The sequence below is a fragment of the Leptopilina boulardi genome, unplaced genomic scaffold (assembly GCF_019393585.1).
Source record: "Leptopilina boulardi isolate dan_hultmark-lab unplaced genomic scaffold, ZJU_Lbou_2.1 LbouV2_371, whole genome shotgun sequence".
NCBI classification, from domain to species: domain Eukaryota; kingdom Metazoa; phylum Arthropoda; class Insecta; order Hymenoptera; family Figitidae; genus Leptopilina; species Leptopilina boulardi.
In genome coordinates, this window is record NW_026137942.1 from 2,787,701 (window position 1) to 3,076,058 (window position 288,358).

At 28.4% G+C, this 288,358-nt stretch overlaps 8 protein-coding genes across 17 annotated transcripts; 4 read left to right on the forward strand and 4 right to left on the reverse strand.

Annotated features, from left to right (window-relative positions):
- Positions 1-16,411: 16,411 nt before the first annotated feature.
- On the forward strand, positions 16,412-20,434 carry LOC127287617 (uncharacterized). The gene is made up of 8 exons (XM_051314643.1): positions 16,412-16,517; positions 17,817-18,068; positions 18,158-18,365; positions 18,499-18,704; positions 19,152-19,333; positions 19,425-19,581; positions 19,864-20,003; positions 20,088-20,434. Exons 1-8 carry the CDS (start codon positions 16,412-16,414, stop codon positions 20,427-20,429), a joined length of 1,593 nt encoding a protein of 530 aa, XP_051170600.1. The 3' UTR covers positions 20,430-20,434.
- Positions 20,435-48,725: 28,291 nt separating this feature from the next.
- LOC127287614 (uncharacterized) lies at positions 48,726-70,381 on the forward strand. Of its 3 annotated transcripts, none has more exons than XM_051314636.1 (4): positions 48,726-48,787; positions 65,256-65,384; positions 67,315-67,443; positions 70,240-70,381. In XM_051314636.1, exons 2-4 carry the CDS (start codon positions 65,256-65,258, stop codon positions 70,372-70,374), a joined length of 393 nt encoding a protein of 130 aa, XP_051170593.1. In that variant the 5' UTR covers positions 48,726-48,787; the 3' UTR covers positions 70,375-70,381. The 3 variants fall into 3 exon arrangements, with proteins under 3 accessions (XP_051170593.1, XP_051170595.1, XP_051170594.1); XM_051314638.1 differs by having other exon boundaries at positions 67,318-67,443; XM_051314637.1 differs by lacking the exon at positions 48,726-48,787 and adding an exon at positions 57,292-58,008.
- A 37,657-nt stretch (positions 70,382-108,038) lies between these two features.
- LOC127287611 (sodium/potassium-transporting ATPase subunit alpha) lies at positions 108,039-223,166 on the reverse strand. 3 transcript variants are annotated; one of them, XM_051314632.1, is made up of 11 exons: positions 222,881-223,166; positions 133,885-133,965; positions 131,985-132,110; positions 129,932-130,384; positions 128,569-129,841; positions 128,272-128,508; positions 127,905-128,206; positions 118,721-118,815; positions 114,429-114,603; positions 112,767-112,999; positions 108,039-111,457 (listed from the first exon to the last, which is right to left on the reverse strand). In XM_051314632.1, the coding sequence occupies exons 1-11, from the start codon at positions 222,908-222,910 to the stop codon at positions 111,337-111,339; spliced, it is 3,126 nt and encodes a 1,041-aa protein (XP_051170589.1). In that variant the 5' UTR covers positions 222,911-223,166; the 3' UTR covers positions 108,039-111,336. The 3 variants fall into 3 exon arrangements, with proteins under 3 accessions (XP_051170589.1, XP_051170588.1, XP_051170590.1); XM_051314631.1 differs by lacking the exon at positions 118,721-118,815 and adding an exon at positions 126,638-126,732; XM_051314633.1 differs by lacking the exon at positions 118,721-118,815 and adding an exon at positions 127,615-127,709.
- LOC127287613 (uncharacterized) lies at positions 137,999-146,525 on the reverse strand. Its single transcript, XM_051314635.1, has 10 exons — positions 146,239-146,525; positions 143,256-143,395; positions 142,487-142,597; positions 141,633-141,776; positions 141,054-141,315; positions 140,089-140,346; positions 139,885-139,973; positions 139,519-139,738; positions 138,530-138,658; positions 137,999-138,393 (listed from the first exon to the last, which is right to left on the reverse strand). The coding sequence occupies exons 1-10, from the start codon at positions 146,417-146,419 to the stop codon at positions 138,068-138,070; spliced, it is 1,860 nt and encodes a 619-aa protein (XP_051170592.1). The 5' UTR covers positions 146,420-146,525; the 3' UTR covers positions 137,999-138,067.
- LOC127287612 (uncharacterized) lies at positions 146,867-158,438 on the forward strand. Its single transcript, XM_051314634.1, has 4 exons — positions 146,867-147,082; positions 150,129-150,343; positions 154,463-154,618; positions 155,846-158,438. Exons 3-4 carry the CDS (start codon positions 154,528-154,530, stop codon positions 158,284-158,286), a joined length of 2,532 nt encoding a protein of 843 aa, XP_051170591.1. The 5' UTR covers positions 146,867-147,082; positions 150,129-150,343; positions 154,463-154,527; the 3' UTR covers positions 158,287-158,438.
- Positions 223,167-247,073: 23,907 nt separating the features above from the next.
- LOC127287559 (dipeptidyl peptidase 3-like) lies at positions 247,074-252,793 on the reverse strand. Of its 5 annotated transcripts, none has more exons than XM_051314555.1 (5): positions 252,684-252,793; positions 250,580-250,877; positions 250,078-250,510; positions 247,478-248,785; positions 247,074-247,402 (listed from the first exon to the last, which is right to left on the reverse strand). In XM_051314555.1, the coding sequence occupies exons 2-5, from the start codon at positions 250,853-250,855 to the stop codon at positions 247,239-247,241; spliced, it is 2,181 nt and encodes a 726-aa protein (XP_051170512.1). In that variant the 5' UTR covers positions 250,856-250,877; positions 252,684-252,793; the 3' UTR covers positions 247,074-247,238. The 5 variants fall into 5 exon arrangements, with proteins under 5 accessions (XP_051170512.1, XP_051170513.1, XP_051170511.1 ...); XM_051314556.1 differs by having other exon boundaries at positions 250,580-250,874; positions 252,684-252,776; XM_051314554.1 differs by lacking the exon at positions 252,684-252,793 and adding an exon at positions 252,339-252,536 and having other exon boundaries at positions 250,580-250,874.
- A 4,290-nt stretch (positions 252,794-257,083) lies between these two features.
- On the forward strand, positions 257,084-264,870 carry LOC127287567 (ribosomal RNA processing protein 36 homolog). 2 transcript variants are annotated; one of them, XM_051314569.1, is made up of 4 exons: positions 257,084-257,281; positions 263,506-264,019; positions 264,116-264,274; positions 264,376-264,870. In XM_051314569.1, the coding sequence occupies exons 1-3, from the start codon at positions 257,228-257,230 to the stop codon at positions 264,253-264,255; spliced, it is 708 nt and encodes a 235-aa protein (XP_051170526.1). In that variant the 5' UTR covers positions 257,084-257,227; the 3' UTR covers positions 264,256-264,274; positions 264,376-264,870. The 2 variants fall into 2 exon arrangements, with proteins under 2 accessions (XP_051170526.1, XP_051170525.1); XM_051314568.1 differs by having other exon boundaries at positions 264,116-264,870.
- Positions 264,871-266,549: 1,679 nt separating this feature from the next.
- Positions 266,550-272,985, reverse strand: LOC127287568 (40S ribosomal protein S10b). The gene is made up of 3 exons (XM_051314570.1): positions 272,827-272,985; positions 269,061-269,205; positions 266,550-266,905 (listed from the first exon to the last, which is right to left on the reverse strand). The coding sequence occupies exons 2-3, from the start codon at positions 269,202-269,204 to the stop codon at positions 266,573-266,575; spliced, it is 477 nt and encodes a 158-aa protein (XP_051170527.1). The 5' UTR covers position 269,205; positions 272,827-272,985; the 3' UTR covers positions 266,550-266,572.
- Positions 272,986-288,358: the final 15,373 nt, after the last annotated feature.

The window sequence follows — 288,358 nt, forward strand, 5'->3', positions numbered from 1 at the left end:
TTGCATCTTTAGACTCATTGTCAGAGAAGAATATAGGATGAATAGGGTTAGAATGAGTCACTAAAGTGTTATGCCAAAAAGATATTTCGACTTTTTCTTCCCTTAGATATTCTCTTCCAAGAATACCATCTGATTCAATAGGAAAATTGGAAGGTACTGTTTGGAAAGTTACTGATTTTCCATGAATTTCCACTTGTACAGTTCCTAGTGTTTTAAATTTTATTGGTACTATTCCAGCGATATGAATTGCTTCGTCTTGAATTACCTCTAATTCTGGTTGTAATACGCATAATTTTATTAAATTAACATCCGCTCCAGTGTCAATTAGTAATGATGCAGTTGTTTCTAAGAAACTAGGTGATTTTATTTTTATTACTGGGGATTCTCTTGAGTTTCTTGCATGCAAGATGGTTCTTGTGATCGTAGAATCCTCACGTTTACTGGACGCTCTTTTAAATTTCCACTCGTCGTCGCGTCTGTCCGTCGAGCCATGTTTGAGTTTAAATTGTCCTTTTCTAAAGGATGAGGGGATTGAGCGCGTGGGGGCGTTCTGGAACCTTCATTACGTTTATAATGTTGACCTCCTGACTGAGGTACTTGAGGAAAGTAGGGATATGAATTGTAAGGAACATAAGCGTTAGGAGGAAAATAATTAGGGTGATTAAGATAGGGTTGTTGGTTATGTGTACCCGAAAATTGAGATGGATAAGGATTTTTTAATATTCCTGAAGGGCTTGTTGGTTGGGAAAAATATCTGGGTTGTTCCACAGGATAAGGAAATCGCACCCTTGGACTAAGGCTTCTTTCTCTGTTTCCATAATCATTAGATTGATTGGATCGTGAATAATGATAAGTGTTATATAGTCTGACTTATATGATTGATGACGGGCTTCATATTCTGAAGCACTTTTAAATGCTTCGTCCAAGGTTTGTAAATTTCTAGCTTCTATGGCGCTAGACATGCAGTCTGGGAGTCCTCGAATAAATGATTCTAGGGCACAATCTGCTAAAGGTCTCATCATGTTATCGGCACACAGCGTATCATATTTTTCCACTAGGGCTGCCTTGGCTCCTGCCATTAGGGTTGATATTTTGTCGTAAAATTCGCTGACACTATCACTGCGACCCATACGAATTGTAGATATTTGTTGTAAATATCCTGTGTATGATTTGCGAGGTGCAAATCTTTGCCTTAAGTGTTCTATTAACTCATCTATTTTACTATAAGTTTTACCATAAGTACTATCCCTTGCAGTACCCTTTAATCTAGAAAGAATACATTTTAAATATTGATCTTCACAACCGATTGGTATGCTGGAAGCACCATTTATTATGTCTTCAATAAAATCTCTTACGGGTATATTTTTACCATCATAAAAGGGAATGTTCATCATACCTTGTTGTAACGCAAAACATTCTGCCATAGAAGTGATCATAGAATCGCTTAGGGTTCTATCTATATTACCGGTCATAGTATGTCTAGTATTATCAGTAGCCATTGTTTACTAAATATAGGAGGAAAAATTAAAATAACTCGTTAATTATGTCAAAGGAAAAAGGAAGTCCTAAAATCCCTGCAATATCGGTGTTACTTTCACAATGTATTGTTTGAAATTCTAATACAGTATAATTTATGCATACTTTTGCTTCTCCGCATGTGTTTATGGTGCTATCGCGTAATGAATATTTTATTATTCGATTTATACCCAAATATGGATTTAATTCGCTTTCTTTAATTAAATTTATTGGTAAAGATGGGTCTATTAAAAATATACCTTCATTATGTGTAAAGAATAAAGAATTTAAAAGAATTTTTGGATATAATGTGTTATATTTCTCAAGAAATTGAAAATACGTGTTCATTCGTGTAATGGCGGCTACGTGTGTTCGATCCGTATCCGTAATGACGGTCGCGCCTGACTTAATACTCCTGTGGCTGATGTAACACGCAGGAATTTTAAAACTGATTAAAGGTTCGTCTACAATATCAATGTTACAAGAATAGATAGTCTTGAATATGATTTTCGTAGATGGAACTGCACAAGAACAACCGACGTTGATTAAAGGTGTTTTCACAACACTATTAGGATAAATATTATAGAAGTTCACTTAGTTTTTGTTTAATTAAATTGTTAATTATTTATACTTTTCTTTTAACTTCACTTTAGTTCTTTTGAATGATTTCGAATCTCATTAAAATCCTGAAGGATTAACTTGTTGAGAGGATTAAATAAAACATAATTAAGATTAAATATATTAATTGTTTTATTCAACAATTTATTTTAAATCTGAGTTCTTCCCTTTTATCCTTAAACTAATAATAAAATTACACTATTCGCCTCAAATTTTAAACTTGGATTTGAGCTTTATCTATATTTTTTAAATTCGTGTCAGAGTCAGAACCAAAATCTCTATCTCTGTATCTTGACTTCTCTATAGTATCAGAATAACCCTTTCATTTCTTCCTGACTTTCTTTCTCTCTGGCTAGCAACCTCAATCATCCTCCTTTTATAGCAGTATTCCCACTTTCTTCCAATCTGAGTCTAAATGTACCAACGAATCCTGCTTCGCAGTGATGACTCACGCTTAACAATTCCTCCAATTAGAGACATGCATTTAGTAATACTCCGCCCCATTTGACCTTGTTTGCCTCATCCCCATGAGTCATATTCTATTTTGGACGTCACTGTGACCTTGTTATTGTCGCGTAGGAGTATGACTCATGCTTGACCTTGTTATTGTCGCGCAGGAGTATGACTCATGCTTGACCTTGTTATTGTCAAGTAGGAGTATGACTCATGCTTGACCTTGTTATTGTCAAGTAGAAGTATGACTCATGCTTGATTTTATATTATGACTCATTCGTGTCTGCATTACATCCTTGAATTGATAATTATCCCTTTATAATTAAACTTCCCTTCAGCTTATTTTAACCCTTTTTACGCTAATTTATTATACAATAACCCTTTATATTTATATTAATTGCAAAATAATTAATTAGTTACAAAATAACAATGTCTAATTGAAAAAACTCAGATTCATTGCAAAAGGACCTTAATTACATTATTTCTTAAGTCCTTTCGACGTCTGCAGCCGATTTCAAAAATAGGTACTCGCATTTACCTGAAACAATCCTTCAGAGGAAAGGGGAAACTGCAGAAAACCCTTCCTAAGTACCCTTTAATCTAATATCATACCTTTATTTGAAACTCTTTTCACTCTTGCATACTTTTATTACTATTGTTTAATTTCTTATTACTTTTATTCTTAAATTCATCTTTTATATATTTATTAATTCTTCTTATAACTATTTTCTTTTTTACATATCTTTCATTCTTATATCTTATCTTTATCTACTCCTTTCTCTATCTTTATTTTATATCCCTTTTTTTTACACCTTGCCTTTACTTATCATACATATTTCTCTTTGTCTTTTACACAATTTTCTTATAATTTACCTGTCTCTAACTCTGTTTTTCTTATTTATGTCAATTCATTATTCTTTGTTTCTCTCTCTTTCTCTCCTTCTTAAAATTAAGACTAGTACTCAGTGCTCTTAAAACAAGATATCAAATTAAATTTAAATATTACGGTACTCTACCCAGCCGTGGGCAGAGGAGCGTTACACTGACGCGCGGTGTGTATACTACTTAAGGTCTACTGCACGCGGCGTCAGTGAGTGGTTTAAGTCAATGGCGGCTGCGATGTACTTGCTTCGCGACCGTAACAATGATCGCGCCTGGAATAAAACTCCTTGTATTGGCGTGTGCTGTGTACACTACCTATGATCTACTGCACGCGGCGTCGATGAGTAATTCAAGTCGGCGGGAATATTAGCCCATAAATATGCGCCTATATGTGCATGTGATTTTATATGCTCATATTCTCCTGTTACTTTCTTTTAAAATGAACTCTATTTTATTAATGTTTTTCAGGAAATTAATAACAATAAGGATTTGATTGTTATTACTAATATTAATAGAAATTATTAGGAATAATTTATACAATTTTATTAAAATTTATATTGGTATAAATTTTTTAAAAATGAAATTCATTAGGATTAGTATTTAAAAATGACAATCCAAGAATACCTGTTAATTCAGGTTGATTTTCGTTAATAAATGTATGAAATTTTATCAATTTTTGAGCAATTGATATTTGCGTGGTTCCAGAAGTGAATATGGATCCTGGCCGTAAAATGGCAATTTCTGATCTGTTAATCTTTGTATTTGGGGTTAAATATTTTTCATTAATTAAATTAATGTCTAAAGAAGGATTTATTATAAAAAGACCTCTTGAATCTTTTATGTTTTCAGATGAAATATGAATTTTTGGATAAATACTAGTATTGAAGGTGATATTATTGGATAATTTGTTCATAACCAATAATATTAAGGAGATTTTCTAGTACAACACCTTGGTGTTAATAGAGAAAAACAGGTTCGGAAAATATTTCTTGACACTCGTAACCTTTCACTTTGTAGTGCTTCGTAATCTGAAGCCCAATTTGAAAAATAACTTGTTTGAAAATTGAAATCTAAGAATGGGGCACCTAGGATTCCAATAATTTCAGTGTCGCTATTATAATCAACAACTCCAAATTTTATTGTAAAATCGTAAAATTCTATATGGACGTCTCCTCTAGTTAAAACAGTATTTTGACGGGCAATATTAATAATATTTGTGTCAATATAAGCTAGTGATGACACTGCCGATTCTTTAATTAAATTAATGGTTAAGGTATGATCAATTAAAAATTTACCTCTATTTAAATTAAAATTGCTTGATATAAGTTCAATGCATGGATAATTATATCTATTATAATCAACATTAGCAAAATAACTATACATGAGTAATTATTTATTAGTTAGTATGATTAATTAATTTTTATTGTAAGTTGTCCAATAAATAACCGCAAACAAAATTATATAAATTAATGATACGGATATATAAATAAATGTTGGAATAACGAATTCTCTAGAGGAGGTGGTTTCCACCATTTGTTATTTAATTTATTAATTAAATAATTTATTGTGTTTTTAAATTTTTATAAAATTAAAAATATTTTTGTTTTTAATTTTCTATTATATTGATTATTTCTTTATTGAGAGTTATAATTTTTTCAGTTTTATTTAAAATATTTTCAAAGAAATCTGAGAATTCTTGTTTAGTTTGAATGTTTTTGATATTTATCTTTTTTGTTTGAGTGTGTTTGATAATATTTAATTTTTCTTTTGTTTGTAATTTCAATTTAGTTTTCATTATTTATAACATGTTAGAATGATAAAATAGTGAAGAATAATTTTATTATTTATTTTACCTTTAAATGATTATTTAAACGAACGTTACTAATGAATTGTAGGAATAATGAAATTTTAGAGATTATTAGTTTAAAATTTAAAATTTTATAGAATATTATTGTTTATTAAACAAAAGTGACATCCCACCGCTGCCACCAAATCAGCTGTTACATCCCGAGCTAAGGCTTGGTTTTTAAACAAATAATTAATTTATTTACTTGGGAGGGTTGTGCTGATTAATCAGGATGGTAAAACCTGATTTTTTTATTTTGTAGGATCGTTGTCACTTCGTAAAGACTATGGGTCTTGCGTTAATAAAAGACAAATATTCCCTTTTATAATAGTGTATTATAATTATGATTTAATAAAATAAGTTACATATATGATTACTCACTTTTACGAGGAAGATTCGTATTTCAATGAAGTCGCTGAGTTGTTATACAAGAGCTTGGAATTTGCTTTAAGTGAATGAAGATACAGCTTGTCAGTTTACACTTGTGTGACACAACTTTAATGTTGTTGATAATAAGCGTACTATTTCGTGCTACAATTCGTTGTATTACGTCACTTACACCTGCATAAGAAGGAAGTCTATTCTGAATGTGAAAGAGAAGCAATTTGTGAATTATAATCAAGAATTTGCTTTACTTTATTGTAAGATTACGACAGTTAAATCAATGAATTTATCTATTCTAAATGTTAAATTGTAGTTTCTTGCACCTTTTCAGGAAAGAAACTATTCTAAATGAAAAACAATTTAATTTGCACCTTTTCAGGAAAGAACTATGTTCTAAATATTAATATTGCTTCTCTTGCACCTTTTCAGGAAAGAATTCGTTCTAAGTGAAACACAAAAACTTGCACCTTGTTACAGGAAAGAATAGATTAACTTTCACGAAATAAACTGAAGGGTCGCTAAACAATGATATTAACCACGGAGATTACATCGGAACTTTTGACATCTTCTCTTAATTTGCAATGGGTTTATATACTAGTCAATTCATTACTTTGTTGGGGATGATTTAGAAAAAGAGCACGATTTTTGCTAAAACGTTTAAGAGCACGTTTTTAGCTAAAACGTTTAAGAGCACGTACGAATTTTCTAGGAATCGTATGTGTCTTTTATTTCATATTAATTGAGCGACATTCAGTTTATTTGATATCGATATTGATCATTGATATTAGATTGTTAATCCATAATTATTTAAGCAATTTATGCATTTAATCAGTGTTTCTGTTTGTTTTTAAAAATAATTACATGCATATATTTTAGTTTTATACGTATATGTGGACATGCATATGCATTGCACACGTGTTCTTTAAGATGCATCATTATTTCTTTATTAATTCTTTTACTTTACTATCTGTCATACCGACTTCACTATGATAATAGTTATGTCGATTATTTATCATCTCTCAAGATAATGAATGAGATGGTAACATTTCCTTAAAAGAACCAGTTGATAATTTAAAACATTTAAATAATTAGGTATATGAATGTTATATTTTATAAGTGTACATTCAATTATACTCACATATACATATACACCTTTTATTCAAATGTATAACTACTTATTATACGTGAATCTTAAATGCAATCGGTATTGCCTATAAAAAGGGGCTATTGTAAAATTCGCATAACAGTAGATTAATAATTAAAACGGAAAATTATATATGTCGGGATGTAACATCCTTAGCGAGGATATATATATATAAAAATTTCTTTTAACTATTCGCATGGTTAGTATTTTAAGCAAGTTACGCTGGTTGTAGTTTTTGAGGTGGCAGCACGACTTTTATTCGCTGGGCTGCTGATGGCATAATTGTTTCAGTATCTTCTGATGCTTGTAGTGCTTTGACCTCCCCTGAGGTAAAAGTACTAGGGGTCTCCAGTGACCCCACGTCCATCATTGATGTTGAAGGTTCCTGATTTGGTTTAGAGTTGTATGAGGTTGAATTCCGAACTTCAATATTGACATGGGCCTGCAAGGATGCTGGATTGCAACCTCTAGGATTTTGTGGCGATGAATAGATTTCATTTAATTCGGTCCGAAAATTAGATCCAATTTTTGGTTGTTTTTGTTTTGGCCTAACGACTGTTGAGATAGTATAGGCCCCATTTGAGATTGGTTTTCTGCATAAATACAGTATGATGCAGATGATGATTGCAGTCAGTCCTTCGTACGAACCGTAGGTTAGGGTCGTTTGTTTATCCTTAAGATGACGTTGAACTGCGAATGCTTGTAACTCCTGTTCTAATTCGTCTAGAGTTTTTGAATTAGAGTCAAAACTGGACATTTTTGAATGAGGGTTACTCATTTCATTTCGTTAATTTTCCAATGCAAGGGCAAAATCAGCGTGCGTTGATATAAGAGGTGATATTTCCAAGAGGTCTAAGTGTACCTCTGCTCCGTAGATTAACTCTGATTGACCTTTTTGTGCAGGATTGGCGGGGATGGTGACATCTTGGGTGTGGATAGAGCATCCAGGTGCTAATTTTATGATTCCTACACCTGTCAGGTTGTGCTCTACTGGATTCATAGAGTGACAGAAGATAGTGATGATTTCCGGGCTTGTAAAGGAATAGAGCCAGGAGGCCAATGTTCTTAATGGTCTCCAGTAAGAGTTTTGGGTTAAGGTTATCCTGATTGGGCAGGATCTCATATCTTCTATGGTGGGTTTGATTAAAAGTTTTGGTTCGCATGCTGGTCTTTCATGGAGATCATAAATGGGTACACCTTCTAAACAAGCGTGGTAAGCAGCTGTTGTTCTGCAGCTTTTCCATTCTTCTTCACTAAGGAAAAGATAGGTCCTTTTGGCGTCATCCATAACAAGATAATCATACTCTGAACTCACATATCACAGTGGTCCGAAATGGAAAATTGCTGTTCACGAGGGGCTACAGCCTTCAATTTTTGATGGATTTGGACATTTTTTTTTTGAAATCTTCAGGGATAAATTCTCTAGGTCTCAGCTTCGCCTGATTTTTGAATTTCATTTTGCAAATTTTTTTATTTAAACAATTGTAATGAAAAATCACCCTACGTTGACATAATTTCTTGTATATTTTTGAAAAAAGAGTTTAAATAAACTATTTAACTATCTTTTCAGTTGCATATGTGGACAAGGATAAAAAATGCACCATAAAAGAATTTTTTTCAATTGTTAGTAACAATTTTTATTAACAAATTGCGGACTTTTTTAAAAATTCACCGGATTCGCTCGAAAATCTTCACTTGGGGGTTTTTGGGGTCGATGATCACGAATCCGAAGTTAGTTTTTCAAAATTCAAAATGGCGGATCCAATATGGCGGACAACTTTTTTAAAAAGTGATCGGATTCGCTCGCAAATCTTCACTCGGGGGTTTTCGGGGTCGCTGATCACGAATCCGAGGTGCGTTTTTCAAAATTCAAAATGGCGGATCCAACATGGCGGACGACTTTTTTAAAAAGTGATCGGATTCGCTCGAAACTTGTTTCTCGGGGGTTTTCTAGGTCGCTGATAACAAATTTGACATCACTTCTTTAAAATTTACAATTGTTATCATCAATTGTTATAAACAAATACATATAAATAATCAGAAAGTAGAAAAAATTGCTTTTTTGATACAACAATCAAAATAGTAGTTTATACATAGGTCATAATAGAACATTTTAATGTTAGTAACCATTATTATTATTATTAATTAATTAACCTTTTTTTTAAATTTTTTTTTAATTTTTTTTTTAATTTTTAATTTTTTTTTAAATTTTTTTTAAAATTTTTAATTTTGTTAAATTTTTTTTTTAATTTTAATTTTTTTTAAATTTATTGTAAGAACTTGCTAGTGTAGCAGCAATAAGATAAATAATAAATGCAATTGTGATTTATAGGCTCTTGTTTTACTTGTTCAAATCATACTCTTTCATTAAATTTAAAATTTCAGAATCAAGCTCTGTTCGTTCTTTCTCTGTTTCTCGTCTTAAATCAGCAATATACAAATCAGATGACTCAAACAATTTGTGTATTAGGTCTGTCATAGTTGCTAATCTGCTATGCTTGCGTGTGTTTTCTTGTCGATATCGTTTTATATCTTTGTTTCGGGCTTCAGAAGCCTCTTCTGAGTATTGCCCGATTGGAAGAATGAACTTTTCCATGACTTCACCTCCATGTGTCAAAATCTTGTGCACGGTAGATGGCATATAATACCATGGATAAAGACGAACATATAATTGTGCAGTTTCGAAACAAAATTGGTTGAAGAATGCAGAAGAAATCTTTGTACTGCTTGCAAGCATCTGTAAAATTTGAGCAAACTTTTTGATCAATTCTGCATTAACCCCAGTAATTTCGGCTGTTTCCTCAACATTTTCAAAAAATCTACGCGCAGTATTTCCTGCATTTGAATTTCCTGCTCCTGCTTTCGGTTGATCTATTGTCAAACCAAGTTTTGCTTTAAATTCAGCACAAATTCGTTTTTTTAGCTTTTTCCATTAAATCCTTTTCTTCTTTTGAGGACACTCTCCATTTACAAAAATCTAAACGGTAGGCAATATGCAAAATGCATTCCATAAATCGGATTTTAGCGTGCAATACAGAAAGTCCAAATTGAAAGTTTTCGGTATTTTTAGGTTTTTTCATAACTTTTTTTAAATTATTCATTTCAGTCGGTTTAGAGCCACATATGTAGCAGTTTGTAGTAGCTGGAGTATCAGACAGTGCATGGCAAACCTTGCCATCAACCATTGTTAATTTCATGTCTACGGTCACTGCATATGAACCATTAGAAGTTTCAACATTTGTTTCTTTCAAATTTTTTATTTCATCATCAATCATTTTCATTTCTTTTTTTGTTCTCTCTGTTGTTTCTTTCGCAAGCATTAAAAGAATTGGTAAGCAGCGTTTAGGAGATCCGGGATGAGGATTCATCCAGATAACTTCTTTTGTATCAGTTACCCTTAGACATAATGGAACCATTGAAACTGTAAAAATAAATTCATCTGATGAATTTGAGTCAGAAAATTTTTGATCAAAATTTGACTGACCAGAAGCTCCATCACAACCGTATTTAATTTCTAACTCTAAATTACATTTTTTCTGTCTTGAGAATTCAGTTGAAAGAACAATGTGTGATTTTAAAAGACGTTCAACCAAATGATTGACAGAAGATTGGAGATTGACACGAGCTTCTGTTTCTGTAATCTGTACTTCTTCCGGGTAACAATCTTTTTTCGCTTCTAAAAGGTTATGATATGAAGGAAAAATATCAGCATTTCTCATTTTTGCCTCTAAGTGAAGAATGTTATATTGAAATTTCGATAACTTTATATCTTGCATTAAAGCTAGAGCTCCTTCTGTAGAAAAAGGTTTTAATTTACACTCATCTTCATCTTTGATATTTTCAAAACAATTGTCTGATTCGTTTAGCATTTTGATAATAGCCTTAGCGATTTTCGTTCTACCACTATTGCGTAAAATTCTAAGAAATGTTTCTTGAATTTCTTGTGATGTGTAATTTTCTTCGATCTCCATTAATTTTCTTCTTTTAGTAGAAGCAGAAGCATCTTCAAAACTAATATCAGAACATCTTCTATTTATAATTTTCTTCTTTTCGGAAAAATCAATTACCAAATCAGATTTCAACCATTTTTCAAATTTATCCTCAAATCGAGTTATGTTCTTATTCGGAAAAGTCCACTTTTGCCGAAAAACGGGAATAAGGATCTGATTTAATTTTATTTTAACTATCTCAATTTGATTTTGACTTAGGCCATACTTTTTTTGCAAATCATTTAATAGATTTTCTATATCATCTGTGCCATTTTCTATTAAAAAATCACAGAGTACTTTTTTTGAAATATGAAGCGACTCCATTTTTTCGACTTTTCACTTAAAATTACTAAAAATTACTTACCTGTAGTAACTGTAGAAACAGTTAAATACATTAATACTTATTGCTAATATTAAAAGATTCAAATAATAGTAACCATTAATAAGAAATAATTAAAAAAATAACAAAATGTTAAAAAAATATTTATTAAAATCAAATAAAATCAAACTGACGGAAATTCTCAATAAGATATCATAAAATGATACAAATTACAAATCTGCGAACCAAATGAGCTGGAATATACTTATGTATTATACGACAGTTCAGATAAACGCATGCCTCCTTTATAGAATAAAATGCTTTACCTCTCCAGTGAGAGCAATGAAATAAACGAAGTATCAACCACCTAGCGGAAAGAAAAGAAACTACACATCCCAGGGAGGTAGCCAGAAAAAATTTCGGGGGGGTTTTATAATTATATATTAGAAAATTTTTTCAAAAAGTAAGAAGATATTAATAATAATAAAAATATTATTAATAATAATAATAATATAATATAATAAATGATACGTTATCGATCTTTCCGAGTCAAGTAAGTTTTCAAAAAAACAACAAATTTTGTTGACGTTTCGACAGCTCCGCTGTCCTCTTCAGAACTACATTTTTATTAATAAGAAATTAATTTTTTACAAAAAAAATTAAAATAAATTTTTACAAAGTTATATACAAAAGAAGAAATAAAAGACAATTACCGCAAAAAAATTTTTCATGTCAAATTATGACATGTCAAATTATATACACGATGGATTTATACAAAGCTATATTAGTTACTGATGAAGATCTCGACAAGACTGAGACGAAATACGATGAAGACAAAAGAGAGTGACAATTATTAGCACCTTAGACAAAGTAAGTCAATATACGTGTGCAAGTAAGTTTTTTGAAAACTTACTTGACTCGGAAAGATCGATAACGTATCATTTATTATTAAATATTCACCGAGGGATAGATTCTATTTATAAATAATAATAATAATAATAATAATAACAACAATAATAATAATAATAATAATAATGGTTACTAACATTAAAATGTTCTATTATGACCTATGTATAAACTACTATTTTGATTGTTGTATCAAAAAAGCAATTTTTTCTACTTTCTGATTATTTATATGTATTTGTTTATAACAATTGATGATAACAATTGTAAATTTTAAAGAAGTGATGTCAAATTCGTTATCAGCGACCTAGAAAACCCCCGAGAAACAAGTTTCGAGCGAATCCGATCACTTTTTAAAAAAGTCGTCCGCCATGTTGGATCCGCCATTTTGAATTTTGAAAAACGCACCTCGGATTCGTGATCAGCGACCCCGAAAACCCCCGAGTGAAGATTTTCGAGCGAATCCGATCACTTTTTAAAAAAGTTGTCCGCCATATTGGATCCGCCATTTTGAATTTTGAAAAACTAACTTCGGATTCGTGATCAGCGACCCCAAAAACCCCCAAGTGAAGATTTTCAAGCGAATCCGGTGAATTTTTAAAAAAGTCCGCAATTTGTTTATAAAAATTGTTACTAACAATTGAAAAAAATTCTTTTATGGTGCATTTTTTATCCTTGTCCACATATGCAACTGAAAAGATAGTTAAATAGTTTATTTAAACTCTTTTTTCAAAAATATACAAGAAATTATGTCAACGTAGGGTGATTTTTCATTACAATTGTTTAAATAAAAAAATTTGCAAAATGAAATTCAAAAATCAGGCGAAGCTGAGACCTAGAGAATTTATCCCTGAAGATTTCAAAAAAAAAATGTCCAAATCCATCAAAAATTGAAGGCTGTAGCCCCTCGTGAACAGCAATTTTCCATTTCGGACCACTGTGCATATGCTCTCTGGAGTCCGCTCCCCAATTTTTGAATGGTAGGGAGTGGATGGATCTTGAATGCATGATAGCGATAGTTTCCTAATAATGGAATATCGATGAGGATTTTTATATTATCGAATTCGCACCAAATGGAAGTCGTCGCTATCCTGATTAGCTCGTCGATGTTGATCTTGGGACCACGTAGTGGAAAACGAACATCTGTCAGGTTGTCTTGAATATCGCGTAGGATTGGCTCCAATTGTTCGGAAGAGATGATTCCGGGATGTAATAAGCCTCGTCTAGCATCATGTACTGCGTCCAACATAGTGGATGTAATTTGAACGTTATGATCCAATCCAAGTTTCATTCCGGTGAGGATAGAAAACACCATATCTCTTCGTGATAATTCTTCTTTCATAGGTACAAAAGTGTCGAATCTAGATGATAGATTTTGTAGGTCTTGTTCAATTTGCCCTATTCGGATGTCATGGCGCTGATACTGCGTGTGAAGAGTATCTAATTGAGATCGGACAATGTGCGTCTGCTTCTCGATAAGATGTGAAAGATTGGCTTGGGCATCGTTAAGGTCTCTTATTTCGGCATCATAGCGCTCTCCGTCGTCATAATTGAGAACGCCGGCTATAGGCCCTGCAATTTTGCCCAAGAATCCGAGCAGTGGTACACTTCGCCGGATTCTTAATTGAGATGATAGTTTTTGGGGAAATCTAGAATTAGTGTTTTATAGTTCTAGGATTTGAATTTGGAACTGATTTTGTAGCTCTGCGACCATTTCCCATTTGCCTTCCCAATTGAAAGAATCTGGAGGGCCATTGCACCATCTTTCCTGCTTAAGGCATAATTCTCTCATCCTTTCTAATCGAGCTTTCAAATCGTTGAAATGTCGTTGCTGTTTGGCGATGTCCAAGAATACCGTCACTCTCCATTGGCTAGTTGATCTCCGGACTTCTGACACATGTTCAAAATAGGCTCCACTACTGATGTTGAGTGGTGATATGTTATACTCCTCTCCATGCAGTTAATCCTCATCTATGCCCTTGCTCAAATCCGCATCTGTCGTCAAAAGGGGAAACAGGAACAGGATTGTTGAGAGTCATGCTTTCGTCATCATTGTTTATCTGAAATCAAAAATTCTTTTAGTGATGACTTGGATATGAGATAATGGTTACAAATGGGTAACCATTATCTTGTCGAGATGTTTTATGAATTGTTCGCCAGTTTCATCGTCCAGAATGACATTATTATTCTGGGTCAATCCGACTACAGAATATGGACCGTTAGCACGAGAATCAAATTTATTGGATCTTACTTCTTTATACGTGTAAACCTGATCGCCGATCTTAACCTTAGAAGGCCGAGCCTTCAGATCATACCGCTCTTTTGGATCGTTCTTTTGCTTGGATCAATCTTTGGGCAGCCAAGTTCTGAAGCTCGTGCAATCTAACTATTAAATCTCTCAGATATACACCGTAAGTTTCCAAATCAGGGCCTTGCGGAAACGAACTCGGTATCCAAAGCTCCGTTAGTTTGAGGGCGGTAACCTGAAGTTGTGATTTGTTTACTACCGAAAATTCGTTCTAACTTCCGCATCAGAAAACTAATGAAACTTCCCCCTCTATCTGTAAGCACACAACGTGGTGTTCCATACAGAGAGAAAAGATTCGTTGCTACAGCTTGTGCAATGGGCGTAGTTTTAATGTCGGGGATAGCCACTGTGATACAATACTTTGTTAAATTATCCTGCATCGTGAGGATATAACGATTCCCATTAGGGGTTGTTCTTAATTTCCCTACAGTGTCTAAGGACACTTTGTCGAAAGGAATCGCTGGAGTGTCTGTTATTAGCATAGGTTCCCAAGTTCGGGCCCTAACTAGTTTGTTTTCGAGGCAACTTTTGCATCCTCGAACAAACTGTGTGACCTCGTCTTGCATCCTATTCCAATAATAACGCTCACGGATACGTCGGTAGGTTTTCGTTATGCCCTTATGGCCCCCGATAAGGCTGCCATGAAATTCAGCAATAATTTTTGGGCGTAGGTTCTCAGCAGGAACTTCAATTTTTCCGTGACAAAGAGTGATTTTGATATCACCACCGCGGAATATTCCTGCTAACTATAAGATGTCCGCCATGGTGTTTTGAGGCAAATTTCCTAGCAAGTCTCCAGAATTGGCCATACGGCAATGTACACTTAAATCTCGTTATAACGACAAGGTCGGGACTTTAAAATCTCGATATAACGATGACAAGAGGGGCCCCCACTTCACATTCTATTTAAAAACGTGAATTTATCTGTAACCAACTTTACAATATGTCAAATTTGTTTGACATTTAATATAAACATTCTTTAGTGTATACATATACGAATGATATTAATTTCCAATTATGGAATCGGATAAAAAAGTAAGTAATTTCTGATTATTTTATAAGTGAAATTACAAGGTTTCAAAAAATAAATATTTGTTTGTAATTACCGAAATATTGCGGTTAAACTAATTAAGTATGTAGTTGGTTACTATTTAACCTCATACAAGTTAATTGAGCAACAAAAAACTTTTTAAATTGATGAATCTAATAGCTTACATATTTAAATTCGATCGTGTTTTTTTTTAAATTGGTGGGGGTAAAGGGGACAAATTTTTGTCGTTATATAAAGAGTTTTGGTGTTCGTAATAACAAGCGAACGTTGTATCGAGATTCGTTATAACGAGATTCGAGTGTATTTGGTTGTCAAGAATTAAAGCGTGTTTTAAGTTTTTTAGACCTAATGTAACGTCATTCCAGTCAAGTTCGTCGAAATGTCGTTTTTTAACTACACGGAGAGAAAAATCTGCCTTTTATAGTATAGAAAGGTTTACATTTAATGCACAGAAATTTTCTATGCTATATAGGCATGAAATTTGAGTAATTATAGTACAATCGTATGTCTTTTTAGCATGAAACTTGTCTATGCTAATAAAGTTTGTCATATAGCCTCTTATTACATACTTATTATACTTTTAATCCAACGGCGCCATGCGAAGATCGCACATAACATCATCCTACTATTTTTGCATAAGTTCTATGCTTTTTCGGGGATAGACTCTTGCAACTGGCGATTAGGCCACGCCCACCTTTACTTAATTGGAAGTAACTGTGTGAATACTCACACAAGTGCGCGTGACGTGTGCGGTGTGGTTAATGACTAATTGACAGTTCTTGTGCTTACAATTAGTATATGCGAGATCGGATATTGTTTGATGTAAGTATGAAATTTATACTAATATTTCCTGCTTTTGAAGAAAATTTAATCTTGTGCATGTTATGTTTATATAGGTATTTTAGAAAATACTAACAAAAAATTTATCTATGTAAAATAAAAATTTATTTTAGGTTATGTTTTCTCAATAAAGACAGACACGTGTTTCAATCTAACAAAATGAACAATTTACGACCTTTCAAAGACGTCAATATTATTACTAATGATAAAATTAATCCATTGAGTTCTATGGTAGTGTCTACTTCGATCTGTGATAATTTAAACGGTTAGAAAACACTTTTTAATATCAACACAATTTTTTTTTCAAAATAATAATTCATGTATGTAGATTGATTTAATGTTATGTTATGTTGGTGTCAAAAGTTGTACACTATAACATTATTTATTTGAATTATAATTTTTTTTAATTTATTGGAATTATTTGATTTAATTTTAGGTTATGTTGATGTCAAAGATTGTACACTATAACATTATATATTTTAATTAATTTTTTTCAATTTATTTGAAATATTTTATTTAATTTTAGGTTATGTTGATGTCAAAGGTTCTACACTATGACACTATTTATTTGAATATATCAGGGTGACTCTTCTGAAAGTGACATTTTTTATGTTTCGATTAATCTCTTAAAATTTAATATCTAATAATTTATAATAGTTTTCATAGTAAAAATTTAGCACTTATTATTAAAAAAAATTTATCAATTTTATTCACCAGAATTTATACAATAGATAAAATTATTACATCTCTGAAGCCTTTGAATGTGTTTCCAATGGTACTTCTAGAAGAAAATTAAATTTTTATTGGATTTTTCAAACTTTAAAAATTAAAAAAAAATAGTGTCAGAGAGTACAATGTTTTTTTATTATTATGTGCATTTTAAACATTTTTAGATATTAGTTTTATACATGATAAAAGTGTTTAAACTGTGTCTTTAGTTCACAGGAAAAAAAGTCTAGTTTGTATTTCAGGCTATTGTTTGTCTTTCTTGTTTACATTTCTTTTGTATAAGTTTGTCATCGTCTAGCCGGGCTTGTTTCTGTTGCAGATTTAATCAAGCCCAAAGTCAGGTTTAATGTAAGACTTTTTTTTCGTGTGTTTTAGGTTAAAATTATTTCACGAAGATTAATGATATTTTTACATATTAAAAATAACCTGAACAAAATTTTAATGCACATCAAAATAAAGCTGAGAGTCTGATATTTACTTTTCCCACATGTTATTTATAAAAAGAAAGAGAAATTTTGCTTTTATAAATAATCAAATTTTAAATATTGGTCCGAGTAAAAATTCAATTTCATTTCTGAAACTTTGTTTTTATTAAATAATTGAATATATAAGAAAATTTAATAGAATATTTCGGTAACAATGTAAAATTACCGTATAATATTTTTATATTCTAAGAACAAATATTTTTTAATTGTCCCCTAACGGGAATAAATATTTTTAAAAAAATTATTTTTCATCTCTGAAGCCTTTTTCTTGAATGTGTCTAATTGACTATATATATATATATATATATATAAATATGTATGTTTTGTTTTAACAAATACTTCAAATCTAGACGAATCGAACGATTCAGAAGGACGAACCTACCACAATTTGACTAATGCAACCCATACTTTACAATCAGATTCATATTCTAAATACTCCACTGCTTGCCAACTTGAAACTCCAACTCATGTAACTACTTCGTTGGGTAACATAAACCAGAATTGTCACAACAACGAAATTTTATTAATTGATACACCAAGTGGCTCATTATATCAAAATTATCAGAGTCCAAGTAATTCATCTGAATTAATTAGGAACGAAGGTATTAATAACAAGAAATTTATTATAATTAACATATATCTTTTAAGAAACCATATTAATTAAAAAAAATGTTAAAAAAATGTTTTTCAGGTTCACAAAATCCTCGACTCAACAATTATGTTTACCATGTGTTAATAGAAAGTGGTGAAGGCGTATTCCAAATAGCAGCATATGATTTTGAACAGAATAAGGAAAATAAGAAGCGTTTATTAGAATGTAAAAAGGAAACATACTTTTCGATTCACAAAATCGCAAAGTTAATAATATTTCACGAAGTTCGTCGCACAAGATCTTATTCGTAAGTGTAAAAAATTTATTTAAATAAATTACCATAAATATTCTTAATTATCATACAAAATATATTATAAGTAGTGTATACGTTTCGGCTTATTTTTCGTATATTGATGTAATTTTATATATCTTTTTTATAGGATAACTTCTGAAAGATTCGGAAATTTAGCTTCAAGTGCAGCACAACTGTTTCCTACCTATTTACAAGAAAGTTTCTATTCTCCCGCTGATAAGAATTCTGGCCCTCATGGAGCATTTCAAAGTTTTTATGCCAAATTACGAGAAAAGGCGATTGCAATAGATATTGTGAAAAAATCGGGAAATCGTAAAAGAAAAAGAAATGAAGGTAAATATATTACTGAACACTTATAACATGCACATAATGGATATTTAAAAAATTCAGCTCACACTATACTGATAGATATTTGCCTGAAAATATTATATTACTATTTAAATGATTTTACAGGATTTTTCATAGAACTGAAGTTATTATTGTTTACTTATTAATGTTTAATTAAACCTAAAAGCTAATTTTTTCTTGTACAAATATTGTCTTCTTTACCCTAACTGGATTTGAAATCTGTTTAGGATGTAACGAGGGTAATAATTGTGTTCTTTTAAAAAAAAATTATTCACTTTTTAGTCTTAAAAATAATTGTTGTATTGAGTTGACAGAAACGTTGGTAACTTTACTTTCATTTTTTCTCGACATTAAGATGTACTTTATCTTTAAGTGTTTTTATTGATCCCAATTCCATGTATTTAATTTTTTTATTTAATAAATCTGTTTCAGATCAATGTTCGTCTGAACAATTCAACGAACTAAAAACACCCGTGAACATTATTGATGACGATTATATGAAAATTTGGATCTCGACTGACAAAGAGGAAAAAATTGCATTCTTTAGTAAATCAGATTACAATACTATTTTCCAACAACTTCCCGCTTTACAACATCCACTGGGCTATACATTAGTAAGTGTTTCTTCATTCATAATTTTAAATCAACCTACAAGAATACTTTTATTTTAAAAGCCATAGCCTTTAAATTTGTTATATTTAAAAGATTCAGGCAGACTTCTCCATTTTTTTTGAAAAAAATAATAATATATTCAAAGACAACTGGCCCTCTGTTGCTCAGCAAATCATTAAAGTTGCAAAACTTAAAAAGACTGACAAGGACATTAGGGCTATTTTTCAAAAATACAACAGTGTGACTAGTGGTGTGTATAATTTCAAATATTTTTAAGAGTAATTAAATGACTTTCTTTTAAAGATTTTGTGAGGTTATTTTTAAAATACATATTGCTTAATATTATGTACTCTGGCATTTTCTGAGATAGTTAATTTTCATATTATTGTGTAAATTATTTTTTTGGTGTATTGAAAATTTTAAAATGTGAGATTCTATAGTTATTTAAATATTACAAATCAAATCAAACTCTGAAATGAAAGTTATTGATTGGTTGTATATTTTAAGAATTTGATAATTACTATTTTTTCAGCTGATGACAACGTTTTGGCATTAATATTGTTGCCATTCTTATTTAAAAAAATCACCAAACTTACATGTCGATCAAAAACAGGAAAGTCCTGGAATCCAGAAAAAGCAGAAGTGTTAAGTACATTTATTTATCACGTGAAGGTAAGAGTTTTTTATTTGAAAATATTTTTAAAATACTATTATTTATCTATATAATAAATTATTCTAATTAAATACTTCTTTTAGGAAACAGATAATATTGGAAATTCTCTAAAAGAAGTATCCACTAAATTAGAAAAACTGCATAGTGATCATAAATTGACTGTAGAGCCATATGTTGTAATTCATGGCCCGAGTCTCAGCGAAATATCATCCGCGTATGTGGTTATTGGAAAACATACGTATCAAGTAACAAATACATTAGAAGCTTTGAATTTGTGCTTTCAATCAGTTAAAGTGTTTAAAAAATCTTTCTCTAATGTGTGTAATCACCTATGGCAGTTTTTGGAGAGATATGTATATAAATTTGAAGTTGCAAACTTGTATGGAGCAGTAAGCCAAGTGATAGATAAACTTAAACAAGTTTAATAATACAAGTTCTTTCAATTTTATTGCTTTAACAATAATCTTATGTAAAATCAAATTAAATTACATTTATTTAATGTAAATTTTATAACTGTTTAAAATATCAAGAGTTTAGTTTGAAAAAAAAATTGTTGTAAATAAGAATTAAAAATTCTTATGTTTTCATTGTCAAGCGACGTTTTAAGAGTTTAAGATTTATGATAACTCATACTTTTACGTTACGTGAAGTCATGTGAAATAAATTTGTGTTTAACTTATATTAAATATTACAATGGATTTGTCCCAAGTTTTTCAAAATATCGACGAAAACGACATCGATAGAGAAATATTAAAATTCACACTTTCCTTGTATAATAATCCGTATCTTTCTCGAAAATCTGCGAATGACGTTATTCAAATTTTTAATGAATTTATTTCTAAAACGTTTATTCCTTTTATTCAAAAGAAAATGGAAACTCATGTGAAACCAATATCGACCGAAATATCATATACGAAATCTCAATTTATTCTAGAAAATGTTCTGGATGTTTTCAACAAATTTTCCACTGAGCATCTACGATTCAAAGTGTATGAGGAAGAATGTTCGTATATACCTCCTCAACTTTACGAAATCGGACAAGAACCGACGTACGTTACGACATATAAAGGTGTGAGTGTCGAAATGAAATCTAAATTCGCAGCATATATTCCATTGAAAAGTTCGTTGGAAACTGCTCTTTCAGTACCAGATGTGTTGGACTCAATACTTCAATATATTAATGATTTAAGGAAAGATACAAGAAAATTGTCAAATGTTGTACAAGGAGATTTATGGTTGAGAAAGTATAGTAATTCAAGTAAAATCATTATTCCAGTATATTTGTATTTTGATGAGTTTGAAACTCGGAACCCTTTAGGGAGCCATGCAGGAGAAGAAAAATTAGGTGGTGTCTACGTTTCGATTGCTTGCTTTCCTCCACATCTTTCTGCTAAACTGAAAAATGTTTTTGTATCTACAATTTTTCACTCCAAACACCTAAAAACATTCGGAAATGAAAGAATATTTAAAAAGTCTATTGAAGACCTTCATTTCTTGTCTACAACGGGTATAGAAATAAATTTAAATGGAATATGTCGAACAATTTACTTTGAATGCGTACAAGTTTTAGGTGACAATTTAGGACAAAATATGATATGTGTATTTCCCGACGGTTTTCGATCAAAATATTATTGCAGACTTTGTACTGCTTCAAGTGCCCAGTGCGAAGAAATGTTAGAAGAAGACGAATCTCTCTTGAGAGATATAAAATCTTATGAGAAGGAATTTGCAGAAAAAAAATGTGTGGAAAGTTCGATCAAAGAAGAATGCATTTTTAATAAAATAAACAATTTTCATATTGCCGAAAATCAGTCTGTAGATTTTATGCACGATATGCCGGAAGGAGTTGCGATCTATTCAATGTCAAAATTAACAGAAGGAATAATGTCTTCAGAAAAAATAAGTTTAAAAACTATTAATAACCGAATTGAAACTTTTCAATTTAATGAAACAGAAATTTCCAATAAACCAAGGCCTCTATATTACTCTACAGGGAAAAAGGGAGGTCAAAAATTAAAAATTAAGCAACGTCTCCTACGTTAGACAGAGGGCAAGTACAGAATTTGAAGGAAATCATAAGGAAGCACAATAAACAATATCGTCATTTGTTCGGGAAATTAAAACCAAAAATGCACTTTTTGTTGCACTACCCGAGAATAATATTGTTATTCGGACCTGTTGTGCATTTCTCCTCAATGAAATTTGAGAGAAAAAATAGAGAGCTTAAAGAAATCGCTGTGGGAACTGCATCAAACATCAATTTACCATTAACCATAGCAACCAAACACCAATTACAATTATGTTTTGCAACTAAATTTTGTGCACCTGTTCAAACTGACGTTACACTTGGAGAAATCGAAAGTTTAAATGCACACAGCCTTTTAAAAAAATCAATTCCGACTTTGCATAACGAATTACCTGTATTCACCTTAAAAAGCATTCAAGTGCTTGGGAGGAAAATTTCCCCAGGAACAGTAATCCTGAGCAGAATATCGGAAAATGGTCCTCAATTTGGAATTATCAAAAATATTTTCCATTGTAAAAATGTTTACCTTCAACTGGAAGAACTTGAAACAGTCTACTTCCATCACCATTTTCATGCATATTGTGTACAATTTGTGGACAATCCAACAAATATATTAATAAATGTTGAGATCATACCTCGGTCACCACCTTGCTTACTAATTACAAAATCTGCAAATAAATTTGTAGCCACTAAATATGACATTTAAATTTAGGATGTCTAGAAACCTTTTTACCTTGAAATTCTTGAAAAGACCTGTAATTTCTTTGGCAAACGTGTCAGACATCCTGATTAACATTATCTAAATCAAATATTCTCTTTTTTGGGCGTACATGTATTATTTTATAATAATTTTTTTTTCATCTTTGAAATAAGTTTATAATTAATTGTACATTTTTTAATAAAAGGTTGCTTATTTTCTTAAAAAAATATTTTTAATTATTTATAATTTCTACTGTTTTAAACTGTCTTAGATATCATAATTGAAAAGAATTTTGAGCAAAATATAATATAATATTAATATAATATTGTATTAAAGCTTTCTCCACGTATTTAACATTTTTATTTTATCTTAAATTATAGGACTTGTGATAAATCATGCTAAATTTTTGGAATAGAATTATATATTATTTAGAATTATAGATATACAGGCTTCATAGTGCTTCCTCTATTCCCAATTTTTGCTGTATTTTAAAAAATTCTCCTTTTTTCCTCTTTTTAATGAATATTTCCCCTTTTTTCACTCATTTCCCCTATTTAAATTTAATTTTAAATTTAATTTAATTTTATTCAATTTTATTTTTAAATTTAAATTTACGAAAATTTTGATAAAAAATCTCCTGAAATTCAATTATTTTGAACAATTATAACTTCAACTATTTTAACATTAAATAATTTTTCAAATTTTTAATTTACATTCTTTGTTTAATTAATTATTTCTGATAACTTTAATTGGAGCCTTCATAAATTCCATTAATTACCACATTTCTCAATTAAACATTTTTTAAAATTCAATTATCTTCTGAACTTTGTAAAAAATCTTCATTAGTTCAAAAATTCATTTTATATATTTCCTTAGATTTTAATTATTTTTGAAAAATTTAAATATGTTTCTTCCAAATTTTTCGTGAAATTAATATTATTTCAATCGTTTTAATTCAATTTTTCAAAAATTAAATTTTTTTTATTAAAAAATCTTTAAAATTCAATTACTGTTAAAAATTTTGTCAATAATTTTAGCAATTCAAATTTACAATTTCAATCAATAAATTATTTTTTTAAATAGTATTTTAATCAAGTTCTTCAAAAATGTTATTATTTAAAACACTTGTCAAAATTCTGAATTCGAATAATAATTTTTACAATGCCTTGGGATTTTTTATATTTTTAAAGTAACTTTAAATTATTTTTCAAAATTTTTCCTACTATTTGAATATTTGTCATTGTTTAATTCTGAAGTTTAAAAAAACAGTTCTTGAAAATGTTCCTGTGAAACATTCTTATTATAAAGAATTACAAAAAATGTATTTAAGTTCTAAAATAATTAATGTTAATATTAATGTTAATAATATGTTATTATGAAATATTTGTTAACTAATAAAATTTATTAAAAATAAAAAATATCTATTTTATAAAATATTGAAAATGACATTTAAAAAAAAATTTAAGAAAATTTTCTTTTTTAAATCGCACTTTTCTCTATGAAATCATCTTTTAAAAAATTTTGGTTTCTATACTTTCTATGTTTTAAAACGTTTTTTATTCATCAAGAAAATGGGTGGTCTCAAAATTTTCATCGGTAGTGAATTTTAAAGCATTTTGGGTTAAGGAAAATATAAATTTATATTTTGCCCTTTTTCCCCCTTTTTTGAAACAAAATTTCCCCTATTCCCCTTTTTGTAGCAAATTTTATGCTGTGAAGCCTGCGGATATAGAATTTGTGAAAATAAGTTTTAAAATTTATTTTTCAATAAAATATGAATTTTTAAAAATTTCTCTAAACAAAACAATCAAAATTCTGAAAAATTTGCCCTATAATAATTTTTGAAAGCAATTTAATTTAAGAATTTAATTAAGAAATTTAATTTTAAAGTTGACTTAAATTAGAACTTCAAATTTATTTTGTAATTTGTCCATGCGAATATTTTAATTGATAAGAGGTTAAAGTTTCTAATTTCCTTTTATAATTATTTTATCTAACATTAAAGCTTTAGAATATTAATTACATAATAGAGACTAATTTCGGCGTTAAAGGGTATAGATGTATATATACAAATGAAATACAAAAATAAGTCGTGCGCGCAACGAACACTAACCACACGTCACGTGCATTTGTGTGAGTATTCACACAGTTACTTCCAATTCAGTAAAGGTGGGCGTGGCCTAATCGCCAGTTGCAAGAGTCTATCCCCGAAAAAGCATAGAATTTATGCAAACATAGTAGGATGATGTTATGTGCAATCTCCGCATGGCGTTGTTGCTATTAAACTACATGTTTCGTACTATAGAAGCATATATACTATGCTTTTTTAGTACGGACAAATACTATCCTAAAAATACTCAAATCTTTGCTCTATTAGTATGAAAAGTTTAAAGAAAAATAGCAGCAATCTATTTCATACTATAAAAGGCAGATTTTTCTCTCCGTGTACAATGGAATAAACTCGATATTTGCCACAAAGGGTGACGTGTACTTGACCTTTTTTAGGGTTTCGTGGCCCATGGCCGAAAGCCTTATAGTTTCACTTTGGCGTCCGTCTGTCCGCAGTATATTTTGGGGCACCACAGCTCCCAAAATCAAATTTTAGGGCACAGATCCCAAATTAAAATTTTGGGGCAACTCAGATCTCAAATTAAAATTTTGGGGCCCCACAGATCCCAAATTAAACTTTTGGGGCACCATAGATCCCAAATTCAAATTTTGGGGCCCCACAGATCCCAAATTAAACTTTTGGCCACCACAGATCCCATATTCGAATTTTGGGCAAACATAGCTTCCAAATTCGAATTTTGGGGCACCACAGATCCCAAATTCAAATTTTGGGCAAACATAGCTTCCAAATTCGAATTTTGGGGCACCACAGATCCCAAATTCAAATTTTGGGGCCCACAGATCCCAAATCTCCATTTACTGAATGGACATTACATGTCCCATTAGTTAACATGCCCCTATAAATGACATGTCCCAGTAGTTGACCTGCCTCAGTAATTGACATGTCCCAATAGTTGACATGTCCCTATAGTTGACATGTCCCTATAGTTGACATGTCCCAGTAGTTGACATTAAAATTTAAAGCGCCACGAAACCCTAGATGTAGGCGCAATTGCGCCTAGTTCTTTTCCTATTTTTTAGTTTAGTGTCTCGTATATCTTGTACGTCAATCTTTTCTGTAGCAATGAGAAGTTTAGAAATAGAATCAACTAGCTCACAATCTTTAGCTATGAAATGCGCATAATTGTCTCTCTTGAAGGTCAATGGCTCTGCCCATTGATGGAGGATATTTTCGACTTTAGCGTTGTCTTTGTCAGCGATAGGGATTTCTATAGGTTCAGGTGAAGATGACGAAGAGGATTCTATGTCGGAAATCTTAATGTCTATTGAGGATCGAACTCGCGGCACAGAGTGTTCTTGAGATGGTAAATCGTTCACTGTGGATTGTAGTCGGCGAGGCACAATATTTGGTTTCCGTTTATTTTCGTCTGGTTTGGTTACATCTTCCTTTCGAAACCGGGTAAATGGGGTTGACTGAGCTCCTGGGGCTGTTGAAGACCCTGGGGTGAAAACTGGAAAATTGGCACTATTTTCTTCGATGACTTCTGGTAATTCTTGAAATCGTACAACACTTTGCGTTTCCCGAGACAAGGGATGGCACGTCATGGGAGTATCTTTCAAAGTTTCAGATCCTGAGGAAACAATGGTGGAAGGTATTGCCTGAGTGTCGAGTTCCTGTTCCGGTGATCTTGCATTTCCCCGATTTTTATTGAAGCTTTCCAAAAATTTGTTAACTCGTTCTGCAAAAACATCGTTATTGGTTTCTTCGCATGGATCCATAGCTTTTAATTGCTTAAGATATTCTTTATCGTTTTCTCCTTCCGGTACATAGGCTCTACTTCTTTGGGTTTTGTTCATAAATTCATTATCCCACATTAGAGTTTGATCGTAGATATAAGATTGGGTTGCTCCTGCATTTACTGAAGGTTCGACTAGTTGAGACGATTGATTGCATGAAACGTTTGGAATCGTTGACTCACGTTCAACCTCGGTATCAGAAGAGGATTCGGAGCTTTCTTCGCTGTCAACTGGCCTGGGAGGTCCTACGACGACCACTGGTTCCGAGGGTGTTTCTTCGACATGTTCCTCATCTGAAGAGTCAGAGGAGCTGGATTCTGAGGCTAGTTCAAGCATCGCGCCTTCTCTTGCCAAACGATCAGCATTTTCGTTTCCGTCGACTCCATTATGACCAGGTACGTGTTCCCAAATAACGTCTGTCTTTTTCATTGCCTTAAGTAGTCGCTCATATACACTTTTATTTTTCACTGGCTTATTCTCATTTGTTTTCCAACCATTTTGCTGCCATTTTGGAAGCCATTACTGGACTCCTTGGACGAGGAACTTCGAGTCGGATTTAATCTTGAGATGTTGGAATCCGGCTCTTTTTGCCTGCTTGATGGCTGCTACAGCTGCTTCGATTTCGGAGGCATTGTTGGTCTGCCGACCTCCATATCGCTTGGAGATGTTAAGTGGATGTGATTTGTTGCTCGAGATGTCGCCGGTGGAGGTGGTGGTTGTCTCGCTCCCCATGGTGGTCTCGTCAGCTTTGAAGATGGCGGATTATCCCTCTTTTCTCTTGTAGGATTAGGAATCGGATTAAATCGTGGAGCAGCTGTTTTCGTGTGAAGGCTCTGTGATCTTGTCAGGGGTCTTTGGGGTGCACTTGATTGAGAGGATCCGGTATTGTCTTGATTGTTTCCCGAATTCACTCGCGCACTTTCACTACCTTTTGCTTGAGTATCTGTTTGTGTAATAGGCAGGGCACGTAGTGGGGGTGAACTATTTTGAGGTTCAATACTAGGTTCACTTTCTTTATCCTGACTAGATTCCTCAGAAGAATCGGTCCATTCTGATTCGGGGGATTCTACGTCCTTCTTTTCAGGGTTATTAGCGTTAACAGGATGGTTTGACAGGGCCTCAACGATTCTACTAATTTTGCCTGGTTTATACTCAAATTTATAGCGATATCAGCGAAGTTTCAACCGCCATTTTTGGAGCCGAGTACCTGGATTTTCGACATAATTCATCCAATGAACCGGTTCGCAATCGCATGACAGGACAAATTCTGGACCGTATAAATAGGGTCGAAAGTGTTCCAAAGAATACAAAACGGCTAGGCACTCTTTTTCTGCCTTGAGGTAATTTTGTTCAGCGGCATTTAAAACCTTGGAATAGTATTTGTCGGGTTGGAGTTTCAGATTTGCAGCTCTAAGTCTACTAAATAGTCTTCGAGCACGCCTATCGTGTTCCTCGAGGGTATCCGAATATATAATGATATCGTCAAGGTACACAAAGGCTTCCGAATCAAGCATTCCACCCAAAACATTATTTAAGAGACGCTGGAAGGTTGGGGGAGCGTTTTTTATTTCCATGGGCATTCGCTTATATTCGAAATGCCCATTTCGAGAGGAAAAAGCTGTTTTATGTCGGTCATCGGGGTGGGTTTCGACTTGATGGAATCCGCTGGCAAGGTCGAAAACTGTAAAGAACCTCGTAGTTCCGAGCTTGTCAAAAATTCCTGAGATGTTAGGAAGGGGAAAAGCATCCCCTATGACCTTCTCATTCAATGCTCTGTAGTCAATAACTACCCTCCACTTTCTTTTACCAGAAGCGTCAAGTTTCTTAGGTACAATAAGTAAAGGGGAATTATATGGGGAGCTAGAATGTCCAATGATGCCGCTATTGAACTGTTTGGTTAATTGTTCATCAATTTGTTCTAGGGCTTCATTGGGAGATCGGTATTGCTTTTTGTGAATGACCTTATCGTCGGTGGTAGGGATTCTATGTTGGATTAAGTGAGTTCAACTTAGTTGCTCTCCGTTAAGATGAAAAATGTCAGCAAAATCTTCAGCCCAATTAAGGACATACATCTTTTCTTCCCAATTTAAATGAGATAAGAAAAGAGCGTCCTTAACCTTTTGGATTCGTTCAGAATACGAATTTGCTTGTGGGGCAGGATTTTCAGGTTCGGAGTCATATTCTTCATCCCCTAGTGATTCACAAAAATCAAAAGGAATTAATTCTTGAGGAGCCAATTCCAAGTCGATGGCATTTTCAGTGGTGTTAATTGCCATTACGTGACAAACTCCGTCTTTACTATTTACTGCTGCTTCACCTAGATATACTCCCTCAGGTGTTTTAATTCGAGGAAGGTACCCTTGATGTAATTCAGGGTTGGTGACATCAATAGCAATAGGATTTCTAGTCCGCGCCTGAATCCGAAAAACCCTTTTGAAAGGTTTAATTAAGGGTTTTAAGTTCTCTCTTTCCGTCAGTGATTCCTTATCCACAAAAAGGATAGGGGTCACTGGATTGGAGATAGTGACCAGGGTGTTGTGCCAAAACGAGAGCGTGGCTTTCTCTAGTCGTAGGTAGGGTCGCCCCAGAATTCCATGCGTGGAAAGAGGAAAACTGTTCCTTACCACGTGGAATTCGACAGGAGAATCTTTTATAGTGATATTAATGGTGCCAAGCGTCTTTACCGTGTGATTTGTGATACCCCTCATCTCAACACGCTTGCTCGGGTCAAGCGTGAGATCGGGTTTCAGAGCACATAATTTGATCAAGTTGGTATCAGATCCTGGGTCAACAAGAAGGTTGATATTTGGGATTCGGAATTCAGGTGCATCAAGTCGGACTACTGGGGAGTCCTGGACCTGTCCTCCTGCTCGTAAGACTTTATGGAGTTGTCTGCAAACTGGACTGATCGTTGACGCTGTGGGACTGGGCTCGGTGTTGCGTCGGAACGCCGGGCCGGGTTGAAGTTTAAATTTCCTTGAGGACCAGGAGAGGCAGCTCTAGGAGGAGTGCTGCTAGTTTTGTAATTGTTTTCTTGTCTTTGGTAACCCGAAGACGATTGTGGTGGAGATTGATATTGAGGGTTAGAAATAGGAGGATAAGGGGCAGGGTTTTGTAGCACCGGGGGTGGCGGGTACATCATTGACGGAATTTGTGGTGGGAATGCGGCATATTGCGGCATCATTGATCGATAAAAGGTTGCCAATTGTTCTGGGGTGAATTGAAGAACTTCATTGGTTGGATTCCGTGGGGTTTTAGCAGGGTTTGACTCCTTATCACTTCCTACTTTGCGCTTATCAGAGGTAAAAGAATTTGGGTTTCTTTCGACCTGACGAGAGTACGGACTAGGAGGACGGGGATGCTCTTCGGAGCGAGAAATATGATAGGAGGAGCCCCGAGATGCATATTTGTGCCGCTCTTCTGCGCGAAGGGCATGCTCAAATGATTCTTCGAGGTTTGTCGGATTTCGCATATCTACAAATGTAGACATCTCCTCGGGGAGGCCTCTAATGAACGCTTCTAAGGCACAGTCGATTATCGGCCACATCATAATCTCACTTTCCGGGGTGTTCTGTACTCGGACAGCTCCACCATCTATTTTTCGGTACTGTGAGTTGTATTTTGTTTCAAGGGCATACCTAGCTCCGCTCAGCAGCCCTTGCAATCAGTCATGATAATCACTAACAGTTTCTGTTAGTTTTAGACGGATGTTAATTATATTTTCTAAATACCATTGGTATTTTTGGAGGAAGCAAAACGTTTTTTTAGATGTTTAACTAAGTCGTTAATTCCCTCGAATTGTTTATCTCGGACACTTTCTCTAGCCGCGCCCTTTAATTTGTTAAGTACCGCACGAACAAAGCCTGGTTCGGTAGCATCTGTCACGAACACACCCCCATTTGCCACGTCTTGTAAAAATTCCTTAAGAGGCGGATTTCGCCCGTCAAAGAATGGAATATGATATGTGCATTGCTGCAATGTCATACATTCCAAGACCGATGTCATTGCGGCTGTGGTGTCAGGATTAGCGTTCGGAGTAGGAAGTGTCAAATTGGGATTTAACCCGTTACTAGAGCCCGCACCGGGTAGATTATCAGGCATCTTGGCGCGACTCTCAAGAGCTGTTCAAGACGCGACCTGCTTCGGTTGAGTGTCGAGAACGAAATGACAATTCTACCGTTTGGTCTTCGCACTATTCTTGCGACCGGTGCTCTAGCGTTTGGAAGTGGGGGTCCCGCACTCGGTAGTGGTGGGGTTAGGGCGTTGTAGGTCATAATTTAACTTCGAGGTATTTATTACACGAATACCTGCTTAAAGCCCAATTTTTATTACAATATAAAAATCACTCACGGTATAATGTACTTCGGTCCAAGGTTGCGAGTCTTATGGTCTTGATGGTCCACAACTATGTTATTTATTATACAGAACAATGAATTCAGTGTGAGGAGGGAGAAATTTTGCAACTCCCCCTTCTTCCGAAAATTCCTTCAGATTGTGAAAATTTCAGTCCAGTGTTACAATTTCGACACTATCTTTTGTCATGATTGAATTTTGTGGTGGGGTTATAATCTCTACGTCGTTGTCCACAATTTTTGTCACAGGAAAATTCAGTTTCAATTTTTCGCATTTTAAGTTCTTGCGAATTTTCCTCTAAAATGAGATCTACAGATTTGACAAGATTCAACGGGGTATTTTGTAATTCCTTTTTATTTAAAATTTCTGGTGGCGATATTAAAAGGCTCTTGTTATACCTTACCAAATATCTCATGTTAACGAAATTAAATAAAGAATCAATTTGTTTCGTATGTCACAGTGGCGTCACTATCATAACCAAGAACCTCGTTAATTGCACTATCAAAGATTATTTCAAGGTCATCGTCTCTGATTAGTGGATTTAGATTTACCAAGGGTGTGGGTATATTCCTTGAGGGTCCTGGGACAGGATATCCCTCATTGATTCTCAAGGTTCGATTGTTTCTCTCCTCCGCAATAGCAACCTGTCGGATGGCCAAAGCGTCCTCAATTGCAAGGTCTATAATTTCAAATTCCGGTTCTGGTACCGGTAAAATTGGAGGGGGGCGCGGCACGGGTTTTACACGACAAATTGGCGTATGACGTATTGGAGGATTTATGAGGTTATAATAAATTCTAGAAGTTGGGTTTTTCACGAGCTTGTATTGGAGCGTTCCGGGTAGAATTTTATTTTCACAGGAGCGAAAAATTCCTGATCTTTTCCCTTGTTTAGTTTTTGCTTTTGAGGCTCCAGGTTTTGGCGATTTGGACGACATCGAAAGGAAAATTTTTTTTTTTTTATGAGGATTTTTAATTTCAATTTTTCAGTCTCTGCACCCCTTACATTATGTCAATTATAACGGCCTCAAGCAACGTTCAACGTTCCATAACTAGGGCTCTGTACTAAAAGCTGCGCAGACTAGTGTAAAGAATTAGGAAAGATAAACGGTGAAGCTTTCTTTCCTAATTCAATTTTCCTTTTTGAGAAAATCACTTAGATGCAGCAAGAAAACTTTCCGGAGCCAGTAGTTAGTACTTGCCATCTGCGAGGAAGAGTCACTAGCCTTGAAAATAGAGTACTCCTAACGAAGAATCTATTTTTAAGGCTTACGTGTCTCGACACAATGGACTTGGTGAAAATCTGCCATTGAACTTAAGGTAAGAAAGGATGGAATTGTCGTAAGGAAAATTTACAATTAATCGGGGAGAAGAAAAGAATCTCTGGCACCCCTGTATCCAATAAAACCTATCGCCAGATTCACTTGACTCGAGAAAAATTGACTGACCACTTGGAATGTGATTGGAATGTCATTTACCGGAAGTGTTACATAATATAATTATATCTCACATTGGTGTCAACTAGAATTTCATACGGCGATAAGACGAGTCGTTCATGTATTTCTACGACATGGGGAGGCCGCTCTTGCAAATTGATATTGCGCAAAGAGAGTGACTTATCGTGTTACAACCACTACAGAAATTACTCAATTTGACTTACCTGCGGCACGCAGTGCTTTTGCGCGCTTAATTTCCGTTTCTGCTTTCTGCAGCAGATTCTCAAAATGTTGGGAAAATTCTTCTCAAGAATTTAGAATGGGTTCATCAAACCCATGACCGACAGGAAAAGGAGAAAAAGGACGAATTGGCTGAGAGACGACTTCAAGATTTTTTTCGGAATTATTAATGTCAACGAAATTTTCCTGAATAGCCTTGGCCTTAGTTCGGCCGCCCCTTTTTCGATATCTAGAAGGCATTAAGTGCCAACAACAATTAATTATAAAAAATTCTAGGACTAAAATTTCAGAACCCCACAATGATTTCTGGAGCCACCACCACAACTCAGAGATTATGTCATCATCGCTATGCGAGAGCCAAAGAATCTCCTTATTATAGCAGCGTCATCACATACTATCAGAATTGCGCTTATCTTCATGCTCAAGGCAGAGAAGATATACCTGGGACCTTAAGGACTATAACTCCCGATGTTATAAGCATATCCAATCTCTAGCGGAAGCACTGCCGGCATGTTGAAACGGCGGCGATTTGGCAAGCCGCCTCGCTACCGATGCACCATGGGGAAAAAGGAGGGAAAAATTGCCGTTGTAAGGTCCTTAGGGACCAAAACGGCGAAGAAGACCGGGTGCCCTTCCAGGAGGAGACGGTTAGCATTGATTCCCTTCGCCCGTGCAAGTAGAACTTGAGCGGAAGAAGGGAATCAAAGTACCCAGCGGGGACCTCGTGGAGGTTCCGTCTCTGAGCTAAGCTTCACCCACCGATGGTCTGGTAGGTCACACACACTCATTCACACACACACTCATACAATAGGGTGCCCAATGAAATGGCGGAACGGTTAGTAACATTCATCTTGGACCCGATAACACCCCAACAGGAGTGGGCGTGAGTTAGCGAGGACAAGAATCCTGCACTTCCAAACGGGGACCACGTGGAACATCCGCTCCCAGACCGAAGTGTCAGACCGCAGTCTGAAACCACAACGGTCTCACCCTGCCTCCGGACGAGGAGGCGTACTGCGTTCAAATTTCCCTCTTTAGTCGCCTCGTACGACACGCGATGGGATACGGGAAGACAAATACTCCGGCCGGACTTCCACGGCCACCTTGCACGGGGAGGGTCCCATTTCACATAGTGAACACCTGGCAGGCGTAGTGCGTTCATACATCATCGGTAATGTCCCATCTCAGCGTCTCCGTCGAAGCGGTACTTAGCTAGATGGGTACAACCGCAACCCTCCGCACCCATTTTAGTCGCCTTTTACGACATGCAGTGGACTACAGGCGCCCTATTCTAAAGCCGGGAGCGCCACGGCGGATCACATACTATCACTAGGTAGAATTGTAGTCCAGAAAATAGGAAATGCTTTTAGATAGAAATTTGAATTGCAGGAAAACCCTTTACAGAATTTCTCGAGCCACCACTGTGCTTCAGAGATTATGTCATCATCGCTATGCGAGAGCCAAAAAATCTCTTTGTCACAATAGTGTCATCAGATACTATTCTGTTTAGGATTCAGTGCTGAATTTAGTATTGAATTTAGTCAATAAGGTTACAAAAATTAAAAAGTTTATGAAAGGATACAATAGAAAATTAGAAATAGTAATTTTTAAAGGATAGAACAGAAAAAGTTCATAGTAGAAAAATACTGTAAGAAAAATTCAAGTTTTATCCTGATAACACGCGTTACAAAAATAACGTGTTAATTGTCACCAGGTAACGAGGCGGCGGTAGCAACGAAAAGGAAAAATCCCACCGCTGCCACCATCAGTTGTAACGAACCGAAGAAATTCTTAGTTTTTATAATTAATCATTTAGAACAATTAATTAAATAAACCATGAGCTTTTGAGATCGCCCGAATTTCATCAGTCCTCGGAGGACCAACTGCCAAGATCCGAAGATCTTGTTTATTCTGTGAGACCGATTTATTCCCTGTTGCTGAGATTTTTAGAAATTAAAAATCTACCTCGTTGACTTGAATTATAGAATTTTCAAAAAGGATAAAGAAAAGGAGAAAAGTAAAGAGAAAAATAGTTAAGTTTAAGTTACAGTTTATTACATTAAATTAAAACAAATACAAAAGAGAAAATTCGCCTCTCTCACGCAATCTCGGTGGAAGGAGGATTTAAAAAGGATAAGGTATCAGTCGAAAGGTTCGAAAGGTTCGATACAACCTTACCTTATCGTTGTCTTAAACTACTGTCTGCACACTTGTAGACGGGCGTAATCACTTCTTACAAACTTCACTTCAAATTGGGATCGGCTAAACTGCAATACGCCATCTGGTGGGGACCCATTCTCTCCCTCCATTTTCTTTCTTTGTCTCTCTTCAATTAATAGGTTAGAAAGAGTAGAAAAAACAAAATGGAGGGAGAGAATGGGTCAAAGTTACTAGATTGTTACTAGACCACCGTTCCCAATATTGTCTTTGTTAATTATGCTAGATTTTTCTTGGGACCGTCGCATCGAAAACGGACGCGGGCTCTACACGATTCCGGCCGGTGTCACCACAAAATTATTATCACTGCAAAAAGATCCATTTTGACGATAATATTTTAATTCGACACGATTCCAAGCGGCCCCGTGGACTACGGGTATATAGAATTTTAGTTTACGTCCGACCAACAATTCTTGGGTAAGCACGCAAGAAAAGTTGTGTCCCTTTTACCGGACGGGCCCGTCTGGATTTTTAATCGATATATCGCAACTAATCTTCGCGATCGCCGAAACCGAACTGAACGTGGAATTATGGGCTGGAAACGCCTTATAGGTATGCTTATGGAAAATAAGTGGAAAAGTTTTGCTGAATTTGAAAAATTGTTTCATTGGTGGAAGAAGCTCAGGTCAAAGACTTGTGTTGCTACGCTAATTTTGTCGATTCTGCATTTGAGGGACAATTGCTCAATGCAGTTATATAGAAAATTAAATTCCGAAATAAAACAGTTTTGTTTTATTTTTAAAACAATGTTAATTTATAATTTTGTTGAATTTTATAGATTGTGAATTTATTGGAAAATGAGTTTTCCTTTAGAGGGAAATTCCAATGGTCACACAATATAAAATAATATGCCATTATATTCTCGTTGCAATTCCGGTATTGGGTTGAAATGATTTTGATTTTAATTCATTCCCAAAATTGGTCCGGAATTGATAAGTTGAAATGAAAATAAATAAACGCATGTGCTTTGATTCCAATAGCACATGTAGCGTAGCTTTTAGACCTGAGAGGAAAGTAGGGAGGCAAGGAAAAGGAACTATGGTCAAGAGAATAAGAATGTAGAGGTGAGGTTGGATATGGCATACAGTGTAGCCGTCTCCAGTCCATGTTGGTATTGGTTCTCGTAGCCTATGTCTTACACGAGCGCGAGAGAGCCAACGTCCAATTTCATTGCGACAGCCATTAAATAGAAAAAGACGCGTAATGGTAGTGAATCTAAGAGAGAACGTCATACGGCTGAGTGAGAGCGCAATCGTGACGAGGTTGAGAGAGAAAGATTCGAAAGTAAAAAGAATCTTGTTTCTCTCTCGCGCAACTCCCAGGGATGCGCGGGGAGCCTTCACTGAACGCGTTCAGTGGGACCCCCACTCATCGGTGTGGAAAATATTATTTTAATTTCGATTAATTTTCGATTTTGTACCTGTTCTAATTTAGTATACTTATTTGTATATCTAAAATTATAATAATAAAATAGTTAATACAAAGACATATTTTTACAATTTCATGTTCTTGTATTAACTTTATATCCATTCCGCGAGGATGTCTATGGATATCCGATGACCCGCGACGCTGCGTAAGTTATCCGGATTTACTCCGATGTTTATTATTTGGGAACATCGTGACAAGGCTTATTGGATTTTAAATAATTAGTAGAATTAAGATTTCAAAACGGCAATCTTCTCAAAAATGCCGTTCACTAGTTATTCGCTAGTTTATAGGTTGGGAACCTTACGAAATGGTAATTTGAGCTCGGGAGGACCTTTGGAGTATGAATATTATAATTACATAATTTAATTTTGATTAGTTTCTGAATTATTTATAAAAATTGATAAAGAGCTCGCCGCAAGGTTCCTATAGTACTGCGATATTCGGGAGCCTCGTATCGATGTTCCTTTTTAGCAAACAGGTCATTGAATATCAAATATAATTTTAATAATAATAATAATAATGCAGGGTAATGTCAATGACCCATGTTGAATTCAAGGGTTAAAAGAAAGAATTTTATTTCGAAATAGAGTTTACTGAATGTTTCGCAATTATAAAAGAGCAATAGGTATATAATTCGTTATACCGGGGATGCTGACGCATGAAGTTCCATGGCGATAGCGCGAATCTTGGACTTGCTGTCGGAAATAAAGGTAGTCCAAGACAATTGGAATTTAAAAATAAAAAAAAAGATTAATTTAATATTAATTTAATATTAATAAATTAATTGTAAAGTTACGACGTTACACCACTACCTGATAACCCATAAGAAGACATTTTTAAATAGACCCCAAGGTCATTTGTTGAAGGATTAAAATTTTAACCCGAGTTTTATTGCTTAAAAAATTTATAATTTTAATAACTCAACTTTAAAAAATATATATTGAGATTCGTTAATATTTTCAGATTATGAATTGGGAACGGTGGTCTAGTAACAATCTAGTAACTTTGACCCATTCTCTCCCTCCATTTTGTTTTTTCTACTCTTTCTAACCTATTAATTGAAGAGAGACAAAGAAAGAAAATGGAGGGAGAGAATGGGTCCCCACCAGATGGCGTATTGCAGTTTAGCCGATCCCAATATCTAAATTTTATCAAAAAATAATTACATTTAAAAAAGTTATGATTTATCTCGTATACCTTAAGTTTGACAAAAAAATGGACATCATTTTTGAATTTAGCTGCCAAAGGACATATCATATGCATAATAATGTATGAAAATAATATAAATCCATGAAAAACAAATATAATATTGAAATAAATATAAAGTTTTAGTTTAAACATATTGAAAAAACTGGTCGCTTTTCACTTTTATTAGGGTATTAACGGTAACTCGATCCTTTTCGCAGGTAAATTTGCCAGTTCCATTTCAGTACCAAAATGCACCAAATTAGTACTGAGTTGGTACTGAGCCCTCAGTTCCAATTTTCCAGTACCAATCCAGTACCACCCTTCCGGCAGGGCCTTAAAAAAATTTGGGCTTAATGAAAGATGAGTGTAATGGAAAAATTATCACGGAATTTATTGGATTGAGATCAAAGTTATATCCATATAAATTATTAAATGAAGAAAAAGAAGAGAAAAAAGCTAAGGGTATTAAATCTTCATCATTAAAACAAATAACATTTAAAGATTATAAAGATACACTTTTATTTTATAAGAACTTAACAAAAAAACAATAATCAATTCTCAGTAAAAAACATGATATTTACACACACTGAGAAAAGTTAAACACAGATTTCGTACTAAACACACGTTCAGATAGTGTACCTAACCTTTCGAGTAGCATCGGTTCTAAATTGTATCGCAGCTGCGCTTTTTGGTGGACAGATACTGTACTAAATCGTTTGTCCCACAAGTTAAGTCAGAATCTGTACTCAATTGGCGCTGCTACTGTTCGATTTTAGTACTGCGTCTGCACATGATTGAGGTACAATATCTGTCCCTCAAAAAATGCAGATGTTGCGTTAAACTTCTCTCAGTGCAGTAGAACAGAAAAAGGAAGCTTTGAATTGGTATGATGATAAAACAGTACTTTTACCCAAAAATACCGATACCATTCCTTGGGGGTATAAAGAAAATAAAAATTTTTTTTAAAAAAATGCAAATTTTAATCTAGAAAATAAATTCTTGAAAAAAGTGTGAGTATTCGCACTCTTATTCTCTCTTTCTCTTTACCTTAATTCGTAATCATCTTACTCTCTCATACCCATATGAAGCAATTAGGTGGACTCATCTTATTAGAGTAGTATGTTGAAAAAAAGTGAGTTAATAACTAATTTTTATTATAATTAAATTTAATAAAATTAATTTTATTAAAATTATATTTTTTAACACAATTATTTCATTATAAATTAAATATTTTAAACTTATTATTCCTTTTTATTAAAAAAAATTTTAATTTAAAATTGTAAGTTTTTTTCGAATTTATTTTATTAAAATGAAAATTTTCAAAAATGAATTCAATTATTAAAATTTTTTTCATTGAAATTTTATTCCATTTAAAATTTTTTGCAATTTATTTTATAAAAATTAAAAAAATTTTAAAATCTATTTCGTACCAAATTATAATTTTTTTAAACGTTTATATCATTAAAATTAATTATTTTTTAAATCATTTTTTAATCATATTTCCATTCTTATAAAAAAAGTTAAATTTATTTTATGAGAATTAATTTTTTAAAAATTTCTTTAATTATTGAAAATTGTTTCTTTGAAATTAAATGTTTTAAAAATTCATTTTCAACAATTAAATTTTTTTCAAAATTTCATTTTTACAATTTTTAAATTTTTTTCAAATTTATTTTCCAATTAAATTTTTTTCAAATTTATTTTCCAATTAAATTTTTTTTAAATTTATTATGCAATTAAATTTTTGAATTTATTTTTACAATTAAAATTTGTTCTAAATATTATTTTCACAATTTATTTTTACAATTAAATTTTTTGTTAATTGGTGATTAGTGATTATTCTATTGAACATATTTTCATTAAATTTAACTATAAGTCTACACTTTATATTATCGGGACCATTATGTTTCCCCAAAGTATGTACACCTCGCATATACAATCAGATTGCTAATCGTTTTTCTGAGACTCTTGAATTTTTAAATATCAAACAAATTAATTCATGTGCAATTTCTGCTGGTAATATACTAGATTTAATATTTGTTAATTTTTCGAATTTTTCATTTGATCTCGCTAACGATTTTACTCTACCTATTGACGTTTTTCATCTACCTCTTACTCTATCTATTACTAATATCACTTCGTCTGTAAACGATAATGTAACCAGACAGCCTCATTGTAAATTTGATTTTAATCGTGCAGACCTTGCTGGCTTACATGTATATCTTTTAAATTTTGACTGAACTACTGTACTTAACGCACTAAACATCGAGGATGCTGTTGCCATTTTTTACGATATTATTTATAACGGCCTAAACTTGTTCGTTCCCGTTAAGACATTCATGGCAACAACATATCCCTCGTGGTTTACTAGTGAGCTTAAAAGTCTAGTTTCGCTAAAAAAAGTAGCTCATATTGCCTACAAGCGCACTAGATCAGTATCTGATTACTTAAATTTTTCTTGATTGCGAGCTGAGTGTAAGGCTATGTCTAAACTTTGCTACAAAAATTACATCGCAAGTGTAGAAATCTCAGTAATATCCGATCCGAAATATTTTTGGAAATTTGTAAACAATTTACGTGCGAATTCTAGAATACCTAATGAGGTTTCTTATGGTTCCGTTACTGCTAGCAATAACATTGATTCTGCGAATTGTTTTAAAAATTACTTTGGCATATAAAAAAAGGGACTGGCCCTGATGAGATTCCCCCTATAGTGTTGAGGTCATGTTGCTCTTTCCTTGTCGAACCTTTATTTATTCTTTTTAATTGGTCTCTGTCGTGCGGCATCTTTCCTTCAGTATGGAAACGAGGGATAGTGATTCCCGTGCACAAGGATGGTAATAAAAGTGATGTCACTAATTATCGTCCAATAGTTTTGTTAAGCGCTATCTCTAAAGTTTTTGAGAGCCTAATTCACGACGAGCTTTATAGTCAGATTGAGGGTTTGATAATAGAGGAGCAGCATGGTTTCACTAGGGGTAGATCTATTTTAACAAACCTTAGTCTTTTTTCTAATTATATTTCAATGCCATTTACACAGATTTTGCTAAGGCGTTTGATAGGGTTGATCATAGTATTCTTTTGGCCAGGCTCGAAACTCTGGGTTTTTCAAAAAACTTGTTATTGTGGATTAACAGTTATTTCATTGATCGTGCATTATCAGTGAGAATTAATGGCGATTATTCTGATATTTTTCTATCTACTTCTGGAGTTCCCCAGGGTTCACATTTAGGACCTTTATTTTTTATACTTTTTATCAATAACATTAAAGAAGTTTTTAGATTTTCATTATTTTCGTTATTCGCTGATGATTTAAAAATTTATAAATCAATTTCTTGCGCTCAGGAATATTTGGATCTGCAATCAGATCTAGATCGGCTGCACTTGTGGTCTGTTGAAAATAATTTATCATTCAATATTAACAAGTACAAGGTGATGTCTTTTTCCAGATCAAATGAAGTTCCTGATCGCATTTATAGTATTGGTAATGATAGACTGTCTAGAGTTCTGAAAGTAAGTGACTTTGGGGTCCTACTAAACTGTTCTTTTACTTTTAATGATCACATTACATACACTATCAACAAAGCTTGCAGAGTTTTGGGTTTCGTCATCAGAAATGCATCACATTTTACAAATGTTCGAGCCATTAAATTATTATTTTTTACTCTCGTTAGACCAATTATTGAATTTGCGTCGATATTGTGGTGGCCCTACCAAGATTATCTTATGACTGAGATTGAGAGAGTCCAAAATATGTTCTTGCGTTTTCTTGCGAAGCAAACCGGAGTGCCTCACGACTTATATAGTCATGATTATGCCGACCTCAAGTTAATATTTAATATCCCATCTCTGTCCCAACGATTTTTATTTAGTGACCTTCTTTTTGTTTTTAAAATTATAAACGGTTTATTTAATTGTGTAGATCTTTTGAGTCTTTTTGGACTTTTTGTACATGCACGATTTTTAAGAAATGTTCCTTTATTTAAATTGCCTTTTGCCAGAACTAATTATATTAGTAACTCGGTAATTCATAGACTTATTCGTGAGGCAAATCAATATAACAATGATTTAAATTTTTTCGGAGTTTCGTTCAATGTATTTTCTAAAGAATTACGCAATCTAGTATTTAGCGACGACAATAATATTAATGCGGCCAATTAATTATTGTTATTTCCTTTAATCTTAATTAGTACTTTGTAAGATTGGGCAAAGTTGTTATTGCCCGTTTGTATTAAATAAATAAATAAATTAAATTTTATTTTTACAATTTTTAAAAATTTATTTTTAGAATTAAAATTTTATTTAAATTTATTTTTACAATTAAACTTTTTTAAAAATTTATTTTGCAATTAAAATTTTTTTAAATTTTGTTTTACAATTGAATTTTTTTAAATTTTAATTTTACAATTAATTTTTTTTTTGAAATTATTTTTACAATTAAAATTTTTTTAAACTTATTTTTACAATTAAAATTTATTAAAATTTATTTTTACCATTAAATTTTTTAAAAATTTATTTTGCAATTAAAATTTTTTTAAATTTTATTTTACAATTGAATTTTTTAAAATTTTAATTTTACAATTAAATTTTTTTTAAGTTATTTTTACAAGTAAAATTTTTTTAAAGTTATTTTTACAATTAAAATTTTTTTTAAACTTATTTTTACAATTAAAATTATTTAAAATTTATTTTTAACATTAAATTTTTTAAAAATTTATTTTGCAATTAAAAGTTTTAAAAAATTTTATTTTACAATTAAAATTTTTTTAAATTTATTGTTTAAAATTAAAATTATTATACTAATTGATTATACTTAATTAACAATAAATTTTTTTTGCAGTTTAAAAAATCTTTGAAAAATGGCAGGAGGATATAGCACCTTTAATATTACCATTCAAGCCCCTAAGAGGTGGCTACTTGACAGCAGCATTGATCAATTTACAGAATTGTGCATTACGGGACTTACAATCAGGGCAAGGGACATTTTTAATCAATTGTCTAGCAGATCAGATCCTGTCTTCCTCTGCTTTAATGATGTCAGGGAAAAAGTTCATTGGTGTGCCAATGGGTATTGGATTCGTCATCATGGATTAAACTTTGATGAAATAATTGTAAGTAACAATATTTTAATAAAATAAATTTAACTGAATTGTGAGTTTCGAAAAGGGCTCCACTTAAAAAAGCATAAGTCTCATTTTCTCATAACAATTGACAGTGAAAATGATTCTTACACTTTTCAGAGTTGAGCCCTTTTCGAAATTCATCATTCAATTAGTATTTTTGTTTTTAATAAAATATGTTTTAACAATGAAAATTTTATTGAATTTATTTATATAATTTATATAATTTATTGAAATTTTTATATTATATTATAGATATAATATAACAGAATAAATAATAATAAAAAATATAATAATAATTTTTCATTTTATTTGTGTTGCAAGATAATGAGAATTATGCAGGATTTATTCTGCAATTTGACATACCCCACGAGTGGCTGTCAAATTGCATTGACTTGGCAGCCCTACTAGATTTTTTCATACTTGCTGCCGGTGTACGCCGATATAATTTATTTAATGACTTTCCCTTAATGGGGGACCAATATTTTCTGGAGCACCAAGGAATCGTAGTTGAAATAAAGGAAGTGGAGAACTTTAAATTTCTTCTATTGAGGAGGCCGGACATTATCCCTACATTATTCTCCCCCCAATTCGATTTTGACATTAACTGTCCAGAGGAAGAGTCCCATGAAAATGGGGATGAGGGGGAGCCTTCTGGTCTACTTCAAGTAGATTTTAGGCTACCCAGCGAAGAGGAGTCCCAAGAAACTGATGAGGAGGAGGAGTCCCAAGAAAATGATGAGGAGGAGTCCCAGGAAACTGGTGTAGAGGGGCAGATGCAGGAGAATGCTGTGGTGGTGGGGCAAGAAGTAGAACGGGATTCTGGAATAGAAGAGGATGCCGTTGATGGCCGTTCCAATAATGATAATGATAATGAAGATGAGCCTTTAGATTTATCATTAAAAAGACAAAATTAATTATTTAAAAACTTAATTATTTCAACATTTTTAAAAACTATTTTTTTATAACCCTGGCGGATTTGATTTACATAAATTCGACCCAGCTGGGGCGAATCTAAGTCGAATCTATGTCGAATTTAGGTAATATCAAAAAAAAGCTTTAAATTTATGAAAATTTATGAAAATTAGTATTGTGAGGTTAAATGAACATTTATAGAGTTTATTTTTGTAAGAATTTTAATTATTAACGTGATAAATAATAAATAATCACTTGATATGTGCAAGTAGTAACTGTAGATTTTACCTCGTTGTCAGTTTTCATAATATTTTCAAGAAATTAGTGTAAAATGTCTGAAAAAATAATTTATATTTAATAGAAATTGCAAATTTTATTAAATTATTTTATTATTTATCGAGCAGAGTTTAAAATAATTGCAATTTAATTTTAAAAAAAATTTTTTTAAAAGTGATAAGAACTCTACTATACCGACAGCAAGAGGATATTTTCAGGTAAGTAAAGTTATTGTGGTGTGTAGTTTTGTTGTGACTAAAAGATGTCGCTTTAATTTCTATAGTGATCAGACAGGAACATCGAATCTCATGATCTCAAATATTCATGAATATTCATCTATGTTCTATCTTATATCTAATCTATAGAAACTAAGGCGACATCTTTTAGTCACAACAAAACTACACACCACAATAACTTTACTTACCTGAAAATATCCTCTTGCTGTCGGTATAGTAGAGTTCTTATCACTTTTAAGAAAACTTTTTTTTTTAATTAAATTGCAATTATTTTAAACTCTGCTCGATAAATAATAAAATAATTTAATAAAATTTGCAATTTCTATTAAATATAAATTATTTTTTCACACATTTTACACTAATTTCTTGAAAATATTATGAAAACTGACAACGAGTTAAAATCTACAGTTACCACTTGCACATATCAAGTGATTATTTATTATTTATCACGTTAATAATTAAAATTCTTACAAAAATTAACTCTATAAATGTTCATTTAACCTCACAATACTAATTTTTATAAATTTTCATCAATTTAAAGCTTTTTTTTGATAATTTCCTAAATTCGACTTAGATTCGACTTAGATTCGCCCCAGCTGGGTCGAATTTAGGTAAATCAAATCCGCCAGGGAAAACATAATATAAAAAGTAAAATAATAAAAAAAAGCTTGTCTTTTTAATGCTTGTTTCATTTTAATATCCCTACTTTACTGTATTTTTTCCCAAGTTTTTGATAATATATCTCAATTCTTTTGATAATATATATGGGTGATTCCACGTCAGATTTTAGTTCAAATTTTAAATTCGTCCAAAACTATTTTTTTTTCATTCTTCATAGTAAAAAAACGTATACGTATTTTTTTTTTTTTGGTGCCCAAATTTTTGAGTTAGGAATTTTCAAAATTTTGGTTTTTGAAAAGTAGACCTATTTTCAACGACCTACAACTTGAAAACTATTGAATTCAGAAAAATTTCATTAAGAGAAAAAAGATTCGATTTTTTGTCGAATTTTTAATAATGTCAAAAAAAATTATTTTTGAAATTTTATTAAAAAAATAATAATTTTTTATAAACAAATTCATTTTTTTCAATTTGGACATTTTTTTTTTAATTTTTTTTTTCATTAGATACCTAAAAATAATAAAAAACGTTTGCACAAAGTTTTGGAGTGGGCCTGATGAGTTTAATGGGTGAAAATGTATTTTTAAACTCTGCGTGCAAGTTGAGCGCGCGACGTACAATCCGAATTTTGCTAGTTTAAGTAGGAGTGTTTTTTTAAAGTTAGTTTTTAATTTGTTTTTTTTTTATTTTATAACATATCTATTACAATTAATACATTAAAATAATAACACTGATAATATAATTATTCTTTTCTTATATATATTCAGTTTATGTTTTTCGTTGAGATTTAGTTGTTTACTTATTTTTTGTTATTCGTCCAGATTTTGTCGTTCGCGGAGATTTTCTTTTTCGTTGAGGTTCAGCAGTTTTCTTAGATTTGGTTTTTTCGTAACTGCTGAACCTCAACGAAAAAGAAAATCTCCGCGAACGACAAAATCTGGACGAATAACAAAAAATAAGTAAACAACTAAATCTCAACGAAAAACATAAACTGAATATATATAAGAAAATAATAATTATATTATCAGTATTATTATTTTAAAGTATTAATTGTAATAGATATGTTATAAAATAAAAAAAACAAATTAAAAACTAACTTTAAAAAAACACTCCTACTTAAACTAGCAAAATTCGGATTGTACGTCGCGCGCTCAACTTGCACGCAGAGTTTAAAAATTCATTTTCACCCATTAAACTCATCAGGCCCACTCCAAAACTTTGTGCAAACGTTTTTTATTATTTTCAGGTATCTAATGAAAAAAAAAATTAAAAAAAAAATGTCCAAATTGAAAAAAATGAATTTGTTTATAAAAAATTATTATTTTTTTAATAAAAATTCAAAAATAATTTTTTTTGACATTTTTAAATGTCGACAAAAAATCGAAACTTTTTTCTCTTAATGAAATTTTTCTGAATTCAATAGTTTTCAAGTTGTAGGTCGTTGAAAATAGGTCTACTTTTCAAAAACCAAAATTTTGAAAATTCCTAACTCAAAAATTTGGGCACCAAAAAAAAAAAAAATACGTATACGTTTTTTTACTATGAAGAATGAAAAAAAAATAGTTTTGGACGAATTTAAAATTTGAACTAAAATCTGACGTGGAATCACCCATATATAGAGATATCAGAAATAACTGGAAATTTTGAAAAATACATTAAAAAAAATAAAATTATCATTACATTTTGTATGAAAATAAAATTTTGTTTTTGTAAAATATCTTAATTTTCAAGTTTTTATTAAAGAAAATTTTTTTATAATAATAAGAACAATAATAATAATTTTATTTAAAAAAATGAAATAAAAATTTAAAAAATTTAATTATAGAAAATAGAAATACAAGAACTTTTTTTAACTAGTTTTATTTTAAGAATTGAGGGTTTACATACAATAAGGGGACGCGCAGGATTGTTGTTAGCCCCTCGCGCAGCCGCAGAATCGCTGTACGCGGGAACTTTCACTTTCATGCGTATCCCCTTATCGCATATAAACTGTAACCATAAAAAAAATGATTTTTATTAATGATGCTGAATGTTAAAAATATCAATTAATTAAATCAAAGTTACAAAAGGGAAGACTCGAATAAATTGTTGGGCGCCAGTCCTTTCTTGGGACAAAATAAAATAAATAAATAATTAAGGGACAAAAGAATTAAATTAATTAAATAGATTAAATAGATTAAATAAATTTTTCTTTAATCATCGAATTAGTCTGGAAAAATACACAAGGCCACCAGGCAAATTATTTTAGAGACTGTCAAATTCGATAATTAAATTAAAATTATTCTTAATTGTCAAATTAGTCTGATGAGTACACACAGCCACCAGGCTTTTACTCAAAGACTGACAGTTTAACAATCAAGGAAACTCAAAAGGGGCAAAAAGAAAAGATTCGAGATTCACATTAAATTAAAAATAGTCTTCCTTTTACTCGGCCTGCCGCAGTCCCAATTCTTGGTTAGCAGTAGAGAGGGCGGTTCGGAAAAGCCACATTCGAAAAGATTTAATTTTTTTTAAATTAAATAAAACATGAGATTTTCTAAACAAAAGGTTAATAAATTTCTTTATTTTAAATTTTTGAACATGATAAAATTTGAGTCAAGACTCGATATAATTCAAAATAAGGAAATAATTACTTATTCTTTCTTTTTAAAAGAATAAGGATTCTTTAATTCGAGGAATGGAAAAATGGAAAATTGAAATGGATACAATAATTATTAAATGAATGACATTTCAATCAATTTTTTAAATAAAAATTATAAATTAAATTTAGAGAATTAAATTCATTCTTAAATAATTCCAAAATCAATAAAATAATCAATTAAATTCAAAAGAAATCATTTTAAATTAAATTAAATTGAAATCCTAAATTAAATTAAATTCATATTTAAAAAAAATTAAATTTAGATCTAAGGAAAAATTAAATTCATTATTGAAAAATTCAAACAAATAAATAATTTTGAGATATCATTCATAAATGGGAAAATAAAATTTTACCAGAGAATTCCAGAATCAATATTTTATCAAAATGGCTGACGGCAACGAATATCTCCAATGATTCCCAAACAATTCCTTTTTTATTATTTTTGAATCTTTATATATTTCCTTTATCCTTTTTATATTTCCTTTTTATATTTAAATGATTTATATATATATTTTTCGATTGAGATCCCAAAAATCAAATTAAATTAAATGATAAAAAAAAGCGTCTAGCTTACACGAAATCACATTAAAGAATGAATAAAAAAGACGTTGTTTGTTTTCTCCTAGGAGATTTTCGTTACCAACCAAAAAAAATGAATATCTAAAAAAATAAAAAGATCGGGACAAAAAAGAAAGTTTGACGGTCGGTAAAAAGGTCTTCATCTATATCTTGACGCTGATTGGTCCAAACTGATTAAGTGCGAAATTTAAATTTGATAATAAATGTTGTTGACAAAAATTGTTTTCTTGAATAATAATACTTCTTCTTGATTAACGATTTAAATACGTTAATCCGACGCAAGATGGTAAATCTTTATAGTTCTTCTCCAATATAAATATTCATGAATTCGGAATTAATATTGAAATTTCCAAAGATAATCCCTAGCGAATGGCGTTCGGTGTAAAGTTTGTTAACTCGCAGACTTTTCGCAGACTCTCACAGACTCGATAATAAAACTGTAAAAATAATATAAATGAACACATTTAATTATAGATTTCGAAAGAGGGAACGCTAATGAACATTTTCATGTGCAATAATTGTCAGATAATTGTATTTATCTAACGAAATAAATGTAAATAAAAAGTGTGCAGTTGGCTGTTGAATAAATTTCCTTGGGGAATTTAATAAAATGAAGTAAAAAACTAATGAACTGATATTTTAATGATTGTACATTTAAAAGCTTATAATATACTGCAATTGCTGGCACAATAAAAAAGTCAATTTACACTGTTAATAATGTAAAAATAATTAAAAACGTGATTAGTGTAATGACAGAAGGAATTGTCGATAACAAATTTGCTAAATAGCAGTAGCGGTTACCTTCCGCCGTTGATGGTAAGAGCGGTGACTTATAATATCTGTAGATAATTGCTGTGTTTAAAACGAGATGTCTCCACAGTTTTTGTGAATGGACTAGTAGCAGATAATATACAAGCGAGTGACAGGACGACAACAACAACTTGTAAGTAAATTTGCTCTTAATTATTTATTCCAATCATAATTTTCCGAAAGTTAAATTATTATCATTTTATAAAAGAGTAATATTTTGTGCCCTGTTTATTTTCAAAAGAAATATACAATTAATTCTAAAACATGTAATACATATTATTATAAAAACAATTAAAGAATAAAATTAATTAAATAATAAATATAATTCAATTAAATGCTTATATATTTTTAATTTCAAATAAACAAACTCTTGTATTTTAGTTATTGCAGATAATTTCAAAACATTCATTAAAAATTTGCTATTCGAATTTATACATTTAACTATACGCATTATTAAATATTACATATATATTATTCATTATATTGTAAAATTGTACACTAATTTATTTTAATTTTTAACCGACAATCCAGTCCTGGCTAAAATATATTTTAGTGACATGTATTTTGAACATGAATTTATTTTGTATTTTATATTACAAAATTACATTTTATTGTACTTATTTCGCAATTATATTTTTCAATTATTATTACTATTATTATTATTATTATTATTATTATTATTATTTACTCTAGAAAATCAGGTGTAAAATAAAAACTTTATAATACTATAGACAATTAAAAATTTGTTAAATAATTTTATAAAAATGATCATGTCAACATTATAAATAATATTGTCATTTATGATTATGCATTCTGTTCTAGCTGTCACTAAATTGGATTGACATACCGTCAATCGGGGAAATTTTTCCAACAACACTACTTTCTTCCTCAACGCTTCGTTAAAATTTTGAAATAAAAAGCAAAAATTTTTCAACAATTTTGTTTTATTTTGAACGTCCTTTACAAAAGTTTCGTACAAGTCAGATGACGAAAAATAATTGTTTTGACAGTTACAGAAACTTAAAGTTTCTGCAAAATTTGTTTATTTATAAAATAGACTAAATATTTTCTCTTAGTTAATTTTTTTCTAATTTAATAATTAATTAATAATAATAATTTTGGGAAATTAGGAATTGTTTTCAGACTTTCACGACTTTTTGAATTTTCTCATTTTACTTACAAAATAAAATAAAATGAAATATTATTGTATTGCAGTATATTTTTTCAGAGTAAGTCATGTTATCGTTCTAGTGTCAATTTTTTTGCAAAATACAGAAAAACAGAAATTGAAATTTTCTAAAGAAATTTGAAATATCAGAATAAAGAGGTCATTTCATTAAATGATTCTGTATGCTGTCTAAGCAACGAAATAAAAAGAATTATGTTGAAATTTTTATTTTTATTATTATATTATTTAAATTATATTATTTATTATATATATATATATATATATATATATATATATAATGATTATATTTGACATTTTTAAAAATACAGAAAAATTATTAAAAGCGTAAAAAGAATTATTGGTTCTTGTTCAGAATCAATCAATTACCCACGTGCGAATTTAGGTTGGCCGCCAGAGTTTGATGGTTGGCCCAAGGTTGGCCTAACTTTGGCATGCAAAGTTTGGTCCGCCAAAGTTGGGCCAACTTTGGTGATTACATGAACCCATGGTTGGGCCAACTTTGTATGCCAACTTTGGGCTGCAAAGTTTAGCCAACCATCGGGCCAACCTTAACCCAGAGTTGGGCCAACCGTTGGCAAAACTCCAGCAAACATAGTTTAAAAGACCTAAAAGCTTTGGTTGGCCAAACTCTGGGCCATGGTTGGCCCGAAGGTTGGCAAAACTCCGAAAAATGTAGTTTAAAAAACCTATAAGTTTTGGTTGGCAAAACTCTGGGCCATGGTTGGCCCACTGGTTGGCAAAACTCCGGGGAACGTAGTTTAAAAGACCTATAAGTTTTGGTTGGCAAAACTCTGGGCCATGGTTGGCCCACTGGTTGGCAAAACCCCGGGAAATGTAGTTTAAAAGACCTATAAGTTTTGGTTGGCAAAACTCTGGACCATGGTTGGCCCACTGGCTGGCAAAACCTCGGGAAATGTAGTTTAAAAGACTTAAAAGCTTTGGTTGGTCAAACTCTGGGCCATGGTTGGCCCGAAGGTTGGCAAAACTCCGAAAAACGTAGTTTAAAAGACTTAAAAGCTTTGGTTGGTCAAACTCTGGGCCATGGTTGGCCCGAAGGTTGGCAAAACTCCAAAAAACGTAGTTTAAAAGACTTAAAAGCTTTGGTTGGCCAAACTCTGGGCCATGGTTGGTCCGAAGGTTGGCAAAACTCTGGGAAAAATAGTTTGAAAGACTTTTAAGATCTGGTTGGCCAAACTCTGGAACATGGTTGGTCCGACGGATGAAAAAACTACATGACAAATAGTTGGAAATATATATATATATATATATATATATTAAACATATTCAGTAATAAAATAAAAGTTGTTTCTAATTCCAGTATTTTATTATTTTGTGGCTTCTATCACCCGTTTAAGACTCTTAATGAATTATTAAGAAAGTAAAAATATTTTTACTGGGTCGCAACTTATGAAATCATTTTTCATTTATTTTCACATGCGAGCATATAGTCTAGTGGTTAGCGTATTAGTCTGCGGTGCGTTAGGTCAGGGTTCGATCCCAGCGAGCGTCAAATATTTTCTAAAATGTATGTCGACAATTGCGTTTAATAATAATAGTTTAAGGTTTATGTAATGTTCTTCACAATAATAATGTGTTAATTGTGTAATTAATAATTAATTCACGTTTGTAATTAATTTTCAGCTTTTTTTTTTAAGTTGGGCCAACTTTGGGATCAGTTGTTGGGCCAACCTTTGAAAGTGATGGTTGGCACATCTTAAGTATTTTAAGTTGGACCAACGTTGGCATTAGTTGTTGGGCCAATCTTTGAAAATTACGGTTGGCACAACATACGCATTTCAAGTTGGACCAACGTTGGCGTCAGTTGTCGGGCCAACCTATGTCGCCAATGGTTGGCGGACCGTTATCATTTCATAGTTGGCCGAACCTTTGGCATGCGAAGGAGGGCCAACCATAGGTATAGTTGGCCCAACTTTGGGCCGACCAAAAATTCGCACCTGGGTAATTATTTTTTAATGATTTAAGTACCAAAAATACGAAAATAATAGATAAAATATGGTTTCAAAATTGGTCTGTCAAAGAACCTGATTTTGCGATTTTTATCAATTAATTACGGAGAAGTGGAATTGTTATATTAAATAGTAACTTACGGAATATAAAGTATTTTTGAAAAAAAGTTTGCGTTGAAAATGGGCACTTTGTTGATTTTTCTGATTTTCAATCGCTTATAACTTTTTTGGTGCAAAACGAAGAAATGGGAATCTAGAGGGGATATTTAAGTTTTTACTTAATAAAGACACTTTTCTAACTTTTGCGATGGAGAACTTTGAGTTTAGGATATAATCTTATTTAAAAATTATACGTTTGTTTTTTGGTTAATACATAAAAATTTGTTCAAGCTGAAGTTGCTCTACTACTTCAACTTTGAAAAATTACATGTATTAACCAAAAAATAAACGTACAATTATTAAAAAAGATTATCTCCTAAAGTCAAACGTTTTCCACCGCAAAGTTAAGAGAAGTGTCTTTATTAATTAGTAACTTATGTATTCCCGCAAGATTCGCATTTTTTCATATAGAATCATTTCTGAAAGTATTAATTTTTTTCAAAAATAGTCCGCAACGACTTTAGGCGAAATATAATGAAATGACCCAAAGATTATTGTGCAAAAGAGTTGACATTTAGGAAATTATTAAAAATCTCGTATAATCCCGTTATCAATCACAAAATATTTTCTTTTAATTTTCATAATATCTATCATAATGTATTTAACAATTTATTTAAAAACAATAAGTTTTAATTCTTTAAAAAGTTGTTGAAGAAAAAACTAAGTATCACAAACGAAAAACATCAAGGTTCGTGGTAAAGAATCGACGTCAAGTGATAATAAAAAAACCGCTAAACTATTTTTGCAAAATATCGGCATTTTTTGAGCGAAATTGGATATCTCAAAAGATTCTTTACCGATTATGTTCAAAGCTTTTATACGGGTAAAAAATGTTAAAGAAAAAACATCTGGTGAAAAAAGTATAAGATTTTTGAGAAATGTGACGCGTCGCCAAGAAAGGGACCTAAGCGTCCAGGAGTTTCAGGTTATGTTTGCCATAATTGAAAAGAAAATGTACAAAGTGGATCAATTTTCAATATTAACCATTAATGTTTATCTCTTCATTATATCGAAAATATTTATTAAAAACTGCTTTTACTGTTACACAATTAAAAAAAAAGATTTAATCAATATGAAACTGACACAAACTTAACCTACAATTCTTGGACGCTTAGGTCCCTTTCTTGGCGACGCGTCACAAATTATAAAAATTACCTTAAAAAAACCGAAAAATTAATGATTTATTTATACTTAGCAACACCTAGAGCTTATAATATTTAACCAATTCGCTTGAAACTTACAAATAATTTCAATTGGGATATAATCTCGATATATAATTACGGATATTGCAACTACTTAAGAAATTTTAAAATATTCAATTTTTATAAAAAAAGTTTTGTTTTATCTTAATTAGCGAGACCTGGAACCCACAATTTTTTATCGAATCGCTTGAAACTCACATATTATCAATTGAGGTACAATCTTGGTATATAATTAAGAATATTTTAATAAACTTTAAAATTTTTTAAATTTTTTATGGTAAAAAATTTCTAACCTTGCAATCTATTGACTCTTTAAATAAATTATTTAAAAACAACTAAAACATATTTTGCCTTGTAAAATTTAAAATCATACTTAAATAATATTTGAGAGGGTTGCTACAGTATTTTGAATTTGAAATTCCCCGACTTTTCCCGGTTTTCCAGGTAAAAATTTGACTTTTTCCCTGATCAGAAGAATATTAAATTCCAGATAAAAAAAGACAGATGTAGAACATTTAAGCTTTACAAACATTATAAGTAAAATAAATAGTCTGTATTATAGAAAATAAAGACAAAATTTATCGAAATTTTATTTTTAAAAATAATAATTTTATCAGAAAAAAAGAAAAACTTTTTTCCCATTGTTTAAAAAAAAGAAAATGGGTGATTTCAAGTCAGATTTCAGTTCACATTTTAAATTCGGGCAAAGATATTTTTTTTGTTCCTTGAAGAGAAAAAAGGTATACATATTTATTTATTTATTTTTGGTGGCCAAATTGTCGAGTTATGATTTTTTGAAAGTAGACCTATTTTCAATGACCTACAATTCGAAAATTATTGATTTTAGAAAAATGTCATCAAGAGAAAAAGAGTTTGGCTTTTCTTCGACTTTCAAATAAAATTAACAAAAAAGTTTTTTTTTGAATTTTCATTTTAAAAATCATAATTTTTTATTCTTTCAATTTGGATGTTTTTCAATTTTTTTTGCCTTATTTTTTAGCTGGCAATAATAAGAACAGTTTACATATAGTCCTAGACTGATAAAACTTTTTGTTTAAATAATTATTTTATAACAAAAAAAATTTTTGCGTCTTTTTTTCATTTTTTTTAATCAAAATGTATTTTAATTTGCTCTTCTTTGAGGAAAATGAAGAGTTTTAGTGAAAAAAAAGTTTCTGTTCTACAAAAGAGAAGAAGGATAAAATTATTTATACTTATATTTATTACATTCTTATCACATGAGAAGGTATTAGTTGTGTGCGAAAATTGACTTTTGCTAATTCCATCAAATCTTCACGTTTTAAGGTGCCCTGGTCGAAAAATCATGGTTCGGAAAAAGTGTAGGTCTGGTTGTCTGTCTGTAGACAAAATGTTGTTGACACAATAACTTTTGAAAATCAAATCGGTTCGACTTGCAACTTGGCACACTCAAAGATAGTATGAAAATACAGGTTAAGTTCGTTAGCGCCAGCCATTTTCGACAAAAATTAAAAAAACGACAACTTTTTCAAGAATTCACTTTTTTCAAAATTTAATTTTTTCAGCTACGCAGTCTTATAGTTTAGGTCAAGGGAAACTACTTTTTTCTCTAGGATTTTTTTAAATTTAAGCAGAATTTAAAAAGTTTTAGAGCTTCAAGTGACAGAATAGTCTAAAAACCGGATTTTTTCATGTAAAATGAATTTTAAATAAAAGAAAAAAAAATTACATGATCAAAATTAAACGCATTTCTATCCGAAATAACTTAAAAAATTCAGTGATAACCGAAAAATATGAATAAACTAAAATAATTTTTTTCTATTTTTTCAAATACTTTTTGATCCATTTTGTATTATTTTAATTTTTATTATATTTAATTATTATAATTATAACCTATTATATAAACAGGAAGTTTTATCAGGCCCTTTCTAAAACTATATCAAAACTGTTCTTATATATCCCAGTTAAAAAATAAAGCAAAAAAAATTGAAAAAATATCCAAATTGAAATAAAAGTAATTTGTTAAAAAAATGTGATTTTTTAAATAAAAATTCAAAACAAAAAAAAATTTTTGTTAATTTTATTTGAAAATTGAAGAAAAACCAAACTTTTTTTCTCTTGATGAAAAATTTCGAAAATCAATAATTTTCGAGTTATAGGTCATTGTAAATAGTTCTACTTTTAAAAATTCAAAATTTCGAAAATTCATAACTCGGAAATTTGGCTTCCAAAAAAAGTTTTTAAAATATGTATACCTTTCTTGTCTCCAAGGAATGAAAAAAAATACTTTTGCCCGAATATAAAATGTGAACTGAAATATGATGTGAAATCACCCATATACGTCATGAAAAATAAAAGTATATTTGAAAAATAACGTATAATTTGATCGAAAAAATATATATCGATTATTCCCAATACTCTTTTTTTTGTTTTAAAAATAAATTCTGCTAAAGTCGCAAAAAATTCCCGGTTTTTTCATCATTTCCCTTTACTTTTTACGGTTTTCCAAGTACTTTTGAATTTCTCCGACTTTTCCCGGTTTTCCAAACCTGTGGCAACCCTGTATGATTATATAATAATATCAGGTTGTTTGAAAATCATCGAACAACCAGCTCTAAATCATTTCTAAAATATTCATTAGGTGAACTTATAAAAACAAATTGTTTTTCTAATATCCTACAGTTTTTATAACTTAAATTCTTTATTAAAGAGAATTAGCCTTATAGTAAGGTGAATCGACTAATTGGATAAAAGCAATTATTACACAGCCCCACAAAATAAAAAAAATTGTCCGGTAAACTAGACTAGTCATTCTGTACGTATTTTGGGTAATACATGGAAATAAACTATTGTAATGTTTCGGCAAAACCAAATTTTCTTTGAGATAATCGCAAAAAATTGATCAAAACTCTGAATTAGGTGCAAAGATATTTTTTTTGTCGAAACACTGGGATAGTGTATTTCTATGTATTTTTTCCCGCTAATTCGTAGTCAAAATTGCCTGATTGGTTCAAATGTTGATGATAATTCCAAAATACTGATTTTGAGTTTTTTTCAATTATCTCAAAAATTTGAGCGAATCTAAAAATTCTGACTTTGGATTCGGATTTCACTTTCTGATTTTATTATGCCTTTTGAGCAGTTTTTTGAATTTATCTAAAAAATAAGAGCCAACTTTTAAATTCCGACCCCGGATTAGGATTCAGCGACCCAAAATACGTACAAAATGACTAATCTAGTTCGTCGGACAAAATTTTTTTTTTAGTTTGTGTGGCTTTGTTATGACGTATTGAATGATTATTCAAAATCAAAAACGCATTTACGTTTAATTTTTAGAAAATTATTAAGTCAAATGATTAAAATAATTTTTAAGTTGAAAAAATGCTCAATGTTTGAATTTAAAACTGTTTGAAAACTAGTCTAACTCAAAAATAAATTTTCAAAACTATTGATTGATTAAAATTTAATTATTACGACTTTTAGCGAAATAGAAATTCAATTACCCTAAATCAAAACTATTACAAATTCAATGACTACACATTCCAACCAATTAAAAATTTGATTATTAAAAATTTGAAACTTTAGAATTATTAAATTTTTAAATGGTTAAATTTCAAAATAATTGCATTTTTAAATTAACAGAATATGGAATAATTTAATTTTTAATTATCTAAAATATGGAATAATTTAATTTTTAATTTATTATAATTTCGTTTAATTAAAAATTTCATTGATTGGAATTTGGTTTAATTGAATTTTTAATTAATAAAAAATTTAGATTTGAATTTTTTCGTGATTAAAATTTAAAGTAATTGAATTTTCAATAGATAAAAATTTTGATATATTGCAGCTCTGACTTCAAAAATATAAATGAGATGAAAAATTCACAATTAGGTGAAAATTTAGCGAAATAGGGGATTTAGGTGATAAAATTTTTTTTTTAAATGTTAAAAAGGCGAAATCTGTGCTGTAAATCAGTTCTTAACTTAATTCGTTAGTTCTTTTCTGTTTATTTATTTAATATATTAATATTTGATATAAATTTATTTAATTAAATTAAAAATTATTTAATATATTTATAAAAAAATAATTTAATTCATAAAAACAAAGAACTTTCATTAATTCATACTTGACTGTTTTAAAATTCAGTTATTTTTATTCTTCATAGGTAAAATATATGTACTAGAAAAAGAGAAATTTCTATCTAAGTGTGTTTAGTATGAAAAAATGGAGAAATGAGTTTTGACACATCTTATATGCAGATTTTACACTAAAGAAAAATTCGAAAATGTTGCGTTTAATAAAAAGAAGTTGAAAAAATTCGCAAAATCTAAGTTAGCATAAACATTTATCATCAAAAACACTATCAGTCGAGTCCTGTAAAAGATGGGTTACTGATCCGCTAAAGATATTATTAGTAAAGTCATTCGCGACTGGCAAGATAATTTTCGAAGCCCAGTTCCCGTCAAAGAGAACAGAGTGGGGAGAAACTTTACGTGTGTGGGACTAAATGTGTGCATCAGGTTGAACGCGCTCCAGCGATTCTACAAGACTAGACGTGCTCATAGTCGCGAGGACTGTGTGAGAGCCAGTGGTGGGGAGTACGATACTCACACAGCGACAGGCCCATTGCATGTAAACCTGCGATCGATAGCTGCGAGTGTGTTTTCTAATACATATAAGCTTTTTACGGCACGTGCCGCGCGTGTGGCCATAGCCTCCCACTCTAAATTGTTCCTCTACTCGGAAGAAGAAACGTTTTGGTCGTTTGGCTTGCCAGTCATTTTCATTTACGCTATTTTGGCCCTTGTCTGCTTAAATTGCAATCAAAATTGTTTGAAGATTATTCGACTGAACAGTAAGTTGATTACATTTTCTTTAGTGCATTTTACTTTCTTTTAACTCGTATTTCTATTTCTTTCTTACAACTGCAAATTTCAAAGACTTATTTTTTTTGGTCGTAAGCACCTTTTTCTCAGACGCGATCACACATATGTTCGTTTACGTTGCATGAGTTTGCTTGAAGCTCTATATCATTGTTTTACATTTCGTATAATAATTGAAAAAATTTTTGTCTGTGTGTTAATTCCAGTTTTTCAATTATTCTCTTTTGTTTTATTTAATTAATTCGGAAATGAGCACAGTTGGGCATTAATATAGTTAAATTTCAAGATTCATAATAGCTCATATAGGTATTAGCTTTTTCATCGTGAAAAGATAGTCCTGAATTCGTGCAAGGGCGGCGAAAAAACTTATTACTAATTTTTTTATTTCTAGCCAATCTTAAAATTGGCTAAATATTTTCTTTTTTGGGTCAAATTAAATCCAAAACACAATAACATAATTTATAATGTTAGTTGTATTGTTTATTTTATTTCGTTTAGTTATATTTACTTTTATAATTTTTCTGTATTTGTCTTGGAAAAGTGAAGACTATTTCACTCTATGGTCATGTGGTTAGAAATGATTCTTTTATCTAAAATGCCGTTTTACTGTTAGCTTTAGTAAAACTGCTACTCATTTCCTTAATGTTTCATTTTTTTATTTGTGTCTTCTTTTGAAAAAGAAACATTGCTAATTGTTTGCATTTTAACTATTAAATGGTTTTTTCTCTTTTAATCATATTTATTTTTCACTATCTTATTTGTTTTATTACAAATGTAATATTAACTATACAAAGTAATATTTAATTGTAAATTTTATATTCTTGTAACATTAAGTTAGAGAAATTTTATTATTTTTTTAATAAAGCTTAAAATATGTACTTTCAGTACAAAAATTTTGAAAATATCGTTTTTTGTTTCGAGATATTAATTAATTAATTAACAAAAATTTATTAAAATTTAAATATTTTATAAACAAATGAAGTTAGGATAATTCTGAAATTAGTAGCTGAAAGCTTATCAAATTCCGCATCCAAGGAGCCCTATATAAAGTATTTTGGATTATTAGATTTCGAAAAAATAATTATTAATAAAAATTAATTAATTAATTACTCGATATCTACTATTTCAAAATACTTCATATAGAGCTCCTTGGACGCGGAATTTGATAAGCTTCAAACTGCTAATTTTGGAATTACCCCAACTGCATTTTTTTATAAAATATTTTAATTTTTATAAATTTTTGTTAATTAATTAATTAATATCTCGAAAACAAAAAAAAACGATATTCTCAAAATTTTTGTACTGAAAGTACATATTTTAAGATTTATTAAAAAAGAAAAAAGAATTTTTAAAAAGGGCCGTTTTTGAGATACAGTCAAAAATATTTTTGATTTTGAGAAAAAGGTTAAATTTTGAAAATTCCGAAATTTTTTTACACTATTTGAAAGAGAAGGAAAAAACTTTTTGAAAACATATATACCAAAATTTTTTTCAGCTTGGTATATAAAAGTTACAATTATTCAAACAATTGACTGTTAACGTTTGACCAAAAAATTCAACCCCTTCCCCCTTCTTCAGTTGTTGATGAAACTTGATAATATTTGGTGGGTGAAGTACTTACCCATGGTACTAAAATTTGTAATAATTACAACCCGAACCAAAAACTTTTTTTAATACTCGTCCACTTCAGGAATTTTCCCCCATATATTTTATTTTCCTGGATTCTAATAACTTCTTGCACTTGGAATTCCTCATTCTTCTTGTGCACGCTTTTATTTACCACTGTGAACTTTAATTAAATGACTTGTTAGGTAACGGAAATTTTATTTGGCTATTGTGCTATTTCTGTTACTATACATTTTAATCAAGATAAACAGGTGAAATAAAAAGATTTAAGCATGAATATACTTTTTCTTTCTTTGAATTAAAAAATAAATTTTTAAGGAATTTCTTTTGTACAAAAAATGGGTCAGAGCTTTTTCAAAGCTTTGATAAACTTTTAACTTATTAATACTTTCTTTTTATTTCCTGAATCAATTTTTTAATATTCTTTGTCGCTAGAGGAGTTTACATTATTTAGATAACATTTATTTAATTAGAAATGAAAATTTAACAGATTTTTAAATTTACCACTCTTATAATTTTTTTAATACATTCCCGCTCGAGAGATATTTTTGAAAATTATTTAAATGAATGATGGCTTATTCTTATTCAGAAAAGGATTCTTTTTAACTTCACCTTTCAAATTTATAAAAAAAGTGAATTACTTTACAAATAATGTACACTGTTTACAAAAATTGTGTGCAAAGAATTAAATTTTTTTGTAAACAATTTACATTATTTGTAAAATAATTAAATTTTTTCATACATTCGAACGGTGAAGTTGAAGAAAATCTTTTCTTGAAAAGAATAAGCCATCATTCGTTTAAATTGAATAATTAAAAAAAATCATTGGAACGAGAATGTATTTTTAAAAAATCATAAGATAAGTAAATTTAAAAATCTATTAAATTTTCATTTCTAATTAAATAATTGTATAAACTAAACTAATGAGCATTTCCATGGAAAATGATCATAGGAATTTTGGATAATCTCACCAATTTTAATGAAACTCTCGAAATATGTTCTCTTATATGTACAGAATAAGACCCCATAAAACGGTTTAAAAATTTTTTTTTAAATATTTTGAGTTATCTCTAATTCGAAATTTTGAACACATTTTTTAAAAAAACTATGCAATTTTTTTCCTTCTATTCAATTACGATAAATTTTTTTAAAATTACTCATAAGATAGAATTTCAATAAAAAAAACAGTTCGGTAAAAAAAATTTTTTTTTGCCCTAAAAAAATTCAGAAAATTTTTTGAACTCATGTAAAACAAAAACTGCCTTTTTGATTTCAAAAAATTTTTTTAATTTATTGCTTAGAATGTCAAGAATAATTCTTGAGAGTGGGACAGCAATGGCTTTACGGAAAAAAATATAACGTCTCGTGCTGCGTGGCGGGTCGCTCGCAATACGGATCCGGCGTTGTTCTTCTGACAAAGTATTATACAAAACTAATTGAAAAAATGTATTATTCTCACGTATTAACTGGATTTATTAAAAAATATATATAATTACATTTATTCTTTATATTTAGATTTAGATATATATTTTAGATTTAGATTTATATTATTATAATTTCATCTGTTAAAAATCAAAATTCTGAGAACTTTGAGAAACTCAAAGCCAATTGATATATTTAAAAAAAATTCTCTTTATAACAAAAACCTAAGAACACATATGGGGTAAAGCATCGTTTGTTTGATTTAGGAGTCGAGTAACACTTCTTTACATTAATTTAAAAATTTATTTACATTTCTTTTCGAATAGATGAAAAAGAAATTCATAAATATAAATAAATAAATATAAATGTACATAAATTTCAGGGATCACACTTCGTCCCCTTTTTCACTTTTTCCCCTTTTTTCTCCCGTTCAATAAAAAAAATCCTCTTTTCCTTCTAAAAGCAGATATTTTCTCTTTTTTTCCCCTTTTTCAGTAATTTTATTTATTTTTTTTTTATATGCAAGTAAAAATTGTCAGCTATTGGATAAGTGTTTATTTTTGTGTAATTTCCAAATATTTGCAAAAACTAAACCAAGAAGCTGGGTTGACAAAATAAAAATTATTAAAAATATCAAAAACACTTAAAAATATCAATGAACATTTAATTTTTAAAGCAAACTATTCAGTAAACAATTAGCAACGTGAGACAATGCTTAAGAAATTATTATTCCCATTTAACAAACCCAAATTACTTTTGATGTTAGAAAATTCAAAATAAATTTATAAAAGATTTCAGAAAGCTGAAAATTGACATACTTATGTATTTTTATGAGTAGAGTACAGGAAAATAATAGCGAAAGTGATTAGAGTTGATTTTTATAGCGTTTTTTGCGAGAAACTCAGAAGCTCTTGTGAATACTAAAAAATAAGTTTACCCCGCCTAGAGCTCACAATTTTTTATCAAGAGGACTGTAGTTGTGTATAATTATGTATTTTTTCGTGTAGATTACAAAAAAAATATAACCAACTTGATTAAATTTGATCCTTATAGCGATTTTTGGGAAAAACTCGAAATTTTTAACAATTCTTCAAATATCAGGTGTACCCCACCCCCTGACGCTCAAAATTCTTGATCTAGAGAGCTGAAAATTTGCATATGTGTGTATTTTCACGTGTAGATTACAGGAAAAGTAAGGTAAATGTACACAATTACGGCATGTTAAGGCCCTTCCTGAGAATTTTATTTTTCTTATTTTATCAAGTAACTTAAAATTTAAGAAAACAATTGTATTGTAAAAATTAATCAATCATTTTCAATTTTTCATTTTATATATCTGTTCAAAAATTAAATTTATATTATTTTTTAATATTTTTTAAATCCTTTCAATTGTATGTAATTCCGTTCTAAAAATTTTGTCATGTAACTAATTCCGTTCCAACTTGTCCATAATTGCGGCATATTCCAGGTTTTCACACATACTTATATATAAAATATCAATTTGTTTGATAATAATTATTCTTATAAGAATATTAATAACATAATCTTAAAATTAGTTTAAGATTGTGTTTAAAAGGGAATTTTTTACACAGATGTCAAATAAAATAATGTTTATTCAAATGATAATTTTTGTAATATTCAGTCATTATTTTTCTTCTTTGGTTACTCGCTTTGTTCATTAACTTGTTTTGAAATAATATTATAAATCATTAAACATATATACTTTACGGTCATCAAACAATACTAGAGGATTCAGTTTTTTTAAAACATCTTGAGCATCGTAGATGAGGATATCGTCTCTATCAAGCCAGCGCCAGTTTGTCCCACTCATTTGATTAATTTTTAATTGATATTTTTTCACATTTTGCTTGAATTATTTTCGTGACAATACCTAATAATTCTTATAAAAAACGATACTTTTAAAAATTTGCCTCTTGAAATGATAATTAATAAGTTTAAAATTAAAGAATTGTGAACAAACTCTTTTTCCATTTTACTTAAACTTAAATACGGCGTATAGCACGGAATAATGAATGTATGTATAAAATGTTTTGAACCTAATTCCGTTCATATAATTTCTAATAAAATATTTCAAATATGGTTAATAAAATACTAGTACGCAATTACCTCATTTGTTTATTTATAATTTCATTTTTTGTTAAAAAATGTAAACACATTTAATATTCTTATTAGATTCATTAAAATAAGTATAATATAAAACAATGTAATTCCCTATTTACGTGTTTCAAACGGAATAATGTACTTCGTGTGAGAAGAGCGAACATAATTCCGTCTATTTAAAAAAGTATTTTTATATAAAGAAAACTTTTAAAAATAATTCAGCAATAGAAAATATAATTTAAATAGATCATAATTAATCAACAAATTAAAAAATAAATTAAAAAATAAACACACTTCACTTTTAATATCCTTACGAAGATCACCTTCAGTCCTAGCTGTCACTTACAGTATATTGTATTGCACAAAGCTCAGTCGTCGACTGACTGACAAAAACTTTTATTTTCAATACATAAACAAAATAGATGTAATTAAAACACAGAATATTGATCTAATAAATAGCAAAGTTTGTGTTGCAATTTTTCACTTGTTGAAACATTTTATCAATTTCTTATTTCAATTAGTATAAAGAAATAGCACGTAATAACGTACTAGGCCGTAATTGTGTACGTTTACCTTATAGAAAAAAAAAATTTTCGAAATAAAAAAAATGATTAGAATTTATCTTTATATGGTTTTTTGCAAAAAGCGCGAAATAAAAAATAAATTCATTACGAGTAAGCAGGAACCCTCGGCTTCAGTGCGAGTCCATCTTGCACTTGTCCGATTTTTTATGACCTTATTTCTTAAATAAATTTACATAAACTTTGAATGTAAAATGAATAAAAAATTATAATATTTATTGTTTTTCTAATTCATAAGGGATAATTTGATATAAACAAATTCTGATAAGTAGGTATATTTTGGATTCATTTAGAAAGTTATATTTCAAACTAAATGTAAACAAATTATATAATTTTCAAACAGTTTTTATGGGAGGAAAGGGTGAACGTTTTGAAAGAGGATACTAATTTTTAATTAGAGGTAACTCAAAATATTATGAAAATTTTGAAAATCGTTTTATAGGGTATTATTCTGTACATATAAGAGAACATATTCCGACATTTTCATTAAAATTGATGAGATTATCAAAAATTCTCATGATCATTTGATTGACTAGAAATCAGTCTCATTGTATTGTTTGGCAGTAAGACTTTTCCGAATATTGACGATGTACAGTGTCTATAATATTATTTTCACGGCTTGGGTGAAAGTGGTGTTAGTGATAGTCTTGTAGGTAATAAGCTTTGTAATCTCCTTAAGTTATTTTTTTGTTTTAACATTATTATAAATTACGTGAATTGTAGAAAATGCTTTCACTGTAAATTATGAAAGAAATTTATTTTTCTGTAACAGTTCGTTTTCAATTATTCATAATATAATAATGAACCGTCTCATGAGATCTTTTACGATCTTGTAAAATCTTTTGTGTATCAAGATGAAGTAACGTCGTATACATTAGAACAAAATAATTAAATTCGACTGACAATTTAAGTACATCTAATCAATTAAAAACATTTATAATTGATTTATGTTAATCTCAATAAATAAATAGTGGAATTTCAATTCGTAAATGTACACGCTTATTAAGCAGTTGTGCTTGAAAGTTACTTCCAGTTTATGTCATTTATATTTCTTTAATATTTAAAACTTTTTAGAACTTACGGTAAGTACTTCACTTTATTAAATATTTTCCGATAAATTAAAAAATTAAGAATAGCTTGCAAAATTCACATTTTTTTGTATATTACAGAAAATTGACAAAAAATCTTCTATCAGTTGTCATTATTTTCGTAATTTCGTTAGATTTCAGGAAAAAAATACAACAAAAATTTTTTTTGCGTTCTATACGTTTTAAGTTTTATTTTATGAAAAAAGGGAATTTTCAAAGCAATATTTAATGGGCACTTTATCGAATACATTCTTTGTTTAAGGGTATTATAAATTTTTCATTTAAACAAATATATTCTTAGCATGTACTTATTTAAATTCACCGTATGTTCTTAAACAATAATGTTCCTCTTCTTAACATTTGCTATACATATCGTTACAGATGGAAAGTGATACTATTGAACATGTTAATAAACGACCGAAAAGAAATCCAAAAATGCCAAGTAGATTTAAAAATACGACTTATGATGTAAATTACAAGATTAATACGGGGCAAGCTGGACCAAGCAATGTGAGTAAGAAAAATCTTTGAGTTTTGAATATTCAATAGGTATGAAAAATAATTATTAGAATTATATTTTTTAAAAAATCCACATTAATGGACTTCATAACACTTAAAAATAAAATTATGGATGATTCTATTTCAATTCATCCCCCACAGCACCGAAACTTTCCTGAAAATTTCCTACAGATTTACTTGAAATTTTTGAAATATTTAATTGCAATGTTTATTAAACTTGTGTAAAGATTTAAGTGGGACATTTAAATCTTTACACAAGTTTAATAAAAATTACAATTAAATATTTCGAAAATTTCAAGTAAATCTGTAGGAAATTTTTAAGAAAGTTTCGGTGCTGTGGGGGATGCAGGCTGAATAGTTAAAAATTCGAAATCATGTTTGACATTTTTTTCTTGTTCTTTAGACAAATAAAAAGACATGTATTTATTTGTTATGCGAAAAATAATTTTTGCTGAGTTACAAGCACTTGAAAAATATTGGGCAAAAAGTGATTTTAGAGCAAAACGGCTGACAAATTTTTCTCAAAAACATTCTAATTTTTTCAAAAATCAATATTTTTCAATTCTGTTCCTTGTTTCTAGTAGTCTTTTTATAGCTTTTTCTTTTCATACTTGAAAAATAAGGGAAATATTGAAAATTAACAAAATTAAAATCAACATTTAGGTTTTGTCAATTTTCTTGAACTAGTAACAGCAGAAAATTTTCAAGAAAAGAAAAAATGATTTTTTTGAGAGAATCGAGTTCTTTGATTTTGCAAAAATGGCCGCCATTTCGTTAATTCTTAAAGTTTTTAGAATTTTTAAATTTGTAAAAAAGGAGTATCAAAAACTGTATACTACAATCAAAAAACAGAATGTATTGGTGCCGTCCATAAATTACATATCCCAATTTTTTGGGAATTGTAACCTCCCCTCCCCCCTGTAGCAGTCTATCATTAGCGTCATTTTTTCCTCTTGTCGTAGCAAATTGCTCCACCCCCCCCCCTCTCCTCCCTGAACAGCCGTAATTTTGTTAATTTTTAATAATTTTTTTAATTATCCAGTTTGCAAAAAAATAGCTACAAAGACTCTACTAGAAACAAGAAACAGAATTGAAAAATATTGATTTTTGAAAAAAAAATTTATCAGTCGCTTTGCTGAAAAATAATTTTTTGTCTAAAATTTTCAAATGCTCGTAACTCATTAATAAACTTTTTTTTTGCAGAACAAAAAAATAGGTGTCTCTTTATTTGTCCTAAAGAACAGGGAAAAAAAAGTGTTAAACATGGTTTAGAACTTTCAACCAATTCAGCCTGTATGAATTGAAATAAAATCAGCCTTATGTTTAAAGTTGTAAAAGTTATTCTTTTATGTTTTGAATAGAAAATTGTCAGAAAATAGTTTTTGTACGTTTTTTAAAAATAATAGCTTACTTAAACTTTTTATTTTAACATTATGTTTCAAAAATGACGTCTTTATTTTTTTACAATGATTTCGTTAGTTTTTCAAAACATGAATCTGCTCAATGCTTGTTTAACAATTATTCTATATATAAGACTGATTTTACCTCATTTCAGGTTAAATTTAGATTTACTCAATTTTATGACAATCGTTATTAGTTTTTGAATTATAGGCTTATTTGTCCATTGCGTAACACATGATACGTTATTTTAACACTGTACAATTTCACGAAACTACTCATTCTATCAAGTAACGAGAAGGCTTTTAATTATCTTTCAATATTTTGTAAAATAACGAAAATATTATTGTTCCATCCAAAAGTAAAAAATCTGTCAACTACTATTTAATTTTATCGTGTATTCTCCATTTAAGAAAATTACTTTTCTAATAAATTAAGAAATTAGTTTTAGCGTCTATTAAAGTTTCTCATAATCTTCAAAATGCCGTATTGTTCGTAATGCTAGAATATTACGTTTTCGAAGCAGGCAGAAAGTAATTCTAATACTGAAGGCATTGAACGCGAAGAGATGCAATCGGCACCATCAAAAAATGCAGATGATACTCATCATGATAATCAGACACTCGCAATGGCACAAGATGAAATACTTAATGTGAGTTAGAAAATTTATGCATAAGTTCTTAATATTCATTTTGAAAAGTCAATATTTATTAAAAATTATATTCATATAATTATTATAAATAAATATTATATTAATATTATATTTATTTTATTATATAGAAAAGGGACAACTTCGTCGGAACCTTTTTATTTTCGAAAAGGAGGGGGGGGGGATTTTTAAGACCTATTGTTTTTTCATCTTATGCATGTCCTGGACATAAAATAATTGTCATCTGAATAACTTTTCAGAAGAACACGAGATGTTCACATTACAATCTGTGATTTCGTTTTTCGCGAAATGAGGTTTTTGACATTCCGAACTTTGAAAATCTGTACCTAGGCCATTTTTGCACCTAAAGGGTCGTAAGACCTCTCAAAATTTTCTAAATTTAGCAAGGATTTTGGCTATATAGATAAATCCAATAGAGCCAAAATGGTCCCTTTTCATGCGGTCGTTCATATATATATATATATATATAAAATAAATATATAATATAATAATATAAATATATAAAAACTAGAGGGGCTTCGCCCCCCTGCGCGCTTCGCGCGCCAACCCCCTATAAATAATAATATTTATTATTTAAAATTATATTTAATTATATAGACCTGTATATTTTAATTCTCATCTGTAAACTTCATTTTTATTTATTCTGAAATTAAAAAATAATGTAATTAGTAACGTAATAAGTTTTAACGTATTTTTAAAGATTGGTTTTTAGCCAAATTCTTTAAGAAAAATTTTTAATTTTTAACAATTGTTTAAAAAAAGTTTTTACTTTTTTTCTTTTTATATTTTGAAATATTTTGAAAACACTCAGGTTTTTTCAAAACTTAGGTTAAAAACTTAGGTTATGTTTGAAGATTCTGAACGTTACGCGAGTTGAACGGTAGGCGAGTATTGTAAGCTCCCGCGTAGCGTCGAAGTTCTCGCCTAGCGTTCATTCTTAAATCAGCGGCGGCGACGATATATTTTTATAATATAAATTCACTAAAAATATTAAATATTATTTTGATTAAATTTATTTTTAATCAAAAGTTTTTACATTTGAACAGCAAAAATTTATTTATATTTTAATATGAACATAAACTATATTTTAACCTGCATCCGTAAACTAAATTTTCATCTATTTTGCAATTAAAAAGTTAATTAGGAACGGAATAAGTTTTGAAAGATTAATTTTTGCCAAATTCTTTTAAAAAAATTTATTTATATCTAAGATGACCCTAATTTTGAGGTTATGTCAGTATTTTTTTCTATGAATTTGACAAAATTTTGAGGTTATGTTCGCCTCCATGCCTATCACCTTTGACGTAAATTTGAGGCTGTTATTATTTCAGGTTTATTATTTGAGGCATACGTTACGCGAATATGTATGCTTTGCGTGCTGAATGGTAGGCGAGTACAGAGAGTTCCCGCGTAGTGTCGAAATTCTCGCCTAGTGTTCATTTGAGACAAATTCTGATCGGTACGCGAGTCTGAATACTTCGTGAGTTGAACGGTAGGCGAGTACTGTGAGCTCCCGCGTAGCGTCGAAGTTCTCGCCTAATGTTCATTTGAGACAAATTCTGAACGGTACGCGAGTCTGAATACTTCGTGAGTTGAACGGTAGGCGAGTACAGCGAGTTCCCGCGTAGTGTCGAAGTTCTCGCCTAGTGTTCATTTGAGACAAATTCTGAACGGTACGCGAGTCTGAATACTTCGTGAGTTGAACGGTAGGCGAGTACTGTGAGCTCCCGCGTAGCGTCGAAGTTCTCCCCTAGCGTTCATTCTTGAATCGGCGGCGATATCTTTTTATAATATAGTAATGATATATAATATATAAATATAATATTTTTATTATATAGAAAAAAATTTGTTTTTATAAGTTCACCTGATAAATATTTCAGAAATGATATAAAACTTTAAAAATTACGCAAGGTGAATTTTTGCTACTTTTAAAACGTTAGAATACATTACTTTGCTTTATAAATAACTATGTATATATATATATGTGTGTGACGCTCCACGAGAAAAGGGACCTATCGCGACAAAACAGAATTATACAGGAAAGGCGTTTAAAGTCGAACGTTCTGATTGGCTGAGACGCGCCAGCGAAAATCAGCCCCACTACCTTACTACTACATCGTTCCTACGTCTCACGGATACAACAAGTATACTAGTGTAGTGGTGGTGGGGATGGTTTCCGTAGTCCGTGCTGGAACGCGATTGACAGGGTCATGTTTAAAGCTTTATTACAAAAAAAGTAATTAGAAAAACATTATTTTTGACATTTCTATATGAAAGAGCAACTCAAATACTATCGATTCGCATATAAAACTAAAATTAATTTTTTGTCGCGATAGGTCCCTTTTCTCGTGGAGCGTCACATATATATATATAGTTATTTATGAAGCAAAGTAATGTATTCTAACATTTTAAAAATAGCGAAAATTCACCTTGCGTAATTTTTGAAGTTTTATATCATTTCTAAAATATTCATCAGGTGAACTTATAAAAACAAATTTTTTTCTAATATCCTATAGTTTTTAGAACTGCAATTCTTTATTAAAGAAAATAATTAACAAAACAATTAAACAATAATTAACAAAAATATTATTGTTCTATCCAAACGTAAAAAATCTGTCAACTACAATTTAATGAACTTATTTCTTTCGTGTATTCTCCATTTAAGAAAATTACTTTTCTAATAAATTAAGAAATTAGTTTTAGCGTCTATTAAATTTTCTCATAATCTTCAAAATGGTGTATTGTTCGTAATGCTAGAATACTGTGTTTTCGATGCAGACAAAAAGTAACTGTAATACTGAAGGCATTGAACGCGGAAATATGCAATTGGCACCATCAAAAAATGCAGATGATACTCATCATGATAATCAGACACTTGCAATGGCACAAGATGAATTACTTAATGTAAGTTAGAAAATTTATGCACAAGTTTTTAATATTCAGTTTGAAAAGTCAATATTAAAAATTTTATATATATACATATATATATATATATATATATATATATATATATAATTAATTTGTATTGGAAATTCAAATTTAAAATACATTAATTATTAATAATCAATTTTCTCTGTCAAATTTTAAAATATTATTTCTATTTCTTTTAAAAACGTGGACATAATTTATTTTGTACTTGGGTGCACGTGCACGTGTTTATCATCTCCATTCCTTATCTCCTCACGGAATAATGTTACATGCGACTTCTGAAGTAGTTGGAACAATTTTATTCCTATTTCGAATATTACAATTTTAAAGTTTATACTCTTTCTTTACTAATTTGTTTTCATCCCTTAACATTTCTACTGTTCAAAAAACAAGATTGTTATTCACCAATTTTGGAATTCATAAAATTCATGATATGTATTTGTAATAATTTCCTTTAAACAAAATTAATGGTAGTAATAATAGGTTTTTTTTTTAATTGATTATTGTCATTTGTCGGTATTATTCGATTACATTTGTATAAAATTTTATTCTGAAAGAAAATAAATTTACAACCGAAAATCTTTTAAATGTGAGATTTTACTTCTTTTGGACTCAGCGTTTTGTCATTATTATTTCAAAGGTAGGATTTCGTTTCAGAAGTTGGCAACATGGGAAACTACGATAACGCCGTTCACAGTATATCATTTTCAAATTCCTTATATTTTAATTCAACATCACAGTTAAACAAATTTATTTATTAGTATTTTGTGTTCATTATCATAATCTATAATCTTATTATAGTTTTTGAACAATTTGTTATTTAATAGGTTCAAAATAGTTAAATAATTTATTTTCAGCAAGTATATAAATTTGTTTAAATGAATATGCAATTTGATTTTGAATCTCGCACTCAACATTTCTTAATCTTTATTTCTTTGTACACTTGTCGATGTCAGACGCTATAGTAAGTATCAAATATCGCTCGATGTCCCTGCGGAGAATGCGGAAGGCCGTTCCTCAGATATAATGTTTTGCTTTTTATTTCTTTTCTGGTTTCTTACTTATACATTCAAATTCTTTTCTTTAATTTATTTCTAATTTAATAAGACAATCACTTGCCGATAATCAATATTATATATTTTTAGTAAATTATATATATTAATAAAGGTAATAACTAATTTAATTTAGAAGTTTATTGTTAAAACTCGAAAAAAAAATTAATTCTTTTATTTTTGAACATTTATCCTGTTATTAGTTATTATTTATTTTAATATTCGTAGAAATAAATATGAAAGCAACAATTACAGATGAAGTATTAATTTATTGTGTTTTTTTTTTAGATTTAATATTCTTTTGTTCAGAGTCATTCTTAAAATACATTCTTAGCCGACGTTATCTCCGAGAGTCTTATTATATTTCCTTTCAAAGCTTCTTTTTACATTTGTTTGAATTTAAGCAAATTTCTTTTATAATAAATCATATTTGTTTATTTTAAATACATTATTTTATTTAAATTAAAATATATTTTGAAAAAATTTTATGAGGGACGTTACACCCCCATTGATTAGAGCAAAACCGGCTTCACAAGTGAACTAAGGTTTTGCGAAAAGAAAAAGAAACTTTTATGGTTTTTCAAGCGTCAATAATTTTTACAAACGCAAGTAAATTTTATTTTATAACGACAAAATTTATGTTCCAAATTCATTGACATCTTTCTTTACTTGATTCATTCTTGATTCGGAAATGTAAATACATGTATATCTCAATATTGTAGATCTATTTTTATAGATCTGGTATTGTAGACCACTTATAGTAACGCATAATATATATATGAAGTTTTATAATAATGTTTATAATAATTCTAATTACAATTAAATGTAGATTTCTTTTGTTACACTTATTATTTTTTATATCTTTGAAACATAAGGACGTGTCGATCTCAATATTGTAGATCCATTTTTATGGGTCTAGTATTTTAGACCATTTATAGTAACATAAAATATATATAGAGTTTTCTAATAACCTTTTTATGATTTCTAATAATAATTAAGTGTAGATTTCTCTTGTTAAACCACTTTTTTTATTTACTTGTACTAGGTTAACATAATTTATATTATTACACCGTCCGACACGATTTTTCACACACGAAAAAATCAATGATTTTCAGAAACTAGGACCAAAAAAAAGATACCCGTGTTTGGCAGTTTTGCTAGATCAGGTCATTTTTTGCTTTTAGGGGTAAAAACAACCCTTAAATGAAAGCTGATAGGAAATCTTGTACAAATTAATAATTTTTTATGAAACATGGTATCTCGGGGTTTTCCGGGTCGCTGATTACGAATCTGATGTCAGATTTTCAAAATTCAAAATGGCGGATCCAATATGGCGGTCGAAATGTATAAAAATTCACCAATTCATTTGAAAGTTGTTACTTAGGGGTTTTTGGGGTCGCTGATTACGAATATGATGTCAGATTTTCAAAATTCAAAATGGTGGATCCAATATGGCGGTCGAAATGTATAAAAATTCACCAATTCATTTGAAAGTTGTTACTTAGGGGTTTTTGGGGTCGCTGATTACGAATATGATGTCAGATTTTCAAAATTCAAAATGGTGGATCCAATATGGCAGTCGAAATTTATAAATATTAATTATTTTTTGTAAAACTTGGTATCTAGGGATTTTTGGGGTCGCTGAGTACGAATCTGAAGTCAGATTTTTAAAATTCAATATGGCAGACTCAATATGTCGGTTGAAATTTATAAAAATTGTTAATTTTTTATAAAACTTGGTATCTAAGGGCTTTCGGCGTCTCTAAGTACGAAAGTGATGTCAGATAAGAATAATAAAAACGCCAAATCTAATAAAGGTGAAGATCACAAATCTGAAAAATAATTTGGAAAATTTAAATGTTCGATCAATTTTTTGTTAAAATTTGCAAGCCAACATTTTAAAATTTTCGTTTTAAGTGATTTTTAATCTAAAAATTTGTATATTTATTAACTAAGCTTCTATTAGAATTAATAAATTCAAAAGGTTATAATCAAAATTTATTAAACAAATATAATGCAATAAAATAAAATTAATAGAAACATTTCATAACAACTCTTGTATTACGTTTGTGTAAATTTTAGAAGCTTATTTTTACGATTTTAAGATTCGACCACCATATTGGATTCGCCATTTTGAATTTTGAAAACCCGACATCAAATTTGTAATCAGCAACCCCAAAAACCTTCAAGTAACAAGATTCAAGTGAATTCGACGAACTTTTATAAATTTCAAACGCCATATTGAATCTGCCATTTTGAATTTTAAAAATCTGACATCAGATTCGTACTCAGCGACCCCAAAAACCCCTAGATACCAAGTTTTACAAAAAAGAATTAATATTTATAAATTTCGACCGCCATATTGGATCCGCCATTTTCAATTTTCAATTCTGACATCATATTCGTTATCAGCGACCCCAAAAACCTTCAAGTAACAGGTTTCAAGTGAATTCGATGAACATTTATAAATTTCGACCGCCATATTGAATCCATCGTTTTGAATTTTGAAAATCTGACATCATATTCGTAATCAGCGACCCCAAAAACCCCTAAGTAACAACTTTCAAATGAATTGGTGAATTTTTATAAATTTCGACCGCCATATTGGATCCGCCATTTTGAATTTTGAAAATCTGACATCAGATTCGTAATCAGCGACCCGGAAAACCCCGAGATACCAGGTTTCATAAAAAATTATTAATTTGTACAAGATTTCCTATCAGCTTTCATTTAAGGGTTGTTTTTACCCCTAAAAGCAAAAAATGACCTGATCTAGCAAAACTGCCAAACACGGGTATCTTTTTTTTGGTCCTAGTTTCTGAAAATCATTGATTTTTTCGTGTGTGAAAAATAAAGTTGAATTTTGTCGGACGGTGTTATTCGACGTAGTGAGATTTATGGAAGTACAGATTTAGGGAGAAAGAGAAAAACTTAGAGAGAGAGATTTAGAGAGAGAGATAGAGAGTTAAGAGAGATAGAGAGTTAAGAGAGAGAGAGGGGGGGAGAGAGAGATTTAGAGAGAGATATATTTTGCATTCGGAAAAATTACGATATTAAAACAATTGGATTTCTAAATGCGAAGATGAATTTTAATTTGAATATAAAACTTGACATTTATGTTCCCCCATTGAATAGTGCAAAACATGGGTTCTACCAGGCAACCATTTCTTAAATATTTAAACATTTAGTTTTGGATATGTGGGACCTTGTAAATTTCTAGGTGGGACAATTGGTGGGGATTGTGGCGGAAGTATAGAGGGAGGCGTGTAGGGAAGTGAAGGTGGGGGCGTAGAAGGTGCAGGATTTTCTTCGTCGTTGTTTCTTTTTTTCTCTTTTCTTTTAATATTATTTGTACCTAAATGAATTAGAAAGTTTGCAATGCCACTTACAAATGCAGCGATCAATTTTATTCCGAAACCGTAAATTCGATAAAGAGCATAACCATAAAATAGGACATTAACGGCATATTTAATCAATCCAAAAATTATTGCTACTGCTATGCATCCAGCACTAAAAGATCCAAATTTCAAAAAATATGACCAGACTTTCGTCATTGCATTTTCGGCAAATTTAACTAAAGTTCTTGTTAAAAAAAAATATATATATATATAAATTTTTGTTATAAAAGAATTATTATTATTATTTTTTTTGCAAAATAGAAATTACTCGGAAGAGTCATATTCGCTTGGAGGTCGCAGACGAGTCAGCCTCAATTTATTTGTATGCACAGTACGAGTAATTTTTTCGTTTTTAATAATAGCATTATTGTTTTCGCTCAATTGTACAATTTTATATGGTCCTGTATACTCTGGTGAAAAAGGACCACGTTTTGGTTCGTTTAAAAGTAAAACTGTATATCCAATCTTAAATTTACAGGGATTTATTCCTTTATCTGTAGCGACTGTATCCTCATAACTATTGGACAATTGTTACACTTACACAAACATATACACAAATACACACACATACACACAATGTATTAAACAACATATTAATAATAATGTATCATTATATGTTTTTAGGTTGTGCTCAATATTTTATATTTGTAAAGTTTTCTATATTTAAATTTGCTTTAGCAGCAAATTTACTTTTCTAGCCTGGCGGAAAGCGATCCTCGCCCGAGGTACCTACCTCGACCTTATCATAAAAATCGGTCCGTACAGATGTGTTACTCTGTACACTCCTTACCCTCTGTTTTTACACCTTTTCCATCCTTGTTCAACTACAATAATTTTCCTTAATTTTATCGTTTTTCTCTTTTCCCAAGCGACGCTTTGAAAACCCTGTCGCCATTTTTCATTTGAGTCTTTACCTAAATCTCGTCCCGAGCCCAACCTCGCTCCGAGAACAAATTAAATTTCTTTAATAAATATTTTTATTCTTGTTTTAAATAAATAATCTTGTGTTTATTTCTCAAAAGATACCCGGGCGACTAAATATCGTAGAAAGTTTTAGACCTAATTTTCGCGTTTTTCAAATTATTTTGTGCTAGCTCTTGAACTTTACTGAGCCTTTCTTTTAAATTTATATGATAGTCGAAATACGTTTCGTTTCTTACGTCGCTAATATGTAAATTTATAGAAGGAACTCTCGCAAGTTTTCCAAAGACACATTCGTACGGCGTTAATTTCGTTCCTTCGTGAGTACTTGTATTATAAGAAAAAACTGCACAATGGATCCATTTATCCCATTCGGTTTCAGAAGCAACATGACATTTTAAATACTCTTTTAGAGAATGGTGCATCCTTTCAATTGATCCATTACTCTGAGGGCGATATGCTGTCCCTATTTTGATTTACCTAAATTCGACCTAGCTGGGGCGAATCTAAGTCGAATTTAGATAATTATCAAAAAAAAGCTTTAAATTGATAAAAATTTATAAAAATTAGTATTGTGAGGTTAAATGAAAAATTTATAGAGTTAATTTTTGTAAGAATTTTAATTATTAACGTGATAAATAATAAATAATCACTTGATATGTGCAAGTGGTAACTGTAGATTTTAACTCGTCAGTTTTCATAATATTTTCAAGAAATTAGTGTAAAATGTGTGAAAAAATAATTTATATTTAATAGAAATTGCAAATTTTATTAAATTATTTTATTATTTATCGAGCACAGTTTAAAATATTTGCAATTTAATTTTTAAAAAAAGTTTTCTTAAAAGTGATAAGAACTCTACTATACCGACAGCAATAGGATATTTCCAGGTAAGTAAAGTTATTGTAGCGTGTAGTTTTGTTGTGACTAAAAGATGTCGCATTAGTTTCTATAGTGATCAGACAGGAACATCGAATCTCACGATCAAATATTAATGAATATCCATCTCTGTTCTATCTTATATCTAATCTATAGAACATAAAGCAACATCTTGTAGTCACAACAAAACTACACGCTACAATAACTTTACTTACCTGAAAATATCCTCTTGCTGTCGGTATAGTAGAGTTCTTATCACTTTTAAAAAAACTTTTTTTTTAATTAAATTGCAATTATTTTAAACTGTGCTCGATAAATAATAAAATAATTTAATAAAATTTGCAATTTCTATTAAATATAAATTATTTTTTCACACATTTTACACTAATTTCTTGAAAATATTATGAAAACTGACGAGTTAAAATCTACAGTTACCACTTGCACATATCAAGTGATTATTTATTATTTATCACGTTAATAATTAAAATTCTTACAAAAATTAACTCTATAAATGTTCATTTAACCTCACAATACTAATTTTTATAAATTTTCATCAATTTAAAGCTTTTTTTTGATAATTACTTAAATTCGACTTAGATTCGACCCAGCTGGGTCGAATTTCGGTAAATCAAATCCGCCAGGAGTAGTACAACATTGGTTTACTTTACAAAGTTTCGAAATATGTTTTATTAAAGAGGACGTAAAATTTAATCCTTGATCTGTCAAAATGATTTTAGGGGCTCCGTACTGGAATATCAAATTATTTAAAATTGCTGTAGCTATCGTTGTTGACGTTATATTTTCAAGAGGCACTGCAATGACGTATTTTGTTAAAAGACATTGTATTGTAAGGATATACTTATGTTGAGACGATGACCTTGACAATTCTACAATGTCCATTGAAATTTTTTCGAACGATTCTCCAGGAGTATCTGTGAGGACCATTGGCTGATTCACTTTTCTTCTAACTAACTTTTGGATTTGGCAAACTTGACAACGAGAGATAAATAATTGGATATCCTTTTTAAGTTTTGGCCAATAAAAATCGTGTTTAATGCGGAGGTAAGTTTTTGTAACTTCTTTATGGCCATTTATAGGGGATTCGTGTGTCGAGGCTATTATCCCAAGTCTCTCATCTTCTTCTGGAACCCGAACTAATCCTTTGCAAAAAATAAATTTTGTGTTTGGCAAATTTTCTGATATCCTTTTAAATTGATCAAAGAATGTTTCCCAAGCTATATCGTCAATGTATCTTGGCTGTGCAATTCTTATCGATCTCAGATTTAGGGCCGGTTTCACCAACTATGGTTAAAAGTTAATCAGCGATTAAAGCCAATTTAACCGCTCATGATTGGTCGGTTAGGGATTTAATCGCTGATTAACTTTTAACCGGAGTTGATGAAACTGGTCCTTAGCATTAAAAGTAATAATCCATCAAATAAATTTTCTAAAATATCAACATTAGTTCTCTCATTATTATCTCTTTTTAAACAGGCTGCTATGAAAGTTTTTCTTGAAATAACTTTAGTTTTTGTTTGTCCGATATTATAAGAAATTTCCAGAGGTAGTTTTCCTTGCAACAGTAATTCTTTCGCTCCATCGCATATCGGCTCATTTTTCGAGGTTACGAAATATAAAATATTGTCATCGTGTGTCAATACTTTGTCTCTTATCGTTATTAAATTTGAATTATATTTATTTCTCTTATTAATATCATATTCCACAGCTGTTTCAAATAGATTGGACATGCGTGATCCGGTGTCACTTGATAATTCGTTTTCATTTGGGGTTCCGCCATCATCGTTCATAGTTTCAAAATCTTCAAAATTTGCATAATTTCTATTTTCACTTCTAAAATCCTTTGTAATTTCTTCGTTTCTTCTTCTTTTCAGATAAGCTTTCTTCTATTTCTTCAATTACATCCTCATTCCCGTGTTCATAGTTATTTGTGTTTCTTCTATTTTGTTCACGTAGGCTTTCATTTAAATTTCTCCTTCTATTTACTTCTTCATCAATTTCATCTTCATTATCTTCATTTTCATTTATTATTTCTTCATTTTCATTTATTAATTCTTCATTTTCATCTTCTTCTCTTCTTTCTTCGGTTCGATTTACATTTCTTCTTCTATAAGGCCTTAGTGAGAATATATCGGAACTATGAGAACTTGGATCGTCACTATCTTCCGACGGATTTTCATTATGCACATCAGCTGTTATTGTTATATTTTGATTTGTGATTTCTGGGCTTAATCCTCTTCGTAAAAAATTTTCGGAACTATCGGATGATGATGACGTCAACACATTCACTTGTGGATCCGGAGGGTTTCTTGACAAGGCATCTGCGACGTAATTTGTTTGCCCGGGTTTATAAATAACTTCAAATTCGAAATCTCGAAGTTTCAAATAAAATTTTTTCAATCTTGTGGTGGTGCCTGTTAAATTTGAATTTTTATCCGACTTATTCTAAAATATTAAAAAAAAAAAAAAATGGTTCCCATACCGGGAATCGAACCCGAGCCGCACGGGTGAAAGCCAGGTATCCTAGTTTTTTTTTTTTGAAAACATGTTTATTAAAATATAATCATTTTACAAATAATATGGCGCCATAATAAACAATAAACAATGTTCTGGGATTGGCTTCATACTTTGGTAAATTGTTGTCCTATATGATAGTAATAAATCCCTAAAATATAAACTCATTAAAAAAATATTTGTAGAAAGTAGAGGGGGTTGAAGTTTTGACGTTAAGGGTAACATTGTCATTTTCAAATCCGTATAACTATGACAAAAGTTAATAGATTTTAATTTATCTATAATGAATTTTAATGCATTTTTCACGTACTTTTCAAAAATGTATACGAAATTAAAAAAAAAATTATAACCCCTTTTTTTAAAATCAACCCTTATTTTTCGATTTTCACCCCTTCGGGTATTTTTTTTTATTTTATTTTCATTGGAAAGCTGAGATTTTTTCCCATGAGCTATGTAAATATGAAAATGGGACAATAATAATTTTGTGAGAAACAGAATATTAAAGTAGGGGGTGCCGATAAGGGGTATACCTAGAGATCATCTTCGAGGATTAAGGTAGGCACCGCCTAATTTCATATTATTTTTCTCACAAAATTATTATTGTCCCATTTTCATATTTACATAGCTCATGAGAAAAAACCTCAGCTTTCCAATGAAAATAAAAAAAAGGAGGTGAAAGGTGAAGGGGTGAAAGGTGAAAATCAAAAAATAAGGGTTGATTTTGAAAAAAAAGGGGTTAAAATTTTTTTTTTTAATTTCGTATACATTTTTGAAAAGTACGTGAAAAATGCATTAAAATTCATTATAGATAAATTAAAATCCATTAACTTTTGTCATAGTTATACGGATTTGAAAATGACAATGTTACCCTTAACGTCAAAACTTCAACCCCCTCTACTTTCTACAAATATTTTTTTAATGAGTTTATATTTTAGGGATTTATTACTATCATATAGGACAACAATTTACCAAAGTATGAAGCCAATCCCAGAACATTGACTTTTTGGGCTGGGGCGTTTGAAAAAGAATCTCTCATATAAGCTTTTATTTACAATATTATTTCTCTTTCTGTATTTCCAGTATACAACATTCTCATTTGCTTTGCTAGTAAAAAGAGGGAGTATATACCCTTAAAAATCCAAACAACAACTTTCATTCTCGCATATAAATAGAGAAAAAAAGGAAAGATAAAAGTAAAAAGTGAGCAATAGAACTAACTATTTAATTTACATTTGTGTTATTCTTTAATCTTTCGAGATCAACATTTATTGTATCTTCTGTCATCCACCAATATTTTTTATTATTAAATCTCAGTTTACAATTTTTATCTCTTAAAGGTAGTGCTGTTGAAAATCGCGACAAAGTTGTAGGGTCGTCGTCATAATTGATTGCGTTCAACGCTATCCTTTTGTTGAGGGCATGTCTATGGATATGATAAATAATTGGGATATTACTATTGTTTTGTATAAAATTATGTTTATCTAAATACAGGAATGCATGAGGTGGTACATATCCTGATTTTTAAGTTTCTTCAATTTTAGAATCCTCTATATTAAAAAGTGAAAAAATATTTGCATTCTCATTATTCCTAGCTGCTTTTGCTGAGTGATCTCTGGTTAATTTAATTATAAAATTGTCGATTCTTGGTATATTTGCTTTTTCATACACCTCCAAGTTAGAAAAAAATCTTTTAAAATTAGAGTTTTGAGTTCTGTACATTCCCAGGCATGCCCTCCGACAAGCCCTCTCGAACACACGTACTTTTTCCATTGTGGAAGGAGACAGATTGAACCATACTTGACACGCGTAAGTCACAATTGGCCTGATAAATAAAGTGTAACATAGTATTTTTACTCTTTCATTCAGTCTTAGAGAATGGAATAAACTTTTATAACTGAAGAACGCTTTTTTACATTTTTCGATAGTCATTTCCACATGTTTAATGAATTTCAATCTTTCGTCCAAATTTGTCCCTAGGTAACATACAGTGTTTTTGTGTTTGATGTATATTGTTTCGTCATTTATTTTAACATTCAATTTGAACTCTTTCCATACTTTTGCATGCTTTTTTTCTATAACCGGTCTGAATAATATGGTTTCGCACTTTTGTATATTTCATTTCAGTCTCCATGTGTCGAAGTAATACAACATTATGTCGAATATCTTCTGAAGTGATTTCTGAGCCTCCTGTGGGGAATTTTCTATTGAGTAAATAACAATGTCATCGGCCAATCCTATGGATTTGGTCGTCTTAGTTTTATTTAAGCCTGCTATGTTCAGTAAATCGTAAATGTAAATATTAAATAATATTGGAGAGTTGACTGCTCCTTGTTGCAAACCAGCAAGAAGCTCAAAAATCACTTCCGAACAATCATTTTTATTAAAAACCGTTATCTTCCTCTCGTGAACCATGTCCCAAATTATTCTGACCAAATGTAATGGAAATCCCCTTTGTATCAGTTTAAAGAAAAGGCCATCCAACCACACCGTGTCGAATGCCTTCTCCAAATCAACTAGGCATGCGCCCACAAATTTTTTCTCATTCAACGCCCAACATGCGTCCGAAACCAACTTTGAAACTGCATGCACCGTCGAGTGCCTATGTCTGAAACCAAACTGAGCATCTGGAATAATTATTTTTTCCTTACAAGTTTTGTTAATTTGTTTGTTTATTATTATTTCGAATATTTTTCCAATATTTGGTAGGAGGCTAATCGGTCTATTACTACTTAATAGTTCCGGATTTTTTTCCTTCTTTACAAGCGCTTTTACTTTTGAGATTTTCCATTTTTTGGGGAAATATGAATTATTTAACGCGTTATTGAAAATTATTAAATATTCGAGAAGTATATTATCTGGCAGTGTTTTAAGTGCAATGTTGGGGATCCCATCTATTCCTGCAGATAATTTATTAATGTGATATTTAAGTATTTTTTTTAGATTTGAAATTTTACAGAAAAACTCTTCGTCCTGCCCAAATATTGGATTCGTTGATCGGTTGTCATTTGAAAATGTTATTATTGTTTTATTATTATTTTTATCATTATTGAATTCATTTTTAAATTTATTGATTTTGATTTTAACAATATTGTTGATTCCCTCTCGCCCTTTGTCTCTATTAGAGTTATTAATTTCCGCAAAATGCGCTCCTAATATGTCTAATTTTTTAATCGGATCTTCAATAATTAAATTTCCAGCTTCGTCAGTATGAGTATCGCCTACATTTTTTTTGCTAATTCAATAATTTTAGTTTGGTTGTTGTTAATTTTGAAATTTGGTAATTCATTTTCGATTCTGTTTTTAAATATTCTATTTATTTCGGGAAATAAATTATTATGATCGTGTATTTTAATTTTACTAATTCGTTTCTCCCAATATTTATTTATATTTATGTTAAGTAAGTTATTGATTTTCTGTTTTATTTCTATCAGCGTATACTCATACACACGAATCTCGTCCTTGTCCCTATATATAGATCTCTTAAGTCTGTGTATTTTAGATAATAAACCACTTTTTGCTTTTTGTAACTTTATTATTTGGGGTGAAATGTAATCTTTTAAGTAATTAATTTTTTTATATTTCGGTGTGTTGTTTTCTAAAGCTTTTTTGATTATTTGTTCCAGTTCGTCAATTTTGTTGTCAATTTCTATATTAGTTAAATTAAGATTGTTTGGTAATGTTTGTTTTATAAGCGTTAAATCAGTAAAAAATTGCCCCCAGTTTGTTTTGTTAAAATTTAGAGTGTGCGGATGTTCGGCTGGTTCCAACAATATTTCCCTTATCTCTTTAAGTTCAATTTTCATTTGAATGCCATTATTGTCACTATCAAATGGGAACACTTCCAATTTTTCATTTTGAAGATTTGAAATTTCTATTCTGTTATCACACAAACATAAATCTATGAACGAACCCGTTTCCGGATAAGTGGGGGATACCGGCCCTGTTAATTTAATTTTATATTTAATGTCATTAGCGTTTAACCATCTATTAAAGTACATCCCTCTTGGATTTTATTCATTTTCATCCCATTTTAAGTTTCTAGCATTAAGATCTCCAGTAAGGATGTACCAGTTATTACTTTTATGTAATTCTAATTCTTTAAAAATATGTGTTAACTCGTTTGCAAAATTACTTCTATTGTGTCCTGGTGCATAAGCACTTATAATAATTAAGTGTTGTGAATTTTGAATTGGTATTTTTCTAATGGTGGATTCTATGGTATTTAGTAAGTTTCTTGTTTTAAAATTAATTTAAAAAAATTTTATTCCCTCTTTAATTATAATAGCCGTACCACCCCCACCTCTATTATCGGGTCTATCATTTCTAATCACTACATAACCATCAAATGACAACCTATGTCTCCGCATCAGCGTGGTCTCAGACACCAGCACCGTATCCGGCTCAATTTCATCAATTGCGTGTTTGAGGTTGAATCTTCTAACATTCGAAACCAGTGAATGTACATTGACTGCTACTATATTTATATTTTTCAAGTTTATATTTTTATTACAATTTTCGTTACTTTTATTTTTATTATTAAGGTTCATTGTTACTTTCTAATGCATCCATGATTAAATTTATTTTTACTGTATTTGCTTTAATTTGCTCGTTCATAACATTCATTTGGTCAGAAAAGAAATTCATTAAATTATCTTTAAAAGATGAGAACATTTTGTCCAGATTATTGATTATTAACTCATTCGTGCTATCTTTGTTTTCTATCTGGGGTGTGCCCGAATTTTTTATTTGATTACTATTATTACTTTTATTATCATTTACTATATTTGCGTAAGATATTGACGGATCTATGAATTTAGAGATTTTTTGTAGCTTTTCTAATCTGTTGTTTTTATTTATTTCTATTTTATTTTTAATTTTTTCTTTTAATTCTAATATTCGGGGACATCCCATATAGGACGCTGAATGACCGTGCGCTTGACAATTCACACAGAATAATTTGTTTTTGTCGTCATTGCTTTGCATTTCTATTTTACATTCATTTGGGCCATGGTTCTGGTCGCATTTTACACACCTATATCCTCTATTACAGTACTTGGCTATATGACCAATACGTTGGCAGTTATAGCACTGTATTCCCACTTCCCTTCTTATCCTTCCCCATCTCACAACTTGATTAGCCAAGCGATTAATATTTATTAAATTATTTGAGTCGCTATCATTAGTTATTTGTATTAGAAATGCATATCCACCCTTTTTAGTATGGAAGAATTCACTCAAACGGATTTTTCTCACTTTCAATATTTTAACCTTTTCTAAATTTAAATCTTCTAGTTCATCGAATATGTCATTTTCTTCAAAATCGTCTGCAACCCCTTTTACAATCCAAGAGTGAATTCCTTCAGATTTGGGTGTTCTTGTGTAAAAATCAAATTTCTATTCTCTCAAAACTACTAAAACATTTCTAAAAATTTCAATATTTTCTAATAATAATGCTATTTTTGTTAATGCTAGATTTTTAATTACAATTTTATTTATGTCAATTTTACCTTTTAGAGCTTCTATTATTTTGCTTACTTTGGCGTTGTAGATGTAGATCGGTGGTTCTCTCGATTTTAGTCCGCTCCTGGTCGATGTTTTCAGGTCTCTTGCTTGGTGATTTTTTCTTTCGTTGTTGTTTACTGCGGTATAGTTCTCTCCCTTATGTTTCATCTATTTTTAGTTTAATGATTTTGATCTCTTTATTTGGATCGGTGAATAATTTCTCGTTCATCTTTTTGATCGTAGCTTGTTGCTTTGCTGTGAGTCCACCATTTTTCATTAGTGGCTTCTCTATAACTTTAGAAAATGTTGCGTGAATTTTCTTCGGATTTTCTTCTATTTCACTCTTGCTATTCGAGTTATTTAAAGCTCTTTTAGCACCATTTTTCAGCGTTTGATTGGAGTTGGCTTGCATTAAGAAGATTTTATTTTCACTATTATTACACCTCACCACGTGTTCGACACTGTGCTTCCGCACATTTATTATTCAGAGATAAATATCACTTTCACATAGAATTCGCGCATATAATAAATTGCACTTTTTCACGTTAGCCCGTCAATTTAGTGGACAGGAACTACATTAATTGCAAACAAATATGCTATCAGTATCAATTTCAGACTAGACTATACTAGACTAGACCATACCGGATACGATTGTACTTTTAAAAAATCCCCGAACATAACAACAATCTCCCTACGTCATGTTGGAGATTGCAATTTTGACAACCTTGTACCCAAATCTGAAAAACATTACATAAATTTGCTACAAAAGGGAGAATATGGAACAACATTTACTCGACAATGCAAAATAAAAGTAACCCGGAAAGAATACTACTGCGGTATGCACTCACATGTAGCATTAACAAATGATGTTAATAAAGTTTATATTTTAAAAATTTCGCGTGCAGCATGCGACGACATGCATCGATTTGGTCAATTTAAATATTATGAAACAGTAATCGATAACCTTGAAATAAATAAAAAAAATTTCAGAAATATAAATTTAAAAGGGATTGTCTTCGAAAATTCAAAATGTGAAGGTGAATTACACAGGCCTACAAATTTTAGACCCAGAAACCGGAATAGTCATTTCCGATGTAATTTGTCACGCTGAATCCGAATATGACAACGAAATTGCTCTATCACGTCAGGATTTTGAGATATTCTAACCTAAAAGCGTGAAAAATGCCGTTTTTGGCAACATTCAACACTCTATAAAATCTGTAAAAAAAATTTTTTAACATTGGTCCAAATTTTAGAAGAAAGTACTATATTTCCCCTTTCAAAATTATCTTGGCTCGATACGATCCGATTTTTTTTCACTGAGATAGAGCCATTTGAATTTTACGTTACACGGACTAAAAACCCTACAAAAAGGAAAAATAAAACTGCAAGATACTTTATCTAAAGCTCTTTATTTGGTAGTTTTCGAGGTCGCTAATTACGAATCAGATGTCAGATTTTCGAAATTCAAAATGGCGAATCCAATATGGCGGACATTTTTTTAAAAATTCGCCGGATTCACTTGACATTCGTTACTCGGGGGTTTTTGGGGTCACTGATTACGAATCCGATATCAGATTTTTAAATTTCAAAATGGCGGATTCAATATGGCGGACATTTTTTTTGAAAATTCACTGGATTCGCGTGACTTTCGTTACTCGGGGGTTTTTGGGGACGCTGATTACGAATCCGATATCAGATTTTTTAATTTCAAAGTGGCGGATCCAATATGGCGGACTATTTTTTAAAAATTCGCCGGATTCGCTTGACATTCGTTACTCGGGGGTTTTTGGGGTCGCTGATTACGAATCCGATGTGAGATTTTTGAATTTAATAATGAAATTTGAATTTAACAATCAATACTAGTTGAAGAAAATAAAAATCTTGTAGTTTTTTTTTGCAAGATTCATATATGACTTATCTGGATATTATTCTAATATTTTAGTAGGTGAATCTTTAATGTTAGAGATATTACTACTTCTCTACTAAAAATTATCGTAAAATAATGCATTACTATGGAAAATATTAAACTTACATGAAACACAGGATATTCTTTGAAATTAATTTTTTCTTTCTTTATGGAACTTTACTCGTTTTTCTCCAAATGATCTTCTCAGTGGTTTCCGTTTATTAGTGTATAATACAGAATCGCTCCTCTTCAATGACCAGCAGTAGTCCGCCATCATGTGAACATCCCATCTTCCTTGATAATGCTTTTCCTTGTTTTTTATATCCTGGTGAAACCTTTCACCCTGTTCTTCACTAAAATCTCCAAGATTTTGTGGAAAATAATCCAAATGCGAGAATAAATAGTGCATTTTAAGGCTCATCAGGCAACCCAACTCTTTGTAATTTTGCATCATATCCGAAACAATTTCTGTATAATTTGGAGCCTTCTCGTTGCCCAGAAAATTTTCAATCACGTTTTTGAAGCTCAACCATGCTTTCCTTTCCACATTTGTCATTGTATTCACAAAATCGGGATCGTTAATCAATTTCCTTATGTCTGGACCTGTAAATATACCTTCTTTCAATTTAGCGATCGACAACTTAGGAAACTTTTTCTTTAAATATTGGAAACACTGTCCGTCCTTATCGAGCCCTTTTACAAATTGCTTCATTCCCCCCAACTTAATATGAAGCGCTGGCAATAAAATTTTCTTTCGATCAATGAGATTAGTGTGAATGACATTTTTTGTTCCAACTTTTAATTCCTTTCGAACTGGCCAAACCTTTTTATTCCAGTGTTGATTGCGATCACGGCTGTCCCACTCGCAGAGAAAACAAGGATATTTTGTGAATCCTGACTGTTGCCCTAATAATATATTTATCATTTTAAAATCACCGCAAATTAGCCACTCGTGTTCATCATATTTTATTTTATTTAGAAGAAATTTCATATTTTCGTAGGATTCTTTTAGTGTAGTAGAATGCGCTAATGGAATAGGAGCATATTTATTGCCATTATGCAATAAAACTGCTTTCAAGCTTTGTTTACACGAATCTATAAAAAGTCTAAAATTATTCGGATCATAAATCTCACATTCATACTCATTTATAAGCCCTCTTACATTATTGCAGTAAACAAGATTCTCGCACTGTGAAAAATATTTAATGAAAATTTCCTCCCTATTTCTATAGCTACAGATTTTTGTTCCTGGAGCTAACATGTTTCTAACATGTTTCTAACATGTTTATATAGTATAGGAGTTTTAAAATTTTTATCCTCATCTGAACTTTCTGAGTTATCAATATCGACGTCTGCTTCATTTTCGATAATAATATCATTGGCGTCAATGTCATTATTTTGAATAACGTTTTCATTTTCCCTTTTGCCTATTTTAGCTCCAGTAACAGAAGAAACGTTTTTGTAGATTATTCTACGTTTATTTTTCGTATTGTATCCTGTAATGTCACATGCACAAAAAAAACAATCATTAACATGATCTAAAGGTTCACGCCATACGACTGGTTCAATCACAGCTTTTTTGATGCAGTCTTTTTTATCAAAACGGTTAAGCATAACTCTACAAGAATTGCATATATTGTTAGGTGTCCACGGTTTATCTAAATGCTTCACAGATTTTTCGAAACATTCGGCATATTTATCTTGCAGTGCGTCATTTATTTGTCTAAGCGCTTTTTTGGTTTCATATTTACCACATACGTAACAAAAATGATTGATTTTATCTCGACATGGAAGCCTCGAAGCCATTTCAGACAAATCAAATTAATTAAAACACTTCCCGAAACACTATCAATCGGTACTTTTTAGACTAATAACACTTTATAAGAGAACTGCGAAAACACGATTTATTTGGAAATTATGTCACATGAGAAACAAAAGACAAATTAGATTATACTTACTATATTCATTTGTTTCAAGAAACATCGAATTTTTTATCTTTTGTTTTTTATAACACTTTTTGTTTAAAATTCCATAAAATGAGATTATTTGGCTCATGTAGGGTAAATTCTCTTACTCATTTTTTTTACTTCAGATTTGCTTTAAATTAAAATTTGATATTTTTATTGACTAATTCAATATTCACTTTACCGGAAAATAAGCGAAATAACCCTATTTTACGGTACTTCCATGTACGTATTTATTCTTTTAAGTAAAAACAAATTACAAAATAAACTATAAAGAACAATTTGACTTTTGAAAAAATAAACTGAAAACTAAAGAGTCATGACTTAAAAAAATGCAAAACAATAAAATAAATCTGCGATCAGCTAAAAATTACTAATCGACAATTTTGGGTCATTCCTATTACAAAATGCATTTTAAGATTTTGTGTATTAAATAGATACCATAGTAAAATGGGAGCATTCACTAATAATGTCACGCAATTTCTCCATAATTTTAACCCCTCTCCCTCTCCTTTCACGCTATTTTACTATATTCGCCATTTTGAAATTTGAAAATTTGACATCCTAATCGTAATCAGCGACCCCAAAAACCCCCGAGTAACGAATGTCAAGCGAATCCGGCGAATTTTTAAAAAATAGTCCGCCATATTGGATCCGCCACTTTGAAATTAAAAAATCTGATATCGGATTCGTAATCAGCGTCCCCAAAAACCCCCGAGTAACGAAAGTCACGCGAATCCAGTGAATTTTCAAAAAAAATGTCCGCCATATTATAGCAGTAGCAATAATTTTTGGATTGATTAAATATGCCGTTAATGTCCTATTTCATGGTTATGCTCTTTATCCAATTTACGGTTTCGGAATAAAATTGATCGCTGCATTTGTAAGTGGCATTGCAAACTTTCTAATTCATTTAGGTACAAATAATATTAAAAGAAAAGAGAAAAAAAGAAACAACGACGAAGACAATACTGCACCTTCTACGCCCCCACCTTCACTTCCCTACACGCCTCCCTCTATACTTCCGCCAGAATCCCTACCAATTGTCCCACCTAGAAATTTACAAGGTCCCACATATCCAAAACTAAATGTTTAAATATTTAAGAAATGGTTGCCTGGTAGAACCCACGTTTTGCACTATTCAATGGGGGAACATAAATGTCAAGTTTTATATTCAAATTAAAATTCATCTTCGCATTTAGAAATCCAATTGTTTTAATATCGTAATTTTTTTCGAATGCAAAATATCTCTCTCGGAGATAACGTCGGCTAAGAATGTATTTTAAGAATGACGTTGAACAAAAGAATATTAAATCTAAAAAAAAACACAATAAATTAATACTTCATCTGTAATTGTTGCTTTCATATTTATTTCTACGAATATTAAAATAAATAATAACTAATAACAGGATAAATGTTCAAAAATAAAAGAATAAATTTTTACTTCGAGTTTTAACAATAAACTTCTAAATTAAATTAGTTATTACCTTTATTAATATATATATAATTTACTAAACATATATAATATTGATTATCGGCAAGTGATTGTCTTATTAAATTAGAAATAAATTAAAGAAAACAATTTGAATGTATAAGTAAGAAACCAGAAAAGAAATAAAAAGCAAAACATTATATCTGAGGAACGGCCTTCCGCATTCTCCGCAGGGACATCGAGCGATATTTGATACTTACTATAGCGTCTGACATCGACAAGTGTATAAAGAAATAAAGATTAAGAAATGTTGAGTGCGAGATTCAAAATCAAATTGCATATGAGAGATTCTTTTTCAATCGCCCCAGCCCAAAAAGTCAATGTTCTGGGATTGGCTTCATACTTTGGTAAATTGTTGTCCTATATGATAGTAATAAATCCCTAAAATATAAATTAATTAAAAAAATATTTGTAGAAAGTAGAGGGGGTTGAAGTTTTGACGTTAAGGGTAACATTGTCATTTTCAAATCCGTTTAACTATGACAAAAGTTAATGGATTTTAATTTATCTATAATGAATTTTATTGCATTTTTCACGTACTTTTCAAAAATGTATACAAAATTTAAAAAAAAAAAATTTTGACCCCTTTTTTTTCAAAATCAACCCTTATTTTTCGATTTTCACCCTTTCGGGAATTTTTTTTTGTTTTTTTTTTATTTTCATTGGAAAGCTGAGGTTTTTTCCGATGAGCTATGTAAATATGAAAATGGGACAACAATAATTTTGTGAGAAACATAATATTAAATTAGGCGGTGCCTATCTAAATCCTCAAAGATGATCTCCAGGTACATCCCTTATCGGCACCGCCTACTTTAATATTCTGTTACTCACAAAATTATTGTTGTCCCATTTTCATATTTACATAGCTCATCGGAAAAACCTCAGCTTTCCAATGAAAATAAAAAAAAAAAAAAAAACAAATACCCGAAGGGGTGAAAATCGAAAAATAAGGGTTGATTTTGACAAAAAAGGGGTTAAAAATTTTTTTTTTTAAATTTCGTATACATTTTTGAAAAGTACGTGAAAAATGCAATGAAATTCATTATAGATAAATTAAAATCCATTAACTTTTGTCATAGTTAAACGGATTTGAAAATGACAATGTTACCCTTAACGTCAAAACTTCAACCCCCTCTACTTTCTACAAATATTTTTTTAATTAATTTATATTTTAGGGATTTATTACTATCATATAGGACAACAATTTACCAAAGTATGAAGCCAATCCCAGAACATTGACTTTTTGGGCTGGGGCGATTGAAAAAGAATCTCTCATATTCATTTAAACAAATTTATATACTTGCTTAAAATAAATTATTTAACTATTTTAAACCTATTAAATAACAAATTGTTCAAAAACTATAATAAGATTATAGATTATGATAATCAACACAAAATACTAATAAATAAATTTGTTTAACTGTTATGTTGAATTAAAATATAAGGAATTTGAAAATGATACACTGTGACCGGCGTTATCGTAGTTTCCCATGCTGCCAACTTCTGAAACGAAATCCTACCTTTGAAATAATAATGACAAAACGCTGAGTCGAAAAGAAGTAAAATCTCACATTTAAAAGATTTTAGGTTGTAAATTTATTTTCTTTCAGAATAAAATTTTATACAAATTTAATCGAATAATACCGACAAATGACAATAATCAATTAAAAAAAAAACCTATTATTACTACCATTAATTTTGTTTAAAGGAAATTATTACAAATACATATCATGAATTTTATGAATTCCAAAATTGGTGAATAACAATCTTGTTTTTTGAACAGTAGAAATGTTAAGGGATGAAAACAAATTAGAAAAGAAAGAGAATAAACTTTAAAATTGTAATATTCGAAATAGGAATAAAATTGTTCCAACTACTTCAGAAGTCGCATGTAACATTATCCCGTGAGGAGATAAGGAATGGAGATGATAAACACGTGCACGTGCACCCAAGTACAAAATAAATTATGTCCACGTTTTTAAAAGAAATAGAAATAATATTTTAAAATTTGCCAGAGAAAATTGATTATTAATAATTAATGTATTTTAAATTTGAATTTCCAATACAAATTAATTATATATATATATATCAAAACTGATTGTTCGAAAACAAAATCGTTTCATTAAATGTTCAGAAATATAGAATTATCAATTACCAATTAGTTTCAAAATTTAAATTTTCGAATTTTATATTTTCTCATTTTTCGACCGCTTGACTGGCTTGAAATTCTCTCTTCAAGCGCAGATCGAGTTATTGCCGGGGGGAGCTCAATTGAACCTAAATTGCAATAGACTAAGATACAAGAATTTCATGTTGAAAATTTATCAAATTCTTTAATGTAATGAATTTTTTGAAAGAATTATTTTTAAGATTGATATTGATTATAACATTACTTGCAATACTTAAATAAGGCGAATATTTTCATATTGCTGTAATGTCACTTTAATATTACATTATAATATTATTAACATTACATGTAACATTACAATGATTTTCGTGCTACTTGCATTATGAATTTTTCAAGCGAATATTTTAACTACTCGCGTAGACTCGACATTCCCACGCCTGGAAAAGCAGGAAAATTCTGGCGCGCTATGCCCCGCCCTCAGGCTCCGCAATTGGCAAATTTTTTGATAAAATAATGATTGTATGTTTGTCATTTTAGTAATAAAAATCGGGTCTCTGAAATTTCTGAAAGCATCAGTAGTATATGAATTTAATTAATAATGTATAATATTATAAATATGTATTATTAATTATCATGACAGCATTCGTCATAGTAGTATGTATAGCATTGAAATAAGAAAGTAGTAGTAGAAAGCCGAAGATGTAGTGGTTCAGTAGAGGAGCTGATTTTTGATGGAACGTCTCCGCCAATCAGAACCATCGACTTCAAATGCTTTTCCTGAAAAATTAGCATATTTCGCGTTAGGTCCCTTTCAACGTGAAGCGTTACAAATATTTATTTGAATGAAATAAATTTTTTCAGTATATGTATTACAGTAGAATCTCGATTATCCGAGGTAATGTGGGGAATAGGCAGCTCGGATAAGTGAAAACTCGGATAACACGGAATAAATACCTTAAATTCAAAAATTTTAATCATTTTTTTGTGTATTTAATGTGCTACAAAGAAAATTAATCGTAAATGTGTATAAAAGTTGAAATCTAATGAATGTAGATTAACTTTTGGGTATAATTATTGTTAATGCATATCGGTTCCATCCGTTTTATCCGAGTTTTTCCGTATTATCCGAGCATGCACTTTGTGTTCAATGCCTCGGATAATACGAAATCTCGGATAATCGAGATTCTACTGTATTTACAAATATCCAAAAATAAAGGCTTGTTTCTGTTTTACCAAAAAAATGTAAATGATTTCGTTTTGTTTAAAATGTGTGTTCTGTTCATTAGATTTAAGAATTTATATTAATTATAAACAATTAATTTTTAGAAAACTTGTCGGTATTAAAAAAAGAAGTTGAATTAACTCCTGCTAGGAAACTTGTGGCACCGCCCCCACGGAATATTCATTCTGATTCTAAGGACGAGAAGACTTCTCATTTTAAAAAAGACACGAATAAAAATTCTGAGGTGCGTTAAGATGTGGTGATTGTATGTATATTTCATATGCGATATACGATGTCAGGGTTGCCACAAAAATTTGATTTCGTTTTACCCTAAATTTTCCCTGATCCCTCGAAAATAATTAAAATAGTTAAAAATGAAATTAGTTAGTATATCAAACTTCCATCGATTATTTTTAATAAAAAATATGTAAAAATTAAACTCTTCTAAAATTTGTAATTATTTTTGAAAATTGGAACTTATTTTCAACTATAATTTTTATAAGTTAAATAGAGTTAATTACCCTACAGAAAGTTATTCTAGAATTTAATTATTTAAAATAAATTTAATTATTTACAGATAATATAAGTGAAAGTTGAAGTATAATTTATAAGGAGAAATTAAGCTTTTAATATTTTTCAAAAAGAAATTTTTGATACCAAGACACATAATTTTTGTAATAATTTTAGAAGTTTGTTTTTCCAATTCTTTTGATAAAATTCTCAGACTTTTCCTTGACCAATTTCATTTTCCCTGATTTGAAAAAGAGAAGTTATTTTCTTCAGGAAGATTGATTCTTTTCAACCAAAACACATGTGCAACAAATCTTTTATCTGTTGCTTGTAGTTTCTACAAGGAAAAGAGCAATAAATAATAAATAATCTTATTTTTAATTTTTTAAATTCTAAAAAATAAACAAAAAAAAAAAAGCAGTATATCCTAAAGTCAACATGATATCCTACAATATCCCTATATCTCTAAGCTATACCTTGACATCCTAGAGAAAGGATAATCTAAGGATATAGTAACGCTATACCTAGTAAGTCCTGAGAATATTTTTAGGATTTCCCAAAAAAGTGATCTAAATCTAAAATTGTTACTCATAAAAGAATAATTCACAGATATATCAAGGCTGTATTTAACGGAGCAAGAAGTTAACGAAGTGACTATCGGACTGCACATTGATAAAATAGGCTCAATAATATGTTCAAAAATACAAGATCTAAGGCGACCACCAAGAAGTCGTTCCAAAAAATTTATAAACAACATAGAAAGTAAGTACATATCATATTTAATAATGGAAATTTTAATCCGTACCATCACAATATACTATATCAAGCATGGTATTAACTGCAAAGTCATATAATAGTTGTTAAAATAATAAAATTTAATATTATTTATTTTTAGATGAATCAGAAAGTGATTCCTTATACCACGGAATGCACTACGATGGAGAAAATTCAAGGGAAGAGGTTGAACAAGATGAAGAAGTGATAGAAGATGAAGTGAATGTAGAAAAAGAAAATACGAATTTGTACGAAGAGTCTGATTTTGAGTGGAAGGATAATGACAAAGGAGTAGAAGTAATGAGTGATAGTGAAGAGATGCTACATGAAGAAGAGGAAAAATGCAATATAGAAATGATAAAAATAAAGAAGAGAAGAACAATAATGAGCAAAAAGAAATACATTTAATTAATTTCAATGACTTTTCACTGATTTAAAATTTTATGTAAAATAAATATAAATAATTTTTAAAGAACTTATTGTAGTGTTTTTTTGTATTTAAACTATTTTTAACAGCTTACAATTCTATATTAAGAATACCACTCAAATGATTAGATCCAAAATAAAAAACAGGAAAAATGTTCCATATTATGAAGGTCGCAAAATTTTAATTATTTCCAATTGGAATAAAATTTCAGGTTAATTTTTATATTAAAGTTAAAAATATATTTTTAATTATTTTCAAGCAATATAATACTAGTAATATATACATATTATACTTTTAAATGTAAATTATAATAACTTATTATAATTAATTAACATTAATTATAATAATTTAATCAATTTCACTAAGTATTTATACAAGTCTCAAAGTCTTTTGCATTTGGAATTCCAACAAGTTTCTCAAATGATAGAAGTGTGTAGTAGGTTCTATTTGGAATGACACATTTTAGTAGGCTAACCAACAGTTAGAAATTGCAAGCTGATCCAAGTGGGTACATTCCAAGTTCAGTCCATTTGAAAGCACACATCTACTGTTTTCAAATTGTAACTTATTTGACAATAACCCACTCAAAGCAAGAAGATTTTTATTTCTACCCGGTTCTTTATTGCTTTGCTTTTAAGACACCTCTAAGCCGATGTAATTGTGTGATTCGCTCCTCCGCGTCACCCATTTTTACAGACAGAGATAGAGAATAATGGGAAGGAAGGATATGTGACTAAATAACAGACATGCAAGACTTACTACATTGTAGATCTGGAAACGGTGCACAGACAGCAATTTTTCAGAGATAAAAATTATAAAAGAACACACCACACACACAGTTTATACAATAAATATGGTATTAAAGATTCTTGTCTTTTTTGCACAATCACTAACACACACGAAGATCCGTTGACTCGTTGAGAGGCCGATGCGTTGCTGGATTGATACGTTGGTCGATAATTGCTGCTTGTCGAATCAATGTTCGAAACTCGACAAATCGAATTCGTTACTCGTTGAATCGAACTCGTTACTCGTTGAATCAAACTCGTTATTCGTTGAATTAAAATTCATCAGATTGGTAGTCGAGTAACACCAAGTTAATTAACTTATTGATGTGATAACTATTTGTTATCTCGTTTGGATTCGATACTTGTTAGGATATCATTCACACGTTCTGATGTTTCAGGTTGACGCACTCCCTTATTGTATTTTAAGAATTCTTACGTTTGAATTCTTAATGCTCGTTCGCGTGATGTGTCAATAGAATTGACGCAATTGATGTATCCTCACCAAATCGATAGATAGATGTGGCATATCCACAGGAAGTTGGATCCGGCTCGAATGACCAAAATGTTGATTGATCAATTGCTGACTCGAATTTTTTCGTTAATTCGAGAAATTGATTTATGATTGATTTTAGGCTGAGGTTGTCATCAAATTAAATAAACAGTGAAATTCATATTTAATATAAATCATATATATTTAATTATAAAGAACATAGCTTGTGAACTGATACATTATTGACTTGTATAAAGATCTGTGGGGGTTGGCCAATGGATGTGTCTGCTATTGGTCGGTACCCATGTGCTCTCTCACAAGTGTAGATGTTGCCTGGCGTGTAGCATATCGATCCAACTCTCACTTCCCCATGGTCGTATAAGGCAGGTTTCCCACTACGTAGCTTTACTGATGAGTCCAGTAGTGGGGACCGGGACCAAACGACTAGTGGCTTCCAAGCTACGCTTATGGGTAACAACACAATTGTTCCCATATACTCTAAAAATTTTGAAAAAAATTAATCGGAATTCCGTCGGAACTCCGTCGGAATTCTATCGGAAATTCTTTATAACTCCGATGGAATTCCGACGAAATTACGTTGGAAGTTCCGGCGGAATTCTGATAGAACCTCCAGGGGGCACTTTCCGGGGAATCTTTCCAAGTGGGAAAAAGCGCGGCTCTATTGATTTTATCGAAAAATGTTGACAATCAACTGCAATATATTGAAATTAATAAAAACATAAAAATTTTATAATTATTCAACAATTATCATCTTAAAATGCATAAAACTTATTGATATTAATAATTATATTATCAATTTCATCATTTTTATACATTTTAGATAAAATTTCAATTTCGATCTCGTGCTCCACGAATGCTCCGCCAATTTCGTGGAGCATTCGCATCATAGAATCCGCCAGGGTAGTAAAGGATCTTCAAGATGAACTGAACAAAGAAAGAGAAAGTTTTACTCTTTTAAAAATTGGAACCTATGGACTATATGTTGTCCACGGAGCTTGTAGAACGGGAATTAATGGGACAAAATTGACCCCATTGAAAATTTCGGCGACATTTTCGGTTACACATATGTAACAAATCTAGATCTCTGTTACAAAAAATATAAATTTATCTTAAATTATTATAATAAGCCGTAAATTGTAATCACACCTACGATCTAAAAAACATCCTTTCCATGTCAAGTGACATCCCCCTTCTTCCAAATTCACATCCCTTCTCCAATTCTTTTTTGAGTTGCCTACTCAATAACTCAAACAAAATCTTCACCTAAGTCAGATAATTTGCGATCTCCAAACTATTAGTACAGATCTATGGGAACAATTGTGTTGTTACCCATAAGCGTAGCTTGGAAGCCACTAGTCGTTTCGTCACGGTCCCCACTACTGGACTCATCAGTAAAGCAACGTAGTGGGAAACCTGCCTTATACGACCATGGGGAAGTGAGAGTACACAAGTACTTAGTGACAAAAAAAAGTTGATCGGATCGGGCTAGGAGCGGGAAAAGTTGATTTTTTTGAAACATTTAATCAGTGAATTTTTGAAGATTTATAACTTAAACAGAAAGATAAAAAAATTTTGACCTATATGTTTTTGAAAGGTTTTTTCCTGCTCTTTCGAATGGTGCAAACATTTTTTTAAAAATTTCAAAATTTGACTCTTTTTTGAACCCCCTTCCTCTCCTACAGTTTTTGAAAAAACCTAACAATACTTTGTTGTTAAAGTACTCACCCCAAGGGCTAAACTATGTGCAAGTTACAGCCTGATCCCATCAATCTTTTTTTCACTTAGTACGCTACAGGAATTTTATGTTCGATGAAAAACTGAAACTTTTTTGTATCTTGGTCATAATTCCTAAATTCAATACTTGTAGAGTTAGATGTCATTGAAACTAGATGTATTTTTAAAAAACTCGAAAAAATCAGTGTTATATCCTACAATATTTTAATTATTTTAATTTTTTTTTATTTCTTTTACTTATTTACTTTTTTATGTGAAATATGAGAAAGGCATTTCATTTTTCTTCTTGTATCTAGTCTTTGTCATTTTCTCGATAAAGACTTGTAATACATAGTCATGAGAAAATCATATAAAGTTAAAAAGATGTTTTTCTCAAATTTTACATATACATACATATCTTAAGCCTAAAAATGAACAGTAATTGTCTACTTTTGGTTAGTCACATTCTCAAAGGTTTCAAACTCCCGACCCTTGTACTATTAGATAAAATATCTAAGAGGGTCCGTAGCGTGTGCAAGAGGGCAATGTACGAATGTTGAATGATACCTTTGTATTTTTTTTATTATTTTTCTTTATTATATGTAAAATTAGTTAAATGTTAATTAATAAATATTAATTTATTAGTTATCAATTAATATTTATTAATTATTAATAAAAAGGAATATATTCCAGGAAGGGAAAACTAATATTAAACATCCATCAATGAAAAGTAAGTGAAATAATAATACAATTTATTTTTTTTTCTTTTCTATTTCTATTCCCTTTTCCGTTTTCCGTTTCTAGCACGAAGTAAGTTTGTAAAGAATTTTAATTTAAAATTTTTAGAAAAAATTGATATTTCGAAGAGTTGTAATCAGTTTTTAATAAAAAATATTTTTTTTTAATTTATGATAAAATTTGCAAAAAGTATTAGTTAAAAATTTTTATAAATAAAATAATTATAGAATTCAATAGAAGTAATTCAATTTTGGAAGAGTCAGAATTGAAAGGTTTTGACTTATTATTTTTAAATAATTGAAATTTTGTAAAATTTAATTGAAAAATTTGAAAACAATTGAACTTTTTAAAGAATTTGATTACAATTTTTGAAAATATTTAATTGAAAAATTATTTTTTTTTGTTGTTGGAAGGAGTTTAGGTGAACTTCGAACAAAATTTATACTGAATAATTTTTTTGCTAAATTTTTTTGAAAAGCTGCTGGACACCTAAAGTTTAGAAAAACTAAAAATTTTGTTCTAAAAAAAATTAAAAGCTGAAATTATTTTAAAATGTAAGAAATATAATTTTTTCTTATATTTATTTTTATATGTACCTAATTATTTATTAAATTTCTGTTTATATGTATTCTTTTACGTACCCATTTATTTATTTTTATTTTTTTGAGGTTATGTATTCACAACTCAAAGGTTGTCATATTTAATTTGTTCATATATAGGATAAGTAAACATATTGACATTATCCATATCACTAGAAATTTTACTTTAGATTTTAAATATTTGACACATATGTACGAACAGAACAAACTATATATTACAAAAGAGTTATAAGAAAAACATTTTTCCTGTTTGATTCAACACTTTTCTTATTCTTATAATTAACTATTTGCGCATGTGCGTATATCATTCTCCCGATAGCACCCGGTTAAAAACAATTGAAAAAGTTTAACTTATTTTACATGATTCAAAACAATTCGAATCAATTGAAAAAATATATACTCCAATTGAAAACAATTCAAAACGATTAAAAAAAATTTGTATTCAATCGTTCTGAATTGTGTTTAATTGATTTTTTCTAGAAAACTTGTACATGAACTCGTCCATGTTCTTGCACATGTTAATTCATGTTTTTCTTTACTAAAAATTAAAAACTTCAAAGGCTGCGCAATAGTTTACTTTAGTTACGAATCATCGTGGTTAAAAATTATCAAAATCTCAAATTTTATTAAAAAAAAATTTTACAACTATACATGTGCAAGAACATGAACGTGTTCATGTACAAGTACTTATACATGAAATTGTACATGAACATTTTCTTGTGCAAGCATCTTTCTTGTACAAGATCTTGTACAAGATCTCACACATGAACTTGTTCCAAATTCGTATGCATTTTCCTGTACAGGAACTGGTCAGAACTTGTACAAGTTCAGTTGCTGATCCTGTACAGGAAATTGTACAAGATCTTATACAGGGATTTTCAGTAGGGGGGCGCGCAATAATCAATCGAGAGATTAATCCGAGCTGCCGTGTAAGGCGGATGTGTGCCGACAAAGGATAGTAGGAAGACTATTGAAATTATCTATTAAATTTAGTGTATGAAGTACGAGTATTGTTAATAAATAGTTATTATTAGTTAATTGTGTGCGTTTCTATATTTATTGGGTCAAGTCGCAGCCACATCGTCGTCTAGCGGATTATCTCCACAAGAGTGTGTTTCATGAGTACAATACAAAAGGTAACAGGTAGTTCAAATCAGGTCGTCGTCGTGTTTCTCGATCGTTTCAGCGGAATCTCCCCATGAGAGAGGCTCGTATGCCGGAGAATAGTGTGTAGAGAAATTACAATACATAATTTAAACACGGGATTGTGGAATATTATTATTTTAACTAATATTTCTAATATCTAAATTAGCGTTTCAATAGAAATAAAAAAATCACGAAAAAAGTATTTTTAATTAATAAAATATTGAAGTGGTGCAACAAACCTGCAAATTTTGATGACAAATCTTTTATTTCAAAAAAAAAATTAGACATTTTCCGCAAAAAATAACTTCATATATACAAGACAAAAAAAAGGAAACTGCATACTGTAAAAAAAAGAAAAAAATTACCTGAAATGAATTTTACGTAATGCAATAAATGTGCCAGTTTTAAAGCAACAAATTTATAAATAAAAATTAAAGACATAATTATTTTGTATTAAAAGTATAATGTATTTCAAAGCATTTATACTAGAGGTTATGTTTTTGTCATGTAGCACGTGCGCTCAACCACCCGGGTACATGGAACGCATGCATACTTTGAAGGTAAACCTATTCTTCCAGAATAAGAATTACACAAATATGTGAATTTAATGCGTTCAATTTAATTTTTTTTAGTTGTTATTTACGTTCTCAGGATTAATTTTATGCAGTCAAAAAAAATTTAGATAAGCTTTAAATACATAAAACTGACTGTGCCCATTTACCCCAAGATTTAGAAAATTTCATAAAATTTGGGGTAAATGGGGACAGCATAATTTCTAAGAAAGGTTTAAGAAAAAAGTTTCTTTAAGTATATTACTGTACTAAGAGATGAAAAAAATTGGTAATAGATGTATAATAGTTAAACCAATTGAAATTTTTGTATTTTATTTTATTTTAGTATTTTGTCTTGCATTTGAAAAAAACAGACTTAAAAATCTTACAAAAAATTTTTCTTATTCCTTACGATTTTCATAACAGAAATTCACTTGAATTTTTTATTTTTGTCAATTTGGTTAATAATGACAAGCTATCCCCATTTACCCCAAAAATTTGAAAACTCAGCGTAAATGGGTACAGCTTGTTATTATTAACCAAATTGACAAAAATTAAAATTTCAAGTGAATTTCTGTTATAGGAGTCATAAGGAATAAGAAAAAAATTTGGTGCAATTTTTAAGTCTGTTTTCTTTGAAATGCGAGACAAAATACTGAAACTGTTTGACTTTGATTTTCAAGTTTTTATGCATTGAGCGATAACTTTTTTATCTTGCTGCCAATTGTCAAGATAAAAGCTTGGCAATACTCAAAACCTCTTGCAGGTGATCTGAGGTTAAACTATTGACGTTGAATTTAATTTTAAAACTCTAAATTAAGCTCCAAAACATCTTGTCCCCATTTACCCCCTGTCCCTATTTACCCCAACTGCCTCTAAGTGTAAATGCCTATTATTTTAATTTTATTAATATAAATTATTATGGGACAGTTAAAATTATAGCAATTCCAGTGAAAATTAGTTAATATATAACACCGTCCGACACGATTTTTCACACACGAAAAAATCAATGATTTTCAGAAACTAGGACCAAAAAAAAGATACCCGTGTTTGGCAGTTTTGCTAGATCAGGTCATTTTTTGCTTTTAGGGGTAAAAACAACCCTTAAATGAAAGTTGATAGGAAATCTTGTACAAATTAATAATTTTTTATGAAACCTGGTATCTCGGGGTTTTCCGGGTCGCTGATTACGAATCTGATGTCAGATTTTCAAAATTCAAAATGGCGGATCCAATATGGCGGTCGAAATTTATAAAAATTCACCAATTCATTTGAAAGTTGTTACTTAGGGGTTTTTGGGGTCGCTGATTACGAATATGATGTCAGATTTTCAAAATTCAAAATGGTGGATCCAATATGGCGGTCGAAATTTATAAATATTAATTATTTTTTGTAAAACTTGGTATCTAGGGATTTTTGGGGTCGCTGAGTACGAATCTGAAGTCAGATTTTTAAAATTCAATATGGCTGACTCAATATGTCGGTTGAAATTTATAAAAATTGTTAATTTTTTATAAAACTTGGTATCTAAGGGCTTTCGGCGTCTCTAAGTACGAAAGTGATGTCAGATAAGAATAATAAAAACGCCAAATCTAATAAAGGTGAAGATCACAAATCTGAAAAATAATTTGGAAAATTTAAATGTTCGATCAATTTTTTGTTAAAATTTGCAAGCCAACATTTTAAAATTTTCGTTTTAAGTGATTTTTAATCTAAAAATTTGTATATTTATTAACTAAGCTTCTATTAGAATTAATAAATTCAAAAGGTTATAATCAAAATTTATTAAACAAATATAATGCAATAAAATAAAATTAATAGAAACATTTCATAACAACTCTTGTATTACGTTTGTGTAAATTTTAGAAGCTTATTTTTACGATTTTAAGATTCGACCACCATATTGGATTCGCCATTTTGAATTTTGAAAACCCGACATCAAATTTGTAATCAGCAACCCCAAAAACCTTCAAGTAACAAGTTTCAAGTGAATTCGACGAACTTTTATAAATTTCAAACGCCATATTGAATCTGCCATTTTGAATTTTAAAAATCTGACATCAGATTCGTACTCAGCGACCCCAAAAACCCCTAAGTAACAACTTTCAAATGAATTGGTGAATTTTTATAAATTTCGACCGCCATATTGGATCCGCCATTTTGAATTTTGAAAATCTGACATCAGATTCGTAATCAGCGACCCGGAAAACCCCGAGATACCAGGTTTCATAAAAAATTATTAATTTGTACAAGATTTCCTATCACCTTTCATTTAAGGGTTGTTTTTACCCCTAAAAGCAAAAAATGACCTGATCTAGCAAAACTGCCAAACACGGGTATCTTTTTTTTGGTCCTAGTTTCTGAAAATCATTGATTTTTTCGTGTGTGAAAAATAAAGTTGAATTTTGTCGGACGGTGTAATTTATACAATATAAGCCATTTTTACAGGTACTTTATACGAAATTTAAGGTTATGTTGATATAAAGTAAACATAAAATAATTTACACCTAAGGGAACGTATAACTAATATTTTGTTGAAAAGTTAATTATATATGAAACATTGCCTATAATATTTTAAATGAATTTAAAATATATTAATTATAAATGAAAAAAATTCATACCATGTGTATTTCGCGTAGTTAAAAACAAATGAACAATATTTTATAACTATTCATAATTTTTTTTTGTAAATGCAATTCGTAAAAAACAGTTAATTTAGCTACCGAAAAACACTATATTAAGAATAGAACTATTATTTCACTAACTCATCACGTGTTGCTTCATCGCGCATTTCAATTAAAAAATTATTCTAATTGTACATTGACATTTAATAAGTTTTTAATGCGCATGTGCGTATCGGTTCAATCCCCAGCTCCTCCAAATTTATTTCCGAAAATTGCGCCGTTAATATTGGGGAAGAATAAAAGAAAGCGCAATAAGGGAAAAATAAATTTTTTTACTTTTACTTTTATTTAATAAATATTATAAAACATTTATAATAAACTTACCTTATAAAATTCACTGAAAACTTGTATTTTAATTTTACAGAAAATTTGCCTATATATCTTATTTAGAGTACTTTCCGGAGATAGTTTTAAAGAAATTCACAAAGCAAATTTCTGTAAAACTCAAAATTTAATATTTCCTAAACTTTTATCCACAATTTTTCGGCAAACTTAATCGGATAACTATCCTGAACTTCGCACCGCGAGTTATAAAACCGAGGACATATAGAGCTCGCCTAAACTTCCCCTGAAGCTCCCCAACTTAGTTTCCGAACTTTCCGAACACGGGGAACTCCCCGCGAACTCCCTGCGAAAAACGGTGCTGTCTGGGAATATTGTATTGAAATTTAATAATGTTGATATTGTACACTGTTAGAAAAATCTGTATTAGATTTAATATACATGCGTATGAAGCGAATATGCACTACAGGTATTGAAATCTAAGATACATGTATATTAAATTTAAAGTGACAACATGGCGGCTGTAGATGCCTATTTCACCAAACGGTCATTATTTCCTTGATATTGAAAATTTATTTGAAATTGAAACAACAGTGCGTAATTCTTTAACTATTGTGTTGTTTATGTCCAAATAATGTTTTATAAGGGGAAAATTTTTCAAAAAAAACATTCTAAATACAAGAATTTTAATACTTATATGTGACATTTAGGTTAAGTACTATAAATGTCAAATTATATGCATTTTTATAATGTAAACTGATTTAAACTTGTATTTACATGAAAGAAATTACTTTGCTTTATTAATAAAAACCTTATTTTGTACACAAGAACATGTATAAATTGAGTAAAATGCAATTTTTTTATTTGAATTTTTTTCAGTGACAAAATTTAATATAATTGGTATATGAATTACACTCTAATATACCAGTTTCTTAAATTTAAGTACTTTATGTATATTAAAACTACAAACATTTTTAACAGTGTAGTTATGCATAATTATGTAACTCTGACAGGCGAATCGACTAAATTTCAGCTAAAATTTCTTGGCCCTTTGCGTTATTATTATTTTACCTTTCAAATAATTATTTAGGGGAGGGGGGGTGTCACCTTTGAGGTCACAGGAACAAAATTTGGTTTCAGGGACATTATTTCTTAATTTTTTAAGTTTACGAAAATATATTTATACTTAAAAAAAGTTTCAATTTGTTGACTATAGATGCCGTTAAAGTTGGTCTCGTTTCTCTGCAGGGCAAATCGGTGGGCAAGATTCCGGTTAGACCGTTTAATATAAAAAAAATTCAAATTTTTTCTGAATCTGTGATAGATTTAGCTTTAGAGTACGTAGGATATTTTAAAATATTAATTTTTGTGGATTTGGCAGTTATTTGAAGGAAGAAGTCGATTTTTAGGGCGAAATTTTTTCAAATAATCTATTGACATAAATAAACAAACAAACCAATAAAAAATCCGCTACGTACTCTAAAGCATTTGTAAGTGACGATCAAAAAAAACTTTGGCCGAAGTCAATCCGATCAAAACTGTTCGAGCTAGACTGCCCACCGTTTTGAAAAATGTCATTTCGAGAAAAACGCGTTTAAAGTTTTGACATATGAAAACTCTTAAAAAAATGAAATCAACGTTAATCTGCGATGCCTGTACCGTATAATTGGCCTTCTACATTAATATTGGCTTCATCTTCAGCCTTTCGAGCGGCTCTGAGCGTAAGAGCGCTCTTGGATACCTTCTGCAGATTTCGATTTTTTTCACATAAAATAAATTCGAAAACGCGATTATTGATATAATTTCTACTCTATACATTATAAAGTAACGTTTAAGAAAACAAAAAAAATCGATTTTTTTCGGGTCAAAGGTGTCACACCCCCTTAAACTGTGTTATTATTTTCAAATATACATTTTGTTTCGAAGATCTTACACACATCCACGCTAATTCTAACTCATTTGTTATCAAATGGAAAACTTTATTAAACACTAGCAAAATTAAACGCGCGCGAGCGCGCCAAATTGGGTATTTAATTGTTTGTTATAAAGAAATTAAAGATTAATATTATCAATAATAATTTAATTTATTAGAATATTATTACATATTAAATGATAATAATGAAAATTATATGTTTACAGGCCTCGAATTATACGACTTTTTTCAAAAATACGACTTTTATCGATGCGATATTTTTTTTTTACATTTGAAAAAAAATGTAAATAAAATACCTTTTTTTAATATAAAATGTAGATCTTCTTCAGATCTTCTTCAATTCAATTATTTAACTTTTGAACTAAAATGATTCTTTATTAAATTAATTATTTTAATAATTTTAATGAAATACATCACAAACTCAGTTATATCAAAATTATTTTTCAATTAAAATTTTTATGAAATTTAATAATTGTTTATGATTTAAAAAAAATATTACAATAAAATTGAATTATTTTTTAAAAATTTCAATTCAAAATAAACCAGAATCCAATTATTACCCGAAATTGTAATTCAAAATCAATTAAAATTCAATAATTATCCAAAATTTTCAATTTAAAATTTAATTATTTACCAAGTTTTCAATTGAAAATGAAATAAAATTCAATTATTTTCTAAAATTTCTATTCAAAATTAATTATCCAAATTTTCAATCAAAAATGAACTTAAATTAAATTATTAGATATACAAAATTTCAATTAAAATTCAAATATTTCCCAAAATTTTCAATTCAAAATTAACTGAAATTCAATTATTTTCCAAATTTAAAATCAAATAAAATTTCATTATTCTCAAAAATTTGAATTCAAAATTAATTGAATTTTCAATAATTTGAATTTAAAAGTATCTAAAATTTAATTATTTCTAAAATTTTCCATCGAAAATTTTTTTTTTTTTGAAATTTAATAATTTCAATTATAACTTTAGGAAATTCAATTATTTTTAACTATTTTAATAATATTCTTTGAAAATTCAACTATCTGAAACCATTTTTCAATTAAAAATGATTTTCAAATTATTGTATTTTGTCCGCATTTTCTAATAAATTTTTAGTGAAATCATCTAAAATTTTAATTACAAAACACTTAAAGTTTCAATTAATTTCAAAAATCTCAATTTTAAATCTTTGAAAATTCAATTAAATTTAAAAAATGTTTTCCAAAAATTGTTTGATAAATTATTTTTAGTTCTGTAAAATTAAATAATTGTTTGAAAATTAACAATATCTTTTGAAATTCAATTATTTTTAAAAATTTCAACTTTAACCCTTCGAAAAGGATTATTAAAAAAAAAATTTTTTTTTTAAAATCTGTAAAATATTTTTGTTAAAATAAAAAACAAATCCACTTTTTTTTTAAATATAAATCGACTAAAACGACTTTTTGTGTCTTTAAGTTGATTCGAGGCCTGTGTTTTTATAATTAATATTTAATAGGTATTCGTTAGCCCCTGGTACCTTAAAAAATAATTTATAAAATAAATTTTTTTCAAATTACTATCTTGTACGAAATTTCCTGGCGCATCTTTTTTCTCATCATAAATTTTTTGTGTTTGTATACAATTTTTGAATCAATATACAACTTTAAAAAAAATTTCGTTGGTAAACGTTGTGTACTTCAGCTTCGTGAATTGAATTTTCGAATTTGGAATTTTAAAGAAACTTATTCCGAAATTTGGAAACACAATTATACAACTTTGGAAAAAATGAGAAAAAGAATTGTCAAAATTTGACACGTCATAAGATTACTATTTCTTTGCAGCCTAAGTTGTAGCATAAACAAATTCTTTAGTAGAGATATTTTAATGATTTTTCTTTCATTTAAAAAAAGTAATATACACATTTAATTATACAAAAATATCAGTAAAATTTATTGAATTATATAAAATATAAGGACATAAGGAAAAAATTTTGATTTATAATAAAAAGCCGTCAGTATTAATTATGTATTTTTTATTTAACATCAAAAGTAATGACACTTGGGTTGGACAATGTCTCTCGTTTATTCCTTAATGTATTCGCGTGTGAAAACAGAACTTATAGATAATCATACGAAAGGAATATTTATTTTGAAGGTATAAGATAGTAGACAAGATCAATGTGTGTACAGGTGGATGTGTAGTTGCGTTTTTTTTGTGTATTTAATATGCGTGCGTGTAACGGTGTGTAATACATGTGCTGCTAACGAAAACACAAAAACTGTAGGGACTCAAGCGTCGAGTGTGATCTTCCGTTACGTAATCGGACAGGTCATTCTCAGGCGAGTCCCCAGTCACGCACAATCTGCCTGTCCGTTTTCAATTATTTAAAATATTTACAATATTAATAAAACATTATTCAATTTTTCTCATAATCATTCAATAATTCTGTAACATGCGACGGACTGTACAGGCATAACGCTCTTACTTTTTCATTACAATTTTCAACTTGCAAACTCGCTTATTTTTTGGTTCATTTCTATCTTCGAATATTTACATTTCTTCAAAAAATTTGATCTCAGCGTCTTTTGTTCTCGACTAAGAATTTCAACTACGAGAACGCGACTCATGAAGAAATGCTAGATAAATATAACCTACACCTGTTCAGTCCGTCACATATTTTTCTAGTCTCGCACCTTCTCCACTTATCATTTTTTTTTAAATTTTTTTTTTTACTTAAACTTACTTTGTTTTTTTTTCTTCAACAACACGAGCTAAACTAAACCATATATAATAATTACATCTAATAATATCTTATTTTAACATGTATTATATTATCATTATAATAATAATAATTATTATTATATTATTATTTAAATTATTAGCCTAAAATGAGAGGCGGCGCACGATGGCAAAGCATTTTATTTGGGCTTCTACGCCCCCCGACACGGAACACCCTGTCAACAACCGCAGATCCATCATCTTTCTCGCAAGCGTTTACAAAAATCAATGCCGAGCCTCCGATTGCCTTCCTCTGGCAAATCAGCCTTCCTCTTCGATCAGTTAAATTATTCAACACGTAACACTGCATCATATTAGGAACTTAATTTTTAAATATTTTGCCAATCGCATCGTATTTTATCAAGTAATAAGAAGAATTGCGCAAATCCATGAAACAAGTCTTTATTTGGAAAAAGGAACAATTATAAATGACATTATTTTTTTTCTATGTACCAAGTGTTGATTAATAAAACTTTACAGGGTCGTGGTGTTAACCTTTTTCGATGAAATAAAAAAAAATATTTTTTTGCACTCGGCGCATCCTCTGGACCCCACCAGTCTCCCACAACAGAATGTGACGATTTTTCACTGGCGGGAGATTCGCACAGCCCCTAACAAGAAAAAATAATGAGGAGCTCACGCATTTCTTGCTGCTAGCTCGATTACTTTCTCTCTTCTAATTGATGGGGAAACTGGTAAAGGAAGAACGTGCATTTTATAACGCGTGTATGACATCTCGAGAACATCTCGATTATATGAACACTTTAGGTAGGTTTCGGGCCTGAGTTTCCGGGCCGAGACGTGAGCGTGTGATTGTGTTACATATGTACGTGATACTCGTCATGGATAAAGGATTTTCTAATGTACGTCGCACAGATAACGATATTATCGAACCGGACAGAGCGACAAAGTCAGAAAATCCAATATCCAATCAAGGAACATTTTGTGTGTATTATCTGTTGGACCCGGTTGATCTCCGATCCCAAAAGTCACATGGCAGGCATTTAAGTCACTTTTGTAAAGAGCGTTATTCGACTCGATACCGTTGGTTGAGAACAGGGCGTTCGAACGTTTCGGGGTTGAGTGATTTCTCGATAGCGAGTTTTGTACACCACTGGCGTTTTACAACCTATGAAAAACTAAGAGAATGAATGTTTTTATCCTTACTGTTTTTCTTTTCTTTAATTCGATCACCTACGTAAGAATGTGTTTTTTTTTTTTTACTTTCCCCCTTTTTCTTCGTCTACAACCATCCTGCTCCTACTGTTTCTCTCAACTCCTATTCACGTTATACTTTATTACGATTGAATCAATAACAGTTTCCCTCCCACCCCACCCTAACCCAAACCCTATTTTTTAATTTTTTTTTTCTTTTTTTTGGTCGCGGTGTACTTTGGCTCTACGAATACCGCGTCGTCCGCGTAATAATTTAATTCAAATCTCCTGTAGTTGGTATTGATTGGCTAATATTTATACTATTTGACTTGTTTTCGCTTCCTGTGTGTTTCGTTCAAGACTCAAACTACTGATTATACGCAATCTGTTCATAGCTACTCGGAATAAGATTAAAACCGAACGATATTATTTCTTTTACAATAATAATAATAATCATAATAATAATAGTAATAATAATAATGAATACTGCGAACGCGTTTTTTTTTCTTTAAATATTAGTTACTTTATTAAAACTTCTTTTTTCTCTCTTCAACTAGGGCGTGCCAATCTAGCGTACGGTTTTATTCGTTAGCAATTTTATAGACTTGAGTGAAGATTCCTCATGTTGGGAGACAAACCAGTTGTTCTCTGTCTTTCTTTCTTTCGCTGAATCTAATATTTTAATGAATTTCTTAGTATCTTGAATTGTTACTCCACTTCTTAGTCTCGAATAACTAGGGCGTGCCTCGTTTGATTAATGATGAGAGAGAAAGTTGAGATGAAACTTCTCGATATCACAAGACATTCGAGCAATAATCTTTAATTTGTTTGGCGAGTTGCATCTTCGTCTTACTAAGATTTCTCCTCTGTATTCTTTTTTAGGCCTTTCTTAAATTCTTCCGCAAACAATCGTTTACTCTTGGCGTCGTCATTCCGTCCCTCATAGATACGAAGTCCGTATTGACTGAAGATTGTTCAAGTCTGAGCAAGCAGAGCAGGAATGACGAGTTACTGTTTTTTTTTTTATTTATTTTAACAGCGCCCTAGTCTCAACGCACGATGTCGTCCACGTAGAACACTCTTGGCGACGTCTTCGTCGTTGTTATTGGTTTGTTCGATGTGAAAAAACCTAAAGCCAAGCGAATCGGCTATAATAATGATGAATGCAGTCAAGCCTACCTCGCGACGATGATAGACCCAATAGCACGCCCTATGTAAAACGTGTAAATGTATGTATTTCTTTTTCTCGTGAATGATTACTTTTTTCTCATTTTGTAAATGATTTTTTTTTTATTTTTCTTTTTTTTTGGATGTGTTTCTGCGTGGGTATGCTTTCTCTTCTGCCGCTGCTTCTCTATATATTTCGTTGCGACAGCGCATCTAATAATAAGTTTCTTGTTCTAGCCAACCACCTGGATTTCGACGAATATAAAATCGTCTTGTTTCATCGTAAATGAAGATGGCCAACATGAATGGAATCGCTGGTAACCACCAAACAAATCTGAAATCAATCATGAGACACATTAATATTGTTTCATCATAATTAACAAAATAATAATAATACCGTGTAATTTATAATAATTATTTTTTTTATTTATTTATTTTTAAAAATATTAGAAATGAAGAAAATTTTATTTTTATTAACCCCTTCTACAATTTAATTAACTTGCAGAAATCTGTACTAAAATGATTCAATTTATCATGTATAGAAAATTTTATACCTCAACATGGTTTAATAGTTTTAGAGGTCGTTGATTATGTATTTGATGTCAGTTTTTGAAAATTCAAAATGGCGGATCTAATATGGCGGTTATTTTTAAAAAATTTCACCCGATTCGCTTGAAACTTGTTACTCTGTAGTTTTCAGGGTCGCTGATCACGAATCTGATGTAATTTTTTCAAATTTTAAATAGCAGATTCGAAAAGTAAACAGTTCCAACATTTTATGTACTCCTAATTTAATATTACATAATAATTAAAAGTATTTTTAGATTATAAAACAACGGATTCAAGACGTTTTATTATTTTTCTATTCACAAATAACACATTAATACTCATTAACTAAATTCTGAAATTTTTCTCGCCATAGTGGATCCGCCATTTTGAATTTTTAAAAATATATCAGACTCGTATTCAATGACTCCGAAAACCCCCAAGTAACGATTCTAGTATGTTTATACTTTATTAAAATTAATATGGTCTTAATTCCCAATAATGTTGTAAAATTTTACTGATTGCTCCTGTTAAAAATAAATCATGAAATCTATTTGAAAAAATTCAAGTTTTTGAAATATTTGATTTCTCAAATTTGTTCGAGATCAGGAAAAGTTCAAGTACTTGAAACCATTCAATAACTTGAAAACTTTAGCAGTTAAAACAACTCGGCTCAATTTGAACTCGACTTGAAACATGAAAAGCTCGAAATAACTTTATCGAGTTTCGAACACACTTCTAATGTATCTAATATTGATATGGATTGAATTGGATTACATTTTTTAATTAATTTTTAAGTGCAGTTTTATGAAAATATTACATTTCAATATTGATAAAGAGAAAGAATCTTAAGAATATTTTAATACTTACGTTTAAAAATTGAACGAAAGTGACATTTTAATAATAAATCTTAAATTAAAATATAAATAATTTATTTCTCGTTTTTTGAAAGATTCTGCGAAAAATTCTTCCTATTGACAATACTTGAATATTTTTCAAACAGTATTTTAATTTTTTTTTAAACTCTCTTTGCAACTATTAAAATATTCTTTAGATTTTTTCATTTCGTGTATGAATTATATAAATGAAAATCTTACTTGAGAGGAAACATACGAAGACCCTTGTCCATTCCAGGTGTGTAACTCAAGAAAGCAGCGAGTGCTGTTTCAAAGACTAATCCAAAGTTGAGAGCCCAATTTCTCATTCCTTGATGGAAGAGGGAATTCCGTCTTGTTTTGCAGACAATCAAGTCAGCCCATTGTACTATGACAATCGACACGAAGAATGCCGTGTGGCAGGTGAATTCCAACGTTTTGCGATCTCTGTATGTCTGTAGAAAGAATTTCATTATTTTCAGGTCAAGAGAAAGAAATTCAAATTTTTTTTTTCCTCATTTGTAAATATCTTCACAGAAAAAACTTGAACTCATTTTTGTTGCAATTCATTTTGAGTTAGATATTGAAATGAGTAAGGAAGAAACTTTATGTTACACAAAATGATCCTTCTCGGAATTTCAAATTTCTAGGTTGTCATCATTTGCAGAGTATAATTTTTTATTACAATTATTTTTTCTAATATTTCAACAATACCGGAAAGATTATTTTTACCAGTATGAATATTAAGAAAATTTTTAAGTAAAGAGTATTAATTATTATTTATTAAGATAATAATTAATTTCATAAATTTTGAAATTTACCGCTATTATTTAAGTTGGCAGTATCGTTCCTGTCGTTAAAAGTTAAAACACATGTTTTAATTTTTATAACCTTAAAACATATTTCCTTTATTATTTTGTTACGCGATGACAAGCAGTTTTCAATTAAATATATTGAGACTAGCATGTTATTAACGTCTGGTAATTATTATATTTCATGTATTTGTGCAAAATTATTCGTTATTTCACAATATTTTCGCCTTTTTCTTATTCTCAAAATGAATCTTGCCTATTTCATTTTGATACTTTTACCTTAGAACTCGAAATGAGACAATCAGTTTCATTTTTTATGCGTATCAATTTGAGTCCAAAATTCTAAATCAGTTTGAGTTCAGGTTTTTTCTGTGTTCGATGAGCAAAAGCATGTCTTGTGTAATAATTCAAGAATATTCTTTTTCTGAATGTAACGTTCGCTTCAAGAATATTCTCATTAGAAATCTTAAAAATTTATAATTACGAATTTTACCAACTTGAATTTTTCAAAATCAGCTATTAACAAAACGAAAGTTACTTCACTTTACACACTGAAAATTACTTTACGCACACTGCTAGTCAGGCGCGGATCCAGAGGAGGAGCCAAAACAACAATTTAACGCAAACAAAATTATGATTAAAATTAATTGCAAACAATTTTAAAAGATCTGGTTATGCATTTTGCAGAAAAACTATGTTGATTCAAAATCTTTTTTTAAATAATTATTTTTTTTAGCATGTTTTAATATTTTTTTTCTTTCAGCTCAGACAAAAAGCACAATTTTTATCTAATTTTAATAAACAACGTCTTATTTTATTCAGTTAAACCTACTAAACAATCGCTTATATTTTAATATTATTAAAAGTAAGTTTGGATCTGCTGCTAGCAATGTGTAAAGTAAATTTTAAGAAAATAAAAAAAGAGTTATAAAAAGAGGCACTTTGCACAAAGTTTTCCGTACATAAAATTCAACTTTAAAGATTAGTGTTGCAAAACGACATTTTTCTTTTTAATTTTCTAGTTTTTCTAATTACAATTGTTACAATATAATTTTTGTTTAAATATACTGACCCATTCCTGTCCATAGCTGTCCGTTAAATCGTTTATAGCTTTTGAATCCCACATTTTCCGGATGCCGAAAAGCTTCTTCGGTAGAAATCCATTCTCAGCCATAATAACGAAGTAGACAAAGAAACCCGCTGCTGCTTGAATCATACCAATCTGTCCATACGCCATGGAAATAAGCCTAAGAAATATGAAATTTTTATTAGAAATTTATTATTGTTAATTAACAGCTTTTTACTACTTACTACTTACTTTAGTATGATAGTAAATCTACATCGAAAGAAATCTTTTGCAACAGGATTCTCAATTTAAATTCATAATATTATACAATTTTTTACATATTGAGAATCCTTTATTGTTTGAAAAGAATTTTTTTACAGATTAAATAAATATATATATATATATATATATATAGAAAAAAGCTTTGCCTCTAATCGTCTAGTTTATTGATACACTAAGAGCTTAAGGTGATTAGTTTAAAAGCCAAGGTGACTTAGTTCAGTCGTTTACTTACCAATTAAGGTATGTACTTACGGTAGGAAGTGGTACACACTTTTCGTCTAATGAGCATGCCATACTGACAGCTATTATTTCATGCCTAAACTCGCTTTTCTATTTGATTATGACAGTCAATTATTAAGAAACAATTAACTTTTCAACAATGTTCTTTTACATCTTATTGTACAACTTTTAAATCAAATATAAGAAATTTTTTTTAAATCTTTTTTTTAATATCGATTCATTAAAGTGAAAAATAACGTAACTACATCAAAAGAATCTTAAAAATTTTAATTAATTCTAAAAAGTGTCTTTCATCAAAACCTCAGTTTTTCAGAGTCGCTGATTAGGAATATGAAGTCAGATTTTAAAAATTCAAAATGACGGTTTCAATATGGAGGACGAAAAAAAATAAAAAATCAGTTTGATTAGCTTGAAACATGTTACTAAGGGGTTTTTGGGGCCTCTCATTACATATATGAAGTCAGATTTTGCAAATTCAAAATAGTAAGTGTCAAGCCAATTGCGTTCGATTTTCAAAATATCGTCCGCCATTTTGAATTTTTAAAATCTGAATTCAAATTCGTAATCAGCAACCACAGAAATCTTTTAGTAAGGTACGACTTTTATTTTCTAACTCATTTATTGACATGAAATGCCATTAATGCTTTTAAAGAAAAATTTTTAATTTTTGAAAAATACAGAAAAACAATAAATAATAATGTTGAAAAGTGATTGTTGTTATAATAACGGATGTCAGCTTTTCTATCAAAAAACGAGATCTGACATATTATTCTACAGCAATTGTAATCTTTTTATATTGAGAATAGAATAATAGAAAATAGAAAATTTCAGTTACCATACAAATCTGCAAATGCTAGTTTTAAAGTTCTTGCAAAAAGAGTACAAATATTGTAGAATTGAGTATGTTAATAGTGATATTATATTTTTTGTATAAAATATACTAATGTATAAGTAAAAAAAAAAGTATTTTAAGTTCATTCAGTGAGATTAATTTTTGTTTTTTAAAAGTGTCAATTTCGTTCTACTTATTTTCAATTGTTGAAAAAGCATCGTGGGTGATTTAATATATATTAAAAACATTCGATAAATGTAAAAATATATTGCCAGAATAAATAATCCCTGCATGCGTCTAATAAGTGTTTGAGTGATAAAATTTGCTGTTTGTTATAAATAGCAGGTGATATTTTAGATTATTAGCTGCACATTTAGATTGAAGATTTTGAATTGAATAAATATGATGAATGAGTGTTTGAGAAAAAAGGAAGAAAAAAAGAGGAAAGAAGAAAGAAGGAGAAATGGAAAAAAAAGGGAAAATATTTAAATGTTTGAGACTTATTTATAGTAAAGACGTTTTATATAGTAAAACAAAAAGTGTGCTACTAGGACACACAAAATATGATAATTATTCTATCCACGTGAAAAAATTCCCGGAAAATTTCGATGAAAATAATTTTTGAAAATATTAGAAAATTATAAAATAATTTTTTAATTGCATAAAAAAAATTTATCGTAATTTTCATTGAAATTTTGATTGACTCTGAGAAATATTTCATGTGGGTAAAATAAAAAAAAATTCTGTAAACATTCTAAAAAAATTAAAAAATAGTTTTAAAAAACGTCTTTTCTGCTTATTTTTCAAGAAAAAATGGGAACTTATTGCAAAACAAACTGCTGATGCTTTACATGCTTTTTTGCAAGCACATAGCTTTTGTACATTCATATTTCTTCAGTATACACATTGTAAATGTGTCATTTAATTCTCATAATTAGGTGCACTTATAACTAATCACACAAACAAAATTTTAACTTTTAAAGAAATTCTAAAAAGCATTCGGCATTCTTCATATCTAAACCCCTAAACAGTGACGAATCACTAAACCCTAAAACATTTGGCATTGATTTACAATTCAAATGATGATCTACAATGTTCTTGTACAAGTGATGTGTATTGTGCACTAAGCACACAAGTGTCATTTTGAACTCCCTAACTAAAATTCAGAAAATTTTGTCAATTTTCGAATTGAAACGTGTTTTGAGTTTCTATTGGGAATTTTGAAATTTTCAACAAAAATCTTGATTTTGTTTTATTATACAAAAGAAACTGAATCGTATTAATTTTAATAGAATAAAATATAAATATAAAAATGGAACGTTCTACTTCAAGCAAATCAGTACTCTGTACATAATTGTATAGGGTCGATTTTAAGGTTTAAGGTCTCAAAATTTTCGTCTTGAAGTACTTTTTCATTAAAAAAATTCCTTCTAAAAAAGACCTTTTAAAAAATTCAATATGCCGGACAAAATATGATACATTATATCGCTAAAAAATTGAAAAATTTATAATTAAAACGTTATAAAAGTAGCAAAAAATGTTCAAATTATCTCTAAATTAAGCACCAATATTGCTAAAGTATTGCTAAATGAAAATATGTACAGTTTTTAAAAATTCAAATGGCAGAAATATTTAAAAAAAATTGATTCAATTTGCATGAAACTTGTTATTCGAGGGTTTTCGGGCTCGCTGAATACGAATCCGAAATCAGTTTTTAAAGTTCAAAATGGCGTATCGAATATGGCATAAAAAATTTTTTAAGTTGATTTAATTCGTTTCAAACTTGTTACTCGGAGGTTTTTGGGCTCGCTGAATATGAATCCGATGTCATTTTTACAAAATTCAAAATGGCAAAGCCAATATAGCCGACAATTTTTTAAAAAACATTGATTTTTTAAAAAATTGACAGCTATATTGGCTCTGTTATTTTGAGTTTTAAAAACTGACGTCGGATTCGTATTCAGCGAGTTCAAAAACCACTAAGTAATAAGTTTTAACATAATAGAATCAATTTTTTAATTTTTTCCTCCATATTTGATCCGCCATTTTAAATTTTCGAAAACTGTCCATATATTTTCATTTTGTAATACTGTAGCATTACTGGAGCTTAATTTAGAGATAATTTGAACATTTTTTGCTACATTTATATGTATAATTATGAATTTTTAATTTTTCCACGATAAAATGTATCATATTATTTTGGCCGGCATATTAAATTTTTGAAAAGGCTTTTTTAAAGGAATTTTTTAAATGAAAAAGTACATCAAGGCGAAAATTTTGAGACCTTAAACGCCACAATCGACCTTATATAATTATGTATACAGAGCACTAATTCGCTTGATGTGGAACGTCCCAACTTTTCTTTTACAAATAATGCAATTGTCAAATAATATTTAAGTGAATCATATAGATATAGTAAAAATTCTAAGATAGTATACAGATTCATGAAAAATCGGATGCAGTCTATTTTACAAACGTGCTTGGCTTGAAAAATTTGTTAATTTGAAAATGAAAAACTGAGCAAGTGTGACAATGAACGTGGGAAAAAAAGTAAAGCCTATTAATCGCGTACATCTATAATAAACGCTTTCAGACAGAAGTGTATAGGAATAATATAAATTGTTCTGGATAGAAAGCCAGAAACGGAAATTAAGAAAAGTACTTTAATGCCTTACTCTTCTGCCTAGTTTACGTTCGATTTTCTTTTTTTTTCTAAAGCATTTGAGTTTCCTTAACCAATTTTCCGGCATAATAAAAAGATTAAAATTGACAATAAATTATATATATTGATTTAAAATTAAGAGGAAATTGGTTAAAAGAATGGGAGCGCTTTAGAAAGATTGATTGCTCCGAAAATGTGTGAATTAAAATGAGGCGTTTGGTAAAAATCTAACATGAAGTGCAGGATAATTAAGTGATTTCGATGGGCAGTCGAGAGACCCACCTTCGGTTTACAAGATTGTCTCTGTAAGGATCGCGTGGCTGACGTTTCATAATGTCCGACTCCGGTGCCTCGTAAGCCAGCGAGATGGCTGGTACCTATACCATCCATCGTCAAATTAGAAAGCATTTAAGAGAACCCTTTTTGCATTGGCAAGTAAGATGGATCATTACAATAATAAGAATAAGAATAGTGTTCATAATAATAATTATAATTATAATAGTTATTAAATATTAAATGCATTAGAAGAAAAAAAAGGCCAGAAGCAGACTCAAAGAAGGAATTAACTCAGGATCCATATGTACTTCCATAAAACCTGCTGAATAAAAGAGTTTTTTTCAGTCAGAACCTGACTTTCAAATACCACATTGCAGAAAAGATTTTCATTTTATTGTCATAAATTAAAATCTAGTTCTACTATATTAAAATTGAAAATTATTCCTATTTTGCGAGTCGCGAATTATTTATGTTTAAATTAGAAGTCATTTTTTTATCGAAAACAATTTTAAAAAACAAAAAAGTATTTAATTTTCAATATGTGACGCTCTACGATAAAAGGAACCTTAGAGGCAACAAATTTTAGGATACGTTACTTAAGCTCCCTTTTCTCGTAGAGAGTCTCAAATAGCTTTAATTTGAAAAGTAATCTTCTCATATAATAATTGTTGGAAATTTTGATAAAGTGGTATTTTTCTGATAATCAAGAACTGGTCAATAGAGAAGACAAAGAAAGTTATCGATGTCATTCTAAAGCAATTAATCAGTGATGAGATATCGTTTTTTTCTCTTCTACTTGTAATTCTATTATGACAGAATAATTATTATTATTTATAAAATGTTTCTTTTTTTCAGAAAATTGTGAAACATCAATGTCTCATCACTAATAATCGTGTGGAAAAGTTGATTGAAAATGAAAAATTCTGGTTCTTGGTGAATTAAAAATGATAATAGTGCTTTCCTTTTCCACGCGATGAAGGCGAGGCATAAAAGTTGAAAAAGGTGTTACAGAATCCCTAAAATTTCCATCACCAAATAGAAGATAGCATCAGTGTGTCGTTAAGTGATGTCAATTGCGCATAAAAATTCTTATTAGATCTTTCCACCTCTAATTATTTCGCAACCGTCATCATATTAAAAACACAGCGTCAGTAGGCGGCATATTATAGAATAAAACGCGAGAAAACTGAAAAGAAAAAATTGCAACTTGGTGGTAGCGAGTTAGATCGTATAAATAGTGACAATTTTAAGTATCAGATAATAAGTAATAGGAGCATACGTTGCAACTGCATTAATTGTTAACATATATGTGGGCGTACGCATGAAAATGGACAACTTTGTCGTGTTTATGACGGTAAATATTTTATAAAAATTCTTGATTATCGTCACGTACAATAAAAGCATTAACTTGTCGGTTTTAATTTCCAAGATAATTCCAATTTTTCAACTTGGGAGAAAAATTTCTACTTTTTTTATTTAAAAATAATCTTTAAAAATAATATAAAGTAACTTTTACTACTTACAAAATAATATTTAATCTGTCCGAAACTTCTGCGCAACTTTTGCTTTGGAAATAGAAAAAATTACTCCTAAAATATTGTTTTTAGTTTTTACTATTTCCGGAGCAAAATCTGCCAGAAATAAGCAGAAAATTTGAATCCTGGAAGTAGTAAGAATTATTTTATTTTTGTTTTCCATTTTTCTCCGTATAAGTATTTAATTACATTGTTTTTTTAAAAAAGAGAAAACGATCCACTTAGTCCGTTCATGGCAAAACTTATGAAATTTCTATTTTTTTCGTCAGTTTATGGCAATAAATAGAGTCCTGTTTTGGAGGCAAATACATTATAACAGTTTTCATAATAAAGACGAAAAGGTACAAATTTGTCCAATTTTGTTAAATTTTCTTTATTATTCCTAAATGGGAAATCAATTAAATATAAGAGACACATGAATATATTTGTCAGAATTTTTATTTGTTATAATTTTCATTTAAATGAATTTCTATAAAGCAGAATTTTTACTTAACTGAAAATTTATTTAACAGAATTTTTATTTGATATGAATTTTTATTTGACAGAACTTTCATTTCGTTCGAAATTTCGAATAAACATTCGGCAGAAACATTTCGGCGTGAATTTTAAAATTAACCAATCAAAATTTGTTGGGTAATTTTTAAATTCAAACTCAAAAGTTTCTGACGAAAGTTAACTTGAACATAATGAATTTTTCGAATTTTCAGCCATTTTAATGAATTTTTATTACATAGTATTTCAATTTTCAAAATTGCATAGAATATTCTTTCAGATGAATTTTCATTTGTTCGAATTATTATTTGATAGAATTTCCATATAACCGATTTTTCATACTAAAAAATTTATACTTAAACGAAAAATCATTTAACAGAATTTCTAATTGATAGAATTTTCATTTGTCCGAAATTGCAAATGGCCGAACAAACATGCGACAGAAAGATTTCGCCGCGATTTTTAAAATCAACCAATCAAAAATTAACCATAAAATTGTGATTGGTTGATTTTAAAAATCGCGCCGAAATCTTTCTGTCGATTGTTTGTTAGGCCATTTCCAATTTCGGACAAATAAAAATTCTATCAAACAGAAATTCTGTTAAATGATGTTTCAGTTAATAAGTGTAGATTCTGTAGGATGAAAAATCGGTTATATGGAAATTCTATCAAATAATAATACAAATGAAAAATTAATCTAAAAGAATATTCTACGAAATGAAATTCTATACGTAATAAAAATTCATTAAAATGGCTATTATTTTAAATGAAAATTCGAGGATATAAAAATTCGAACAAATAAAAATTCTGTAAATATTCGGTTATATAAAAATTCTATAATTTAGAAAATCGTTTTAATGAAAATTTTGCAAATTAATAATTCCGGAACAAATAACCCTCACAACACAAGGATATTCAGGATATCCCTGGGACGTCCTGGGGATATCCATTTGCTTTTGGCGATTCGGATATCCCTACGATATCCTCTGGATATCCATGGACATCTCTAAGATATCCCAGGGATATCCAAACCGCCGAAAACAAATCGATATCCCCAGGACGTCCCAAGGATATCCTGAATATCCTTTTGTTGTGAGGGAATATTCGGCTCAATGAAAATTATATCCAATGAAATTCTATTAAATGAAAATTCGAAGAATTGATTTTTAAAACTTAATCATGCGTCCCAAATATTCGTATTTTAATTTTTGATTTATTTTTTCTCAAAAAAAGCTTTTCCGGCTTCACTCTAAAGTTCTGTATAATTCCGCAGTTTTTTCATCTAAAGGGTTCTAAAACCTCTCAAAATTTTTCAAATTTATTCTTAAATTTGCCCATATAGATAAATCAAATAGTACCAAAGTTGGCCCTTTTTATCCGGTTCCCACATGTATATATATTTATATAGTAAATAAAAAAAATAGTGATTGTTTAGTAACAATTGTTAATGATAAAAACGTTCTAGAATCAATTTTTCTAAGAATATATAAAATAGGCAATAATTATAATATAATTATTATCTATAAAAATATTGGATTTAAGAACGTTCTTCATTTCTAATTAATTAAATACAAATTGTATCGATTGTATATCACTATAGTTTACTAAATTCTAACTCTATTCTTCTAGAGGGTAATTGTGACGCTCTGTCAATTAATTTCATTATTTTTTTTATAATAAACCGGTGTATCTTTTTCTACATCTACGCACAACAAAATACTTGAAATAGAAATTTAAAAAAAAAACTACCCAATCTATTGTGTCATTACATTTATAATTCACAACATTGACGACGACCGGTCCCACCGAACCTGAAAAATTTTCATATGTTTTTTTTTTTTTTTTTTGCTATAATAGCCTCAGTGGTAACAAATAAATAATCAGGGCGGTAGAGACGTGTCGCTTGTAGAAAAAAGCTTCCCGTTTATGAATGAGGAGATACAACGATGACAAAGTTGGCAGGCGGCAGAGGCAATCAGGTCTAGTGGAGAAAGATCACATTTCAAGAGAAAAGGTGAAAAAAATTAGAAAAACAAAAATAGGCAACGAAAGAAATTAAAAGACAGTCTGATGAAGAATTCATGAACTTTTAAAATATAAATTATATATATATATATAATATACCTAATATAAAAAAAGCATTAAAATAGTAGTCTATTAAAGTTACTACAGCTATAGAATTAATTAATTACAGTTTACAATATTTTCTCATCTAACAACATTTAACGAGTGGTTTTTCTATTTATCAACAATATTTAAGTAAATTGTTTTTAATTTTTATATTCTTGAATTAAAGAATGGTTTTATATAGAAAACCATTTTTTTTAATAATTATTTTCGGAGATTTTATATCTTGTATTTTCATTATAATATCAACTTTTCGTAATTATACGGTTTCCAAAAGCTGTAATAAATATTATTTTAATTTAATTAATTAAATGTTAAATTTAATAATTAATTAAACTGGAAATAATGTTAATTGAGTCAAAATAAGTCTGTTTTACTTCAATCTTAGGTTGAATTTTGAGGAAGTTTGCAGCAAACTTATGACGAGTACATCTTGACTTGGAGGATAATTATAATTACATACATAATTTTCAGTAAAAAATAAAAAATTATAAATAACCATTTCGAGAAAATAGATGAAAAACTATGTGTCAACAATAGAAAATTTAGAATAAGATAGACTTAAAAATTTGCTGCAAATCTTCTGCACAGACTGAATTTTAGCCGAAAATTTAATATCAGGCCTCGGATCGACTTTAAGGCATACAAAAAGTCGTTTTAGTTGATTTCATTTATTTTAATAAAATTTAATTGGGTAATGAATATTTTACTTTAAATAACTAGTGTTATTAGATATTAAATTCATTTCATTAATTCTGTAATGAGAATAATTCTACAAAAATATTATCAAGAAAATTTATTTCGAATATTTTAGAATCGAACTAATTATAAAACAAATTGAATTTCAAAAGATTTTGTTAGTTTTTAGACAATAATTAAATTTCATAAACTACAAATAATTTATCAAATAATTTTAGATAATATTTTTTTAAAAGTAATTGAATTTTCAAAGATTTGCAGTTTAGATTTTTGAAATTAATTGAACTTTAAACGATTTTTAATTAAAAATTTTTTATGATTTTACTAAAAAATTTATTAGAAATTTCAGAAAAAATACAATAATTTGAAAAATTTTTAAGCGAAAAATGGTTTCAGATAGTTGAATTTATGAAGAATATTATAAAAATTATTAAAAATAATTAAATTTCAGGAGAATTATAATTGAAAATATTAATTTTCAAAAAATTTTAGATGAAAAATTTAAAAAAAAATTAAATTTTAGAAGCTTTTAAATTGAAATTTTTGAAAATAATTGAATTTCAAAAGATTGTGTTAAATTTCAGACAATAATTATAATAAGAGAAATTTTTAGTGATTTTTGTTGATGAAAAATTTATTAGAAATCACATACAAAAATAATTGAAATTTTCGCAAATAATTAAATTTCAGGTGATTTTGAATTAAAAATTTTTGGTAATTTTATTTGCTAATTTTTTTTTAAATTATAAACAATTATTAAATTTCATAAAAATTTTAATTGAAAAATAGTTTAAGATAATTGAATTTGTGAAGAATTTCATTAAAATTATTAAAAATAATTAACTTAGTAAAGAATTTTAGTAAAAAATTAGTTAAATAATTTAAATAAAGAAGATCTGAAGAAGATCTGCATTGTATACTAAAAAAATATATTTTGTTTAAAAAATTTGTTTAAAAATGTAAAAAAAAGTCGTATTTTTGAAAAAAAGTCGGAAAAATTCGTATAATCCGAGGCCTGTAATATCGATGTCTATTTGCTAACAAAAAGTAAAATAAAAAATAGAAAACTATTTACTGTAACTTTTACAAAATTGAATGTAAAATATAAAATTTAATCTTTTATACCTGTTACTTTTACTTCCAATTATATAATTTTCAAATTATAGTTATAATCTCGGATTAAACATAAAAGTAGTTATTTAATAATGTGTTGGAAAAAGTAATCGTCAAAAAAGGGGAAACAAAAATAATTTTTTTTTATCTATTTAAATTTTAGAATTAATTACGAAGAATATTTATAATTTTTAAGATTTTTTTTTAAGAATCATTTATTATGAAATATGACGCACAAAATGCAACGTCCATTTAGTTTGCAAATATTTTTTACTGACAGTGGAAAGTATTTTGAAAAGCATTCCAAAATTGAAAGTGCTTTAGAATAAGTGTAAAATTGAAGCAGCTTGGCAATTAGAAAGACAGAGAGAAAGAGAAAGAGAGAGATTTTAATTGGAAAAAAACTAGAATTTGAAAAATTTTTTAAATTATATATTGTAGAAAAAAAAGTGAATGTAAGGCTGAGGCAATAAATATTTTTCAGTTCAGAACATAATGCAAAGAGACAAAGGTCAATTATGGTAGAAAAAAAAGTAGTCGTGCGATGCATCTAGCCTTTGTCTTTTAATACTTTGCTAGGTCTTTCGCTGCTTGATGAAAAAAAGGTGCGATATTAAAAAAAATTATTTTAATTGGACTTTTTTTGAAATTATTTTTTTCGGACGTCATAATGTAAGGTACCCATGCTGGGCACAAAAAAGTATAGAAGAAAATCTTAGGAAAGCAGAGTTCCGAAAAAATATTATTAATATTAGAAACAGCTTACCTTGACTATAATAATATGACCCTAATCGATGGATTATTCGGTCAGTGGAAAAAGTTTCAAGTGCGATTAAAGAAAAATTAAATCAAACAAGTTAATCATTTCCTCTCGTGTAAAAAATAATTCTTTTCTCAAAAAAAAGAGACTTTCTTTTCGAAATAAAAAATTTACTGCTCATAAATTTTGCAATCAATATTTAAAGAAACATTTTTAACGAGAAGAATCGATTATAAGATAGAAAAATTTAAGTTTGAAAGTTAGAAGCGTATTGATTGTATCGCTTCATTTAATAAAGTTTTTCTTTTTCATAAATAACCCTAATATATGTATCACCTTTAAAATAAACTTCCTAAAAATAGTTTTCATTGAATTCTTAAACTATTTTGTTAATGGAAATAGTTTATGAATGAATCTATTTTAAATATTATTCAAGAAAGGAAGAATCTAAAAGTAAATGTTTCGCATTGATCGTCGCCAGAATTGTCGATTAGAGGCATTTGTCATAGAGTTCTTGTGGAAAAAGTTAAATAGAATGTTAAAAATATATACGAGACTGAAAATGACAATTATTTTTCATTAATTAATAATTCAACTTTTTTTTCCATTAAATAATTATATTAAATTCTTTCTAAAATATGGTTTCGACATATTTTTTCATAGGTTTAATGAAACAAATTAATTTTCACCTTCGAGAAATTAGAAACAAAGTTTTCATCTTCTTTTCTCTTTTTTTTTTAATTAGAAACAAATAATTCTTTAAAAAAAAAAAATTGTTCCCTTCAAAATAAAATGGAAAAGTAAAATTTATTTTTCATTTTTATTTTCGATGGTGAAAAATTAATTTTCTATTAAAACTAATAATTTATGAGAACCATATTTAATAAAATATTATTTATTCGTTTTAAAAGAATTCGGAATAGCATTAATTTTTCCTTATATGAAAATGTACATTTCAACAAGATTTGTGTGTTTTCAATTCGCAATGTCAGTTTCAGTCTCTTCAGATTAAAAATAACTACCAGAATAACCAATAATTAAAAGAATTGTGTAAGGCTTATCAAAAAAAATGTCGTTTCCATTTAAAAAATGAATAGTTGAATATTTGGAATTTAAAAATGTTACAACGACTCTTTTTTTTGATTGAGAACCTTGTTGAAATGTAGTATTTTGCGATATGTTGTTGATATGTTTTACCTTTCGTTAACTAGCTTGTCAGTGAAGGGGTTTCGTGGCTGTCGCTTCATAATATCGCTCTCTGCCTCCTCGTAGGCTAGTGAGATGGCGGGTACCTGATGTCATATTTATTAAGAAGCTCAATGAAAATGTTAAAACACATTATAATCAAATCGATATTTCAATCTTGTTGCGAGATTTTCGATTTTAAGTAGAAAAACAAAAACTCCTATATCTGATCTTAATATTGTTAGATTATTTATTTTGCAATGATTCTTTGTGATTATTAATTTATTTACCGGCAAAAATTAAAAGAATTCAAAATTTACGATTCATTAAAACTTAAATTAACTACTTTTCATAAAAGTAATTAAAATTATTATCTTTTGAAAAAAAATTGCTTCTGAAAAATGTTTTTATTGAAACAAACTTATTTTTGTATCAAAAGAAGCAAGATGCTTTTTAAAGCGTTTTTTTTTAAATGGAAATAGTTTTCAACATTCGAAGAAGAAAGAAAGAATCATTATAGAATAGATAGTCTTACAATTTTTGAGTAGTTCGCGTAAATATTTAAAGAATTTTTTATCACAAATTTCAAATTAATCATGAATAATAAATAATAAGCAACTTAAAAAAACAGGGAAAATGTGTTTGAGGAATGAAAAGAGGGATCTTGTTGGGAAAGAAGGTATTTGGGAGCCTCTCGATTTTCGTTAGTTTCTGAAAATTAATCTGAAAAAAAGAAAAATTTAATTAATCGTTCTTGATCGAGAAGAATTCCTTGTGATTCCTTTTGTGCAGAATATCTATAAAGTGGAAATAAAATTTCAATGAAGATTATATTTAGACAAAGTGGTAGCTACTTTATAGCGATACTGCTAATACAAGAGCTTCTTCTGGCGAAAAGCTAGAGAAAATTCATGAAATCAAAGGGAGACGCAAAATGATTAAAATGAAATAGGGAGAAATCTAGTTATCTAGCTATTTTGTCAATAAACCTTTCGTTGACGAGATTATCCATGTATGGATTTCGTGGCCTTCTCTTCATAATATCTGACTCTGCTTGTTCATAGGCCAACGAAATGGCCGGTACCTGACAATCAGCGAAATTTCGATAACAATAATACCGTTTTTTTTTCATTTCTATTTTGATTTTAAATATTTGTTTGACATAAATATGAAATGAATTTGGTAGAACCTGTTAAAGAACTGTATGAATACAAGATCCCTGTTTCAATAGTTGACTCAATTTAAATAAATTATCGAGGTAAATGTGAACAGCACTTACCATATCAGTTCCCAAATCGATGCAAAGAATCGTAACAGTACCAAGTGGCAAGGGAATGTCGCAAAGAATGAAAGCCAAGAAAGGTGATATTTCAGGAATGTTGGAAGTTAGAGTGTAGGCGATGGATTTTTTCAAATTATCGAAAATCAATCGACCCTCTTCGACTCCCGTGACAATTGAAGCAAAATTATCATCCAACAAAATCATGTCCGCAGCTTGTTTTGAGACGTCAGAACCGGCAATGCCCATGGCAACTCCAATATCCGCTTTCTTCAAGGCAGGCGAGTCATTCACACCATCACCTGAGAAGGATAATTAGTTTCAATAATTGATAGAGAAAAATGTAAAAAGAATGAAGGAAACTCACCTGTCACTGCCACAATGGCGCCCATTCTTTGACAGCCTTCGACTATTATAAGCTTCTGCTGAGGCGAAGTACGAGCGAACACTATTTCGGTGTGATACCTAAGGATTTCGTCCAGCTGATCGGAGTTCAAATCCCTGAGTTCAGTTCCGTGAACCACTGCTGCTTTGGCTTCGCGGGGGTTCACTTCGGACACGGGAATGTTCAGCCGCTGAGCAATATCCTCAATTGTTTCATTACCTAATTGAGAAATGAAAATTTAATTTTCCGTTAAGAATTTCAACTTCGATAAGTACATACCTTCGGAGATAATTCCGACGGATTTGGCAATGGCTTTGGCAGTGATTGGATGATCACCAGTAACCATGATGACCTTGATACCAGCGGAACGGCATTTTCCGACCGCATCTGGTACCGCAGCTCTGGGCGGATCAATCATTGACATAAGACCCACAAATCGTAGTCCAATAGTAGGGAAGTTGGGATCGTCAGAGTTGAATTTAAAGCCAAGTGGGAATTTATCAGATGGCAAAACGAAGTCACAAAAACCAAGGACACGCTCTCCAAGTCCACCGAGCTCGAGATAGGCATTATTGAATGCCTCCTTCATTTCTTCATCGAGAACCTTTTCCTTTCCGCTGATAAAGATTGTTGAACAACGATCCAAAATTCTCTCCGGAGCACCTTTCATAACCAACAAATGACGAGGATCATTAGGATCATCCGGCTCGTGAATCGACACTTGGTACTTGTTTGTCGAGTTGAAGGGTACTTCGCAGACTTTCTTGTTTCGCTTACGTATTCCCATCACATCACCAAGGGCGAGTTCCATACATTTGAGAAGAGCAGCCTCAGAGGCATCTCCATTGACGTCGCGTTTAAGAATTGGTACTCCATCCTGACCGGGTTTAAACTCTGCTCGATTACAAAGCGTGGCGATCTTAGATAAAGCTTTGAATCCGGGACTAGTCCTGTCATACTGAACTCCAGATTGATCCTCAGTCGTGTCGGCCTCAATGATTTGGTTGTCGAACCACATGTGAGCAACGGTCATTCTGTTTTGTGTAAGAGTTCCGGTTTTGTCTGAGCAGATGGTCGACGTCGAGCCCAAAGTTTCGACGGCTTCTAGATTTTTAACGAGACAATTCTTTGATGCCATTCTCTTGGCAGTGAGGGTGAGGCATACCGTGACAGTCGCCAATAGACCCTCGGGCACGTTAGCTACGATAATACCAATGAGGAAGATGACAGCATCAAGCCAATGGTAACCCAAAATAAAGGCAATGACGAAGAAGGTGACACCGAGAAATACGGCCACACCGGTAATTAAGTGGATAAAGTGGTGGATTTCCTTGGCGATTGGTGTCTCACCAGTGTCGAGACCTGATGCCAAACCGGCAATCCTTCCCATTACTGTTTGATCTCCACAACAGATTACAATACCTTTTGCAGTACCTTCAACAGCGTTTGTCGAGAAGAACGCCAAGTTCTTCGTTTCCAAAGGATTCTCGTTCGTGAATTCCGGCGATCTCGATTGAGGCTCGGATTCTCCTGTTAACGAGCTATTGTCTACCTGCAATCAGAAAAAATTAAATAATTCTTTTTCTCTATAGCAAAAACAAACTTGAATGTAATAAAACATAAAAATTCTTTTTGTCCGTACCTTGAATCCTCGAGATTCGATGATCCTAATATCGGCAGGGATTCTGTCTCCAAATTTGACGTCAACAACGTCTCCCAAAACAATTTCCTCAGCCCTTAGAGTGAGCTTCTCACCTTCTCTGATAACCGTGGCAAATTGGGGAACCATGTTTTTAAATGACTCCATAATTTTACTGGATTTACTCTCCTGATAATACGAGAAAATACCCGTAACTATCACGACAGCTGCAAGGACGATACCCAAATACAAGTTGTCGTCGTTAGGGTCTTCGCTTGTCGAAGCCTGGATTGAATAAGCGATAAAACAGAGGATGGCACCGATCCATAAGAGCAGGGCAAAACCTCCAAAGAGATTCTTGCAGAATTTGACCCATTCGGGTGTCTGCTTAGGTGGCGTGAGGGCATTCGGACCGTCTCTTTCCAAATTCTCCTTCGCTTTTGCATGGCTAAGGCCCTATAAATATTTATTTCAAAAATCATTTTTTCATTTATTAAACATCAGATGAATTTAATATTCAATACATCTATTTTATAGGACATTTGTATCATTTCACTGCATATCTCTGTAAGAACTTATAAACTCCTTTTGTTAAAATTAAAATATTTCAAAATCGAACAACTGAATGAAAATTTTGTTGTAATTATTAATTAAAATTCGTAATTTATAAAGTTCTATACAGCATAATAATTATTTATTTTAATTTCCCATGAATCTAATCTTGATTTGAAATTATTATACTTTCTATGTAATTGTAAAATTGTTCTCGAATCGAGAACTTTTTTTTAACAAACTTGGCCTATATCAGATGAACCTAATTCGAGTACGCTGAAGTTAACAGCGTTAGCCGTTTTTCAAAGTTAGGTAAAATTTTCAAAATATTTGCCATTTTAATTTTTTCATTTTAAAGAATTTTATTATAGAAATAATTTTTTTTTCAACGAATTTTGTTTTTTCGAATTAGCATTTGACAGAATTTATGTTTATACGAATTTTTACTTAATAAAATTTTTAGCCAAAGAATTTTTATTTGTGCAGAATTTTTATTTTATTTAAGAAAATTGTTAGCTAAAGAATTTTTGTTTGGCAGAATTTTTATTTTACAATAATTTTCTTCACATGACTTTTTATTTAAAAGAATTTTAATTTAAGCGAATTTTAATTTAACAAAATTCTCATTAAATCGAATTTTTAAATGACAGAAATCATTTCGTCGATTGTTTGTTCGGCCATTTGTAATTTCGGAGAAATGAAAATTCGGAAAAATTAAAAATCGGTGAATTTGGAATTTCTGTTATTTAAAAATTCGAATCACATAAAATTCGATTGTATGAGAATTCTGTTACATTAAAATGCACTTAAATTAAAATTCTTTTAAATAAAAAGTCATGTTTAGAGAAATTCAAAATGGCGGACGAAAAATTTTTAAATTCATCGGATTTGATTGAAACTTATTATTTAGAGGTTTTTGGAGTCGCTGATTACGAATTTAATAAGTTTTTAAAAATTCAAAATGGCGGATCCAATATGGCAGAAATTTAAGAAGAAAAATTGATTAGATTCGCTAAAAACTTGTTACTTTGAGGTCTTTGAAGTCACCAATTACTAATTAAATATCAAAATTGTAATCAGCGACCCCAAAAATCTCCAAATAATGGTTTTCAAGTGAATCCAATGCTCTTTGATTAAGTACAGTATTTTTTTTTTTGTAATGGATCAAAAAAAATGAAAAATGATGTATATTTTGAAAATTTGATCTAAGTTTGAAAATTGGCTAATGCTAATAAATATTTTATTATCAAATAAATATTTATTTGTATCAAATATTTTTTTTGTTTACTGTCATTTTTGAATAAATTGAAACAAATTATTCGATTTTTAAAATAAATATTTCTAATTGAACAAACGTAGTTTATAAGCCTTTACATAGCACCTGTGTTCAAGAGATAGAGAAATATAATTTTTATCATATACTGGCATTTTTTTGTATTCAAAATCATGATTTTTCATTAAATTAATTTGATAAGTGTTGAAATAAATTTACAGCTTTACTTACGTTTTCGGGGTGCGACTGAAATCTCTGATATAACTCTTCGGGGGAAATTTTGTGAAAGTCGATATCCAACTCTTGTTTGAGTTCATCCAGGTTATCCCCCCTTTTCTTTGGGGTCTTCCGCCGCGACTATGAACAGAAGATAAAAAAATAAACAAAACGAAATAATTGAATTAGAAAAAAGTGAGGTTAGAATTATAGGGTTGTATAAAATACATTTAAATTTCGTACTATTTGTACATTTGTATTTTATAATTGTCCTTAATCGATTATTTTTTTAAATGTTGTATTTTCATTTCGTGGAATAAATAGTAACTCATTTGAGAAGGGACAATGCAATTTTTATTAAAAATATTTATTTATTTTAAAAAGGATTTCTAACCTTCCCTGATGTTAGCAATACACATTAAAAAAACAAATTTTCAATATTTTCTTCAAATAACTTGCCGTAAACTTTATGGAAAACATTCTGCTAGGTAGGAACTTTAAAAACAAAATTCCAAGTATGAAGAAATATTTCTGAACCTTTTTTATATTGGGTTTTGTCTTATTAATACAGTTTGTAATTCTTTTTTGTTTTTTTTTTTTATTAAAAATAGAAAATCAATAATGTAAGCTGTATAATCTGCTTTTAAAAACAAGCGTGAATTGTTTTTAAATTCTTAAGAAGTTAGTCAGCAGTAGTGTCCAATGATCGTGGTTCTTCAATATTAACGAGTTGCCCTTATTAACCCTTTAATTAGAACGAGTCAAACGAATCGCGTCTTTTCTGTTTTCATCTCCAGTCTTACGATTGACCGCTCGGTATAGTCAAGTCTCCAACTGTCGTTATCACATTTTGTGACGGATAACATTTTAAAATTCTTTTTCGAATGTGGCAATAATTTCATTTCACGAAAAGTGAGTCATCTGCATAAATTGCATAAAATTTACATGGAAAAATATAAAATTTCAATTCTTAGAAAACAAAACAAAAATCGAAGAACGTTTTTTTTTAAGTAGGAAAAAGATCCACTGTGAAAAACAATTTTTTCTAAACTGAAATATATTTTTTACAAAAATTATTATAATTTTCTTATTTTGAACAGTGTTTTATCATTTTTAAAAGAAAAAAGTGTTGGGAAGCTTTTTGAAAGAGAAAACCAATCCTGCAATGTTGGAATAGAAAAATTTGAAGAAGTAAGTTGAAATTATTGAATTTTCACGAATTTGATGAATCTAATGATATTTCCTGCATGTTGAGTAAATCGTGAAAGTTCCTTTAAATTAATTTATATACTTCACGAAATAACACAACTTTTCAACGAAATAACAATAAATTGGAACAAAAAAATTGAATAGTAATTACTAAAACATAATAAGGAATGAATTAGTCGATTTTCTTTTATTTATAGAAAATAGCAGTCTGTTGAGTTGCCTTATGAAGTTTCACAACTTCTATAGATAGAAGAACATGTAAATTTTAAGAATCAAATCACCGAAAAGTGGATTAGAAAATAAAATATAGTTAATTAATTTTACGAATAAAACTTAAAAATTAACCTTACAACAACCATAAAGTATAATTCATGCATTTGTTAATTAATTAGTTATGTTGAGAATTGTTGAGAGTTCGAAAAGACGAAAATATTTCCCATTAATCAAGATGACGTTGAACTTTTCCAAAGCAAAAAAAGATCGCAGCAGAGTCACATATAAGCAAAAGATCTCACATCAGAGAGAACACATTTTAGTTTCTCGATTTTTTCAAAAAGAGAAAATAAGAGAAGGCAATATACAGAGAGAAAAATTGACAGAGATAAAAAGAGAGAGAGAGAGAAAGAGAGAAAAGAACAAAGCCCATCACCAGTAGAAAAGCGAAAACCTTAATCCTTGACGGATTTTAGCCTCGTACAAATTATACCTTGTACATTCCATCTGCACTTTTGTTGTCATCGCGAATGTTTGGTAAAGTGGCGACCCTGTATGAATCTGAGCGGCCATGCTGAAAAAAGTGTATAAAAATAATTATAAATAAAATAAAAAATATATGAGATAAAACATAAGATACATAAATTATAATGGCCGATACATAAAGTAACAAGGGGAAGGGAGACAAAGCTTATTCACCCTTAAGGGCGTTTGACCTACTTATACAACCATAAACTAAGAAATGACTCATAAAATACATTTTTTTACCTTAGGAAACTCATGTTTAAGAAACAAAGTAATTTAACTTTTAAATATTGTCTGAAAACTTTTTCAAACATTTAATTTAATAAAACCATAATTTTTCGAGAACTCAAACCATTATAACTCTTCTGGATGTACATAATAATTTTCTGCGAAACTTAATTTAAGAATGTTTTTCCATATTTTAAAAACTATTTTTCCCTATTTTCAAAGCCCTTTAGAATCAATCCAAAAAATAGAAATCTTAGCGTTAATTTTCATTAATAAAAAAAATCTTTGTTTACGTACCATACAGATTGCTTTTCTTTGATTCAAAAAAATTTTTTTTTTAAGAGAATAATTACAGAGTATGATGGGTCATCGTCAGGTGAGAATGAGAACCCCTGACAAAATTAGATATAATTCAGAGAAAATATAGCTGAAGCGCACTTATTTTGACACACCCTTGTAAAGTTTACTCTAGGGGTTGGGACCCTCCAGTTCCTTTTTAACATACACTACCTTTTACTATAATTACGAAAATTACATATTATTATCCAGGCAGAGCTCAAATAAATTTTTCTTGAAACTAACCCTTAATTTAAAAAAAAAAAAATGTCATAATTTGAATAATAAAAATACATTGTTTTTAATTTGGAAAAAAAATATAAATTTAAAAAAAAGTAGTGAAATGTAATTAAATTACATATATTATTAGAAAGAATTTAAAAATTAAAAAAGATAATTTAAAATTTGTATTGGAAAAAGTTTAATATTGATGAAAATTTAATTTTTCGAAAGAAAAAATAATTCAAACCCTTTTAATGTGTTTTTAATGAATATCTGACTTATTTTTAGAATTATGTATTCTGAAATGGTTTACTTGTCAGTCGTAACACAATACGTATAGCTTATAGCAGGTTTTCCCTAGAATATATCGATTTTACTGAAAGGTAAAATTAACCTAAAGGTGGAACAACCCGTTCTCAAAATATAAAAAGTCTCGTTTTAGAGACAGTCTATACACTTTTAATTCGCAAGGTTACAATAGTAACAGACTGAGAGTCATCATTTTTTAAAACACTTAATTTTAATTCTTCGATTGTCTTCTTCATTTTAATTTTCTTATATTAAATCAAATTTTCACCTCTCTTAAATAAAAATAAATCTCAAATTTATTCCGAATAATTGTTAATTGTTACCTAATAATTAATAAAAAATGTTATTCATAAAAAATATTTTTCGCAAATTGTGGGACAAATGATTAAAATTGATCTAAAATTGAAGCAAAAGAAAATAGTAATACAAATATGATATACCTATGTAAATATAGATACATTTGAGCTCATTGTTCTTTTACGGAAGACTGAACTATAGTTCAGTCTTGGAAAGTAACAATTGAGATTGTGTCTATGAGCGAATAATTAATCTCGTGGGAGCGATGACATAAGTATAAGTGCGCCCTTGGGCCATTAACCTTAGATATTAACTCACGATTTGAAAAAAAAAATCATACAAAATCAAACTTTTTTTCTTGTAATTCATAAACTGTTAAATTTAATTATATTCCTTATCCTTGGGAATCAAGTTTTACCATTTTTTTTTCTTGCTTGTGTTCATAATACATTTTTAATGACTACTCACAAAACGAATTCAATTAGTAAACACGAGACATGAAAGCACGTGATAACACAAATTACAGATAATTATCTTGATTTAACAAGAATATAAACGAATTATTAGTTTAATTAAGTTCTTCTGATTTTTTCAAAAATAAATTTTTTAATTCACGAATAATAATTTTTTTTGTATTTTTTATTTATATGTTTGCTTAAAATTTGAAATTTTTATAATCAATAAAAATATGTTGAATTAAACATTTTCTCTCAATCATAAAATACAGACAGTAAAATTAAATAATAACATACCATTGAACCATTATCTTTCATTACTCTATTTTATATGTTGAACTGATATCGGGCATAAAATTTACATATTTCAATTGGATTTTAAAATCCTTTACGGCGAAAGAATATTTTAGAAATATCAAAATGTTCCAAATTATTTCTCACTTTTTCTGATTTCAAAAATAATACAACTTTTTCACATCTTTCATTTAAGTTATCTTCACGGTACATTTTGCAACTCACGCATTCAGTCTAACATAATATATTTATATTAAAAATTTTAAGAAGGGAACCGATAAAATTGTAATTCACTGAAATTACGGTGTTTAATGCCAATTTATTTACTGTCAATTTAAAAAATTTGAAATAATGTCTTAAAGATTACAGAAAATAGCATTTCTTCAGTGTATTACTGTTACTAACAAATTATTTCAAAGATGGAATTAAAAATGCCAAAATTTCTTAATTTTTGCATGCGTCACTTTTGCTCCACACGAGAAAAAAGTAGTTCATGAGAAAGTTAGAAATTAGTTCCTAAATCCTAAGTATAACAAACAAAAAAGATTCTTTCTGTTTTTCTCTGACCATCAGTTTTCTTCAAGGTCACAAACATAAGTATTCTTTTGATATGTTTGTTTGCATTCGAACTACACTGTATACACTTCTCCCTACTTCACCTCTTTATTTTTTATATCCGCTGAAATAACATATATTAATTTTCAAGAAAACATATTTTTAACTTAAAAAAATTATTTATTTATACATTTTGAATAAGATTAAAATTTTCTTCATATGTCTTTCTTAAACATTTTTTTAATAAATATAAATCATTTACAAAAAAAAAGTTTAAGGGATATAAAGAAAACTTTCATCTTATATGTAAAATGTATAAAACGGAAAAAAAGGAATTGCTTACAGATGCTAACTAATGTTTGCTATTGGATCTATCAAAATTAGTAGCCACAGCTAAATTTTTTGCAAAATTTTAAATTTTTCAAAAAATCACTGTCACAGCAAAATTTTTGGATCTCACAGCAAATTTGTTAGCTGTTCCAATATATTAGCTAACGTAATTTGATGTGACAGTAAATAGTTCGCTGCCACAGCAAACTTTTTATATGTGTGCATGTTTATTTTCACCCTGTCAAGTTTCTATTTTTAACAAATTTTTTTAAATTCACTATATAGTTTTTTTCTTGCAAAATTATAACCGACGACAACCCAGTAAAAAAAAAAGAATTGGCCGTAAGCGAAAAGAATTGGTGGTGACTTAAGGCCTATGCGGTTTCGCGACAATACAGTATTGAATGGTTACGACCAATTCTTTTTTTTTACGGCCAATTCTTTTTACTTAAATTGTTTGAATTAATGTATATTGACCCGATTTGGCATTATAAACGAGAAAAGGGACTGTTTTAAAGTGTAAAAATGCTGATTACGTGCAGGAAATACGGAATTTTGTTAAAAAGTGAAAAAGTTAATTGTGACAGGCACGACAGGCACGGCCACTTGTTACCACTGGCTTGAGCATAAAAGAGAATGCACTGTTACCGACAAAAAGTTACTAGGACGAGCGGCAAATTCAAATAGTGAAATTAAATTCAAGAGAATATAAGAAATTTTAAAAAGTTTTTTATCATTAATCAAGGTATGTATATTATTTTAAATATTTAATTACTAAAATTTAATAATAAATATTAATTTTAAGAAAATGACAATACATTTCTTTTAGAATAATTAGATTCTTCATTATAAGAATTTATTGATATTTAATTTTATAAACTGTAAATAAAAGAAATTAAATTAAATTTCATTAAAAAAATACTAAAAGAAAATTCCTATTGTGTCACCAGTTTTTTGAAGCTGCATATTAATTTATCGAGTATAAACATTATAAATATTAAATTTTTTTAATATAAAAATATCAATGTGTCCAGTGAATTAAAAAATTTAAAGATGTTTGTAAATTATTTATAAATTATTATTTTTAAAATATTACAGTAATTTTTTAACAAAATAAATATAAACTTAAAATATCAGTCCATCAATCTCTTCCATATCTTCGTCCATACTTTCTCCCATATCTTCCTCCATATATTCTTCTTCTATTTCTTCTATTTCTTCTATTTCTTCATATTCAATCTCTTCAGTTATTTCGGCTTCGTCCAGAGGATTTTGTTCATCAAAATTTATTTCATTTTCTCCAGGTACATACTTCTCTACAATTGTTTCATCTTCTCCAGGCACATATTCAATTTCATCTTCTCCAGGCACATACTGATCTAAATTTTCAGTCGCATTGTCTTCGGGCATAGCTCCTAAAATAGTTTTCCTTTTCTTGTTTACTTTTCTCACTGTAAATAATAATAATAATTATGTCACAAAAGAAATAATATTTATAAAAGATCTAAGCGACAAAAAGTTATTTAAAAAAATTTTATATAATTTTAACTAGTTTAAATTTATATTTTATATTTATATAATTTTTACCTCTCTTTCTTGGAGGATTTTTTAAATCGCTGATTTGCTTTGAGATATACTTAAGAGTATTCCATGCCTCCATGTCGGCAGAATTTCTGCTCATAGACTTCTCTTTTTGCAAAGCAAAACTGTAAAAATCTGGAAACAAAATTATAGAATATTAATTTTTTGTATTGTAAATAAAGCATATAGGTGATTCCATGTTCACTTTTAAAATTCATGGATTTTAAAAGTGAAATTAAAAAATTATTTGCCTGCAGGTAAATAATTTTTTTTTGTTCCTTATTAAAAAAAAGGTGTAAGTATGTTTTCTTTTTTTGGTGGCCACATTTTTGAGTAACAAATTTTCGAAATTTTTATTGTTGGAAAGCAAAACCTCTTTTTAATGACCCTATTGATTTTAGAAAAATTTCTTCAAGAAAAAAAGTTTGGTTTTTTTGTTGATTTTTAAATAAAGTTAACTAAAAAATTTGTTTCAAATTTGGGAATTTTTATTTAAAATTTTTTTGGATCAATTTCTTAGCTTGGAATGATAAGGAAAGTTTGCATATAGTTTTAGAGTGAACCTGATAAAATTTAGTGTTAAAAAAATTAATAAAAATTTTATATAAACAAATTATTTGAACAATAAGATTTATTAAGCTAATTTTAAAACTATACGCAAATTTTTTTAATCATTTTAATCTAAGATATTAAATTAACCAAATGCCCAAATTGGAAAAAAATCAAAACTTTTTTTTTGTTAATATCATTTATAAATAGAACAAAATCAAACTTTTTTATTTTGGCGAAATTTTTATAACTAATTTTATAGTTATAGGTAATTGAAAATTGGTATGCTTTCAAAAAATAAAAATTTCGGAAATTCATTATTCGAAATTTTGACAACCAAAAAAATTTTTAAATACGTATACTTTTTTTCTCTGAGTAACGAAAATGAAATATTTTTCCAAAATTTAAAATGTGTACTAAAATCTGATGTGGAATCGCTCATGTACCTCTGATGGCTAGAAGTTTAGCAGAACTCAGAGTTTCAGTGGGCACCCTGCCAGCATTACTACGGTTACTGCTAAAACCAGTAACGGTACTTTTTCGCAGAACTTCTTTTCCAAACATGTCAATCGCAAACCGCTTGACAATTTTTGGAAAAGACTTTTCTGTGGACATTACGTCTGCATAGGTTTCAGTTGAGATCCACTGTTCTCTTCCCATGTACAACTGTAAAAAATAAACAATCTAATTATTTCTATTACAAAACTATATTTCTGTAAAAAAGCTAGATTAGAAAAAATATATTTCAATTATTTTTGACTATTTGTTTTGAAGAGGAAAAAGATTTTTTAAATAAAATAAACTTAACTTACTTTTGACCTGTCTGCATTGTACATTCCAACAGGGGAATCCAGAGACTCTTCTTGTATTTGCATAGCCTGACTATGCATTTTAATAGTATCTGCAATAAAAAAAATAATTGCAATAAATTTAAGAAATTCACATTTACAAAATATTTTATAAATAGGCATTATTTTTTTAAAAAACTTTTTAAACGAAGGAGCCAAATAACTTACCGTGAATTGTGTCCATTTTTTGATGAATGAAATATTGCGATTGTCTGTTGAGATGTCTTAGCTCTTCATTTTCTTTAAGCACATTCTCCAGTCGAGTACTTATTTCTTCAAGCTTTGCCTCCAATTCTGCTGCTTTCAATTTACTCGCTTTTAATTCTTTATTTTTTGATTTCAATTGCTCGCTAATGTTTCGACATTCTCCTTTATAATTGTTAACAATATCACTCAGAGAACCAATTCTTGATTCCCTTCTTTTATCTGAATAAAAAAAAGTATTCTTAAGTGCACAGTCAAATCAAAATTTTTATCTACATTAAATACTTGTAAAAATTGAATTTGGTCGTAAATAAAAGTATAATTTGCAAAAAAAATGTTTCAGCTGAATAAATATTTTTAATAATAAGGATTGTGATAAATTGCGATTAAACATTTATAATATGAAACAATAAAAATAATACTAAATTAAAAAATGATAATACTACAAAATAAAAAAAAATGGCAGTTATTTTGTTAAAAGCTTGTTTTTAAATTGAGAGATTTTTAAATTGAAGTTAAATTCATCATAAATCAGGGTTGCCACATAATTTTGATTTTCTGTTTCACGGACTTTTCCCTAATTTCAGATGGAATTTTGTTTTTTTTTTCCTGACTTAAATAAAAAATTTTAAGACGTTTTTATTTAAAAAAAAATTAACAAAAATTTTTTCAAATTTCAAATCTCTAAATTTGTCAATTTTCTAATACTTTTTAGAAAATCACTTAACTTTACCCTGCATTCAATGATTTTCCTGACCCCTGGCAACCCCGTAAATATAAATTGAAATATATAAAAATATAAATTGAAAATAATATAAATATAAATTAAATATAATATATAAATTGTTAACCCTAAGAGAATTATTTCAGTAAATAAATAAATAAATAAATAAAATATAAATAAATTGAAAAATAAACACTTTCATTACCGACAATTGTTTCTTCAGAGAAACTTTTTTCACTATAATGAGACAATGCACTGTTGCTTCTTTCTTGATCTTGCTGAATGCATACTGGAGATTCTGAAGATTTATCATTTGTAACAGGTGCAGTTACGTTTTGAAAATGTGTGGTCTTTTCCGATTCACTCCTTCTTGCAAAAGAAAAGTTTTCGACAGATTTTACAGAATCTACATCTATTGGCGGTGTAGATGTCACCAAACAGTTGATTTGTACAGTCGCATTTAAATTCTGAAAATGATGGAGATTTTCATGAAAAAAAGTTTATATTTATAAGAATAGTATAATATAAATCAGTCTTAACTAGTATTTTTAACACGTTAAAACTATACTGCAGATAACAAGTTTTTTTTAAATTATTAAAGTTATAAAGAAAAATTTTTTTTTATTTAAATAAAAAATGTATTACATAAAAATAAAGAGTTCTAAAAAATCGATAAATCCGTATATTATATTTTTATTAAATTTAAAAAAATTTGTCATTTTACATAACTACTAAATTAATTTACGTTTTTTATATTAAAATTAATATATCTTTCAATACATACCTCTAAAGACTGTTCACCATTTTCTAACGATTTGCCGGACTCTGATGAAGCAGTTGATTCATTGGAGGCAATTTTTATTTTTGCGGGTTGCTTCTTTCTCGTCACAATCGGCTTTGATTTGGCAGTAATAGGATGGTTTGAAATCTAAAATTATAATTAAAATAAAGAATAATCAATAAACAAATAACATTAATTATACGAAAATAGGAAAAAAATTAAAATTGCGTCTAAAAACTGACATTTATCAAAAGCGAAGTAATCAAGTTTCGATTTTTTTATTTTATTACAATCGCTGATAAATAAAGAAATATTTCTTGTTTATGTGACAGTATTGTTCTTTACCGTTAAGATACTTTTTACCATTTTTGAACTAAAAAATTATAAAATATTATTTTAACAGTAAATCACACTACTATTGCATAAACGAAAAACATTATTTATCAGAGATTATAGTAAAAGAAATAAATCAAAAATCGGTTACTTCGCTTTTGAGAAATGTCACTTTTTAGACATTATTTTCGATTTTTTTTTCATGTTTCCGTATAATTAACGTCATTTGTTTATTACATATTTGAAATATTAAAGAAAGCACTTAACATTACTTTTATCTTTTAGTATAATAGAAAAAAATGCTTCTGAAAAGTGCCCTGGTACTAAAAAAAATATAATTTAAAGAATCATAACTTCCATAATTTTGATGAAATAGAAAAATAAAAAAGGAATTTCTTTATTTTTCATATAGAATTAAAAAAAATTGTTTAACAAAATAAAATTCGATTTAAAATTTGACGATGAATGCCCTATATAATATTTAAAAAAAAATGTGTTTCATATTAAAATAGATTTTTTAATACCTCTGCTAATGGTGTCCTAGGGTTCTCCTCTTCTCCAAAAAGAGACGAATGAGTAGTAGATTCTAGTCGTTCCGCAAGATGAGAATTTATTTTCTCAATGGAGTGGGGAGCCTACAGAAAGGAAATCTTATAAGCGACTGTGCATAAACTACCTTATCAATTTTTCGACTTTTTCAACCACCCTGCCCCCTTTATGTTCAACCGTGGCTTTTGTTACCCACCCTCTTCCTACAAAAAAAATATCGTTACTTTGAACTAAAATCTGAAATAAAACTGCGTTTTAATGTTTATTGTTTAGAAAAATATTATTTTTGCGTAATTCAATGAAATAATTGAATTATTATTATTTTTAATAAATAATTCAATAATTCAATTAAAACCTCATTAGGTCAATCCAGTGACTTTCGTCTGAAAATAGTTGCGGCCATATTTTTAAAAATCAGTGAATTTTCCCAATTAACAATTTATTTTTTTAACTTTATTACAAATAATTTGCATATACAATGATACAATATAATTAACTGATTTATTTAGCTAATTTCAATATATTGTTTCCACCCCCCCCCCCCCCCCCCCATTTCTTAGATCAGAAATTTTTGACCCCCGCTTCTCGTAAAATAAATACATATAAATAGAGATAACTTTTTTTCCACACACACAACCCCCCACTTGGACGGTGTGACGTATAACTTATGAACAGCCTCTATGTACATGTCTGCGAATATAGATATTTTAATGTTGTATAAATATGTTATGGAAAAAATAATACCTTTCGATTACTTGGCTGTTTAGACTTTTTATCAGGTCGTAATTCATCATCTGTCGACAATTCAGTAGCTGTTTCAACAACTTTCCTTGGTGGAACATGTGATCGTTTTCCTGTTTTTTCTTTCAAATCATCCTCTGTTGCTATTAGGTACCGAAAAAAAAAGAATTCTTAACTAATGTAAAAAATTTTGCAAGTTTAAAATTGTTTCCCAAATTTGTATTTGTTTTAAAATGGAATATAGAAATAAAATATGGAATTATTGTACACTGCACTTTTTGGAGTGTTATACAAAGTTGATAATCAACACAATGATTTTCGAAGTAAAAAAATATATATATATATAAGTGATATAATATATAATTATCATATATGAGCGATTCCACGTAAGATTTCAGTTCTCATTTTAAATTCAGTCAAACATTTCTTTTTATGTTCCTTAGAGAAAAAAAGTATACTTATTTATTTTATATATTTTCTGGGTTAAATTTTAGTCATGAATTTTCACAATCTTGATTTTTTGAAAGCACATCTATTTTTAATGACAACTATTGACAATTATTGAGTATAGAAAAATTTTGCAAAGAGAAAAAAATTTGGGTTTTCTTCAAATTTTAAATTGTAGTTTTATAAAAAAATGTGTTTTTGAATTTTCATTTAAAAAATTATAATTGTTATAAATAAATTCAGTTTTTTCAGTATTGTTATTTTTTTAAATTTTTTGCTCCATTTTTTAGCTTGGAATGATAAGAAAAATATGCATGATGTAGTTTTAGAGTGAGCTTGCAATAAATCTTCAGGCGGCCACTAAAACTTTGTGATAAAATTCAAGGCTAATTCCAGGTTTTTTCAAGGTTGTAAAAAAATTTTTGAGGTCTAAAAATTGCAATTTGAATACACAAATTTTAATTGAAATTCAATTGAAAATGCAAAAAACAGGCTGTTGAACAAATCGAAAAGATCGAGCTTTAGATTGCGAAGTTTAACCATTTGTTTATTTATTTAGTAATACAATTATTAAAATTTAAGGATTAAAAAATAAATTTACGTCCAATTCCAAATGAAAATGCATTTAAATAAAATAAAATTTAAAAAAATTAAATTAAAATTAAAAAACCATTTAAAACCATTTATTTCTACAAACATTTACAAAATGCATTTATTTTTGCTTTCATATGAGAGAAATAAAGAGTTCTCTTGATAAAAAAATTTTCTTGTTTTAAAAAATAGAAAAAAAAGAAAAAATTTTTTTTTATTATTTTAAATTGTTCATAAAAATTATGATTTTTTACATAACAATTTAAAATAAATTTTTTTTTATTCTCATTTTTATTTTTTTTGGATATAAAAGGTTTCTTGTATCATTATAGAACTATACATTTTGCTTATAATAACGCAAAATAAAGTAGAAGAATTTTTTTTTACAATCAAATTAATTAAATAATAAAATCTATCAGGCCCAATCTGAAACTGTATGTAATATATTATCATTCCAAGCCCAGAAATTAAGCCAAAAAATTCCATACAAAATACAAGTTAAGAAATATTTATGCAAAATACCATTCAAAAATATAGTCACTGGAAAAAAATAACATCGAAATAAACCCGAAAATTGACCCCGAAAATTTTCGCTAATTAAAAATTAAAATACACAAATTGAAAAAAAAATTAATTTCATCATAAAATATTATAATTTTTAAAATACAAATTCAAACAATTTTCTTTGTTAATTTAATTTAAAAATCGATGAAAAACCAAATTTTTTTCTATTTGCGAAATTTTGGTTACGAAAAGAAAAATATATGTGTATTTTTTCTCTCTAAGGAACCAAAAAAAAAATGTTTGCCCAAATTTAAAATGTGAACTATGTAAAATCTGATGCGGAATCACCTATAGGTATTTTCCAATAATTGTTCAAAAGAGCCGAAAATTTAATAAATTGAAGTCCACAATGTATATCATCATCTAAGCTTCTAATAAATTTATTTCTTTTTCAAGAAAAAAAGGATATTTTAAAAAAAAATTTTTAATTATTAATAAAATAAAATTATGTAAAATAATTTTTCAGACTGAAAATTTAAGAAATTTATGTAATACTATAAAAAATATTAAAATTAAATGAAATTTTTTGTGATGATAAAATGCTGATAATTCTTTATAAACTTCAAAAAATAATGTAATATTTTATAAAATTTTTAAATAATTAAATTCTATAAAATCTGTATGAATATACCTATTACTGAATATAATTTATGTAACGAAGAATTTTTGAAAAGTTTTTAAAATAATATTCGCAACATTTGAAATGCCAATTTTTGTACTAAAAGTAGAATTTATTATTAAAAATTTATAATTTTTCTATAAGACGATATTTAAGTCCACGACGTTTGTTATCAACGAATCAAAAAATCCATAAAAGCAATTTTTAAAAATTCTTATTGAGACAATAATTTTATTCAAATGATAGAAAAATATTTTTTTTTTAAATCGGTAATCATAAATGTTGCAAAGATTTCAACTTCTTGATTTTGATAGAATTAATATATATGTTCGACACAATTTCAATTTCTTAGATATTGTTTTGTTAGTTACATTATATTTTTTTCAACATATTTGAAATATTTAAGAACAAATGATTTACTTTCAAATAGCACATTTTACATTATTATTTACCTTTTAATATAATTTGGAAAAAATACGTTTAAACAGTCCCAGGCTTAAGGACGTAAAATTTAAAAAATTGGTAATTTTAATTATTTTCGTCAACTAATGAAATAAAAAAAAATTATTTTTCATAAATATATAACTAAAAAACATTTTTTAAATAAAAAAAATTTTTAAATTAGAATTTTACGAACATTATATCCCATTTTTAAAAGAAAAATTGGAAATTTATTCTTTTGGGGCCACGTGGTGTTAAATATAAATCCATTTGTAACTTAAACTGATGATATATTTTCAATTAAAGTATGTAAAGAATAATTACCACCGAAATCTGTGATGAATCCTTCTTGAATTCCATTATCACTTTTGATTTTGTAGGCTCTTTTTTTATTTTGTTGATCAACTTTAAAATTAACAATTTTTGACACCGGCACAATTATACTCTTTTTAGTCGTCCAGATGAAACACCGAGCAAAATTAATTGGTTTCGACTTTGGAACCATTATTTATAAAAATATCTTTTTTTATATTTTATTAGTAAAAAATTACTAAAACGAAAGCAACACACACATTAAATGCCGAACGAGACAAGTGCCTGAAAACAAAGACGCAATAAGAGAAAAAGGAACTGTAACCCAGTCACGACCTTGACCGGTGATATGTCAAAGGAACCAATCAAAATTAATCAAGCGCGTTAGATTTGACGAATCTTCCGGGCAGGAACGGGCCCTATCTACTTGGGCCCTATCCTTGTAAAAAAAATTTAAACATTAAATTATAGTCATCTGTACGTATAGCAGTATTAAATGCTCTTATAAAGTGTATAAAAATTTTTTTAAAGATTGTGGTTAGTAAATTTGATAACAATTAGACAGTAAGTCTTGCAATAATACCAAATAACACCCAGTGACCATAAGGACTAATTACGGTATTTGAAAAGTCTCCAACGTCGATCAGTTCAGTGTTTGCCAGTTGCCCAATTTTAGAGGGATTACAGAAGCGTCTTTTATAATTTTACAGTAGAATTGTTGACAAAATTTTAAAAAATGTGGTTCACCTACAAATTTATCATAAATAAATTGAAAAGTGATTTGATGTAAAATGTTTTGTATTATTGTTTCAAGTAAAAAAGACATGAGAAGGTACATTGTGTGGAATTCAAAAGTGTAAGTATTTATCTTTCTTTAAGATCATATCATGGATTCTATTTTCATAAATAATTAGTCATACACGTTTCCTTTAAATGGGTAGAATCGAATTTTATATTTTAATATCATTTCATTGAGAAAGTTTTTTATTTATTAAAATTAAATAGTTTTTTTAATGCATGGATCTATTCCAGCAAATACGTCTATAAAACACAATTTTCCTTGATAATTTGAGATGGTATGTGTTTTAACGAATTTGAGTTAAACAAAGATAGTATTAATTTTCACTTCCCTCAAAATAGATGCAATACATACATTTAAGAAATCACAAAATAACGACATTTTTTTAAACTTGATTTAACATTTTTTTATAAAAAAATTTTTTTTAATTGAAAATTTTAGTTGGTAAAGAAATAATTAATTAATTAAGCTGGTGACGTTGAAATTAAATTTTAAAAATTTATTTTTCTTGAAATTTTAATTTAATATTTTTTTATTCCAATTAATTAAGTAAAATAAATAATTTTTTATTTGATTTATATTCATTTTCAAATATTTGTTTGGTTAAATTGTTTTAAATAAATACTTATCGAATAACATATAAATAATTTATTTTATGGAATCTAATAGTTATTTTCTATTTAAATAAAATTTTTTAATCAGAAAAATGGTCAAAATTTTTTAAGCGAATCACCTACAAAGAAAGATAAATTTTGTTTAAACCTATTGTGATTAAACTAAGTTTTAAATATTTTTTTAAGCAAAAAATTGTTTGTCGATAAAGTTATTAACAATTTAATTTTTTTGCAGCATTAAGTAAATAAATGGTTTTTTTTAAATCCACTTTACCCATTTCAAAATTAAAAAAAAATTATTTTTTGTCTTGAATTATGAGGTTTAAACTAGGGTTTAAAAAAAATGTTCAAAAATTTTTTATTCGTAATAGTTGTTTAAATCGCTTATTTAAGAAAATGTTAATTTGTTCCTCGAAGAACAAATGAATTAAAAATAACTGTTTGTATATTTAAAAAGTGTTTAAATTAATGCAGGATTATGTAGAATTATATAGTCTTGCCAGTTATTTGCTTTTTTCTTGAGAAATTTTGTTTTTCTATAATTGACCCAAACTACGAAATTGAAGTCCACGTTTATTATCAATGATTAAAAACCATATATATTTGTTCAAAAACAAAATAATAAAATTAAAATTTTTTTTTTTTTAATTTTTGATTAAAACAATTTATTTAAAATTATTTTTCACATAAAAATTTTAAAAAATTGTCTTAGAATAATATATTTACTTTTATTAAATCGTTGAATAAACGTTGTTAACTTCGTCCCAAACTGGACTCATCCGCATAATATTGTGTTTGAGTGGTCACCCTAATCTTTAATTTCAATAAATGTATTTAATCAAAACAAGCAGTTTTCATTTAAGACAATAATAAAATTTTCCAAAATTATAATTATTTAATATTGTTTTAAATGAAACAAAGCAAAGCAAAAGAAAGTTATTGTTGAATCTCCCACTGACGCGAGCAGTCGTTTTGCTAAGAGAGACGAATGTAGTTAATCGCTCGGCGAGTCCAAAGATAAATATTCGAAGGAGAACCAAACCGATTGTAGCCAAATAATATCGATTCAGACAGTCTGGCGCCTAAGATCATTCTCCGTATAAACTCACATTCTCTTTCCCTTCTCCCTTGCCGTGTAAAAGATTAGACACAAATATTTTCGGCGGCTTATTAATTCAAAATTTTAGTGGATCGATATTTAAAAAACATTAATTTTTATTTCAATAAGAAATTGTTTAAAATATATTTTTTTAAAGTTTAAATTATTTATTTATTTTTTACAAATTTTCAATTTGAAAATATAACGTATATTATAATTTAAATGCAAATAATTTGTATTTAAAATTTAAATAATATTTTTTTGCTTAATAGATAGATAATTATAATAATTTTAATAAATTCTTAATATTTTAAAACGTAAAAATCGCTTTATAAAATTTAATAAATTTATGCAATATTACATCTTAGTATTATAATAATATAATTTAGTTTAATTCAAGGTTCAATAGATTTTTTTTACAATAATTTTGAAAAAAAACTTAGCGAAATTTTTTTAAAAAAGGCGAAAACCAATTAGTCAAGATTATAAATTTTAATTCTATCATCATTATTATTTCAATAAATATGTAATTTTTTAAAAAGCAAAAATGAACTTGTGCTGTACGTTTCCCATCTTTTTTTGATGCAAAAACTGATGTGTTCAGATGTTTGTTTGCACATAATAATATTTTCTTACTGGATATTGCCTTTGTATAAAATAAAAAAAATTTTGTTAGTATTTCTTGGATAAGCAGAGGTTGTTTTTTGCAAGTGTGAGCTCAATATATGCTGACAACGGATATCAGTTAGGGAATAATTTTTAAAAAATTTATAATCTTTTTAAGTAAATTTCTGAACAAGAAATAGTCAAAATTTACCTCTATTCATGTAACCTTTTTTATTTATTCATTAGATTAAATAATTTTTTTTTCTTGAAGGAAACGTTGGTCTTTTAATTATAAATAAACTTACTTTTATTAATTTAAGAATAAAGAAATATATTTAACGTTGGAAAACTTGTTTTTATTTAAAAATTGTAGGTGATTCGTTTGAAATTATTTTTGACTCACAAGTCAAGTAATTTTTTCTTAAAGTTGTTATTTAATCATTTAAAATGAAGGATATCAATCAAATAACTCGATCCGCGCGTCAAGCAAAGTTTCCTTCTGGTGCCACCTTCTAGCTGAGTAGTTGACTTTTGAATTAGATAAATCTATTCTAGTTATCTAATTGATCTCCTGAATAATAATTATTTATGGCAAAAGAAATAATAAAATTTGTATTTAAATTTTTTTATAAATTTGATTTATTTCTTAATTAATTAATTTATTTATTAATAACGAAATTTAATTTATTTTAGAATTTTTTACAACAATTATAAATATATAATATTGTAGTAATAATAATAAATAATTAAGTTTTTGAAAAATTTATTGAAAGTTTTACTTTAGATATTGCTAGTTGGACGTAAACGAAAAAACATCAGGATAATTATTTCATGTCAACCAAGATCTTTTACAAAAAGTAAAAGCGTGTTAATCTGGAAATTGTGATAAAATATTCTGGGCACTCAATCTTCTTTTTACAATAATGGATATTTATTGTTTATGAAATAAAAGGATCGCTGAAATCATCGTTCATGAAACTGGCATTTTAGGATTAAAAGGTATCAAATAAAAGATTTTTGATTACTATTACCCAATTAAACGATAATTAAAATTTAACCTCAGTTTAATTTTCAAACGTTACTTGATATTCAGTTTTTAAAAATATTATTTTAGTTTACAAAATATATACATAAAAATACATTCAAAATTTGAGAACTAAAGTGGAATTATTTTAAATATAGATTATCTTTATGAATCTTACTAAAATTTAGGTTTAAAAAATTTTTTAATCACTTCTGTATATTTTACCTTCATTTTTTTATCATGATCAAGGAAAGATTAAAAATTACGTCAAAAATTTATTTTATTTTATTTTATCATTTGTCTGTTTTGAGAGATTCTTCTTTATGTGGTTTGTAAATAAATTATTTGTTAAGATTTCTTAAATGGAAATGTTTATTAAGTATCTAGATATAATTTTTCTTGTATATTGTAAGGTAATATTTTTAAATACCTATATATAAACAACATCAGGGTTGCCACAGACCTGGAAAACCTGGGAAATGGAATTTTTTTTCAGTCATGGAAAACCTGGAAAACCTGGAATTGTCAGGAAATTTTATAAAATCCCTTTCTGAAAATTTAATTTCCTTTATTTGAATAAAGGAAATCTCAAGTTTCCAAGTTAAAATTACAAATATTTGATTTTAAATTTAACTTTTACAGTTGAAATTAATTTGACGTTTATAAATCTTTGCTTCTCAAGCATTTTACATGAAACAGACATCCCAATTTTTTATTCTTTTTTAATATTTTTAAATTCCAAATTTTTATATAAAATCCATTGAAATAAGTACAATATGTGACAAATTTCCAGTAAAATTAATGATATTTTAGGATATGACCATAATTTTTTAAATTAAATTAATTTTCATAGAAGCAAAAATAAAAGTAAAAACAATTATTAATTTTTTTGTATGAAAATTAATTAAATTTCAAAAATTATTGTCATATAACCTAAAATATCATTAATTTTATTCACGGCTGCAATTAAAAATAACAAATTATAATAGTTATTCATTTATCTCAGCTAGCAAAATATTTATTTAAATATTGATCAATTTTTATTAACTAATTTGTTTATTATTCAAAATTCCCAGTTTTTCCTGACCAATTTTTTTGAATTTCTCGTTTAAATTTTTATCAAAATATCTCTCAACTGTTGAGAAAGTTTAATTTCTTTTTTTACATAATTTTATAAATGATTTTAATAAGAAATTTATCGAATTTTCAAAATAGACAAGTTTTTCAAGTCAATTTTAAAATCTCGATAATTTCATTGTTTTTTTCATTGTTACTATAATCAATTAAAATTGTTGAAAGTGTAAATAAAATCAAATATATAATCTCAGCTAAGATTTTTAATTAATTCGTATTTAAATAATAAAACTGAAAAGATTTTAAAGTTAATATTGAAAATATTTTTTAAAAAGTCGAATTGTTTGCATTATAAAATTTATCTTTTATAACTAATTTATCAAAAAACGAAACACCTGGAAATAATAAATAAATTGAATCAATTAAAAAATCGGATTTTTAAAACATTTAAAACAAAAAAATTTATCAGTCCTGATTTTACTACAAAATTGTCATATATTTATTCCTTAATTCCATGTATTTTTAATAAAATTTGAAAATTTTTAAATAATATTGTATTTTTTCACAAATACCTTAAAATTTATTTAAACAATTTTATACGTGGGTCTGGAATTTTTTTAAAAAAGGTCTGGAAAACATGGAAAAGTCATGGAATTTCAAAATCAAAATTTCGTGGCAACCCTGAACATCTTTTTTAAGTCATTGACTCATTGTTAATCTAACTTTGATTTGATTATTTCAAAACAATATTCTATTTAATTGACACAATTTAAAAGAAAATTTAAAAATAAATTTGAAGAACATTTTAATATAGGTAATTTTAATACTTTTCTATATTAACTAGGAAATAATAACTCTAAATTTGAATCAGCAAAATATAATTATAAATAAATTATTTGTTAAGATTTCTGAAAGGAAATGTTTAATATCTAGATATGTGACCTGGACAGTTAAAAGGGACCTTTTTGTCCGAAAAAATTAATTTTTTATTGATTGGTGATTCTGATAGAGAAAACTTTTTTCTATCAGAATCACCAATCAATAAAAAATTAATTTTTTCGGACAAGAGGTCCCTTCTAACTGTCCAGGTCACATATAATTTTTTTTGTATATTGTAAGGTAATATTTTTAAATACCTATAGGTATTTAAATTGACATTTTTAAATTAGCTCAAATTTTTTTACCTTTTAATACTCCATGAAAAAGAGGTCCATGATTTTTTTCAAATTTTTTTATGCAGCCGTTTAAAAGATGAAATTTTTAAAATTTGTTTATAACTTCTGCAAAAATGGATCAATTTTAATGTTACCTATGTATATGAAAAATTTCAGTTTTTTGATGGACTTTTCAAAAATTTGATGCAAAAAATTATCGAAAAATTATTTACTACTTTTTTTGTAATTTATTTGTTAAAATCTTATTTTCAAAATTGTTTGTATCCTTCGATTTTTTCGAAATAATTTTTAAACAAAACTATTTCTTTTTACGCAAATTTTCAGCCTAATCCCGTCGTGGGTAAATGATTTTTACTATTTTTTCAGGATTTTTTTAAATTATCAAAATTGAGTATTGTCTCATGCAAACCTCAGATTATTTTGGTACTACACATTCTTATATATTTTTATGCGTTGATTATGAAAATCATTGTCACAACGACCGAAAACGTGATTTTTGTGGTGAAAACCATAAAAATAACATAATTTAATGGTTTTTTTTATCTCATAAAATATGCAAAATATTAAAAAATGCTTCAAACAAAAGTTGTAGTTATCATAAAAATACATTTTTTTATGTATTATGGTTTTTTGCCAAAAACTAATAATAATGTAAAAATTTGCTTTTTGAGAAAACCAATAAGTTTTAACAAAAATAGTGTAATACGTGAAAAATGTATTTTTATGATATCCACAACTTTTGTTTGAAGCATTTTTTAATATTTTGCATATTTTATGAGATAAAACCAAAAAACCATTTAATTATGTTATTTTTATGGTTTTCACCACAAAAATCACGTTTTCGGTCGTTGTGACAATGATTTTCATAATCAACGCATAAAAATACATAAGAATGTGTAGTACCAAAATAATCTGAGGTTTGCATGAGACAATACTCAATTTTGATAATTTAAAAAAATACTGAAAAAATAGTAAAAATCATTTACCCACGACGGGATTAGGCTGAAAATTTGCGTAAAAAGAAATAGTTTTGTTTAAAAATTATTTCGAAAAAATCGAAGGATACAAACAATTTTGAAAATAAGATTTTAACAAATAAATTACAAAAAAAGTAGTAAATAATTTTTCGATAATTTTTTGCATCAAATTTTTGAAAAGTCCATCAAAAAACTGAAATTTTTCATATACATAGGTAACATTAAAATTGATCCATTTTTGCAGAAGTTATAAACAAATTTTAAAAATTTCATCTCTTAAACGGCTGCATAAAAAAATTTGAAAAAAATCATGGACCTCTTTTTCATGGAGTATAAGAAGGTAAAAAAATTTGAGCTAATTTAAAAATGCCAATTTTGATGATATGTCAATTTGGCGTGGAATGTCTCATATAAAGAACATCTTTTTTAAGTCATTGACTCATTGTTAATCTAACTTTGATTTGATTATTTCAAAACAATATTCTATTTAATAGACACAATTTAAAAGAAAATTTAAAAATAAATTTGAAGAACATTTTAATGTAGGTAATTTCAATACTTATTTCTATATTAACTTGGAAATGACAACTCTAAATTTGAATCAGCAAAATTTCGTTGATTCTCATCTATAATTATACCATCAACTTTCAAGCATCGTATACATAAAGCAATGAATAAATCGGTTACTTTATACACCGTAAGGGGAATAAAGGCTACGCGGAGATAAAAACTTCTGTATCTTTTTAGTAGAAGTTTCTCTTCCCATAACCATTTACGCGCGGGTAGCCTTTTCTCCTCTGTGCAGTGTAAAGGCACTTAATAAAATTTCACTGATTTTATATTGACTGGCTATGTTTTATTTGTACAGAAACATTTCCTTGGGAAAACAAAGATAAGAATAGGACTTGAAATACATATGTACCAACAGGAAATATGGAAAACGACGAAAATAGTGGCGAGAGGACAAAAGGCAATGTGAAAACAAAAGTTGCATCAAAAATCAAGTTACTGCAACTGCAGTACGGTATGTTATTATAACATTCAAAAATAATTTAGTATAGTTTAACAATAAGCAAATATTATTTTAGAATAATAAATTGAAATCTAAATGTAAATCACTATTTAGAACTCGAAAAGTGGTGCGCCACCGACTTCTTTTTAGAATTTTATTTTTCTCAGGCTAATAACTTAAGGGGAGACTAGGGATGATACTTCCAACTATATGAAGGAATTAATTTTAATTTTAGACAAAATAATTTTTTTTTACTTTTTTTCTTGTGATAATATAAAAAAATTGGATCAAAACATTTTTGAACATTGTTTAAAAGTGGAGAAAAACAATTTATGTTTCGATACAAAAACCCTTCAGTAATTTTGTAAAAAAATATAATTATTTATTTTAACCCTCTTACCGCACACTTGTATCCAGCACCCATATACCGCACACAAGTGCGAATTGGGATTTCGTATTTTGAATAATCGCTTTAAGGATGAAGAAATCTTTGTAAATACATTCAATTATATATCATTTTGGGGTGAAATTTTCCGCACAATTCAATGGAGCAGTTGAATTTTACAAAAAAAAAAAATTTGTTATAGAAAAATTAATATTAAAAAACTGCTGTTTTTAAAAAATTAAAGAAACATAATTTTTGGCAGTGCGAATTCGCACCTGTGTGTGGTAAGAGGGTTAAAGAATGTTACAAAGTAAAATTTTTTGTTTCGCTTTTTTGTAGCATTTTTTCGATTTAAAAATGCATTTTTGTTTTTTAAAATCAAATATTTTTATTATTATTATTATTATTAAAAATTATTTGAAAATAATTAAATACAAGTTTTAAACAATATCGTTTAATTAATATAATTAATAATTATAATTATAATAATAATTAATAACAAAAGAAAAAGATTTCACTAAGATTGTATTATTCTTATTGTATTGTTTTGGTATTATTAATCAACTTAACTTTTTTATACGAAACGAAAATTCAATTGTACGTTTTAAATACTTGTAATATATGTTATAAATTAAATCAAAATAATTTTTTTAATCCACTATTGTAAATATTTTGAACCACAAATGCAGCAATGAACAATATCTTAAAAAATTACTAATACATTTTTTAAAATTTTAAACATTTTTTCAAGCGCAATCATAATTTTAATGTGTTAATAATTTGTGATCATATCTTAAATAATCTAATTTCAATAATCTTAAATCTGATTTCAATTAATAATTTTTTAAATGTAGATGCTGCCCGAGAATATGCTGCAAAATATAGAAAATTGTCTGAAAACCGACAACAAAGTTTACCGGATTTCGATGAGGATCAAAATATTGTGCCACAAAGTAGTGGCAATGAGAATGACGAAGCATCTGCATTCTTCCCTCAGAGTGTTGCAGAAAATCCTGAAGAATGTAACAGCAACTTAGATCCTGATGAAAGTGACTCCAATGAAAGTGACTCCAATGAAGACACAAGTGACAATTTTAACAATTTCAACGATGGAAACTACGAACAGTCTTCTTTTCTAGAATCTAATAACACTCTGATGTTCCCTCAATCAGGCTTACAAGTAAATGACGTAATCGAAATGCTGATGGGATATTTTATTCAGTTCGGATTAGTCGAAGAAGCTAGAATTAAATTAATTAATATCATCAAAATTTTAGCTGGTCCTCTATTTAAAAATTTGGAAATTTCAAATTATATGCTGAATAAGGTTATGGATGCACCACCGGATAACGTTATTTTTCATTATTACTGCAAAGAGTGCGAAAAAGAAGTTGTTCATTCATCCGTAAAGTCAGGTATTAAGGGACAGAAAAAAATTTGCCAACAATGTCAAAGTAAAAATAAAATTACTCTTAATAATAACAAGTATTTTTTGACTGTAAATTTCGAATATCAGCTTCAATTATTGTTAAAAAATAAAGAAATCAGAGACCATCTAGTAGGTACAGTTTACGGTAACAATAAACGTGACGAGACCAGTGATATTAGGGATATTCAAGACAGCAAATTGTATAAGGAGACAAAAATTAAATTTCCCAACACAATTACATACAATCTAAGTACTGACGGAGCACCTGTTAGCATGGGTAAATCTGGAGTACGAAGTTTCTGGCCTCTATCGGTTATTATAAATGATTTGCCACCAGAAATTAGATTTAAACATATATTGCTTGTAGGTATGATGATGGTTACCTCTGAACCTCCACCACATTTGATGAAATTATTTATTGATAAATTCAAGGAGGATGCTTTCCGCTTGCACACGATAGGTTTATTATTAGAATTAGCGAAAAATTATAAAATAAAATTGACATTTACAATTCTCTGTATAATTGCGGACTCTGTTGCTAGAGCTGTACTGCAGTATAGGATGCAATATAGTGGATACTGCAGCTGCACTTACTGCTACCAATTAGGATTTTATTTCGGGTATGTAAGGTTTCCATTCATAGGGAGTAAATGCGAGGTACGAACACATGACTCACACATGAGTGATGTTTATCTATGCGAAAAGAACGGTAAAGCAGAAAATGGCGTGAAAGGACGATCTTCTTTTTGTAGTTTTCCCAACGTTGACATGGCGCGAAGTTTCAGTTTAGATTTCATGCATAATGGAGTTTTAGGAGTCGCAGAGCAAATGTGGAAATTAATGAAGAAAAACTTGACTCCTGTTCAACGTAGTTCTGTTGAACATTTATTAACCCTGATTCAGCCGCCAAGAGAGTTGCACAGAAAGCCGGAAAAATTATCGAAACTCGGTGATTGGAAAGCAACAAACTGGAAGGCTTGGTTATTTTATTACAGCGTTCCATTGTTACTCACAGTGGTATCAGAAAACTTTCCAATTGAGTCAGTGGAGTATTATGCATTATTTGTCAATGCAATGTACACACTGTCGAAAACAAAAATTTCCCGAGACGATTTAGTGAAAAGTAAAAAAGACCTTTTGAAATTTGTCTCTCACGTTGAAACAACCTATGGTTTATCAGCAATGACATTTAATATTCATTTGTTGTTACACGCCATTGAGAACGTAATTGACACTGGTCCTTGTTGGTCAACATCAGCTTTCCCCTATGAAAGTAATATTTTCATTTTGAAAAGCTCAGTGAATGGACCCAAAGCTGCAGATCAGCAAATGATTCGAAAATCCCTGCAGAGATTATTGTACAAATTTCGACCGAGGGACCATCTTCCTGATATTGTTAAAGAAGTCTGCGAATCATTTCTTACTGAAAAACGTTATACTCCAAGTGCAAAGTCTGTAGGCAATGTCACACTTTTCGGTTTCTGTGAATCAGATGATTTCCCACGAAACTACGAAACTTATGAACGTTGCTCGTACAAAGGAATGATCTTGACAACGGCTCATTATAGCAGAAATGAAACGCACAATGATTCGGCAATAAAGCTGGAAGATAACAGTGTTGCACAAATTTTAAACATTTTTGTACAACCAAATGGCCTCTGTTTTTTAAAAGTTCAACAATTAATTATTGAACCACTGTTCATTAATCATGTAAAAATGGAACACATATGGAAAGTACTTCCATCTCCTTCGAATCATAAGATTATTAATTTTAGCGCTGTACAATCAAAAATGATTGTTTTGGATTTAGACAGTATAAAAATACAGTATTTATGCAGTATGCCCAATTGTTTTGAAAAACAGTAACTCCAAATTTGTCTGTAAGCATGATTATTTCCATAAGAAGCACGTTTGTCTTTTAAATAAGTAGTTTGCACTTGTGTATGTTTCTACATATGTAAATAATATACTTTGTACACTTAAAAACTCAATTCTAAGCAATGAATGAATTCTTAATAAAATGAAAATAATTCAAAATCGCTATACGTAATTTTTAAAGTATATATTGAAAAACATTAAATATAGCTAAAAATTTTTATTATACATAAAATTTTTAAAACATTTTATCGATTTTGAAAAATTTTCTTATATTTTATTTTTATTAATTTTTTATTAATTTTATTCTTATACATTATTCACAAAAATTAGAACAAATAATAGATATTTTCTTTAAAATTAAATTCTTTATATACATAATTATAGATAAAAATGCTGTATCAGTATCATTTTCATTCAAATAAAAAATATGAACCAATTTTAATTAAAAACATGTAATAAATTATTGTAATTAATATAAGTTATTACCAAATAAAATATACATTATTGTTTTAATATGTTTATTAATAAATACAATATTCTTTAACTAATTAGTTGTGTCCAAAATACAAAAATTTTATTTATTAAAAAATTAATTTAAAATCATTTAATTTAATTAAAATTCATATTTTCATTATAAACATTTATTTCCAAATATTTCATTAATAATAATGATTAATTAAATTTATTAATTCAAATACGAAAAACTTGTAAATTCAATTTTTTAAACGATTTTCACATTAATAATATTAAATATTAATAATATTAAATATAATATTAATAATATTGATTATTTAAATATTTAAAATAATATACATACCTTGATTAATGATAAAAAACTTTTTAAAATTTCTTATATTCTCTTGAATTTAATTTCACTATTTGAATTTGCCGCTCGTCCTAGTAACTTTTTGTCGGTAACAGTGCATTCTCTTTTATGCTCAAGCCAGTGGTAACAAGTGGCCGTGCCTGTCGTGCCTGTCACAATTAACTTTTTCACTTTTTAACAAAATTCCGTATTTCCTGCACGTAATCAGCATTTTTACACTTTAAAACAGTCCCTTTTCTCGTTTATAATGCCAAATCGGGTCAATATACATTAATTCAAACAATTTAAGTAAAAAGAATTGGCCGTAAAAAAAAAGAATTGGTCGTAACCATTCAATACTGTATTGTCGCGAAACCGCATAGGCCTTAAGTCACCACCAATTCTTTTCGCTTACGGCCAATTCTTTTTTTTTTACTGGGAAAGTTTCAAAAGAACTGTTCAGTGAGTTTTCAAGAAAAACTTTTATTTAGAAATGAGTCTATAAGATTAAAATAGTTAATTATATACAAACTTACAATAGTAAGTATTGTTCAATAAAATAACTTTATGTATATTGTTGAATAAAATGTTTCATATTTTAATTAAACAGTAAAAATATTTTAACTTTAAGATAGCATTATTCACATACAGTTTTTAGGTTATGTTTGTTTTTTTTTTGAAAATCTTTTTATTTATAGGGATTCCAGGTCTTTAAACAAAAAAATTATATTTATATTGTATTTAAAATTTTTTCATATAAGTGAAATGTCTTCTCTTACTGGAAGTGAATATTCACGTATTCAGAGAAAGCGATTTACAACTTTTGAAATAAGTGAATAGCCAATCGATGCGCGAAAGAAGACTGCGCATTCGGATTCAATAATGAGTTCCTGACTTTCATCTTTACGTTAATAATCAAATGTAAAAAAAGTTAAAAACACTAACGAAAATATTTATTCGAAGTTTTGTAAGATATGTTAATAATTTTTTTTTAAATATTTATTAGGTATTCCTAATATGAAACATAATTAATGAAGTTCTCAAATTATTTTTCTTACACTGAAAAAATATATTTAAATCAAATAAACTCTATTTTAACCAATAATTTCATTAAATTTCGGTAATTTAAAAAAATACAAATAAATATATAATTTATAATATTTGAAGAAATTATTTGAATAATAAAATAAAGAGTAAAATGTTAATACAAAAAATAACAATTTATTATTATTAATATTTAATGATACGAGTGTGTGCGGTTCGAGCGAAGAGTCGGTTCTTCGATCCAGCTGCTCAATTAATGTAAAAAGCAAAAAGAACCCTGAATTTTGAATATCTACCAGTGCTGGCTTATTACTGGTTACTATAATTTTGCCCGTACTGGCAAAATACAGAATTACTACTAAATTCCAGTATTGAACCAGTACTGAACGCCAGTACTAAGTCATTACTAATGACCAGTACTAATAAATGACGTTATCATCCCAAACATATGCCAGTATTGGTTCAATATTGGCGGTCAGTACTTTGCCAGTAATTGCCAGTACTGGCGCAACACTGCGCCGGTTGTAAATTTTTGCTTGGGATGTTACCAATTATTTGTAGTCTGCAATTTAATATCTGTCATTTCTATATACCATTGTTATTTTAATTGCATAATTATTTTGTGATTAATTGTGGTTTCAATAATCATTTTTTATTCTACTTTATCTTCAAAAAAGTGTATAATAATATTATTCTCGATATTCAAAAATATAGTGAAATAAATATATCAATTCATAAACTTTTCAGTAATTGCATACCGTTTATAACAGTTGTACTTTGATACCAAATTTTAGGTATATCAAAAAATGATCTCAATTTTCGTATTATTTCTAAAAATGATTAAAATAATGCGGATCAAGTTTATATCATGTATGGGTATATTAAAATGTTAAATCTAATTTGTCTCTTTATTTGGGTTATGTTGCCCATTACCTTTCTTCATACAAAAAAATTCCAATGTAATTTAACTACGTCGGACGCATTAAAAAAAACAGTCATCAAGTTGTAAATTTACAAACCGGAAAGTTAAAAGACTACATAACCTAAAAGTTGTTTTTTATATTTTAGTTTTTCACTTATTCTGTTTCTTTTAGTTAAATAAATATACTTTTCTTTTGTAAAATACAATTTTATGATATTAAAATACATAAATAAAACACTCAATTGTTAGTAATTAAGTGATATATATAAAAAAATATATAAAAAAAACTTAATTACTAGCAATTGAGTATTTTATTTATGTATTTTGATATAAAATGGTATTTTATAAAATAAAAGTATACTTATTCGGCGCATGGTCACTTTTTCCAACGTTTAACGTAGTAAAATTACACTGGAATTTTTTTGTGTTTTTTAAAAATTAAAATTATGGAAAATTTGATCCACAGAAGGTAGAAATGATCATTTCTATAAAATTAACATTAAATTTTCCATAATTTTAATCTCTGTATTTCTTAAAAATATAAGCACAAAATAAGAAACATAACCTAAGTAAAAAACGAGTTACGGTATTTTAGTTTTTGCATGACGGAATTTATATAGACCTACCCCGATGAAATAAAAGGTATATAGTTTGAAGATGACCAAATTATATCTTTTAGATTGGTGTATTTTCCCCTCGCGCGGCAACGAGCGTGCGTTCGAAAATTTTGCATGTCTGCTCATATAACCCTCTTTTCTGTGACCTTTATACCTGCCCACGCTTTTATAAGTCAATTTGTAATATGAAATGTAATAAAATTCTCGACACGCGTTAATTTACCTTGTCATTTCTTACGTCATGGAAGATTGACTCAAACTAGTAACAGCTAGACCGCTTTTGTCAAATCGTTGGAGATGTCTCGCGATGAATCACTATCGTTCATAATTGTAACCACTTTGTTCATTCTCACCGGAAATATGAACGTCAAGCTTAATTTTTTAATTTTACGATTCACACAACAAACGATTTCGACAGGACATCCTGATTATTTCCTACAATACCCAATATATGTGATATTGAAAGCATTATTCAGAAAATCTAGGAAATAGAAAGATCTTTCAAGTCCCTTTTAACTTATACACCATGCATTTTCTCTGTCCGAACTATCCGAACTGTCGGAATTACAGTTTGCAGTGGCAGCGAACTATTTGCTGTCACATCAAATTACGTTAGCTAATATATAGGGACAGAGAACAAATTTCCTGCGGGGTCAAAAAAGTTTGATGTGACAGTAAATTTTAAAAAATTAAGACTGATATTGTTTATCTTAGCAAACCTTTTCGTTGTCATAGCAAAAAATTTAGCTGTGGTTACTAATTTTGATAGCATCTGTAAGCAATTCCTTTTTTTCCGTGTAAAAAATATTTATTTTTTTTTTGACATTTCAATTGCAAGAAAAATTGTAAATTATGAAAAGATTCGACTTTTATTTGAAAAGTTGGTTACTTTTCAGCAATTATTAAAAATAACAGTTATATTCGATATTTAGTTTTTCCCTGAAAATGAAAGTAAATGTCCTAATGTATACTGTCCGATTTGAAAGAACATATTATTATGATTATAAGAACTGAATTCTTTGTTTGTTCTGCTGAGTCAATAGATAGTTTCGAGTGGAATTTATGAATAAATTGTAACACAATTCACTTTTTTTTATTTCTTCACTTCTGTTTTATTCTTCATTTTGTTTTATTTTATTATGTTCATAGTTGTCAAAAATTCGTATTTTTCTTTAACTTTATTGTTTTCAAAAATTTACGAAAAGTAGATTCAGTGATAAAGAGAATTTTTGGCCTCCCTTTATATGTGGAACAAATATAAACATATTCAAGAAATTGAAATTGAATTCCCCTGGGTTAAACAATAATCCTTGGGAAACTACATCAATATATATTATATTAATTAATTTAATATATTAAAAATAATATTATTTATTTAAAAATTTAAAAATATTTTCAAGAAATAAATAAATGTAATTTAACAAATGAAATGTGTTGCTGATTCATATTTTGTATGAGTATATTGTAACTGAGAGTTTCATGACCAGGAAACGGAAACGTGAAACCCTATTGAAGTTAGGGTGTTTGCAGGTATTTGTTTTACGGGTTGTTTCTCTGACAACAGAGTACACTTCAAATATATAGAAAATTGTTGGGGTAAAAGTTACAAATTCTAATCAATAACGACAACACAAACTATTTTTAAAGACAAAATATTTTTATGTTTTAATACAACATAGCTAAAAAATTCTTCTATTTCTACTACTTCTAAACAAGAAGTGAATTTATTAAATTTTAAATTATCAAAAAATTGGAGAAATTACATTAAAAATGAGAAGACTAAAAATTTCAGCGTCTCACAATACTATCATCGCAGGTACTTTGACTTAGCTTCGAATACCGATGCACGTCAATAATTAGTTGGCGCAACTCATTGTTCTTATACGAGATGCTACAGTCAGCACTTTGATCGATTGCACAAATAAGTAGTCTAGCCACGTCTTCGATATCGCGCCTTAAATTATATCTCTTTTGATTAGGCATGTACACGTGGAGAAAATAAATTGTCGAAAATATCCTCTATTTTGGGAATGGTATTATTATATTTTAATGTCAAAAATGTTTGTTATTCTAAAAATTGACTGTAATTGAGATTTTATTAATATATAGATAAAAAAATTAAATGCATGGCAGTGATAGTTGCCACCAAGTAAAATAATGGAAGTCTCTTTCTGATTCATTAATTTTGTAGGCCTCGGATCAACTTTCAAGCATAAAAAAAAGTCGAAAAAGTCGATCTTCTTATTTTAATTAGTTAATAAATATTTTACTTCAAATAATCAATATTATTATACATAATTATTAAATCAATTTTATTAATTTCTTAATAATAATGATTCTATAGGAATATTATCAAGAAAATTTATTTCGAATATTTCAAAATCAAAGACGTATAATTATTTTTAAAATTTTAATTAAGTAGGAGAAATTTAAAAAAAAAAAAATGTTTTGACAACAATTCAATTTTAGAGTTTTTATTTGAAACTTTTTTAAAGAAATATTAAAATTATTAAAAATAATTAAAGTTTGGAAGAGTTATAGGTGAAATTTTTAGAAATAATTAAATTTCAGACAATAATGAAATTTCACAGAATTGAAAATAATTTATCAAATAATTTTAAATAAAATTTTTTCAAAGTAATTGAATTTTCAAAGATTACAATTCAGATTTTTGAAAGTAATTGAACTTCAAGTGATTTTTAATTGAAATTTTTGTTGATTTCTGTTGATGAAGAATTTATTAGAAATTACAGATGAAAATTGAAATTCAAAAATTATTAATTGAAAAATGCTTGCATGGTAAGCTTCCTGAAAGATTGCAGTGTAAGATTACTACAAGGTTGCGGTGTAGGGTTACTGCAAGATTTCACAATAAGATTATCACAAGATTGCTCAGTAAGCTTGCACTGTAAGCTTGTAGTAAGGTTGGTGCAAGGTTGCCAAATAACCTTACTTTGAACCTAAAAATATTTTTTTAATTTTTCGTCTAATTTATATATTTTTATTATATAACTTAAACGAAACATTTTTTTTTTAATTTTTTAGTTTCAAGGTAAGGTTATTTGGCAATCTTGCGATAATCTTATTGTGCAATCTTGCAGTAACCTTACACTGCAATCTTTCGGTAAACTTACCATGCAAGCTTGGGTCAGGTGGGACATTTAAAGTTTGCAGTAAGCTTGCGGCAAGTTTGCCATGCAAGATTGGCAATATTACGCGGCAAGCTTGCCGGAAGGTTGCTGCAAGATTACGTGCTATCTGGGATATCGGTGATGAAAAAATTACAAAATATTATATACATAAACTATAGAAAAATGATTTTTTAGCTCTAAAACAAAATTTTTGAAAGTTTTTGTAAAATTCAATAAATTCCATTTTTTTAGTTTTCAAAACCAACAACTTTGGATGTATCTGATTAAAAGTAATTTTTCAATGCTATTTATCATAAAAAAACCCATATCATATAGATTTGTTTAAATTTGTATCACAATCATTTTTAAATCTAATTTGTCAAAATTGACGATTAATAATATATTCTGATAAGAAGATCGGTAGTTCCAAAAATGCCATTAATTGCAAATTTTTTAATAAAAAAATATAATATTGGCTCAGGCACCTTGTGCGTTTCACATTTCTGTACGTTGACAATGTATAAGCTTCAGTGCAATCCTCAGATTATTGCTAACTAGCTCTTGATTAGAGCCACCTCAATTACCCCGAAGAGTACATAAGTGCATGTATAATTCGTTTACACTTCATTGTTCATAGGAATTCAAATGGAAAATAATCCACAATCAAGTCTATTTTGCATCATCTTTTTGAATCAAAGTTACATAGTTTCGATGGCTGATATTTATTCATTTACAAAATGAAATCGGAACCTATCACAGAAATGTCCTGAACAGTACTCTCTATAAATCAGAATAAGTGAAATTTCACTTAGAATGTTTTAAAAGTCTTCCACGTAGAAAAATAAGTTTATATGCACTTAAAAATAAGTGATTTTCACTCAAAAATAAGTGAAGTTTTACTTATTTTTAAGTGAATGTACACTTATTTTTATATGTTGAAGACTTTTGAAACATTCTAAGTGAAATTTCACTTATTCAGATTTAGAGAGTATAAAGGGAATATTTTAATTAACTGTGCCTTTATTCTACATGAAATCTTGATTACTGCAATTTGAATTGGAAACAAGTTATATTATATTCTCGAGATTAATTAATTAATTGGTTTCCACCCTAAGGGTAACTCTATAACTAAAGTTAGGAAAAGGAAGCAGTACCAATATTCTTTAAATTATTCTTTTTTTCTGTTTAAAAAATCTTGGAGCAATATCAAATTGATTGGAACAATCTCAAACGATAAGATTGTGGTCTTCTGGAAATCAGTTCAATCCGTTTGAATGGCATATTATAAAAGAATCTTGAAGGGATGATGGTAAAATTATGAAACGCAATCCGAAAAAGGATTAACAAATGTGTGACCAAGGTTGACTTGTCCATAAAAGAAGAACAACTTTTGAGTTTGCAAGAAAGTTGTTTTCCGTTAAGTGGCACCGTACCACTCGCTGACACTATGTAGTAGACGAAAGTGGTATTTGTTGCGGGTCGATCGCAACAAATGTCAGCTCAGTTCAAAGTGCGCATGCGACGTGAAATCTACCACCCACCAACACCCGCCCTGACATCACCATTGTGGATCAATACTCAACCAGGCCATGTACTCTCCCTCTTGGAACACCAACACTTGGCCATTTTTGCATTCATGTGGTGCATTTTCACCCAAACGAATAAACCATCTTGGCCCCCACGGCGCCAACAGCGTTGCGGTTGCTTTTCCGAGTTCTAGACCCTCTTGCTGGTTGCTAACCGTGTCGAGGTGTGCATTCATGCAATGCTCTTTTATTTTTACCTTCATCTTCACCATTCTTCACTTTTCTCTTCCTCGCGACTTCATATAGAGTACAATACTTTTCAAAAGCCAAGAAATTCGATCTTATTCCTTACATTTTACTACCCAAGGGCATTTCCGACACGTGATAGAGTTTTTGTGTTCCACAAATTGCGATTCAAACCACTGATAATATTAGAAAGCAAAGTTATCATTTACACATCCTTATCACATCCAATTGTGATGAGAAGATTTTATTCGTTTTCAGTTCGCAATATAAAATATTCCGTAAAAACTCTGTAAATTTTATACAGATTTTTCATAATACTATCCACATAGCACCGAAGATTTAATAAATATTTAATAAATATTTATTTTCAAAGTTCGCAGTATTTAGAATAAAGATTAAGTAAAGCTTCTGTAAATATTTCAATGTCCGCACTTGAGCAAATGTTTAGCGCGAACCTTGAGTGAAGCTTGAAATTAAATATTCGTTAAATCACTTGTAGCTTAAGAGCAAGATTTTCTTTTTCCAATCATAGTTGCTCGTATAGCTCGGTTGGTTAGGTATTACGTTTGCGTTCGTCGAACCCGTGTTCGATCCCCGGCTCCCCAAATTTATTTTCAAAATTAATTTCGTTATTTAAAGTCTCTAAAAAATTGCTTAATCAAGTATGAGTCCCTAAATTTAGGAAATTATTTTTTTTTTTTTCATTTTTGAAAACTAAAATTTCTTAAATCAATTTATTCATTAACACAGAAAATTAAAAGGCATTAAAATAAGCTGCAACGCTTATTATTTTAATCCAATTTTGCTTATTTTAATTCATTTTGGTATTAAAATAAGCAAAATTGGATTAAAATAATAAGCATTGCAGATTATTTTAATACCTTATAATTTTCTGTGAAACTGATTCAAATTAAAGATATAATTATTTTAATTATATTATTATTATTAATACAATTAATACTTTATGATTAGATAATTTTAAAATCCAGCTACCTAAGCGAACATTTAACGAATATTTTTTTCATGCTTCAATCAAGGTTCGAGCTGAACCTTCAACGAATATTTAATTTAAAGCTTCACTCAAGTTTTGAGCCGAACCTTTAACGAATATTTAATTTCAAGCTTCACTCAAGGTTTGCGCTAAACATTTGCTGAAGTGCGGACATTTAAATATTTACAGAAATTTTACTTAACCTTTATTCTAAATATTGCGGACATTGAAAATAAATATTTATTAAATCTTCGGTGCTATGTGGGTATATTGTTTGCAAAAAAATCTCCAGACATTTAGCCGTAATTCTCGTTGTTCCCCAGTGGGCAAAAAACCATATTTGTTTTAAAAACGGTTTTAGAAAGTTTCATGTCCATCAAATAATGTTCTGAAACATTTTAACAAACATGGATGTTCAAATAATGTTCTAGAACATTTTTTGGCTGACATGAAACGTTTAAAGAAGGTTTGTGGAACGAATATGGTTTTTTGTCCACTGGGTAAATAAGAATTTGTAGTTTTAAAGAAAAATAATGTTATTTCAATTTTATCAGCCAAGAGCTCTATTATTAATACAATAATATAGAATTGTTCCGGAAGAGTTTCTACAGAAGTTCCTAAAGGAGTTTTCATAAGAATTGACATGTGATAAGTTTGTACATAAATTAAAAAACAAATGATGAGAGATTATTTAGAAACTTTTATGGTCTACACTATTCTATATGACATAATTCTGTAGAATCGTTTTGTGTGTATGTATATCAGGGTGGGTCAAATTTTTTCGCGATAAAAAATAAATTTCGAACCTTCAAAATTTTCAAAATAGATATTTTTTAACTAAATTTTCATTATTTTCACTTAAATTGTCATAATAATCGATGTACAATTATTGTAAATTTCCCAGAGTAAGCATGTTGAAAATATTTTTTCTTTATATAAAATTTCAAAAAAAAAAACAGATGAAAAAAAATTCGACTTAATTTTGTTGCCTCTCATTTTAAATTGATTGTGAAATTTATTTTCGAAGCTTTTTTGAGAGCTTTTTATATTTCATTAATTTTTTATTTTTCGAAACAAATAATTATGAAAAATAATTGAGTTTTCATCAGGGAAATCGATTTTTGGAAACTATGGTTCTTTGAGCAATTTTACTCAGAATAATGTATAGATTTTGTTTTTGTTATACGCTTTATCGAAAAAATTTTGACCATACAATTTGATTCACCCTAGTATATAATATATAATTTGTTTCAAATAAATGTTTTCAATATTCTTTTTGAATAACTAAGAATATTTGCCTGATTCTTTGTATATTGCTTTGTCAATTGTTTCATTTGGGTTAAAATCTATTAAAGTTAAACACAACACAATTTATAATCCCTAAGATTTCAATCGGTTCTTTAAATGCCAGTAAAAACTTAAGAATATTTTAGCCAATGTCAGTAAAAAAAAAAACTCGTTACTTTTTGAAAAAATGTTTGTAAATTTAAAAAAGTAAAAAAAAACTAAATTTTATATATGTATATATCAATTAGTTTTATTTAACATCTGATATATATATATTTATAGTTGGTTAATTCTGTAGTTCAAAAAATGATTTATAAATTTTGATGCTGTTGTAATTGGAAAACTATTTGCAATTTTTTACGAGAATTTAAAAAATTTGTTTGCAAACATTTAAAAAAAAACAATTTTAAAACAACGTAAATGAGATTGCCTAAGTAGAACTGAAATCTCGGTCTTTTCGTAGCAATAGTATATACTCATTAGGGACTTAAATGAACGAAAATTGACGCTCTGGTTGGATCAAACAACAACTAATCCACAGTTGAAATTAATTAAAACGTAATATCTTTTTCTTGAAAATAGATGTATATTTCTAGAAATGTTTCTGCTTGTTGTTTTTGGATGAAAGTAATTTTCGTTTGACCCTATTCCAATTATATTATCCTTTAATCTTTAGAAAAGAAGGGAATTGCCGCTTTAAACTCGTTTAATAATACCTTTTAAATTTTAGTGGAGTCACATGCAATTGTACCGAATTTAAAATGAATCGACCTTTTGGCATTTTATATTATATTACATAATTTAAATAAGCTTTGTAACCATTTTACTGCACGAGGCGTTAAATTACTCCCAGTCATATACCAATTATAAAAGTTTACTTATTTTCAGAATTTATAAATTCTTTAAATTAAATTATAAATAAAATTAACAGTTACTGTATTAACTTTATACTGAGTTTATTGAAGAAATATGATAAATTGTAAATAGAAAAGTTATGAAAAATATTAAAATTCTGAAGAGTAAAATTTCATCTGAAATTTTCATTTAGGATAAAAGTTTAGTGAAAGAAATAATCAACTTGGAAAATAAAATGTAATGAAGAAATATTTCAAGATAGATACTATTTTCAAATGGTAAATGTCTCTGCAAAGAGACATCAGAAACTACATATTCTGTATTTTACAACTAACATAGATAATAGCAGTGTTGCCATGTTAGTGGTCTTCCCACTAAATTTAGTAAGATTTTGTTCCTTGAGCGAATTTTCAGACCCAGCCAATCAAAATGAGTCACGCAGTTCTATAAGAAAGAATGCTCTTCTACGTGCCGAGCCCTGTACTCCTGCAGTTTATTCGTAAAGCAATTTTTGTCAATTGGAGTTTTTAAATATATTTGAGAATATTAAGTTTAAAACAATTTTTACTAAATTCTGATAAAAGAAAAATTAAAAATGCCGCCTACGCCAAATTCAAAAAAATATGTACAAAGATATAAAATCTCTTGGGAAAGTGAAAAAAAATTTAAAGGTTATGTTTTGTTTGTGTTTTTTATAGTTTAATGTCTATTCCATGTTCTTAAGCTCATAAATTTTATCTACAATTATAATTATAACAATTAAATAATTGAAATTCCAAAAAAATGTCTATAATCATAATAATATATTTATTAGATTGAACTATTAAATTTTATTAAACGATTCTTTAAGTTTAAATAACTTTTGCATAATTAGTGTGAAAAATTAAAAATTTTGTGTTGAGATAAAGAGTTTAACGTTTTTTTTTATTTATTTATTTTTATTTTTCTAGTGAAAATTAGGGGGGACAATTTATTTTTAGTGGGAAATATCTAGGGGAAAAAAGCGTCTTAGGGACCTGGCAACACTAGATAATAGCTAATTCTGGAAAAAATGAACCGATTCTCAAACACACTAATTGTAAGAAGATTGATAGGATATAAGGTTATAGCGCGACTTAAGGCAAACCGGAAATTTGCACATATGGGCTGAACTTTAAAGAGGATATTCGTAAGTATTACGTAAGCAATTTTGATCTCGCCCTTTCTGAAAATAATCACAAAAAATTCGGTTTATCCCTCTATTCGAAGATTATGTAACTTTGAATGGGGATTTTCCTTTGTGAAAATATATGCTCGTCACGCATTGAATAAAAGATGGTTGATTGCTAGGTTAAACTTTCATATTTAAGGGCTTCGTTTCTTAAATCGATTTCTGAGGAAGTATAAACCGATTGCTTAATTTATAAAAATAAACAACTTTGTTGAGAAAGGAATTTTATTAATTTTTAGAAAAATTATTATGTAAATTTCAATTCAGAATGAGAATTTTTTTTTTTTTAATATCAGAACTTTTATTTATTTAGTTATTATTTTATTATTTTTGTTTATTATATTTATTTATTTTTGGTTCGAATTTTAAATGATTATTCAAAAGCTTTCTATTTAAGTATCAATACATTTACGCTATGAAAAATTATTTTTAGTCCAATTTTTTTTTTTCCTTAGCTCTTGGATGACTTAGTCGACGCTCTCCCTTTAATAATTCAGGCAAATTACGAGATTAATGAAGACGAGATTCCTAACCTAATATTTTTGATGAGTATCAAAGAAGAAAACTGCTTAAAGAAAAAAAAATACAGACTTTTGAGCAACCATTCCTTGTCACGAATGCTCAATATGGACTTACAGAATTTAAATATGCTTGAGGAAAATTGACCATTAAAAATTAGGAAATTGCAAAATTAGAAAAATGATACGATGAACAAAATCTCTAAACGGAGGAGAAGAAGTGTAATTTTAAGTAGAAGTTGACAAATTGTCGCGGTTATTATCATCAACATACTATTTAAAAAAATTTTCAAAAGGAAATGACGTCTCACGGATCATTTCTTTTTTTATTTTTATCCACGTCAGATAATTAATTAGTGACAACGTTGTCTACTTAATTTCAAAATTATTTACGTAACTTGGTGATCAAATACCCTACACATGTGTTTATCCCCGAGTCGAAAATTCCCTACTAAAAATTCCATTGAGCAAAAAAGGTTCAATTTATTTTTATCATTTGAAAAAAGGGCCCTGATATTTTTTATATGTTAATTTAAAAAATAGTGGAACCAAACATAGATTCTTTCATTCATGGAAGAAAGGAAAATTTGCACTTGGTTTTTGGACTCAAAGTGGGGTATGAATGTATTAAAGTTACAACCTATTTTACGACTGCTAAAACTTAATAGACCCTAAAAATTCAGGTTCAAAGTAGGGCTTAAATTTCGACTCGCGATAAGAGTATCAAGAAAAGTTTTTAAAGATGTTGAAAAATGACTTTAAAATGAGATTATAAAAATAATGTCGATGTCAATAAAGATGTAATGGAGGTGTTACTGAGCAAAATAGTTCACAGTTTTTCTAAAGATATCAATGTGACTTGCATTATTTTGATACCCATAGGATAATTCCTAAGGATAATGGGATAATTTTTCGATACCTAAAATTGGTATCAAAGAACAATTGTTATAAACTGTATGCAGTTACTGAAAATTTTATGAATTATTATTTTGATTTCACTATATTTTTGAATATCGAGAATAATATTATTTTCATTTTGAAGTATGAAACAAAAGAAAAATTGTATAAAAGTTGGTTTCCATTGTCCCCATTCGCCATTTGTCATAATTCTCGTCAACTACCGCACCCTGCTCTAGTAAAAATTTAGACATTATTGTTAAAATTAAAAGTTACTATAAAGTTACTAAATTTTTACTAGAGCAGGGTGCGGTAGTTGACGAGAATTATGACAAATGACTAGTGGGGACAATGGAAACCAACTTAAAATAAACACTGCATACTTCCCGAATATACACTTTATTAAAAGTGCGCTAAAAATCCCAATTCGGAAACGACCTCAAAAAAAATACTGTTTTGATGATAAAGTAGAATATACTAACCTGTGTTAATATTTGTCACAACTAAACGTGAATTTACGATTCGCATATTTTTAAATATTTAAAATTATTTTTTTAATCCAAAATGATTATTAAAACCACAATCAATCACAAACAGGGTGGCCGTTTTTTTCACCAAAAAAAATTCCCGGTCATTTCCCGGTCATTTCCCGGTCATGAATTATTTTTCCCGGTTATAAAGGAAAATTCCCAAAAAAATTATTCTATAAATTTATTGAATATTGACTCTTTATTAAACATAAAACATACAGGGTGTTCCAAAAGTATGGAAACTTGCAAATATCTCGAAAAGTACGAATTTTTGTAAAAAATGTTCAAGACAAAAGTTGTTCCAAACAAAAAGATGTACATCTTTGAAACCAAAAAATTGGGCCCGGAGCCCAATGTTGGGCCCAACAATGAAAAAAGTGGTTTTCTTAAATGAGACCACTAACTTTCAGTATCAAATTCGTAATCCCCATGAAATTCTGCGTTCAGACATGTGGTATAAGTGCCCAAAATATTGGGCTCAATCCAAGATATTGGGTCCAAAATTTATCAACAGATAAATAAATTTTAAAAAATCGCATCTTGGAGGGATTTTGACATTACAGGATTAGAAATTGAGCATAGAGCCCAATGTAAGATTCTGCAGCCCAATGTGAGGGCCCAATATTTTTGGAATTTGTACCACAAGTCTAAGCCCAGAATTTCATAACGATTACGAAATGGAAGGAAACTAATTTTTTTACTGTAGGCCTCACATTGGGCCGCGGAATCTTGCATTGGGCTTTGTGTACAATTTGAAAATTAGCTTCCAATTTCTAATCCTGTGATCTCAAAATCCCTCCAAGATGCGATTTTTTAAAATTTATTTATCTGTTGATAAATTTTGGACCCAATATCTTGGATTGGGCCCAATATTTTGGGCACTTATACCACATGTCTGAACGCAGAATTTCATGGGGATTACGAATTTGATACTGAAAGTTAGTGGTCTCATTTAAGAAAACCACTTTTTTCATTGTAGGGCCCAACATTGGGCTCTGGGCCCAATTTTTTGGTTTCAAAGATGTACATCTTTTTGTTTGGAATAACTTTTGTCTTGAACATTTTTTACAAAAATTCGTACTTTTCGAGATATTTGCAAGTTTCCATACTTTTGGAACACCCTGTATAAATACGTAATATACATTAAAAAAAACGTTTTATCACGTTTATCACATTTTGTTTCTTACTTAATGTTTATAATAAACACATACTATATATTTTTTTAATAAAATAAACTTTTTCGTAGATATTTGTATCTCTTTTCAATTAAACTAGAAGTTAACTTTTAAAAACTACATTTTTAATATCACATTCAATATTTTAACATCTTAATACTTTGAGTTTTAAGATAAACATATATATATATATTTTAAATTAAAGATACGTTCAGATACGTATTCAGTTAAAAATCAAGTTTGGTTATTTAATTGTTTAAGTTCTAAATCAATGTCTTCTGTACACTTGCGAGCATTTTCTAAGATCAAAGCTTTTTTTTCTTTCAACAATTTTTGAATTAAATAAAATACTTTTTAATAAAAAATTTCAAAATTCCCGGTCAAGGTAAAAATTCCCTGTCATTTCCCGGTTTTTCCAGGTCAAAACAAATTCCCTGTCATTTCCCGGTTTTCCCGGTTTCCCGGTCCACTGGCCACCCTGACAAAATAATAATGCAATTGAAATAACAGTGATATAAATAGAAATATAATAGATATTAAATTGCAGTCGACAGATAACTAATAACATATACAGTCACCAGAGTTCGAAATGCAAATTACTATGTGCAATTTACAGTAGAACGTTCATAATGTGACACCCTTTTTGAGTGGATTTTTCAAAGGCGTTTACATACTTGACTATAGTTTTTAGTATATATCGAAAAAAATAGATGTGATTTTTTGGCGTAGAATTTAAAATTAGATTTTAAATATTTCTGAAAAATACAATGGATTGAATAATACAATAAATAGAAGTTTATTATAAATTACAATTATAATTTATTATTATTATTACCTTTAATAAAACCCCCAAAAAAGGTGTAACATTTTGGATGTTTTACTGTAAATTGCGCATAGTAATTTGCGTTCTGGAACTTCGATGACTGCATGTTATCAGTTACATAATTTTTTTTTTTGTGATTGATTGTGGTTTTAATAATAATTTGCAAATGATTATTGAATTATATGATTATAATCACTGGATTAAAAAAATAATTTTAAATATTGAAAAATATGCGCATTTCAAAATCGCTTTTAATATTATGTGTCAAATATTAACACATGTTTTTTACTTTATCATCAAAACAGGGTATTTTTAAGCGACTGTTTATTTCATACAATTTTTCTTTTATTTCACACTTCAAAATGAAAATAATATTATTTTCAATAATATTCGTATATATTCAGTAACTGAATACCGTATATCTGACAATTTTACTTTGATATCAATTTTAGGTTTTAAAAAATGATTCCAAATTTCATATTATTTGGAAAACTGATACCAAATAATGCTGTTGAAGTTGATACTAATGGGTATCAAAACGTTGCATTATGTATAAAAGTGTAAAAAAAATTTTAATACAAAAATTCGAATTCATAAATTAGGGTTAAATAGAAATCCAACCGTATGAATTAAAAAACACTGGAATTTCTGATTCATAATTTTCAAGGATACGCGTCACAAACATTTTTTTTCCCGATTATTGAAACGAATCTGTGTTTCTGTCGTGGTGGATAAAAACAAAATCTTTCAAGTGCAAGGATTGTCAGCGACAAGAGAGCATTTTCGATAATTGATTTAAGAGACAGCAAGAGCACTTGGATGTTCTGAATGGACAGACAAGGATAAAAGATATCTGTTTATCCCAGACATTGAACCAGAGCCCGAGGTCGTCAATCATCTCTAATATAAGGCGTGGTGAAGGTTGAAATGAAGTGAAGGTGCGATTAAAAACCTCAGTGCGGATATCTATACGTAAAATGAATGCGATGCGGGTATTGTGAGTGCACTGCAGGTGCACGGGATTCATCAATGAAGGACATTATCGCAATTAAAGAGAGCAAAACGTAACATGTAATTGGTCCAACGTAACAATGTTACACATCAATTGATGACTATTATATACAAAAGTTTCTTAACACTCCAATTTTGAACTTCACATATCACCTTAATAGAAAAATTATCTTTCGAAACTGATTCCACTGCGTGTGAAGTTGGTAAATATATTCGGAGGAAAAAAAAATGTCAAGGTCGACGCGTGAATATGGTTGTGGCTGAATTATAAGTTTTGCAACCGAAAGTAGTTAATTGATTTTGACCTTGTTGTGGTGAATTCTATGAGAATAACTTGTCAGTACAAGTTCATCAGGATTTGTTGGACAAATTCACGCCCTACTTTGTATAGTTCCTAACTGTTACGTATCAGTTCCTTCCGGTAGAGGCAGCAACTGCTGCAGACTGGCCTTGTACGCACCCTAGTTCGTTCCGTGTTACGTACTCGTGTACTATGTACGCGTAGAAGTTGTGACGTCAAATGCGTGGCTCGATGTTTTACGAATTGGGTCAAGAGGGAGAGATCGGCCGTTTAACTTGGGCTGACTGCTCTCTTCACTGACTCTAAGCTCATCATATCAATGGCAATGATCAATAAATCATTTTCGCAACCAACTAGTCTCGTTTTTTAATCCAGAGAAACAATCTCTGATAAGATAACCATCTTCTAATTTCACTGCGTTAAAGAAAAATGCAATCTATCAAACTCCATTGAATATTAGAAATCTTGTAAAACGAATATAATTAAAATAATGCATCAATAAATTTAGAAAATCAACAATTTTGTCACTTCACGTTTATAATTTTAAGTAGATAGCGTCACCTACAAGAATGAGGTTCCGCGATTAAACTTGGATATTGGGCTATTTAAAGTTGTTTGTCCCTGAAAGTCCACCTACAAGACATTGAGTGTACCTATTTGTGGACGCAACTCGCTTTTTCGATCTCAACATTCAGTTATCTCATTTCGAATGAAGTTCCCAACATTTATATCGATAAAATAAGAGAAACAAATTTTTCAATCACAATAATCGTTTTCGGCTCGAGTCACAAATTTTTAAGAGGGATTATAATTAAAGCTGTTTTTTTTAACAATTACTTACTTATCAGAAAAAAATATTCTTTTTCTTATTTCGTTAATTATAAACGATGGTAGGTAACTTCAGCTTCATATTTTCTTTTAAAAAAAGATTTGCTTTTAGAATATTCAAAAACTAATTTTAAAATCCTTATCCCTTAAATTTAATATTTTCTTTTTGTTATTCCGTATTCTTATAATAAATATACAAGGAAAAGACCATATACTTTTTATTTCTCGTTCATTCTCTTTGTATATAAATAAATCGCATTATATCATAAAGAATTATTCAAAAAATCTGTAAATAGATTAGATCGGGAAAAACAAAAATGACATTTAACCGCATTAAGATTTTTCATTGTAAATTTATTGCAAAATTAAATAATTTCTATCACCATAAATCAATTTCCAAAAATTGTTAACAAGAGAGACTAATCACCAATTTTTTGATAAATAAACTTTATTCCACTCTACGACTTGAAAAAATGAATAGTAGTTGAAAAATGAATTTACATTTTCTGAATATTTTCACCTTCTGCATTACTTTGTTAAATAGCAAAGAAGTTGAGAATTATTATCACATGCAAATAATAATTGCATTTATTTATTTTTTATTTCATGAAAGTTTATTTCAAGAAGAGGGAGAGAGGGTTTAAGAAGCTAAATATAAGCTGAAGAGACCCTAAGAAAGGTTTGCTTTATGATCAGGGTGGAATGCAAGCCACATGGGCCAATGACCGGTGACGACAGGAGAAAACGCTGGCTCATCCGAAGACCTACAAACACCCTAAGTCATAAACGGAAGTCTTTCAACGTGGCAATCTACTTCTATGTTTACCTCTAATTAGTAATTAAATCCATGCTTTAATAACAATTGAAGTTTTGTGAAACATGAAAAATACACCATTAAATTTCATAAAAATTATATAGTGTTTTGTCATAGTTCACAAAAGAAAAAAATTAACTGCGATAAAAGTAAATATATCAACGACTTTTGAATATGTTCATTTAATAATTATTAAAATTACAGCAGTTTGAAAATGTTCTCTCATTTTGTAATTATGCTATTATCTAATTGTTACGTTTTAAATCGCTTATACAAACATAGAGTCATTTTTAAATTACAACACACACTCTATACATTCCATTGCTCAAACATTCCATGCTTCCGTAAAATATATTGGATCTATTTATTTTAATTTCAAACGGATTTTTTTTATTTAAAAATTATTATAAAGTGCATAAATTTTGCTCTCCCCCTATCGTTAATCAAGGCTAATGACTTTTCTTGATGAAAATGTAATTTCGTATTATAATTAATATTATTCTCTAAATCTGAATTAGTCACTTTTTAATAATTCAACTCCGCCAATTTTTGTTCATTAATTAAATTAGTAACCGCTTTGACTAATTCTTAGTCAAAAATGAATTGTTAGTCGAAAACTACTAATTTATTATTAATTACTTTTACAATATTACTAATTTATTACTAATTAGTAGTTTTCTGTTAACAATTAGTCATTTTTAACTAAGAATTAATTAAAATGTTACTGATTTATTTAACAAACGAATTGGTGCAGTTGAATAAGTCAAAAGTAACTAATTATCTCATTTGGAGAGTATATTTGAAACCATTGAATTATTCATGGCGCTTAAATGGTTAATTTTGTTTAAAATTTTTGTTATGAATTAAATTAAAACCATCATTACTCTCTAAATTTCAAATAGTAAAATTTTTAACTATAATTTGAATTAGTGTCTCACTTTATGCTTATGAATTAGTTAAGTTTTACTAATTCGATGGTAAAACTTTATTTTACTTTTTTTGTTAAATTTTACTAAATCAAAAGCAAAAAGTGAGTTATTAATTATTTTAATTACAGTTACAATTTTTACTAATTCATATTTATAGAGTACATATGTAATATTAAAGGGATTTTTTATGCTAAAATAAAAATATGTATTGTTCGAAAATAAAACGGTCAAATTTTACGATATGTATGAATTTTTTGCAAAAATGATTCAAACAAAAGTTATTACGTACAAAAAAAAACCTATAATTTTTCTTTTGTAAAGATAGCTTTTTTGCTTAAAGTTTGCATCATTTAAAAATCTATGCATTTCAAAATATTTGTCCGCTTTCCAGGCCTCGGATTGACTTTAAGACACAAAATTAAAATTAAAAAAGTAGTTTTAGTCGATTTACATTCCAAAAAAGATCAAAAAAGTCAATTTTTTTATTTTAACTAAATTTAATTATGTTAATAAGTATTTTACTTTAAATAACTATACTGTTATTAGATATTAAATCTATTTTATTAATTTCTTAATAATAATAATTCTATAGGAATATTATCAAGAAAATTTATTTCAAATATTTCAGAATCGAAGAAGTAAATTTTTAAAATTTTAATTAAGTAGGACAAATTTCTAAAAAAAAAAATTTTTTGGCAACAATTCAATTTTTAAGTTTTTAATTTTAAATAATTCATATAATTGAAGTTTTGAAGAATATTATAAAAATCATTTAAAATAATTATATTTCGAAAAAGTTACAATTGGCATTTTTAGAAATAATTAAATTTTAGGTTTTAAATTGAAATTTTTGAAAATAATTCAATTTTTTAAATTGAAATTTTTAGTAATTTTAATTGATTTTTTTAAAATTGTAAACAATTGTTGAATTTCATAAAATTTTTAATTGAAAAATAGAAAAAGTCGTATAATCCGAGGCCTGGTTTCCATATTTTTTGAACACCCAATATATGTGTATATATATATATGGAATATGAAACAATCTTCTAAATAAATAAAAACTTTTTAGAATCAGTTTATAAAAAAAAATTCTTCATTCAAGTATTAAAAACTCGTTTAAAGGCGTTTGAGTACGTTACAGATTGAAAAAAACTATCCTGCCGTACGGAAGTTTAAGTCATAAGGAATTTTCAAAACTTCCAATCATTCGGAAATATATACTCTATATAAGCAGAGCTAATCAATATAAGTGAAAAGTCTGAACGGTCGGAGTATATGCGTTCTTAGAGCGGTGAGGTGTGCAAATACACTTTTACAAGAATATTTTATACACACTCGTGGTATACGAAAAAAAAAATTTTTTTTAAAAATTAAAAATTCTATGTGCAAAATAAATAGAATATCCCTTTTGTTTTATTATCATTATTGTCAACTTTAATAAATTATGACTTATTTTTTTTTTTAATTACGTGACTTAAAAATCTTAAAATGAACAATTAATAATAAACATTACATTTTACAATATATATCAATGCACGTTATTTTATTAAAATTAGATTTAAATAATGTTTATGTGACAAAATTCTCGTCAGTTATGATAATATATCATCAAGTTGTAAATAAAAAGTTATCTTTCGTTAAATTTACATTATATTTAACTTATTGTTAATCAGTTCTTGAAATTGAATGTTCATATATGAATTGAAAGAACTATTCATTAAAAATACATTACTGCTTTTATATTAAAATTCCTATGAAATTTTAATATCTCCTATATGGATTTTCGTTTTATTTGATTTAAGTTTTACGTTTTTGGGCCAAATGACCGAAAAGAAAACATTTTTTTTTTTTTTTTTTTTTTAATCAGAGTGAAAAATATTCATCCATAATAATAAAAACTCTTCTTGATTAAAGTATAGTGAAAAATACATTATAAAATTTTCAACAATACCAGATACATTGTACTTATTATAAAAAAAAAAGAAAATAACTTTAATGAAATGAAATTTATAAATCAATGCCGGTGAAACGAAAAGAAGCGGGAAATTTAAAATGCAGTTAAACGTTGAAAAGTAAAATATACACAGGTTCGATAAAAATAATCGATTTTGAATCGTATATAGGATGTCATTTAGAAGAAAAGCATTATCGAGACAGAAATGGAAGCTTTATCGTAGGAATCGAAATGTCAGATGAATTATAAATAGGTTACGATCGATAAGTGCGCCAGAACGGGCATGCTCGTGGTGCCATCTAGTCTAGTATATTATCTATCTCTATTACACGACCCTATACCTTAAACGCTTGCTTTTTTTTCTTTGTTAATTCACTCTAGAAACCTTTTCATTCTTGAGACGATTTTTTTGTATCTTCAATGAAACATCAAGTTTCAACATATTAACAATATTTTTGTCCTCATCATTTAGAATTACATTAACGACCTACTGAGATTAGACTATGACTTTTCTTTAAATATTGTATTTAAATATTTATCAATTTTTTACTGATAAAAAATAAGTTTGACAATTGGAATTACGCTTTTCCGAATAATGCAGAAAGATAATAGAAAAATTCATTTTAAGGAAGTTTATATTCGACATATTAACGATAAAAATAAGATTTGTAAAATGAATAAATTTTATAATGGGAATAATTAATATCCTTTTTAAAAATTACATTTAATATTATACCTAAGTAGATAATTAGTTAAAAATAAACAAATTTTGTTATGGAAAATATTTATTAATTATATACATTAATATTATCTATTTCTGTAATATATACAGGATGATTTTTATGTTACGGACCCCCTAAAATTTTTTTCTAATTCCAGTTTTTTTTTGTTTAAAAAATGAGATTAAAAAAAGTTTTTAGGGGGTCTGGAACATAAAAATCACCCTGTATATATCAATTAGGAAACATATTTTTAAAATGAAAATTTTTAAAATCAAATCTTACTCGAAAATATTACTTTAAATTAATTCAAACCATTATCGCTATGTGTCATATAATGTAACTTTTATGAAGTTGAGATAAAAAAGAAACAAAATTTAAAATTCCCAAGTTAAATTTTTTTGTATTTCATGAACGAAAATCTCCTATCTATATGATTGTTGTAATAAACATAATGATAAAAAATGATAAATGCTTTCGAAAGAAAATAAATAAGAGAATGGATTTTCCACGTTACCAACAATAATTATTTATGCATAATTGTCAGTGTATACATATATAATAGTTATTTAATTTGCAATAGTATAAAAAAAATTTTACATTGGAATCACATTTATATTGACACAAAATTATGAAATCAGTTTCAGAGAGAATTTGAAATGCAGAACCTTTAAATGATGTTAAACGAAAAAAAAAAAATTTCAATGATTGGGAAAACATCGACATAAGGGCCTCTCTTAAAAGGATCGACCTTTTCAATTGACGTAACGTCCTTGGATCCTATCGTCAGTGTCAGTTCACGAACTGGTACAACTCTTCTCTATTTGACTATTCCATTACCATCGTTTAAATAAACAGGTAAGTATAAAAAACGTTAAAAAAAAAATTTTTTTAAATGAAAACTTTCCGTCTAAGTATAATATTACTATTATTTTTCACTAAACGAAAAATGCTACCTTCTGTTATGTTCTTTCAAAATTCCGGGGTTTTTTTTTAAACCTAATAAAAAGACAATAATAATTATTTATTGTATATAATTTACCAAAAGATGAAAAAAGAAATAAAAATTTACCTAAATTTGTGAAAATAAACAATTATTATTGATAATACTACACGGAGAAAAATGAAAAATTGAATAAAGTAACTTTTACTACTTTAAAAGTTAAATCTGAACTGTCCGTAGTTTCTGCGTATTTCTCTCAATTTTTACTCCAGAAATAGTAAAATTTACTATTTCCGGAATAATTCTTACTATTTCAAGAGTAAATTTTATTATTTCTGAAGTAAAAATTGACAGAAATGCACAGAAACTGCGGACAGTTCAGGTTATATTTTTAAAGTATAGTAAAAGTTACTTTATTCGTTTTTCCATTTTTCTCCATGTAGTGAAATAAGATATTGAAAAATTGTTTGATTTGATTCTAAGCAGTAATAAATAAAATAATGTGAAAATAATGTTATAATTGGAAAGAAAAAATAAACGAAAATTTTGTCAATTCCAATTACAATCAGTTGTCAAAGAAAATAAGTCATTATATATAGGTATAATGAAGACATTCTTTAGAGTTATGTTCAACCTCGAATGAAATGTTACATAACACTCTTACAAAATATGTTCATTTTTAAAACGCTACGAAAGCAATTAACATTCTTAATCTAAATAATTAACATAAAGATATATATATCGATAAAAATTTGTAATACAATTTTCAATGATTAACTTGAAAAATAAAATTTAATATTAATATTCAAAGATTTCTAAAAATATCACTATAAACTCCCTTTTTAATATACAAATAGTATCACACAAGGAAAATATTAGAAAACTAGTATTTAGGATTTTACTATACAAAATCTGTTTTATTAACAGTTGGTAAAACAAATTTTTGTGAAAACAGATATTGGTAAATTTATTAATTAGTTAAAATTTCATTGATGATATAAAAAAAGGCGTTTACTAAAAATCAGTCATGTCATTGATTGTCAATGGAATGATTTAAAATAAAGTGTTGAGAAAGTTATAGAAATTTTTTTCAAAGAAAATTAACTGACAAAGAAAGTATTTTTATTTGAATTGTTTTATAGAAATAATTTAGAAAAAGAAATGTTTTTTATGTAAATTTGAAATGATATTTTTCACTAAAGAGACCTTCCTTGACAGAGGATCTGCAGCTGGTGGGTTGCGCGTGCGCGGTGACTCTCCCTAATAATCACTAAACCATCCCTCATCCCCTTCGGAAGAAAATCTCTATATATCCGATTTCCATTAAATCCAAAGGGCGGAGGAGAGCAAAAAATATATATAATAGCAAGAGAGAGAGAGAGAGAGAGAGGGAATAAAAAAACTTTATAGCACGTATATCCATATTCCGCACTGAATCCATATTATAGGCAAAGTGGAGGAGATCGATCTCGAAATGTTTAGTCGCAAGTCCTTGAGATTTCCTTGGTCGATTGTCGCCCCTCCCGGCAAACCAAAGAGAAGAGAGGCACCACTTTCTTTCCCGAGGACGATTCTTTATGTAATTTTGAAAGCTGGCGCCATTCTCCAAAGAGGCGAACCTTTAGCGAATAAAAATTAAATAGATGAATTATTACCATATTTTTCGCGGAGGATTCGCAGCCTTACACGAGAGATCCGTTAACCCCTTACAGTCCCCGGGGATGTTTGCCGATTTTCTTTTGGTATCGGAAGCGAGTCACCGACACTGACTGAGATCACCGCGAATACGGTTCTTCGTGTGAGCAAAAGAGGATACCAAGAGGAAAAGAGAGAGAGAGAGCGAGAGAAAGAGAGACGTGAGGGGAAAGGAGGAGCGGTTGAAAAAGAAAGACAGCGCGCAAGGGGTATGCACTCGATCCGGCCCACCAACTGACCCTTTCTCTCTCTTCCTTTCTCGGTCTGTCCTTCTTTCTCCGCTGAACACCCCCTCTCGCCCTGCGTGGATCGAAGCTCCCCTTTGGTTACGCGAGCAGTACGGGCGGGCAAAAACTCACAAATTCCACTTTTTCATATTATTTCTATTATTTTCAATTGACTCTAGTCGCGAGGTCCCACTCACATCATCATACAAATTGAATGACAAGAATTGGAAAATCTACATCATTCATACTTTGATTTAGAAACGATTTTTCAAAAATACATAATTGTCACTCATCCACGTGATCTAAATTTTCAGTTTTAATTTCCCCCAAATATTTTACTTTTCTTTCTTTGTACAGTTCGTATTGAAAATTTACTATAACTTTAGTATGTACATCTCGTTTGAAAATCCAAAATGTTTTATGTAAAATAGTATATTTTATGAAATATTAGTGTTATGTTCAGAAAAGTTAAACGACCTATCTAGTCCGTTTTAGCGCATCTTGGAACATTTTGGAGAAATTCAACTTTTTTTTCATAATTGAATTTCTAAATAGGTATGCAAGGTTCAGTACTTCTAGTGTGACAGAGTCTTCTTATTATGCCTGATTGCATTTTATCCTAATATCTAGTCAAGTTTTTGGCTTATATTTGGCAGACATTAGCGCCACGTTTAGTACAGTTGACCTACTTCTTCCCTTCAATTTCAGTACAATGTACTAAACTCCCTGCTTTGCATATTTGACCTGTTTTCTGCAATAGAATAGAATTTTCATAACTGGTATTCTAGTCAGGGAAAACATCTTCCCGGCAGTGTGGTGCACGTGATCGATCGAAAAAAGCCGGAACCTGCGAGTGATTTTTGAAAGTTGGCACAACTGAAATCCTCACCAATGAAAATCCTCATATATCACTGCACTGCCAGAAGTTTGACAAAAATTTTTTTCAAGAAACCAACTCTGTCAGACATAAAAGAAACTGACTTTCAAAGAATGGATTTTCCGAATTTTCTATCACACAAATCACTGTCTCGAATATCCCTCTTCAGTCTGCGAAATTTGGCACACAGAAACCGAAACATTGGCACACTAACGTGATCTTAACCCGCACATGATTATTCGCCGCACTGTACAAGATCAACATTGATTACGTTTTTTTTTTTTCCTTTCAGACTTACACACCTTCATTCTCACCGATTTCCCTGAAATCTCCTCTCAATCACGCACACAAGGACTAAAGACAAAGATTTCTGAGACAAGAAAGGGTGTTCTAAAGGGGGCAAAGGGACTAGCGATGCACAAACCTTGTCACCCATGGCTGCGGCGAGCGGTGTTCGATGTAAGAGATGGTAACAGCGCGGCTTCGGTTGGACCAGAGACTGACTAGCGTTTCATGTCGTGGAAGACCACCGGCATCATCGACCCGTTCTCCCCTCCACTCACGCTGCCGTCCCTTGCGTCCCACCCACGAGTCTGTATCGCGACATGCTCGTGCGCCTGCACCCTCCCTCCCTCCCCCAACACTACCCCTTCGTTCGCCACCGGACGCTTTTTCGACACCCCACGGAAGTGCATACGTGCTTCCACAACCTACCCCCTACCCATGCCTAACTTCACACCGCGCCCGAGGCTGCGCGCAAGCTCAAAAAACACACCAATATGCCTCTCTTGCGGCCCTGCGCCGATCGCCGAGTTCGCAAGCACAGAGAAACATCTCATCTCAGATGTGCTAAATCTATGCTCCGAAGAACCACTTACCGGCATATAATTCTTGTGCAGCACCTTTGAGGTCATTGCAATGTTTTTGCTCCGCTTAGGGTCAAGATTGCAAACTTTCCATGTCATATATGGATTCAAAATTAAATAAATTTCAAATTGAAGAAAGTGCCAATATTCTCGTGTGTGTCTTATAATCATTAGATTAGTGATGTATTGTAGTGCACGTGCTGCTTTCTTTTTCAAATGTCCATTCAACGCGCGGGGATTAGCAAACTCTTTCAAAATAGAAGAGTATCATCAAGGTTCATTTTCAGTTGGACTCTCTGTAATTTTTCAATTTCCGCCACAGTATTTTTTACCATACAATTTTGCTTTTTTAAGTGGGAGAGACCAGTGAAATGTCCATCAAATGGGGACATTCCCTTCTGATGGAGTTTTTGTGGTGTCGAATTAAAAATTATTGAATTTACATTTAGTAGAATTTTAAAAAAGTAGATTTTATAATGAGTCCAAGTTTAATATCAAAAAATTTATATTTAACAAAATTCTTATTTTGTAGAATTTCTATTTAACTGAACTGTGATAAAGCAAATTTTCTAATATATCGAATTTTTAAGTAATACAATTTTCATTTAACAAAATTTATATCTAGAAAATTTTTTTATAAAAAACCATTTATATTTATCATAATTGTTTTTTTGTCGAATTTCTAGTTATCCAAATATTCACTTAAAAGTATTTTTATTAACAGAATTTTCAATTAAAAAAATAATAATATAATAATATTCTTATTTAAAAAACTTCTATACAATCTAATTTTTATTTAATAGAATTGTCATTTAACAGAAATTCTACTTAGCTAAATTTTTAAGACAAAATTTCTATATTTCACCGATACTTTATTTGATCGAAATTTCACTTATTCGAATTTTTGTTAGATAGAAATGTTAAAACGTTGAACTTTCATATATCAGATCATACACGTGGCAGAAACATTTCAGCGGGAGATTTAAAATTCACCAATCAAAAATTATCAAGAAAATTGTGATTGGTTGATTTTAAAACTCCCGCTGAAATGTTTCTGCCAAGTGTATGATCTGATATGTGAACGTTCGATCAAATAGAAATTCGACATTTTAATTTAATTAAAAATTTCGACATTTCTATCTAATGAAAATTCGGATAATTGAAACTTGGGTCAAATAAAGTATCGGTGAAATAGAAATTCTCTGCCTTAAAAATTTAGCCAAGTAGAATAATTCTACTTATACTTGAATACTTAAAAATTAAAATTTTGAAATTTTTTTTCCCATATCTATGCCTAAAACTAGAATGAAATTGTCCATTCCGAGCGAAAAGCGAGTTCTTCTTCTGAGCAACTCAATTCTATTAAATAAAAATTAGATTGTATAGAAATTTTTTTAATAAAACTTTTGTTAAATAAGAATTTTGTTAAATAGAAATTTTTCGATATTAATATTGGGCTCATTATATAATCTAATTTTTTAAAATTTTACTAAATTTAAATTCGATAATTTCTAATTCGACACCATAAAAATTCCGGCAAGTCTATAATGAAGGGAATATTCATGCGTCCTATTAAAATTTTTTTTTTTGCATCGTTTACAGTTGTCAATTTACTTTTCAGCATTTACGATCCAACATTATGCTTCATGTTTCAAAATTTATTTAAAAATTTAATTATCTAATAAATTTATTTTAATTGCATTGAGAACATTAAAGTTTATTTCCCCTAAATTTTAGATTAACGCGACGTTTCAGCCTGCCTGATTTGAATAATGAATTTGGTCTAATAAGTTAAATCTTTTAACATGCATTTATGTATATCTATCAGAGAACAATAAAAAAATTAAGTTATGATCTTAAAAAATATTAATATTTTCCTTCTAAAGAGGGCGCTTTATCCACACTTTAAAATTGTATTGAAATTTGGCTGCTAACTTTTTTTAAATAAATATTTAATATTAAAAAAAATTAAAAGTATCAAATATTAAAGTATTTTTAAGATAATAAAAAACATTTTATTTATTAGCATTATAAACTTTTTCTTGAACCGAAAAATTTTAAAAATTTATAAAAAAAAATTTGGTTTAAAATTTTTGTTTATAAAAACCTTTTTTTCATTAAAAAGTACATGTATAATATTTTTATATTTTCAAAATGAAAAAAATTATTATGTACCAAAACTTTTAACACTTACGAGGAAAGGGACATTATTTCCCATTGAGAAGTTGATTCTTTATGTATCGGCCATTTTACTCCAATTATATCTAGTTAAAGAGGAAACTTACCTGAAACAAAAAGAAACATAATTAGTATTTATTTCTTTAATATTGAAAAAATATTATACATAGTATGTGCAAAATATGCATTAAATAGGATCTCTTTAAAAATATCCTAATGAAAATAATAATACTAATTTCATTGTATATATACCCTAAATATAGGGCCTTTAAAATTTCCTCACTATACGTTATTAAACGCATTAACTCTCACGACTCTTAGAATTTGCGACTGTAGACTGACTGTTATTAGAAGCACGCTCGCATTTGCCTGGACTTTCAGACACACTGTTAAAAATCTGACTTCAACTTTACACTAGAAAGATTGGGTTTATATACACGGACAAAAATACAAAAAACGAATAAAGTAACATTTACTTCAAAAGTAAAACCTGAACTGACCTCAATTTCTGGGAATTTCTGTCAATTTTTACTCCAGAAATTGTAAAATTTACTATTTCAGGAATAATTTTTACACGAAGAGAAACAGATGGTACGGGGTACTATCTAGATAGTACTAGGTACCATATTTGATCTTACATATACGGACAGCAATCTAGATTCTATCAGTTACTATCCAGATTGTACGGAGTAACATCTTGATTGTAGTAGTAACATAACTATACTTTTTGTAACATCTTTGATAGTACCGAGTAGCATAATGATGGTACCGGATAACATCTACTTTTTACCATCTTAAGATCATAAGTTCTTACCATCTATTTCTCTCCGTGTACTATTTTAGGAGTAAATTTTAATATTTTCAGAATCAATTTTACTATTTCTGGAGTAAAAATTTCCAGAAATACGCAGAAACTGCGGACAGTTCAGGTTTTACTTTCAAAGTATAGTAAAAACTACTTTATTCGTTTTTCCATTATTTTCTATGTAGTTTCAATCTCAAAAAGTGCGAATGTTTTAATTTCATTGGCTTAAAGTTTTTTGTCCAACCAATGACATGCAAACATTCACACTTATCGAGACTGACAATATATTATTACAATGTTTTTAGTGTAAAGTTAGAATCCGATTTCTAACAGTGTGCAGAGGAGACTTCTAAAATACTATACGGCAAAAATAATGTCTTGTGTGGAAAAGTCATCTTAAGGAAATTGGGCAGCAACTTCAAGTTGTTTCGTTTATCATTACAGTCTGCAATTTATATATTTGGTGAATATTTTAAATATATACTTTTGTATATTGCTGCTCATCCTCATATCATATTTTCGACTTCTCTACAAAATTCCAGCTCAATCCATTCAGTATTTTACGAGAAAAGTGACCGATAAATTAACATTGCGACAATCACGTGACCTAACAATCACATAAATTTTAGCTCAATCCATCAAGTATTTTACGAGAGAAAACCTACGGAGAATATTTATATATGTAGAATCACGTGATCGAACAGTCACATGTCCTTAATATATATATATACATATTTCGTAAATTTTTTTCAACCATAATTTTGGCTGAGTCGCAACCAAATTATAATTGTCTGAGTGTCACTTGTAGGTTAATAGAAAAATTAACAATTGTATAAACAGTAATATCCTCGCAGTTTATTATACGATTCTGCTACCATCAGTTACTATTATATAGCTTGTATTATAGGCTTGAACGGTCGAATGATATCTACGTGCGAATGGTCTATACAGAACAAGTTAAAGTGATACAAGAGGTTGGCGCAAGGCCAGTCGTAGATTACATAACTTGATGCGAATTGCTTGCTCTCGCAGAAACTTGCCTTAACTAACACTTCTTCCACATTCTTTCCCTTTTGTCGCAGGTATGCACTGATTTTTAAAAAAATCAACTTTAAATTAATGTCAATTTTATCAAATTCTAGCAAAACTAATTTAACCTATATATAGGTACTAATAGACTATAATTATGAGTAAATTTTTAGATGACTTACAAAACAAAATATACATATGAAACTTAAGAATATTCTATGATATTCTAACTAAAAAATTTTAATGATAAAATGTCTGTTGAAGATTTTTGTATTATAAAAATATATTTTCTTTCACTGCAACTATTAAGAAGGGTGGTGACCGTAACATAACCTCAACACTGCAAAAAGGAGTATCTTATTTTAAGATATTTTGGTAACATTTTCAAGACATTAAGACATCTTTAACATATCTTAATGTCTTAAAAACGCTACCAAAACATCTTAAAAATAAGACACTTCGTTTTGCAGTAAAACCTCTTTTAGCTCAGAAAAAATCACAATTTTTATCCAATTTTTATAAACAATAGCTTATTTTACTCATTGAAACATTCTTTAAAATCGTAATTTTTTCAATGCTGTTAAAAATATTTTGTTCACAAATTATAAACAATAAAAAATTTAACAAATCCTAAAACAGTGCAAGAATTTTATTTAATGAACAAAAAAAAAGAAAGGAAAAACAGTGATGGATTGAAAAGAATAATCAGGAAGTTAAAACAAGAAATGTAACAATTGATAAAGCATTCAGATAAATATAAATATAATAAATTCCAGACATTGCAAAACGGCTTCAAAAAATACTGAATCATCAAAAAAAGCTATTAAAGTCATGAAAAGTAAAAAGAAGCGGAAAATTTTTGCGTTACCAACAGTCGATAAAGTAGAAATCTGCATTACCGACTATAGGTAACTTACAATTAGCTACTATCATAACTTAGTTTAGTGTCTTTATAACTTTCCTACTATTATTTAATGATGATTCTTCTACTATACTATGCTACTATTATATTTTATTAAATTTTCCTAAGAGTTTCTGAAAAAACAAATCTCTATTCTTTCATGCTCGCGGGGAGGTTTAAGAATTTCTGAGATAAGATGTGTAGGAAGATGTGGTGTCCGAATCCGGTAAAGAGAGAACACGGAAAATAGGTCTCGTAAAATAATTATCATTACATAATGTATCTCCGAAGTAAAAGTCTTGATTATAGACAGATAATTATTGTTTACATAGTTTACAAATGATTTATTACTTTTACGGTTTATAGATTATTTTGTGAGTGAACAAGATTTAAAATTTAAATCAGTGACCATGAATATATAGGTTTGTATATGTATTTCACATCTTTGAGCTGTAATCTAGATACTTATAATTTTTAATAACTTTTACTATCAATCTCAGAAGAGTAAACACATTCTTAACTTATTTCAATGATAAGTATAGTAATCATCTCCAGTCAAGGTCATTTTTGTTTGCATATTGACAACATTGCAAAAGATTAATGAATAGTATTGTTTTCATATTGAAAAATTTCACACTATATGCGAGTCTCTGTCGTAAATATAATTTTTTCGAGGAAATAATATTGAGGACCGAAATAGAATTTAGCTTCGTTACATGCCAATATATATATATACAGATCTTTTATCTTATACGTGAAATGACGCACTCTAGCATCAAATCTCACGTGACTTGGTGATCTAATTAAGGAAAACTTTTTTTGACCCAAAGATCTGCAATCGATGGAAATCAAGTGTTTGCGTATAACCCAACATTTACATAAAATTTGTTTATATTATAAGCATGTATGTGTTGAGAAACAATATATAATTGGTTTTCAATATATATTGATCATTTTAAAATTGTACAAGTTGGTATAAAATTACTTTAAGTTCAATCGGAAATATAAAAAGAGAATTAAGAAAAAAATATATGTACTTTACTAGTATACACTTCTGGAATGTATAATTTCAAATCACTGAAAAAACCGGTTTTGCTCCTTATTAATTGTGCAGATTCTACAATTATAAAAAAAAAAAAATTAAACCTGATGTAATATTTTATTATCGTGAAATATTATTTTAAATACTCAATGTAATTTTTCTATTTATTCGTATTTAAATCTAAAAAATGTTTGTTTTCTTTAAATTAGAAATAAAATATCTTCTCTGATGTTCGCTAATACTAATCGCTTACAGAAACGAGACAAATGTTCATTTATGAGAATATATATACATACATATAGACTTAATCAGTTGTTGTGACATTTTATGACTACAATAAGTACAGTAATTACAGACAGATAAGCTACTGCAATTAACTAATTTTTTTTAAATTCTAACAACAAAGTTAAAACATGATTATTTATCATGATTATAATTATCTAAAAATTTTATTTGAAATTTTAATAAAATTATCATTAACTGTATAATATATATATATATAAAGTGTTTCCTTATCAATTGACTAACAATAAGCAAGGACTTTTCTTGGTCAATCAAAACTAAAAGTACACATTTTTTAAAATAATTCCTCCGCAAATTTCCACCAGTCTATGACATTGTTAATAATAATGAAGATAAGAAAATAATCTCTCCTTTATTCTTAATCGTTTCAAAGAAAAAAATTCACTATTGAGTAACATTTCAAGTATATTTATTTAATAAACAACAAATATTTATTGAAACATTTTTTTAATTGTTCAATTAGAAATTTACAGGTGCCAACGATTTATTTATTTCAGTAAACGGGATAAACCCTTTCATACATATGTATTAGTAATACTAAGTATGTATAAACATGTTTTAACAAAATTAAAGTGTAACTTATAGTTAGGCTGTCCAATGATTAATTTAAACCCAGAATGTGTTTACGTATAATAATGAGGTGAATCTAGTTTCATTGTCATTTCATTTTTCAATATCTTTTTAAATACAATTTTCATAAACTTAAAAATTTTTAATTAAATGATCTCTCCCAACTCTCTCCTAATTTATTTTATAAGGACTAATATTATTCACCAATTTTTTTTGTAAAAGTGTATTCACTAAAATTCATTTTTGATGCAACTCATATTTTCCATTTTTTTAATATTTTTGAATATTAAAAGATAATTTCCATTTTCAGTAGAAAAATATTTTTCCTCCTATTTTCGAAATTATTTCCTTTTAAATTCTGTTCACTGAGAAAACGATATGTTTAAAGTATAATCAAAAGTTGGGAAAAATGGCTTCACATGGGCATTTTTCTAATATTTAAAATTCTCTTGTATGTTTATTAAAATATATTTCTTAAAGTGTGTTCAAACAGTAGTGTAAAGATTAAAACAAATGTTAGACCAAACTATAGAATGCATTTGATCATAAACTGATTTACTTTTGGTATTACTTTATGCTTTACTTGGGTACTTATTCGTCTGCGTGTGTCACATTTCCTTCAAAAGTTGAGTAAAACGTATGTCCCCACCACGCAAGCAGTTCAAAAAGATAAAAGTTAATAATTATCAAAAAATATAGATTATAAAAACCATATATATTTTAACAGGGCGCCAAGTTTTTTTATTACGCACCTAAACCTATTACACTAAAAAATGGGATTTCATAATAAGTCTTTTCATTTAATGTTAAATATTTTATTATTATTTGTTTATTATTGTTTATTTGAAAATTGAAAAAAATTTATATTAAAACTCTGCTTTTATGTTTGTCTTATTCACATGAAAAAATTTGTTATTCTATAAATTTCAATATAATTTATATTCTAATTAGTTATTTATTACAATATAAAATAAATTACTATTATATTCTTTTCAAAGTGTTGCTGAAATTTTATGAAGTTTATTTTAAAAATTCATCAATTTTATTTTCACCTACTAAAAATTTATTTTGAACTATACAGTTGGTGAAACTTTGTTCAAAAACGCATGTGTAGCCATTTTACCCAACTTTTTGAGTAAACTTTATACAAAACATTTTCTCAGTTTACTATAAACACCATAGTGTTGTCAGGTCCCTATGGCGCTTTCCCCCTAGATAGTTTAATGTAATAAATATGATTATAGACATTTTTTTGGAATTTCATTTATTTAAATATTATAATTGCAGATAAAATTTATTAGCTTAAGAACATGGAATAGACATTAAACTATAAAAAACACAAACAAAACATAACCTTTAAATTCTTTTTCTTTTTTCCAAGAGATTTTATATCTTTGTACATATTTTTTTGAATTTGGCGTAGGCGGCATTTTTAATTTTTCTTTTATCAGAATTCAGTAAAAATTGTTTTAAACTTAATATTCTCAAATATATTTAAAAACTTCAATTGATAAAAATTGCTTTACGAATAAACTGTACTAAACAGGAGTGCAGGGCTCGGCACGTAGAAGAGCATTCTTTCTTATAGAACTGCGTGACAAATTTTGATTGGCTGGGTCTGAAAATTCGCTCAATCTCCATCAGTATAGCCAATAAAATTCAGTTGAATAGTTTATACTTACACTGAAAAAAAATAGTATTGAATCAAGGAAACCTATGTACTTGACCGTATTTTATACCAATATTTTCTTGATCCAAGAAATTTTTATGAGTTTGAAGTAAATTTTCTTGGATCAAGAAAATATTGGTTTAAAATACGGTAAAGTACATAGGTTTTCTTGATTCAATACTATTTTTTTTCAGTGTAGAGTGGCCGTACTTTTAATATTTCAGATACAATTCACGAAAGAAAAATTACATTTAGGTGAAAGTAGCTGCTCCAAACGAAAAATTTCTATATTCAATTAACTTCATACTTAATATTTGTCATGAGTTTTTATGTAAGTGAAGTTAACTGAATATATTTCGTTTGGGGCAGCTGCTGCACTAAAAATTATTCAGTGTAGTGTACATACCCACTCGCCACTTGTCATAATTCTCGTTAACTACCGCATCAAGCTCTAGTGAAAATTTAGTAACTTTATTGTGATCGGCTAAACTTCAATACGCCATCTAGTGTTTACCTACTTCTGACAACCATTTTCCTTTTTCGTCTTTCTTCAATTAACACGATAGAAAGAGAAATAAAAACCAAAATGCCTGACAAAGTAGGAAAAAGTCACCAGACCGCCAACCATATTTTTATTTAGTTTACTTCAATAATACATTTTTGTTGATAAAATATATTTTATTTAAACATTTTTGTTTGATTCAAAGTTCATATAGTCTTGGTATGCAATTAAATATATTAAGTTAAAATTCAGTAAATTTAATACACAAAGTATATAAACCTATAAACTTAAAATAATCTCCGAACGATAGAAGAATAGTTATTTATGTGGCAAGGACGCAAAAGTAGGGGAATCAAAACTCGTGAGTCGAGATTCCCCTATTTGCGCCCGTGTCCCATACATAATTTTTTATAACATTTTGCGTCAAAATCTCGACTGAATTGCTGTGATGGAGGGGGAAAGTGTGCGTAAAAGTACGATTTCCCCTCGAGTTTTTGACGCAAGGTGTTATGAAAAAATAATTTTTTAGGTTAAGAATTACGTCAAAATCTTATTGACAATAATCAGTTTGAACATCTGAATTGTAAAACTTTATAGGGAATAGTAACGTTTTTCGATACATGTCAGGGAATTAAAATACAGAAAAGCAGGGTGAAGCAGGTGTCAAAAATATAATTATATGGCATATTTCGGACGTTCTAATAGATTTCCATTGGAAATTTACATGCGTCCATTTTAAATTATCCCTTAATTTTAAATCATTATAATTTTCATTCAAACAAATAATAGATATTTTTAATTAAAAAGTGATAGATATTTTCCATATATTAAAATAAAAAATATAAGCTATATATTAAATTAAACTAAAACTTTAAAACAGATCTCTATATAAAAATTAAGAATTCTTTGTTCGAAAGGGCTTGTCCCGTCTACTTATTTAAATAAGTGTACAATATTCACCCTGAATATCCATTTTCCTTCGCATGACGTAAACGACTTAACCTTAAACTCTTATGTTATCTTATATTTCCTTAATTATGGAATTAATAATTTTTTCCTACTGAGGACAATATTTTAAAGTCAAAATCCAACATGAAAAAACAGCTGTAAAGCAAGAACGAATAACGCCGAATTACGTCTTACATCCTCTATACTGAATCATAGCTGAAAATCGACTTACAGGATGTACAGATTGGGAACGAGCATTTAAGTCGGGTTTAACTGGTTCAGTTCTGTTTGAGCCCCAAATACTAATAGAATAATTGAAACGACCCCTGATGTTAGAGAAAACGTTTTTGTTGTTTAGTCAAGTTTTTTGTAGAAAATTTTTCTAACAGTATGTGCTTTTATGTAGAACACTACAATATTAGAAAAATTTGTATTAAGTATTACAGTTTTCAAGCAGTAAAAAAAGGGTTCAAACAAAAATTTTTTCTCGTTAATATTACATTTCTCGTTAATCGGCTTAAGGCAGAATGCCTGAAGGCTCTAATTACGAAGAAAATATTTTTTTTTTTAATTGGATGAATAGAACCCGAGTTATGCTGTCGGCCAGTTACAAAAATTAAAATATCATTTCGAGAAAATCGCGTTTATAGTTTTAACTCCAAAACTGTAGAAATTTTTATCACAGTTGGACGCTGTATTTTCGCAATTATAAACTCTTTAAAAAAATTCTGTAATAGTCATTTCTTATGTGACAAAAACTGCTGTTTCGAATGGTGCATAAGAAACTTTTCTAACATGACTAACATACGTAGTATTTACACAGAAAATAACTATGAACTCAAAATGAGTAGCGTACGCTACTCATTCCAGCAAAAATGATCCGGCTTGACTCAATTTGAGTTTTTTCGTGAAATGTTATTTAAATTGAACCCGGCCAATCTCTAAATCTGAATCAGTAGAAATTTTACTAATTCAATCAGTACTTTTCATTTTAACTGAAATTTCAGTTATTTTTTGAAATTTACTAATATAATTAGTGAATATGCAAGCAATAGAAAATAAGTAATGTAAATCAGTAATTTGTATATAACATAACTTTTAAAATTAACTATTAAATCAGTAGATTTTGCGGTGACCGCCATATAATTATTTTACTGATTCAATCAGTAATTGATATTTTACTAATTGAATCTGTAAATCTCTACTAATTATCAGTTGCTCCATTTTCGTTATGACGATTAGTAGATTCCTACTGTTAATCAGTGAAATATGACTGATTCAGATTTAGAGAGCGCAGGTTCATTTTCAGTTCGAGATTAATGTTAAATTAGTAACTTTGTAGTAATTTTCCAAAAATTTCGGTTGTAACTGGAATGTTACTAAACATTCACCATATTTCATTGAAGTGTAAATGGCTAAATGTTTCCGCATGCATATGAGATAGTATTACTGTACCCATATGCATTCAGCTTCATTGATCACCATGAAAACGACATTTTACAAATTTTTTTTTTTTACTATTTTTTATAATTTTTTTTAATAATTCTTCGGTAACATAGTAAAATTTTGATTGGTGATGGTTTGTATTATCTTCTGCACTTATTTTTCAAAAAATATAAATTTAATGTTTTAAACTATTATAATTCAATAAATCCGTAGTGAAACAATTCCAAACTTTTGAAAATTGTTTCTTTCACATAAAATTTTTAATATTTACATATAAAAAAAAGAAGTTTTATAATTTCCGAAAAACACGCACCTACATCCTTAATCAGAGCAGAAAATTACCAATAATTGTGAACATAGCATTTTTTCCGTTTTATTGCAATCTAAAAATTTTTGGTCATAAAAAATTTGATGAACAGTTTCATAAATTTTAATAAGAGTATTTTTGGTTAACAATAATTCTTTTGAATCTGACATTTTATGTATATAGTGCAAACTTGCCTCAAAATTCCTGAAAAATATCGTGCTATATCTGGGCTATTATTGCTTGACTTTTTTCTATTGACTGATTGCCTATGTAAAGAAGTATCATCTGCAAACAATTTTTCCCTATAACAAACGTTTGCATAGCCTTGGACTCAATGCAAAATTTTGTTGATTAGAAATGAGACATTCATACAATTTTTATTTCTGCCGTGCAATAAAGTAGAAAGGCACATCAATTTTTATCTAAACAGTGATCTTACGTTAAAATTTTTTATTATTATATATACTCAAGTTGTTGTTATAAACAGTTTGTCTCAAATTTTCTCTGTTCGAGAAAAATTTCAGTTATCTGTTTAGAAATTGATGAAAATTCATTTTCCAAATGTTACTTTCAGAGTCTTAAGGGGTGAACATTCTTGTATCCAATTAACGTCTTTAAATTTAATTCACAAGCATATGAAAATTGATCAAGTCTACAAGTATTATATATTACATATATTTCGGAAAATTTCCACTCAGTTGAAATGAGTCATCGAAGAAGCGCTTTATAACTGAAGGGACAAAGTATAAGCTACAGAGTCAGGCACAGAATCTAGCAGAGGTAGATTGAACGTAATATGTCTCTTCCTTCTTCGCAGATACAGTCACGGTCACCACTAGTACATACAGTTACCGCAGATGCATAAACACACGTGACATAGTCTTCAATGCACCAGTGGGATAAATATTTAGAAATTTCATTTTCTTTAGTCTCTATACAGTTACCCATGCAGAAATTGCCTGACTTTGCCCTATTTAAAGTAAGGCATTGGTAAGGGCCTTATCAGTTTTCCCTGTTTGAGTAAAATGTGAACAAATTAAATTTTTAAAGTTTTTCCTTCATAAAGTGTTATTAACAATAAAATAAAATCGTTTTACAATAATTTTAGATATTTTTTTATTTTAGTGTTTTGACCAGAATTCCCGACCAAAATCCCATATATGGTCCTGTCAATGGCCTTTTCAGTTATCCTGGTTTAAAAAAAATTCAAACTAATTAAGTATTTAAAGTTAACATTTCGCAAAAATGTTATTGTAAATTAGTTAAATGATTTCGATTTTAAATAATACTTTATTTCTTATTACTAAATTTTCTTATGGGTTCCTGTTTAATTCCCTAAGTATGGAACTCTCCATAGTTACCACGGTATTGACACATTTTTCAGAACGATGGCGCAAAAAAAAATTTTATGTAAAGTTTAAGAAGTATTAATTAAAAGAAGATAATAACTATTGAAAGTAGCAAATTACATTGGATAAAATAATAATTTTTCTCTGTTAAATAAAATCAAATATTAAAATTTAAATAATTTACAAATTAGCCGCAACAAGGGAGAATAAACAATTATTTTCGTAAATGTCAATTGCAATTCAATTTTACACACACTACAGTATTGTTACACGGTACGTTTTAAACCAACTCAAAAGTGCTACGCACCATAGAATTTTCTTCTTGAGTTTGGTTTTACAGTGTGTGCCTAATTTATAATAATACATTTTTAGTTAATTGCCACTTATCAGAATTATAATAATTTTACAAAAATTTCATTTATACTACAATTTCTATTTTGCTAAACATTTGAATAGAACAACTTTCATTGGACAACATTTACCCATTGTTAAAAATATAATAAAAATATTTTTATAATAGCTCAGTTCTGCGTCCAGTGAAAGTTTTGCTATACAAATATTTTGCTATTGAAAATTCTCTTGTATTACGGGTAAATATTATTTCTGTTAGACGGAAATTATGTCGAACTAACAAAAATTTTGTTACGATGATAATTCGACAAAGCTGAAATTATCGTAATTAAAAATACTTGCAAAATGATTATTATGTCAATAAAATTCTTATGCCTATACAATAAATTATATATGTTAAGGAAATGTTTTGATAAATAGAAACTATGTCAAATGCTTTATTTCTGTTGAACAGAAATTCAATCCAATGAAAATTTTGCTTAACAGAAATTCTGTTATCACACATTGTAAATCTGTAAATTCTGTTAAGTATGACGACTTCCATCTAACAGAAATTGTGTCAAGTGAAAGTTTTTGTCACATAATTTTCTTCTTAAATAAAATTTCAGTGATATTCGTGCATTTCATTTTGAATGTAAATATAAAAAAAAATCGAAATTTTATTAACAAAAATATAACTCTTTCATATTTTATTATAGTTCTTTAAAATAAAATCTTTTTCCCTGATCTGTGGCAAAATTCTCAAAAAGTTCTTTAGGAAAATTTTAGCCCAAGCAAACTGTTTTCCGTGAATACTCTATAAAAGTTCTAAAAATTAATTGATTGAAAAGGGAATAAAATTAGATTGTAAAAAATTTATTGATATTTACTATATTGTCGATATTCAACTCACAATGCTGATAGCATTCGGATATAGGTGCGACACACTTGGCTTTTTATAGTACTTGTGTTTTCATTGCGATTGAGAAATGAATGTGTGTTGTTCATTTCTCAATGAATATCGAAATGTACATTCACAATTCAGATGTATACACATATTGTTAGTGGTATTCACTTAAGTTGATAGAGTTCTATAATAGAGCCTATTAGAATTTGAGAAAAAATAAGTTTCCTAAAGTAAATTCAAATTAGTAACTTATTTAGAAAATTTTGTATCCTAGCCACTAGCTAGTATTGCGGGAATGGTGATATTTAAAATTTACGATAAAATTTTTTAAAAATAATTTACAACATTACAACATCTATTTCCATTAAATTTTCTTAAAATACCTCATAAAATTCCATAAATTACCCTATAAATTTCCAAAACATAATTTTTAAAATATTCTTTCATATATTAGAAGTTACCTTAAAAATTTCATAAATTACCATAAATTACCCTATAAATTTCCAAAATTAGTTTTCAAATTTTTCTTTTATTTATTATAAATTACCGCATAAAATTCCATAAATTACCACATAAATTTTTTGCAATAGTTTTTGAATTTTCAATTTTGTTTGTATTATAATTATAAATTACCTCAAAATTTCATAAATTACCTCATAAATTTCCATAAATTACCAAATAAATTTTCTGCATTATAGTTTTCTTTAAACTTGATTTTTGTTTGTATTATTATTATAACGCTATGTACAAAGATTTGTATTCTATTGGATTAGGTTATGTTGCATTCTAGCAGAATGAACTCGCGCCATTGACGGGGCTAGGTGAAATCGCTAGGCTAGACTGCCATCACGAATCCAGTGATGGCGCTAGCTATAGCTAGACTTCCACGATTAATTTCCACTACTTTACCCTCATGTATTTTGGTGCGCTGAACACGAATCTGAGGTCATATTTGTTCCATTAAGTTAGGATTTTTTTCTAATTTCAAAAAACATGTCAGATTTTATGTAACATACAAATTTTTTAAAAATTGGTTTATTTCAATTAAAACTCATTCCTTGGAGTTTTTCACATTAAAAAATAACTTTCATTTCGATTTTGACTGAAACCGTTAACATTAAAACCATTTTTACTGAATTTCAGCCTTAAGTGTGTATGATTTTAAGTCCTAAAATTGACTTAATCTAGTTTTAAGATGTTAACGGTTTCAGTATTTGTTTTTTGTGTGTTTGAGGTCGCTGATTACGAATATGTAGTCAAATTTTCAAAATTCAAAATGGCGGATCCAATATGGCGGACGAATTTTAATTTTTTTTTAATTTTTACGTAATTTGGTATCTAGGGGTTTTCAGGGTCAGTTTTTAAAAATTCAAAAAAATGTTTTTGAATAAATCTCCGCCATGATGGATCCGCCATTTTGAATTTTGACTTCAAATTCGTGATCAGCGACCCCAAAAACACATGGGGAAAGGGTACTCTGATTCCAGAATCCAGATACTTTTTTTTTCTTTGTGACTATATGTATTTTTCGTTATTCTGCTAGTCGGATTAGGAAACGTACAATCCATAGCAGAAGCAATCGAATGTTTTATCATTAAAGTAATAAGGAAAAACTAAAAAAAATCTCCCTCTTCTCTTTTTATCGTATATATGTATATAGTTTTCTCTGATGGAAAACAAAATTAAAAGTCAAATGGAATTAAGTCAAATGCCAGATGTACCAACTGGAAAATGAGTTAAAATCGACTTGTCAGGAAATGTCGGCTTTCGATGTTATTTTTTAAATATTTAATTATCTCTTTTCTGAAATAAAAAATCTAAAATATTGGACTCTTTTCTTTATAGGATATAAAAATGTCAAACTTTAGTTTAAAGAAATATTTGACCTAAATTCATTGATAAGCTTCAATATGAAAAAAGTAGTAAATAGTAACAGTTTTTAATTTTTATTACATTTTTGTATGTCAAATGAAATTGTTTATCATTCTTCTTGTATCTTTGCCAAACAAAAATAACCTTGATAAGTTGATTAGATATCACGTTGAGTTTCTACAACATCTGGAATACTTTGAATTCTCATAGAATTTCGATTTTAATTCATATGAAAATGTCTTGAAATTTTTGTTCAAATCATATTGGGAACAATAATTTCCAATTAACTTAAAAATTTTTTAAATGAAATGTCACAGTATTGCCAAATTGATGAGATTTTGCACCGGAATAATATCAAAACATAACCTCAATCATGGTTGTACTCTGTTCAAGAATTGTTATAACAAATCTTGAACATCCATGATTGAGGTTATGTTTTGATATCATTCCGGGGCAAAATTCCAGCAATTGACAATACTGTGGCTAGACTAATCTAAATAAATAAATAAATAAATAATAATAATAATAATAAACAAAATCTAAATATATTTTTCGAATGAAGAAGAAATTTGATTGAATCAAATAAATACTTTCTGTTGATTCAACCAAAAATTTGATTGTTCCAAACAAATTTTTTCCTCAGTGTAAAATTTCCGAAATTATGAGTGAAATATTATTTATTATATATTATAGAGAATATTATTTAAAAATTGCACATTAATTTATTGACGAAAAAACAAAATGGAATAGTAAAAATTGAGAGAAGAAATAACTGTAAACATTCGATGATTTTTTTAAATTCTGGTGAAAAAACTAGTCTTTTTTTCACGAGAATTAAAAAAATAGATTATTCCCATAAAAATATGGGGAACTATTTAAAAAACAATGAAGGATTATTTCTCTCTAAAATTTTTCTTTAAAAATGGTTATATAATCATCACAGTTATGAACTTTATCATCTAAATTCTGTCCATACGATAAAATTCATATATTAAATATATGACAAACACTTTTCGAAAGTGGATGATTTCTTTGTGAAAAGAAGCATGTCGTGCGTATTATACAAAGAGAATACAGTCGACGAATCAATGAGAACAATTTTTTGACTAGGGGTTACAGCTTATTGTATAATCTGGACAGGAATGTTATTGGCGACTGCGATATTGAATGACTATGACTTGATCGTAGGCATTGTCTCCGATATCGTGATTGTAGTAGACTGCTGGTCGCCTCACCGGTTTGATCCGGTTCTGGCGGAGACAATCCTTTGTGAATGGACGCTCAAACCAGAAAAAACCGGTGGTATGAATCACTAGATACTAGTTTATTCGTGTTACCGATCTTTCACTCTCTGATGCCGTAGCGTAAACGACAGGTGGTGCACTTAGATTCTTGGCTCTTGGGCATTTCATTCTTGTTTACAAACATTCAACAAATTATTTGCAGATAATTAAAAATATACTTACAATTTTTTAAAAGTCTCAAACAACTTTGACTCGTAACAATTATAATATGAATATTGTCATTTTTTATTTGTTGGTAATATTAATGAAATCTCATGTATAGAATGAACATTAATGTAAAAATTTAAAAACATATAACTAAACAAATGATTGTCCTATTAAAAATGCCTGCGAAGGAACACACAAAAGATTCTACTTTGGGTCCGATCCTTTGTTAATTTCTATGAGGTTTTCTATATAAGAGATTCCTTTGTCAATGATCGATTGAAAAATTTGTGTGCAAACTATGACGATTCTACATTGTATTTTAACATCCTGCGCTGTATAGTTTTCTACATGCATTTCATATTTTTTATTAACAATTTCTTTTAGGGTTACTGCATAAAAAAATAGAATTAAACTGTAAGATCAAGATTTATTTTAAATTGATGGTCGGACTATAAAAAGGTTAGAGTAATGTAAATAATTTTTTTTTTTAAATCTACGTTGAATATTTTGGAATAAGTATTAATGGCATCCGGAAAAATAGAAATATAAACCAAGTTTCGTTATTCAACATGTTAACTTGAAGGTATCAAATTGATCCCATAATGCGAATCAAAACGTTGCATCTCAACAATTTGATACGCATTTTGGTATCAATTTGATACCTTCGAGTTAACTGTGTAATGAATATGTAATTAAAAATTATATCGACGCACTGAAATATAAGATTTTATCTCTTAACCGTGATACAAGATGTTATGTTTATAAAACATTAAATAAAAATAAGATAAAAATCTCTACATACAATGTACCCACAAATAAATTATATTTAATATGTATTATACTTATTTCATAAAATCAACATGAAATTTCATATACTTTTTTGTTTAAAGAATAATAAAAAAATAGTTTCGACTTATCAAAAATACTTAAAATTGAAGTAAATTGTTTAAAAGTATTGTCTTTTAATTCCTTCATTGATGCAATCAGCCTTTACCGAAAAAACGTAATATCTTCTTGGCGTCTGTTAAGAATATTATTCATGTATTTTATTTTTACACTTAGAATAAAATATAGTTTTAAATTTTATGCATGGGAAATATTCTTAAATATAGGCAAGAGGATATTCTTTTTAGAATTTCATTTCTTCGGTGTACAAAAAGTTTTCTCGTCACATTGTGCATCACTATTTCTCAAGGACCGACACGAACACGAAATAATACGAGAAATCAAGTTTGTGACGTGATTTGTTGCAATATGACACGATTATAAAAAAAAAAGAATCGTATATTGTGTGTGTCACAATACGAATACCAAATGGAGAATCGTATCGTATCAAATACAATAGAATTAAAAAAATGAGAATCGTATATAGTGTCGTTGACGTTTCGCGACACAAATTTTCGAACACAACAAAAATATTGTTATAATATTAAATTTTTTCTGTTGTGCATGACACAAATTATTCGTGATGGTTCAAAAGTTTTTTAAAATTTTATTCGTGTACATATACTTATACCACAGTTGACACGGGTCAGAGAAATCATGGAAAAGGCAGAAAATTTTATGAAAAGTACTGGGAAAATATCAAAGGATTCCGTACTAAATACTTACTTAAATACTTAATACGTACTTACGGTATTTCTAAAAATGCTACTAAAATTATAATTTTTGAAATTTTCAATTCAAAATTTTGCTTCTAAAAATTATTTATTTTCAATAAATTTAATTAGTTGATAAATATTTTATTATTATTAACAATTTTTAATTAGAAATTAAATAAAATTGATTAATTCCTTAATAAGAATGATTAACAATAATATTGTCAATAATTTTTCTTTTAAAACCACCGAATTAAAATGAGACAAATTTTCAAGATTTCAATTCAGTTTCAGAAGAAATTTTGAAAAATAATTTAAAGTTACATTAAAAAAAATAAAATTTTTCAAGTCTGATTTATGCACATTATTCAACTTCAGAATTTTTGAAAATGTTTTAAATAATTAAATTTTCGAAGAATTTCATTAAAATATTGTTGAAAAAAAATTTGTGAAGTATTTGAATTTCAGAAGATTTTCAATTAAAATTTTAGAAATAATTCGATTTCAGGAAAGATTTTAAATTGAAACTTTTAAAAATTTTAATGCATATAATTTTGTTTACAATAATAGAATAATAGAATTTTTGAGTATTTTTAATTAGAAACCTTTTTATTTTCCTTAATTGTTGAAAAACTGTATTGAAATAATTAAAAAAATTAATTTAGCGAAGAATTTTAAATAAATTTTTTAGAAATACCTAATTGAATTCTAGAGAATTTTCAATTAAAAAATGTTTAAAAAAATTGAATTTTTGAAAATCTTGATTTAAAATTATTAAAATTAAATTATTCAACAAAGATTTTTAGGAAGAAAATTTCAGAATAATTGTATTTTAAAAGAGTTCGAGTTAAAATTTTTAGAACTAATAATTGAATTTCAGGAGATTATTAATTAAAACTTTCATTTTGAATTGGTGAAATTTTTTCAAAAACTTTAGTCAATAATTGAATTTTTGTGAATTTTCAATTGAAAATTGTTTTAAATTATGTAATTTTTGGAAGAATTTGTTTTAAATTATTGAAAATAATTCATTTTGCAAATATTTTTTTAGTAATTTAATTTTAAAAAATAAAAAAATAAGTCGTGCAATCCGTGGCCAGTTTTTGAAAACCTTTTGAAATATTTTCATTAGGGTCAGGGAAAAAATTAAAATTTTTTTCTGGAAATCATGGAAAAACAAAATAATATTTTAGTGTCAACCCTGATATACTTTCAAAAATAATGTTTTATACGCTGATTACGAAAATGATATCCCAACGGGTGAATATTAGCAGCTAATACTGGTTTAGCATCTAGTATCTATAACCGTTTTTTTAAGGGGTTACATGGGTCAAAAAGGCTAAAAAATGTAAGTCTTATAATTTTTTTTCATATAATAAATAAATTATTTTATTTGAGAACTTAGTTACCTTAAAGTACACTATAAAATAAGTAAGTTATAAAATTTTTGTTAAATATTAGAAATTAAACCAATGGCAACAGGTTCTTTGAGACACCTTCTAAAATAATTGATTTTGATGTAATCACGATATCTAATAATTGCTTCATCAAAAATAAAAAAACCCAAATATTTTCTAGTAGCAGATGAGTATATCTCGTGATTGAACAATGGGTTCAAAAAAATTGAAATTTGAATTTTTGACAGAGTTTTTTGTCACAAATTACGATTTTTGGGACCACTTAGACCATGTAAAATCGATTGTAATCAACAGAATAAAAAATCCTTCGTTCGTTCACTAGTCAATACTATGTAGAAGAAATGTGACAAATTTGAAAAAATCGATTCATTAATTTTTAAAAAATCGTGACTACCGACTTCAAAAACAGAGTTTTGAGAAAACACCGTTCAAAGTTGAATGATAAAAACGTCGGATTTTCTTCTTTATTTCATCGGATTCGTTTGGAAATCTTTATTCTGGGGTTTTTGGGGTCGCTGATTACAAATCTGATGTCAGTTTTCCAAAAATAAAAATGTCTGATACAAAAAGGCGGACTAAGTAATTAAAAATTACCGCACAAGGTGCCAGTCGAAATAAAAAGCGTTTTTAAAAATTCTTTCTCTTTCCTATAAAATTTTACTCAAATTATCATAAAACTTTAGGAAAATATTTTTGACATGTTATACTATCAAATAAAAAAAGAAAGAAAAAATCGATTTTTTGTTGACTCATGTAACCCCTTAAAAATCTACTTTTGAATATCCAGTTTTCTTCGTGTTCTCATAAAAATTGAATTCCATAGGTTTTTAAGTTTAAGATCAATGTGTAAACATTGGAACTTTCACCTCTAACATCACATGTATAACAAGGAGAAGTTGTATTTATCCGAGATGTTACGCAAGATGTTTACCTTTTATTTAAATTATTTTACCCAAAAAAGAAATCTCTGTTTCAACGAAAGTATTCTCATTTAAAAGAATAAAATCCCAATTGTTGAATGAGCTAATTATAATTTCAATTGTAGATGTGCTAAGAATCGAATGCATTTGAGCATGCGTAAAACGAAAAATGAATGTTTTACATGAGTATTAAGGGTGCAAATCAGCCGTAAAAAGTAGTAAGAAGTAAAAAAATATGGAATAGGGAGCGTTGACTTACGTGCTCGCATAATTTATTTCGCACGCGACTCACACGTGATGACAAGCGTGTAAGAATACAGGCATCTGACAAAACGAAACCACTGCAACATTTTATTAAACTTGATTATTACCGCGCGTGTTGGCAGGACAAATTGAACAAACATTGTAAATAATTGATTCTAGGAATTTTAACATCTCATGTCATGAGTTAAAAATTTCCATGCAATTACATTTATTACTGCACATAATCTCTATAGTAAGTTTGGACAATAAGAATATAAGCTTTGAAAATCCATTAAAATTTTACGGCTTCATAAGAATCTTTTTAATTGGTTGTGGAGTCAAGGCTATTTTATATAAAAATCAAACAGTTTAACAATTTATATTATTATTTGTCTAAAAGAATTTGTTAGAAAAGAATATTAGATAAAGGAGAAAACTTAGTTTTCCTTTATACAATATACTGTATTACTATTATGTATTTGTCGTTTTATAAATATAGTGAAGAATTCAGTATAAATTATCTCATTCATCTATTTATTGAAAAAATGTTTAATAGTCTGAAAGCATCCTGTATTGTATAAAAAACTTAGTTTGATTCGTTAATAGACCTTAGAATTGTTATGAATTATGAAATACAAATTGTTTTACTTACTTTTTTTTACTATAGTACACTGAAAGACTATTCATTTCAAAAATTAATATAATGTATTTCAAAATGGGAACATCTCTTAAATTATCTTAAATTATTAAATTTTTATTTAGTAAAATTATATAAAGCAGATTTTTTAGTACACCGAATTTCAAATTAATACAATTTCAATTTAACGGAATTTATCTCAAGAAAAATTGCATAAAGAAAATTCATTTAACAGAATTGTTATTTTAGTAAATTTCAATTTATCAAAATCACAGAAAATTAAAAGGCATTAAAATAAGAAGCGTTGAAGCTTATTTTAATGCCTTTTAATTTTCTGTGATATTTACTTAACAAAATTGTCATTGAATAAATCTACAATTAACAGAATTTCTATTTAACAAAATTATTAATTAACAAAGTTTTTATTAAAGAAAATTTTAATTCGAACTAATTCTTATTTAACAGAGTTCTGCTAAATAGAAATTTTTTAAATCGAATTTTATTTAAATGCACAATCTTCGATATGAAAATTTTGCATAATATAAAATCCACTTTATACAATTTTGCTAAATAGAAATTCGATAATTTAAGATTCGACGCCGTAAAAATTTTTATAAGTTAAAAGTGGGTATTAGCATTTAATAATAAATTATACGTATTAATGAACAATTTACTTTATTTGAAGTTGAAACGATAAAATAAAATTGTATCAAATAATTTTTATTTATATTAAAAAACCAAATATTTCACTGAAAAAAATTAATTAATTGTTGCAAATTTAAAAAAATCATTTATTAGATTCAATAAATAGTAATAAATAATTATTTACTTAATGAATATTAGATATATCACATGCTTAATAATTGAGTGTAAAGATCAACTTTTTAATTTGCATTTGCTTTAGGAAAGAAGTAAAAAAAATTTTTAAAACTGATAATTACTTTAATTTATTTTTAAAAAATTTCAGAAAATTAAAGAAATTCCCTGGCTTTTACGTAATGTTACAAATCCTACACTGTTAGAACTATTATATCAACCCCCGAGTACAAATTTTCAAGCGTGAATTTGGATAATTTAAAAAATTTCATGGTCGAATTTTTTTAATACAACTCTAGAATTTAGAAAATTTAACAGAACAACTATTTTGCTATTATTATTTAATTAAACTTTCTAAGAAAAACGTTGAATAAATTATTTATAATGTTATTGTTGTGGCATGTTAAATAGCATTTACATACATTTTCTATGAAGCGATGTCAAGCAGTATATTTATATTAATTTTTAACTGAAACTGCTTGTTATTTTTGTTACCGAAAGCACCTTCTGAAGGAGTCATTGTAGTGCACGTAGAATAGATTCCTTATCCAAAGTTTCAAGGTTTTTTTTCTCTCTCAGACTACTGGCCTTTTTCAAGTATTATTGCCAATTTTCTTACTCTCATAAAAAATATAACAAGATATAATTATAACTACATAAGAATGGCACGCTTGAGTATACTTAATTTATAAGGGAAAGCATTCATAGTTTGTTATTAGAAAATAAAAAACAAGGGAATTTTTGTTTTTAGTCATACGTATTGCTTCCTTATTGATGTACATTTATTACTTTGTAGTCATTTCATGAACTCTGTTTCCTCACAGGGGCGTACGCAGAAAAAATTTTTAGATGTGGTTTTACAAAGGGGGGCGTTCAAGTATTGCGTAAGAATCTAAGGGGGAGGGGGGTTCTTCAGTTGCTTGCGCACCATACAAAATTCTTATTTTTTCCATTACAATATGCTTATTTGGGGGAGGGGGGTCCAAAACCCTTGAAAATATGCTTACGTAATACTTGAATGGATAATTCGAAGACATACTTAAGAATTAAAAAAAGTTGGTGAAAATTCAAAATTTCAGAGATTAAGATATTAATATATATAGTTAAAAGACAGACAAACGGATATTTATCAAAAAATATAATTTTTGGACTTCTGGAGTTAAACTACACTGGAATATGACAAAAAATCACAATTAAAAATTTTCATAAACATTTCTTTTTCTACGAGAAAGGAAAATTAGGAAATTCAAGTTTTTAATTCTAGTACTACTCCTTTCTTGAAAAATATACTCTGATCTTTGTTTGTTACATGATTTTGACATAGGTCTTATTTTGCTAGAAAAATTGAATGTATCCAAAATTTGCATCCAGGGGAGTTATCCTATAAGGAGCGGAAATTGACCAAAATGAGATAACAATCTTTAGTTACAATTTTTTTGATTCCTTGCTCCAAAAGGGGGTATGATCCCCTTGGAATCAGTTTTATATTTTGACTTATATAATATACTGACATGAAATTCTGAGCTATACTTTAAAACAATGATAATTTGCCATTAGGATACATATTTTAATATAGAGTATAGAACATTTTGTAAATGAGAGAGAAGATATGACATCTCACTTAAATCCTTTCGCATTATTTAACCTTCCTTCAAAAGCAGCTCGCACTAATCAGAATGTGCCTGAGATTTTCTTGGTTGTGGAGAATATGAGGTGAGGTTCGCAGAGGCAGATGGGGTGGGAGTTATATCGATCGCGTCGCACTGCGGGGCTTTATCCCCTCTTGCAAGCTCTATCGTTCGTAACCCCCTGTCCCCGCAGCTTATTGCGTCCATTGCAAAAGCTCCCATATCCCGTGCCTCTCATGCCTATAGCCACGATTTATTCGGTCAGTCACCCCCTCCTCCATTAAGAGCAGCGCCATCTAGGAGCCAGACTCCATAAATCTACAAAAGCGAACTATGTCTTTTGCTTTTCCTCGGAATTACCAAACTCCATTTTTACGAATAATATCAATCCGAATATCAAAAAAAATCGCATCAGACATTACGTAATTTAAATTCATGACATATGCATTTTCCAATCTATGCTTATTTCACCTTTAAATCTCAATTGGTATCTATGTTTGGTCGGTAAAACAGAGTGCACTTGTTTTCTTTCCGCGGTTTAGTGGCCTCTGCCCTCTACGGCAGATTTTCCAAAGTAAGTTGCCAAATTTCAAATACCTTTATAAAAGGTATGAAAAAGTACCGATAAGAAAAGAAAACAACGACTGAAATTCTTCAATTTTCAAATGTGAATGTAAAAACATATACTGCGTTTATGGACCAGTTGTATTTCAGCATGATGACACTCGAGGAGTTAAAAAGTTCAAGATGTGGGCACTAGGTGGAGATCTGTTTCACTCTCAGTGTCGAGGTATTTAACTCATTTTATACAAACAGTCTACTAATATAAAACAAAAATATATGTAATGTAGAAAAATAAATTTTTTAAATAATAGAATGCTTTTATTGTGGCATTCTAAAAAGCAATAAATAATAGAGAAAAATTGTAGAAATGTTTAAAAGTTCAATAAAAGAAAAACTTGAAAGAATTTATGTTTGACAAAATAAGTTATATCGTTGCAAACATTTTTTAATTCAAATCCAATCAAAAAGATCATGACAGTTCTGAGTATTTTTTGAAATTGATTTTTTTTTTAGGTTCAAAGTTGAAATTTTACAATGGATTCTCATTTAAAATGAGACACTCAAAAATCTCTTATAGTGAAAAAATGAAACGAATTTTAAATACCACTAATAAATTGAATTTATATTGACAGAAATCATACTGGAAGCATAGCATTAATGCTATTTAGAGATGAATTTGTTTTAACTCCAACATATAAATATTTCCATACAGGTGTTACATTGATGTTATAGACATTTATGATACTCTTTAATTATTGTAAAGCCTTGGAAAAATAGTATATAGTTAGTTCAATCCGGATTATACCAGTAAACACTCAGATATCACCTTTGAGGTGAAAACTGAAACTAATCAAATATTGAAATCAGTGAGACTACTTCTTCTAAGCCTTCCAAATGGAAATGTATCCTCATATGTAAAGTTAAACATTCTAAATTTCTAATAATGAAGTAAGAGAAGAGAACCTTAGGTTTTCCAAAGTTCTGTTAAGAATTATAAGTGTGTGGAGTTTTTGAGAGAAATAAAGAAAATGAAAATCTGTTAAAAATTATAATTGTCAATGAGACAAAATGAGTCGAGCACTAATTATTTTTTGAAAGAAATCATCATTATAAAAATAACAAAGCAGTTAATATCCCTCAGAATAATAATTGAATAATTAAAAGGTAATAACAGTATTCCTGCACTTCATCTTACACGCGCGTCTTACAAATGAATAACACTTATATAGCTCAGACAATAATGCATTATGAAGCAGAGCTTTAGGCCGGTTTCCTTACCAAGAAACAAGTTCCTGAGCATTGCGTAGGACGACCCTTTGTATTCAATCTGTTCACTATTATATCGAGGAAGTTGCATTAGTAAGACACCATTAGCGTTCAAATGTAAGGTTTTTGGTCTCTATTTAAAAGAAAAATTCATTATTTATATGAGAAAATAGATTGAAATTATAAAATTTCAAAAGCATAAAAGACAGAACTTAAAGTTTTTTAAATATCCCATACCCATAAGTACTCTGCTAATTTGAATTAGTAAAAATTTCACTTTTTTTTGTATTTGTCATTTAAATTAAATTTAGCAATAATAACTTAATAAATAACAAATAGAAACTTCTTTATCAAGAGAATACCTTTAAGAAATCAAAATAAACATTCATTAGTTTGAATAATATACTTTTAATTTCGATTAAGGAACTTTTATACTTGGGAATGCAGACGTCCAAAAAATAGTAATCAAGTTACAATTTAAGTAGGGGAGAGTGACCAACAATGGGACACTTTAATTTTCTGAAAAAGTACTTAAAGAAACTCGACCAAAATTTAAATGTAAACCATGTTTATGACAATACATACTATCTCCAAAAATGTTTGCCACATTGATTCATTGTTTACAAAGAAAATTGAAAAAAACTGTTTTTGACATATCAGAGTACATTTTTTCTTGAAATACAATGATCATTTTTATATATGTAGATAGGACAGTTTTAAAAAAAAGTTTACTTGCTACTTCGCTTACTTATCCCGTGTAGAAATTTTGCCATGGCACGGATCGGGTTCTGATCGGATTTTAATGCAACGCCGGGCCTGATGTGGCCCTAATTAAGAAATCTTCATTTTCTCATGGCCCTAATCTGGCCCTGATCGGGGCTAAATTATGATTATGAAATTTCTACACGGGATGTTTTTAAGTATACTATCTAATAATTTTAAACTTTTTAAAATTCCATAAAAAATTTTTATTTACAAATTTCTTCTAATTGCTTGTGTTTAACGATAACAAATTAACAATGGAACATGCAAAAGTTTAAGTTTATGAAATATTGGCAACACTGATTATAAGTTGTGTCAGCAATACAACTGCGCGTTTATACTTACACAGCGACTAAACATGTGACATGCGGTGACATAAAAGTTTTTTTTATGCTAAAAAACAAAAAAAAATTAAAAATTTATAATTAATAATTATTACAATTATTGTTCGACAAAATTTAAAAAGTAACACTTGGTAAGAGAACGACTATTCAAATTTCGCGCCAAATTGTTTTTAGGTTATGACCAAGTTATGACGTACAATCTGCAGTACTGTAAACGTGAAAAAAAATAATATCCATTTTTTATATGAAACTTGACATCGTATTATAAAAATTTTAAATATATATTCGCTCCATTAATATTCAAAAAGTAACGTAAGAAATCACAGGCATTAACTCATTGACGGTCACATAAGTTAACCTATATAGCCTCGTAGTAAAGTAGTATTAACCCAATTTTGTGCTCCTAAAACAAAAACAAATACACGAGATTTGGCACTGAATGACTCAGCGATAGTGACGAGCAATTTGAGTGACAGAATACAAACAAAAACACACTTTGAAGCACCAGCATATATACCTACGGTTCGGATGAAACTTAAGTTCTTTTTGAACCTGTATTGAACATTGAAGAAAAGACTTTCTTTTAAAAATATTTTTTCGATTGAAACTTGAGATTTAGAAGCAAAAAAAATTAATCAAAAATTAATATTTAATCGTAATTAAAATAAATAAATTTAAATTGAAAAGTTTTTTTTCGTAACAATAGCTCTTCGGCCGACAAAGGCTAGAACCCCCACAGCACCGAAAATGTTTAGTTAAAATTGTGTAAAGATTTAAATGTCCCGATTAAATAAATGTTTAGTGCGTGAAACTTTGTGAAGCTTTTTTGAACATTTATTCAAGTGGGACATTTAAATCTTTACACAATTTTCACTAAACATTGTAATTAAATATTCCGAACATTTCAAATAAATCTTTAAGAAATCTTTAGGAAAGTTTCGGTGCTGTGGGGGCATTTATTTAGAACTACAACAAATATGAGTTTAGGTTTTTTCTGTGATAACAGTCAATATATACCCGCAGATAGGACCGAAGTTTGCAGAAAATTAACGGCCATAAGATCAGAAGTTAACATTGTTAACTTCTCGTTAATTTCCCAGAAGTTTTAAATGTAGTACTACTATTTTAATGTATAAAATATAAAATAAACAATCAAATAAAAAAAGCACTTTTTGAAGATAAAGTAGAATATACACTAACCTGTGATGACGGTTGTCACAACATATTTAAGGTGAGTTTACAATTCTAAAAATTTTTGAATACTTATTTAAAATTATTTTTTATCCAAATGATTATTGAAACCACAAGCAATCACAAAATAATATTAAGGTATGTGACTGTTTGGTCTGTAATGTTAATTTGTCCGTAACTTTTCTCGTAAAATATTGAATGGATTGAGTTGAAATTTTATGCAGGAGTTCCAAATATAATAAGGAATGGTTGTCAAGTGCGAAAATGTTATTATATTGTTAAATAATTATTACAAAACATTTGAGAATAGTTAGAAAATGTAAGGTTAGGAGTGTCGGATTTTCCAACAATTTTTATGCTTCTTATAATATTTATTTATCAATATATCAACATTTTTTTCACAACCATTCTTTATCATATTTTAAATTCCTCTACAAAATTTCAGCTCAATCTATGCGTAGAAATAATAAATATTAAACTGCAGACACAAAAGCAGAGTTGGAAATGTAAATTTCTATGTACAATTTATAATAAAAAGTCCAAAATGTAACATTTTTTTCGTGTGAGTTTTTTAAAGGTGTTTACATACCTCATTCGTTTTTTACCGTTTAATATTTCGAACATTTAGAGTATCGATCATCTGCAGCTTCGAGCATTTTAAATGTCGATCATTTAATATATATCGACCATTTAGTATGTCGACATAATAAATTTCGATCATTTGGAATATCGACATTTTAGAATTTGGGGAAAAATCATCCATCTCAAAAAACGTTTTTAAAAATTGTCCTTTTTAGAAAATTATACACTTTTTTTTCTTTTTTTAAATTAAAAACATTTGAATATATACCGTATATGCTACTTAATTTGAAAAACATCGAAAATGAAACTCTTAGGTGGCGCCACGTTCTATGTCGTTTAAAATTGGCTCATTTTGTGCTGCAACAAAAATGAGCTTGTTTTTTCTATATAATATGTGACGCTCAACGAGAGAAGGGACCTAACGTGCTTTTGACTTAAGGTTCATTCACTGTGTCATTGCACGGTAAAAGCGAACCTTAAGTCAAAAGCACGTTAGGTCCCTGCTCTCGTGGAGCGTCACGTATGTTAAATGTTAATTTTTTAACAAAATTTATATACCACTGAAAAACTATGGTTAAAAAACCTCCAAAATCCGTATATTTTCATAAATTATTTTGATTTGTTTTAAAGGAACTCTTGATCGTTAAAATATTCTATGTTGCACGAAAGCTTAAAACTTTTACCCCCTCCAAATCTTAGACTTTATTAAATAATAATTTTTGGAATTTAAAATTTTGTATCTAACAGGACAAAAAATGAAGTGAACTAATATACTTTTAACCTGGTCTCAAATATTTCAAATTTTCACCTGTGCCACTAAACGTGGAATCCTCAATTTATATGTACGATATTGCAATGACTGTAATGTTGAGGCAATATTGTCTCAATATTATAAATTGTACCTTCTTACTCACAAGTTTTAAGCAATTTTTATAAAAATAGTGAATTTGATACTATATAATAGAAGCGATAATTTTTGCTAGAGGAAAAAAATATGTATATCTCAGAAATTTCACGTCGTAGAACCGCAATTTTATATTCAATAGTTTCGTTTAATTCCCTTGTATGTACTCCACTTTTTGCTCTTGACCCCCCCTTCCCTTTGTCTCACCTTCAACACTAATTTGAACGATGTAGTTTGCGCTTATTATCACTAAATTAGCTATTATATCATTATTTTAACGAGTCAATGTATGTCAGGGGGTCGCAATGTACGCGTGATGCATTGCCATTTCAGACATAACATTAGTTGTACTCAAAACTTGAAACATTAACTCATACATACATTTGCACTGTTGCATTCATACTTTAACATAAAGTGATGGCTTTTCAATAAATTGTACAATTATTAGATACTTATGTATTTTTTTCTATAATTAGAAAGTTTTTGAATTTTACATACATGTATTTTATATCGTTCTCATATAATTGTTACATTTTGGTGCACTACGAAAATTATTTAAACTAACTCAAGTAAAAATAATACACGAAAAGATTAAACGTTCTGAAATAAAATATCAAGATCCTTCCTTCTTATATATATAATTAAATCATTTGTCTAGAAATATATTTACTTATATTTTTCTCAATTGATTCATGAAAGGGTAAGAAAAAATATTTAAATTTAATTTTTGACACCGCATGTGTGATTTTAGAGAACTAAATATGATGTAAATACAGTCCCCGTAATCCGAAAATCCGTACGCACTGTGATTGGCTGAGAGTAAGTTAAGGTCACTTTATGGGACGATGGAAAATACACATAATCCCCGAACAGTGGCGCTAGTAACCTTACGAAAATTCAGCTGTTTTCGAAGCCTAACCTAAAAGGGCTAACTCCCTTGGAATTACCCTAATTTTAAATCAATTGAAAATTATAAGTGAAATAAACCCATACACAGCACCGAAAAAACCGGAATTATTTTTAAAATATTCAAAAAAATTCCGAAAATATTAAAAAAAATTTGTTGCCCACGACCGGATTTTTTACAGTTTTAAAATAAAATTTGAATTTTTAAATTGCAAATTATATAGAAAATCATTTTTCTAGAATTTTGCTTCGAATTTTCAAAAAGTTCATCCAATTTAAAAAATAAACTTTTCAAATCAATGCCTTTTTATAAAAGTTATGACCGTGGAATATCTCATATGCGTCACGCGTGACGTCAGAGGAAAATCGTTTCCTACGTTTCCCCGAAAGGGGCGACACTGCTACGTTGCTACGGTTTAAACATTTGAATATTTAATTTTAAGAAAATTCTTTTCCGTTAAAGATATTACCGTGCAGAATTATTTATGTCGATTATTCTTATTATCTTTAGAAGTATCAAGTCTTTGATATTTCTATTTGACATTTGTAGATTAGTTAGGCTTGCCTCCATATTTAGTTATACATATAAATTACACAGTTACAGTACTTTAATAATATGAGGAGACAATATAATAAATATATAATATACCTATAAATATATTAAACAAAATAAATATTTGTCATTTTTTTAATTTCAATAAATTGTATATGATGTATTCCACGCCAAAGTGTACTCTCTAAATCTGAATTAGAAAAAAAAAGTTTACTAATTTTGAATTAGTTACTCACTTTTTGCTTCTCAGTTAGCAAAATTTTACTAATTGTTAGTAAAAGTTACTAATAATTAGTAAAATTTTACTAATTGAGAAGCAAAAAGTGAGTCACTAATTCAAATTAGTAAACTTTTTTACTAATTCAGATTTAGAGAGTGAGTCCATCAGCAATTATTGCATCTCCGATTTTTTTGAGATTTTTTTTCTTTTAGTACTAATTAAGACTAGCTTGCATGAATTTTTTCAAATTTCTTTAACAAGCCGTTTTCGAGTTATGGAATTTTTAAAATTGGAGAATTTTCATGACTTTTAATTTTTGAATGCTCACAACTTCCTTAAAAATGCATCAATTTTAAAAGTCTTTTTTCAAAATGTGTGTTTTTAAACGTACTTTAAAAAAAAATCGAAAATTTTTTTATAAACAATATTACTATCAAATTTTTGAGTTTTAATGATAAAAAGTCATTTTTCTAATTTGACGTACTGATCAATTTTTTTCAAAAAAACTATTTCTTTTTAAGAAACTTTTAAGCCTAACCCGATAATGGGCAAACGATTTTTACAAGATTTTCGGAATTTTGAATTTTTTCAAAATATTTTTGGTTTTGTTTTATACTACTAGTATGCAAAAGTAAAACAAAATTACTCTCATATATACAATATATAAGTTATAAAAATAGTAACAAGAAATTTTTCTCAGTTAACAGAGATAAGCAACTGCTATCTCCGATTAACTTATTTTTTAGTGTGAAGAGATTCATCGCATTATTACCAAGTATTATTTTGCATACCTCATCGTAAATGCCAAACTAGTTTGTATGTTTTGATTCTTGTTAATTAATTTCGTTACAATGTACAACTTTAGTAGGCATGTATAGAGTTAGTTATATTGTGAATTATTAAAAATGCATGCAAAATAAATGTAATTTTTAATCGCATTCAATGCATAATTTTAAATTTGTTGCCTAAAAATATTATAAAGTATCTTATTTTTTATAATGATTTTAGTAAATTAAAAATTTTTAATTATATAACTGTATTAGAATAATTACTTTTTTTGTTTTCTCCATCGTTAGCTATATATTATACAGTCATATTCAGATGCATATAACTTTAACATAAATTTATGGATTTAACTAAATTCGATTTTTTTAAAATGAAAAATAAGACTTAATTTTAAAAAAAGGAGGGAATGAATTTTTTTTATTGAAAAGCACATAAAACATGCTTCAAATTTTCCTATTTGCAAATTAAAATCCATAAAGTTTCGAGATAGTAATGTGGGTTTTAAAATTTTATTGTCACTTAGAAGGTTAAAATTTGCACCCCTATACTATTTTCTAGGAATTTTTTTTTAAATGAGCTAATATTTTGTGAATTTGCTGCTGTCATATAGCAACAATGCAACAATTTGCCAAAGTCACAAGTCAGTTCAATAACTTCTAAATTTTGACTTGAACAGTTTAGGAATTTTACCCCATATATTATGGTAAAAATTATTTAAATACATAATAATTGATACCAAAGTTAACATTTAATATTACTTTTATTGCTCATTTCATTTTTTTAGCTAACAAAATTATTTATTAACTATATTAAAATCATTCAAGAATTAGCATGTTTAATTAAAAACTAACTATGAGTCATTGCATAATTTTATTTTCATCGCATAATTTTTACATAATATTAATTTTGCGGTGCATAATTTCAAATTTTTCATCGACATAAAATCGTGTCCCTAAGTATGTAAGAGTCCCCTTTTTTGAAAATAAAATAAAACAAATACCATTTTAATAAAAGCAATCATTTAAAAAGTTTCTTATATACACAGTAAAAACCTGGGCTCATTTTTGCTGCTATTCAAAATGATTTTTCTGGATGGATCATTTTGAGCCCGGGTTTTTACTGTGTAGACCACGCAAATAATATCAAAAGTTGTTACAGTGCGAATACTATTTTAAAATTATTTGTTTAAGAATAATATTAATTATATCATATTATTCATTTTCTGATGTTATATTATGATTCTAATTAGAAGAAATATTTCTTCTTTTATACAAAAAGTTCTACCTCAAGTATATAAAAATTTTGTCAACTACTAAAACAATTTGTGAAATGCAAGTTTGCACCAAGTAAATGTGATTACTCTGCTTATTTTTGTTTATATTATAGCGTCTTTATCTGTATTATAACATCACTGCTGCTGTCTTTTGCACCTTCTAAATTCTATTTCCTTCCACTTTATTAAATTTTTAATCAAATTTAATTTCTTTTTTTCTTTTTGTTCTATTACATTTATGGTGTCAAGTATTTTACTCATTACCTTTTTTGGTAATATTCTGTTATTTTATGGTATGAGTTGACCTACTCTTCGCTATTGATAAAAATAAAAATAAATATACACTGAAAAAAAATGTTTAATCTACTTTATAAAATACATGACGCTGAAGTTACCAACGTTGATTCGTCGAATCAACGTTGGTAACTTCAGCGTGAAGCGTGAACCAATTTTTCATCTTCAGATTAGTTTAAAGGTCAAAAACCAATTTTTTAAAATTGAAACTTCTTTATTTTGGTCTCAAATATATTCTTAAACAAGAAAATCCTCAACTAAGGCGAGGAAATATTCAATCTTAGGAAAAAAAAATTGTTTTTGTCGATTTAACTTTGATAACTTCAGTGTCATTAAAATACGACAACTTTTGCAGTTTGACAAAAAAAAAAAAAAAGAATTCACTCATGGCAATTGTTTCTGTAAAAAAATAACTTTTGCTTCATTACTTAAGTTAAAACTGCATATTACTATTTTTATTAATGTAATTTATTTGTTATCTTAGCAACTCGGTAAATATTGCCTTTATTACAGAAACAATTGCCATATATGTGTATTGCTTTGGTATAAAGCCTAAGAAATTACGGTATTAAAAACTTGATTTTAAATTATTTTTCTGAGTGTAATTAAGTACAGTTGTGACAGACATTTTTTGCGCCCACCCAAAATTTATGAAATATTCACATTGTTACAACAGCATCCAGCCTTTCTACCTATTTTTATTTTATTTTAGAATGTTTATGAATGCACGTAAATTATTATTGTGATAACTACAATATATCAATAACAAAATATTGTTTCCTTATTGGAAAAATGAGCTTAAATGCCAAGTGGTTCGAATCCACAACGTGGATTCATATTTAACATTAAATTTAATTCTAAAAATATGTTTCACCACAGAAGTTTGGTTGTATGAAAGAGGGATTTCTCTCAGTATACGACCCTTAATAAAGGCCTGTTAAGGGCATCACTATACGCGCCTTAGAACACTACCTTTGTTGGTTTATTTAGGGTCAAATTTAGAACAGCATTTACGGTCATTTTACTTTACCAAGTATTTATGATCATATATTAAGGGCCATATTTATCATATTTACAGTCATTTTTTGTAATAAATATTACAAATTTTATATCTCAAAAACGGTAACAGATATACTTTTAGGTACTTAATAGTACTATAAAATATAAGTCTATTAGGTGCTTTAAAAGGCTCATTGAAGACCTTTTGATCCTTGAACTATACAAAAGGGGCTAATTTGTATAAGTAGTAACTGAAATCTCTTTCGATTCAATTATCATTAAAACTAATAAAAATCCTTAATAATTAAATCTATTTTTTTACTTTTTACATTTGGCTTTTTTAACAGTAAACCCTTAATATAACTTTATAAACATAATTTTTTTTTCCTATTATTTATAATTTACAAGAATTAAAAAAACTACTACATGAAAATTTTTGATCACGTTTAAAAAAAAAAGTTTCTTTAACAACATAGTAATAATGAGATCTCGTAATAATTGCATCATTAAAATAAATGAAAGATTATTATTATCTTAATTAATATATAATTTCAGTGTTAATTAACTACATTGAAAAAAAAATTTAGAAATGAAAATTTAAAAAGAAGCGATAAAAGAAATTACTTATTGTAACCTAAGGTATTTATTAACGTCATTAAGTGGCATATAAATGGTCGCTGAATGACACTGAATTTTGTTTTGCAATCTCAACATCGCGTAATAATAACAATTTCATATGCATAGTATACACAACATGAAAGTTTATCAGTTGACATATTTTATTATAATGATATTATTTTCTCACTCCTCATACAATCTTAAAATAAATTACTGCTATGGTTTATTGCAATAAAAAATTATAGTCTATAATCATATAATGATCCTTTTGATAAAGGATATTATTATTGTGCAACATAACCTAAAATCTATTTTTTAGTTGAGCAAAGTCTCAGTGAATAGAGAATAAACCTCTTGAGATTGAGACAATAACATTAGTCGATCAGGAATTGTTGAAGTGAGCAACAAGGGTCTAATCCTTAGAGCGCAAGGCGTGGTCTCTGATCTAGCCACGCACGCGACGGTCCTAAAACAGTTGGAGGCATGTTTGAGGTTACTGCGAAAGTGCGACGCCGCAGTCGCGATCATCGTGCGAACGGTGACATATAGCAATGCTAGTCATGCATCAGGAATGACAATTAAGTCAACGCCCAATGAACCCTCGAATACTATGACTTCACCGTAAAGCCAACGTGCTCGTCATAACGAATATAACATACAAGTATATTTTTAATGAAAAAAAGTGTTTATACAAAAAAAAAAAAACTCACCTCAGTGGCCAACTTTCCCTTTGACGCCATCTTGACAACAAGGTTGACCGCCGAGACACCTGTGATCGCCGGTTTTCAAAACACCTCCCACTCACTATAAGAATTTTTTTTTCTCTTTTGTCACTTAACACGATATTATAAAAATTGTTTATAAAACTTTTTTTTCCAGGACAGAACAACACTACTGAGATCACATATAAACACTTGTCGATTTACGATACATTCGATGACACAAGGGAAAGGTTACACTACATGAGCATTGTCGATGTAGAAGCCGATCTTGTTAGTTGTTTACTGGCAACTGGGCAACTGGCCCGACCCGGCGCGGCTCGACTGGCACAGCGGCTCCCGATGACGTCATTCAATAGGTGAATATTACTACATTGCTTTTCACGCATACCACTCTCTATCTATTTATCTGCTTATATTACTATCTACAAGTAATATAATTACGACATATATATTTTTTTATACTCTGATACTCTTTTAATATTATATCTAAATTTCTTTCTTATTTAAAATCACTTTCCTTTTATATGCATTTCGGGCCTTATATGGCATACCGTTATTTACAACTCATTGTCATTACTAACTCACAGGATACATAACTATAGTTAAGAAGGGAAAATTATCTTCCCTCATAATTCGAATAGTAATGTAAACATTCAAAAATCCAATTGACAAAATATCAAAATGTCAAAAACTTATTTCTCCAAATACTTATGTCACCGAAAATCCACTAATCAGAATACTTAATTCCCAAAAACTCCACTAGTCAGAATGTTTAAATTCTCGAATCTAAATTTACTAGAATTTTTAACTTTCAACCACTCCATTTTTCAAAATAATTAACTTCCCCAATTTTCATTTGCCATAATATCTAACTTTACGAACTTTTCAGAATATTGAAATTAAATAATTTCCATCTGTCCGAATATTTAACTTCCCGACTCCCATTTGTCCATAATAGGACAAATGAAAATTTGGTAATTTTTCAATATTCTAACAACCAGAATTTCGATATGTTAAATATTATGACAAATGAAAATTCGAAAAGTTATATATTATGTAAAGTAGAAATCCTGAATGTTAAATATTCTGACAAATGGAAGTCGGGAAGCTAAATATTCGAACAGATGGAAATTTGTTAATTCAAAAAATTCTACTTACATGTACATTTGCAGAATTCTAATTGTTTTCGAGGCGCATGAATACATTCCCCAAATACTATACTTGATGTACATTCTGGTGTATGTATAATTTCAGAGAAATTTCAGTTTAGATTATTCTCACTTGATATGAAATTCATTTGCTGTAATTCAGCTGCAATGTGGAATTTTCTTTTTTTTATATATTGGCTTGAGCTGCATTATGGAATTATATAAGAATAAAATGCTATATATGGGCAAATTTTGTAGCATGTTTAGAAAAGAAAGAAGTTCTGTATGCGAAGCGAACCTATTTGGTATAAAAGCAAATGTTTAAAAAATATAAGTTTTGTATGTCAAATAATGTAAGTCGTACGAAAAGAAACAATTTTAAAAAATTTTTTTACAAATTTTTTCTCTTCGTATCACTTACATTATTTGACATACAAAACTTATATTTTTTAAACATTTCCTTTTATACGAGTGTAATTTCAATCTTTTTAGTGTAAAGTTAGAGTCCGATTTCTAACACTAATAAAAGGTATAAAAATTAAAAAGCAATCTTTATTATGGCTAAGAAGCTCTGGAAATTTGAAGTTTAGTTCTGATAGACTTCAGCGAGTTCCAGCGACACATGTATCCCATCTAACACCTTTGTGGAACATCTGCTCCTGTAATTAGGGGAGACCGGGGCTGAAAGTGCCGGGGGTAAATTGTGCCGGTAGGAATATCTCAAAAACGAATTTTTTTTTTGAAAAGTGGAAGTGAGAGAAGTATTTTTTTACTTATTAGCATCTTTGGCAACTATTTTGATTATGTTTGCTTCACGGAATAATTAGCTGTTAGTAATTTGGTGCTTTGGCGTCACTTACGTGCAAATTTTCATGTTTACACTTTTTGATCTATTTTTTGCAGTTTTAAAGATATCGATACGTATTTTTTTTTTAAATGATCCAAATTTATCGACGGATTTAATAGTGTATGAAACCTAATATTTAATTTATCTAGTTTTTTAATATTTGATAAAAAGTGAGCATCGACGCAACGAGATTAATTGTGCCTTTCGCTTGGGGCTGGTTGTGCCGCTGTCAATCGCTACATAACAATAATAATCTACTATTGCCTCGTTTGTTCGAATAGTTATTCCAACCCGAAATTAAGAGAAAAGTTGATTTAATGCATAGTTTGCAAAAACTGGGCACATTCAAAATGTGTGAAGGGTAAAAAAGGGTCAGTTATATGTGTGTCAATTGTAATTTCAATAAATCGCATTCGGAATAAGTATTCATGTCTTAAAAATTATTTATTAATCAGAACGTAGAGTTTTTACAATTAATTAATGATACAAATAATTATTTCAAAAAATATTTTAAAAGACTGACTAATTATGTAATTGTAAAATTTAAGTCAGAAATGTTTATTTATTTACAAAAATCTATAAATGTTACGATTGTTGGAAAAATCCTTATTTGAATGTTTATAATAAAAATACTTATTACGAAAACTATATTTTAAGTGACTGACAAACTATGCAATTATAGAATATAAGTCAGAAAATGTTTATTTGTACTTACTAAAATCTAGAAATCTTAAGATTGGTCCTAAAAACCTTTAAAAGTTTATAACAAATGATTAATAAATAATAGTAAATCATATATTTGCAATAATTATTTTATTTCTTACGCGTAAAATTATTTGCTTCAACTGAAACAACTAAAAAATCTGAGCGGCACAACCGACCCCGGCGTCGGCACAACTCTCCTTAGCGCGCAGTTCAACGGGCCGTGTTGCCTCCCTGCACAAAATCATTTTTAACAAAAAAAAACTGTTCAAAATTATCAAAAAATAATAATGGATTTAAAAACTACATTAAATTTGAAAATAAACAGACTATAGATTAAAACAAAAAGTTCTCATTTTACTAGCATTTTATTTAGTTTTCTCAAAATCGGCACTTTCAGCCTCGGTCTTCCCTACACCAAAACAAAATGCACGAGGCTTAGGTTATACTTGTGTTCACCCAGATGGCACGCAAGTCTGCTGCCAACTTGCAGCCGACTTGCATTGCAAGTTTGCTGTAAGCTTGCAATGTCCTACCCTTTGCAAACTTGCAGAACAAGTCGGCTGCAAGTTGGCAGCAGACTTGCGTGCTATCTGGACATGGTTTACTAGAGCAAAACACCAAATATTAAACGTTATAAACATGAATGCTCATGGATATTATAATATTGCAAATTATATTTGTTCCGTTTCTCGTCCAAAGTTAAAAACAAATAAGTTACATTTATCGTGTTCTTTAAAAGAAATTTTAAAACATTTGAAATAATATTGTTATTTACGTTTTAAAAAAGAGAAATTTATTATTTTCTTTTATAAGTAATATTTAAAAATATTTAATTATTTATTTCTCTATTTCCAGGGATCACAGAGTGTCACCTATTCACCTATTCCCGTGTAGAAATTGCCATATTTGTCCCAAAAATGGCTTGAAACGCCTCACCCAATATGGGCCAGACCTGGGATAAGCGTCAAAATGTGGCTTCATTTTATGACCCAAGTCGGGTAAGGCGTTTCATGCAAATTTCCTGGACGCCAGATTTGGCCTAGGTTTGGGTCATGACAAAATTTCTACACGGGTTTTGAAATTTGGTATCTATTTCACCTATTTCGATGATTTGTCACCTTTTTTCAGTTATTGATGGAAAATTTTTTTTATTTTGTACTTAGTAATTATTTTTTTGTGTTTAAATATCGCGCTTTTGCTTCGAATTGGAGAATAATACCAATCTCAGCCAGTAAATTGCGCGATTGAATCATTTACAAGCCATACATGCTGGCCATTTGAGCATCGTAGCTCCAAAACTGTAACAGTTAAGGGGGGAAACACTTTTTTCCGAAATTTCGAGTTTTTGTATTATAGCTATATTAAATTTAATTCCCCAAAAAAAATGAATGAGGTGGACAAGTTTCACAGCAGTATCAGAAGAAAAAATACTCTTATAATGGACAGTGCTGCAAAAAAAAAATTCATTTTTAACAATAATTTTTTTGTCACCTGTTTTTGAAAAAAATTGTATCTTTTCACCTTTTTTGATGACAAAAGGTACTGTGATTCCAGTATTTTAAAGTTTTGCTCTTAAATAATAATTTTAAGTTTAATTATTTTTTATTTATTTATTATTTAATTATTATTTAATTATTTTGACGTGTAATATTTTTTGTAATAAAGGGTATAATACTCAGTAATATATGTGTAATACTTTATAATACATAAATATTTTGGTAGTAGTATTGAATACTTGTAATAAGTGTAATACTAAGGTAATAATGGTAATATGTGTAGTTGTAGTCAAGTGTACATAATTTTTACTAGTAAATTCCCCCTCGTTTCTATCACGTTTATTAAATTTTTTCTGTAATCAGTATACGTAAAAATTAATAAATTTGAAGCACTTTAGATAAAATTTTCTTTGTTATTGGGGGAAAATTCATGATTTTTTTTTAAATTGTCAGTTTTTTCTTGACAGCGCCAGGACCATCAACTCCAATTGTCATTGTTTACGTATAAGTATATTTTTCGTTTTCAAAACAGTAACTGAAACTGTCTTCATGTAAAAACAGCCTCCAAAGGTTTAATAATGAAACTAAGGAAGTTATTGCGGATTTAAAGAATTTATATTTAAATAAAAAATAATTAGTTATCACAGTTTTAGAATTTTTTTTTCACTTCGATTAAACGCATGTGTGCAAACCTTACTTCCTCCCACACTAAGCATATACAGTTAGACGGCCCTAAACATGAGGAAGTGGGGGTGATTTAAAGGGATTTTCGGAAATTTGTCAATTTGGCGGATTGACTGTATAGGAATTTCAAACACTTTTATTTAAAATTCTATATCACTTGACAAATTTCATTAAAAATAAATCTTACTTTTAACATATAGGTTACATATTATTTGACAGACCCCATTTGATAGAAAATTTACTTGACATAAATATCATTTACTGTATAATAAACTTGCTATTAATATAATTTTGTATTAAAACTTACTTGGGATAAGTTTCATTGAGTTGACTTAAATCTCATTTGAGATAAATTTTACTCGTCATAATTTTTATTTGACACAGGTCATACACCTCGAATTGTTTCTGCTCACCTTAAGTACACGCACAGTTTTCTGAGAATCTCAAATTGAGTCCATAAACAGCATCAAAACGCTGCATTATCAACAATTTGACACACTTTATTGTCTCAATTTGAGATCCTCAGAAAAACTGTGACGTCTACCTGCTTGTATAAGACAACAAAAAATGTAAAATTTATGTTTTAAGACAAATGAAACTTTTGCGAAGTGAGTTTTATATCAAATGACAAAGTAAGTAAGTAAGTAAGTAAGTAAGTAAGTAAGTAAGTACAAAAAAAGTAAACTGCGTAAGAAAAATGATTTGTAAAATAAAAATATATACATTTACATACTGATATTTTTGGCTGAGGTATACATTTTTCAAACCCACAATAGAATTTTTTTAATTTCGTTATCAACAACCCTCATAACCGGTTTTTTTTTCAAAATTAACCCGTTGTCTGTCCTGTCAATGACGCATATATGAGCAAAATTAAAAGTGACGCATGCGCAACTTAAAAAAAGTGATTAAAAAATCTTACACTGAGAAAATGTAATGAATTGTATGAAATTGTTTGAATTTTACTCTAAAAGTTGGATAAAATGGCTATACACATGCGCTTTTGAACAAAGTTTCACCAACTGTAGTTCAAAATAAATTTTTAGTAGGTGAAAATAAAATTGATGAATTTTCAAAATAAACTTCATAAAATTTCAGCAACATTTTGAAAAGAATATAAAACTGTGAGTTAATTATCAAACCACATTTGAATAAAATGTAGTCTAAGAATGTGGGAGAACGTATTCAACACATTGCAGAGTTTCACCTTTTAAAGCTTAAATTTCAGTCAAGAGTTGGGTAAAATGTGACTTTTAAATGCGAATGAGCCATCAGGTAAAATATTATTGGTGGGGGGATACGAGCAAAAAATCATTAATACCAAAAGTAAATCAGTTTATAATCAAAATGCATTCTACAGTTTAGTCTAACATTTGTTTTAATCTTTACACTACTGTTTGAACACACTTTAAGAAATGTATTTTAATAAACATACAAGAGAATTTTAAATATTAGAAAAATGCCCACGTGTAACCATTTTACCAAACTTTTGACTAATATACTTTAAACAAATCGTTTTCTCAGTGTAAATATTCCTGACACTGGTTACAAAGGAGTTTTCGAAGTCGTCAATTACAAATCTGATATCAGTTTTTCAAAATTCAAAATAGCGGATCTAATATGTGATGAATCAAAATGAGATTCATCTGAAACTTATTATTCAGGGGTTTTAGGGGTCTAATTTTTCACAATTGATCCAATTGATTTTTCTTTTTGTCGTTCGTCATATTCGATGTGCCATTTTGAATTTTGAAAAACTGAAGTCAAATTCGTAATTAGCAACCCCAAAAACCTTAAAATAATAAAGTTTCATAAAAATTGATTAAAATTTTTTTCAATACCTTTTTGACCCAAACAGTGAAAATCTCGTTGACAGCCAGGGTGTTAAACTTTTTAATTTTTTTGAGAGTTTATAAAACATATTATTATAATTATGGCTACTTTTAATTAATGCATTTCACTTATTTTAATTACTATAATTTTTAAAGCAGAAAGTTAGTCAAGCTTATACTAACAATGAATAATTTTTTAACTAATTCAGTTTTAGAGAGCAAATTAATTTTCTGTTTCAGATAATTTGGTGCCGAGACATCGTATACTTGATTGATTTATAATAAAGAGTTATGTTTTATATGGTTATGTTAAAATTGTAGCAATGAGAGAAAATAATCCTTTTAAATGAAGACTTTTATTTTTGATACAATATGCAAGAGGAAAAGTTGCATTAAATGAAGAGAAAACTGTTACAATGATGATTACTTTTTTTAGGTTCATTTTGCATCCTCTTTTCTACAAGAAAAGCTGTGAACAACGCAGTCCTCACAATTTTCATCACTCACAATTGTGTTAATAACCTATTGTACAGAGTGATTTTTATGTTCCGGATCCCCTAAAAATTTTATTTAATCTCATTTTTTAAAGAAAAAAAAATGAAATTAAAAAAAAATTTAGGAGGTCCGGAACATAAAAATCACCCAATATATGGGTGATTCTCTCAAAAAGGACAAATTACGCTTTTAAGATATTTTGTTAAAAAATATGAAAATTAATTGAAATTATTTAAAATTCTGTCAGCCATACGTTAGGATTTAACAATTTTCAATCGGACCACTAAAGAAAATTTTAAAAAAAGGTAAAATAACTGAAATATTGAATAAAAACTGATGTTACGGAATGGAGTTACGGAATGGAGTTTTAACACTAGTTTTCATTCAATAATTCAGTTGTTTGCCATTTTTTTGAAATTTTTTTTAGTGATCCCATAAAAATTTGTTGAATTTTATCGTATGGCTGAGAGAATGTTTATTAATTGAAATTAATGTTATTATTTTTTAACAAAAACCTCGTCCAAAATTGTGCACAAATAATTTGTTCTTTTTGAGAGAATCACCCATATTCTATCTTTACGATATATGGTTGCCTAATTACAGGGGACTTAAATTTTAAGAAAACTTCATACATAGGTATATACCTTTTATTAAACTGCTGTAACTTAGACAATTTTTAACGAAATTTAATGAATAAAAATCGCTTTTTTCCGCCTTCATAATATCTATTACTAAATTATGAATAATTTAAGAAGTGTTTTTTCAAATGAAAAATTCAATGTTATTGACACACGGAGAGAAAAGACTAGCTGGGGTTACCATTTTTAGTTAGTAAACTATTCTGCTGCTAATTTATTAGTTGTGGTTACTATTTTTGTTTGTTGGCATAATTATTTTATTTAGTAAGATTAACTAATTAGTTTGTTGGAATAATTATTTAATTAGTTACCTTACTAACCAAATGGTTAGGCTGACTAATTAAATGGTAACAGCAACTAATATAAATTAGCAAAAATACTCTTACTAACGAAATGGTAATCGCAAACCAATAAAACTATGACTATCTCGGAAACTGAATCTGTTAACGTGGACCTTAATTACATATTAATTAATATTATTATTATTATACAATATTGCATTATTAATATATATATATAAACATTTTTTACTTTTTTTAATGCTATTACACATAGAAAATAGTTAGCTATCTCAGCTAACATTTATAGCTACCTTAGCTAACCCACTTGTTATTACATGGATAGCACTTATTGTTAGCTAATACAGCTAATAATTAGCTTCTATAGTTAGCATTGTTTTGGCCTTTTGGGGACACATAATGTGAATTATTTAGAATTTTAATTTATTCGAATTTATGTTTTTCGAATTTAAATAAACCAGAATTTATACTTAACAGAATTTCTATGTAATCAAATGTTTAATTAACATAACAGAATATTCTTTTTCAACATAATTTCTATTTAGTATACTTTTTATTAAAAAGAATTATTTTTAACACAAATTTCTATTCATCAGAATTCTTATTAAACAGAATTCCGTCTGAGTCGAATTTTTGAATATCAGAATTTTCATTAAACCAAATCTTGATTTGACGGAATTTTTATTAACACAAAATGTCATTTATTAGAAATTTTGAAACTCAGAATTTTCATTTATCCTACATTACAAATATGGTTGAATAATCAAACGGCAGAAATATTTCGCCTACAATTTTAAAAATGCCCAATCACATAATTTTCTTGACAGTTTCTGATCGGTAATTTTTAAACTTAGCGCCGAAATATTTCTGCTGTTTGATTATTATTTGACCATTTGCAATGTAGGATAAATGCAAATTCTAAGTTTTCAGATTTCTATTAAATGACATATTGTGTTAATATAAAAATTCGGACAAATGAAGATTTGGTTTAATAATAATTCTGGTATTTAAAAATTCGACTCAGACAAAATTCTATTTAATAAGAATTCTGATAAATAAAAATTCGTTTAAAGAAAAATTCTTTTCAATAACAAGTGAGCTAAATGAAAATTATGTTGAAAGAATATTCTGTTAAATAAAAATTTGATTATATAGAAATTCTGTTAAGTATAAATTCAGGTTCATTTAAAAAAAAGAATTCTATTTAATTCACATTATGGAATAATTATGCGCCCCCTTGTTTTGTTGTGCAATTATTAGCTATCATAGCTAAAAATTAGTTACCCCTATAACAGCAAATTCATTTTTCTGCGTGTTATATTCTTAATATTGAATTTTGCCCATTTGGGTATAGTTAACATTACAAATAACGTTTTTGTGCAGAAAAATATTGTTTATAAACGTCAAAATTGAAAAAAAAAATTCTTTAAAAAGTTTGACTTTATTGTTTTTCGTTTTGCAAATGTTGCATAAAAATGTAATAAATTTATTATCAAGACCTATGAAATTTAATATGTATATTACAAAGTTTTCTTAAAACGTGAGTCCCTGTAAATAGGCAACCATGTGTCTCACGAGCAAAATATATTGCACAAAAATTTATAGGTATGTCATAAGTAGCATTCTTCAAATAACTTAATTTTGCGATTTTCGACAATTATTTGTAAAAGTAATTAAAGTAGCTGATTCAAATAATTTTCAACATACCCGTTATGGAGTAAATGAAAAGAACTTTCAAAATTTATTGATACTTTTTTAAGAGCATTTGAACCTTCGTGACGTCACAAATCATGGCGCATGACACGCAAACTTCTCAGGTATGTGAAAAACACAATTTTGAATATTTTTTAAAAAAACCTTTTGGAAAATGTTCAGAGAAACATAGACTATGTCTGTTATGTGCGAAAAATTCAAAATTTTGCGTATAAAACGTTTTTTAAACAATGTTTAAGTTGGTTGTCACAAGTAAGGAAAAATACACGAATTGCTTATATGTAGGCATTGTTTAAAAAACGTTTTAAACGCAAAATTTTGAATTTTCCGCACATAACAGACAAAGTCTATGTTATTCTGAACATTTTCCAAAAGGTTTTTTTTAAAAATATTCAAAATTGTACTTTTCACATACCTGAGAAGTTTGCGTGTCATGCGCCATGATTTGTGACGTCACGAAGGTTCAAATGCTCTTAATTTTAACTTTAAATATATGTATAAGAAATATATATTAACTTTCGGAACACAAACCTCTTTTTTTTAGCAAGAATTAGATGGTCATATTTCACTTTTCTACGTTTTGTTGATTTAATATTTTATTATGTAACAAATGTTCCTAATAAGATTGTGCCATGCTCGCATGGAAGGCTGATTCCCAAAGATGATTATTGTAATAAATAATAAAATATAGATATAGTAATGTTAGTTTTATTGAGCTTCAAACGTTAACTATACCATTTTGTCCCTGTGTCCCCTATTTCTTATTACCTATATGGGTGATTATGGTCAAAATTTGACCTCCCTACCGAAAGAGTGGTACTGGAATGGTACTGAATTGGACTTGGCTTGAGTTCCACTTCAGTACCACTACCTGATAACCCATAAGAAGACATTTTTAAAGTACTTTAACAATAGTTTTAAAGGTATATAAGATCAACAAACCGTCTCTCACGATATACGTGTAAAACAGCAAAAAAAAACATAATAGTTTGTAGAAAATTTCTGTTAAGTTTGGAAATTATATTGCAATCCCTCCTTGAACAATAGACCCCTAGGTCCTTTGTTGAAGGATTAAAATTTTAACCCGAGTTTTATTGCTTAAAAAATTTGTAATTTTAATAACTCAACTTTAAAAAATATATATTCAGATTCGTTAATATTTCCAGATTATGAATATCTAAAATTTATCATAAAATAATTACATTTAAAAAAGTTATAATTTATCTCGTATACCTTAAGTTTGATAAAAAAATGGACATCATTTTTGAATTTAGCTGACAAAGGAAATATCATATGCATAATAATGTATGAAAATAATATAAATCCATGAAAAACAAATATAATATTGAAATAAATATAAAGTTTTAGTTTAAACATATTGAAAAAGCTAGTCGCTTTTCACTTTTATGAGGGTATTAACGGTAACTCGACCCTTTTCGCAGGTAAATTTCCCAGTTCCATTTCAGTACCAAAATGCACCAAATTAGTACTGAGTTGGTACTGAGCCCTCAGTTCCAATTTCCCAGTACCAATCCAGTACCACTCTTTCGGTAGGGCTGTCCCTACAGGATGTTTAAACAAAAAAGTTAATATTTTTAGCAATGTGCACTAATAAATACAATTACTGTTGAAATTTTAGTATTGTATATTTTAGTGGAATTGAATAAAAAAAACGTTTAATCAAAAAAATAATAATTTTTTTTTTTTTGCTATTTATGCTTGACTGGACTTTCGTGTGTTATTCTGCTTTTTATTATTAAACATTTCCGTAAATTACCAAAATTAAAATTTTTAATTGTGATTTTGGCTTTACATATTTTTATGAATTTTAGACAAAATTTCTATAAATTACCGCCTAAATTTCCGTAAATTACCGAAATCAAATTCAAAATCTAAAAAAGATGTCTTTTAGACATGATAAAAACATCTTTATGACCAGACATAGAACCTTTTTTGGACGTATATCCTACTTATTCAAAATATATTTTATCTGGTGTGTGAAAGAAAATAGTTAAATATTAATAAATAATATTTATTAATATTAACAGTAGTGGAAGTCAAAATAGGGATAAATTTTTTGTTGTTTTTTAATTTATAAATATTTTTTTCTAATTCTACACACAAGAAAGAACATTTTTTCTCTTAATAATTTTTTTCCAAAGTCAATTGTTCTTAAGTTATCAACAATTGCAAAAAAGGTTTATTTTTTTTAAACAAATAATTATATATCCCTTAAAAATTACCGTAAGACCATTTTCAAAAAAGCATTTGAAAGGTGATAAAATAAGCTTCTTTCAAATGCGGTTTTCAAAATTAAATTGTGATTATTTCTTCAAAAACTGTATCAATTTGAAATTTACAAAAAAAATTGAATTTTTTTTTATTTTAATAACAATTAGTATAAAAAAGTTTTTTAATAATTTTTTTTCTTATTTATCATTCAAGTTGAAAAATATAAGCTTTAAAATGAATATTTGACGAAGGTTTTACCTTTACTAGAATTAAAGAAACAAAACTTTTTGTAATGCAAATAGTTGGATATAAATGGAAACAATTTTCAATGATAGAATTTGATAGAATTTTTATTAAATAGTTAGATATGCATGGAAACAATTTTTAATAATTCGTTTTGATAGAATTTTTTTTTGTAATTAGTTGGACAACAAGGGACAATTTTTGGATTCACAAAGTATTAATTTGGATAGCTTTTCTATCAAACTTATTTCATAGAAACTCTTGAAAATTTTGAATTCAGAAACGGGATTGAAGTGGAAAGAATTTTTTTTCTTTCCATTTGTATCAAATTGTTAAAGCAGGGTGCTAAAAGGTGTGCAAATATTATTAAGCGCACTGCAAAAAGAAGTATCTTATTATAAGACACATTGGAAGCAAGTTACCAAAAGTATCTTCCTATCTATCTTATATCTTAAGAAACTAATGCATTTTAAGATGTTTTTGATAACTTAGAAGCAAGTTGTAAAAAACATCTTAAAAAGGCGACCAAAACATCTTAAAATAAGATACTTCTTTTTGCAGTGCGGCACTGTACATTTATGTATTTTGATGTGCCGATTACAAAAATCATAGTGACAAAACCCGCACATATTTTACTCAATAAACGAAAAAATACAAACCACTGATGTTTTCGTCTTCATTAGATGAAATTAATAAAATAACAACAAAAACTTTTTTTTAACATAACATATCGACACTATTTTACTGATTTTGACAGCCATTTGACAAGTGATATTATATTTTTTTGTTAGTAATAGCGCTAATCTTCTCTTGTTGCGGCAGAATCGCGAAACGTCTTATGGCATATATTATTCCTACCAAATAGCTATCAAAATCAGTAAAATAGTGTCGATATGTTATGTTTAAAAAAAAGTTTTTGTTGTTATTTTCGTGATTGGTGAATCTTAGCTGGTGTATTTTGAACTTTCGATTTTCAATGTTGGAGACAAACAACTGTTCCGCGCAGCCGTATCAACTGAACTGTAGATATTTGATTTTAAACTTACTTACTTCAGAATATTACGGAATTAAAAAGAATTAAAAATTTAGCGAAATATCAAAATGGAATTGAGTTTCAGGTATAACTGAAATATTTAGTCCGAATTACTTATTCATTATTTTGGAATTCAAAAGAATTAAAAAATTAGAGAAATATTAAAACGGAATTGATAGGAATTGAGTTTCAAGCAATCTTAGTCTCAACAGGGAATACATAGGAATTGGACACAAACAGAATTAAAAAAAAATTGATAATTTCTCCCTTTCAATGAAAAGTTAAAATTTTTCAATTTTTTTGAATTCCTCACTTCTTACTGGGATAATCAATATAAAAAAATTAAAACAGCTTTTAGTTCATTAATTTTTGTTTTTATGTTGCACAAAGGTTTATAACTTAACTTTTTTAAGGTAAGATGACATAAAAATGAATATAATGTTATGATAATACATTTATTATTCTAATAAAAAAAATTCTTAAATTCAATTTTATTGTAACATTATTCAAATTATAAAGGATTATTTATTTCAAAAATAAAATTTATTCATTCTCAACGAAATATTTTACATTTTTTTTTAAATTTTTATCACCTTTTTCGAAGGTAGATAAATTAAAGTCATTTTTAATTTCTTAGATATAATTTCGAGTACAAAAATACAAATAGTAAATGTGACAAATTAAAAAATATATAATAATTCAAATTACCACTTTTTTTTATTATGAAAATAATGAAGAACACGCCTATTGATAATCTTCGAAGTTCGATTATTAAAAGATATTGTAGAATTTCTTCCATATCTTCCAGACAAAATGTAATTTTATAATTCTTTTCAATAAGATGAAACATATCATTTACTCACATATCAATTAATTCATTTCTTTGTTAACCTTTACAAATACGTATCTTAAAAAAGTCAGCATAATAAATTGGAAATTTGTTGATTGATAATTTTAAGCTATTTAAAAATCTCTGGTTTTTTATTTTAACCGCAACTTTATGAACAGATTTCATTAAAATATCGTAAAAAGTTACATTTGACTCATCGAAAATTTTTGTTTTTTGCATATTTATTATCTGTTGTTGACATTCATTTTGCCAATCGAGATATTCGGAGGATTTCTTATAAAAATTGACTTTCCTTTTCTCCGCTTGTTGATCGCAAGGAAGTAGCTCTAGTTGCGCAACAATCATTTTAAATATATTTCTACTTTCATTATAACGCAACGTAAAATTTAAAAGGTAATAGATATCCTCAATTTGATCGATGACGTATAAATATATCCAATAATTTCTGCTCAAAACAGATACATTTCTGTAATCATAGTATTCCATAATTATTGCAATTTCTGGGTAGCAATCTGACAAATCATCTAACACACAGTTATTAATTCCATTTTTTGGTAAATAATTAAGCAAGCATCTGATAATTTCAGAACGAAATGTTCTATTCTTGTTGTTTTTCTCGTCATTTACATTTGCTTCGTTTGATACTTCTTTCAAGTTCAAACAAGATGAATTCTGTTTATCATCGCTAGAAACTGTTAATTTAGAGGCATTTACTATTAATGTTTCATAATCACATTTTTTTATTTTATTAACTCCGGCGATTAAAAACATCTCTGTAATTTTTAACAAATTTTGAAACATTAAAAAAGTAACACTCGTTTCATCAACACGGTATGGGCATCTGTTCAGTGCATAATAAAGTGAAGTCCGACTACTCCCGCTTTCCATTGGATCAACACCGAAATCTAAAAGAAATTTAACCATATTTGCATGACCTACAGGTGCTGCAAAATCCAATGGGGTGATTTTGTGTTCATCTGTTTTTGAATTAATTTTGGCACCAAATTTCAAGAGTATATCTACTAATCGTGTATGCTCGAATGTTGCTGCCACATGAAGAGGATTTAATCCAAGGAAACTTTCGATTGAAAAACCCGCTGTTAATAGAATTTTAAGGATTTCTTCGTTTCCATTTTAAACAGCAATATAAACTGCATATCCGCAAGATCTAAGATCAGATTTTACTTTACTCGTTTCTTTGTTTATGATTTCCTCAACAATTTCGACTGGACCCGCACGCACAGATGAATGAAGTTTAGAATCGCAAGAACATGTTTCTGCAACTATCTTTGAATTGCATTTTAATAAATATTTCCAAAGTTCCAAATTGCCAAAACGAAGAGTATCTTCAGGTGAAGTTTTCCATTGTATTTTTGAGCCGTTTTGTATCAAGTGTTTTACGAAATCTAAATGATCCTTTGTTTTTGCCATGAAAGTTTCGCATCTTCTGTTTACAGCGTCAATTACGATATAAAGTGGTCTTTTTCCACCATTATTTACAAAATTTATATCGGCACCATTTTGAAAAAGAATCTTAACAATTTTAATGTTCCCCAATTGGTTGGCGATATGAAGTGGTGCTTCTCTCCTTTTACTTATAATATTTACATCGGCACCATTTTGTAAAAGAATCTTGACTGAGAGAGATTTTGGAACAAAAGTGAAAAAACTATGATTAACCGACAAAAAAAAGGATATTTTATTCCACTTTTGCTAGTATTAAAAATTTGTTTCACTTTTCCGAATATGATACTTATAGTTTTTGTTAATTTACTCTAATTTAAAAAAGTTTATAATTATATTGGCTTAAATTCTGCAAGTCTACTCTATTTAGAATTATTTATCATTTTTTGATTAAAAGTTGTTCGAGAAATGAAAGTAGCTTCTATAAAATTATAATTATTAAACTTTTATTATGTTACCTTTAAATACATTCTTCTTTTACATTAAGGGGTTACATGGGTCTGGAAGGCCAAAAATCGTATACATTTTTATAATTATTTTTTTTCATTTAATAAATAAATTATTTTATATGATCGCTCGAACACCTTAAAGTACACTATCGAAAGAACAATTTGTAAAATTTTTGTTAAGAAATATTAAAAATTGAGCCCATGGCCACTGGATGTTTGAGATCTTTCCCAAAAAACGTACTTTTGCAGTGGTCACGATTTCTCAAAAACTAATGGACAGATTTTTCTCAAATTTGGTACACTTCTTCTAGATAATTCTGACTAGTGATTCAAAGAAAGGTTTTAAAAAATATTGAAATCTTAAATTTTGTATTTTTTGTCAATATTTACGAATCTTTTAACCATTTAGACCATGTAAAATCAATTTTAATCAACGGAAAACAAAATCGTTCGTTCAAATGCTAGTCAATACTATATCTAAAAGAAGTGTGTCAAATTTGAGAAAGATCTCTCCATTAGTTTTTGAGAAATCTTGATAACCGCAATTTTGGGAGAGGTCTCAAACAACCAGTGGTCATGAGCCCAATTTTTAATATTTAACAAAAATTTTACAAATTGTTCTTTTGATAGAGTACTTTAAGATGTTCAAGTGATCGAATAAAATAATTTATTTATTAAATGAAAAAAAAATATAAAAATGTATACGATTTTTTGCATTACTCAAGACCCATGTAACCCCTTAATAATGCAGAATAAATATTTTTAAAAAATTTTCCTTTTTTTTAATTAAATAAAAAAGTAGATAAATGTATATCTCGCCATTGCTTGCATTTTAAATAGATTAATTTATTTGAAATTATAAATTTTTACTTTTTCATTATGCTATCGTTTTTCCTAGATCTTAATGATCAGTTTAATTTTTTTTTATTATCTAAATAACATAAGCCTTTAGTTTAATAAATCTTAAATTGACTTTATACAACAGAAATGTCGAATTTTCTAAACACATTTAACCTATATTTAAACAATTAAAATTATAAAATTATATTTTATTTATCCGCGTAGATTAAAAATTAAAGAAGTTCTAATAAATCAAAAAAAAAAATTACAAAAAATTTCAATTTGCAATATTTTGAAAAATACTTGAAAATTCTTATTTTAACTCTTAAAGAAATCCAAATTATCAATTCCACAAAAATTTACCAAAATGCCATAAATTGATGCAATCACTTGATGGAGTCGCTCAAATTGTTTATTAGATTATTAATTAATTATTTACGCATGATCTAATTATAAAATTTATTTGGTTTAAATAAGTGAAATTAATTAAATCTCATATAAATATATATTTTTTAGACGCGCAAGTAAAACATGTTCCATTTTTTAATTAATTTGAATTAATTGAACCAAATAATTTTATTTGAAATAATAGGTATAATTATAACGATTTTGTTAAACATACCCAATTATGATCAAAATAATTGCAGATTTTTTGCCAAATTTGACCCCCATAAAATAAGATAAGAAAAATGTTGTTACCTTGATTAATTTTCTGGGTGGAAATCAAAGGTTTGGGAACATCGACAAAATAATTCGTTTTAAAATCGTGGCCTTTTCTTCTTTTTCTTAAAAAAAATATATTATTGTAGATATAACTTTGTATAAAATACCTAGGCAGAATACACTCTAAATCTGAATCAGTGAAAATTTCACTGAATTCAAATCAGTGGCTCAGTTTTCTTTAATTCATCAGTGGAATTTCACTGAGAATCAGTGGTTTTTACTGATTCCCAGTGAAATTCCACTGGTGAATTAAAGAAAACTGAGCCACTGATTTGAATTAATAGAAATTTTCACTGATTCAGATTTAGAGTGTATCATTAGAATAATATTAGCAGTTTCGCCGCAAAAACATTCGCATACTTCCCAAGTATACACTTTATCAAAAGTGCGACAAAAATCCCAATTCGGAAACGGACGTATACTTAATGTGTATACTCGGGAAGTATGGGTCGTTTCCGAATTGGGATTTTTAGCGCATTTTTGGTAAAGTGTATACTCGGGAAGTATGCAGTGTCATTTTTTTCGCATATGGAAAAACAAAGACGCTGCATACTTCTCGAATTAGGCTGTGTCAGTTCATCGAGATATTTCGAGTTCAAGATATGACGTCAGAGGGCTCGAGGGACAACAAACAGACGACATAATGTTATTCTTATGGGGAAGAAAAAAACGCTTGTTGACATATAATAAAATTAAAATGTGTGTTGATAATTAATTTTGTTATATATTTGATTCAATTGCATTGATAGATTCTCTGAATTCGTTATAAAATATAAATTTTGAGGTTAGAAAAGTTTGTTTACTAATCATATTTTACATTTTAACAACATTATTAAACAATATTCAGCATGCATGTTATTAAAAAAAATATATATATTGTAAGTGTGAATTACCGCAGTAGTAAAAGATTTAAAGATAGTAAACAAACACCTCTAACCTCATGTTTAAAGTATGAATAAAATTGATGAAAGTGGAAACAAATTTTCTTCCCCATAAGAATAAGGTTGGAGTTACATGTTGATGTAAATGCAAAATGCAAAACCGAAAATAATGAGACTGAAAAGGATAATGATATATCCCTGTCCTTTTCACTCTCAATATTTTCTAAGTTGGTTATGATTATTTTTAAGTTACATAAAGATTTTTAAACAAATAATGCAAAAATGTCAATTTTTCAATATTTTAAAATATTTAATAACTCTGAATAGAATAACAGGAAAATGTTTGCTAATAGGTCAAAAGATGCATCTTGAAAAACTCTACAAAACTAGGTATAAACATGCATTGGTGTCAATACATTTTTTTAAAGTTATGGGCAAAAAACTTTTTTTTATAATTTTTAAAAATTTAATAACTTTGGATAGAATGTCAGTTGATTTTTCAAAAATTTTTAAATGCAAAAAAATAATAGTTAATCTTTATTAATATGGCTCAAAGTACACTCTCATTATCTGTCCGACAGTGAGACCTACAATTTAAAAACAAATTTAACCCTTTAGCTCTTATAGTATACGAGATATTTATGAAAATGTAGTGTATACACACACACGGGACGACATTTTTTAAAAATGTAATTTTTGGATTCCTGAGGTCAAAAAACATAAAGTTACATCAAAAAATCGAGTTCGAAAAATTTCGGTAAAACAATACTTCCTCCATGAGGAAGCAATAAACTTTTTCAAATTATTCCCATCGGGTTCAATTCTCTTAACACTACGATTCAGAAACAAGATTGAAATCGATAAAAAATTTGTTACTATCGTTTGATATTGATTTCTATCGATTTTTTCTAGAAGGGTTTTGTGAATTTTTCAACCATAACAATTAATGTTACAGTATAACTTTAATTTTTTTATAAATAATTACTTCAAGCTCACTGATAGTTCTTTTAAAAATGTTTGTTGAGTATATTAAATAATAATAATAACAATAATTTTCTTAAAGAGCACAAATTTTCTGTTTTTAATTACTATTTTTTCATTTAAAAAAATTTTCTAGTAATAATAATAATAATAAACATTCTTTACATGGCATGGAAACGATTTATGGTTCTTTTAAACAAGTGAGGCTCTAGCGCAACATTCAATAAATAAATCTGCTTAAATTACAAAATAAAATTACGTAGAATTTCTTTTAAAACTGCGACCCCAAAACCCCCAAGTAATGAGTACGAATCTGAAGTCAGATTTTTAAAATTCAAAGTGGCAGATTCAATATGGCGTTTGAAATTTATAAAAGTTCGTCGAATTCACTTGAAACTTGTTACTTGAAGGTTTTTGGGGTTGCTGATTACGAATTTGATGTCGGCTTTTCAAAATTCAAAATGGCGGATCCAATATGGTGGTAGAAATTTATAAATGTTATTATGTTATTATCAGCGACACGAAAACCCCTAGACACCAAGTTTTATAAAAAATAATTAATATTTATAAATTTCGACCGCCATATTGGATCCGCCATTTTGAATTATTAAAATCTGACATCATATTCGTTATCAGCGACCCCAAAAACCTTCAAGTAACAAGTTTCAAGTGAATTCGATGAACTTTTATAAATTTCGACCGCTATATTGAATCCGCCATTTTGAATTTTGAAAATCTGGCATCATATTCGTAATCAGCGACCCCAAAAACCCCTAAGTAACAACTTTCAAATGAATTGGTGAATTTTTATAAATTTCGACCGCCATATTGGATCTGCCATTTTGAATTTTGAAAATCTGACATCAGATTCGTAATCAGCGACCCGGATAACCCCGAGATACCAGTATTCATAAAAAATTCTTTATTTGTACAAGATTTCCTACCACCTTTCATTTAAGGGTTGTTTTTACCCCTAAAAGCAAAAAATGACCTGATCTAGCAAAACGGCCAGACACGGGTATCTTTTTTTTGGTCCTAGTTTCTGAAAATCATTGATTTTTTCGTGTGTGAAAAAAAAATTTGAATTTTGTCGGACGGTGGAGTACTTATGAAAATTGAAATGAAATTTGATTTAGTAGGTTTTTTAACCCTCGGAGCACACACCTCTTTTTTCGAACAAGTAGCACAGTCTTGGTCGCTGTGACCCTGTTTACTTTACAAAACTCCCCCATTTTTGAACTATTGGACTGATCAACACAAAAAAAATATTTTTTTATTCATTGAACCTTGTAAAATAAGAATATGAAGTTTAGAAATATTATTAAATTATTTGCATATTGAAAAAAAATTCGTGAAGTTAACTAATTAAAAAGAAAAAATTGAATTTAAAGAAAAATGTAACTTTTGTAATTTTTAATATTTTAAGCTAAAAATTGGGATTTATATGTGTGTTAGAATAAGGGAAAAAATACAACCTTATTTTATTTTTTAAAAAAGGTATTTATATTGTAGTTTAACGAAGGTAACTTTTAAGACGATAAAAATGTGATTTTCGACACAACTTTTTAAAACTATACTTTTTTAATAACATATTTACTAGTATTTTATTATTTTCTTTGGATTATCATGTTACTTATTATTCCTTACTAGTTAGTTACCACTATATGGCCTTAGGTTCGTGTTGTATTGCCGACTTTTCAAATTACACTTCATTGAAATTAATGACAGGGTCTGTGTGACCCAGTATGTGCTCCGAGGGTTAAGGTGCTTGTATACAGAGTTCATGATCGAAATACTAAAAGTTAGTTTTTTTAAAAACGGCCAGATGGATTATTTTCATTTTTGTTGGAAAATACTCAGGGAGATCTCTACTGTTGGAATCCACAGAAAAATCACATTTCGCAAGACTTTTTTTTAAAAGATGGTTCAAGCCCACCGTGTACGTCGTTTACGACGTCATTATTTTTAACTGGGATTGGTATCAATTAATTGCAATTTGATACTTTCAAATTAAAAGTGTTACTTTGGCACTTTGAGCTGTCCAATAGATTTTAGTCCTGACATGAAGGAGACAAACGAGTAACAAATTTGGATTCAGTAACCAAAAATACTGTAGGATTACATAATCCGGTTCCGTGAGACTAATTGTCAAAAACTAAATTAAAGCAAGATTAAAATTTTTTTAATTGATATTTATCTCGATGATAATAATTTTGATTAAAGTCTAGATTTAGAATTGTTTTCTTTAAAAATTAAACCTAAACGAGGAATTCGTTCAGCACCCATAGCACTGAAACTTTCCTAAAGAATTATTTGAAATGTTCGGAATATTTAATTGCAATTTTTAGTAAAAATTGTGTAGATTTAAATGTCCCGATTAAATAAATGTTTAGTGTGAAACTTTGTAAAACTTTTCTGAACATTTATTCAAGTGGGACATTTAAATTTTTACACAATTTTCACTAAATATTGCAATTAAATATTCCGAATATTTCAAATGAATCTTTAGGAAAGTTTCGGTGCTGTGGGGGAGGTTTCGTTTAGACTTCGTATTAAATTCTTACAAAAGAATTCGTGTAGCGGTTTGAAACAGAATTCTATACGAATTTTGGACGTTTTTTGAAAGGAATTTTTCTCTTTAAATTCGACCACTTTTCCGTATGATATTCATGCGAATAACTAACAAATTTTTAAAATAATTTCACTGTGCTAGTTCTAATGAACAAACTGGGCGTACCGTGTATTAATCTTATTTGGGTGCGCTGAATTCAATGGCATCCCAATCGAAAATCCAAAACTTCTTTAGAGTGTCCGGAAAGCCTTTGGGAAGTGTAAATTAAGCGAAAGCAGGTTTATTGGTTAAAAAAGAGTGCGTCATTTGAAGTGACAAACTTTTGACCAATGAGCGCACAAAAAACAAAACCTCAAATGATTCTAATGACATAAAAAAACAATGGAAGCGTTTAGAAAGCGAAAAATCGGACATAACATGCCCCCTAACTTTTACAATTTTTGACTAAAACGATAAAATCCTTGATTTTTTTCGGTCAGTCGTAATTATTCACCTAAGATTTTTTTTACTCGTTTATATTATAAGCCACAAATTTAATTTAATTTGGTTTAATTTTAATTTTAATTGGGTGAAATTTAGTTTAGTTATGTAATACGAAAATATATAAATCGGAAGTTCGTCCTAAACCGAAAGGTATGTGGACTATAAATAAATAAATAATAATACTATAAACCAGATATATAAAAATAAAATGATTTCCTTTTTTTCTATATTATGTCAACAAGATAGAATTTCTATTTAACCAGATTTTATAAAGTAAAATTCATAGCTCATAAAAATTTTAAACAGGAATCTATCGCAAAAATAAATTTTTAAAAATTATTCAAAACTAATTTTTTCGTTCATGTCCTTCTTTAGCATATAAAAATTCAATAAATAAATCGATCAACTCCAATCGTTCTCGCTATATTTTTCCTGTAATCTATACGCAAAAATACGCATGTATACCAAATATGAACTGTCTTGGTCAAATAGTGTGTGCGCTAGGAGGATTAAACGCTTTTTTTCAAAATTTTTGATTTTTCCTTGACAACGCTATGTAAATCGATCCGAATCATGTTCGCTATATTTTTCCTGTAATTTTCACGTAAAAATACATAAGTGTACCAAATGTGAGCTCTCTATGTGAAAAAATGTGGCCACCAGGGGGGGAGGGGGTACAAAGTCATTTTTAGGGATTTTTCGTAAAAATTCATGGTTTTTCCTTGACAGTGCTATGATAATCAATTCCTATGAGATTCGCTATATTTTTCCTGTAATCTACACGTCAAAATACATATGTGTACCAAATTTCAGCCCTCTAGATAAATTCGTGTGGCCGCTAGGGGGGGGGGGTACATGGCTTGCTTCACTAGTCTCATTAATAGGGTTCCCCCTTCGGGTACGAAACCCTAAAATGTTGAAAAAGTCGTTTAATCTATTGAATTAGTATAAATTTATTAATTCCACTTTATAAAATTTTGCTGAATAAAAATGAATTCAATTATGAGATTCGTTCCACTGGAAATTCGAACTACATAAGGAACTAATGAACCGTATTATGTAAGAGAACATTTTTGACCAATAGAGACTAAGATTTAAAAACTTCATGTTGATTTCAACTTTAATCACTAAATTTAAAACAGATAAGTTGTAATTCAACTTGGAAACTTGAGATTTTCTTCATTCAAATACATGAAATTAAATTTTCAGAACGATATTTCATAAAATTCCCTGACATTTCTAGGTTTTCGAGGTTTCGCATGACTAAACAAAATTTCAATCACAATTCCAGGTCTGTGGCAACCCTGTTAATTTCATACAAAACAAAGAAAATTTAAGCCATAATATTATGTTCAGAGGAAAAAAAAATGGTTTTTATATAATTTTAATGTTTGATGAATTCTTTAATTTTTTTATGAGATCAGTGAGTGCAAAATATTATTGAAAATTTAAGTACGAAAAAATGTATTATCTAAAATATATATAAATTATTATTGCAGGCAGCATGAGATGCAAAATCTTTATCGTTTCATTGTTATATGGAAGGGGCTAAGAAACGGAAAACTTTCGTTGATAGTTTTCACTGTAATTCATCTTTTTTATTACCAATGAACTTCAATAAAAAAAAATAAAATTGCATATGCAGGAGGTAGCAAGGAAGACTGTCGCCTGCAGCTGTTGAGGGGCTAGTGCAGTGTGTAAAGTATAAAACAGTTAATACAAAAGATGGATTGTCTTTTCAGTTTTTAAGTGTTTCCATGTTGAAAAAGTGTGCGTCTTTATTCCAAAGGTCAACCAAAATACGAGAAACTTGAGGATCAGGAAATCTATCCGTCCACGATTTTATGAAACCATCAAAAGTGGCATCGTAAGTCTTCAAATCAATTTTCGTTTCGTCATTTTCTGAAAAAGAACATTATTTTTAATTATTCTTGTTGAAAGGGAATAAAAATGAAAAACACTTATTGGTCCACTTACTGTCAACACACGTGTTCGATTGGACGAAAATCTTTCTCGGTTGCTTATTGGCGAGAACAATGTCTCTCCATTTCGCCCAAGGTTGAGGACCAGCCTCAGGTACTTCGCTGTACTTATCGTACATTCTCTTCGCCTCCTCGATATCTCCAGTACTTTTGTAAATTTGAAGTTTCTTCAGAAATTCACCAACGGCTTTCCTGCCAACTGTATTAAGCTTACTTCTGTCAACTTTCAAACTCAAGTTCTTTCCCGGTTCCGTCTCTTCCACGGTGACGAAATTCTCTCCAGCCTCGATGCAAACCCTCATGAGGACGTATCTTGCCTGGGAGTGCGCCTGCAGCCAAGTCTTCGTCGAGGGTTCGTACATCTCGAGAGCCTTTGCGCACCCAGCCCATATCAGTGACATCCAATTCACGTAGATTATGTCGTCAGCTTCTGGTCCCGAGTGACCGAAAATACCGAGAACGTCCTTGTCCAGACTCAGGTAAAGTCCAACTGCCTCGGCTCTGCACTCTTCGTAGCTGGAACTGATAGTGCCGAACTTGGAGTCGTAGGTTTCGCCTTTCATGTAAAACTTGTCAATCGGCTTCCCAGTGAGAGGATTCACGACTGTGCTTGGATCGAAATTGAAAGTGTCGTCATTGTCTTTTTTCAAAAGTTTCCCACTCCCATGTCCAAGCAGTTCGTGGAGACCAACCTGAACTTCGAAGCTTGGAACTCGGTGTTTGTGCATCAGCGTCTGATCTTCATCAGTCAAAAACATCATGACGTCCTGTTTCATATTCGCCGGAATCACGTTTCCCAAGGAGACGTTTTTAAATCCTTCCGATTGCTTAATTTCATCGTAGTTTGGAATATTTATCCCCGCCGGAATTCCCGAGCCACCGAACGTTAAAACATCAAGGGAAGTAAAGTCAGGCCTCAGAAACGCGTCCTTTTCGAAATCCCGACCCCATGGTAATCTCGGTAAATATTGCTCTGCTTTGTCCACTAAATCGGCAAACTTCTTAGACATTTCTTTATTAACCATCGCCACGAAACCTTCAAACTCTCCACGTTGACCAGCTGGATCTCTGTAAGTCTCGATAAATCCAATGTACGTCTCTATGACTGGAGATTTATCCTTGACCCAAAATCTAGAACCATTTTTGTGCTCTTCGAGGGAACCGCTGCTGAAGTGAGCAATATATCTGTCCAACATACTTTTTTCCGTATTGTTCGCAGCGTAGGCTTTAGCTTTCTCGAGATTTTTTACTACGATCGCCAGCAACTGACTATAGTCTCCTCTCGTAATTTTGAACTGCGAGTCTGTTGACATTTAAAAATATATTAGATTAAATAGATCTTAATTATTATTTATTTATTAAGCTTCAGCCTTTCGGCCCAGAAGTGGACTTGGTTTAATACTCAATTAAATATAAAAAAATTTGTTGTTCACGTGACACCCATATCAAAACTTGACATTATTTTTACATTTTTTTGTGTTGCCAAATTTTCCTACAAATTTCTATTTTACAATCATCACAACTATCATCAGTTAACATCTTAACCCTGCATACCTTATCACCACCGAATTTTTCACACCATTTACTCGCTATCTCACAATCATATACATAATGCTCAAAAGAGTCCCATCCTTTAAATAGATCTTAATTTAAAGAGTTATAATTATTAAACTTTTATTATGGTATCCTAAAATACGTTCTTCTCGTACATTAATAATGCAGAATTAATATTTAAAAAGGTTTTCTTTTTGAAAAATTAAATCTAAGAAAATTTACTGAATAAATAGGTTAAAGAAACATTTTTCCAGTTAAAAACGATTTGTTGTTCTTTTCGAACGCAATATGCAATAGAAAAATAAGCGGAGTGTTAATTCTAATTATTATGAAACTCGATAATATTTTGCTTTTGGATTTAAAAAAATATTTGGATACATAAAAAATTAATTCTACGATTTAATTAATTTTATTAAAGTATTTTATTTAAAATTAAGAGTTATTGATTTATAATAAAAGAATGTTTCTTAAATATTCAATATCGCTGTCAAAAAAAGTGAAGAAAGAAATCCTTTTAATATAATTTTAATTTTAAAAACGAATTTTTTTCGTTTGTGTGCAAAAGTTATTTATATAGGCTAAAAGCAAGTGATAATATTGTGACGTTAGAAATCATTTATGAGGTTAAACTTTATGAAAATATTAAAAATGTTATCTTTTCAAATAATATTAGTTATTAATTAAGTTTTTAGTAAGTTGTTTTAATCCAATAATTAAAAATCAGTTAAAAATTTTATTATCATGAAAAAAGCAATTGATAATTATTCCGTTTTTGCCCTGACAAACTTTTACTTCATTCTTGACCGTAGCGCGTATTTTGTTTCATTTTTCCAGATAAAAACAATCTTAAACTATCGTTTAAGCAAAAAAAAAAATTGATTTTTTTTCGGGTCAAAGGAATCATTCCCTCTTAAATTAATAGTTCAATATATTTTTAATTACAGTGGATGATAGTAAATAAAAAAGTTATTAAAATTATAATATAAAAATATTTAATTTGAATATTTTAAAGAAAAAGCGTTTGTTTTTGTAATGACTTACTTTTGAATGTTTCTTCAGATGAAGTTATACTGTTATCATTGCTCTCTTCTATGGATGCTAATCTTATTTCATAAGAGGCAACTCCATTTTCTGTTGTTTTAAAGCATCGGGTATTGTATGATTCTAAGCCTTTGTGCAGCATGAATTCATTGATTAAATCTGCATCTTCCATTGTACAATTGGATGAAAAATAGGTCGTGATTCCTTTATCTCCCAGGCCCAGAGTCTTTAATTTCCCTTCCACTGAAAAGACGATGCCCTTTATTGCATCAAGAATAGATTGAAAATTTTTGGTTTCCTGCTTGTAGGCGACGGATGATTTAATTACATCAACGAATTTCTTCTCCGACATGTTAGGAATTATTTTACTATCGCCAAAAGACTTGTAATTGCCAGCATTCGAGAAGAAGCCGTTTGCAAAAACCAAAAATGCCTGCAAATGTTAAGTAGCATAATTTTAATAACTGAAATAAGCATTTTATGATTTTAAAAAAAGTCTTACAGTGAATTCATCTTCAGAAACACCAGCAGCCAGCGATGATGTCTTTAGACTCTCAATGGATTCTGCCAAAAAAACTTGATGAAGAAGAGCAAAAAGCAGTGGTGACTCCGGAGAAGTTTGTATAAATGTAATGAGACTTCCATTCCAGGCTGCCTGACTTAAATAGTGAGCGTAAAGTTTCTCTCTGTCAGTTAAGGCATCAAATGCTTTTGTACATTCCAAATAAACAACTGGTTGATTATTTGGTAAGGTGTATAAAGATGTATTACTACTCATTGTTCTATGGTTCCGAATTCTACTGTAAACAAGACAGAAACAATTAATTTCAGTTATTGTAAATTTCAAAAATGTTTAATTTTATTAAATAGCAATTTCCTTTCACAATTCGAACAGTTATTTTAAAATAAACTAAAAATACCATGCACAAGAAGATGGAAAATTTTTTTTGTGCTCAAATAAAACTACAAAAAATATGATATTTTTTCCCCTAATTTTTCAATCACTCTCTGAATTGGGAGAAAATTTTCTGTTAAATAAATAAGAGTTTCATACAATTGTAACATTTTTAAGATTAGAGAAACTTTTTGTTAAATTTACAATTATCAATCCTTAAGTTTAAATTAATGTTAAATAAATGTTTTTGAACCTGTTACTTTTAAAATTTTAAAATATTTTAAGAATATTAATAACAAATATGTAGATAATTTTATACTTTTGTTTGCTTTGTTGTTTTGAAAGTGTTAAGGGGAGTCATCACCTTTATTTTGAGTCCTTTAAATTTTAATGATCGCAGGAAGTTATATTTTTTTCTTGCATCATTTCGGTCCTAAAAACATGCAGGATGGTCGAAAAGATGATATTTTAATTTTTAAACATTTTAGAAATTAAAGTCTTAAAAAAATTAATATTTTAAATATCAATCTTCTTTTACAATTTTTACAATTTTTCATCGTCAAATTTTTTTCACACTTTTTTAATAATTCTTCAGAATCTCTCGCATGGATTTTCAAAAATATTAATTTTTTCACAAAAAAAATTCTAAAATGGTAAAAAATTAAAATTTTCTTTTTTTTGACCACCTTATGTTTTTAGGACCGAAATGATGTAAAAAAATATAACTTCCTGCGAGCATTATAATTTAAAGGACTTAAAATAAAGGTAGTGACTTCACTTAAAAATTTTTGTAAAAATGATAGTTTCATCAAATTTTAAAACAGATGATTGAAAACGATGAATTTATTATTCATATTTTTTGAAAAGTTTATTGCACAAAAATCATTTCTATAAAATTTAATGTGTAAATATTTATTTACTTTTTTGTCTCTAATTAAAGAATACACATTACACTGTGAAAGTAACAAATCTTAAAAAACATTCTATTATTTGGCTTTAATTCGAACTGGAAATTTCAAAATTATAATTTTCACAAATGAACTGAAACTTTTTTTTAACCCGAATGATAATGAAATCAGAATGAACCGGCACTATTGCAACTTAACCTATAACAAACTCTTGTATATATTTCGTTAAACTGGTTATTTGACTTTATATCCTTATCTATGAATTTATCATGTTTTTATAGTTTATTTTAATTGTTATGTTACAGAAAAATTTTTAACATTATGATAAAAAAACTTATTCAACCTAACCGGTATTTTTCTCTGAGTCAAAAAAATAAATTACATACATAAAAATATTAATAAATTAAATGAAATGAAATTTTGGATTATTTTTCTTGCATACATTATATATAACACACCTTAAATTATTTTCTAAATTTTGAAAATTTCTTTTGATTATTGAAAAAGATGGCTTTACAATTATTGTTTGAAATTTGACAGATCTAATAATTAAATCTGATTTACTAAATAATTTAAGCATTATTTTTAAAAAAATTCCACTAATTATTTTCCCCTATATAGTGCATACGTATGCACCTTTCACCGGAGGCTGTGGCAGATACAAAAAATGTCATCTCACTGTCAACACATCATTTTATTTAAAATAGAAAATGAATTTAAAATTTGTATAATTAGCAAATTATTTTTTTAAAAATTATTTTAATCATAAAATTAAAAAAAATAAATACAAAATATTACTATACCTTCAATTAATTCAAGAAATTTAAATCAACTATATATATTTATTTATTTAGTTGCTAAACCGAAATCTAAAAATGACTTGAGTCATAATCTCGAATTTACTCGAATTAAAGAAAATCGATGATATCGAAAATCTCGAATTAAGGTACTTCTATACCTGTGGATTCCGCAGAGCGAGTGCACTAGAAAGTGAATAAACTCTGTAGAAAGAGACAAATAGTGTTATACACTCGTGGCCAGATATACCTACACATTTTTGTCCTTTTGTTGTCATGACAACATGTACGTTATTAAAGGACAAAAAAGTGTAGGCATATACGGCCAAGACATACTTGCCCTTCTTTTTTCCTTGTCTATAACGCAGTATTGAATGTTTTGTAGTTAATGATAAACAACAAAAATTGTATACAAAGAAAATGATTGATTTGTTGAATTAGATAATTTAATTATTTATTGTTGAAGAAATATATCCCGTCCAATCGAACGGACAGTATTAATGCATTTGAGTGTATAAGCTAATTTTTTAAATATCTTACTCATAAAATTTTTAAACTTAAGGGCGCACTCACACCTTTTGGCTGCCTGCCTGCAGGAGTTGTCATGGCAACGTGTAGGAGTAACAGAGAGAGAGAGAGAGAAAAATTCCAATTTGAATTTACTATCTCTGTTACTCCTTCACGTTGCCATGACAACTCCTGCAGGCAGGCAGCCAAAAGGTGTGAGTACGCCCTAACCCCTTAAAAATAAAATATCCTAATATTCGAAAATTTCATTTAAGTATGATATTTAAAAAATTAGATTTTATCTTATATAGGCCTTTTTCCAAAAGGTTCCTAAATGTGACGCTCCGCGACAAAAGTGACCTTAGCTCTCGAGCGTGTATTTTACAGGAGGCGCGTTTAAGGCGAAGACAGAATGTAAAAACTCGAGGCAGTGGGGAGACATGCCCGTCTTTAAACCATTATACTGTCAAAAGCATTTGACATCTACTATTTCTGTTTTTTGCAAATGACAGAGCAACTCAAAATCTATCGATTGGCATCGAAAACTCGAAATCGATTTTTTTGAGCTAAGGTCCCTTTTGTCGTAGAGCGTCACAAATGTTTGCGTAGCGTGACTGACGCGTTGGTTCGCAAGCGCAGTGACGTCATCAAAGCATTGATACCAATCGCGAACAAAAAAGTTTGGTTTATGTTCCTCTTATCCCTTTTTTCCAACGTTACAATTTTTAATGCAAATGTTTCTCGACGGCTTTTAATAATTTTAATTATTTAATATTTATAATTAAAAAATTCAGTTTCTTAACCCCTTCACTGTTATTGACCTCTATAGAGGCATAAAAATGTCGTGCCACCAGTGTACATGACCGCTATAGCGGCATCTCAAAAAAACCACATAGGCACACAAAAAATAAAGGTGCTTATATACCTCAAATTTCGATCAGATGAACATTATTTCTGGACCGTGAAAATGCGTGAAAAGTCATTTTCACGGCGGGTATTTTTGAATTGTTTTAAACAAAAAATGTTTTTTTAAGAAATATAATATTAAATAATTGTTTTAATATGTAAGAACACTTTAAAATAGTGATAGAGAGATGATTTGATTAAAAAATTTAGCAAATTTTGCTTTAAAACGTTTTCTGCTACAAGAAAGTGTAAAATGACGATGTTTGTGAAATGGTTTGTACAGTGCTTCTTCCTTGTGAGTGTCTCTCAGAGTTTTGTTTATGTTATGTCGTTTCTTTTTAACTTGTAATGAATAATGAGTGCTGAAAATAAATCGGTAAGTTGAAATGTTTATCAAATAAATTTAAATTCTACTAATTGTTTCGAATAACTGAAAGAAACATGTACACATGTACACTGTACAAACCATTTCACAAACATCGTCATTTTACACTTTCTTGTAGCAGAAAACGTTTTAAAGCAAAATTTGCTAAATTTTTCAATCAAATCATCTCTCTATCACTATTTTAAAGTGTTCTTACATATTAAAACAATTATTTAATATTATATTTCTTAAAAAAACATTTTTTGTTTAAAACAATTCAAAAATACCCGCCGTGAAAATGACTTTTCACGCATTTTCACGGTCCAGAAATAATGTTCATCTGATCGAAATTTGAGGTATATTTCTTAAAAAGCTGATTGGCCGAGATACTACACTAGTCTATTTCCATGTATTTTTTCACGCTGAATCCGAATCCAAAGTCAGAATTATCAGATTGGCTTTTATTTTTGAGATAAACTCAAAAAACTGCTCAGAAAGAAAAATAAAATCAAAAAGTTAAAAAAAATTTGAATGTCACTGCGATAGTGTAATTCCATGTATTTTTTGTCGCTGAATTCGAATTCGAAGTCAGAATTGACAGATTGGCTCAAATTTTGAAGAATATTCCAAAAAACCGATTTTGAGTATTTTGAGTTTTTTGTTACTTGCTTTTTATTGCAATTATCTCAAAAATTTGAGCAAATCTAACAATTCTGACTTTGGATTCGGATTCAGCGACAAAAAATACATGGAATTACACTATCGCAGTGACATTCAAAAATTTTGTAACTTTTTGATTTTATTTTTCTTTCTGAGCAGTTTTTTGAGTTTATCTCAAAAATAAAAGCCAATCTGATAATTCTGACTTCGGATTCGGATTCAGCGTGAAAAAATACATGAAAATAGACTAGTGTAGTGTCTCGGCCAAACCACATTTTACTTTTTGTGTGCCTGTGAAATTAGTAGACACAAAATATGATAAATTATCGATAGTTTACTTCATTATTTTAATAATCGTTTACTTCATTATTTTAACAATACAATAAACTTGTCAATGGGTATTTTAGATTTTCGGGTTTTTTTAATATTAATTTTTAAAAAAAAATTTTTTTTTCCCACATACGGGGCACTGAAGCTTTATTTTTGCTTCACTGCGAAAGGGGTTAAAATCATAAACCAAACTTTTTGTTCGCGATTGGTGTCAATGCTTTGATGACGTCACTGAGCTTGCAAACTGTCACGTCCTGGAATCAACAGAAATATATTTCCGTTGGATCTGCGTAGCTTAACAAAGGAAAACGGATTCTTGAATCACGTTGTCCTCTTGAAAGCGGATACTGCTTAAAATTTGAATTGACGATGAATTCGAAATTACTTATTTTAATTATAATAAGTAATTTATGTTGTAGGATTCTTCAACAAAACACAGATTTAAATTGGAAAAACCCTTTCGGGAAAAAAACCAATTTTATTCAAGCTTGAATATTTATAATTCTTGAAGTTAAATAATTCAGATTATTAATGTCTCTCTGAATTATAGTTATTTGAATATTTAACGAAGCACTAATTGTTTGTTCATTCAATATTCACAATTGTTAACAGTTCACTTATATGTTCAATTTATTTAAAAGGGACGATTAAAAATCGTTTACAGTATTTCAATAAAATTGCATAATACACTTAAATTATTAAATTCAATAATAATTAATTGTCAATTTATTCTTAATTAAATACTGAAACAAACACTGATTTTATATATCAGAAGTCACGAGATATGCGATTGTGAATAATCTCAATTATCGAACAAGTCTCTCTAAAGTCCGGCCTAAAAGCCGTCCTTATATACCCTGTAAAAGTGGGAGAGGTAACCCCCTCCCATTTGACCAACCAATCATATTTCAGCTGACGTCATGACGGACCAATGAGCGTCGGTTGCTCAAGGGCACTCGAGAAAATCAATAAGGTTATTCAAGTTGGGTGGGGGAAAGCCAAGATGGATGATGGCTGGTGCACAATCAGCCTATCAGCATTCATTCCCACGAGGAATTTCTCATGGGAATGAATGCTGATAGGCTGATTGTGCACCAGCCATCATCCATCTTGGCTTTCCCCCACCCAACTTGAATAACCTTATACTTTTGGTCATGCGCAGTTTCCAACTGCGCAATTTCCTAACTGCGTAATAAAATCGCAGCCATATTGGATTTTTACTAAAAAAATGTTAATTTTTTACCCATTTACATAATTAAATAACAATTAAAGCTGCATATTGTTATTATATAATAATTATCCAATAAAATATGTAAATATTTTATAATATTTTAGGTTATTAAATCTATTTAATAAAAATAATGGTTTAACTATGCTTAGAATAATTTTATATTGAAATAAATTGAACTTGAGAAGTTTCTCGATAAATTTCTCGGCATATTCATTTATATTTTAAATTTCCCTAGGAGAAATATACTAGTGACTAGACCCAATCGTCACACAAACCAACGCGTCAGTCACGCAACGCAAACATTTAGGAACACCAGGTAATCGCCATCTTGGATTTTCCCCCACCTAATTTGAACTACCAAATTGTAGTCTTTATGGAAGACGAAGTAAAGTTGTTGTAGAAGCAGCTTAAAAATATTCAAGCATACATGTGAAGATCAAAATACAAAACATGTGTTGTGAATCATGACTATCTAGTAGGATAGGATCAGATAGAATTAATTCTAATAACTGAAGCACTTTGAAATATACAGTGTTATATACATTTATAAAAATGAGCAGTGAAAACAGCAGCGATGAAGAAATATTTAAGAACGATAAAAGTCGGGTTAGTATTATTATTTACAGGTTAGAAACTTTTGCATATTTATTCAAAATTTTAATAGTTACTCTTGTTGTAATAACAGTTAAAAAAAGAATATATTTTAAAAATTCAAGTCCACTTAATGAGTGAATTTCCCTTCAGTTCAAGTGTTCTTATTAATTTCGCTCAAGCAAAACGTGAAATGAAATTAAAATGATTAGGATATTTTAATAAATAAATTACATTTCAAATGGTGGAAGTTTATGTATCACTGGATATGCTCATAAAATAAGTGCAAAAATTGTAATTTAAGAAGAAAAAATCTCAATAATATATTTATTTTCATCAATACAATTTTCATATAATACAAGATAAAAAAATAATGAAATTTAAAAACAAATTCGGACAAGAGTGTGTTTAAGAGGGGGTTACGTATTTAATTTTCTTTTTGCATTTTTTTAAATGAATGCATAATATTTCAAGAATATTGTGTAAAAATTTCAAGTCGATCGTAACAAAATTGACGAAGTTATGAACATTTGAGCAGGGCGTGTTTTTCGATGTTTTGATTGAGTTTGTGTTTAACCCTTTACGGACATTTCTGAATGTTTTCTGATGTCATTAATGTATGTATATCAGGGTTTCTAACGGTCAGGGAATTATTAAGATTGTGATATATCTTATATTATTTCTTATATTCATTAAGTAAATTATATTTATTAACTCGACGTTTCGATGGTAGCCACCCTCCTTTTCAAGAGATTACAAAATCTAAAAAATAATTTAAAATGTAGTTTTGATATCTATGAGAAAATTAACATTTTTGTTTTAAGATAGAAGAAAACGTGAGAATACATACGTGAGACATAATTTATTATATTTAGGAGTTGAGATACAACTCTTTACCATAAATGTTACATTTTGAAAGTGTTTTTTTTATTTATATATTAAAAAAAACGTTATTTGTTTTTAAATAAAATTAACTGTCAGAAACTTTTATTACAGTTTTTTGTTAATTTTCTCATAGATATCAAAATTACATTTTAAATTATTTTTTAGATTTTGTAATCTCTTGAAAAGGATGATGGCTACCATCGAAACGTCGGGTTAATAAATATAATTTGAGTTAACAAATGTCTCAATATGTTAACCTTTTTTAAAAAAATATTTGGATTTCTGGCCAAAAATAAAATATTAATATAATTTCAAAATCCAAAAAACTTAACAATTTTAAAAAAAGTAAAATTTAAACTAATAAAAATTTAAGTTTTTTTCCATTTTTATAATTATTTTATGTAAATAATTATGTAATCTTTTCTTTTACTTACTAGTATCATAAAATAATCAAATTTTTTTTTAAATTTAAGTAATAAAATATTTTTATAAGCTATGGAATATTTCGTTTAAAATTTGTTCAACCTAATTATTATATATATGCTAATTTTTAATTGTACAATTTATAATTGAATTTATTTTTTTCGTATCTGATTGTTATTAATTCAAATGCGAAAATTAACAAGAAGTAAATTTAACAACACGTTATATTAATAAACCTTAATTTTTTATAACCTTTTTTAAATAAAGTCATTATTGAATATAATAATTATTTTTCAAAACTTCAAATTAATTGTAAAATTAATTTTTAATAACAAAAGTCCAACAGCTGTTTATACCTGACGGGCGAAATAATCTTTAATAATAATAATCTATAATAATCTATAAATAGTAGTAAATAATATTATTTAAGTTAACAAATGTCTTAATATGTTAACCTTTTTTTAAAAAATATTTGGATTTCTGGCCAAAAATAAAATGATATTAGGGCATATCTCTAGAACCTTTAACTTTAGTGTCCCTCGCATATATTTTGGCAATTTTAATAAATTTTTCGTTGGTTTTTGTTGGAAATATTAATGCTTGATACAATCAATCATTTCCAAAAGATTCCACTTTAATTTATTAAATACATAAATAATTATTTCAATTTTAATACGCGATTTTTAACAATGTCTACTTGTCCTTAACCATACTTTCTGATGCTTTAAACGATATAGTTTTAGATTTAATAAAAATTACTAATTCTGAAATATGTTTTTTCAATGTTAATTAATCGGTGAACACATTTTCGCAGGGAAATTAATATTTTATTAATTGTGAACAAATTTATAAGCTTTTAAAAGTTGTCCCTCACTTTTAACCTTTTCGACCGTAATCATCGTATTTATGATTTTTCTTTTATAAGACAAGCGGCACGTTAAAATAACTTATGGGAAATCAAAGATCAAATTACTATAATTATTTTGAGACATAATAAATTGATGTGCTTCATGTCTTCAAAAAACTATTATAAGTTAAATAAACGAAAACACGCGTGGACAAAATTTGAAAACAACCGTAATACGAGTGATACTTCATGAAAATCATATAAAAGTATTCGAAAAGTACTTGTATATATTTTCACATGTGCCATTTAACATCCCGTGAATGTGCTTCGAGAAAAAATACTTTATTGCAAAGATAATGTAAAAATATTCATCAATTACGGTCGACCGTGATCGACCGAAATTTTTTAGAAAGAAATTGTTATGTACGAAGTTGCCGATTATAATTTTTTTTATAGAAACTGTCATTAATTATTAAAACCTGAAGGTTAAGTTTTAATGTTTATTTCGAGACACAAAAATGGATCCAAAAAAATTCATTCTGAAAAAAGATAAGATGCGAGAGAAAAGAAAAAGAGATAAGAAATTGAAAAGTTTACGAATATTAAATTTAAATAGAAAAAAGTCTATGAAAATCGTATGGTAAATTTTAAAAATTACAATTTTACATTTTTAAAACAATTCACTATAATAAAAATCTATTTTAAAATGTAATGTAAATATTCAAAAAAAAATTTATATATCTAGTTAATTTTTGACACATGCTTTTATACCCAGTGCATTATTTCAGTATTTTATTATTCATATAAATATTGAAAATATTAAACGAATTTTATTGCTTTTTAAAATTATAACCCCTTAGAAAATTCCCTTCAACTGTTTTTTATCCTAAAAAGCAAACACCTGTTGAATATTTTTTTGTTACAGGTTAAAAATAATTCTCAATTTTAAATACAATATTACAATTAATTAATTTTTTTCAATGAATTATTTGGTTTTTTAATATAAATAAAAATTATTTGATACAATTTTATTTTATCGGTTCAGTTTCAAATAAAGTAAATTATTCATTAATACGAATAATTTATTACTTAATGCTAATATCCACATTTAATTTATAATAAATTTTTACGGCGTCGTATATTAAATTATCGAATTTATATTTAGCAAAATTGTATAAAGTGGATTTTATATTATGCAAAATTTTCAATTTACATTTAACTAAAATTCGATTTAAAAGAATTTCTATTTAGTAGAACTTTTATAAAGCATTTTTTCTAATATTTTTTTTTAATTTTAAATTAATATAATTTCAATTTGACGAAATTTATGTCTAGAAAAATTGACAAAAATATAACTGAGTAGAATTTTTTTAAAATGAGAATTCTGGTAAATAAGAATTTGTTCGAATTAAAATTTTCTTTAATAAAAACTTTGTTAATTAAGAATTCTGTTAAATAGAAATTCTGTTAATTGTGGATTTATTCAATTACAATTCTGTTAAGTGAATATTTCGATAAATCAAAATTTACTAAAATAACAATTCTGTTAAAAAAATTGTTCTTTATGCAATTTTTCTTTACATAAATTCTGTTAATTTGAAATTGTATTAATTTGAAATTGGATGTACTAGAAAAGATGCTTTATATAATTTTACTAAATATAAAAATGATAATTTAAGATTCGACGTCGTAAAAATTGTTATAAATTAAATGTTGAGAATATTTATACGTCCCCAATTAGTTTATTTATTTTACTTAAATATTTTATTTTTTTACGAAACATTATTTATTTGGTTCAAATACATATAAAATTAGTGGATGATTGACAGGTAAATGATTTAATTGTATCAAAATAAATTTTATTTCATCAAAATAAAAATTTTTTACTGTAATTTAGGTCAGGGAAAAGTATAAGATAATTTTTTTCCTAGCAGTTGTTGGACACCCTGGTATATGTTTTGGGGTTGCTGATTACGAATCTGAAGTCGGATTTAAAAGATTTTTTAAATTAAAAATGGCGTTTTTCTCGAAATGCCTTTTTTGAAGTCCGTGTTCACGATATCTCAAAATCTACTGAATCAATCGATTTGAAATTTAGCACAGTACTTCTTGACTTAAATTCCCAGGTATCTGCGAGAGTTTTTTTTTATTCTTTTAAATAATTACACAGGCACACAAAAAAAAGTCAGGTCCCAAAAAACACAACCCCATAATCCTATGTTTTTGGGGTCGCTGAAACCGAAAATGACTGTGAAAAATTTTTTTGCCGACCCATTTTCCCGCAACCACCCCCTTGCACCTACTCACGAGGGTTGAAGTTTCAAATTAAAAAAAAAATCGAGTAGGGTGTCTATTCCAATGTTTTTTGGGTCGTTTAATCCGAAAAACACCACTAAAAACAAATCCTCCCTTAACCCCGTACAACCCTCTGGGAGGGGGTTAAAATTTTAAATTTCACAAAAAGTCAAGTTCGGTGTCTAATCCTACGTTTTTTGGGGCGCTGAAACCAAAAGACATCACCAAAAATAAAGTTTTCTAGAAAGTTACCTATGATTACACAAATACGCACCAACAAAGTCTTATGAAAATTTATTTTTCTACACTTAGCGCTGTGAAAAATGAAATTCCAACCCCCTCCCAGGGGTTGTAGAGGGTTAAGGGAGTAAAGAATTTGTTTTTGGTGGTGTTTTTTGATTTCAGCGACCAAAAAAACATAGGAATAAATGCCGTACTCGACTTTTTGTAAAAATTGAAATTTCAACCCCTTCTCAGGGGGTTGTAGGGGGTTATGGGAGGAAAGGACATGTTTTTGGTGGCGTTTTTCGGTTTCAGCGCCCCAAAAAACGTAGGATTAGACACCGAACTTGACTTATGGTGAAATATAAAATTTTAACCCCCTCCCAGAGGGTTGTACGGGGTTAAGGGAAGGAAGGATTTGTTTTTAGTGGTGTTTTTCGGATTTAGCGACCCAAAAAACATTGGATTAGACACCCTACTCGATTTTTTTTTAATTTGAAACTCCAACCCCCGTGAGTAGGTGCAAGGGGGTGGTTGCGGGAAAATGGGTCGGCAAAAAAATTTTTCATGGTCATATTCGGTTTCAGCGACCCCAAAAACATTTAAATAATTCGTGAACAGAATCCTAGGTAAGCGAGTGTAACTTGCATTTTCTTAGAGAGAGGGATAGGTTTTTCCAATCATGTTTTACATATTTGTTCTATAATCTACGTAGAAAGAGCATCTACCAAGGAGCACAATTTTTTAAATATTTTTTTTCCAGAGCAAGAAATATAATTTAGCCAAAAAAGCGAAATTATTGTGTCAATTTTCAAAATTGTATAATTTTACTGAATAAAATTTAATTTTCTTTCTTTTTCGGGTAACAAGAATGGAATATAATGAAATTAAAAAATTAATTCTATTTAATTCACGAAAATCCCTTATATTATTAATTCGAAGCATAGAATGGAAATAAATGTTTATGAATCGTTTCATCAACCAAGTAGGTATATTTGGGAGAAAATTTACAAAATGAATTGTTTGAAATATATTTCCAGTACCAGAACTAAACTTTACTGTTTTGCTTCTGACATTGATATACCTAAATCAATTCCATTTTTAGATTAGAAACTTATTATTTGAGATTAAAATTATTTATTTATTTATTATTTCTTTTTGGTGGATTTAAGAATAGTTTATATATTTTATCTAATGAAACTTCTTGAAATTAAAAATTTACGAAATATATTCTACTACAGAAATACAAGTTGCATTTTGGAATAGACATTTTGCTTGCTATTTTTTTTTTAATATTTAAAGTTTGTTATTTTTACAAGTTTTAATAAAAATTTAAACCCTGCTTTTAAATTATATAAATATATTTTAGGAGAATTTAAAAAAATGTTTTTATTTTAGAAGTAACATTTTTTAGTGTGAGAACATATTTTAAATTGCAATTGTTTGAAAACAATAAGAAATTTAAATTTTTTTATAATTGCTTTAATTGAACTGTAAAATATAGACTTGAAGCATTAATTAAAAAAAAAATGCCCCATTTATAACTAAATTAAAATTTTTATTTTAGACAGAAATTCGGACAGAACTTTCAAAAATGAGTTTTGCGGACTTGCAGAATTTGAAAGAAAAATTAGGTTCTAAAATTTATAATGAAGCTATGTTTGGAGCAAAAAAAATTAAGAAAACTATTTTCAAACGAGAAAACAAGAACAGACCACGAGAAGTTTCTTCCAAAAAGCGATGGTCTAAATTTAAAGAAGTCATTCCTGTAAAAAAAAATATCCCAAGAGATCCTAGATTTGATAGTCTTTGCGGTACTTATAATGAAAAGGCTTTTAAAAACGCATATAGCTTTCTCACAGAAGTTAAAAAAAATGATTTAGCTGCACTAAAGGAAGAGCTGAATAAAAATGCCGAGGATCCTAAAGCTGTTAAAAAAATTAAATATCTCATTCAAAGATTAGAAAATCAAATAAGAGAAGAAGGAAGAAGAAAGGAGGCAGATGAAAAGAAACAATTGGAGAAACGAGAAATAATTGAAACCATTAAAAGTGGTGAAAAGCCTAAGTTCAAAAGAAAATGTAAGTTAACTGCTTTTTTTTCACAAAATTTTACCTGAATCAATACCTTATATAAATGAATTAATGTAATCATGTGTAAATTTATTCTATTTTCAGCTGAAATAAAACTTTTAAATCTAGTATCCCAATTTGACGATTTAAAGAACTCTGGAAAACTCAAGAAGCACATTAAGAGGCTGCGTAAAAAAAATGCAAGCAAAGAGAGGAGATTATTAGAGGAATCCACTTCAGACTGATTTATTGTGTTTCATAAATGTTAGAAATAATAAATACTTCTTAATTTTATTGTTTTAAATAATGTTATTTTTACTTTTGTGTATTCAGATGTACAATAATACCTATTATTGTTTTTACAGCCTCTTATTGCTACATTATTAAAGACACACGTAATTTTATAATTCTGTCGATGAAATCTAAATGAGGAACTCCAAAAACACATCTATAATTTTTTTAACCCACAAATTTTTGAATCCGCAATTGTAAATTTGTAATTTTATTATGATAAAAAAATCTTAACCACACGGAAAAAACTTTTACATAGTTGATAATTTTAATTTGACTATAATTTTGTTATCGGATTTCAATATTCAAATCATCTGCATATATAAAGTATTTAATGCTAATTAAATATGAATATTATATTTTATCATAATTTAAAACGGACAGAAGGACGCGTTTTATTCTGTTTTACTTGAAGATTAAAAATAAAACAATATGTGAAAATTATTCGTTTTTTCTTGAATATATATTTTTTTTAACATAATGTGATTCCAATTTAAAAGGATTGCAACAGCAGTGGAAAAATTGTGTTGAAGTCATCGAGTGTAAATAATAAAAAATTTTCAAATTTTTATTTGACTTTTACACTTGTTATAAATGAACCTTCAATTCCAGAACAGAACAAATGACAGGGGAGAGTGGGGACTCGTGCTCCACCTTACTATTTTTAATATGGGAATTAATATGACAAATTTCAATTATTGTTATATTCTTTTCTCGTTAAAAACTAACTTTTTAAGTGGTACTCGTTATTTTTCACATTTCATAATTTAAATAAAGAATATTCTAAAAATTATATTTTTTTCTTCAATTTTCAACAGTGGAGCACAAACTCCCCACTGTTTTTGAAAAGTCATAAAACCAGTATTTTGGAAAAACAAGCAAAATTTCTATTTCCGTTTTGAATTTTAATTAATCCATCATGCCAAAAGTTGTGTTTCTACGTGTACTAAAAGTTCTATATAACAGAATAATCAAAAAGAAATTTATATAATAGTTTTGATCGAAAAACAAAACTTGGAGCACAACTCCCCACTCTCCCCTACTAATGAAATGTTTTCATTTCTTAATCTCATTATATAAATATAAATAAATATTAAACCCTAAAGAACACATAAAAAAGAAAAATTTCCTTATTTGTCAATGATTGTAATAAAAGAAAAAATCTAAAATCGATTACTTCGGTTTTGAGAAGTGACCTTTTAAGACTTATTTTTAATTTTTTTAACGTTACTTTTTATTAAATATTTGAAATATTCAAGAAATTTTTTTTAAATAAGCTAACATTTTAGGAATTTGTAGCTCTCATATAGGGCAACAATTTACCAAAATCACAAGTCAGTTCAATAACTTCTAAATTTTGACCTGGACAGATCAGGAATTTTACCCCATACATTATGAATGTAAAAATTATTCAAATACATAAATGATACCAAAGTTAATATTTAAGTTCTGTTATTGCTCATTTCATTTTTTTAGTTAACAAAATTATTTATTAACTATATTAAAACCATTCAAAAATTAGCATGTTTAATTAAAAACTAACTATAAGTCATTGCATAAGATTTAGTTTTTCGTTGCATAATTTGAAAATTTCCATCGACATAAAATCGTGTCCCTACTGATGGACCAATCTCTATTTTGACCTCAGAATCTAAAAGTGCGGCCCCAATACGCCCTAGAATCCACTGCTACTAAAATATCTGATCTTTTAATGTTTTAATTCTTACACTGAAGTTAAGGTAAAAATCTTGGACATTTGGAAGTTAATGGGTTAACGTATTGAAATAATATTCTAGTTTTTATAAAATATTAGTTGTATCAAATATTTTATTCTAGTTAAAATATTCGTGAAAAAATCACAGTTGGTGAAACTGGCCCTAAATAGGATTTGAAAATCAAAGTAAAGACCTTCTAAAAGGTGTACATAAAATAAATTTAATATTATTTTATTTTTAAATTCTTTCAAGTTGGATGAACTTTTTTACTTTGAAAAAATAAATTTAGTTTACTAACAGTAGCTAAAAATCGAATTATAAGATTTAATTTCTTTACTGTATCTCATCATTTTTGAAAACAGACAAACATCAAACCAAAAAGTGTTACAGAACATAAAATTAGTAAAAATTTCGTAAAATCAACAAATACAATAGTACTGTCTTTTTAGGAAAAAAGAAATAAATTGTTTATATTTTGTTGACAAATATTGTGAAAAAAACAATGTCTTAAGGGAAAGAAAATAATGCAGCAATTAACTCAATTATATAAAATCATTTATTGAGGAGCTTTACCACGTCCAAAACCACCGCGGAATTCCAAATCTCCAATACCTGCACCTACATCAGTTTTCTTTTCGCCACCAGCACCGCTGGGTCCTCTTCTGTATCCTGACCGATCTTCTGCTGGTCTGGAACCCTCAGTCCTTGGACCGGCAGCGGGCCTTGGCCTTGCGGTTTCCGACCTGGCTTGCCTCTTCAAAGTAGAGGGCACAATTTCGGGTGGAAGATGTAAATATCCTCTCAAGTATCCAATACCTTCATTAGTCAGATACCAATAGTAATGTCTCCATGCGAATTGCTCCTTCACATATCCTCTTGACTTCAAGGACTAAACAAATCATTTTTTATTACACATTTTTACTTAATAAATAAATAAATTTACTTTTTATTATTAGTCTATCAAGAGCTTTCTAATAATTAAATTAAATAAAAATTAACTACAAGTTACATAAGACATTAAAAACACACTATCAACAATTGAATCGCTCGAAACAATAAGGGGACGTACGCTCGGCTGAACTCTGTAAAGCCAGTCAAACGGTCAAAATTATGAAAAAATTGAAAACCGAAATTTTTATTTTTGAAAGCTACTACCTCATAGGAAATGAAGAGACGCATCTTTTTTTCCTTTGAGATTTTTTCGTAAAACGAATAGTTTAAAAAATAATAACAAAAAACAACAAAATTTAAATTCTCAAAATTCATTCAATTTTTAAACATAAACCATTGTATCTTCGATAAATATTAATGAATTTATTTGGAATTTAATATTAATAGTAATGAACAAATGTCTCACTGGAAGTTTGTTCAACTAAAAACTTCCCCACAGACTTTTTGACGGCAAAGATACGGGACGGTGATTATCGACGGGTCTCTATTAACAATTAAAAATTATTAAACATTTCACTTTTTTCAATTTTTCATTATGTTGTTGCCTTCTATGGACCGAAAGGCGTTTAAATATTAAATTCCAAGTAAATTCATTAATATTTATCGAAGATACAACGGTTTATGTTTAAAAATTGAATGAATTTTGAGAATTTAAATTTTGCTGTTTTTTGTTATTATTTTTTAACTATTCGTTTTACGAAAAAATCACAAAGGAAAAAAAGATGCGTCTCTTCATTTCCTATGAGGTAGTAGCTTTCAAAAATTAAAATTTCGATTCTTAATTTTTTCATAATTTTGACCGTTTGACTGGCTTTACAGAGTTCAGCCGAACGTACGTCCCCTTATTGTTTCCAGCGATTCAATTGACAGTCCATTAAAAATATTGTTAAAAAACATGCTCTTTTTTCTTTAAATATCTTGACAAATTAAAATTGTAACTTTTCGAAAATCAATGGAAAGCTTATTAAATTTCGTATAAAACGACATCGATTACAAGTATGTATTTTTATTAAGGTATTTCTCTTGATAATTATCATAAAAAAAATTAATTTCTATTTCAAGAATTAGAATTTTTTTTTTATTATATTTTTTGGAAGAAAATATGTCATTTTTTATGAAAAAAAAATTCCTAATTTAAATAAATTTACACACATTTTTATGTAATAAAATTTTTTTCTCATATCGCTATTACACATTTTTTAAAAATTTTTTTAATTTCTTTTCTGCATAAACATATTAATTACAACTTCACCAAAGAGAATTTCCAAAAAGTACACCGTTTCAAAAATATGATTATTTGTTTAACAAAAAATGCGCTTTATTTTACAAAAATTGCACTTCTTGTGTTAAACAAATAATTATATTTTTGAAAAAGTGCATTTTTTGGAAATTCTCTTCGGTGTAGTTGTAGTTAATATGTTTATGCAGAAAATAAGCCATAGTAAATAAAAATTGCATCATTTAAAAAAAAATTTGTAATATCGATTAAGAGAAATAATTTTTATTGTGTGTAAATAATCAATTTTTTTAAATTAGAAATTTTTGTTTTCAAATCATCATAAATAATTATTTTGCATTTAATTTTGTATATTCTGAGGTTCAAAATTCATCTTTTAACCTACTCAAGAATATTTGACTGATATTTTATCCAACGTTTCTTACCTTTTAAAAACATGATTTTTTTAATAATAGTTTAAAAACTTTTATATTACGTCAAAACTATTATAATTAGTTAGAAGAATATTTAAAAACGTATCGTTTGATTTATTTGAGCAATTATACTATTTTTACAAAATTATTAAAGTTGCAGAAACCAAAACATTAAAAAATTTCTTTTTGGATAATTTTAGTTTTTAATTCAAGAATGTTATTTTCTTTAAAGATTTTATTATTTAAATATTTATTGAAAAGCAAATAATTTAGAAATGAAAAAAAAATTAAAAATGTGACATAAGTAAGAAGAAATTTGACTGAAATAAAAAAATTAGATTTAAATTGCTTTTTTAATAGTTCTTTCGTTTAGACAAAATGAATAATTTATAATAATATCATTAAACATTTTTTTAATCACATTATAAGGCATTGTAAATTACCTGCATGGCTTTAATGACGTGAAGGTTTGGAATAGTTTCCAGTTCTGGATGTTTTGGTGCATGATAGTCTTTCATGGCTACCATTACACCCTCCTTAAAGAGGTACTCATAAATAGCAATACGATTCTTCTTGGGCATCAACATGCTAGAAAACAATAATAACTAGGATTAAAAAAATATATCAAAAGTGACTTTTTCGCTAAGTGTTAAAAATGAAAAATTTTAATAGACAATGTCAGAGTGTCTATCAACTGCTGGGAAAAAAATTCCTTGACTTTTTCCTGACCTAAATTAAACTAAAAAATTTTTTATTTTGATCAAATAAAATTTATTTTGATACAATTAAATCATTTACTTGTCTATTATTCACTAATTTCATATGTACTTGAACCAAATAAATAATGTTTCGTAAAAAATAAAATATTTAAGTTAAATAAATAAACTAATTGGTGACGTATAAATATTCCCATCATTTAATTTAAAAGAATTTTTACGTTGTCAAATCTAAAATTATCAAATTTTTATTTAATAAAATTATATAAAGCAGATTTTCTATTACATCGAATTTGAAATTAATACAATTTCAAATTAACGGAATTTATGTCAAGAAAAATTGCATAAAGAACAATTTTTTTAACAGAATTGTTATTTTAGTAAATTTTGATTTATCGAAATATTCACTTAACAGAATTGTAATTGAATAAATCCACAATTAACAGAATTTCTATTTCTAACAGAATTCTTAATTAACAAAGTTTTTATTAAAGAAAATTTTAATTCGAACAAATACTTATTTACCAGAATTCTCATTTTAAAAAAATTCTACTTAGTTATTTTTTTGTCAATTTTTCTAGACATAAATTTCAACATAAATTGAAATTATATTAATTTAAAATTAAAAAAAAATATTAGAAAAAATGCTTTATAAGAGTTCTGCTAAATAGAAATTCTTTTAAATCGAATTTTAGTTAAATGTAAATTGAAAATTTTGCATAATATAAAATCCACTTTATACAATTTTGCTAAATAGAAATTCGATAATTTAATATTCGACGCCGTAAAAATTTTTTCAAGTTAAATGTGGATATTAGCATTAAATAATAAATTATTCGTATTAATGAATAATTTACTTTATTTGAAGCTAAACCGATAAAATAAAATTGTATCAAATAATTTTTATTTATGAGTCAGTCCACTGACTTTCGTCTAATAGTGGTTGCGACCAAATTTTAAAAAAATCTAGTTTTAATATATGTGAGTTCATTAACCATAATATTATGGTAAAAATTTTATTCCCTTTAAAAATATTAAATATCAAAAGTAGGAGGTTCACAATGTGATTTTGTAACTTTCAATTTTTCAATTTTTTTAAAAACGCTATTATTAAAAAACTATTAAAAATTAGATGTTGGAACTCACCAAAAACATAAATCACTTTATTCTGCACAGAGGAACGAAAGAATTATTGCAAAAATTTATTATTTTTTGATGATATACGATATTAAAAAAAATTTTATTTAAATATTCTCAAGATTTTTATTTACTTATAACTTTTTTGTCGGTGCTCCGAAAAAATTGAGGTTTTGCACAAAGATTTTTTATAATATTCTTTACCTTCTATTAAAATCTTACAAAGGTGTTTTGCTTCGTTTTGGAGATATTAATTTTAAAAAAAATTTATGTAAAAGGTTAATTAAAAGACTTGAAGTTAACTAACCAAATTCAAACTGCTCCATTTTTTATAAAAATATATTAAAATGTAGCGATTTGAAATTGGTCAGTTAACTTCAAATCTTTTAATTAACCTTTTTAAATAAAAAATTTTGAAAATTAATATCTCCAAAACGAAGCAAAACACCTTCGTAAGATTTTAATAGAAGGTAAAGAATATTATAAAATATCTTTGTGCAAAACCTCAATTTTTTCGGAGCACCGACAAAAAAGTTATAGGTAAATAAAAATCTTGAGAATATTTAAATAAAATTTTTTTAAAAATCGTATATCATCCAAAAATAATAAATTTTTGCAATAATTCTTTCGTTCCTCTGTGCAGAATAAAGTGATTTATGTTTTTGGTGAGTTCCAACATCTAATTTTTAATAGTTTTTTAATAATAGCGTTTTTAATAAAATTGAAAAATTTAAAGTTACAAAATCACATTGTGAACCTCCTACTTTTGATATTTAATATTTTTAAAGGGAATAAAATTTTTACCATAATATTATGGTTAATGAACTCAGGGAACCATCGAGTTTCACATATAATAAAATTAGATTTTTTAAAAATTTGGTCGCAACCACTATTAGACGAAAGTCAGTGGACTGACCCTTATATTAAAAAAAACCAAATAATTCACTGAAAAAAATTGATTAATTGTTCCAAATTTTAAAAATCATTTATTAGATTCAATAAATAGTAGTAAATAATAATTTACTTAATGAATTTAAGATATATCACATGCTTAATAATTGAGTGTAAAGGCCAACTTTTTAATTTGCATTTGCTTTGGGAAAAAAGTAAAAAAAAATTTTGAAACTAATAGTTACTTTATTTTTTTAATAAAAAATTGCCGAAAATAAAAGAAATTCCCTGACTTTTTCCTGACCGTTAGACACCCTGTTTTAGTTATTTACAAACAGAAGAAATTAAAATTTTGATGGAAAATATTATTATAGCTTTTTACGCGCCATTCAATGCTGATATTACTTTTTTTTTTGAAAACCTGAAGTCTTCATCTTGAAGAATCAAAAATTCATTTGACAATACTTTAGAAAAAGTACTAAAATTTATATACAAAATTGAATCTTCAAATTCATGAAAATAGTAAAAAGCGTCCGATTAAAAAGTATAATAGATATTGATTAGTTGTAGCTAATAAAGAGCAAATTAAATTATTTAATTTTAAAACATTTCAGGAATAATTAATCCATTGTTCCAAAGAACTTAAGTTTTGAATTTAATAATTTTAAACAAAATTAATCTTTTTTCTTTTTCATAATATCAATGACACACGACAAATACCTTAAAAATTTTTTTGGGTATTTAACGAAAATAAAATTTGAATACGCAAGTTAGTATAAAAATTCATTTTATATCGTTCAACATTTAGTAGTTTCAATGATAGTTTTTTCAATAAATTAAACTTTCGGAACATATAGTAAAAACTGAAATTTTAAATTGACAGCCTAATAAATATAAAGAAAAAAATGTGAAAACGCGAATGTCAGGAAATTAAGTTTCATTAATCTGTCAAACTGTTTAAATTTTATATTATTTTTACGACAATACTCTCAAAGTAAACCTCTACGATATGAAAAAAAGTTTTTTTTTAAAAAGGAACAGAGATACAAATTGTAAAACAACACAATTGACTGGTAAATTATATTTTTCTCTTGTCAATGAAAATCATTAACATCACATTTCAGGTTATGTTGGCAATGTAAACATAAAGGAAACTTTTAATACCCCATAGAATATTAATTTTTTAACCAAAACGATTTTGAAGTAAATTAAAAACATTAAATTATCATTATTATGAAATCAATTTTATGCACAAAACTTAAATGCCTGAAAAAAGCACGATGTGAACATAACCAAACCAAAAGCAGTATTGACAATAAATATTCAATGAATTGCATGCAAACAGTGAAAACATAATTATTTTATCACTTTATGTATTATTAACAAATATAAGAAAATACTATTTTCCTAATTTTACTAATTTATATTTATTTAACAGAATTATTAAAAAGATTTTTCGACTCACGTGTTTCACTACTTAAAGTCTTCCTATGAAAAGAACATGGACGTTAAAATACCTGACGTCATGGACAGAGATTGGTATGAATAGCTGTGACATCCGGCGTCTGCTTCTAGTAACATTCTAGTAACTTAGGGAGAAGCGTCTAAAATATGACATGGAATTGATGACGTCACTGCGCTTGCGAAACCAACGCGTCAATCAAGGCCTGAGCAGAATAGAAACGTAACCGTGAACGGAAGAATGGGTTAGAGAAGGATAGTCGTATATTGTTGTTCTTCTCTTACTAATTCTTCCGTTTGCGATTGCGATTACCATTCCGGTTACGTTTCAATTGTGCTTAAGGTACTTTTATACCTCCAGTATTTTGGTCAAGCAATCGGCTGAATTGAATTTTCACGGAGAATCACTAAATTTGATTGGCTCTAAAAAAATTCAATTTTCACGGTGAAAATCTAATATTTTTCAGAGCCAATCAAATTCAGTGATACAACCGTGAAAATCCAATCCAGCCGATTGCTTGACCAAAATACTGGCAAAAAATTTTATTCACTTTGCATTTTCCGAAATACACTTACCTGATTGGTTGTCCACAATGAATCAGATTCTGGACAACCAATCAGATAAGTGTATTTCGGAAAATGCAAAGAAAATTTTTTACCGAAGGTGTAAATGCTCCATCACTCGCGTTACGAGGCACGATTGAATCGACCCATTCGTGCGTGCCTCTTAGCGTGCTCCGTATCCGTATCTTACGGAAATTTTGACGATGCTTATTTGTTTTAATTGCAAACCCAGTATAATTATTTTATTGTTATTACCGTGTTTTAATAAATGAAATGACATCAAATGTAAAATTATCTAATATACTTAATCAAACAATATTCATATTCTTGATAGATTTTATTAAACATTTGGATTTTAAATGTGCTTTCGTTTTATTAGTTTAGGGTTAATGTATGATCGTTTTGTTAAAAACAAAATAAAAAAATTATTTCTGAAAATTTTATATTTATTCTGTCATATTATATACATATATCTGCTGATATAAATTGTTTACAAGGGAAATATTAAAAAATAGAGAAATATGTTACTGATAAAAAGGTTTCAAGATAAAGTTGACTTTTAATACGTTAAATAAAAAATAACAATATTTATCGAGTTTTAAATAACAACAATATATGTATATTTAACAACATTTAAACATAAAGAAATGCAATTATTATCTGATTTTTAACTTGTAATTTATGTAGAAACGAATTTGAATTTTAAGACTTAAACAAATGGATAAACGTAAAAATTTTTGCACTCCCTGGTGGATTCGATTTACCTAAAATCGACCCAGCTGGGTCGAATCTAAGTCGAATCTAAGTCGAATTTAGGTAATTATCAAAAAAAAGCTTTAAATTGATGAAAATTTATAAAAATTAGTATTGTGAGGTTAAATGAACATTCATAAAGTTAATTTTTGTAAGAATTTTAATTATTAACGTGATAAATAATAAATAATTACTTGATATGTGCAAGTGGTAACTGTAGATTTTAACTCGTTGTCAGTTTTCATAATATTTTCAGAAATTAGTGTAAAATGTGTGAAAAAATAATTTATATTTAATAGAAATTGCAAATTTTATTAAATTATTTTATTATTTAACAATCACATTTCATAATAATTGCAATTTAATTAAAAAATAACAGTTTTCTTAAAAGTGACAAGAACTCTATTATACCGACCACACACGGAACAGCGGAACGCGCGCCAAGATTTGAAAAGAGTTACAAATTTTAAACATTCATTAAATAGAAAATATGCAATTTTTTTCTTTATTTATAAAAAAAACTTTAGAATTTTGTTAAAATAATAAAAATTAAGCTGATATATTTTTCTTAAATTTTTACTTATAACTTTTTAAAAAATTCTTAAATAAAAGATCAAAAAATTTAGTTAAATTTGTATTTTGCCATCATAATTTTTTAACAAAAATATAATTTTTTAGACATAAAAATAAGAAAAATTTGCATTAAAACTTATTTAACAATTACATTTTTTTAACAAAATTCTTTTTTTTTAAAAAAAAAAGTTGCAGATTTTTTATTTCATATTCACAATTCTTTAATGAAATTGTTTTTTAATACAAGTTATAAAAAAATTAATCATTTATTTATACTAATGCTAATAATCACTAATTTTAAGTAATAGGATAGCTGGAAATTTGTGCTCCCTGCATGCTGCTGCCATCTAACGGCGTCTGCAACTAATATAGGGCGATAGTTAAAAGTAAAGAAATAGTGATTATTAGTATTAATATAAGTAAATTGGTATAAATAAATGATTAATTCGGCATTTCTGAGAAAATTTTTATAAAATGATTATCTTTTATGGTTAATCAAATATATTTAATTAATGAAATTAAGATAATAATGAAATAGTTGTAATTAACAATTTGAATTTTCCCGCCAGAAGATCATGTGCATTCATATTCGCGCACTTTTACCGTGTGTGGTCGGTATAATAGAGTTCTTGTCACTTTTAAGAAAACTGTTATTTTTTAATTATTAAATTGCAATTATTATGAAATGTGATTGTTAAATAATAAAATAATTTAATAAAATTTGCAATTTCTATTAAATATAAATTATTTTTTCACACATTTTACACTAATTTCTGAAAATATTATGAAAACTGACAACGAGTTAAAATCTACAGTTACCACTTGCACATATCAAGTAATTATTTATTATTTATCACGTTAATAATTAAAATTCTTACAAAAATTAACTCTATGAATGTTCATTTAACCTCACAATACTAATTTTTATAAATTTTCATCAATTTAAAGCTTTTTTTTGATAATTACCTAAATTCGACTTAGATTCGACTTAGATTCGACCCAGCTGGGTCGATTTTAGGTAAATCGAATCCGCCAGGGATAGCTTATTATTATTTAATCACTATAAATAATATTCTATCGATAATGTTAACCAGTACCTATAAAAATCTAGTTATGCTTATAAATTAATTTTTATTTAATTGCTTTGTTACATTTGATGTCATTTTATTTATTAAAACACGATAATAACAATAAAATAATTATACTGGGTTTGCAATCAAAACAAATAAGCATCGTCAAAACTTCCGTAAGATACGGATACGGAGCACGCTAGGAAGCCACTACGAGGCACGCACAAGTAGGTCGATTCAATACGGAAGCTTCTACGTACGGAAGCTTCTACGCGCCACCTAACCAAGTTTATGCTCGATTCATTTTAGCCTCGAAAACTAAAGAACCGTGTGTGATTTCGCTGTTTCCATGTTTTTGACGAAAAACCGCGAGGTGGTTCGGGTGTTCGGTCGTTCGCACGTTCGCTGATTCGACAATTTGTCCAAAATCGTGTAACATTGTCTTTTTAGTTATATTTTATATTTATAGATAAAAGTAAATACGTTGATATTTCGATTCTTAAATTTTATGTAAGATTGTATGATGTCCGCAATTAAATAAAGTTTTTGCTTTTATTTTGAGTAGAAAATATCGTTATTTTGAGGTGGATTGGTGTTTTTCTTTGTTATCTATGTAATAATAAATATAAATAAATAATCGGTTTATTTTAATATAAGGTTATGTAGTATGTATGCACGTGAGATTTTACATAATAATTGTCCTTCCTTTTCACAGGTTTATCTTATTTTTATTACATTTAGTAATTATTTTATATTTAGTATTTACATATTATGTAAATCATGAAATTATATAACATCTCCAAAATTTTTCATTAAGTTTTAAAAAATAAATCATCGTATTTTTTACAATTATTAACGGATTTGATTAAAAATTAGTATACACGCGCTCTTGGGTCTACTGAAGCGACGACAATATAATGAAAAATTAAAAAATCACTAATTGTTTATTAATTTTTTAATATAAATAGAGACCTGTCGGAAATGACGTTTTCTTACATTCGGCGACAAAAAGTCTGCAGGGAAGTTTACAGTTGAGATAACTTCCAGTGAGACATTTGTTTATTACTATATAAGGAAGTTTTTTGGAAAATTGTAAGCCGATTCATTGAAAACTTTGGAAAATATTGAAGTTTTAAGAAAGCGCGTCACCCGGGTCTGTGCATTAAATATGACCAGCTTTCCACAAGTTTAATATTCATTTAATTAAATTAATAATTAATTTTACTTGATAATTAATTTATTATTATTTAATATTAAATTAATAAAGTTATATTACATAAAATATTTTATACACAAAATTACCAAGTAAACAATTTTTATATACATATTTAATACTTTTAAATATGTTTTTAAAAATTCATACTCTTATTTTTAGGTATGTCGGTAATTAATAATAAACATAAAATTATAATTGTTTTCAAAATTGCACATTACGTAAAAATTTAATATTTTCTTAACATATTGAAAAACATTTGAACATCTTTGCCCTCACAACACAAGGATATTCAGGATATCCCTGGGACGTCCTGGGGTTATCCATTTGCTTTTGGCGATTCGGATATCCCTAAGATATCCTCTGGATATCCATGGACATCTCTAAGATATCCCAGGGATATCCAAACCGCCGAAAAAAAATCGATATCCCCAGGACGTCCCAAGGATATCCTGAATATCCTTTTGTTGTGAGGGTGAGTTCACATATTACTAAAAATTTATTTATAACAAATATAGCTATGTAAACAATGTAGAGTTTAATTTTGTAACATTAAATTTTTAAATAAAATTTAAATAGAAAAAAAATTTAATTTTGTAGAATTTTTATTGGTAGAATTTAAAATAATTTCATGGAAACAAAATATATTTTTGTTTGGTTACTATAAAAAATGTATATATAATATATAAAAAGAAATAAATGACAAAGAAAGAACAAAATTTTGTTTAAAAACCTCAAAAGACAATTTTATTTTAATTTTCTACTAAGTCGTACAGGACAATAAATATAAACATGTTTAATAATTAAATAACACCAAAAGTCACGTTCTTAAATATTTATAATTTTTGAAACATTAATAACTATATTTTCTATAGTAAAAAGTTAGCAAATAATAGATCAGTCGACACGTTTTTAAATATTCTCCAAGTTTTGATAATTTTCAGGATATAAAGATATTTCAGATTTAAAGAAAGTCATGTTTTTTAAATAAAATTTCAATTTAAAAATGTTAATTACTCGAGATAACGTAACAGTAAAATTTTCACTTTAAAAATCCAAATATAAATATCTATAGGTGTTAATATTTTTTTTGAAGTTATTTTTTATTTATTTGTTTTTTGCTTCATTTTTTTTCTAATTTTTAGAAATTTAAAAAACTTTGGATAGAATAACAATAGAATGTACGTTAATACCTCAGAAAGATGTGTTTTGAAAAAATCTACAATATTAAAGAAAAATATCTACAGATGTCAATACATTTTTTTAAATTTAGAATAAGAGAAAATTTTTCAAAAATTTTAAAATTCAAAACAAAAAATTAGTTAATCTTTATTAATATGGCTCAAAGTACTCTTATTATTTGTCAGTCTGTGAGACATAATTTTAAAAAAATTACACACACACACACATCCAAAGCGAAAATTTAAAAATGTGATTTTTAATTTCCTGACGTCGATAAATATGAAGATTACATTAAAAAATTGAATTCGAAAAATTTTGATATTACAATATTTTCTTTATGAAAAAGCAAAAGAAATTAAAAAATTGACATTTAATCAATAGAAAGTCATTTTTGATGAATGTAAATTTACTAAGTCTTTACTATTAATTAAGTTTCGTCAATTAGCATACGAAAAAAAATTTAATATCACATTAATCGGTAGCAGTTAATACACATATATTTCAATCTGATTTGAATGAGAGAAGATAAGATACAAAAATGATCCAAAAGACGTTTTGCTTTAATTCCTTTGAATTTTATATTTTTTCCTTTGGGGTAGTCCATAATAAAGCGGATGTCCATTTTTTTGTCCTCTAATAATTATTAAGTCGATAATATATAATATGAAATATACATATATTCTTCATCACTTCATCTGAAAAAAATCATTTTTAATCACAACACAGTTTTCTGAGGCTCTCAAATTGAGACCATAAACAGCATCAAAACGTTGCATAATCAACAATTTGATACACTTTATGGTCTTAATTTGATATCCTCAGAAAAACTGTGAAATTAAAAATTTTTAAATTATGATTTTAAGTGTTGAATTTTCATTACAAATCTGATATTTTTTAAATTTTTGACACTGAAAAAACCATCGAGTAACGAAATTCAAACGAATGGGTTGAATTTATAAAAAATTTGTCCGTATTGAATATGCCATATTAAATTTTAAAAAACTAACATCGGATTCGTAATCAGCAACTTCGAAAACCTCCGATTAACAAGTTTTAAAGGATTTCGAAAGAATTTTTTTTAATGATCGCCATATTAGATCAGACATTTTTAATTTTTTAATTTTCTAACTGTATTAAGCAAATAGTAAGCAGTAATTAATAAAACTGAAAGTAATTACTTTATTCGCAAAAAAAATAATTGGCCAGGATTGCTTCATTTAAAAAAATTAATTTTTTATTAAATTATTTAAAATGTGTTTTTAAAATATTCTAATCGGACAGATATATTCTAATCGGATAGATAGATTCTAATAGGATAAAGATTAAAATTGTCTTACCCACTTAAAGATGCGTTTTTTTGTTATTATCATTAACAATACCATTGATATCTTCCTAGAGTACAAATCGAAATCTTGGCTTGTTGAAAAGTTTCCTTTTTATCGTGGCGGTTATTATTTCGAGGAGAAAAACAATTATCGAAAGCGAATATCCAGTGATTAGTACACCAAGTAATATAGGAAAGAGTTTTTCTTTTGTCAGTAGATCAGGTTCAAAATTATTATTTGGTAGTGGAGGTTCATTATTAGGTTTATCAAGATTTCTATATAATCCAAATTCTGAAATTATATGGAAAAATTTATCTATTGCCAGATGAACAATTCCTACATAACGCCAAAAAATGAAAAGGTCGTTTGTGTATGCAATATTTTCTTTCAATATTGTAAACTTATTTGTTTTGCCGTACTTAGATTCATAATTGTTCATAACATAAGTAGCTAGATGAAAAATACATGTTATATTCTGATGGTCTGACAAATATTTTAGACATTCTTCTTTTTCATAGAAGTCTAGACCAATGAAATGGTTAGATGTCTTGTTTAACAATTGTCTAGTAACAGAATTATTAACTAGAGAAAGTAAATCAGTAGTCTCAGAATTTATAACTGGATACAAAGATGATTGAAGAAGTTCATCGAGTGTTGAAATTTCAGCAACAGTTTGAAAACTGATATCAAGAATTATAGTGTAAAAATAACTAGTATAGGCAATGCATGCAATTAAGAGTGAGCCGAAAATTATTCTTTCTGACCAATTCTGGGGTTCATTCTCAGTACCCATTCCAATTATAATTTGATTGATATTCAAAGTCTGCCATTTTAATTTTAATAAATATGCCGTTATTCGTATTATTGCAACTATTCCAATTGTTGTTAGGATCATGTTCCAAAATTCTGATGAAAGTTCGATATCATTGGTTGCTTTTACATTTCGTGGAACAATAGCTTTTATACTGAACAACTCAGGAAGATATGAATAAGAAAAATGGCTTCCAATAGCAGCTACGAAAATAGCAGACTCTATTTCACATTCCATTTTTACTTCCAGTTGATATTCGTTTAATATGCTATAGATACTTCTCGCACAATACGGCATTCCTAATGTGAAATCAATTATCTTCGTTGTCATTTCAGAAATCAACAATTTATTTGGAAACCATTGACTTTTGGCTGATATTATCTGATCAGAGCAACTATTGGTAAAAGGATTCCAGTGACTAATAATAGGTAATTTTTCAAAAGTTGGATTGACCGTTACTTTGCGCTCACTATCGTATGTCAAGAAAGTAATATCCAAATCATCATGATAAGATAGATACATGTCTTTCATAATATAACTCATGTTATCATGAGTCAAAAATTTAGAGTTTACAAATAAACATCTTGGTTTTAAAGGTACATATTGGTATAAAATGTTCTTTGGAAATAACGATTCATTTCCAAGAATCTTAAAACTTTCGCTGGTCCATTGTAAAATAAACATTGTAGTATATCTGGGTCGTTCAAGAAATTTTAAATGTGGCCTGATACTGACGTTAAATAGATCATTGTATATAATACTTATAGATGGAAACTGCGAATTGACTGTTGTCATAAGAGATTTCATTATTGGATCAATATTTTCTTCTTTATCGTCAAGAATAAACACTACCTGATAAACTTTACTTTCTTTTTTTATAAACTTTATCAATCCATCAAAATATTCACTTGATGATATTCCTAGTATTTCATTCCAAAAAATAAAACTCACAATAAATAGATTTCTAAATTTCATTTTTTGTACAACCACTTCGTACGAATGACAAAATCAGACTATTACTAAAGCTTCAAATAAATTACTCACAATGTAATTTATATTTTCTTTTTATATATTAAAAAATTTAATAAATAATATTACACATATGGAGAAATTGAAATGCTTTTAATGTAATTTAATGCTACATTGGATAATGTCAGAAAAAATATATAATGATTCAATTATTTCAGTTTTGTTTTAAGTATATTAGATATTTTAATTTAAGAAAAATAGAAGTAATTTTTATTTTATTAGATTTTGATATTATATTGAAAACAACAATATAAGTAATAAGAAGTTCTATCAAGTAAGTGAAGGATTTAAATTGATGAAAAATTGATAGCGTAATTTATGCACGACCCTAAAAATTATGATGTGGGATTACTATTATTGTTATATTACTTTGGAAAAATTGAATATATTGAAATTAATTTAAAAAGGAAAAGAATTCAGGAAAAAGGAAAATGAATTCAGAGTAAATTTCTAGTGAAAAACAAAATGACGAAATAATAGTAGAAATTTTCCTTAATTAAAATTAGTGAATGACTTTTCAAAAATCTCAGAAAGATGTGTTTTGAAAAAATCTACAATATTAAAGAAAAATATCTACAGATGTCAATAAATGTTTTAAATTTAGAATAAGAGAAAATTTTTCAAAAATTTTAAAATTCAAAACAAAAAATTAGTTAAGCTTTATTAATATGGCTCAAAGTACTCTCATTATTTGTCAGTCTGTGAGACATAATTTAAAAAAAAATTACACACACACACACCCAAAGCGAAAATTTAAAAATGTGATTTTTAATTTCCTGACGTCGATAAATATGAAGATTACATTAAAAAATTGAATTCGAAAAATTTTGATATTACAATATTTTCTGTTTTAAGAAAAAGCAAAAGAAATTAAAAAATTGACATTTAATCAATAGAAAGTCATTTTTGATGATTGTGAATTTACTAAATGTTTGCTACACGGAGAAACTTTAGTTTGTAAAATTTGACATTATAATAATTATTTTTACAAAAAATCAATAGTAAGAGAGGATGAAGTGATAAAAATGACATTATTTTCTATTACTGTATTACAAAATACATTTATCGGTATCATTTAAAAGTATAGTATATTATTAATAATTACAAAAAGGAGTTGGAATGATTAATAAAAGCTATATGAATTGTAAATTAGGAAAAAGAGATATTCACAAAAAGAATTTTGACTAGAATAATTATTAAAAGTAAAAGTTTAAATTTCACACATTACACTCTGTTTTAAAAATATTACTATGTATTTTTATTGGAAAGAAGCAGAGGTGCTAAAAATATTGCTCATCTTAAAATTGGTTATTGTAACATCTAAAATTGTTTTTTGAAAATATTCCCATTGAAAATAGGAATTTTATTTCTTAGTAGCATTCGATTGGTCGAACTTTACCGATGATGTACGAAAAATATCCGGTTATTGCCGAGTATAACCGATTGGGTTTCATCACGTAATAGTAATATTATCAATATGTATGTATTAAGTATATACCCTGGTGGATTCGATTTGCGTAATGTCTACTTAACTAAGTGGACTTTAGGTAGACATTAGGTAAACATGTAAAAAAACGTATAAAAAAGCTATTAATCGACTTATTATGATAAAAAAAGTTGATAAAAGGGTAAATGAATGTTTATAGAGTAAATTCGTACAAAATTTATAATTAATAAAGCATTAAATAATTAATAATGAATGGAAATGTGCGCGAGGTACCTGATCAGTTCAGCTGTACAATTATTTTCGTGCTATTTTCATGAAAAGAATATAAATTAACGGCAAAAACAATTGATATTTATAAAAAAGTGTATAATTGATTTAATTTTATTGTTTGCAATACGAATTATTAAATAATAATTAAGTTTTTATCAAATGTGAATAGTGTTGTGAAAACCTGTGAAAACTAATGAGTTACTACATTACCGATCGCATATGATAATAAAAAGTTCTCGATGAGTGTAACAAAAAAGCTGCAATTTAACCAAGTACATAATTTCCGAGAATGCCAGAGATGGCGCTACCAGTTTTTACAATACAGTGCGAGCATGTTTTCTTCCAAGCTTTTGCTTTGAAAGAAACTAATTAATTAATTAACTAGTTAATTAATTATTAACTAGTTAATAAAAAAATTAATTAATTTATTAATTAATTAATAATTAATAATATGCAAGGAAAAGCAATAAATAATTAAATAACAATAATTTTTTTATTAGCTAGTTAATTAACTAATTAATTAACTAGTTAATTAATTAATAAATTAATTATTTTTTTTATTAACTAGTTAATAATTAATTAACTAGTTAATTAATTAATTAACTAGTTAATTAATTAATTAGTTTCTTTCAAAGCAAAAGCTTGGAAGAAAACATGCTCGCACTGTATTGTAAAAACTGGTGGCGCCATCTCTGGCATTCTCGGAAATTATGTACTTGGTTAAATTGCAGCTTTTTTGTTACACTCATCGAGAACTTTTTATTATCATATGCGATCGGTAATGTAGTAACTCATTAGTTTTCACAGGTTTTCACAACACTATTCACATTTGATAAAAACTTAATTATTATTTAATAATTCGTATTGCAAACACTCAAATTAAATCAATTTTACACTTTTTTATAAATATCAATTGTTTTTGCCGTTAATTTATATTCTTTTCATGAAAATAGCACGAAAATAATTGTACAGCTGAACTGATCAGGTACCTCGCGCACCTTTCCATTCATTGTTAATTATTTAATGCTTTATTAATTACAAATTTTGTACGAATTTACTCTATAAACATTCATTTACCCTTTTATCAACTTTTTTTATCATAATAAGTCGATTAATAGCTTTTTTATACTTTTTTTTACATGTTTACCTAATGTCTACCTAAAGTCCACTTAGTTAAGGAAGTTCTCTCCCTCCAACGTTAGTCAAATCAATGCCCATTTAAGTTTTCATTTGTATCACGTAGTACTAGCTCAACGCTTGGCAACGTTGGATTATATTTCCCCCGTTCCGTTTCGTGTCGTCTGCTATTGTTTGATTTATTTTCGTTAAATAATAATAATAATAATTTATTATTTTAAAAATCTTAATTTTTTATAAGCAAATTCAAATTATTATTCATTATTATGAATCTTTGAAGAATATACTATTATATGTATATACTACTTATATTACTTTCAAATTTCGCGCTTTTTCTATACCTAACCTACAAGACGCAACGTTGCCAAGCGTTGTGCTAAGTAATTTCTGATTGTCAAAATACGGTGTTTTTTTAGACAAAATAATTAATTGTGAGTCTCCTAAGCCAGGTCTGATCAATTTTATTAAAAGTAAGTAAACATTGGCTATTAAACTTTATGTATATAAAGTTCCAGTAATATCTTTTCGTCAGATTTTTCACAATTTGAGATTTCAGACCAAAAAATTCAATTTCCCATAAGAACCCGTGTTAAATGTGAAAAGAGAAAATTATTTATATCTTTTGTCAAAATCCACCTAGACCTCTAAAAATTTAACTACATCTTCTTTAAACCATTATCTATCAGTTTATCAAGTTTGATAATTACCTCTTCGTCATTTCTGTTTGCGAGAGAACTTCCTTAAGTAGACATTACGCAAATCGAATCCGCCAGGGCAGCCGGTTGAGAAACTAAATCAGAACGTTTCGAAATGAAAAGGTTTTCTACGTATGCAATATCTTCTTTCAATATTGTAAACTTATTTGTTTGGCCGTACTTAGATTTATATTTGTTAAGATGATAAGTACCATCAACAAAAATACATGTTATATTCTGATGGTCTGACAAATATTTGAGACATTCTTCTTCTTTATAGTAGTCTTCAACATTGAAATGATTAGATGTTTTGTTTAACAATTGTCCAGTAACAGAATTATTAACTTCAGATAATAAAAAAATGAGATTCAGAATTTATAACTGGAAACAAAGATGATTGAAGAAGTTCATCGACTCTTGAAATTTCAGGAGCAGTTTGAAAACTGATATCAAGAATTATAGTGTAAAAATAACTAGTATAGGCAATGTATGTAATTAAGAGTGAGCCAAAAATTATTCTTTCTGTGCCAATTTTCTGGTTCATTCTCATTACCCATTCCAATTACAATTTGACTGATATTTAAAGTCTGCCAATTGAATTTTAATAAAGATACCGTTATTCGTATTATTGCAACTATTCCAATTGTTGCCAGGATCATATGTTCCAAAATTGTGATGAAAGTTCGATTTCATTGGTTACTTTTGTATTTCGTGGGATAATAGCTTGTATTCTATAAAACGACAGAACATTTGAATGAGAAAAATCATTTCTAACAACAGCTGCGTAAAGAGCAGACTCTAATTTACATGCCCATGCTTCATACGCTTGAGTTTCGTTTAATAAGTCATTGAAATTTGTCTGACAAGTCATTTTTTCTTTCAGATCATTAGTAATTTTCGTTGTTATTTCAGAATCCAACAATTTATTTGGAAACCATTGACTTTTGGCTGATACCCTGGCGGATTTGATTTACCTAAATTCGACCCAGCTGGGGCGAATCTAAGTCGAATTTAGGTAATTATCAAAAAAAAGCTTTAAATTGATGAAAATTTATAAAAATTAGTATTGTGAGGTTAATTGAACATTTATAGAGTTAATTTTTGTAAGAATTTTAATTATTAACGTGATAAATAATAAATAATCACTTGATATGTGCAAGTGGTAACTGTAGATTTTAACTCGTTGTAAGTTTTCATAATATTTTCAAGAAATTAGTGTAAAATGTGTAAAAAAATAATTTATATTTAATAGAAATTGCAAATGTTATTAAATTATTTTATTATTTACCGAGCACAGTTTAAAATAATTGCAATTTAATTTTTAAAAAAAGTTTTCTTAAAAGTGATAAGAACTCTATTAGGGGCCATTCATTAATTACGTAAGGCTCTTAGGGGGAGGGGGGGGTCCAGCAATTCTTACGTTCAATAGAAAAAATGGCGCTAATGCATGTAAAAAATCTTACGTGGGGGGAGGGGGGGTCAAAATAGCCAAAATCATCCTTACGTAATTAATGAACGACCCCTTATACCGACAGCAAGAGGATATTTTCAGGTAAGTAAAGTTATTGTAGCGTGTAGTTTTGTTGTGACTAAAAGATGTCGCTTTAGTTTCTATAGTGATCAGACAGGAACATCGAATCTCATAATCAAATATTCATGAATATTCATCTCTGTTCTATCTTATATCTAATCTATAGAACATAAAGCGACATCTTTTAGTCACAACAAAACTATTCGCTACAATAACATTACTTACCTGAAAATATCCTCTTGCTGTCGGTATAGTAGAGTTCTTATCACTTTTAAGAAAACTTTTTTTTTTAAATTTAATTGCAATTATTTTAAACTGTGCTCGATAAATAATAAAATAATTTAATAAAATTTGCAATTTATTTATTATTTATCACGTTAATAATTAAAATTCTTACAAAAATTAACTCTATAAATGTTCAATTAACCTCACAATACTAATTTTTATAAATTTGCATCAACTTAAAGCTTTTTTTTGATAATTACCTAAATTCGACTTAGATTCGCCCCAGCTGGGTCAAATTAGGTAAATCAAATCCGCCAGGGACACTTCGTCTTCATCGACATTAATTGTCGCATCACTCGCATCAACGTCACTTTTTTCCGAAACTTCTTCTCTTATTTTATCTTCAGAGATTTTTATTGTTTTACAGCCTTTCGGTTCATCAACAATATTGCTATCTCGAGTACGTTTCAGAAATAATGACCTTGGTTTCGCTTCAGGTTTTTCTTTTCGTCCTAAGTTCAAACTTGGTAAGGCATCTTTTTTCAATTCTGGTTTTTTCAGCACAGTCTGCAAAATTTTTAAAATATAATTCCTTAGGAATCGAAAATACGTATATAGTGAGAACATAAATTTTAACAAAATTTAATTTAATAACAAATTTATTTTTAAAATTAATTTTAAAATATAGAATGATCTACTAATGAAATATATGGGCAAATCTCTAGAACCTTTAACATTTGAATTAAAATTTTAAAAAATAAATTTTTGTGAGCACACATTTGATATTTATTGTACTGCATCTTTAATCGAAATAGATTTCATTTTTATTGTAGTACAATCATTTTTCAGTTGCCCCCTATTTAAAATATCACTTTTTTGAAATGAAAAATTGTGAGGTTATCTAAATTTCCAATGTAATAGGAAATTTGCAATTAATATAAAAAATTGTATTTTTACATGATAAAATTATAATAAATTGTGGAGTATAATATAATATGATAAATATAATAAATTAATATAAAATATATAATAAAATATCATAAAATGTATTATAAAATATTATAAAAATGATACAAATATCATATAATTCAATAAATATATATTTATTATATAAATGATTTAATAAAATAATATAAATATAATTAAAGGAAATAAGAAAACAATAATTATTCACTTTTTATACAATTTATATTTTTCAGTCACCATCAGTAAAAAAACTTTTTACAAAATCGATTGTTTTGAGAAAATAAACTGAGATTTTCAACACAACCTCAAATAATAACATTTTCATTTACTTAACTAATTCGCACGAATAATAAATAAATATTACTTAAGTGTCTTGAGTCGATATTCTCTTCTTCCCTCGTTCCTTTTTTCACGTTTTTCTGCTTCCTTTTTTCGCTTTTCTCTCATTTTTTCACGTTTAATTACTTTTGCTTTATCCATTTTTGTCAATGTTTTGGTTTATCATTAAAGTTAAAAAAAACATGAAACAAAAAAATGCGCAAATTCAGGTTGATCAGAAAAAGATTGATTTGACCAAGAGACAATTGAGTAGCTGCCTGCAATAACTCGCCGAGCGCTTGGCCGATCGCTCTAACGCCAGTCAAACGTTCAAAAACGTGAAAAAATGAAAAATCAAAATTTTGATTTTTGAAAAGTGCAATCTTGTAGGACATAAGATGGCGCATCTTTTTTCCTTTGAATTTTT

Bases quoted from the DNA above. Each gene is read 5' to 3' on its own strand.
- LOC127287617 (XM_051314643.1), top strand. From the start codon at position 16,412: ATGAACAATTTACGACCTTTCAAAGACGTCAATATTATTACTAATGAT. The intron at 18,366-18,498 runs GTAAGTGTAAAA...TCTTTTTTATAG, and splicing joins CGTCGCACAAGATCTTATTC to GATAACTTCTGAAAGATTCG. The intron at 18,705-19,151 runs GTAAATATATTA...AATCTGTTTCAG, and splicing joins TAAAAGAAAAAGAAATGAAG to ATCAATGTTCGTCTGAACAA.
- LOC127287614 (XM_051314636.1), top strand. From the start codon at position 65,256: ATGGAAAGTGATACTATTGAACATGTTAATAAACGACCGAAAAGAAAT. The intron at 65,385-67,314 runs GTGAGTAAGAAA...ACGTTTTCGAAG, and splicing joins GGCAAGCTGGACCAAGCAAT to CAGGCAGAAAGTAATTCTAA. The intron at 67,444-70,239 runs GTGAGTTAGAAA...TTTTCGATGCAG, and splicing joins CACAAGATGAAATACTTAAT to ACAAAAAGTAACTGTAATAC.
- LOC127287613 (XM_051314635.1), bottom strand. From the start codon at position 146,419: ATGGTTCCAAAGTCGAAACCAATTAATTTTGCTCGGTGTTTCATCTGG. The intron at 142,598-143,255 runs GTATTATTTTTT...TCCTTTCTGTAG, and splicing joins AACAGCCAAGTAATCGAAAG to GCTCCCCACTCCATTGAGAA. The intron at 140,347-141,053 runs GTAATGAAAGTG...TTTTTTATTCAG, and splicing joins CTCTGAAGAAACAATTGTCG to ATAAAAGAAGGGAATCAAGA.
- LOC127287612 (XM_051314634.1), top strand. From the start codon at position 154,528: ATGGAAAACGACGAAAATAGTGGCGAGAGGACAAAAGGCAATGTGAAA. The intron at 154,619-155,845 runs GTATGTTATTAT...TTTTAAATGTAG, and splicing joins GTTACTGCAACTGCAGTACG to ATGCTGCCCGAGAATATGCT.
- LOC127287611 (XM_051314632.1), bottom strand. From the start codon at position 222,910: ATGGCGTCAAAGGGAAAGTTGGCCACTGAG. The intron at 128,207-128,271 runs GTGAGTTTCCTT...TATCCTTCTCAG, and splicing joins CGCCATTGTGGCAGTGACAG to GTGATGGTGTGAATGACTCG. The intron at 114,604-118,720 runs GTGGGTCTCTCG...CATATTTCTTAG, and splicing joins GACAATCTTGTAAACCGAAG to GCTTATTTCCATGGCGTATG.
- LOC127287559 (XM_051314553.1), bottom strand. From the start codon at position 252,460: ATGCTTAAATTATTTAGTAAATCAGATTTAATTATTAGATCTGTCAAA. The intron at 248,786-250,077 runs GTAAGTCATTAC...AAATGTCAACAG, and splicing joins ATCTGAAGAAACATTCAAAA to ACTCGCAGTTCAAAATTACG. The intron at 247,403-247,477 runs GTAAGTGGACCA...GTTCTTTTTCAG, and splicing joins ATCGAACACGTGTGTTGACA to AAAATGACGAAACGAAAATT.
- LOC127287567 (XM_051314568.1), top strand. From the start codon at position 257,228: ATGAGCAGTGAAAACAGCAGCGATGAAGAAATATTTAAGAACGATAAA. The intron at 257,282-263,505 runs GTTAGTATTATT...TTTTTATTTTAG, and splicing joins TTAAGAACGATAAAAGTCGG to ACAGAAATTCGGACAGAACT. The intron at 264,020-264,115 runs GTAAGTTAACTG...TTCTATTTTCAG, and splicing joins GCCTAAGTTCAAAAGAAAAT to CTGAAATAAAACTTTTAAAT.
- LOC127287568 (XM_051314570.1), bottom strand. From the start codon at position 269,204: ATGTTGATGCCCAAGAAGAATCGTATTGCTATTTATGAGTACCTCTTT. The intron at 266,906-269,060 runs GTAATTTACAAT...TGATTTGTTTAG, and splicing joins ACGTCATTAAAGCCATGCAG to TCCTTGAAGTCAAGAGGATA.